At 36.1% G+C, this 288,358-nt stretch overlaps 3 protein-coding genes, 5 long non-coding RNA genes and 1 other non-coding gene across 10 annotated transcripts; 4 read left to right on the top strand and 5 right to left on the bottom strand.

Moving 5' to 3' along the window:
* Positions 1-14,343: 14,343 nt before the first annotated feature.
* Positions 14,344-29,191, bottom strand: LOC123872698. The gene is made up of 3 exons (XR_006797519.1): positions 29,123-29,191; positions 24,129-24,136; positions 14,344-14,356 (listed from the first exon to the last, which is right to left on the bottom strand). It is a non-coding gene; the product is annotated as an uncharacterized LOC123872698 (long non-coding RNA).
* Positions 29,192-56,639: 27,448 nt separating this feature from the next.
* Positions 56,640-59,312, top strand: LOC123872659. Its single transcript, XM_045917088.1, has 2 exons — positions 56,640-57,152; positions 57,258-59,312. The coding sequence occupies exons 1-2, from the start codon at positions 57,061-57,063 to the stop codon at positions 58,996-58,998; spliced, it is 1,833 nt and encodes a 610-aa protein (XP_045773044.1). The 5' UTR covers positions 56,640-57,060; the 3' UTR covers positions 58,999-59,312.
* Positions 59,313-73,636: 14,324 nt separating this feature from the next.
* Positions 73,637-88,475, bottom strand: LOC123872699. The gene is made up of 3 exons (XR_006797520.1): positions 88,462-88,475; positions 88,263-88,273; positions 73,637-73,688 (listed from the first exon to the last, which is right to left on the bottom strand). It is a non-coding gene; the product is annotated as an uncharacterized LOC123872699 (long non-coding RNA).
* LOC123872885 lies at positions 75,898-76,016 on the top strand. Its single transcript, XR_006797563.1, has one exon. It is a non-coding gene; the product is annotated as a 5S ribosomal RNA (ribosomal RNA).
* Positions 88,476-126,228: 37,753 nt separating the features above from the next.
* On the bottom strand, positions 126,229-149,146 carry LOC123872695. Its single transcript, XR_006797516.1, has 4 exons — positions 148,987-149,146; positions 138,401-138,404; positions 133,468-133,487; positions 126,229-126,238 (listed from the first exon to the last, which is right to left on the bottom strand). It is a non-coding gene; the product is annotated as an uncharacterized LOC123872695 (long non-coding RNA).
* LOC123872652 lies at positions 147,045-234,074 on the top strand. Its single transcript, XM_045917062.1, has 14 exons — positions 147,045-147,466; positions 186,007-186,379; positions 203,931-204,067; positions 204,726-204,904; positions 205,107-205,128; positions 214,430-214,666; positions 215,731-215,837; positions 216,287-216,506; positions 217,581-217,730; positions 219,885-220,031; positions 223,871-224,032; positions 231,009-231,223; positions 231,315-232,235; positions 232,522-234,074. Exons 1-14 carry the CDS (start codon positions 147,446-147,448, stop codon positions 233,066-233,068), a joined length of 3,438 nt encoding a protein of 1,145 aa, XP_045773018.1. The 5' UTR covers positions 147,045-147,445; the 3' UTR covers positions 233,069-234,074.
* Positions 234,075-238,558: 4,484 nt separating this feature from the next.
* LOC123872697 lies at positions 238,559-243,113 on the bottom strand. Its single transcript, XR_006797518.1, has 3 exons — positions 242,939-243,113; positions 241,039-241,043; positions 238,559-238,570 (listed from the first exon to the last, which is right to left on the bottom strand). It is a non-coding gene; the product is annotated as an uncharacterized LOC123872697 (long non-coding RNA).
* On the top strand, positions 240,008-243,724 carry LOC123872700. The gene is made up of 3 exons (XR_006797521.1): positions 240,008-240,081; positions 240,327-240,330; positions 243,710-243,724. It is a non-coding gene; the product is annotated as an uncharacterized LOC123872700 (long non-coding RNA).
* A 38,711-nt stretch (positions 243,725-282,435) lies between these two features.
* LOC123872675 lies at positions 282,436-284,555 on the bottom strand. 2 transcript variants are annotated; one of them, XM_045917115.1, is made up of 2 exons: positions 283,320-284,555; positions 282,436-282,567 (listed from the first exon to the last, which is right to left on the bottom strand). In XM_045917115.1, the coding sequence occupies exons 1-2, from the start codon at positions 284,259-284,261 to the stop codon at positions 282,559-282,561; spliced, it is 951 nt and encodes a 316-aa protein (XP_045773071.1). In that variant the 5' UTR covers positions 284,262-284,555; the 3' UTR covers positions 282,436-282,558. The 2 variants fall into 2 exon arrangements, with proteins under 2 accessions (XP_045773071.1, XP_045773072.1); XM_045917116.1 differs by lacking the exon at positions 282,436-282,567 and having other exon boundaries at positions 283,320-283,516; positions 283,983-284,555.
* Between the last annotated feature and the right edge of the window lie 3,803 nt (positions 284,556-288,358).

Genomic DNA, 288,358 nt, shown 5'->3' with positions numbered 1-288,358 from the left:
ACTTACACGCAACTCTTCATTTTCTCGATAATATCGAGTCTCGTCCCTCCTCACACTAGGCAACAACCTTTCTCCACTTACTTGACAAACAGTGGAAGTATAGTTGGAGAATAACGAATACTGCCTCAGACAATACTAACATTACACAACACATAATAAATACTAAGTCTATAGCTAAATAATAACCTTTAAAAATAAATAGGTACAAAGTGCACACCTTATTATGGTATAATCTTTTGGTGCAGCTAGTGTTGGTATAGACACACCAAATTATTCATATAATGTTATCTCTCTAAGTCTGTGAATCTTTGTCCTTTTTTCTCTGTTTTCTAAGACCTTTTTGTCTCATATCTGTAAACTTTTATTTCTGTTTTCCTTCACTCACACATATTATTTGGTGTGTTTCAGGAATTTACATACACAATGGCACCCACAACCAGGAGAGCCGCAGTAATAGAGGAGCAAGAGAAACTAAGAAATGCCCTCCGGGAACTAAAGTCACTCAAACAGCTAAATGAACAGTTGTTGAAGGAACAAGAGGACAGTGAAGTTGAGTTAAGAGCCATTATTGCCAAGAACACTCAATTAAAGGCTGAACTAGCTGACTTGAACAAAGTTCATACTCTAGTACTCGACGAACGGGACCAACTTCAGAATGCTGTTGGCTCTTTCAATGAGTGCATTCAAACATATGAGGACGCTCTTAAAAAGATTTCTACATTGGAGGATGAATTGAGCAGAGCTCAAATAACAATTGAGGACCTTCAGTCTCAAATACAAACTTATGAAACTCGAGCTACCTACAGTTTGTATGATGAACTGCTTGCTTCATCCTCTACACCACCGATGTTGACTATTGATTTGACTTGTGACAGCCCTTCCCCAAGCAGTAATAAGCCACTTAAAAATTCTAATTTAAATCTATATAGCCATAAAAAATTGAAAAAATATATTAAAATTAGCAGAATAATTAAAAAAACCAAAAATTTGATAAAATTGCAAAACGCCCATACTAAAAACATAGCATTGCGTAAGGAACGTTCACATCTGTTAAACAAACTTAAATCTTATTGTTCAACTATAAGAGACATTCAAGAAACATATGACTTGAATGTTCAATGCCTAAATGAGAAAATTTCAAATTTGAATGATTCTTTAAAATATATTTCTGATAAGTATGAGCAGTCACAAAAACAGATCCATGATCAAATACTGGTGGCTGACGAGTTGTTGGCCCTAGGTGCACACAACATGGCTCGTTTTGAGTCATTAACAAGTAAATGTCAATGTACTCAAGGTGTGGCTATGGTTGACAATCATAGTAATAGTATATTGCTTACGGACAATTTGGATACTAGTCCGGGGCAATGTACACCAAGTAATGTAGAAATGCCTTCATCTTTGGATGCAAATCTTTCTTTGAAACCTAAGAGACAAACTATAATCATATCGGATAAGTTAGGTAGTGAGTTTGGATCCCTTTTGAGCTACCATGTTCAACACTCAGTGATTAATAGATGTTCACCGGGGGCTAGTTTGGACTACTTAATTGATAGTTTAAAGGAAGAAAATTTGGACAGCAACACAAACATTATTATATTGTTTGGGGACGGTTTAAGGGTCAAAAATTATAACATATCAAAATGTTTTGGAAAATTACTGGAATTACATTCCAAGACGAACTGTAAATTTATTATGTGTGCTTTTCCTTACTCTAGCACACTAAGTAAAAAACAAAACAATTATATATACAGATTGAACTCAAAACTGTATAACTTGACAAACTGTCATAGTGACACTTTATTTTACTTTGATACAAATAAGTTTACTTCTAAGTTTCAATTGATCGGTGATAGTATGTATCTTCCGAGAAAATGTAAGACAAGGATAGCGTCACTATTAGCATATAATTTAAAGGAGCCAGTTACAAGTGTTGTAACTAAGTCTTTTGACACTTTTACAAACTGTACTTCTAGTACTAATATTCTTTGTATTGACTCGAGTACTTCTAGTACTAATATTTCTATTATTGACTCAAGCAATAGTTTATGTACTATTAGGGACCCTATTGCTTGTTTAAACTAGATAGTAAGACAACGGAGGAGCTCTGTAAAATGAATACTGTACATCAAAACATACAGAGCCTCACCGGCAAAGATAGCCAAAATTTAAAACTAAGTAGTGATACAACAGACAAGCACTGTATTATTAATCTTGTACACCAAAATATACAGGGCTTGTCTGGAAAAGAATATGAAATTGAACTTTTTATAAAAAAATTAGATATTGATATTCTATGCCTTACTGAGCATTGGCTCAATAGTTATCAATTAATTGTCAATCTTGGAAATTATTCATTGTCAAGTGCGTTCACAAGAAAGAAGGCTATTCGCGGAGGATCTATGATAATAACCCGCAACAACATTAATTACAAGGAACGAAAAGACATTCTTAATCTTTCGGTCGAACGCACTATTGAGCTGTCCTGTGTTGAGCTGGAGCGATATATTATAGTTTGCGCATACCGACCTCCTTCAGGTGACTTTTCTCTGTTTGAGGACGTCATGGAGGAGGCACTGAGGCGGATATGTAGGTCATCAAAAAAATTATTGATTTGTGGAGACTTTAATATTGATATTTTACTTCACACCTCCTTTACAGATAGATTACTTAACTTATTTAAAAGTTTTAATTTAGAAAACATTTTTGTTGAGCCCACACGTGTAACTGCAACTTCAGCTACTTGTATTGATAACATTTTTGGTGATTGTAAAATTATTAAAAAATCCATTATCACCAATCTTAGATCCGACCACTGTGGACAAATGATATCTGTTCCCAGCTGTCAACTAAATACAATAAAAGTAGTAAAGTATAGGCCAGTCACTACTAAAAAAGTAAAGCAATTCAAACATAATATTTTATTCACCTTACCTTCACTTGACCTTACACAGGGTGGTCCGGATGAACTGTATAATGCTTTTTTTAACTTAATAAATTCCCAATTTAATTCTATTTTTAAAATCATAGAAAAAAGATTGTTTAAAAATCTTAAATTTAGTGAGTGGGCTACTGTTGGCATTTATAAAAGTAGGAATAAGCTGTTTGACTTGTATGCAGAAAAGCAATATAATTTTACTCCAGCCTTTGTTCAATATGTAAGAAATTATTCAAAATTATTTAGAAATGTTTGCATACAAGCTAAGTCAATTCACATAAAACGAAAAATTATTAATTCAGATAATAAAATAAAAGCAGCTTGGGAAATCATCACAGATGAAACTGGGAAACATAAAATGGAAAATAATAATAAATTGGAACTTAAAATTAACAATCACATTACTGACTCTGACATAGAAATTGCAAAGACATTTGAGGACTTTTTCCGAAACATCCCAGTTACCACTACTAGTTCCCTTAACTCGTCGCCAACAGAAGCCTATAATCTTCTTAGGGGCAATGTTTCTGAGTGCAGTGTACTATTTAAGTTTGAACAAATTACCCCACATGATATTATTAAGGTATTCAAATCTTTACAGTACAAAAAAACAGGAGACTTATGGGGGATATCAGTAAAAGTAATCAGCAATATTATTGATATTGTTGCTCCATATCTTGCTCTAATTTTTAATAAGTCCGTAGAGTCAGGATCCTTTCCAGATCTTATGAAATACAGTAAATTGATTCCTCTTTTCAAATCGGGCAGTAAAAGTGACCCAAATAATTACAGGCCAATTTCGATTTTGCCGACTTTTAGCAAGATATTTGAAAAAATTATGCTCAACCAACTGCTCTTGCACTTTAACTTGAATAAATTACTTCACTCGGAGCAGTATGGTTTTACTAAAGGACGATCAACAATCGATGCGGGCGCAATGCTTTTAAAGCATATATTCGATGCGTGGGAGAACTCACAGAATGCCGTTGGAATTTTCTGTGATTTGTCTAAAGCATTCGACTGCGTTGAGCACGAGACTCTCTTAGCTAAATTGAGCTATTATGGAGTCAAAGACACTGCGCTTAGTCTTATTGCGTCTTATCTCAGTGATCGTATACAAACAGTATGTGTAAATGATGTGAAGTCATCCGGATCAGCCTCATTAATGGGTGTTCCTCAAGGCTCTATCCTAGGTCCCTTCATGTTCTTGGTATATATAAACGATCTACCATATTTTGTCCAAAATACTTGCGATATTGTACTATTTGCTGATGATACGTCTTTGATTTTTAAATTAGATAGAAATGAGAATAATTATGACGATGTAAATAGAGCCATATCGCAGGTCACTCACTGGTTTACTGTTAACAATTTGCTTTTAAATGCAAAGAAAACCAAGTGTGTCGAATTCGCACTGCCCAATACCAAGACGACAAATAACATAAAATTAATGATAAATAATGATATGTTGAAAGTAGAGGAGACCACCGTGTTCCTGGGGATAACTTTAGATGCAAAGCTTCAATGGAACGCCCATATATCAACACTTGCTGGCAAACTCAGCTCTGCTGCTTACGCTGTTAGAAAGATTCGACAGATAACTGACGTGGAAACTGCAAAAATTGTATATTTTGCCTATTTTCACAGTATTATGTCTTACGGAATCTTGCTATGGGGTAAAGCGGCAGATATTGGAAAAATTTTCGTTTTACAAAAAAGGGCAATACGCGCAATTTATAATTTAAAACCGCGCGATTCCCTACGAGAGAAATTTAAGGAAATAGGTATTCTTACAGTAGCTTCTCAATACATTTACAATAATATAATTTTTGTACGACAAAACATCCTCAGCTACAAAAAAATCGGTGATTTCCATGACAGGCCAACTAGAAATCGTAATAAGCTCGCAACTCCTACGCTCCGCCTCAGAAAAGTGGGAAAGTCATTTGTGGGAATGAGTGTAATATTTTATAATAAAATTCCACAGTCAATATTAGACTTGCCTTTACCAAAGTTTAAAAAATCCATTAAAAGTATGCTCCTGGCAAAAGCATATTACACAATCGAAGATTATGTAAATGATAAAAAAGCATGGATTTGACTCGCTCCAGCAATGCGCGGGTCTGCAATTGCTTGTATAGTATAGAATATTATTGTAAATTGCACAATTGAAAAGAGCAACCGCCGAGTTTCTTGCTGGTTCTTCTCGGTAGGAACGGCATTCCGAACCAGTGGTAAATTATTTGACGATTCAAAAGCACTTGTAAAAGTTTATTTGAATAAAAATCTATTCTATTCTATTCTATTCTATTCTTCAAATAATAATATTTAGAAATATAGGTATATCATTAACTTGTAGTTGTTCTTACGAATAGGTATATCTTTTCTGTATATTTTGACTTTAATGTACCATGCATGTCGTGACTAGGTATTAATGGGAAGTAAAGGATTTTTGAACACCTTTATCAATGCTGGCAGATGAAGTTGCTGGAATCATCTACTATGTCACTATTTATCACATAATATGCCAATTACTTTGGGACTTCAACGTTTATATTCACAAGCATTAAAGAGTGAAATATTTTATTCCTGTAGTCGCCACTACCTTTATCAGCATAGTGACTCCGGCATACATAAAACTGTGACGTTTACGGATTAGGGTAAATCAATTCAGAGCTAGCAAACATTACCCATGTCAGCGCGAACTTTAGATGTGAACACACAGCATCGTTTCACATTATAGTGATCGCATTTTCATTCACCATCATCATTGATCATCATCATATCATTTTATTGTATTTTTTTCGTACGGAATGCCCCCCATATTGTAATAACTATTCAAGTCGTCGCTGTAAATGCGAGGGATGTCAGAGGCATCGGTCGAGTCGAGAATGTGCCAGCAATACTTCAATGCTTCGAATATTGATGCTGAAGTGTCTACACAATTAGTTTAGTTGTCTCCCGTTATACGATCACCTTAAAATTGATTTGAACCTTTTCTAAGCAACATAAATTTTTGGCACGTGTATAATATTTTGGAACGTTCATGGGAACAGCCGGCGAGATTCTTCGTTATTACTGAAAATAATACTGCGGACCCGAAGGTTGCATGAATAGACATTTTCTGTAAGCATTTTTCATCCTTAGGAGCTGTAGACTCTACAATGTACAGTTTACAAAGTCTTTGCAAAGTCTCCACATAGCACAATTGCAAAATATTTACAATCGCGCATTATGGAGTCTACATCTCCTGAGCATGACCTGGTAAGATTTATATGGTGGTAGTGCGTATTGCATGCTTATCCTGGCACTACCACACAGATTTGTCTGTTTTGGCCGATTATAGCGAATTAAGCTTGTTAATTCTTGTATTCATGGACTTTCGCAAAGAAACTCTTGCTTCTATCAAACTTCTGTGAAGGTTTCTGGTGCTATCAACGTACAATATATACCATGCCATAGAGAGCCATGCGTATAAAATTGAATCTTCAGAAAGTTCAGTTTTAAGGTTGATGAGACATAATACCTACCTATTCGTGCGTGTAAATATATGGATGGATGTAAATATATAAGAGGAAGCTGTGTTGAGAGGGGAAGTCCGTCAGTTGATCCAGAAGCTCTGATTGATGACGTCGATTAGTGATGCCTGGTTTGCATAAAGTATGGTTGCCATTTTTCAGACCTTTTTATACCCCATAAAGACCACTAAATGCTTAGTTTAAGTGAGCATTTATTAAAATATTTTAAGGATCATATGTATACTAAGAAGGATCATGTTTTTATTTTACAAAAAAATATTATTATTTTATACTATTACTTAGTACCTAGGTATTTTACATATAGGTTACATTAGTAATTTTAAGAACCTATATCATTTTCTGCATGATTTTTTTCAATATTGTCATAGTACTCCTGTGACGAATTTCATAACTATTCGTAGTTTTTTTGAATTTTCAATCGCACTGCGAAAATATGGGTAAATACATTGACAGATTTCAAGATTTGCTGAAATCTTAAACAAGTTACTCGTCAACAAATTAAATGAGGATGCAAACGTAGTTCGACTCCCCGACAGAAAACAGACTGTTCAACATGTTTTTATGTAAATGTTTCTTCAGAGCAAACTCACGGTAACTCTTTAAGTAAATCAAGAGAATAACTTTGGTTTTAGGTAAAATGATTAAACAACAGTCTATCACAATAATTAAGTCAAAGAAACTTTCAAACTTAGAGGGATTATTTAATTAAAAGTGTCAAATAAAGTTTATATTCGTCACCAAGTTAGTATAATTAGAGAACTCAAAGGATCAAAAAGAACTTATTTAGTATAGTTTAGAGTTAGTTACAAGTCTTTCCGACAGATATTTTGGTGATGTGATGTCAGTAAGTAGGTGATGATAAAATTAAGACCTTTTCTTTTAAAAATCACAATACCTACTCCTAATAACAGTACTTCATTATTGGAATATTAGATCCAATTGTATGTAATTTTGATACTAATTACGAAACTATTGTTTCCCACAACTCAAATACAATTTAGCCCCAATCATCTAGATTATGAATTGTTAAAGACATTGAATCGAAGGCCTATGTAAATAAAGATCTTCATTAATTTTCAATCTATCTATAACAAATATACCTAACTGTTCTGAATTGATCATTTAGTAAAATACTCTCGGTGAATTTGCCTGCATGGTACCTAGTAATTGATGTTTGAATATCATGCTAAAATCTTCAGAATATTTTTTATTTACTTCAAAATAGAGATGGTTCTCATTCGACGAATGTTTTTTCTTCATCTTATTTAATACCTTTGTTTCATATTGATGTGTAAAAAGGCAATCAAAAAGTACATGAGCGAACTGTTCCTTTTCTTATTTTTTGGATCTATCGAAGAATTGTGATAGGCATGTGTATTAAAGTAAGTAGTGCCATTAAAAAAGAAATCGTAACAGTGATAAACAGCTACCTATTGAGCTACACAGTAACGTATCGCCTCTGGGAGCAAATCAGCTGAAGTAAGTCGATAATAAATCGTTAACGCTCCCGGAAATAGAATCGACAGAATACTTGACAAAGTAGGTACCTTTTCGATATCAGAGCATAATATCTAAATAGTACTTTAACATAAAAAAGGAAAAGTTGACTGGCTGAGCAACTGAATGACTGGTTCAAAATAACAGGACGGATCGGGCATGCAGATAGCAATTATGACGTAGACATCCACAAAGAAAAGATTTTAGAGGATTCAACCCCTAAGGGAGTAAAAAGGGAGTGAAATTTGTGTGTCTTAGTCGTGTCTTAGTCCTGTTGGAGCCAAGATCACGAATGCACGGTGGGTTAGGCGTGGGAACAAAAAGTGTTATTTCTTGCACAATGGTACGGAACCCTTCGTGTGCGAGTTCGATTCGCACTTGATCGGTCTTTTATAATACAGATATTATAAAACAGGCCGAAGTGAATACCACTCCTTTTTGGAAGTCGATTAAAAGAAGTAGATAGGTACATTTTCCATAGGCATCTCAAGTGAAGAATTTAACACTGCCGCACTTGGCTTACATTCATAGATAGCTATTTTTCTTAAACTCTGGTATGCTGCGTCTTGCATGTTCTGTCTAACTCATCAGCGTAAAGTGAACATATCTATGGTTTAATATCATTGGTGTAAATTTTGAAACGAAAATCTGATTGTTAATAAAACCGCCGACATACCACACAAGCAGCAGCCAAAGTCAATGCGCCAAAAAATTATGCAGACATACAATTTACTTTCACGCGGACGTGGTGCAAAATTGTTGGCGTGGCTCCAGGGTTATTACGAGTCTCGTCGCGTTGAAATTTAATGTAAGCTCTATGGAATTCCTACTCTACTCAAAATACAGAATAAACCATGTGTGAAGTGATGTAAAACAAATGTAGGTATCTGATAACATAGATACTAAAATGGACATAATATTTTTCCTAACAAATTGATTTGACTTAAAACTGCAAGTAGTTATCACCTTAGAGTTAGAGCTTAGAGTAAAATTTTAGTGTGAACATTATGGATTTCAGTTCTATTTTTATATCGAAATGCGCCTACTAATTTAATAATAATTATGTGAGACTGAAGTCGTGATTTTTATTAGTAAAAAAGTAATAACTAACCGAAAATTGTAACGACATAATAACGTAATTAAATAAATTAATATTTACGACGATAATTTCTTCCCATTTCTGGTTCTTAATAACGCAATTTTTCCTTATTTATGAAACAAAATGCAAACGGGAGTAATTGTACATTGAAATATGGAATACCATATATTTCCCTGACTCCCTCTGCTTGATATAATTGACTTACCCTTAATTAAACGTCACTCTGTCAAATGGGGTTGCGGAACATTTACCTTCATTTGGAATAAGAATGTTCACTAAGTCGAGTGATTGTCAATCCTTATGGACCCTCTGAACATAGCTGCATTTCGTTGCGCAGTACGTTTTTAAGTATCAGCGGCTCCCCGTACTTTCGGTACTAAGCGCAAATTTGAATTTGCTGATTCGTCCGTTTCACTTGCCGCGTAGTTGACTTCAAAGAGGCCATCACATAACGTTCTGTCATAACCCTAGCCTAGGCCACATATTGCTGACTTGCTATTTCCAAATTGACAGTAATGATAATTCATCAATCAGCATTATAGGGGCCTATAAAAACGATACATTTGGACAAAATCAACCAGTTCTCTATTCTTCAGTCTTCAACCTCTGCCCTGGCTGCGGACCTCGTTCTTGCCCGCCGGCCAGGCCTCAGAGAAAGACTGCGGAATAAGACTCCGGGACGAATCAACCCTTACCCTTGCGCAGTATAAACCAAGTATCCAAGTGACCGTGTGAACAGATATTAAATAAACGGGGTGTTCATCAAAACTTCGTGTTTGTACTTCATTACCATCGAGACACCCAATATGACATCATGCTGCAGTCACGTGTAGGATATTACAAAGTGTAGTCCCGGGTGCTTGGACCAGGCCGCTAGTGGCTGGAGCGGAGCTCTGACCAACGACTCTGGAAGGACGACAGCTTGCTGTAGCGCAAGCTGTCGGGTCCAGGTAACCCCTCTTTTAGCACCATATGACTGTACTATCTGGCAATTCCAACATCAAATAGTAGATAAATTAAATATGTTTACTAAAATGTCCCTAATGTTTAAATTAATTACAACGTTATATTTGTTCTGCAGTACTACGAAACGTATATAATAATAATTTATCTCGTTAAGTGTTCCCATAATGCACGTAGAGTCGTATATATGTATAATTTGTGATGTTTTCAAGCTGACCTGGATAGTGAAACTGGGTGACCAGCAGTGCGTCAGTAACATTTGCATTCATATTTGCTCTCTGGTATCATTACTGGTTACTTTACTTGAAGAAATCTTTTATTCTGTAGATATATGTCGTCGTTGACTATACTTGAGTCCATACCATACATGTCCATACTATTATTATAAATGAGAAAATGTGTCTGTCTGTCTGTTTGTTTGCCTGTCTGCTAACTTTTTCGACCATTTCGTTAAACCAACCATTCGGTCAATTTTCATGAAAGCGTTCTTGGGGTGTGATTGACAATATGACAAACTCCTATAGGTGTCTTCATAGCTGAGCGCTATTTTCTTAATAATGGGAGATCTCGGATTCAATTTTTGTCGCAGCTAATATGGGAATTTATAATATTTTTTAAATTATCTCTTGTCTGCTCTAGTAGGAAGGTTCGGCCGTGGCTAGTTACCACATTTAGCATCGAGAAGTTGCCGCGTAGACACTGAAAGGAGTTTAATTAAACTGCTATACCTCTTCCAAGTTTGATTACTTATCTACGAATGAAATCGCAGTCAATAGCTAACCTGTTATCAAAATAAGTAAAGATGTTAACAGAAAAAGTGGACTCAAAACAAGTTCGACTAAATTCACAATGTTACTGTAACACGGGCAAAATGTCACAAGTATTAATTATTATTAGTCGCAAAAAATAACAGATTTCAAGAAAAAATTAAATTTGATTGACCGCAAGCTTTTACAACAGAGGAAAGAAATTACTATAAAAAATTAATATAAACGACATTTATTATTCTCTTTTACATTTCCTGCCACGGGCGTCGTCATTTTTCCTTATTTACGTAACAAAAACGAAATGGTTGTAATTTAAATTGAAATATGGCAACCATACGTTTCTCGTTTCAGGTCTCCGTTCCTTCACATAATCACTTCGTCCGTTTGTTTGCGCCAGCATCTCTTAAAACCACTAAGTAGGTATATTGATTGGATGAAACTTACACTTTCTTACCAAAAAAACTTAAGGCGCCGTTGAAACACGTTCTCACCATACGCACGTTTGTAAAACCGCGCGTAAAGTTTTTGTGTTAAGATGGATAAAGTTTGAAAGCTGAAAGCGCTAAGCTTGGATACCTAATTACAACAATCTCTATGGATTTCGTCCTAAACGGGTTATTCCGAACAAATATTTTTGCGGGCTACAACTTACTTGCGATATCTAAAAAATTTTAAATTTATTTTAACATAATATATGTTTCTCAACCGTTCACTTTAGCTTAGTAACCTAAATTCCGTAATACAAGTAATTATTATTTGCGTATAATATTACCCCAACATTTTCGTTGGACAAAATATATAAGGCTACATTATCTTGTGTGGCAAAGGCGGTCATAATATGAGCGATCTTTGTTTGTCCTTACCGGGCAAAACAAGCAGGTGACACACTCAGGATACCCAGGGCTGCAAAATTTTCATATTCCATTGACTCCGTTTCACTTTTTTCAGATCATTATATTTAAAGTACAATCTCCAGTAAAATAAAAATTTACTATCTGTACTACCGCAGTAAAGCTTAATCCATTTACTATACTTAACTTTATAATTACCACTTTATACAGACGTTGGAAATAATATTTCTAAATATTTTACTTTAATTTTCGAGTTTCGTCCTTTTATTACTTGAACTAATCTTCCATCTAGGTATTATTTAGGTACTTTTATCAATTTAAACTGACAGCCCTAGGGACATCTCATCATCTTCGAGCTCTAAAATAAACCGACAATTTCTGTGTTCCCATTTTGTTCGCGTGGCTTCACAAATTTCCCTCAAATAAGTGGCCCGTGTGTTTATCGAAAATTCAGTGCTGAAAAAACGGGACTAGATTGTTTGGATAACATACTTACTTAGGTATATATTTGCGTGCCTGGATAGGATTTTTAGTAATCCGAATAGGAAATTAACCTACATTGTTAATGCGGGAAATTTGTAAGGCGGGTACTCAAATTTTATTATACTTGGATCGAAACAACCAGCTAAACCTGGGTTTGGAAATACTATCAGTCTGTTTCCTAAGTTAATTTTGAAATATATAATTCAGGCTTATTTGGTAATTTATAATCTTTTTAACCCCCGACCCAAAAAGAGGGGTGTTATAAGTTTGACGTGTGTATTTGTGTATCTGCCTGTGGCATCCTAGCTCCTAAACCAATGAACCGATTTTTATAATGTAGTTTTTGTTTGAAAGGTAGCTTAATTGAGAGTGTTCTTAGCTATAATCCAAGAAAATCGGTTCAGCCGTTTGAAAGTTCTCGGCTCTTTTCTAGTTTTCTTATAGAGGTTTTTGTGCCGGGGTTTTTTTATATTTTGGTCATTGCCTATATAAAGCACACGCTAACATTTAGAGTAAATAGATAGTAAATAACGATTATTCGAGCACTAAGCTCTGTCTGTTGACATAGAACAACGATATTAGTCCCTGTGCGAATAACCTAATGCAAGTTTAAACATACCCCAGTGCTAATAGCATTGTAATTTCTACGTAACATTTAATGCTAAATGTTCCTTATATATTGTTAGGCATATTTAGCTATTCAATGTACAAATAAATATACATGAAACTAATCGATTATATCTTCTTTATATTTCAAACTAATACTAAAATAATAGTATATCTTAGAACCACGCTACGCGCTACAAACATACGGTCGCGCGTAGCAATGTCGTAGCAACGATGACGTAGCACTTCGGAGTGTGTACGTTTAAATATTTTCTACGGAACCAATTCAGCGTTAAGTTAAATTCGTTAGAACAAATCTGGAACTAACTACCTGACTATAGTGCGCGACGGGTTGAGATGGCAATTGGAGTGGGGACGCCCCGCACACCCGCCTCATACCCCGATTACAATACCGGCCAGGCGCGTTCTGCTACAATCTGGGGTGCCGCTGAATATAGGGACAAACCATAAATTGCTGTGCAAAATTATGATCGCTCATCAGCATGCATTCAAACAAACGTAAAGGAATACGTAAAACACACGATCCAATGTTCTAACTGCCGTAATAATTCTCACTGACAGTAATAAAAAGGCTAAATAGGCAATTCCTTAACAGTAAAGTTCCGTTTAGTATAGAGTTAAACGGGAAAGCGGGGTCCCATTTCTTTCCGGAGTTTCATATCGTAAACCTGTCCACGCCAGTGTGAGCAGTAAAATCAAGAACTATGTAATAAGACGCAGAGTAAACCGATTTTACGACCCAATAATTGCGAACTAACTTGTGTTTTGCAATAATTTTAGAATTTAACTTACTATAACCACGCCACTATATTCACTCGTATTTTAATTTTTAACCCCCGACCCAAAGAGAGGGGTGTTATAAGTTTGACGTGTGTATCATTGTATCATGTGTATCTGTTTATCTGTGTTTCTATGTATCTGTCTGTGGCACGTAGGTCCTAAACTAATAAACCGATTTAGTTTTGGTTTTTTTGGTCTGGTTATTACTGTAACCTTCACTTGTCGGGGGTGTTATAAATTTTTAATTTACACTTGTTAGTGGTAGATGCTTCAAAAGTACTTGTAAATGTCTAATTGAATAAAAATATTTTAAATTTAAATTTAAATTTGAATTTAAAGATACTCTGATTGTAATTGGCAGGAACCACAGATCGCGGAAGAGTATTCCAAATCTAGCGATGTGTATGAGAAATGATGACGTAAAACGTTTCGTGCATGTAGATGGCATATTGACAACATCAAGATGGAACTCACCCAGCGTCTTGCGAGACGTTAGTAAAATAGTGATGGGCTGAAAAGCTTAATTTTGTACAGAAATTATAAGGCAGATTTTGCCGTGAGTGATCGTTAGTTTTACAAGATATATAATTATTAAAAATATGTTATATAAGAAATATATATTAATCAACAATTGTTTGCATCCACTGCTGGACATATGCCTTCCCAAGAACGCGTCACCACATTAGATCTTCCGCTTTCCTCATCCACCCACTTCCCGCTATCCCCTTAAGGTCGTCAGTCCAGCGGGTCGCAGGTCGCCCCACACTGCACTTGCTGATAAGTGAGATACACAATAATATTATTATATCGCTCTTAGGTATAGCTTTACTAATGTTAATGTATTTCTCCCGAGTGAGTGCGTCATCGTTAATGCACAATGTATCTAGTCATATAATTACACAAGCAGGTATATTATAATACTTGGTTAGTAATTATTACATACAGGAAATACCAATTATCGTATCAGTTAGAAGGATTACATCGAACTTTGCGTGTATTAGACAAAGTTTGGTCGTTATACACAGAACAAGGATACGTACGTGTGTACGTAGACACGTGATTTAGTGTTAGTTGTACTAGACATACAAACAAATAAAACGTTGACGTCATAACTTAAATTTTTAATAACAGTATTCACAAATACTATAAATACTTAAATATAAAAATTATAAAACGAAAATGTCATCCAAATCACTGTAACGAGGCAGGGTGCCAAGAACGCTGGCCGGCTGCGTTACCTCGTTGAATGGCCAGACTAATATGCTGACCAAGGTAACTGCCAGACCTCCGGTCACCCGTGGACTCCACAAGATGGGATGACAATCTGGCATTCTCGCTCCACAAACCCATATGGTCTCCACTCCAAAAGGCACAAATATGAAATTATTTTCTATACTTATTTTCATATTTGCGCCTCTTGGCCCTTATTGGCGTCATTATTATATAATTAGGAGTTTATTTGTAGTGTGCTCCAGTGAAACGTAATTTGGCTCTCATTTAAAAGTCAGAAAAATGTGATTTACGCCGGAATTTACTCTGCTGCTATTTATTTATTTTAGCGACCCCACAGACTGATAGAATTTAGCCGGATCGGACGTAAGTATAGTACGCAACAGATTGAAATGGTAATCGGGGTATGACGCAGGGTATCCCCGCTCCGGTTGCCATCTCAACCTGTCGCGCACTATACTTACCTATGCTCCTGCCCGGCTAGCACGGGCAGTAGATAAAAATTATATCACCGATTATATCCACTGATTTCTATGACATCAGTGGATATAGTCGGGGGATATAATTTTTATCTACTGCCCATGCTAGCCGGGCTAATGTTCAGAGAGTGAGTGCGACAGAAATTGTCACACCATTTAAACAGTATTCAAACATCCATGGTCAGGAAACTTGGTCAATTTATAACTCTAATTTTCTTTTACTTATTCAATTACATTTACATAGCGTCTCTCATTTTGCCTATTTATATCTCTGTTTAGGTGTACCGCGACCAACGTCGACTCTAGTCACGTTTTGTCCGTTTATCGCAGACACGTTCAGTGCCAGCAATAAAAACTTCTCTAAACTGAAATATTAAATGCCGCCAGTACGCTACCCTCGATGAACAACCCTACCACTATCGTTATAATATACGAACCTCTTTGGCTCATTGGTACGAGTACACTATGGCTATGAAGACAAGTTCGAACCCGATGGAATGAGTTTAAGTTCCAAGATTAAGTTCAAAGATATTGTACAACTGTGGATAGGCAAAGCTCATGTAAAAAATCGGTCAAATGCCAGTCAGACACACATTAAGGGTTCCGTACCATCGTACAAGAAGTAGCACTTTTAATTTTTTTTAATTTTCATAGCGGTATATTTGAAATGTTTAGTGTATGTTGATATAGCAGCAATAGAAATACACATTCTGGGAAAATTTCAGGTTTCTACCTATTATGGTTTACAAGATACAACCCACTGACAGACGGACGGACAACGCAGTCTTAGTAATAGGGTCCCGTTGGTATTCTTCGGATACAGAACCCTAAAAAGTAAAGATTGATTTTTATTTTTATTCAGACACAAGTTAGATCTTGACTGCAGTATCACCTAGTGGTAAGTTGATGCAGTCTAAGATAGAATACGGCTAACCTGGAAGGGGTATGGCAATTTTTATTAAACTCATACCCCTTTGGTTTCTACACGGGATTGTACCGGAACACTAAATCGCTTGGCGGCACGTTTGTGCCGGTAGTGTGGTAACTAGCCAGGGCCGAAGCCTCCCACCAGATAAAAAATAAAGACAAATTAATAGGCTCGTGTGTGTGATATGCATATGCATGCGAGTAGCGGCACAAACCATATAATTCCTGGCGCGATGTTTACGCACCTGCGGATCAAACGACACCTACGAGCCCGTTTCAAAATAAGATGGTGGCCCGTTAAACTGTCTATTGAAGTAGTTGATTCCAAACTCTGTGTTTGGGATAGAGTGTCTAGTTTTAATTTGCATAAACAGTCCAAACTCAAAGCTACAAGGACCAAAGCCAAATGTTTCAATTCCGATGTCGAGAAAGTTGTAACCCAACAAACTCGACTAGTCCATTCGACATCCTTACGGTCAAAGTGACCTGAATTAATATTTGACCGTCTTGTTTGTATGTCACGCTTGGCGTAACTTAGCACTATTTATTGATTAAGTTAATGGGATACAGTTGTAACATAAAATGTTTAGTGTAGCTTTCTGTTAACTTGATAAGTAGGCAACTGAGTTGATCTTACAAATTGTAAAGGCAAGTGTTTTTTTTTTAAATATTCAATTACAAGTTAGCTCTTGACTGTGATCTCACCTGGTGGCAAGTGATGATGCATTCTAAGATGGAAGTGTGCTAACTTGGAAGGTGTATGGCAGTTTTTAATAAATCCTTACTCCTTATAAGTGTCTGTGTTTGTTTGTTGGTTTGTCCTTCAATCACCCTGGAATGGAACAACGGATTTTTGCATGGATATAGTTGAATACCTGCAGCTGTAGACTCAGGTCCTTTTTATTCCAGTAAATCACAGTTTTCTTCAGCTTCTCACTTTTTGAATATAATTTTCTAAACTGACCTAGTCTATTCCCGCTTGCTTTTCTTGAAAAAAATTATTGGTCAAAAACAGTATTAATAAAACACCCTCTTGGAATTTATCCTTAGCCAAAAAAATTAGAACAAGTGTAAATTAAAAATTTATAACACCCTCGACAAGTGAAGGTTACAGTAACTAGAAAAGAGCCTGATAACTTTCAAACGGCTGAACCGATTTTCTTGGACATTGTCGATCAAGCCACCTTTCAAACAAAAAAACTAAGTTAAAATCGGTTCATTAGTTTAGGAGCTACGATGCCAAAGACAGATACACACGTCAAACTTATAACACCCCTTTTTGGGTTGGGGGTTAAAAACGCGCCATATCGAGAAAAATACAGCGTTTTATTGTCTTCTGTCAATAGAAAAGATATTTCTATAATATTATTTGCATTTATTGATTTTGCATCAAATTGATTAAGCTTCGGATATCTTTTTACGAATATTGATTATTTAACTTGTTATTGTTTTCTTATCATACAGCTAAAATAATGACTTAAAATAACGAATAAGTAATCAATGTATTTTATCGATTAAAATCGATTATCGAAGTTAATAAAATATGTTGATCTATTTTCCTATATTATTTTTATTTGGCGATTTAATTTTTTTACCATAGTATCAATGTTAAAGGACCCCTTTTACATTAAATCAGTAAAGGATCGAATTCGCATATTTTGTTTGCAATAATAGACCTCGTAAAATTAACTAAACGTTACTAAAACATCAAAAATCTCATCACGATACTTCTTAAACTCGCTATCCTTGATTAAACCTAAATCCTTCACACGCAGGGCTAAAACATGATAAATTGTGGGCATCCCATACCCCTACACGCAACGGGGATGATTTTTCAATTCGGGCCCATTATCTAGCGATTACAAGGGTGGGTCCAGACAGATTTAGGATGTTTTTGCACTCCATCCTCGCCGACAGGGCCGGTGGGCGTTGCTCCCATGATTTATTGACGCCGACGATGGTCGAAGGCCTTTATTTTTTAAACCCTCGTTTTATTTTAAGTATTTTTCGATCATCAGTCTGCAAGAGTTACGTCGCTACGGGTATGAAAAATGGACTTCCCATACGGAAATTGGGGTTTAAACTCTGAAGTTTGAGTGATACTTATCAGTTTTTTATAAGCGACTTATTTACATCGTGTGAACACAAAAAAAGTTGTAAGTGAAGATCGTATGAGTCTTGAGAAATGGTTTGCGGTCTATAATTATTTTATTCTGGTCAGAATTTTATATTGGAGGAAAGCTTATTTACGAATATCTCGATAGAAATTCTGTAAGTATTTTTCTCGGGATATTATGTTTAAAATCTGCCTGACTAAATCAAAGTAGCGTAGGGTTTAGATATCAGCTTTTTAGCCTTCTCTTTTTTAAAATAAAGAAGAATATTTTTAAGTAGCTGCTACGAATTTTAGAAAATTATTTTCCCATTTAATTTGCCTTTTCTTAGTATTTAAATTATACATACAAACAAAGATATGCTCAAAATAATATGGAGCGTTGCTTACAAGAGAAGCCCGGTAGTTGCAACGCAAAAAAGGCAAAAGCCCTCTGCAGACAATCAACCGAACCTATCCGATTAACTCGGCCGAGCCGATGACACGGTCTCGATACGATACTATGTAGAATTCGTTTACTTAAAAATTTCAACAATGAAAATACGGCGGCATCTCAAATAAAAACGGTTCTTGCCACAAAAGGATTTATACTTAAAAACTCAACAAATGCAGACTTTTTACTTTTGCAAAAAGCAAAGCATTTAAACGCAATGAAAGCACTTTCAGTACTTTCATTGCGTTCTTTTTTGCTCATTTTACGTTATCAATTCACTGACTTAATATGTGACAAGTGTAAATTAAAAATTTATAACACCCCCGACAAGTGAAGGTTACAGTAACTAGAAAAGAGCTGATGACTTTCAAACGGCTGAACCGATTTTCTTGAATTATAGCTAAGAAAACTCCCGATTAAGCCACCTTTTAAACGAAAAAACTAAATTAAAATCAGTTCATTAGTTTAGGAGCTACGATGCCACAGACAGATACACAGATACACACGTCAAACTTATAACACCCCTCTTTTTGGGTCGGGGGTTAAAACAAACTTATATGTAGTAGGTAGCGTATTATCCTTCTAACGTACGGTGCTCATTGCCCTGGCTGGTAGCAATATTATGTTTATGGTTCCAACACACTCGACCCGCCTTACTCAGTCGTAAACTAGTGACGCATACCTACCCGAATATTATATAGCTTTTTATTTTAAACTTTGGTAGAAGTACATTTAAATACGCTTTAACTTTGAATTACAATCCAATATTTTCAAACTTATAGCACGGAACTTCGTAGCACGGGCATAAGTTTTATTCAAAATCAATTCTGATTTCTTTTGTACGGATGCAGTCAAAAAGAAATAATTCGTAGAAGTGACAATAACAAGGAGAGAAGTTTGTGGGCGTTATCATCAGATTCTCAAATAGAGTGTGGGCTCGCTGCGCGCTGCCGTAGTCCGCTCCAAATTTGATAATACTTTAGGCAAAGTTCTGAGCTGAAGTTAGCAAGTTGGGGAGCAGGTGGCGCGCTGAATACATCTGGATATTGACGAAGAACGGACGTGCACTAAGAAATTGTTAAAGCTAACTTATACATATACCCGTTTATTGCATTTTCGCTTGAGTACGAGTTAGTTTTGCTTTATCGTGAACAATAAAATTATTATTTTCGTCAGAGTTTGGAACCTGCATCTAAAAACTTTTATCATAGATGCAATGTGGTTCGCAAAGTCAAGAGAGAGGGCAAAGGAGTCATCAGGGACTTCGTCTGTGTTGGTGTTAGCTGGCGGGCGTGCTCTGCCTTTTTGGAGTGTTTTTTTTTTGTTAAAACTGACTGGAAAACGCTCTAAGGGGGTGCCGTGCGTGTGTCGGCGAGCGCCGGCACAGATGGGGTCCATACTTGTATAGTTTAACTAACTTGTTACAAAAAACTACAAACATGACATTGGCTAATCTTTGTAAAGCCAGACGAGAGAGAGAAAAAAAAGGAGTCATCATCATCAACCTATCGCTAGCTAACTAATGAATACAGGCGTCCTTTCAGAATGAGAAAGGTTTTGGCGGTAGTACACCACATTACACATACGTTTGAGAACGCTGTGGAAAAGTCTCAGGCATGCATGATGCAGATTTCCTTATAATATTTCCCTTCATGCCAATAAATAATCATGGATTGAATAACACCTGACTTTTGATGGTACTAAAATACTGAAGAGCACAGAGAGTTACGAGTATCTCAATAAGTATATGTATGTTCGATGGTTTATGCAAACGTTTTGGTAAGCAAGATGGTATAGACTCTTCTATGCATTAGTGGCTTCTGTGAACTTCTGTGCCCTGAAGGTAACTTACCCTCAGGCCACAGCTAAAGAAACGTGAAGCTAAAGTTTCGGTAATCTGCCTTCGTAATAGATATATCAAATTAAGACCTTTGCCCGTATATAATGTACCTGAATATGACAGATTTACCTATACTTCATATCACATAGTCAATCCAACTTTAATTACTAAACGACAGACGTCCGCTGTGGAACATAGGTCTCTACTCTCTTGTAGGGTCTTGCCGCTGCCTGAATCCAGAGGCTCTCTGCGATTCGTTTGATGTCGTTTGTCCACCTCGCGAAGGCCTGTCAACGCTGCACTTTCCGGTTTGATGCCAGAAATTAATTTACTTTATAAATATTGTATTTTTCCTTTTATTTCGCGTTCATAAATATTCATAAAATATATGTCGTGTCGACAGCGAGGAAGGGCAATCATTCATCATTAATTGTTCGCGTTTATATTATTCCCCGAAAATACGACGTGACACTTCCATGTAATATTGTGTGAAACAACAAAATAACCGGCCAAGTGCGAGTCAGACTCGCGCACTGAGGGTTCCGTACTCGGGTATTTTTTTCAAGATTTTGCACGATAAATCAAAACTATTATGCATAAAAATAAATAAAAATCTGTTTTTTAAATGTACAGGTAAAGCCCTTTCATATTATACCCCACTTGGTATAGTTATCTTACTTTGAAAATTGAAACATATTTTTTTTTTTTTAAATGATGTTACCACAAATTCGCGGTTTTAAGATTTATTCCTGTACTTGTGCTATAAGACCTACCTACCTGCCCAATTTCATGATTCTAGGTCAATGGGAAGTAACCTATAGGTTTCTTGACAGACAGACAGACAACAAAGTGATCCTATAAGGGTTCCGTTTTTCCTTTTGAGGTACGGAACCCTAAAAATTGTAAAAAAACAATAAGATAAATATTTCATCTCTTTTTTATAATATTACATATTCAGAACATTTATAGAGACGATAAACAAAAAAAAATGTGTAAAGATTTGGCCTTTTGCAGCACAAATAGAATTATCCATTGGTTTCCCTATCATTATCATGTTATATTTTTTTTCGTGCATATTAAGCCCAATGCAAATTCATGCAAGGATTTTCAACACAATTTGAAATTCAAACGCATTTGTGAGTTTTAAATTTTTTTGCCGATGCACAGGTTATACTAATCTTTTGATCTCTTATTAATATACCTAGTTATGTAAGTTTTGATCCATGTTATGCCTTTCGTTCCGGGAAATCAAAGGCTTCCCACAGGATTTAAGAAACCTGATTAACGGTAGACGAAATCGCGGGCAACATCTATTTGGTACCTACACATTATAGCTTGCATCCTGGAGACACACAAATACGTATATTACTGTTTATCCCGGGAAATCGTATTCATCATCTAGTCTTACCTAGATTCAAATTTTCTCCGCCAACGAAGCAAGCGAAATGATGCGACGCTAGCGAAAAATAGAGGAAAATTGCTACGAGTTATGTAATTCGCCGGCAATGTTGGCTTCGAGCTGCGCCGCAAAGTGCTAAATTAGCGTCTACTGGATACTTTGAGCGTGATTTAAGCTTGTACTAAGTATTCCAAATAATAAGCTATGATAAACAGCTTTAGCATTATGCCGTCTGTATAAAAACTTACCTATAGACGTACAGAATGAATGAATGAAATGAATTGTAAACTAATTTTAATATTTATTACTAATATAATATTTATTCTTATATTAAATTTTAAATATTAACTATTTTATTTTATTGTTTTTCACTGTTGTTTTTTTATGAATGTCGAAGAGCAGGTAAAACACTTTAATTTTACACGTAGGTAAAGTATAGTGGTACAGAATGCTTTTACTACAAGGTATCTTTTGCCCTCACATTTTGATCAAAGTTGAATCAGTTAGCACTTAGCAGTTTCTGTCCAGGTTATTTCAATTTTTATGATGCAGCTACGAAATCCTCTGTAACGGGGCATTGCCAAATGGCAGTAGGTATTCTATATCAATGGTGCAACCGATTTTTGTAATGTTCTGTAATTGGTAAGCGAGGTCTGGACCCGCGCCAATACGGCCATCGATTCATAAGTTTACTTTATGAACGCAGATATTTTACGAAGCACACAAAATGTTAGGCGTTTCCGTTTGTTTGCGTAGCATATCATGCTAGCACGCTGGTGGCGGATCTTTATTTGAAATATATCTAGAAAAGCATTAAAAAAAAGGAATCAAAGAAATATCAATGTCAGACACTAAATCAATCGCTCAGACGAGCTACATACACATTTTACAAAAACTAGACAATGCCCGCGATCGTGACATTCATTCGCGTGAATTTAGTTTTTTTTTTTAATCTTAAGAAAACTCATTGATTATCCGGAATAAAAGCTAAGCTGTCTCTGTACCTTTCCACAAAATCGGCTTAGTGGATAGGACGCGAAAATCAAGACACAGACAGACACAATTTCGCATTTATAATAGTAGTATGGATGAAAATACGTGCTAATGATGTCATTCACATTGATTTGAATTATAATTTCTATATATTTTATATCTAGTATGAAAATTCTTGTACATCAACAGCGACAATGATTTCTCTTAGTTTTTATACTGCACTAGGGACCTGCCCCGTCTGCACACGGCCAGTTATTACAAATTTCATAGGGATCTTAATTTTTTTTGAAAATAAAATATTACCTTCGTCACTCAGGAATGTAGCTTTCTTCTAGTGAAAGAATTTTCAAAGTCGGTTCAGTAGATCCAGAGATTACTTCTTACAAACAAACCTACAAACTTTACCTCTTTATTATATTAGTGTAGATTGACGATGCAAAACTGTGAAAAAGATATTAATAACTGAGTAGGTAGTAAAGATTCAACGATATTAAAATGATCACTAAATGTTATTTATACCAGCTAAGTACCTATAATAAGTCAATTTCTACTAGATGGTACAAAAACCAGTTCTCAAATTACGTTTCAGAGTATCAATTTTCAATATTATATTTCCATCGAACTCTAAACTAATATTGCTCCTGAAATAAAATAACAACATCAGAATTTTCTCAACTTGAGAAAATGAGTTCGTGAACAAGCAGCGTAAAATATAAATAAAAATAGCTTTTCTGACAGTTTACTGAAATACTGACAAATAAACAAGTTGATTTTATGACTAAAGTAACAATTGCTTTTTAGAACAAAGGTGTATTTTGATAAGTGCAAAATAAAACTACCGTCGATTTAAACGCAATTCGAAAGTTTGAGTTTTGTATACCTGTCGTACGATCTAACATAATGCTACTCTGAAATTTAATTACGCCTAGTTTTATTACTAATTCATCTAGAAACTAGGATTTTCCTAATATTTTTCAATGCCTCAAAATAAATACATTGATGCCTTCATCAATGTCTGTATTATTTATTATACAAACAAATGTTGCCAGGCCGATACATACGGTTTGATCCAAAAATCTCTATGTCATCATCATGATGATCATCCCATAGTCAGCTCACTACTGAGTATGGGTCTCCTCTCAGAATGAGAAAGGTTTGGCCAAAGTCTACCATACCACCTTTGAGGACATTATGGAGAACTCTCAGGCATGCAGGTTTCTTCACGCTGTTTTCTTTCACTGTCAAAGCTGTGATTTTGTGTTCAAGTTGGCGATATTTTTAACTGCTTAAAACCCACATATAACACCGAAATATTAGAGGTGTATGCTCGGGACCGAAACCTGAACCCCTCCGAATAGGAACCCGATGACTTAACCACTAGGCTATCGCCGCTTTTTAACCCCCGATCCAAAAAGTTGTTATAAGTATGACGTGTGTATCTGTGTATCTGTATGTGGCATCGTAGCTCCTAAACTAATGAACCGATTTTAATTTATTTTGTTTTAGTTTGAAAGGTGGCTTGATCGAGAGTGTTCTTAGCTATAATCCAAGAAAATCGGTTCAGCCGTTTGAAAGTTATCAGCTCTTTTCTAGTTACTGTAACCTTCACTTGTCGGGGGTGTTATCAATTTTTAATTTACACGTCTTGTTCTCTAAGTATTACAGTTTAAACTGTCAAGAAAAATAGCCCCGTTTATTTATGTACACGATACCAATCTTCAAAGTCAATTTATAAAGCAGATAATCATAAGGATTTCAAAGCTTTGAATCTCGGCGAACGCTAGAGATGTCGTAAGATTAATCGTTAACGATAATTGGCAGTAAAATATTAGCACCATTAATTGAATCGAAATATCGTCGTAGCAGAACGGAAAGCTTTGCCAATAACAAATTTGTTTTGTCCTCCAGGCATGGGCTGCTTTCGCAAAATTTGAATTCGAATACGCCTACGGCTTGTTGTGAAATAATTTAGAGGTTAAACTTTCATTTTATGATTTACTAAATAAACTAGCTTCTGCATCAGATTTCACTTACGTTCTGTTTTTAATTATCGATCCTTTATTTATGACTTTCAGATTTCAGAAATTAAACTTATTTTTTAAGGTCCAGTTTATTGAGCTTGTGGCATATTATTATGCAGATGTAGATATATTAATAAAAAATAGCCGGTCAAGAGTGAGTCGGACTCTCGAACGAAGGTTCCGTACCATCAAACAAGATTTATGTACAACAAGTACTACTAACTTTTAATTTTTTTTAATTTGCACGGTACCTACCCATTTTGAAATTCACCATCCTGGTTTTTTATTATTCTCTCTCTAGATCTCTAGCTATTACGGTTCATGAGATGCAGCCCCTTTTACTGACAGATAGACGGCTGGACAGCGGAGGTTTAATAATAGGCTCCCGTTGGCATCCTTCGGGTACACAACCCTAGTAAAAACTTACACAATACTTGAACAGCGAATTTTTATTAACAAATACCTACTTAATCTTAATTTAAGTCCAAAGAATTCACTATTCCTTTGAATCTAACGTTCGAATCTATTTTCTTTGTCTTACAAAAACAATCAATGCCAAGTTTGATAGATGAAAACGGGAAGAGCACGTAGGTAATGCGATTCGTTACCTCGTTCGCTTCGGAGAGGCGTGTAGCATTCTAACACTCTGAAACTAGAACACTGGCTACCAAACTAGGTACTAACTAGGTAAGGTCTTGCCAATTTTACGGAGCATAATATTGTCAGGTGGCCTAATGAAGAAATGATTTTTAAGGTTTAAGGTAATTGCGTAAACGTCACACGTGCGTAGTAACGCGCGTAAACCCCTAACACACCGGGTTACACATACGTCCACGCTTTACGCAAGCGGTGTGCCATGTTTCATACAGTTCCATACATTACAACGCAATGGTACGCGCAACGTCTACGCTTACGCAACGTTTACGCAGCCTGTGTGAACGAGCTATTAAACTATCGTTCGTGATTTCCATTATAATATGTACAGATTGTTTTAGTCGGCGTAAGCCCGACTAGTTAGTCTCAACCGCTACGCGCAGCAAGCTGAGTCCCTATGAAAAAGGACTCCGGAAGGATTCGAAAATAGTCTGGCTTTCGTCGACTAAATCCGTGAGTATAGCCGTAACAATCTACACTTTAAATGATTTTTAAATGATTTTGAATAGTAGATTTTCATGATTCTGTACCCGAAGGTTACCGACGGCACCCTATTACTAAGCCTCCGCTCTCCACCTGTATGTCTGTCTGTCACCTGTATGTCACGTAGAAAGATTCTGAAAGTTTTTTATCCTTCTTAATAACATTGAAAATGCAAACATTAACTAGTGTTATCAGACGTTTCCAGAACTTTTCTATTGCTCTCTGCTAGGAGTTTAATATCAAGACGTATTCAGTGCAGCACCTGCTCACCAACTTTCTAACTTTTGATCACAAGTTTGCCTAGAGTATTGTCAAATTTGAAGCAACGGCCTTTTCACGGCCCAACAGTTTAACCGATTCTGACGAAATTTGGTACAGGGTTAGCTTATATCCCGGGGACGGGATTTGTATGGGTACCCAGTTAGCTTGCGTCTCTCTAATTGACAGGCAACTTTCTATCCCGGAAAATCAAACAGTTCGCACGGGATCTTTAAAACCTAAATCCACGCAAATTAAATCGCGGACATTCTCTAGTTTTTCATAATAAATAGTAAATGATGCCCTCGACTTCACAGTTCACACCGACATCTGTATTAAATTTTATTATAATCAAATAAACGGATGGACAAGCTAGCAGACAGCCAGGTAGGCAGACAGAACGACGGATAGATAGACAGACAGGCAACTTCCGCATTTTACAATATTACTATGGATATGGACCACGAACTTAAATGCACCTTTTCTACTTAGCTTTTTCTAGCTTATCTCTTCCTATTTTATATTGCTTTTTATAATATTGATTCCCACGAATTCGCGTGGACTACACTTTGAACCCCATATTTTACCCCCTTAGGGGTAAAATTAAAAACAAATACTTTCTTAGCGGATGCATCCCGAATTTCAGCCCGATCCGTCCAGTAGTTTGAGCAGTGCGTTGATCAGTCAGTCAGTCAGCTTTTCCTTTTTTTTTAGATAAATGGTAAAGGTAGGTAATCATTAATATACATTATCGTCGCTTTACGAGACCATAGCTGACTGTTTGTGGTTTTAATCATAGTCTTGTGGGCTTACCCATATTTCAGTGCAACGTTTTTGCTTTGTGAAAAAGTTTAGTATACTTAGCGGCGCGGCGGCGGAATACAATAAATTAAATGTAGCCACCCCGTAGTAATAATGGCGCTATATTACGTCGCCCAATTTAAAATAACAAGCTGCTCCAATGCATATACACATTATATTGTAACGAGGTCGTGTCATCGGCTCTGGCGAGCTAATCGCGTAGGGTCGGTTGATTGCATGCACCCGGGCTCCGGATTTTTTCGTCCCTTTTTTCCGTCGCTCCTGCAAAACTGGCATCATTGTGCAAGCAGCTAAAGTACGCAGATTATTTAGCCAATTCACTACAGCAGAATGCTTGGAAATTTTTAACAATGCTGAGCAAATAAATGAAGAGGAGCGTTGTTATTGCTGCTATTTCAATTTGGTTTAGTGCTTGAATTTAAATGAAAATGATTTGAAGCTAGTGTTCTGTTGAACGTGGTAACAATTTGTTTCACAACTAGCTGATTCCCGTGACTTCGTTCGCGTGGATATAGTTTTTCAAAAATACTGTGGGAACTCATTGATTTTCCGGGATAAAAAGTAGCCTATATGTTAATACAGGGTATAATCTATCTCCATTCCTTTGAGTCAAATCTATACTATTGTGATTAGTGTGATACAGATTAATTTTAGAAATCGGTCATAGTCATGCTGAATCAGTAACATAATGCGATATGAAGAACCATTTTTTAATCGATTTTAAGCTATCCCTTGATTGCGATCTCGCTTGGTGATGATGCAGTCCAAGTGGAAGCGGTCTAACTTGGAAGGGATATGGAAGTTTTATTAAGTTTTATTAGTATATATCTATCTATCTTCCCTTTATTTTTCTACACAGTAATGTACCGGAACGCTAAATCGCTTGCCTGCACTGACGGCTTTGCCGGTAAGATGGTAATTAGCCATGGCCGAAGCCTCCCACCAAACCAGACTAGAGACAAATTAGAAATCATAAATGTCCACATTGTTACTGCCGGGAATCAAGCTCGGGACTTCCCACATAATTTATACCTAAGATACACAGTGTTCATCACTGCGCCAGGAAAAAAGTTGGATTCTCTAGCAGTACTTCGCTTAGTAATTCACTACTTCAATATGAACTCACTCAAAAGTTTATGTTTCTAGAGTATGCTACGGATTCTTATAATAATAACACACCTAACTCCACAAAGGATTTTTCTATTATTATGCTCATTGCTCGTTTTCCAAGTATGTAGAAACTGCGTATTTCTAGACTCTCTCCGTTTATGTACTTGTATGAATATAATGTGTTACATCACAAATCGTTAGTGTTTGATGCCCAAACACTTCGAGGCTTATGTAACTGGTTCCTTTTGATACGTACACCATTAAAATCTATTTTGGACGCACAATAGAAGGAAAAAAACACACAATCCGGAAAAACATGAGTGTTACATGGTAAAGTGTGAGTGTACAGTTGTTGGAATAAATTATAAGAGCTTGATTTTTTTTATGTTCTCATAAATATTGCAGTCAAGAAAAAAGGAAATAAGGTTAAGAGAACTTAAGAGCTTGGTACGCCTTGTACAATAGTTGAATATCTTTGATCAATGAATCTTCAATAGTGTAAAGGCATCTTCTAGGCAAGCGCAGTCCACCTTAAGTTGCATCATCACTTGCCAGCAACTTGATTGCATCCAAGCACTAACGAATTTCGGTTATGGCTGGCGCGGCCAATCTCCACAGCGATCAGCCATCTGCGAGTGAGCTATTGAAGTGCGCAAACACAGGTACACACTATTCCTTTACTCTCATAGTTCGATGAGATGGCAAACTGACACGACCGGAGAGAGATTAATCACAGGACCGACAGCTTTATTGCACTATTCTCTAAAATTAGAATATAGAAAAAAGTTAGGTACGCCATCCATATACCATAGTCACAGTTCACGGCAGTTTGGGAACTTCTAACCAAAACGATGAGGCTTCGTCGTCACTCGCAGGCGTCAAATCTTAGTAGGTATACCTACCTATTGACACAGGTAGCCCTAAAGTAGCCCTATTTTTCTTTGATTTTACGTCACTATAGGTTAATATTTGACATATTATCGATTCAGGATCAAACCTAGAGTTCCCATGGAGTTCACTCACTCTAGTTCACTCTGCCATAGTTCTGTTCATCACGTTCGAATTTCAAATGACTTATCCACTTTAGAGGTTATAATGGACTTTTCTACGCAGATTTAAAACGACAAAAAAGCTTTTAAAAAAAGCTAGTCTTTCCGAGCTATTGAGATGAAAAAGTAATTGTTACAAGTAATATTTAACAGAGCTCTCTCCGTCACTTACTCCATACAATCGTAGTTCCCATTTCATTTGAATATTAAGCAACCAAAGTCCGTGAAATTTTGCAGACATAGTCTAGAAACTAATATCTGTGTCTGTGGTGTTTTAGATTTTTCTAAAAATATATAGTTTTAAAATTACAGGGGCTCAAAGATTTGTATTTTTCTTTAAAAAAAGGCCCAACTTTGTGCTCGTTTTTCTAGACAACGAAGCAATTTAATGAAATTTGGAAAAACCACAGACCTAGAAAATTTAATGAATATTATGTAGTAAAAAAATTATCGTTATATATTTTATATTGTTATAATTATGTGGGAACTACGAAAACCAGAAATTACACCCAGAAATCTTGAAAATTTCGTGCTGTCTCGATTTGTGCAAGCGGGGTGGTGAGGTGCGGGGGACGACCAACCCCCGACGGTGACGGGGGGCGGAAACTGACAATCTAAACTGGTCTAAACACACGGGCCACATTGAAACTGCACCAGACTCTAAACTTGTGGATAGGTCTACTATCTAGACCTAAATACACTGGTACATTTCAACTTGCGTTAGACGTATACGTTACCTACTCAGACGTATGCCTGTAGGTAATAATATGTCTCATGTTCACTGGCAATAGCGCATGCATCAAACCCTGCAACTCTCTTGCAACCTCTTCCTCACGCAACACGCACAGCTTAAATATTATAATTTTTGACAATGTATAGTATAATGCCATATCACAGGTCACTCTCTGATTTATTGCTAACAATTTACTTCCAAATGCAAAGAAATCTAAGTGTGTTCACACTGCCCAATACCAGGACCTTAAATGACATAAATTCATTCAAATAATCATATGTTGAAAATAAAGGAGAACCCTGTGTTTTTCGGGATAACGTTAGATGCAAAGCTTCTATGGAACACCCATATATCAACACTGGATGGTAAACTCAGCTCTGCTGCTTACGCTGTTATTCGACGGATACTGACGTGGAAACTGCAAAAATTGTATATATTGCCTATTTTCACTGTACTATGTCTTACGGAATCTTGCTATGAGATAAAGCGGTAGATATTGAGAAAAAATTGTATTGCAAAAAAGGACAGGACGTGCAATTTATAATTTAAAACCGCGCGCTGCCATACAAGAAAACATAAGGAAATAGGTACCTATTCATATAGTAGCTTCTAAATATATTTACAACTGGCTGATGCCCGCGGCTTCGCCCGCGTGGACTTAGGTTTTTAAAAATCCTGTGGGGTCCTTTCATTTCCCAGAACAAAAGTTGCCTCTCCATAATAACCCGTCCCCGGAATGCAACTTGTTTCTGTACCACGTAAAAACATTTAATCGAATGATCCTTTTCAAATCCCGAGGGATCACCAGGATTTAGGAATGCAATTTCTTACAGCATCAGGGTTGAGGTCAACGACAAAGTATTTACTTGGTATAGATACCTTCAATATCAATTAATAATCGACATTAGCTTTAGTAGTCAGGTCTCCTGCAACATCAGGATTGAGGAGTTGGAACCAAAATTTTTTATTGAACAATGTCGCAAAAAACTACCCAAAATTACGCAGTTAGGTTACCTGCCAAATTTCATGGTTTTGAGTCAACGGGAAGTACCCTAGAGGTTTTCTTGACACACACGACAGACAGACAGATAGACAACAAAGTGATCCTATAAGAGTTTAGTTTTTCGTTTTAAGGTACGAAATCCTAGAAAACGTAGGAACGGCATTCCGAACCAGTGGTAAATTTTTCTGACCATTCAAAAACACTTTGAAGTTTACCTAAAAGTTTACAGGAATAAAAATTAATCATTGTATTCCATTCCATTTCATTCTATTCCATTCTGTTCAAAGATAAATAGAAAATAAAAATATTTGTCACCGAAACAATAATTTACGATACATCAACCAATATCAATTTTACTGATGACAATCTGACTATTACCAAAGTGAATGACTACTATAATATCTATTATATACGACTAATATAATATGTATTATAAATTGTGTGCCGTTTGCATTCTCACTAGGTTCTCATTAAGTTTGTTTTATTTGGTTAAACTTTCTGGCATTTATATTGTTATGACGTTTAATTGGCAAACAGTCTGTTTATTGGCTGAAACTCAAAAAATCAGCCAATCACAACAAAGAAAATATTGTAATAATGATTGATGCAGCTTTCTGTAATTGAAAACAAAATATTTGACATTAACTTGAATGTGACAGTGTTTTCCGAATAGGGTTGCCAGAGGCCCCGTATTTTACTGGTTACCCCGAATGTCAGGATAGAGAAACCGGTAATTATGAAAATAAAATACGGGGCAAATAAAACTAAATATTTTTAGGGTTCCGTAACTCAAAAGCAAAAAGAACTCTTATAGGATCACTTCGTTGTCTATCAGTCTGTCTGTCTTTCCGTCTGTCCGTCTGTCCATCTGTCCTTCTATCCGTCTGTCATGTGTTCATGAACAAATATTAGTATTTTCAATTTTCAAAGTAAGATAACATATATCAAGTGGGTTATCATATGAAAGGGCTTTACCTGTTCATTCTAAAACAGATTTTTATTTATTTTTATGCATAATTTTTTTAATGCATAACAGTTTTTGATTTCTCGTGTAAAATGTCGAAAAAATACCCGAATCGGAACCCTCGGTGCGTGAGTCTGACTCGCACTTGGCTGGCGAAACCGAACACTGACGTTATGTCCAGTAGAAAGAATATTTTCCTTTTGCGGCAATGCGTAGCCGAAACCCACTCGATATTGATCATGGTCGTAGCCAAGGCGGCGGGACTTGGTTTGAGGATGTTAGCCTTTTTTTATACAAGTTAGCCCGTGACTTTAATCTTTTCTAGTGGTAAGTGATGATGCAGTCTAATTTCTTGGCCGTTAGGGCCATACTAACCATATAACTAGCCATGACCGAAGCCTCCCACCAGACCAGAAATTTAGAAATGGCGACTGCGCCTGGGAAGCCGTCAAAAACCTAAGCCTAAAATAATACTTACACTATTTCTTGCATTTGCTTACCAATTTTTTTTTGGAAATATATCAAACATTTCGCGCTCACTTCACTCGCGCTTTGAATTTGTATTACTTGGTGTAAGCCCCGCAATTTCGTTTGCATGAATTTAGAGTTTTAAAAATTCCGTGGGGGATTTTCCGGGCTAAAAAGTTTATGTCTGGGATGCAAGTTACCTCTGAATAGTAAGTACCAAAATTTTGGTAAAGAAGATGGGCCGTGAAAGGATAACAAATAGATAGGCAAATAGATATACTGTCGTATTTGTAATATTAGTATGGATAGGGAGCTAAAAATAAAATCTTGCTATGGCTAAACTCGTTTCCCTTTCACTTTAATTCTTTCTGTATTGAACCAAAAACACTTACGCTCACTGCGCTCGCGCTTTTTTATTGTTGTATTTTATCTCACTGTCAAATTGAAAGGCGAAATTCCACTAACCAGGTAATTAGCCCATAAAGTTGAGCGAATGTTTTTTTCCTCATGACAGGATTCAGTTCCGGCCCTGATAAAACCTCTCCCGAAATCGATTCCTGGCTACGGCCATAGTATTGATACTGTGAAGGTGGAATTACAAGTTAAATGTAAATTTAAGTTAAAATGCAAAGATTGTATGCATGAAATGTATAACATTTTGCTTTACAAAACTAGAGTTTTTAAAAGCTATTTAAATAAATAAATCTTTTATTTAAAATCACATTGCAAACACAGTTCACCAATCAAGACACGGCAACATACAGAGAAAAAATACAAAACTTACAAATAAACTGAAATATCTAAATAGGCTTTCCATGCATTTCAGAGAGAACCACCGTCTATTTCTTCAAATACTTCAAATTTTTAAATTTCTTCAAATCTAAACCCCGTATTTTTGATGGTGGTAGCCTGTAAATCAAAAAGAGGCAGGTGGCAACCCTACTTGCCACATGACATTACAGAATGAAAAATTGTTTTCATTACTCGGTAAGCCTACTGCCATAGTTTGACAGAAAGTGTGACGGTAGTTGTGACCTCTGATTGGCCGACTCTCTTTCACTATTTGCTAAAATTGATGATTGCAACAACAATTTTTTCTTTTTTGTAATCAAAAACAGAACACGGACGTCATACAGGTTGACTAATTGCAATCATTTCTGACCGGCTAACATTGTTCCGCTAGTGGCTCAAACTCACTGTCGCAGCAAGAACATGGTAAATTCAGCCAATCACAGCAATTAGAATTGGTTATCACAAATGCACCGATCTAGGAACCGAGAATGCACGAACCAGGGCAGATAGAGATGAGAACAATAATATCATACGTAGGAAATCGACGGGGGATCGTTGACAATGATCCTCTTAAAGTCAAACTCCTATCATTTGCATACTGATACCTACAAACAAATATTTAGTTATCAGCAGCGCTCTTTGTTTGTTAAAGGGATATTGCGATTCAATTAATGGCTCTAATATTTTACTGTCAACTATCGTTCTGTGATTAATCTAGTGATATTTAGCGTGATTGTCCTCGACAATGATTTACGTACCTTCGAAAATTTCAATGATGGGCTTATATTAATCTTTACGCTTTATTTCCATTGATGTTCGGGCGTGAAGGGAATTTTCTCGTTACTTAAGCTTTAGTGTCTGAATAATAGACAGGTTTTTCAACAAGATATGATCGAGAGTCAAGACTATAGGTTACGACTTTTCTCGTTTTTCTTAAATTTCTGTAGGTAGTACAATTAATGTCAATAGAACTAAGATTTCGAATTTTAAATTCTGTATAACGATTATTATATTGTAGCTGCAGAGCATTTAAGTTTATTTTCGTAGAAAATATTATGTTTAGTTTCGTGAAAAATATTTATTTATTTTATTTTATTTTTTATTTTTTATGGAGACAAACAGTATTAAAAATATATTTTTCTCTCCAGATTTAGAGACAGGAGTCGTTAAATAATTTTTTATATCATTTTTTCTGGGTTAAACCTGTACAGTACCTAACGTACAAGTAATTATATTTTAAAGTTGTTTCGGGTTAAACTCATCCTTTCTGTTATCTATGGCTAATGACCTGATAGGGGGGGGTGGTTTCTCCGCGTGTCCATCTGACTAGCACAGACAGGGCACTGTGGACGAAACGAGGAGGAACACGAAATAGGTCCCCGGTGGAGGGTCCGCCTCGGTGGACGTCGCTGGCTGGGTTGGGTTGCGGTTGATTGCTTCGATGTTCCCGTGACGCAGTCGCCAAGCGGCTCGAAGGCGGGTTTCAGAAGGTATTCCAGCCTGACTGACTATAACTGAGAAGAACAAGACAAAAATATCGGTCTCTTTTCAGTTAAAATGCACAGTATACAAACCGAAGAAGTGGCAAACTAAACAACCGAACACGCGTCTATAACTATGCATTATAGGTGCGTGTTCGATCCTTTGGTTTGCCAAAATCACTACAGCGTGATGCTGTAACTTATCATATACTTATACCTATAGGTAAAATGCTAAGTAAAGAAGCACGAGAATAGACTAGTTATCCCATACATTTCTTTTATGAATAAGCCCCGCCAACGTCTAGCCAGCATCCGATGCTATACAAACAAACGGAAACGCCTAGTTTTTGCGTGCTTCGTAAAATATCAGTGTGCTTAGTATGAGTTTTTATGTCTCACTTACGTTGATAGAATATGAGCGTCGAAACATGTCAAGCAAAACCCCGCTGCTGCCAGAGTTTTTCTCCCTTTAAAGCTTGATCTTAGGTCCATTTCACTCTAACGATATTTTGTTTTGAGTTTTGAAATTCGAATTCTATGAAAGTCGGTGAAATGTAAAATCTCATACTAAGCAGACAGCGTACATAAAGTAAACTTGTGAATCGATGGCCGAATTGGCGCGGGTCCAGACCTCGCTTACCAATACAGAACATTACAAAAATCTGTTGTACCGCCATTTGGCAATCCCCTCGTTGCAAGGGATCACGTAGCCGCTTTATTTAAAAGATTTTGTATAAAAGCCGCTCGAGCAATGCGACTATTAATTTAACGGTAGAAATGCTCAGTAGCCTGGGTACTTTGGTACAAACGTGAAAGAATGGAAAACGGAAATTCGCTTCTTTCAAAACGAAATATTCCCAAATTGGCAGACGCCAGACGCTCGTTCAGTTGCTCTATAAATTGTTGATTTGTCGAAAATAATTTCGGCGTTGATCAATTTGTTCCTGCCGTGTATTACAAAGCTTGTGATGTATGTATTGTGATGGTCGCAATCATTGTTTTTGGTTGAATTTATGTGCTATGAATTTTAGCCAAGTGCTAGTTTTATCTGTTACGTTGAATTGCAATTATTGCAATTGCTTTTAGTAGATTTATGAAGCTGCTTGTCTCGTTAAGATTTATGTAAAATAAGATGAGCTTGCTGCAGTATATATCTTACGTTTGGATGTTGAAAATATTCCTTCACGTCTTCAAATAATATATTATGAACCGATTTTCTTCGATTATAGCTAAAAACACTCTCGATCAAGCTATCTTTCAAACAAAAAAAAACTAGATTAAAATCGGTTCATTCGTGTAGGAGCTACGATGCCACAGACAACAAACCAATAAACCAACAAACAAACACACTAAACACATAAATATAATAGGTATTATGGGTGATATTCTATTTGTAACAAATATTAGTGGGCAAATTACAAGGCACGTAGGTAAGCGCTTTGTCAAATTTTCTGATCACGAATGCAGAAAATCGTTGGAGAATTAGCGTGACGGGAACGAATGCAAATAATGTAGCGGCGCACGTTCCTGCTGAGCAGAATGGAGGAAAACGTGATGGCGTGAAGTCTTATAAGTATCAATAAACGAATGAAACCCATATAATTTTTACTTTAGTTACGCTAAGTTAGAGTCATTTTTTGATTTAATTGAGACTCGATAGCTCAACGGTTGAGGAGCAGACTGAATTCCGAAAGGTTGGCGGTTCAAACCCCACCCGTTGCACTATTGCCGTACCCACTCCTAACACAAGCTTTATACGCTTAATTGGAGGTGAAAGGGGAGTGTTAGTCATGATTAGCATGGCTAATATTCTTAAAAAAAAAATTGAATAATGTACCAACTCTCACAATTTTATAAGCTTTGCCTATGTTAGGGGTTTTATAGTTTTTGCGGTTCGATGATGAAAAGGCGAGTTCTTTCCTATGTAAACGATACATCTTTTGAAAAATATTTTAAGAAATGCGTAGATATAAATGTAGGCTCTAGAAATAAGCTTGTGCTTGACGACACTAATGCTTAATATAAAGCAAAGACGATATATCTAGGTTGGCGCGGTATTTAAAAAAAAAAAAGAATATTAGCCATGTTAAATGACTAATATTCCCCTTTCCTCTCCAACTAAACGTCAGGCTTGTGCTAGGAGTAGGTACCACAATAGTGCAACGGGCGGGGTTTGAACCGTCGACCTTTCGTTCGAGGCGTTATTGCCTAGAAGATGCCTATACATTCTTGCCTTGAGCCTTGAAGGTATTTAGGTTATCGTGACAGGAAACACGACGCCGGAAGGCATTCCACACAATTAGCGGTTCGTTTTAGAAACGTTCTGTATGAATTACGAATGGATTGGATCGACCATACTTATAAGGGTGTCAACAGTTACGGTTTGTTGCTGGTCTATGGTAGAAAGTTGGAGGAACAAGATTGTGAAGTTCCTGAGCACAATGTCTAAAGTACGTTTGATTGGAATAATTTTATTATTCCAACCAATTTCCTACTTTTCTAGAGAATAAGTGGTTAAAGTTGTCGCTGAGATGTACCCTACAATCCGGAATACATGAGTAAAGTCACTGTCTGTAAATGGAAAGAAAATACGGAAATAAAACGAAACTCAGAAGATATTTTGGTTAGCTAATTAAGGTGAGCGGTGGAACGAAGAGAAGTAGAAATTGTTTTTGTAAATGTTGCACAGGAAACGAGCGAGAAATGTTATAAATAATTTTGCTCTTTCTTGAAACTTGTTCAAAAGAGCTTTTTAATATTTTCTTATTTAACCTGTGTTGGTATAAAAGTTACTTTTTATTATTAGCATGACCTCAGTGCCCCACCTTTTACATAACCAGTAAGTACATACTCGTTGCCTATCTAAATATATTTATGTGTGCACAAACGCCCTAAGAGGGTGAAATAGTTGTATAATAAGTAAGGTTTGTTTGAAACTCAAAAATTTCACTGGCCAACGTACAGTATTACTCGAAAATCAAGTCAAGTAAGGAAAAACTAAGCCAGTGCACAACATGACAAGGGCTCTACAAGTCTACATATAAAAGTCGCCGCGGGGGCACTTGTCCGTCACTCACGCGTTTTTACGATGTCGTAATACAACCCGATGTCTTGTCCCAATTTATCGCCCTTCCCTCATTAAAGGCAGAGTATATTTATTTACTTAGGGGATTTAATTTATTATTTACGTAAGTTAAATTGAAGGCTACTATTTAACCCCCGACCCAAAAAGAGGGGTGTTATAAGTTTGACGTGTGTATCAGTGTATCTGTGTATCTGCCTGTGGCATCGTAGCTCCTAAACTAATGAACCGATTTTAATTTAGTTTTTTTTTTGTTTGAAAGGTGGCTTGATCGAGTGTTCTTAGCTATAATCCAAGAAAATCGGTTCAGCTGTTTGAAGGTTATCAGCTCTTTTCTAGTTACTGTAACCTTCACTTGGTGGGGGTGTTATGAATTTTTAATTTACACTTGTTGGTTTTGGACTGAACTTAACCTTTAAAAAAATTTAATAATCATCACCATTGTCATCAACGCTGGTTCACTGGTGAGCAGTGAGTCTCTTTTCAGAATAAGAAGGATTTGATCACAGTCTACCACACTGGCCAAGTTCGGATTGGTAGATGATTGGATTGGAAGATTCTCTTAAAAGGAGGATGCGACTGGTCTGCCCGCGAAATTCAAATTTTATTTGGGTTTTTTGCAATTTGTAAACTAATATGACAAAGTAGGCTTATGGCACTTTAATTGCACCAATGGCTGTATTATCCTCACAGGTTCATATAAAAATCTTTACTTGAAAGAGTCCAGTTTAAGAAATTAGCTCTAGTATCGACTATAACTCACAAATTAGTCGATACTAGAGCTAATTTCTTAAACTGGGCCCTTTTAAGTAAAGATTTTTATACAAACACGATAAGCCTACTTTGTCGTATTAGTTTACAAATTGCGGAAAACCAAATAAAATTTGAATTTCGCGGACATACCCGTCGCTTGCCCCTTAAAAATAATACTGCATGGTAGTTATCAGATAATTAATTTGTGTTTTGTGGTGCAATAATGTATACATACCTACATACATACATAATGTTCCTTTCCTGCACCATATACACATAGAGAACAAAATCGATAAACCTAAACACGGCACATATCTGCAGTAAGCTATCGAAACAGCTAAGGTACCTGGCTAGCTAATAATACACGAGTATTTTATCACTCTACCAAATGACTAGGCTAGGACTTATGTAAGCTAAAAATAGTCATAAAGACTTTCAAAACAACATTATGCAACGTAATAAAATGTAATTTCACGGAGACACTAAAAATGTAACGAAGTAAAAAAAATATGGTAATGACCGAGATTTTGAGGGGCTTCCGTAAAGTCTTTTAAATCCGTAATCCTGACAGGAGGTTGTATAATATTTACGTGAATAAAAAAAGATTCCGACGAATTGAGAACCTCCTCCGTTTTTGGAAGTCGGTTAAAAACGCAAAAAATCGTGTGGTATCGCATATTTTGAGACACATGGAATAGAAACGAATAGTGACAAGTTTTTTTATTCCATTACAAGTAGCGATCTCACATGGAAGTAAGTGATGACGCAGTCTAAGATCAAAGTGGGTTAACTTGGAAGGTGTATGGCAGTTTTATTATACCTATATACTAACCTTTGTCGGTTTCTCTTTCTACGCAGCATCGTTCCGCAGCACGGCTTTGCCGATAGGATAGTAACTAGCCACGGCCGAAGCCAGACCAGGTCATCGACCACTTAGAAATTATAAATTCACAAACTTATTTACTAGACCTAATAAGAATCAAACCCAGGACCTCCAAAAGTGATTATAATCACTGCGCTGAAAATTATAGGATAGGTAGGTACTAGCTCTTGCCCGCGACTTCATCTGCGTCCCGCAGGACGTGCCTTTTCACGTAGATTTTCCAAAAAAATCTTTCATATAAACCTCTTCCTAAAAATTACAAACACAAAAAAAGAATTATCCAATTTGGGCCATGTAATAATTTTTAACATTGATAAATATACCTACCTACGTAGTGTCGTAAATCAACACTTGTTTGAACATTAGAATAAATACCTTTATAAATTTTATTTTGACCCGTTTTACCAAGTCTCTTTTTGCTACACAGCATATTTTAAATTTTTCTATCAAAAAATTTGAATGTATTGTTGAATAGAAAATTTTTCGGTGCGAATCCCCAAAACCGGATATAAATATTAGATCGGGTCCAAAAAATCGAACAACACCGTATGAAAGGTTCCGCCCTGCAGCAATATAAAGCGAAGTTGTCTGCGGGTCCGTTAATTATTCAGTTCGAGGACACCTGATGGTTCGTTCGATAAAAGGTGCGAATTGATTTTCTTTGTAAGCTTCCTATGATATTGATTATTATAGAGCACCTATTTGTATAACATTTTACGTCGACACGTTTTACATTTATTATTATTTACTTAGATTAGATGATGCCCGCGACTTCGTCCACGTCGATTGCGGTTTTTGAAAATCCCGAGCTTACTACAGTGGTAGATGGTGATGGATGGTCCCATGGTGGTGGTGGATTATCTGGGATAAAAAGTATCCTAAGTCCGGGATGTAAGCTATATTATGATCTTTAAGAATTCTGATTTAAAAAAATGTCTACGTCCATTTCTGGGATGCAAGCTTCATCACTTGTTAGCAAGTCTGATTGTAGCCAAGCGCTAGTCTAGGTATAAATTTTAAAAAAAGCTTTTCCATTACCAAATTTTTGATTGATCGTCAAAAGCTTGCAGATAGATAGATAGACATACTTTCTTCAGTGTGGTTTTCTTACTACATTTTTAGAAAGAATAGGTTGTTAATTACCACATTTCATCGCTATTAATGCTTTGAACAATTCGAATTCAACTCCACGGAGACGGGTCGTATTTTCGGTTAGACCCATTTTATTACAATGGTATAAATTATGCGTTCGTTTGCCATTGTCTATACAACGGCGTTCGTGCAATAAATCCGGGAGTTATTTCAAATGTTGTTAGCTTGCACCTCTGTGCTGGTTCATAATAATGACAGGAAGCAATATTTCTAAGCAGTAATAGGGTTGAGCTTTTGGCAGCCTTTTTACAAGAGATGTATGAGTATGTTTATGAAGAGATGTTGGGTATAAAATTCACTAGTCGGGTTGCTAATTTTTTAATTTATAGATTAGCACTTGGCTGTAATTAGACCTGCTGGCAAGTGATGATGTAACCTAAGGTTGAACAGGCTCTCCTTTTTTTGTTTGGAAATCCGTCATAGATACCACCGCGTCCGGGAATGCATGGAGGTTATAGTAGATGGACTCTTACCGATTAAAACCCTATGGTGTTTCACGCATTGTCTGGTGGCTATGAGACTAAACTAACGCAACCCAGCCATCGTCGTCTGTCAAGACAGACCCGCTTTTGGGACCAATAAAATTTCCGCTTGTCTGCTTCAACTTAATAGCTTTCTACCAGAGCCAAGGTATGAAAATGAGGTGATCCCATTTTTATTGCCCACTCTTGTTTGCCTGTAATTTACTGCAATAAACACCAAAACTGCTAATAACAATTATTTGTAAATCAACTTCACACATATTGGGGAATAGTTTGTTATACATTCAATTTCAAATGCAAAATGAATATCCAACTATAAAAGCAAAACTCATCAGAACGAAGAACTGAAGACTCTACCAGGAATTGTATTGGTCTATTTGAACTTGTTCGAATGACTTCCGGTTCAAATGTAGGTACATCCGTGTTTGTATATACCGAAAGCCGAACGTTATTACAGTACTCTATACGGTAACACATGTACAGGGCATAAATTTGGTCCTGCACGTTAAAATTAGAAATGTAAGCCCCGCACGGAGAAATATGTGCATTTAAAATTTATATCGCACCATTATATTTGTTCACGCACATAGGAAAACGATTGTTTTAACTTTGGTCACATGAAAGAGGAGAATTAGTGAAAATCAAATTTTGTACCTTCAAGTAATAAAAAGAAAAGATCTGAGTAACTTATCAACGCCCAGCACAAATTCATGGATTTAGAAAACTCAAATTTACAACATAATATTATGTTCCCTTTGTCTATATTAATAGATATGGGGTATGACCCGATTTTCGAAGCTGTTGTGTTTTAAGGAAAATCGTCAACCAAAATTCGAATTTTTCTTCTTTAATTGGAATATTGGCTCGTTGGTAGCCCAGAATAAAAATTATGTTTTTTATGTTTATCAATGATTATAAAGTTTAGAACACTTCTTGTAAATGTTTAATCGAGTCCTTAAGTTAGAGGTTTACCTCGTCGCTAAAACCTATAAAACTTTGTCAATGATGTACTAACGCTTTATGCCTTCCATCATTTATTATAATTTGTGAGTGAAAATAGAAAAGAGTACCTACAGTAATTTTTTCTGGAATAAACTCGTCCATTGTCACACCTGCTGTACGTTTTCGGATAAAGCGGATTTGCCGTGTTGTTGCAACAATTGTGTGAATGTTTTTTGCACGGGGAGCATTGTGTCGGAATTCTGTTAATTTAGTAGAAAATCGCGTTGATGCTACGAAACAAGGAATGTAAATTTGTTAATGTAATTGTTATTTAAGCCTTTTATAAAATGTGTAGTAGCAGATGTCAGCGAGTTCGTTAGCGAAAACAATGCTACTAAAGTCTGATTCTGTGGATGTACCATCTACCATAATTAACTCTTCTTAGCTAAGTATAAGTACTTAAAATTTCTTTGTCTGATTTTTAATTCGGTGGAATTCTGATGGATGTCGTTTAAGACATTGAGTGGGTTAATTTGCATGAAAAACAGGGTTACCACCGGTTTTACCCCAAATTACCCTAAATCCCTATCAATATACAAAACCATACCTCGTACCTAATAATAATGTTAGAGATTTCTTCAAAAGTGGAAGACATAGAAGTTTGTTAAATAATGTACATAAATTAATTGTTTCGGCATTGATATTTATTTTAACATAAAGTTAAATAAATTTCTAACGATTTAATACTTTACGCAGAGAAAAAATTCCACAGAAGCCGATCTGCCTATATGTATATTCCATTTTTCAGTAGGTACTGCCTCATTCACATTTCTTTGGTGAAATCTCTATAAAATGCTTCTGCATTGCATTTAATTTTCGAGTAGTATAAAGATATCTACCTATTCTTTATTGTATCAACATGTAGTTTAGCACATTTTTTTCAAAGAAATGATGTGTTTTGTGAATTTTACAACTACTTGCTGAACTTATTTAGAATTTCAAAAGCTTCTTTAAATCCACCACAGTAGGTTTAACCTGTGGGGCCTTGTTAGTTTGGCTTAAAATTTCGTATTAATTTCAGTAACATAGTTTCAATTTTTGTAATTTCTAGGTCATGAAAGTTTTGTGGTATACTGCAATATGGTATTTCAAAAGGAACCTGGCGGGTGTATATTGAAATAATTTAAATGTATTTTTAACAAAGCTAAATAAAGTAGGTTACTTCAGTACGTTTATGTTGAATGCGTTTTTAATTTATTAAATAGGTGATTCTATCTAACTAATTGCACGTCCGGTTCAGATAGTTTATTTTATTTTACTCATTGGATATTATTTCGAATTAAAACTGCACGGAGTAACAATATCCGATTAAAAAAAAATACATTTTAATATTACCACTAAGTATAAAAAATATAAATTAGGTCTATAAGATACTACAATTTTCTACTTTAAAAATTGTAACATTTTTTGCGCAAAAAACACTGAACTGTTTGGGATTTTAGTAGTTAAAACATAAATTAATCACAGTATATCAATCAGACTATTACATTACATCACATAAAATAAATTAATTCAATCTTCATCATGGATCTAATAAAATAAGTAACTCCATATCCTTCGTCAAATTTGACAACTATGTTCAGGCAGGCACCAGGATTATGAAAAATTGCTTGTGTTGATTTATTGGTTTATTGGTTTATTTGTTTGTCATTCAATCATGCCGCAAGGGAGCCACGGATTGATCTTATTTTTACACTTTCATATAGATGAAGACCTGGAGAGTGACATGGATTACTTTTTATCCCGCAAAATTAGAGTCCCCACGGGATTTTGAAAATCTAAATATACGCGGACGAAGACGCGGGCATCAGCTAGTAAATAACCATTCTCAGATTTCTTGAGATAAAAAGTAGGCGCCTCCTTAGGTGTTGAATGTTTAGTTCAAGACTTCTAGTTTCTTAGCGGATGTTTACGTCATGATAGCTATCTGATCGCCTTTCAGCCCGATCAATCCAGTAGTTTGGGCTGTCTGTTGATAGATCAGTTAGACCTATTACTTTAATATGTTATTTAGATAATAGAAAATACAAAAACAAAGTTTATTTCACTGTCAAACAGTTTCATACATTCATTCGTGTTTATTTTGTTCGCTGTTACTCTTTCTTATTTGTAATGCTGGACAGTTGAGTGACGTTGTAATGGCGTCTAGCCCTTTTGATGTGGGTTCCCTTTTTACAGAATGCATGTATTACTATTATTATTCTGTTTATTAAATGGAAAAGTAACGGTAAATACGTTTGTTTCAATATTAGAGTGGGTATTTTATGAATTATGGAGATTCAAAATAAATAAATCTCATACATTAAAAAAAAGATGAAAGAGAAGGAAAATATCGTGAAGAAACCAGCATGTCTGAGAGTTGCCAATCCGCACTTGGCCAGTATGGCGAACCGTGGCCTAAAAACTTCTCATTCTCAGAGGAGGCCTGTACTCAGTAGTGGGCCGGCGATGGGTTGATAATGATGATAAATAAAAAAGAAAGGCACACCCACTGATTGATTAAGCCCTAATTCTTGGACCTAGAGAGCTGAAATTACCACAGTCTCTTACATAGACAATGAAAAAGCTAGATTTTGCGAAATTCCTACAGGAAGCGACTAATAAATATTTTATGTAAATATGAACTTCGTTTGCGTGTAATTGCGTCGTTTTTAAAAATCCCGTGGGACCTCAATGATTTTCCGCTATAAAAATGTAGAAATTATCCGTATCTGAGATGCAAGCTATCTTTTTTACCCGCAAAAATTGGTTAAGCGGATGGTCGGTGAAAAGACCGACGGATGAAAAGACAGACAGAAGGCACGCAACTATATTATTAAGCAGAGAAATCGGTTGTGTTTTAGAATTTTCTTTGCTATTTTATGTCTTTTCGTGGAAAGATACTTTCAATTTTCCTAATACAGTGGGTAAGTTGAAAACTATAAACAAGTAGAAGTAAAAGTTAGATAGTTGGGTAGTGCGGTCGCTCAAAGTTAACAAGTACAGTAACTTATTGTTATTGGTTGAGGGAAACTTCGTAATGTTTAACATGACTAAGTCTATGGCATTTATTGGATTTTAGCTGTACGTATTATGTAATGCCTATTGTAAAAGTTAGAAGATTACTTGTTTTAAGCCGTAACTTAAGTTTGAGCAAAATTAAAGTATGTATAGGTCTCTGCTTAGTTAATATCATACATAGAGTCACTAATGAATTACTGAATGACAGTTAAGTATCATTTTAAAAGTCAAGATAAAACAACCGTCAAAGATCAGTTCTTTGCCTATCTGGAGTTTTATTTCCATTTAAATTCAATATAGGCAAAGTTCATACAATTGTGTTTTAACAAGTGAAGGTTTTGTAGGATTGTGTGGCTGACACATACCTACCTACGCGTAGCGATATAGACTTCAATAAACATACATATACCTAGGTATTGGCGCGTGGTTTACTCACCTTCTGACACCTGAAAACCGGCCAAGTGCGAGTCAGACTCGCGCACCAAGGGTTCCGTACCACAAAAGGAGTAAAAGGGTAAAAACCGGCCAAGTGTGAGTCGGACTCGCACACCGAGGGTTCCGTACTCGGGTATTTTTCCCGACATTTTGCACATCAAAAACGATTATGCATGCAAGATAACTATACCAATAGGGATATTGGTATAGTTATCTTCCATTGAAAATTGAAAACACTAATTAATTATATTATTTGTTCATGAACCCTTTTTATTTTATTTTTTGTGTGATGTAACCGCAAATTCACGGTTTTCGGATTTTTCCCCTTACCTGTGCTATAAGACATAACGGCCAAATATCATGATTCTAGGACAACGGGAAGTAGGTACTCTATAGGTTTCTTGACAGACACGACACATAGACAGACAGGGTTCTTTTTAGTATACGTTTATTCTAAAAGCGTACTTAATCAGGTCTGTTCTATTATAAAACGTTCTCACTATTTAAAGTTAGACGAAGCTCCCGCCAGACCGAAACTTTTTAATCAAGATACCTCCTTTAAAAGAGCACAGCAAACGCAAACTCGAAACAATTTAACAAAGGCTTTTCGTACCCAAGGAAAACCGTTAGTTTTCTGCGAATGTTTGATGTTAGATTTCTACTTTAATTGACGCTGATGTTATAATTTAACGAATGTAGAATGTCCGATGCAATGGGATGGAAGCAATTTCTTTCTGCAAAACGTCAAACTGATATGTGAAATTACAGTTCACGACAGTTAAGAAACTTCTAACTAGTGTAAATTAAAAATTTATAACACTCCCGACGAGTGAAGGTTACAGTAACTAGTAAAGAGCTGATAACTTTCAAACGGCTGAACCGATTTTCTTCGATTATAGCTAAGAAAGAACACTCTCGATCAAGCCACCTTTCAAACAAAAACTAAATTAAAATCGGTTCATTAGTTTAGGAGCTACGATGCCACAGACAGATACACAGATAAACAGATACACACGTCAAACATATAACACCCCTCTTTTTGGGTCGGGGGTTAAAAAGGTAACAGACATAAAAAGGTGGCACACCCGCACAGCCTCCGCGTCAACACAGTGCGGGATAGCGCGGGTTACGTGCGGATGTGCGGGGCGTCGCTCCGCCTCATACCTCGATTGCCATCTCGACCTGTCGCGTACTATAGGTACATTCGCATTTTTAGTATATTATAATCGATAATTCACTCACCAGGCTTCGCCCACGGCCTGTACTGTGTGGGCTTACCTACCTATTCCATAGATATAATATGAATTACAATGCATATACTTACCTACCTACACCATCCTCGTGAAAAGTTCTGAATAAAAATAAACCCGTAATGAATTGCACTTGCAAGTACGTTAAGATAACTCTTATTCTGAGACCTTAACCGACTGGTTTTCAATTCCACCACGTACTTACGTTACGTAGCTCTAATGTCAAGTTTGAAAGAAGGAGCTCTCGAGAGCTCTCCGGCGGGAACCTCATTATTCCAAACCACGGGCCCTTTGTATAGCGAAATAAGGTTCTTTTAAAAAACTCACATCCATCCCACGAACAATAAAAAGATTTTTATCTATGACATTGTGTTATGTAATTGGCATCCAGTGAGGCTGCCTTTTATGAAGGAAAATCCAATACGTAGTTTCTAGGCTAGGCAAAGAGGGTGTGTAAAGACTGTCTACGTTATGACGACGAAGATACACACTCCGTTTTTACAATTTATAAATCTTGAATCAAGAAACCGACTAAGTGCGAGTCAGACTCGCGCACCGAGGGTTCCGTACTCGGTCGGGTTTTCTTGACAGACACGACGGACGGACGGATGGACTGACAGACAGACAGAAAGACAGACATACAGCAATGGGTTCCGTTATAAGGGCTCCGTTTTTCCTTCTGAGGTACGGAGCCCTCAAAAGAAGTGCTCTTAATTAAAACGACCCCTTTATCAAAGCACGAATTAACCTTTTTCCTAGATAAGTACAAACAATTGACTATTTAGTGCGATTGCAAGTCTATAAGACCATTTTAGTAAGACTAACTTCCGACTTCTGAAGCCTTGGTGTAACTTTTAATCAGCCTTTGCCTTTGTTCATCTATACTGGTTACATTACATCTGGTTTCAATATTCAATCAGTCAGACAAATCAAATCAAATCAAAATCATTTATTCAAAATACTAAATGTTAGATTTAATGTTACTAAATGTTAGATAAGACTAAAGCTACGAGGATTTCAAACGCGCCCATATCTGAGAAGAGCCCAATAGACTAAGTCATTTGTCAAAAAACTTTTTTAAAAATAACATCGTTGGTAAGCAACTTATCGACAGATCACAGATAGATTGAATAGAAACCAGATGTGAAACAATATTATGCTAACTGTCACGTTAGTAACCTTCTTAAAAAGTTAATAAGGCCTCAGTTTAGTTCAAACCTACGCCAAATGTAAATAAAATGTATTCCAATTTCGTCCTGTTATTTTTAATAAAAAATCTACGAAAGCGTTATTTATGGAGAAAAGCGGCCCTTATAAATCTTTACTGCGTAATTAAAACGTCCATCTTATATTGCTCGAATAATTTTTCATTAGAGATATTGTTACAAGCCTAATGAAAATCGAATACAATTTTCTGGAAGAACGAGAAAATTCGAGAAAGCTTAAAACTTTATTTTTACACCTGATCCATTTTCGTAGTCCTAATTTAAGTTTTAGGCATTTATTTTCTTGTTGTTTATGGAAATCAGTGTTGTTTTTTTTAAATTAATTATCTAATACTGGAAGATGCCCGCGACTTCGTCCGCGTGGATTTAGGTTTTTGAAAGATCCCGTGGGAACTGTCTGATTTTCCGGGATAAAAAGTTGCCTATGTCAATTACAGGGACATCAGCTACCTCGGTACCAAATTTCACACAAATCAGTTAAGCGGATAGGTTTTTGGGAATCCCGTGGGAACTCTTTGATTTTCTGGGATAAAAAGTAGCCTATGTCAGACCCCGGGATATAAGCTAACCCTGTACCAAATTTCGTCAGAATCGGTTAAACTGTTGGGCCGTGAAAAGGTAGCTGACAGACAGACAGACAGATTTATAATATTAGTATGGATATGGAAGTATGGATTGAATGTTTTACAAGTCTGCGTTTGACACAAAAAAAACACTAAGGTTTACTATTGTTACGTGTTAGTTTAAGACAGTTAGGTACCTTGTAAGAAAACATCGAGGCTTGGACGTCACTGGCAGGCGTCAAATGTTCCTATATTTGACGCTAGGTAGCCTAGGAATAGCCTATTTTTCGTTGATTCCACATCACCTAAACCCCAATATTTGACGTATAGTCGATTCAGGATCAAACCGAGAGCTTCCTCACTCTAGTTCTCTCTGTGTGCAAATGACAGACATGTTGTATTGTATTGTATAATTATGTCTGCCTGTTGTTTTATTGCCACCGACGCATGTAGTTGGTCTGCAGGCAGAATATAAATAATTTTCATTTTCATTAAATTTTGAACGAAATATTCATTATTCGCATTACATTATTATAATTGAATGTGTAAAAGCCGCTTTCATAAATTTAATTCACTTACCGAATTTACAATGCGACAATGTGTCCGTCTGTTTTTCTGCCACCTTTTCACGACTTATCCACTTAATTGCTTTAATTATGGGTACAGAGATAACTTGATTCTCGGTGATGGTTTATTTTTGTATTTAACCCCTGACCCAAAAAGAGGGGTGTTATAAGTTTGACTAGTGTATCTCTGTATCCGTCTGTGGCATCGTAGCGTAACTAATGACCCGATTTTTTTTTTTTTTTTTTTTGTTTGAAAGGTGGCTTGATCGAGAGTGTTCTTAGCTATAATCCAAGAAAGTCGGTTAAGCCGTTTGAAAGTTATCAGCTCTTTTCTAATTACTGTAACCTTCACTTGTCGGGGGTGTTATAAATTTTTAATTGATACTTGTTTATTTTAAATAGCTGATGCCCGCAGCTTCGCCCGCGTGGATTGGTCAGATCCCCTGCAGCATCAGGATTGAGGAGTTGGACTCCAAATTTTTTATGAAACAATGTCGCAAAGTTCCTCTATAGATTAAAAAAGAAATGACGCAAATCGGTTCAGAAATCTCGGAGATTTCGGTGTACATAGGTAGAAAAACACAACTCCCTTTTTAAAAGTCGGTTAAAAAAGTAGCCTATTTTACGCCCTGGTCAATCCTCTACTTGCCTGTGAAAGTCCCGTCAAAATCGGTTTAGCCGTTCCAAAGATTAGCCTTTTCAAACAGACAGACAGACAGACAGACAGACAAAAATTTTAAAAATGTGTGATTCAGTTATGGTATCGTTCAAATAACCATATGAGCTTAATATGAGGTAGTTATTTCGAAATTACAGACAGACACTCCAATTTTATTTATTAGTATAGATTTATAGACTAGCGCTTGATTGCAATCAGACCTGCTGTGCAAGTGATGATGCAGTCTAAGATACAGCGCACTTACCTAGAAGATGCCTATTCACCATGTTAAAATATTATATATGGATAGGTAATAGGCTACTTTTTATCTCGGTAGATGGTAGGTATAGGTGTTTTTTAATTATTAAATATATCCATATAAGTATAAGGTATTAATAGAATAGGTACGTTAAAGAGGAAACGCTAAACAAACTAATTCTCCATTATCTTCATGGATCGTCGAACAGAGTTGAAAGGAAGCGCGGTATCATTGTTTACTGAAAGTCATTCAATCAGATGGTACAAAGGAGCATATCGTCCAGGTCGGGTGTTCGCTCGTTAATCTTAATCTTTCCATTGTGCAGGTCACGATTGGCTGGAATTATCTGAAGCTCTTATCAAATACTGCAAAATATGTTTCATACTTACTGATTCTTTTCGGATTTCGCTTTGGAAGGGTCTTCTGGTGTAATGCGGTGATAGCCAAGCTGTTGACGTCATCGGTCTCCTTTTCAGGAGGTTAGCGATTAAATCCACGATACGTACCTTTAACTTTTCGAACTATGTGCGTTTTGAGGAATTAAATATCACTTGCTTAACCGCGAAGGAAACATCATGAGGAAACTTGCATGCCTACGAGTTCATCATAATGTTCTCAAAATGTTCTCTTTGACAAGATCAGCCGCCGAGTTTCTTGCTGGTTCTTCTTGGTAGGAAAGGCCTTCCCAACCAGTGGTAGATTCAAAAGTATTTGACGATTTTAAAGTACTTGTAAAAGTTTAATAGAAAAAAAAAAAAATTATTGAAAGGCGTGTGGAGACTGCCGATCCGCACTTGGCTGGCGTAGTAGAATACGGCTAAACTCTTCTTATTAACAGGGCTCTCTCCATCACTTACTCCATACAATCGTAGTCCCAATTTCATTTGAATATTACGCAACCAAAGTCCATGAAATTTTGCAGACATATTCTAGAAACTAATACTTATCTGTGTTTAAGATTTTTCTAAAAATATGTAGTTTTAAAATTACAGAGGCTCCAAGATTTGTACCTATGTGAATTTTTAAGACCGCGTAACTTTGAAACCCAATATTTTAACGGAAATCTGGAAAACCACAAGCATAGATATTAGTTCCCGGAACGTTTCTACAAAATTCCATTGAGTACGATTGGTTAGTATTCCAATGAGAGACGAACTACGTTTGTATGGAGCGAGTGACGGAGAGACCCCTCTTCAGAGAGAATATTATTTCTTGTACAATGTTACGGAACCCTTTGCATGCTTTGCATTTGGCCGGTTTTTTTCTATACTTATAGCTAATCCTAGAAGTTCTACGGTAAGAATGGTTTTTAAAAGCATAAAAAGATTTTTTATTCTTAAAGGGGTGATTGAGACGGATTGAGTTACACTCGATCTCGTTCGCAGTCATTAATCTTAGTTTGCTCGTTCAGCTGGTTGCCATTGTATTGGCGTAATCTGAAATTTGACTTATTATTGTAAAGTATTTTCTGAAAATGCTTGTTATTGCAAAGAAGTGCCTGTGGTCTTATTTGTTTTCATTAGTATCAGCTGGTATGTAATATCCTTAGGAATTGATTACTCTCCTGACCATCTCGTAGCTATGTAAGTACTCAAAGTAAGTAAGTAGGTAACTGCTCAAGTGAGAAGTCAGAACATATTTATGGTAGGTAGGCACCTTCTGGGTAAGGGTGCGTAGTCATTCTAGTCATACAATTAGAGCTTGTCTATTTTGAAATTATGTAGTGGGGCGCGTCATTTCAAAATAGACAAGCTCTACAAACGAAGGTCATCGTAAACCGTAGTTTTTATCCAAAAACTGAATAAGAAACCTTAAAACGATTTTAAAATACCGGTTTAACAAGGTGATACTTGAGGGAATAAACGATTTTTTTTTCTTTCCCTTTCATACCTACTTGAAAATGGTTTAAAAAAAATTAAAATCCTGCAGTGTAGTACCACTGTACTACACTGCAGGATACAACTACAACTGAGGCAATTTTCAATTTTATGGTTCTTACTAGATGATGCCCGCGACTTCGTCCGCATAGATTTAGGTTTTTTGAAATCCCGTGGGAACTCTTTGATTTTCCGGGATAAAAAGTAGATATTATCTATCTCCATTCCAAATTTCAGCCAAATCCGTCCAGTAGTTTTTGCGTGAAGGAGTAACAAACATACACACACACGCACACACACACATACAAACTTTCACCTTTATAATATTAGTGTGATAGTGTGATGTGATAGTTTATTTTAAAATGGCTTTGACACACATACAAACTGGACTATACAATATAAGGGTTTCTTGTTTTACTACGGAATCCTACAAAAGAAGAATGAATTAATACCGATAGAACTTTTTAAAAATTCAATCCTTATATTTTTGGTTTAGTTGGAAATTATGTAGATGATGTATTCCTGCGCTCATTGCAAAAGTGAAAAAGATAATCCATTTGTACAGATATCAAGGAAATCTGCGACACTCAGACTATTCGCAAAACATTTATTACATTGTAACAGTCCCGAGGATGAGGTGCGCCAACTTTGTCAGCTCGTTTGGCTTGCACGATCTAGAAAGTTATCTTGGAGTGCATCGGAATTACAACGTGCTTCCAACTTCGCGATTCGAATTGTGGATACGGAGTTAAGAGATAGAGTTGCTGGAATTAACTTTGTTAAAGAAAGTAACTCCTTATAAATGTTATCGGTAAAAGCGTTATCCGTTCTTAAGGCACTTGTCCGACCGCCGCGCCGACGAGTAGAACTAAAACTAGAAACAAGTTGGCAAGGAAAGAGAAGAGAAGGAACAGAAGAGAAAGGAGAGAGGAGTTGGCAAGTGGGTAAATGAGATAGTATTGTTGCTGGGTTATGAGTGAGTGTGCGAGTGCGACGGGCGATAACTCGCGAACGGTCGATCGAGACATACTACAGTAATTATTAGTTATTGCAAACTGCATGAGTGGTTTGATAGCCAAGAGAGCATCACTGATTGACTTTTTCTTTGATAGCTCTTGTTGCTACGACAAACTAGAGTACCTACGTACTCGCCGAGAGTGTGCATAGTTAATGATAAACTATTTATATATTCATCTCTTATATTGGCTCGGAATCACACATCGAATGCACGTTTCTTGAGCGAGAAAATAGTCTATAGCTAGTAGCTTTCTCGTCGGCGGTGGGACAAGTGCCTTAATTTTACAGCTGAGTTTGCTAAGAGGAATCACTAAAGTCCAATTAAAGTCGGACAAAGTAAAACACAGAACGATATGTGCTTCATCATTAGAATCACTTAGAATGCTCTAAAATTTCACTAAAATTCTTAGTTTTTTTTTACTAAATCTCTCAATTTTTATGGTTCCGTATCGCAAAAGGACAAAATGAACCCTTATGGGATCACTTCGTTGTCTGTTTTCTGTCTGTCTGTCTGTCGTGTCTGTCAAGAAACTCATAGGGTACTTTCCGTTGACCTAGAATCATGAAATTTGGCAGGTATGTAGGTCTTACAACACACGTAAGGGGAAAAATCCCAAAACCGTGAAAAAAAATTCAAAATGTGTTCATAAACAAATAAGATATTATATGAAAGGGTTTTACCTGTAGATGCTGAAACAGCTTTTATTTATTTTTATGCATAATAATTGTTGATTTATCGTGCAAAACGTCGAAAAAAGTAACCCAGTACGGAACCTTCGGTGCGCGAGTCTGACTCGCACTTGGCCAGTTTTTTTATCGTAATAGTAAACTCGTAGGTAACAAAAAGTATTCTACATTAAGTTATCAGCGTCAATCTTTTCATTGTTACCATAATAATTTACTGTAACTACTATTCTGCTCGGACAATAAATAACGGATACATATTTCGTAAAATTATATCCTTATCTTATGATATTATCATACAGTATATTTGATGGGATCCTCTAAGGACACAGTTCGAAAATTGGAATCCATAAAATAAATGTTATACCAGTCACGTGTATACCCAATAGGAATATTTTACGTGTGTTTACTTACAATTGGTTCTTCGATAGATCTACTATTATTTTCGGAGGCCAAAATCTGATAAGATTGATAAAAAAGCGCTTCCAGTCTATTTCATTTCTAGGGGGCCAAGGTACACATTTGTGTAAAGCGCTACGTGCTAACTTTGAAGAGATACCTACGAGAATAAGCGAAGTTGGAGAGGGTTTGAATGATAAGTTTTTAAAGTAGAACTCCGTGATAAAATGACATTATGACAATTATTATACCCTTATTAGAAAAGAGATTCTCAAACGAAAAGTTAGAAGATTGAATAGATAAAATGAAATAAAATGAAAAATATAATATGTATTAATTTCATATAGGATAACAAGATATTATATTATACCCCTGGTACCCCGAAAGGTACTTTTCCTATTTGGAAAGCAGATTCTACTGAGTAGAGCTGCCAAGAAACTCGGCAGTTAGGGACTCTATACATTACACATACATACATTTTATGTATATAGATACATTACACTACCTTGCTGACAGTTATGCTGGATTTAATAAAAATCCACAGCAATATTAGATGCGAAAGTATGTCTGTCCACTAGCTTGTTATGACCCATTCATTTACTATCCTATTTTGATGAAACATCTCGGGGACGGATGTAGGAAAATCATTCCAGAAAATCAAAATCCCCTGGGGATTCAATAGGATTTAAAAATATCTAAATCCACGTGGACGAAGTGACGGGCATCAACTAGTTTTATATAAAAGTGGATTATTTGAAGACAACTAGACAAGCAATTCTCAGCACTCAGACGCTTTCAGGATCTAATTAACAAAACGCATATAAATAATGGAAAAGCCTAGCCTCCTGGGGTTTTTAGACATGGTTCGTTTGAAGGAATGGATGAAGTTTAGTATAAAATGCCCAAGAAACTCACTGAAAGCACATTCCAGTTCTAACTACAGAGAAAGTAAATCCTTCCTTCTTTCGATAGAATAATCAGTAATCGCAAACCTCTTTGGAAACGTCAGGTTTTGAATCAGTTATTTTAAAATGGCCGGAAAAATTACCTTCGTGTTGGCAATTGTAGTAGTTTGCCTGCTGAAAAACTATACAAGTGCTAATCCTGCAATCGCCACTGCCTACAATCCCTTTGAGATTTGTATAGAAAACTGCGCCCAATGCAAGAAGATGCTTGGTGCGTGGTTCGACGGCCCTCTCTGCGCGGAATCCTGCATCAAGTTCAAAGGAAAGCTGATCCCTGAATGCGAAGACTTCGCTTCCATTGCCCCTTTCATTAACAAACTATAAATTAAAACTGCGAACTAAAGTGTCAGTGGTCAAAAATTTTTCATACGCGGTTGGTATAATATGTTATTCGTTCTTTTGTAATTCTTTTTTATCTACATAATAATATGTTATTGAATATTTATTGCACTATATAAATGTTTAGGCGTTATTTCAAAATAATTATATGCCAATACTATTATGTCGTCTTCTGTATTTCTGTTTATAACTACTACAATTAAGTTACTCTTGTTACTTGTCTATATTTTTCTTAAGTTATTAATAGTGGTTAGATATTGATATTTTCATAGATTATACATACATACATATTCTATGTAATATTGTTGCAATACTTACCTGTGTGCTTTTTAACCTATCTTGCGTGTAAAACTGTGCAATAAAGTATGTGCTGAAGTAAATATTTTTTTATGAACTGACAAGTTAACCCTTGTCTGGGATCTCATCTGGTAGTGACTAGTGACGATGTAGTCTCATTCAGAGACGGTCCTACTTGAAAGGGATATGCCACTTTTACTAAATCCATTACTAGGTTTATAATAACACTTATTTAGATGCCACGCGGTATCGTTATGGAACGTTACGTCGCTTGGAGGCACCTTTACCGTTATGGTGGCACTTAGCCCCTGGACAAAACAGCCTGTGCACCAATCGACAATCGATTGGCGCACAGGCGGTAGGATATCCTGATTCCTAACCCCTTTGAGTGTTGTACTAAATCTCACATAAATTCAACGGAGATTGTGGTCGAACCCAATCTATTACCAATAAAATTAAATTTATTACAAAAATCGCCAGCAAAATGTTTGTCTCAAATGTGAAAATATACGTCTATATTTTTGTATTACAAAAGGACGTTTCTGAATGGAAGCATCCGAAGAGGGAAAAATGAAAAAGTTGCCTCCGGAAACGTTTTTGATACCCATTTGTATTGAGGCGGATGAAAAAACTTTTTGTTAAAAAAAATCCTTTCCATTTTCGTGTCAATTCTGATCTGGCCTTATTATTTTGAAGTCTGGAATTATATAAACGAATTTTCATGTTGGCTATTTGTTTTTAGAAGCATATAGTGTTCAGTTAGTCTGTTATGGATATCCAAATTATTAGATTATTCGTAACAATAATTCATTCACCCTCCAGCTATACGTAACAATAATAATTATGGTTTTGTATTTTGAAATACAATCATATTACTTACTATTAAATACTTCAAAAATAGACACAGAAAATTGAACTCAGGTATAGATTGCTTGCAAGATAAATATTTGGTATATGAGGAGTAACAGATCAAAGTGTATTAACTCCACCTACCGAATTATTCTAATACAGAACGGATTTTTTATCTATTTCAAACCTTGAAAACTTATGTCAAATTATGACGCATCAAACTGTATTACTTTTTATTATAAAAAAGAACCAAAAGTAGTCACCGTTTCAAACGATATTAGATCCAGGTTCGTTGCCATATCCAAGTGTATTAAATTTTGTCGCTAGAACAAAGTGTGTTACATCCATAGACATCAAGTACAAGTCATTTCTGAACGCAACAAACTATATTGTTTGTGGTCACTTGTCACTCGATGTCAATATGACAGGAAACATTGGCGGTTATGTTGTCACTGTTGTTGTGTTAATGTTTTTTGAATAATAAAATAGATTTGTTATTATTTTATGGTAATAATCGTATGTAAATATGGAAGAATCAATATTTGTTGGAGAACATTCGGATGGTTCACGAAAACGGCCACGTAATAAAAACCTAAGAGCTCGGCGTAAAGAAGCAAGGTAAGTGTTGTTCGCACTTGTGTATTTTATCACAGCATTTATAGTAATTTATTTTAATGGGTTATTTGCCTGTTTTTGTTTATGTCATAATGTTTATTGTTTCAGATACCGTGATAGTGATCCGGCTTTGTTAGCCTTTAATCCACCATGTACACATACGACAAAACGGTATTCTTGCTGTTTGATTTCTATGAATTACCTGATTTATGCGAAACAAAAAATGTATGACGCCCATACGAAAATTGAGCAGGATAGGCGATTGTCATACATGTTAAGGGTTTCAGGCACTAAACGATCTAGGCCAGTAGCAAAGCCTAAAACTAAGTCCAGAAATGCTAAGAAATTCTCCGTTAAGTATTACATTCCTGTCAAACAAGGGAAAATGATGCCTGTTTGTGCAAAGTTTTTTCAAAAGTTGTTTAATGTTTCTCAAACCAGAATCAACTCAATTGCAAAGGGTGTTTTTAGTGGTGAAGGAGTTCATGAACGGAGAGGTGGAAATCACAAGGCACATCTGTATGCCCAGAAAAAACAGGCCGTTATTGAATTCATTTCTAAACTTGAGGGTAGTATAAGTCACTATAATCGCCTTAAAAGCAAGCGCATATATTTGCCATCCACGTTGTCAATAAATAAGCTTTACAAAATTTACAACAGTCAAGCCAATGAAAATCTTAAAGTTAAAAAAACTTTCTTTGCCACAATATTTTGTACAAAATTTAATATTGGCTTCGGAACTCCTGCTGTTGATGTTTGTAGTTATTGTAAAAGGATGGCGTCTGCCATGAGAGCAGAAACTGATACACAAAAGAAAAACAGTTTGATGCACAATTTGGGAGCTCATAAGTTACGTGCCAAGACATTTCATAAGTTACTAAAAGCAGACTATTCTGATAGTGTCAGACTTTGTTTCGATCTTCAACAAATTCATCCTCTTCCTAAACTGAATATTAGTGAAGCTTACTATGCTCGGCAAATAAACTTTTATACTTTTTGTATTGTTGACCTGAATATGCAGGATTCACATTTTTTTACGTGGACAGAAACGGAGGCCGGAAAAGGCTCAGTGGAAATATCCTCTGCTATACTATCATATCTACAAACATACAATTTTGCCGAATCCAAGACCAAATTGAGACTGTTCTGTGACGGTTGCGGAGGGCAGAACAAAAACATGCATGTCGTTCATAGTTTATGTTGGTGGCTTTTTACTAAAGCTCCTGTACATATTGAGGAAGTTGTTTTGTTCTACCCTGTAAGAGGGCATTCTTATATGCCTCCAGATCGTGTCTTTGGAGTGGTAGAAAAAGAATTGAAGAAGAGAGAAGAAATCATCACACGAAAAGAATATACACAAGTTTACTCTGAAAAAGGAAAAGTCCATGAATTGGGAAAGGAATGGAATACGCTGGATATAAAAAGTCTATCAGAATTCATGAAAAAGATGGATGGAATCAGAGATGCTAAAAGGATTTATATAAAAAAGACAATGGTAAGAAACAAAGCAACAAGGCAACTTAAACCAAGAATAGATGTCAAAATGGAAAATTTCTACAATGCTGATACTGGAAAAGACTATGGTCCAATTATGAAAAGGGGTTTTAAAATTGAAAATATACCAGAGCCTGCAATCATCAACAATAATAATTTACTAAATCAGGCAAAGAAAAATGATGTAAACATGTTACTGAAGAAACGTTTTGGAGAGGAATGGCAAGATAATGGGGAGTTAGAATATTACAAAAAAATTATAAACAGTGATGGTGATGGTGTTACCGATTCAAATCAAGAACAGCAGGAAATGTGTGACTGTTTGGAAGAGGAGGATGAAATAAGTAAATTTTAGTTCAGTGTGTAATAGTCTTCACACCCATGTCAAACTGTATTAAATCCCAAATGTGCCACATCAAACAGTATTATTTTATGGTTAATGCATCAATATGTATTAAATCCAAAAAAATATGTAAAATTTTATTGATAATTAATAATAAGAAGTATGTGGATTTCAGTTTTATTTGCTGATTTGACTTCCAATAAACCCTATTACAATACAAAGTTGTTTGTTTTTGTCCTCTCTTAAAAATATTATGGATTATGCTTTTATCTCAAAAGTTACATTAACGGAGTTAAAACACTTTGATCTGTTGCTCCTCATATGTACTTATAAAGTGCTGTTTCAGACGATCGAATATGGTTCGCATAAACCAAATCTGCCGGAATAAATTAGATCATATTTTGTCGGGGCTAAGGCGGTTGTCCGTCTTGTGCGTTGTTGTGCGCGAGTTGATTAGCTAGAAATGAGTTGAACTAAAAACTAGAAACGAGTTTACGAGCAACGAGAAGCGAGTGTGCGAGTGTGACGGGTGAGTAATCGCTCGTTATAATATATTGTGCATTGCGCATACTGTGTACAGTTGTTTAATCGTCAAGATAGCGACGCTGAGCGTGTTTACCTTTGATAGCTCTTGTCGCAGCGAAGAACTAGTGGAGAGAGAATTCTCGCTGGCAGAGTCAGCGATTAACTATATTAATATATGATTTAAGGTAAATTTAAACTAACATTGGAGAAACCTATTTTCTATTAAAACGTGTTATATTGTGATGTTATATTATTTTTTAAAGATTTTTCTAGAATATCGTGATAATATATAGTAAGTACAGTTAGTACTTTAGTTTTTGAAACCTATTTATTCTTTATTAAATCATAACTTACATTCAATTCATATTGTTTCTTAATCTACGATATAGGATGGCTAATCCTATAGAAGACACCATTCTTCTAAACTCAAAAGAAAATAAGTTACTCACAGGTATTACAAAATCTTTAAATGAGTTTTCCCAAAAATTCAGTTTTTTGAAATAGTACACTGTAGTCGCAAACAGGCGATATTAATATCTTTTACTGACACGGAATTGTTAGCTTCTTGAGCTAGAAAATAGTCAATAGCTAATCGCTTCCTCGTCGCCAGTGGAACAAGTGCCTAAAAGAGTTATCACGTAAATATCAAATATTTATACATATTATAAATACGAATTAAAAGATAGGTTCTAGTTAACTGAAAAGTGAAAATATTTGCAATACACCGCATCCGAGCTGCACATACAGGATGTTTACTTTACTTATCTCGAAATGAGTTCTACTACAACAAACTTTTGCGTTTAATCCATTCGCTACAAACTCAAAGTGGCTTTGGCAGAGCTTTAGTCTGTTGGACGCGGCGTGGATTTCACAGATTGCGAGTGCACCATGAACGTAGATTAATGTGTGACGTGCTATGTGCTTAGTATGAGACTACATATAACCAACGTTTTGATAGAATTCGAGTGATAAAGTCCAAGTAAAATAAACCTAATATACGTAGTATTTGTTTTAAAGTCATAAATTCAGTACCACCGTTTTTAATATGATAACTGTTTCAAAATTTGTTTGTTTTTTGTGTATTCATCTTTCTATTTTACACCAAAATATTATGCTCTTTACCTAGATGTTGTAACGTTTGTTAGTTTATATAAGTTATATATTTACATTTAATGCAGGCACACTTCACTGGTGTCTGTATTATTTATATTATAATTCTAATTTTAAGTGTTATGTAAACTCTTATGTAATTTGGAAGTGAATAAATAAAATAAACTAAAATTTCTGTTTGGAGCGCTGCTGGCTGTAGGTGTATAGAAAAATACGATTTTGAGCATTAAAACAAGGCATTCACGGTTGATTTTGCTTATTGCTGAAGTGATTCGACATTTGGATACTATATCAACGATGGTGAGACGTAAAATCTCATACTAAGTACACCGCATGCAGTAACGACCTACGATCACTTTTTGAAGTGAAAACTTATTTAAACGCGTTGGGTGATTTTACGCTGACTAAAAACTCCAAGGTTGCGTCACCGACATACTAATACATAATTTATAATAATGAGAATTGAGAAATGAGAAGTGCTCTTACTTACACTTTGATACAAAACTGGTGTTAGTGGTTTTAATTTACAAATTATGAAATTTTAATTTCTGATACCTACTTACTACAATCAATTTGAAAATCCAAAAAAAAAAAAACACTTGTTGGCCGTCCCCACTATCAATTTTTTTTCACTTTCAGTAATTACTTAATACTTAAGTATTATAAGTATGTTTATGAATAAAATTAATTTTACTGACATAATTATTTATGTAAATTCAGCGGAATGTAGGTCATAGAGGCATAAAAGCACTGCTTCCCTGAAATAGCTCATTATTTATTGTGATTTGCCAGTAAATTCGTACCTATCTACTTAACTAATGTATACCTGTGCAGTGTGCACACATTCACAAGCGAACATGTTATTATCGTTTAAGAGTTCTAAGGAGAGTCTGAAATTAAATTTCATGCTCAAAGTGTATAAATAATATAAGCTGCGTTTTAGCGCACAATTTGTTGAGTTTTTAGCGCAAAATTGTAAAGTTGTTCTCACGGCTTCTACGTGACTTAAGAAATCGTATAACAAAACTGAACATAAGATTCTTAGGCGATGATGATTTATCTCGTTTAACTAAGTAGATTCTGTCCTCAAAGATAACCTTCGTATTTCTAACTTTATAACTAAGTATGAAATAAATGACAATAAATGATAATCATTGTACTTCAAAAAGAATGTTCAGATTAAGACATTATTTAATTCAATCAAATATGCATGATCAAATTCTGCTTTTACTAATGTAAACAGAGTTGGTGTTTGTTTAACTTATTTGGGAATGAGTGCAGACCGCAAACTTTTACGTCAAATCCATTCACTTCAAACTCAAAGCGGCTTTTACTGAGCTTTACTCCGTCGGACGCGGCGTGGATTTCACAGATTGGGAGCGCACCCTGTACATAGTACATACTCGAAGAGTGATGTGACGAACTATGGCATTCTAACCGGTATATCCAGCGAGCTTGATTGGTTAATTTCACAGGCCTAAACTATGAATGAACACGCGTTAGGGCGATTACGCACTGCATGCGATCCGAATCCGTGAAATACGTTCCGAAGTAGTTACAGAACTTATGCGTTTTCATACTGTTTTATGGAATACTAGCCGATGCCCGCGACTTCGCCCGCGTGATTTAGGTTTTTCGAAATCCCGTGGGAACTCTTTGATTTTCTGGGATAAAAAGTAGCCTATGTGCTAATCCAGGATATTATCTATCTCCATTCCAAATTTCAGGCAAATCCATCCAGTGGTGTTTGCGTGAAGGAGTAACAAACATACACACACAAACACACACACACACACACACACACATACAAACTTTCGCCTTTATAATATTATAGTGTGACTAGCTTATGATAGACTGCGTTTGCGTGGACTACACAAATCGCAAACTCCTATTTTACCCCTTTAGGAATTGAGTTTTCAAAAATCCTTTCTTAACGGATATCTGCGTCACAACAGCTTTCTGTGTGCCAGAAAGTTCAGCTGTTTCAGCTTTGCCAGTTTCAGCCCAATCCGTCTTGTAGATTGAGTCGTGCGATGACAGATCAGTCAATCAGTCAGTCAGTCAGCTTTTCCTTTAATATTTTTAACAGTAAGAAAACTTGATGAAAATGCATTAATAACCGATTCAATTTGCTCTAAGCAAGTATCGGAATCCACTGAAAGTAATAGACGATAGAGAATGGTTTCTTGCTGACATTCCTTTTACGGTAATCACAGATCGTGGACCAATATCTACAAAATATTACAACTGGCTCTTCCTAATACAGGAATGGAGGAATCGACTAAGTAGAAAACTCGGGATTTTATTGTGTATTTGAGTTAGCGGAATCAATGTTGTTAGGTTTATATAACAAAAACTCAAGCTACGAAAAATTGGGAATGGGATTTGTTTTCAGGTATATTATATGAAATTATTTTAGGGCTCCTTAGTAAAATAAGGAACCCTTATAATTTTGTGCAGTCCGTCTGTCTGTCTGTCTGTCTGTGTCACAGCCATTTTAAAATAGACTTTAAGTTCAAATTGATTGAGTTTTTTATTACAGTATACAGAGGCATATGAAAAAAAGATATACTAGGGTAGCGCCTGAACATGAAAGTGAGAGACGAAAAAATATTTTTTGTTTTACCTATTCGAGTGATATCTAGGAAATAAACCCTCAAAATGTTTAATAGTTGCTAAAAATTTGGCGGTCATTATTTCATGGCTACGTAACCCTACCTTATTGTACAAACTAAATAGCCTGGCGAATATAGAGAATATCTTGAGAAATTGAAGAACGAAGTTTGACAATAAATACTTTATGTTCGTAAATTGCTCTCTATATAAAACGTTGGAATATAACAATTTTGAATGACATAATTTGTTACACAACAATAAATAGGGAAAACTTTTCTCGAAGTCAAAAAGCTGTTCCATTAAATTTTTATAGCCGAACATGGACTGCTCTTGCCAGTTAGAATGAGTCCAAAGTACAGGAAACCCACAAAACAAAACAAATAAAAGTAACTTTCCAGTCTAGTTGCGAGTTCCCTTCAGCTATTACGCTACGCCTGTCTGGACTTCGTTATGGTTAATATTATGATTATAACAATATGGCATACTTCGTGGAATAAATGTGTATTATACTTTGGAACATGTAATTGATTGAACAAATTACTATCCATTACCTTAGAATAATAACGCCCCATAAAATTTTTAAATGCGAAATGTGTTTGTTGGTTTGTCTTGCCGTGAGGCAGCGACGCGCGTTTTTATAAGTACCTATTTGATTTTCCGGGATACAAAGGAGCCTATATCCGTCTCCAGGATACAAGCTATCTCTGTGCCAAAATAGATGATGCCCACTACCTTCGTACTACGTAGATTTAGGTTTTGAAATTCCCCCATTAACTCCGAATGATTCCGTGTGGTATTCCGGGACAAAAAACAGCCTGTGTTTATTCCCAGAAAATTATCTCTGTTCGCCAAAATCGGTTAATCAGATGGGTAGTGAAAACAGCAGCAAACAGAAAAATAGACACATTTTCTCGTTTAAAATATTAAAATGGATAATTGTAAAGATATTGGCTTATGCAAATCGATTTCCAAGGCATATTTTATTCGTCCGCTCAGGGAATCTATTAAATAGCACATGTTGCCTACGTAATCAAGGCCTACTAATATTCTATGTACCGCGAGAATATTATCTAGGTCAATCAAATAGTCCCCTTGGGCCAAACAACAGTTTCGGCGCTAGCGTAGTAAAATATAACAAAGATTTATTAGCAATAATTCGATTTGTGGATTGCGTGGCCTATTTACCCAAAATAAAACACTGATCTGTAATATCTAGGTTAATGGTTCACTGAACTTCTTCGGACCGTTCGGAATAAGTTTTTTTTAAATCAACTTCCTAAATGACCTTAATAGCTCAATGACTTATACCACTTTACCACTATACCACTTTATGCCCTTGCCCTTTTGAAACCAAACAAAATAACACCAAAAACGAAAATCCTAAAAAAACACAGCTAATTTTGCATGCGCCGCGACGATGTATAAATTGCCTGTTTGAAAAACGCTACATCACTTAGTGAAGAGAACACGAGAAAATTTGATAGCTTGTCTCGCTTCTCATTTAAAAGTTACATTTAATCTTGCTAAGAGAGTCTGCGTTTAATGCGGCTTAAATTTTAATTTGTACTTACGACCGGCTGCAAGACTAACAAGTAAACTGTCTACATTGTTCGATTTCTTAGTCTACAACAACTATAACTTTAGATTGCATCGCTAAATTTAAGCATTTGCTGTTTCTTGTTTAAGAGAATAGAGCCTCTTTTCACGTTGTCTGTTTTTATTTATTTTTCTTATTGTTTGTAAGTAAATTATCAGTTGAAAAGAAATAGAAATGGAAAAACTTTTTATTTAAATAAACATTTCCAAAATACTTTCGAATCATTAAATCGTTAAATCACTTATATTGAATTTTTTATTACAAATGCAGCGAGTAAATTGACTGTTGAGGATCGTATGTAAATTTTCAATTAAATTAAATTAAATTTCGACTTATTTTCCTCTCTCTCTTCATTAAAATTTAGCACGAATAATGATTTACCGTATCAAACAATATTGATTAAGTTATCAGTGATAAGATCGATGGTGATAAGTAGTTAAATAAACACCTAATTTTTCATACCAATCAGAAATACATGGCAGAACTTAGATACATACTATACTTACCTGATTAAATTACTCTTAAAAGTCCTGATTGAAAGGAAAATTAGGACCGATTTGAGTTAAATTTTAAACCCCTCAATATAACAAGTGTAAATTAAAAATTTTCAACACCCCCGACAAATCATTTTCAAATAAATAATTAGTAGTTAGTATATCTAGGCAACGTCCATCTTGACAGCTTGACATTTGTCAATTGACACTTGAATATTATGAACCTAAACTCAAATTCAAATTCAAATTCAAATTATTTTTATTCAATTAAACTTTTACAAGTGCTTTTGAATCGTCAAAATAATGTACCACTGGTTCGGAATGCTGTTCCTACCGAGAAGAACCAGCAAGAAACTCGGCGGTTGCTCTTTTCAAATGTACAATTTACAATAATATGCCATACTGTATACAAGCAATTGCAGCGCCGAGTATTGCTGGAGCGCATCAAATCCAAGCTTTTTTGTCATTTACATAATCTTCGATTGTATAATAAGCTTTTTTTAAAATATTACACTCATTCCCACAAACGATTTTCCAACTTTCCTGAGGCGGAGCGTAGGATATGCGAGCCTATCACGGTTTCTAGTTTGCCGGTCGTGGAAATCACCGATTTTTTTGTAACTATGAATGTTTTATCGTACAAAAATTATATTAGCGTAAATATATTGAGAAGCTACTGTAAGAATACCTATTTCCTTAAATTTCTCTCGTAGGGAATCGCGCGGTTTTAAATTATAGATTGCGCGTATTGCCCTTTTTTGTAATACGAAAATTTTTCCAATATCTGCCGCTTTACCCCATAGTAAGATTCCGTAAGACATAATACTGTGAAAATAGGCAAAATATACAATTTTTGCAGTTTCCACATCAGTTATCTGTCGAATCTTTCTAACAGCGTAAGCAGCAGAGCTGAGTTTACCAGCAAGTGTTGATATATGGGCGTTCCATTGAAGCTTTGCATCTAAAGTTATCCCCAGGAACACGGTAGTTTCTTCTACTTTCAACATATCATTATTTACCATTAAATTAAAATCATTTGCCGTCTTAGTATTGGGCAATGCGAATTCGACACACTTAGTTTTCTTTGCATTTAAAAGCAAATTATTAACAGTAAACCAATGAGTAACCTGCGATATGGTTCTATTTACATCGTCAAAATTATTATAATTTCTAAGGGTTATCTAACCTTCTTTTCTACAAGGAAACTAGAAAATAGCTGATAACTTTTAAACGGCTGAACCAATTTTTTTGGATTATAGCTATTCTTAGCTATAATCCAAAAAAAACACAGACACACAGATACACACGTCAAACTTATAACACCCCTCTTTTTGGGTCGGGGGTTAAAAAAAAAAATTACTATACATAAAAAAGAAGTACGTATACGTGTCCAAAGTAAAGCCTTACAACTACCGCATTCGGGTCACATTTGTAGATACCTAGCTTTACCAACTCATCTCTTTTACTCTCGTGCGGTTTGTATCTTGTATCTTAATCAATCAACGAGCACGAACTTCATACACCATGTAATATGAACGTAAAATGTTTACGCTATAATGTCATTGGGGCAAATCCAAAAGGCTTAGGCCTCATTCGCACGAGAGCTTTTTTAACGTCCGTTAAAAAAGCGTTCAAATAGAACAAAATATGCATTCCCAATTATCTGTTCACACGTCGACGCTTTTTTAACGCGCACTTTGTATTATCAGCGCAACGCCGGTTTTTAACGCAACGCTTTTTTAACGCTCGTGCGAATTAGGGCTTACATTTTGTGAGAAAGATTTTCCTGAACTACAGCGTTACCTTAAAATCTGTATAAGATAAATAAACACTCGTACGACTTTTAATTAATCGAAATTGTTTCATGCTTTCGATTTAAAATTATCCATACATGTTTTAATCTATTTATAGGTGCTAAGTGATTAAAATGTAACGAGATTGCCGATTGCTATCTTTATTGACGAATGTAAAGCAATTTCAATTAAGCCACATTGAAATTAACATTTTATTATTTTCACAAACGAATTGAACTTTACACTTAAAAGGATAAATGTGTTAAATTGCATTTTGTTTACACTGTCTTGGTTTTATTAAATTCGAAATCGTAATTAAAATCGTAGCTATTTTGAGTCTTATTGAAATATCGATCTGCCTGTAGGCGTAACGATCGATGTAGGGGAGCGCTAAAACTTTACTGATTTTGATTACGTACCGGTCGTTGTACACATATCCGGCTAAACTAATACAAAACGACTCCGTTTTAAAAAAAATTGCTAGATGTTATTTAATATGGCAAATCCTAGAATTCGACTGCAACATACGCAAGGCAATATAAAATATTATATTCATAATTAAAAGTCTCCTAAATTGAATATATCACCTACTTCATAAGTCAGTGGAATATAGGTGCGCCCAATATATGTAGCTATGCGAAAAATATTATTCAATACTAGATATTATTATGTAGATATATATTCAATTACATAGCTTAATTGAAATTGCTTAACATTTTCTAATCAGAGTGGCTTATTAAGGTGGAATTGCATATAGTGAAGTAAAAGTCTAAAATACCGCTATCATCTAAAAATACTTTAAAGAAACTATCTGGATTATAAATCTGCCTAAATATAGTAACACGTACTCACTATTAGCGACTCGGAAATGTTCAAAACCCAAAGTTAGAAGTTCACAAATAGGGCAGATCATACATGTTCACAAATAGGGGTGTAACGTTATTATGTACTCATTAAACCGAGCTGATTTCCCCCCACATTCGCTGGGAAACAACTTCGCGCGTCCCATAAAACGGATTAAAATTTGCCGCAGCTGGACTGCGGATACTGCACAGTATATACGCTTTATAAATAAGCGTGGAATAGCTACAGATTTGTTGTGGCCATCTAACTAACAAGGTTTTAGTTGGGAAAGATTAGCTGGTGATAAAACAGCAGATGGCAGACTATGGCCTAAAACCTTGTCATTCTAAAAGTGTGCCTGTGCTCAGTAGTGGTTTCAAGGTCTGTAACGGACATAGGTAAAAACATTTATTGTGTTTTATGTACTACGATAATAACATAACAAACAAAATATAGCTACTTAGGTACGGTTGACCTCAGTATTCGAGTAGCAATTCCACGACACAAAAACCTATCGTACTTATGACCTTTTCTATAAACACGCCACACACATCTAATGCATGTGCATAACCGTGCCACGTGAATATGATCACTAAGGTGCTAAACGACTTACGGCCTTTGACTGTACATGTACCATTTATTTTCTTATTCTGAAAGTTAAAGTTATACGACCAAAAGGCAATAAAACAGTAACAAATATTCTCCAGCACTTTATAGAGGGGAAGAGAAAATTTAGCCTATAAAGGCAGTCTAAAGCTACATTAAGCAAATTGCACAAACATATCTAACAATTACGGCTCGGGCACGGAAGCTTGTTTTGTGGAATTATGAGACCGCCGTAACTTTTTCAATCTGAACTTAGACAAATAAATTTACTTGAACATAACATCAATAAGCGTTGCGGGATCAGTTGTTGCTCTTTTGTTTGTCTTACGAAAAATTTCCGATTCAACCTAATAAGGTAAAGTTTCGTAACTCGAAAAATGGAAATTTTCATACAAAGTTTGGAATTGATTTTCAACAGATTATTACTGGGAGGCGATAGACGTTGCTCAGCTTATCAGCTGTGATAGCCTAGTGGTTAGAACGGCCGGCTCCTAATCGGAAGTCGGGGGTTCGATCCCGGGCACGCACCACTAACTTTTCAGTTATGTGCGTTTTAAGCAATTAAATATCGCTTGCTTTAACGATGAGTGAAAACCTCGTGATGAAACCTGCATGCCTGAGAGTTCTCCATGTTCTTAAAGGTGTGTGAAGCCTGCCAAACCGCATTGGGCCAGCCTAAACCCTTTGAGAAGAGACCCGTGCTCAGTAGTGGGCCGGCAGTTGGTTGACCATGATAGACGTTGGGATTCCAAGTGCGTTGGCTAAGCGCAGAGTATGAAGTTCACCCCACTAGGAAGACAGACGACATCAAACGAGTCGCAGAGAGCCGCTGGATTCAGGCGGAGCAAGACCGAGGCGTATAGACTATAGAAGCCTCTATAAGAGACCTGTGTCCAGTAGTGGACGTCTGTCTGTTGACGATGATGGCGATGATGATCATTACGAGATCCTTAGACTACCTATATTGTAATATTGTAATATGTAGTATTGATAAGAGTTTTTCTTTAAACCTATACTTTTTTTATTAAGTTACAAGTTAGCCCTTGACTACACTCTCACCTGGTGGTAAGTGATGATGCAGTCTAAGATTAATGCGGGCTAACCTGCAAAGGGAATGGCAGTTTTCTTTAAACCCACACACCACTTTGGTTTCTACTTACACGCGGCATCGTACCGGAACGCTAAATCGCTTGGCGGCACAGCTTTGCCGGTAAGGTGGTAACTAGCCACAGCCAAAGCCTCTTACCAGACCAGGCCAGTGATGTAGTAATTATATAATTCCAAATCCCTAACGGGAATCGAATCCGGGACCTCCCACTAATAACATCACAGCACTATACGACCGCGCCAGGGAGGTTGTCAAAAAACTTAGTAACGATGTCCTGTTAGAGTTAAGTGATAAAATTCGGATTTACGGTATTTCTAAAGATTAAGAGAACATGCTCTAATTAGGTTTATTAGGTACATCTCTTTTAAACTGTCGAAATCTTGGCATGGTTGTCATCTAATCAACTTGCAAGATTTTTTTTTGCTCAACGTTCCTTATACGAACCGCTAAGGTGTAGAACGTCCTTCCGGCGTCCGTATTTCCACTTTCCAGTCTGCCACGTACAGCTCGAGTAAAATTACGTTCAAGGCAAAAGTGAATAGACCGTCTTTGAAACAAGCGCACTTTGACCTAGATGTCAATCGTCATCATTGCTTCAATCAGGCATGATTGTCTAGTGCAGGCATGTTTTGCATTTTGTCATAAAATGTATGCTTACTATATTAAGTATATTATTTTCTTGCTATCAATGATTGAAACGATTATTTCATATTACCCGCGTGGATTTAAACTTTTATAAATCCCGTAAGAAATATTTGCTTTTCCGGGAGAAAAAGTTGCTGTCAATTTCCGGGACGTATGCTACATTTGTATCATATTTCGCATAAATCGGTTAAACGGATGGGCCTTTAAAAATCCCGGGGAACTCTTTAATTTTCCGGGATAAAAAGTAGCTATGTCCGTCCCCGGGACATCAGCTAACTTCGTACCTTTCATCAAAATCGGATAATCTGTTGGGCTGTGAAAAGCTAACATACAGACAGACAGACAGACACACTTTAATATTAGTATGGATTAAATAATGAATACAGCCTTCATTATATAAAATACATTTATTTTTATTTTATTTATTATTTATTATTATTTACATTAAAAATATACAGAGAGTTTTTATTACAGTCAGCGCCACAAAAACCACAGTTGGTTTTACCGGGCACTGAGTTTATTAATTATAGCTATACAATAAAAATAAAATTATAGAAACCAGCATAAACTGCTATGTTGTACATAAGTACAACATAGCAGTGTCCTTGCTCTAAAAAAATAGAACCGATAAGTGGGCTCAAATTAGCACGTGTCACCTTGTAAAGCAATGCGTACATCATTAATCTTACATTACAAATTCATGCAGTAACAACTACACTAGATTCACTAGATTAGGTAGGTCGCTGTAAGTGGTGTACACAAAAGCAATAATTTATCATAATGGTAGTAAATAATGAGGTTTGTACGTGGTTTAATACCTAAGCTTTTACTCTGTATACATACATTGTAGTATTTTAATACCTAAAGTAGGATTCATTCTTGTTCTGTGATATTACATCGAATAACAAGCTTTGCCATGCTTAGGTCCTCGCGCTGACAGCTTATGACTAAAACCACGTCGGGTTTGTACGTTGTATCTAGTCTGGTATATTCACATGAGTGCCTTTATTTGGTACATACAAAATTAGCGACCCACATTGACTTCGCACGGGTAGCACTTATACAGCGTACGCCAAGGAAGCTCTCGGACGGAACAATTTTTTCTAACTTAAATTACTTATCATCATAACGGTAGCTTATTGGCGCAAAATGTTCATAAATTATAGCTTGTAACCTTTTTAGATAATCTCTCTTTCCATTAATGAATACCGTATGAAAATCCGTCCAGTAATTTCCTGAGAATAGTCCGAATAAACACGAAATCAGCGCGGCAAGGGACTAAAGTGATTTTGTGTCAATCTGCAAATAAAAAAGGGCTAAGTTATGTGGGAACTGGGAACCCTTTTGAATCTGTAGAAAAAGTAGAGCAGGACAAGATATAATTATCTATGACTGAATCATACGAGTAGAGATTTTAAAGATACTCCGGTAGCCTAAGTAAAGTTATGTGGTAGAAGATCTACGCCATTTTGCATAGTGGTATGTGTTAATATTATTTCATTTATAAAAAAAAACTGTTATTTCCAGAAAAATTTTGCTAATCTCATTTCTATAAATTTTTGACACCAACACCGAGAGTAGGTGACTTCCGAACCGATAAACTTTTCCTTGCAGATCGAAAAAATGTAAAGTTCGCCACAAAAGTACACAGAACTACATACACAAAACATACAAAAAACTAAGTGTATTGAATTCGCACTGCCCAATACCAAGAACACAAGTAACATTAATTTAATGATAAATAATGATATTTTGAAAATAGAAGAGACTACTACATTTTTGGGGATAACCTTAGATGCGAAGCTGCAATGGGGCACCCATATATCAACTCTTGCTGGCAAACTAAGCTCTGCTGCTTACGCGGTTAGAAAGATTCGACAATTAACTGACGTGGAGACCGCAAAGATAGTATATTTTGCTTATTTTCATAGTATTATGTCTTATGGAATCTTAATATGGGGTAGAGCGGCAGATATTGGGAGAATTTTTGTATTACAGAAAAGGGCAATACGCGCAATTTATAACTTAAAACCACGCGATTCACTTCGAGAAAAATTTAAGGAAATAGGTATCCTTACCGTAGCCTCTCAATATATTTACAACAACATAATTTTTGTAAGACAAAATATTCTTAGTTACAAGAAGGTTGGCGATCTACACAACAGGCTGACTAGACACCGTAACAGGCTTGCGACTCCTACGCTCCGTCTCAGGAAGGTCCAAAAGTCATTTGTGGGAATGGGTATAATCTTCTATAACAAAATTCCTCAGTCAATTTTGGACTTGCCTTTACACAGGTTCAAAAAATCTATTAAAAATATGCTCCTGAGAAAAGCATATTATACTATCGAAGATTATGTAAATGATAAAAAAGCGTGGATTTGAACTTCGATTCGCTCCAGCAATGCGCAGGACTTCAATTGCTTTTATACATGGCATAATATTGTATATCAAATCTTTGAAAAGAGCAACCGCCGAGTTTCTTGCTGGTTCTTCTCGGTAGGAAAGGCATTCCGAACCAGTGGTAGATGCTTTTGACGATTCGAAAGAACTTGTAAAAGTCTAATTGAATAAAAACATTTTGAATTTGAATTTGAATTTGAACAAATATAAGCGAAGTTAAAAGAACTTCTTATTGTCTTTGCAAGGCAAAGTGTATCATTAATCTTGACATTACAAATTCATTCGGTACGAACTCGAGTGTATTAAGCAGAATTATAAATGAGGTGTCACACGAACGCTTATAAAAAGTGTGAAAAGAAAACCTTTGAATAAGGCGTGGGGTGCGTCAGTTTTCAACTGTGAGAAAATAGGTTCGCGCTGGGAATTAATACTTTTAGAGCCAGCGTAGACGACAAACTACTGTCCGAAACCTTTGTCGAGGATAATTTAAGGCCCATTACTAAATTACTACCTATAAAAAGATAAAAGTAAGTAAAAATAGAAAAGAGCTGATAACTTTCAAACGGCTGAACCGATTTTCTTGGATTATAGCTAAGAACACTCTCGATCAAGCCACCTTTCAAACAAAAAAAAAAAAAATAACCAAATTAAAATCGGTTCATTAGTTTAGGAGCTACGATGCCATAGACAGATACACACGTCAAACTTATAACACCCCTCTTTTTGGGTCGGGGGTTAAAAAAGCGCTATTTCAAACAAAACTATGAAGCTGTCAAAAATAATATGGCCTCTTTCTCGCTGTCAATAGCTTCCGCCAGCGGTGATTGGGGTATATATAGTACGCGACAGGTTGAGATGGCAATCGGGATATGAGGCGGGGGGAACCCTACGTGGGGGAACCCTCCGTACACCCGCACGCCCGCACGTTACCCGCGCTTACCCGCAGCGGATTAGCGCGGGGACTGTGCAGGTGCGCGGAGGCTGTGCGGGTGCGCGGGGCGTCCCCACCCCGGTTGCCATCTTAACCTGTCGCGCACTATAGGTAAGTATATGACTATATTACACAATTCACCATTAGGTGATCAAATAACTGTTATCCTTGAAACTTTCTATACCTACGTAAGAATCCAGGCCATCACTATGTCTGTCCCTAAAGCAGAAAATATTTAAAAAGTTACTGTATTCCTTATATCACTTTATACGGTACGTAGAGTAAATAGATTTCTGGTATAAAATGATAGAATAAGGGCCATAACCCACGGTAACTTTTTCGCTATGCTATACATCCCTATACAGCGGCTGCTTCGATCTATAATACAAAGCCCCATATTGCCTCCTCTCTCATGCCTAGTTTTCTCCGATGTCGTCACTTGTCCGATAAAATAGTCCATTGGCATCAGTAGCGAAGCTGAATTAATAAAATGCGACTAAACCGCTATTGCAATTTTTTATTCTGGTACATAAGCTAGCCCTTGACACCTCTTTCACCCGATGATAAGTTATAATGCCTCTAGATAACAGTGTAAAGTAAACTAAGGTAAGGTATATGGCAATTTTATTAAACCCACACCCTCAAACGGCCTCTACGCAGCATCGTACGGAATTCACTTGGCGGTATGGTTTTATCGGTAAGTAGGATAGTAACTGTCGAAGTCTTCCACCAGACCAGAGCAGACCAGAGACAATTTGGGAATTATAAATCCCCAATTTGCCCTTGTTAGACATTAAGGACCCAGGGTTAAACCTAACATACGACTATAGCGCTCACTCTGCACCATCGCTTTTCTTGCGTATTTCAAAATAATATGCTTCAAACAACCCCTACGTAGCGATGTAGTCTCACGTTCATGAAACTCCGTAGCTGTATCGCCGTATAAAATCGTTGTGGGCTATGACCTTACGTGCCTTTGTACGCGCCGCCTGGAGCGGAGCACGCACGAACCGTATCTCGGTTACTCAACCGTTCGACGAATGCCTAATTGAATTTTCAGCCTCGATATTGTGGCGGTGCCGAAAAGATTTATATGAATTTCCGGAAGATTACCCAAATATGCTTCAAATGGGTCAAAATATTACAATTTCTTTTCTCCTCAACAGTTTTTATTACTCATGATATATTTTTATAAATGCGAAAGTGTGTTTGCTTGTTTATTGGTTGGTTTGTCCTTCAGTCAAGCCGCAATGGAGCAACAGATTGACGTATTTTTTTGCATGGATATCGTTAAAGACCATTTATATATTTTATTTATTTATTTTCAACAGCATTACAGAATAGTTCCTAATTCGCTAGTGTAAAACATAGGTACTTACGCCTTAAAAATATCTTTATATCTAATATAACCTTCAAAATGAATATCTACCTGTGAACCTTATCTAATTATTATTATCCTAACTGATCCTAACATTAAAACCTAATCCTAAGACCTAAGTTTTACAATGCACATATTCTTAGAGGAATTGATGAATAGCATTAACATAACTAATTTTAATTTTATCAAGTAAATTTCTACGCGATTTATAAGAAATAAATATACCTACCTAACTAGATAAGTATTGTTCAAATGAGTTTAATACCAAGTGATTTGGCCTTGTAAGAGCAACAACAGTTTTGCAATCGTTTAGGTTGGTACCAAAACAGAAGCAGCCTTTGAACTGTATATTAAACAAATTGAACAAACATACATATATCTACTAATCGGCTCCCTGTTAGAAAACCCCGTTTGTACAATTATACAAACGCCATAACTTTTTCAATTTGAACTTCAGCAATTAAATTTACTGCCGACTTGGAACGTTACATTTCAATAAGCGTGGATCAGTTGATTTCCCTTCGTTTGTCTTTCGTCGAATTCTCTTCTTACTTACCGACGAAATCGTAAACTGGGACAACTGTAGGTAGGTACCTACTTAATTACAGGTGGCAAATAATTTCCTTTATTAATAACTAGATGATGGCCCCGGGACTTACTCCGCGTGGATTTAGGTTTTTGAAAAATCGAATGGGAACTCTGATTTCCCGGGACAAAAAATTACCTACTTTCATCTGTGGGATTCAATCTATTGCTGTATCAAATTTCGCCAAAATCGGCCAAAATCGGCTAAACTGATGAGTCGTGGAAAGCGAGCAGACAAACAGACAGCCAGACACACTTTCGTATTTATAATATTAAGTCCAACGTCCATACCATGTTGAATACACCGGTTCTCGTCCGATCACCGAAGTTAAGCAACATCGGGCGCGGTCAGTACTTGGATGGGTGACCGCCTGGGAACACCGCGTGATGTTGGCCTTTTACTCTTTTTACTCGTAGTCGAGTAAAAGCCGGCAAAGGCAAAAGGAAGGGTTATTTCATATTTGTAGATATTTTCACTGCAAAAAGGCAGAGCACGCCCGCCAGCTAACACCAACACAGACGAAGTCCTCCTTTTGCCATATCTACGAGCGTACTTAAAAATACCCATTACCATGGTTATTAAATAATAATCTATATTAAATAATAATAATCTGGAATCACTGGAAACGGTAAACATCAGTTCTGTTTGGAGTTGAAATTTTCGAATAATAATATGAAACGAAGGCCTCGGGAGAGGTAAATTATTGTACTCATAGCAACAAATATTATCTGATGTCAAGAAATATCATTCGTACAACCGGATATTACAAAACTCTAGGATATTTTCTTTGTTTAGGACAGTATTATTTGCAATCAACGATCTATACATACAACGTTAGGATCGGACGTCGTATCTAAATATTATCGCTTTGGCTCGTATAAATATATATTGGGTTATATATACACATATATAACCCAAGGCTTTATACTCGTAAGAATCTAAATTTAAAAAAAAGGTAAAGGTGACTGACTGACTGACTGATCTATCAGCGCACAGCTCAAAGAGAGTAGAGAGTAGAGTAGATTCTTGCTTTGGTAACTTTCATACTTTTCTTTATCAGACTACATTACTTCTTTATTACACTGATTTTTTATCTTTATTAAACTAGGGTCACAATATTTTTTGTTGTTTTAAGCTCGATTGCTAAATGCAATTCTATAGATGGTCATAATAAAAATCATGATTTTTGGATAGAGTCAGTTTTATTTTTAATGTGACATACATTTTATTATCTTCAACATTATTCTTACAGTTCTTTAAATTATGCAATTTCTTGTTTATGGCATAATTCAGCTGAAGTGCGAATTATGCAAGTAAATTCGTGTTTTCAGCACCTCAGTCTCAGTGGACTATGTTACTAACCTATAAACCCTTCCTTTAATTTTAAGCAATATCAACTTTATTACCATTACATTAAGATACATTAGGTTGTATAAGGTCATAGGTTGATTTCATGGAAGCAGTCTGCACTGTGGCCCCGTAACTTAGATTATCTAGGATCTGGACATGTGCTAACCGTTGCTTTTGTTTATGTTGAGACTCCTGAAATTTAAACCTGAGGTTTGGCATGTTTCTTCAGCAGAAAAGAAGTCAACGGATAATTTTTTTTTTAGTAACTTTACTAATTGAATATTATAGTAGTGCATATAATATATGATAGACGAGGCTTACGCTACCCATATTAGATTAGATTAGATTAGATTTTTTATTAATTGTAAATTATTTATTAGTTGTAAAATGCGAAAGTGTCAACGGAGCAACCGATTGACGTAATTTTTGCACAGATATTGTTAAATATTAAATCCATGCGTCTAAGTTGCGAGCAATAACAAGTGATGAATAAATAAAGGCTAACAAGTGTAAATTAAAAATTTTCAACACCCCCGACAAATCATTTTCAAATAAATAATTATGTATATCTAGGCAATGTCCATCTTGACAGCTTGACATTTGTCAATTGACATAATATTATGTCAATTGACAAACGGTTATGTAACCTTCTTTTCTACAAGAAAACTAGAAAAGAGCTGATAACTCTTAAACAGCTGAACCAATTTTTTTGGATTATAGCTAAGAACACTCTCGATCAAGCCACCTTTCAAACAAAAAAAACTAAATTAAAATCGGTTTATTCGTTTAGGCGCTACGATGCCACAGACAGATACACAGATACACAGACACACACGTCAAACTTATAACACCCCTCTTTTTGGGTCGGGGGTTAATAAAAAAATATATAATAGTAAAATTCATAGATACCCCTGGTTTATCAAATTAATTCATATATTAATTATTATAATGCAAGTTAACATTCTTTTAATACAAATTAAAATAAAAAAATCTGTCTCATGAACTTAAAACGTAAAATAATCTAGACGCCAACATCTGCAATAAATCGTAAAAGAACTAGGAAGTTTTAATTAAAAACGTGAAGCGAATTTTAACCTGATTGAATCTACGTAAAAAGGGTTAATTAAAATGACTTAACTCAATGTTTAATTTATTGGAGCAGATGGAAATATTTAAAGGAGAAAAGGTAGTTAATTAAATAACAGAATTAAATCGTGTGGTAGATAGTGTCAATTTTGCTTGACTGCTATGTACACGTTTAGTCCCACGAGCTTCGATCATTAAATATTATTGTTTATAGAATACTTGAATGACTTAGGTACTAGAGCGCGCGTGCATGATTGGGTGATAATAATTAATGAGTAGACTGATTTATCTGGGGTTAGAAACTTGAAATTTTGGTAGTAAGTTCCTTTAATAATGTAAGAATTCAGAACGGATTTTTGGAAATTTCACCGATGGAGTTTAATGGTGGACGAAACTTTATATAAAAGTCCGTGATTTTTCACTTTATAATCGATAAAAATTGGTATTTGGGGCTTCGGTCGAGAAAAAAATGTAAGTAACTATTTCAAGATTTTTGAAAATTCCATCCCCTTACCGATTTAAAAAAAGCCAGAATGCTCAAGTTCAGATCTGGTCAGTTACAGCAGGAAGCGAGGACAGACGATAGCCAAAAATAAAAATTTATCCTGTGTTTTGAGCATTTGGGTTCTATGTCTATAATAAAGCTTCTTCCAAGTTTTTTGTTTTAATTTTATATTTAACGCACAAGAATCATCTAGTAACAGTTTAATTATAAGCATTTATATAAATATAAATCTTCTCGTAAAGGTTTAACGGTTCCCGTTAATAGAGGTGAAGTAAATTACATTTACTTCAACACGGTAAATATCCTTAGAAATGCTTATACGAGTACCTACTACGCTGCGAGCTTTCGCATCCATGAACTGTTCCTTTCTCACAAACATTCCTCTAATCTCACTGTTTGAACGCTCAGTACGTGGTACACTAAGTGGTATCAAGCTTGTTTGCTCTCTTACTCGACACGAAGTCCTTGACGGGCAGTTTCTTTCAATTAATTTAAGTAGGTACCCTTACAGGAACTTATATTCAGCAGGATTTCGTTAAAAGAAGACAGAATTTAAAACCAAAAAATATAGTATAGAAGCAGGCGTTATTTTGTGGAAGTCTATGACATACAATTTGCTATAATCCGCCAAACCAAAGAAATCTGTATGATGCAACATGCACCGCCCGCCCTCCCACTGATAAACATGCAGGAAAAGCCTTACAATTCCTAATTGCAAAGAATTACAATTACTTACCTTCAATTCTATCAATACCAAGGTTACCTAATATTTTCTATTCATCAAGAAAGAAAAATAACATATCAAACAGAGCACGTCCCACGAACGGTTCTGTTTGAGTGAGAAATCAATTTGTTCCACCGTATTCATTTATGTGATTCGAGAGTTTCCATTTATTCGCACACAAATTGGAAAAGGGCCTGACTGAGTTGTCAACTGCTTCTGCACTCGTTTCTATTTAGAAATACTCGATTTGAGGAATCGGGAAGATCGGCTTGTTGGTAAGAAATAAAGAGAAATTGTAAACGTTTGTGTTGCTTTCATTTTATTATTTAAAGGACGATGATATTATAAACTATTCTAATAGAAGAATGGGTTTATAAGTCTATAGATAACACGTATAGGTTGGAACATAGAAAATAAACATCAACTTGTTCCAATATTTGATTAACCGTAATCAAATATTGGAAGAACTTAAATCTAAGTAAATACTTTTGTGCTTAGTCAAAACTAAATTACGAGTAGGTATATACGGGCTTCTACACCTAAAAATTCATTGATCCATGCTAATATTAGAAAATAGATTATGCTTGCGATTTCATCCGCGTGGACATTATATTAAAAAGTCCCACGGGAGCCATGGTTTTCACTTTCACATTTATAATATTAGTAGCTGATACCGGCGACTTTGTCCACGTGGATTTACATTTTCAAAATCCCGCGGGAACTCTTTGATTCTCATGGGATTCAAAGTACCTAGTCTATGTGTTAATCTAAAGAATAATCTATCTACATTCCAAATTTCAGCCAAATCCGTCCAGTAGTTTTTGCATCAGAGAGTAATATACATACACACACACACACACATACACACACACGCACACACACAGACTTTCCCCTTTAATTAGTGTGATGTGTGAAAATAGGCGGACTTCACACACTTTTGAAGACATTATGGAGAAATCAAACATGCAGTATTCTTCACGGTGTTTTCCTTCACAATTTTTAACCGACTTCCAAAAAAGGAGGAGGTTCTCAATTCGTCGGAATCTTTTTTTATTTTTATTTTTTATGTATGTTCCCCGATTACTCAAAGACCCCTGGACCGATTTGGAAAATTTTTTTTTGTTTGAAAGGGTATACTGTGCAGGTGGTCCCATATAAATTTGGTGAAGATCTGATGAATATCTTCGGAGATGGAGAACAGAACTCCTCAATGGATAGGAGCAAATTGCTCGCGATCAGTGTAATAGCTTAGTAAACAGTAGGGTTTTAACTGGGCACAGCATATTATAGTACAGTAGGGCCACTAAAAATTGTGAAATAAAAAAATTTCAAAAGAAAAATAAAACCGACTTCAAAAACGACAAACACTAAAAACTAAAAAATAACTTTTGTTTAGCTACACGTGTAATGCACCTAGGTATGAAGTCGGGCGAGCTTCACTCTTGGATTTCTAATTTTGTTTTAATATGCTCGCTCGACTTCATACCTAGGTGCATTACACGTGTAGCTAAACAAAAGTTATTTTTTACTTTTTAGTGTTTGTCGTTTTTGAAGTCAGTTTTATTTTTCTTTTGAAAATTTTTTATTAATTCAAGCAATCTAAATTGAAATATTGAAATTCCATGTTTAGGTACGGAATAGCAAACATTTTTCAAAAACACCGAGCTCGGGGCTAATCGAAAACTGTAATGAATCAAAGGCTGGTTGCGTAGTTCAGACAGCTTTTGCAGTTCAACTCTTTTATTTTTATTACGGCTGCTTCGTTAGCTGGATCTGAATCGAAATCATCTTGTTATTCGTAGTATACTTTTTACTAGGTACCTATGCTTTGCATATGGGTGATACTTTGAGAATTGTACGCGAAGAAAAAAGTTTTCTTTGTATTTTGATGTGTATTTACCAAAATACAATGTCTGTAATCAATAGTAATAGTAACGAATTGAGTTAATCAAAGTTCAATCTAGGGATAATGTTGAGGATTAGTATTAAAACTCCATTAGCTGCTTTGCCCTGATTTCTCAGGCCTAATGTTTTGTCAAAAGCTCTCATAACCAATATTTTCTGTTAAAATTACTTTTGACTAAGCTCTACAGTCAAATGTACTTTTTACTGTTTTTTGTAATTACATGTAGCTTTAGCCGGAATAGAGTCCGGACTGTAACATATACAACTCCATCGTAAAATGCTCTACCTGGTTAAAACTGCATTGAAATTCATCAAGACCGATTTTCTTGGATTATAGCTAAGAACACTCTCGATCAAGCCACCTTTCAAACAAAAAAAAAAACTAAATTAAAATCGGTTCATTCGTTTAAGCGCTACGATGCCACAGACAGATACACAGATACACACGTCAAACTTATAACACCCCTCTTTTTGGGTCGGGGGTTAAAAAGAAGGAAATTATTACCTTTCCTTTTATAATATTTTTTAGAAGGCATCCACATCTCCATTGACATTTCTGAAGAATTATCTCGATTAATCCTTAAAGCGAACCCTATTTTCTGTGAGCTCAAAACTGACGCACCCGTCCCTTCATTCAGGGGTTTCCGCCCTTCAGACTTTTTGTGAGCGTTTGGGTGACACTTCATTTATAATTCGGCGTAATCGGGTAAGTTCGTACCGAACGTATTTGTAATGTTTGGATTAATGATATAAAATGGTACTACCCAAAGTGTGGGTCCAGCTGCCGAATCTGATCAAACGCTATGCTGCAAACTTGAATTAGTAGTAGTGCCGTGAATAAAATACAAGGATTATATTTTATATATATTAGGATAATATTTTGCGCCGCTTGCGTTTGATTCCGGGCTCATAGTCATTGGACACGGAACGATTTGATAATGTAGCGTCTCGATACAAGTGACCAAAGCGCTGCTTTATTAAACAAAAAAAAGGAGCGTGTACATGAAGTAACATCCAATTACAGATCCGTATACCTTAGACATCAGTCTATCTCACTGCCTACAAAACTGCCATAGGTATACTGAACAAGTGTAAATTAAAAATTTGTAACCACCCCGACAAGTAACTAGAAAAGAGCTGATAACTTTCAAACGGCTGAACCGAGTTTCTTGGATTATAGCTAAGAACACTCTCGATCAAGCCACCTTTCAAACAAAAAAGACTGAATTAAATCGGTTCATTAGTTTAGGAGCTACGATGCTACAGACAGATACACAAATACACACGTCGAACTTATAATACCCCTCTTTTTGAATCGGGGGTTAATAAAGGAAAGAAATTAGGAAAGACAAACGAAAGAAAGAAGCTGATCAGCGGTGCTTATTGCAATATTGTGTTCAATCTCACCAGTTAATTTAATTGTCGAAGTTGAGATTGAAAAAGTTATGGCAGAACTCATAATTTTACAAAACGAGGTTCCTTTCAAAGGCTTAATTTAGGAGGTGCTTGTTTTGAGCAATTTGTTTAATCTAACTTCAGTCGACTTTGCTGAGAAGAATCCGTTTCCTTATTCCTTGTTACGTATATGGGAATTATATCTCGACAATTATATATTATTTGCGTACAAAGTTGCCAAGTGTTATTTATGTGTGTACGTAGCTACGGTAGCTATGTTTTAATAAATAGCTCTGTAAATAACACTTTAGAACATAAAGGTAAGATTTTTAAAATTTTTAGATAATAAAAAATTGCAAATGTGAGATTTGGTACTTCAAACTCGCAAGAACGGGCAAGAATAGGTGGCGGGAAGTGAGTGAATGAGGAAGGCGGAAGACCGTGTATGATGGCGCACTCCTGGAAAGGCCTATGGTGATTAGTGGATGCCAACAGGTTGATAATAAAAGTGAAATGGAAGAGTATACGTGCTTCTTCTGTAATTTTTTGTTTCAGTATAATAACAAAACGGTAAATCCTGGCAATGGTCTGGGGTTCGATTCCGGGTACGCACCTCCAAGTTCTCGGAACTATGTGCGTGTGCGATTAAATACCGCTTGCTTTAACGGTAAAGTAAAACATCTTGAGGAAACCTGCACGCCTGAGAGTTCTCATAATGTTCTCAAAGGTGTGTGGAGTCTCCCAATCCACACTTGTCTGGCGTGGTGGACTGTGGTTTAAGACATTTATTGTTTCATAAAGAATACAATAATTTACTTACATCAAGCTTACAGGCTTATTATGATAATTAATTTAACGTATTTGAGGGTACAGTAAATGTTAGGTGTAAATGCAACTCTAAACAAAGTATTACGTCCATTAACGTCCTAACCTTTCTCATTCTGTTTTGTCTGGAGACCAGTGTTTAGAGATCTGGGGATAGGTTAGTAATGATAATGATGATGACCATAATCACAGACTAGCCGTGGTCAAACAGACATCTATCAGCTTTACGAAAAATAAAAAAGAAGATACGCGATACGATATCCTGCAAAACATATCAAAGCCAGGGTAGTAGAAGGAAAAATTGTAAGTCATCGAGTTATCTAAGTCTCATCTTAACGCATCATTTAGCAGCAGATTACGTGGGCGGAATACTGGTTATTTGCTTAATGTTCCCGAGAAAAACCAATTTGTATCCCTGTGCTATTTGCGCGATTCGCTGCTCATCGGATAGTTTCAAATTGCTCTTGCCGTATAAGACGAAAATCGATTACACTATTAGATATATTACAGAGAAATAAGAAAGCGCAGAGCGGTGAGGCTTAAGAACAGACTGGTGTGATAGCCTATCACACTCGGGGTTAATATTATAAGTGGCTCTCAGTCAATGAAATAATTTTCAGAATTAATAAAGTCTCGGAGACTAGCCCTACATGGATGTAGGGCTAATTCGTTCAAAATTCTTTTAAACTTCAAGGGTGTCTGGCAGGAGGTTGCCACGACGAAGTGTCTGACAATACATGATTTGATTTCTACTACTATTCCGAAGAAAATATAAAAAAATTGACTTTGTACTTTGAGATAGGATTTTTTACACCTTTATTACCTGTTATCTTTCGAAGCCAACGTGATCCAACTTCATAGTCGCTGATCGTTCCTCCCTGTGCTGGAGACAGAGAAACTTGCAGCTTTTATAAAATAACGAAGGTCTGGCACACCTTGACTCTTAGTCCACACCATGATTTTGCAATTATTATTTATTTTAGAATCCACATCCTAAGAATAATATGTCAATACTCAATACTAAAAGGATCTGTGCAATTATTCATAACGCTGTTTTGTTTGTGGCTTTATAAAAGCTGGAATTATCTGAATATAAAACAAGACTGTATAATATTTATCTAGCTTTTGACATTATACCTGACAATGTAGAGGTAAGGTAGAGGTATTGTAACATTAAAGTCGAAGCATTAAAAATCCATTATAAGAAAGGTGTACTTTAAAAAAGTCGATTACAGTCTACAACAAGATTCAATGCATGCAGTGAACGGCATAAAGCTTGAAACAAACACTAAACAACACGGTGCAACGAAAACAATATCGTGTAAAGTCACACAAACGTATGCGTACTTCTGAAACGTGCAGTAGCACTGCAGTGCGCGACGGACGCCGGCAAGAGCACGAATTCATCGCGCGTTTATAGTGTGATTTTTTTTAAACAGTCTGTTCTATCATAGAATATATTTCAATAGTACCTCATAGGTACAGACGGCTCACACTGAAAAGATGTTTATATAAATAGTAATTCTTGTTAAGACTCGCACAGCACAAAGCTAAAAAGGTACTTATTTAGTAGTTAATTAAACGGTTCTCTTTCCATCGTCTAAATACTTATAATCATTGACATCATCATCATCATCATCAGCCCGTGGACGTCCACTGCTGGACATAGGCCTTCCCTAAAGAACGCCACCACACCCGGTCCTCAGCCTTCCTCCTCCAGCCACTTCTCACCAGCCACTTAATATCATCGGTCCATCGTGCTGGAGGGCGTCCCACACTACGCTTGCTTAAACGCGGTCTCCACTCAAGGACTTTCCGGCTCCAACGGCCATCGCCACTACGACAAGCATGGCCTGCCCACTGCCACTTCAGCTTGCTAATACTTATAATATCCCTTTCAATCTCTTAAGATAGAAGGCCTCCGGGCGGCGTCTCGTGTGTTACTGGTATTTATTAATAATATCTCACGTGACCAAGTAAGCCCGACTTCTCATATTACAACTTGGCTCTGCGTTGGACAGAATGGAAACATTGTCATCGCGTTGCGTTGCCATAAGTCTGTTTGTCTCAGCCTTTAGGAAAATTAATGAGGCTCGCAGGCTCTGCAAATGGAGGGATGGAATGCTTTTAGCTTCACGCATCCTTTTCTGCTATTAGTTTTGAGTTTTATCGACCTAGTTCTGTTTATAAGCCTAGGACTTCAGCTGCTGCAATGAGATCGTTGAATATTTTTCTAAAGATACGATTGTGATGTATGATGAGCTGATATTAAGATGTAAATATGATTCAGAGGGTCTCGACTTTTGACTGAAAGCCAATCATGTTAGGTTATTCACATACGAGCATGCTCACTTTTGGGGTAGGTTAGGTAACTACATAGTTTCAGATTCGTCCGTCATTTAGATATTAGATGGTTATTAGATGGTAAATCACATCACACTAATATTATAAAGGCGAAAGTTTGTATGTGTGTGTGTGTGTGTGTGTGTGTGTGTGTGTGTGTGTGTGTGTGTATGTTTGTTACTCCTTCACGCAAAAACTACTGGACGGATTTGGCTGAAATTTAGAATGGAGATAGATAATATCCTGGATTAGCACATAGGCTACTTTTTATCCCGGAAAATCAAAGAGTTCCCACGGGATTTCAAAAAACCTAAATCCACGCGGGCGAAGTCGCGGGCATCGGCTAGTACAAGCTAAAATTACTGTAAAATATTATAGCGTAGTCTGAAAAGAGTTTCAAGCTCAATGGACAATGGACATAGTAGACGAGGTTTGTTGCATACTTTTATGAAAATAGTAACCGTTCATGAAATAATTAGCGCTTTGCTTCGCAAAATTTGTTTATTTTAGGAGTTGTGTATCTTTCCTGTAACTCCTAAATTATACTATTCAAAAATCACTATTGAAAATATAGAAGAAAAATTATTATTACCATCGAGAGCTTGCTAACTCACAAGTTACAGTTTTAAACAAGTGTAAATTAAAAATTTATAACACCTCCGACAAGTGAAGGTTATAGTAACTAGGAAAGAGCTGATAACTTTCAAACGGCTGAACCGATTTTCTTGGATGATAGCTAAGAACACTCTCGATCAAGCCACCTTTCAAACAACAAAAAAACTAAATTAAAATCTGTTCATTCGTTTAGGCGCTACGATGCCACAGACAGATACACAGATACACACGTCAAACTTATAACACCCCTCTTTTTGGGTCGGGGGTTAAAAATAATTTACAACTCAAACAATAAGTAATATTTTAGTTTTATGTTCACAGTGAGTCTGAGTAGGTACAAGATTCATTTCTGAAAATAGGAAAACTATAAAACTTTTATTATTTGAAAATCAATAAGTGAAACAGTTTTAGCTTTCCAGAGAGTAAAGTCATCTTAGACGAGATATTCCTGTAGGTACAAGTAATACTATCTTCGATTAAAACTTTGCTTCTTTGTTCAGTAATGACTTTTTAACTTCTCAGTAATATTCGGGGATAGATTAGGGCATTGTGCGAGTAATGTAGGTCATTTTAGAAAAAGAGCTTAAATTAGTTCCCTTATTCAAGATTGCTTTACTCCTGGACTTTGTACGTGAAATTTAACAGCCAAAAATATTGTAATCAATCTACCTGTAATCCGTTTTTAATTATCAACAAGTGTAAATTAAAAATTTATAACACCCCCGCGTGAAGGTTACGATAACTATAAAAGAGCTGATAACTTTCAAACGGCTGAACCGATTTTCTTGGATTATAGCTAAGAAAACTCTCGATTAAGCCACCTTTTAAACGAAAAAACTAAATTAAAATCGGTTCATTAGTTTAGGAGCTACGATGCCACAGACAGATACACATATACACACGTGAAACTTATAACAGCCCTCTTTTTGGGTTGGGGGTTAAAAATTGTATAGCCTTCTTTGACAAATACCAAAGTTGCTAAGTTAGTAAGTAAATTATCGACAGATTACAGATACTTAAAGATGTGTAGGACTACAGGCCAGGTAACCGTCCAGTGTGCCCGGGTAGTGCTGGTCCCGTTTGGATACGTCCGAGGGGAAGAGCAGTACTTGGGCTGGTGTGCCCCGGTAACGTGGCTCGGGGATATTCATTCATTCATTCATTCACTTATTGCAAGATTTTACAATCTTACAAGAACGTACGAAAAACTTATGTACAAAAAAGATGTTATATAAATTATAAAATATAACATGGCGGATTGTGATATGTACCATATTGTTAGCTATGGCTAATGAGCTCGCAGGGGAGGAGGTTTGCCCGCGTGCCCCTCTGACTAGCAGAGGTCACAGTGGACGGAAGCGAAGGACGTGCTACGGGTCGGTCTGTTATCGCACTTCGTTGGTGCAGCTCGGGACCGCGGTTGATTGCTTCGGTGTTCCTGGATCACAGTTGCCAGGTATCTCACGTTGGGTTTTTGTGGATATTCCGTCCACTTTTCGACCGGCGAGTCCCACATACTCCAAATACTCATTATTCGGAAAAGTAAAGGAAATCATGTCACCCTTAAAATTTAATAAATTGTTAAAGTTTGAACCCCTCCCAAACGACCCCAGATGGGTCCGAAACTAGTCGGGCTTACGTCAACTAACCATAACCCTAGCCGGAATGATCTAGAATACAATTTTCTCGATTAGCAATAAGAACCGGCCTTTTATCCTACTCAGGTAATTGTGCGGACGCAGACCCCCAAGAGAGTTTTTAATCCAACCCTAAACTTTCGGACTTACGCTAATGAGGAAATAACATCAGATTACGTGAGTTGTCTTACTTTCAAAGTTAGATTGAATGAAAGGTTGCTAATTGAGACAGTGCAGGTTAGTATCATACTATTACTGTTTTTTTTTCTTTGTTTCTTTCTAATTATATTTAGCTGATAAAACCTTTATGGATCATCAGGTATTAGTATAGTTCGCGACAGGTCCACATGGCAAGCGGTGTATGAGGCGGGAGGACGCCCCGCAGACACACGTCACTCGCGCTATTCCACATCGGGTTAGCGCGAGGGCTGTGCGGGTGTACAGGGCGTCCCCACCCCGATTGCCATGTCGACCTGTCGTGAACTATACATATTATAAATTATAGTCTCCCACCGCGCTAAGTATGTGTTAGTCCAGGCTAATCTCAAAAACTATATTGTATGGATTTTCATATTATGGTTTTCATAAATAGTAAGAGATAATAAAGCAAAGATTAGACGATACTACCTATCTACACCTATTAATTTTATTGTGCTTATTATTGGGCAGTCTACGATTTACTCGACCACAGTTTTGAATAAAAAAGTGACTAGATGTATATCAATATCTTACCCATGGCCATGTCACGGTAAACTTTATTTACGAGTACAAAACAATTGACTACTAGTGACGACAGCTCCACAATTGAACGCTTAAATTCGACTGTTTTTCAATCGACGATCTGTACTATTAAGGCTCTATTTCAACGTTTTCAACCGATAAATTACTTTACAGGTTTTTAACAAGTTTGTGCTATTTTTTATCGCGAAACAAGATATTAAGATTATGTTCAAAAACTATAACTTAACTACAGGTACCTACTTCTTTTAAAAATACAAACATGGACGAACGGTTATGAATATTTAAATTTTATTATTTATTATTATAAATATATATTATAGCCTATTTCAGCAAAAATTTTAGTAATGAAATGAAATTCCACTTGATAAGACAAATAAAGCAAACGATATTTTTATTTATCAAAATGTCATGAGCACATTGGCACAATTATGAGAAAACGAAGAATCGGCACACACGACCCACACACACACACACGAACACGCGCGTACGCACACACACACACATACACACACATATACGCACGCATGCACCCGTGCGCGCACCCTGTAGGTGAGATCGCATTCTCATCGTATAAAAAAATGAAGGCATAAAAATATAGTATCTTTTGCTTTATTTTAGTACCTAACTACGAGCACATTGCTCGAAATTGTAGAGCAATAGCAACGAAATAAACGTTTAACGGCGAAATCAATCACATGTACAAAAAACATTTTATTTGGCAAACAATTGGCTGCTATTGGAAATAGCTCACCGATTGTGTCCTGAATACCTGGCTGCGTGTAAATTGTCAATTAAGTGCTTGCGGCTTGTCTATACAAATACAAATTATAAAGAGGTATAAGTTTATTTGTGAGTTTGATTATTATTAGGGGAGATCTACGAAACTAATGATCTGATTCAGAAAATTCTTCTTACTTATATAACGTCAATATCCGGGATGGAAGCTTACTTTATAGTAAACACCAAAATCGTTTAAATGCATGGGTTGAAACAGAAATGCTAGCAGACAGACAGACACACTTTCCCATTTGTGATATCATATGGACTAGCGACCCGCCCTGGCGTCGCATGGGTAGCTTATAATTTTCATGGGGATCTGTAATTTTTGAAAATAAAACATAGCCTGTCAGGAATAATGTAGCTTTGAACTAGTGAATGAATTTTCAAAATCGGTTAAGTAGTTCTAATCAGTAAAATTACAAACTTTATCTCTTTATAATATTTTGACGTTTACACACTAAGCAAATGTGTAAACCCAGTACCGATGATTTTACCTACCAAGATAATTGTAAACATAGAAAAAGACACGTACGAATTGTATACTTTTGTAAAGTAACCTGCATTTTCAAACGCAAATTGGTGCGGAATATAAATACTAAGCAGCATAGGGGTTGCGCAAATTACTTTTTATGCTTAATCTATATTTTTTGCACGGAAAATTTTGGATGTAAAATTTGCATCGGATTTGCTGCTTTAATTTAAATTCTGTCTAGTTTTTTTGCGCTATGAATAAAATGTGGCCAGCGCGGCGATTTGGTTTTGTCAAAATATATGAAATAAAATAGAATTCGTTCGTAAAAATATAATATTTATAAGGGCTACCGTAACTATTGGCGTTTTAAGCACTTAAATGTAATTACTTGCTTTAACGGTGAAGGAATACTTTGTGAGGAAATCTGCATGCCTGAAATATGCCATAATATTTTCAAATATTTGTGAATTCTGCTATTCCTCCATTCGGCCAGCGTAGTGAACTATAGTCTCAGTCATTCTGAGAACTATCGTCTAAGTGATTCTGAGAGGAGACCTAGTTAATGATAGTATATCTCCTACTACTTATATATTAGGCAGTACCTAATAATATACATATAAGTGCTATGAGATGATGACGATGACTGCAATTAATTGTTTCTCTCACTCTTTAAACAGTTAGTTTTGAATACCATTTCCCATAACTGCATGCGCTATGACTATGGTACAAGCAACCATACCTCAAAGCGAGAAGTATAAAAGCCTGTTTGATCCGGGATGAGTCCAATGGGTGCCATGTAAGGAAAGCAGGCAGCGATGCGTTCTGAAAAGGTCTTGGAGCCTTTCAATAAGCCACCAAGGGGGTTTTAGTACTTAGATAGAAGTCCTGCATAGTCTGAATTCTTACCCAGGACGTCGCGTCGGGTATCTTAAGAAGATTTCCCCGTTACCGTTACCTTAAAATTACTTATTATTTTTTCAAATGCGCTTTAATATCCTTATCCTGGTTGTTATATTAGATTTTGGATTACAGATGTTTTTCATATATCATATTATTGCGATTCAAAATGATTTTTTCTTTCGTAGCCATATTATTATGAAAAGGATATTACTTTTAATCTCAGCCAGTGAAAAGGAACCTGAAACGGAATTATATGGGAAAAGAGACCTTTAATAATATCTAAACCATTGAAAATTGTAAGAAAATCTAATTTTGCTGGGGATATAATACCTACATCTACATATTAAGAGTTATCTTCGTGAAATATTTTCAGATTCAATTCTATCATATTACATTCTTTTCTCATTGGTATATTTACTTGGTGTTCGTCTCTGATTTTCTGAGGTAGAAGTTTATACCCATTGTGTTTGAAGTAATTTTAAAATCTTATGTATTCTGTTTATCATGTACCTACCCTGTAATTCATAGACTTATTATATGCCAGTGGCACATTATTATATAAGAAGGGAGATGTGGTGTATGTAGGTATAATGAAATATATATTAATATGTGGGTACTCAATAAAGTGAGTATTGAATCAGCCATACGTGTTTCACTACAGTGGTTAAAGAATTTTATTCTCAAAAGAAATTATACAAATTTCACTTAATGAGAAATTACAGTAATAAACTTAATATAAGCAAATTTTATTTTGACAGTGTTATTGTGTGTGTATTATGTGAGGTAGGTACCTATTCGAAAGTGTGATTGTTTTTTGGTTTGTCGTTTAATCCTACCGCAACGGAGCAACGGATCGATGCCTATTGCGTGGATATGGTTATAGATCTGGAAAGTAAATAAAATAGGTTACTTTTTATCCCGGAAAATTATAGAGTTTCCACGGGATTATTGAAAACCCTACAGCCGCACTGATGGAGTCGTGGGTATCATTTGGTTGTAGTATTAAAATTATCAATGTAAATTATAGGTACGAGCAGGTATGAGTGTTAAGACGGGTCTCTCCGTCACTCGCTTTATACAAACGTAGTTCCAATTTCATTTGAATATTAAGCAACCAAAGTCCATGAAATTTTGCAGACATATTCTAGAAACTAATATCTATGTCTGTGGTTTTCCAGATTTCTGTTAAAATATTCGGTTTCAAAGTTACGCGGTCTTAAAAATTTTCATACAAATCTTTGAGCCCCTGTAATTTTAAAACTACATATTTTTAGAAAAATCTAAAACACCACAGACACAGATATTAGTTTCTAGAATATGTCTGCAAAATTTCATGGACTTTGGTTGCTTAATATTCAAATGAAGTTGTATGAAACGAGTGACGGAGAGAGCCCTGTTAAAGAATATTTCTTGAAATTCTTAAAAAACAAACGAATGAAACTCTACTGATCCGTGACGCTTATTCAAATGTTACGTCCAAATTATGAAGCAAATTAAATTGTCGAAGTTGAGATTGAAAAAGTTATGGCGGACGTATTTTCTACAAAAGGAAGTTCCGTGCCCGGGGCATAATTATTGGATATGTTTGTTTTGTGCAATTTACTTAATGTAGCTGCTTTAGCCCGCTCTGCCCCTTTTATTGGCGTTTTCTGCTTCTTCGTTCGGCGTAAGTGGAAATTATTTCTTGCTGTTTTATTGCTTGCGGTCGTATAAATTTGCATTGCCCTGGCATGCAAATGACCAAGAATTATTCATTTAATAAAGTAGGTAAGTTATTATTTCTCTCTATATCGATTCATTTCATTTATTTCCTACATTGAAAAACGGTGAGCATGAATACCCATCTGAGTTTATTGTGGACTTCTGGGTCCCAATCTGGGTGTATTTAGGACTCTCCTAGCTTTAGTTTTATTTTATGAGAGGGTTAGTAATAATACTTGACGACACATGAGTATAGTATAGAGTATAGAGTAAGTGAAAAATAATTGTTGTTTTAGTTCATAGATTTATTGGCCACTAGATGATGTCCGCGACTACTTCCGCATAGATATGATTTTCCTCTCTCTCTCTATATAGTCGTATTTCTCATTACTGAGGGTCCAATCCTATAATAGTAGGAGTTCTCTTAGGATAATAATTATAAAAATAGTCTCTGTGCTAATTTTAGGGTATAAGCTACCTCTATCCGATATTTCAGCCAAATGGATTGTAGCGCGAAGCAGTAACAAACTGTTCCAAACTTTCGTAGCAGTATAAATAAGATATAAAATTATCATAAATTGGAGTTAGTATATTGTCTAACTTCACTGAGCAAGCCACAACTTTGGCGCGATTCGAATTATATTCTGATTATTGGCAGCACTAAGTGCCAAAACGAATCAATAACGCTTATAACCTAAACCCCACTCCCCAGTTACCCCAACCTCCTCTCAATAGATTATTCCATTCAATTAGCCGAAGCTGAAGCCCGCATCAATACAGCGGTGGTTCTAATCAGGTGTATCGCTTACTAATGGCTCGATCTCGCCGGTAATCTAGTTTCCTCAGTTTTGGCTCCAAGCACTTTTTCTTCCTAATCCTAGTATTAGAGCTTGCCTGCGCCGAGTGCCGACAATAAATAGGATAATCTACTGAATCTAATATAGATTATACTGGCTAGGTTATTTCGAAGTAGATTTGGAGATATAGCTATTATATAGAGACGTGTAATACTCTTGGCTAACTTTTGCTATTTTAGCTAAAATCATTGTTTTTAGGATTCCATAGTAAAACAAGGAAGGGTTCCTTTAATAATTTTGTGGTTAATAGTTTTGACGAGTCCATCTGATCGTCGGTCTGTCTGTATGTCACAGCTATTAAAATTTAGACTATGGCACCTTCTTTGCAGCAAAGTGGCCGAACGGAGACAGCGCGACTGCCTACGGAGCTCAACCGTATATGGGTGTTCTGATATTTTTTTTAATACTAAGTATTCAGAATTGTAAATTCCTTTTATTGTATAACTTCATTTATTTCAAACAAGCGAAAATTTTACTTTTAATTTAATTTGTCTATTCACTATTTTGAACACAAAATTAATGTCTTTGCTTCCCAGCTTGGCGTGATACAGCTGGACTATTTCTATAATTACACCTGTAAAACCTCTATCAGCAAATAAATAAATTGATTGATTGATTGATTGATTGATTGATACTTGGCAGTTATTTTTCATTTTTCATACAATACTGAAGGTCAAATTAATTACGTTGTTCGGTCGGTAGTGAAAAGGTACATTTTTGGTTTAAGTATCTCATAGCCCAAAATAATGGGTTGGAAGAGATAAATGTATGACTGTGAAAATTAGGCGTAAATACATTCGACATAGGTTTTTCATTTCGGTACAACGAATTTGGGACGGTAGGTAATACGTGTCATTAGTTGAAAATAATCCCTATTAAAAAACAGTAGTATACTAAAGAGCGTAGTGGTTAAGATCATCCTATTCGAAAGGTCGGCGGTTCGATCCCAGGTACGCACTTCTGACTTTTCGGAGTTATGTGCGTCTTAAGCAATTGAATATTACTTGCTTCAACAGTGAACATTTGACCTTGATGATCATTATGAGTACACTACTAGATAATTATATTTTTGTCACGTCGAAATGTTGTGTGTACCTAACTCATACAAAGTAAAATCCCTTTTATTGCAAAAGTCCCGATGCTTTTGTTAAGATAATCCTCCACAAAATTCGTTCCACCAGTTCAACGCTAATTTGAACAATAACATTCTGAATTTTATATGGTCCGTCGGTTATAGCCACCGACTAGCTATATAACAGTAGAGTATAATGTTTTTGAATGCTAAGCGCTGGGCACTGACTGGTGCTGCGTTATATCTATTGATAGATAGATATTAATAACTATCTATATAAACATTCGGGCCTGCTTTGGATGGCTAGTTCTAAAGTCTGCGAGCTGTGTTAATATTAATTCTCGGACTATATATATAAGTATAGGTAAGTTGAGGTATCGATTGCGGCACAGATGAGAGGCATACTTGCAAACTCGTCGGCTGCTGCCGTCGAAACACTGTCTGGTAACTACCATCACCAGCCACCGACACGCAACAATAACCATCATTGTGTCGACGGCCGCAGTTGACAAAGTGCTGCTCTTCTATAACACTAATTATTATTATTATTTATTATCGGACTCTGAGCCGCTATTAGAGACTCCTCAGATACAAATTCGAGTTCGCTGCGTCGTTGAGTCGATTTCTTTGTTCAACTTTGATTTTTCGCCGGAAATTAGGTAAGTATCTGTTGATTACATGAGAAGGCAAGCAATTTGACGCAAATTTCGTACTGTTAGGAATTTTGTTCGATCCATTAAAATAAGAATATACACATAAAAGCAGTCGAGTAACTTAACTGAGTTACCTGGGGAGTCCGCGCCCTAACTGTATGATTATCAAACTGTGGCTTTAACAGTCCTTGGTCTTCGAAAAACTCGGTTGTAATATTTTATAGATATTGGACCGCATTTTCCGTGATTATCGTAAAAGGAACGTCAGCAAGAAAACTATTCCCTCTCCTCTACTACTTTAATAATACTTAAGTGGATCCGATACTTGCGTAGAGGAAATTGAATCACTTATTGTAACTGCTCTTTACTGCCTTATCAGATGGGTATTCAATGAACATAATACATACGGTTCTTTGCTACGATTCAACCGGATCGTTTAACAATGAGTCTCTTGCGGCCTTCTATATTTTTAGGGGTGTTTGTCGGATAAAATTCTCATATTGGTTATTTTGGTCAAACCATCGGTGTGTCAACTATATTATGAATGCTAAAGTGTGTTTGGCTGTGGATTTGTTCTTCAGTCATACAGTAACGGAATACGGATCAACGTGATTTTTTTCATGGTTTAGATCTGGAGAGCAACTTTTCATCCGAAAAATTAAAGAGACTTTTTAAAAACCTATATCCACGCAGAAGTATCATATTATGTAGGTAATCTAGCATCGACTAATATAGGCACATCACACTAATATTATAAAGGCGAAAGGTGTGTGTGTGTGTGTGTGTGCGTGTGTGTGTGTGTGTGTGTGTGTGTGTGTGTGTGTGTGTGTGTGTGTGTGTGTATGTGTGTGTATGTTTGTTACTCTTTCACGCAAAAACTGCTGGACGGATTTGCCTAAAATTTGGAATGGAAATAGATAATATCCAGGATTAGCACATAAGCTACTTTTTATCCCGGAAAATCAAAGAGTTCCCATGGGATTTCGAAAAACCTAAATCCACGCGGACGAAGTCGCGGGCATCATCTAGTAATTTTTATAGTGGTGTTCTGTGTTTATACACTGCCACTAAGTTTAGTAATATATTATGATTGTCATAATAAAAGGTACATAACGGGTACTAACGCGATTAATAACGATGATTTTAAATTATTGATAGTGACTCTACGTACGCATCTAACCGCTATATTTATCACGAAATAATCCTAAAATCATTAGGTAAAATATAATTGATATTAATGTTGTAAGTATAAGAAATAAATATACCCAAATGATGTAAACGCATAACGCCAAAACAAATCAATAATGATGGCGACCAACCAACTCATCTGTTCCCATTACCAGATTATTCCGTTCAATTAGCCGCAGTTAAAACCCACATAAATTTAGCATCAGCCCTAATCAGCTTGTGTATCGCTTATTAATGGTATAATCTCCCTGTTTTATAAACAACATTAGCTCCTATAATCCATACTATAGGTATATATAATCCATATACTAATATGTATTACTAATCCTACTTACTAACTTAATTAATATTATAAAAGCAAAATTGTGTCTGTCTGTCTGTCTGCTACGTTTTTACGGCTCAACCGCTGAACCGATTTTATAAAATTTGGTGTAGACTTAGGATTCCGGGGAAGAACATAGGCTACTTTATATCCCAGAAAAACAAACAGTTCCCGCGGAATAGCACGATATGTTTCACGCATTTGTCGTTCAATAACGCCGCAACAGAGCTACGGATTGGCATCATTTTTTGCGTAGACATAGTCGAGGAATTAAAAAGTGATATAAGCTACTTTTTACTAAAAAAACAAACAGTTACCGCAGGATAGCATTAACTTAAGCATTGCACAAAAAAATAATGTAACAAACCTCAATTATTATTAAAACCTTGAGTCACGCGAGCGAAGCCGTGGGTAATAGCTAGTGTAATCATAAGTATGTACTATGATTATATTATTTTTACCTAAATACATAGATTTCACAGCTAAATAAAATTCTTAGATACCCCGTTATTTTATTCCGAACAACTGTAGCTATTGCTATCTTAACAATCTATTTAATTTGAAGTTCAACAACTTCAACAAAGCCAATTTATTTTATTTATATTCAATGGAACTGCAGAAAAGGACTACGTTCCATTAAATTACCACAGTTCAAGAGTCTTCCCGACTAAACAAGCTTTCTATTAATTCCGCTTCACAAGACTGCCTTGGAGAGCTCGATTTAATAAAGAATTCTTATCTATACCTAGACTGGATCTCGTTGAACTGTCAAACGCGGTTGGAGACATTCTATGACAAAAGGCTTCGTCGCATTCAGACATGTCCTTTGAGCATGCAGATAGTCTACGATTTATTTGAATATCATATTATATCAATATAAAAGCATAGGTATACCTACTCGACCCCACAAAATCCTGCACTGATAACTGAGATGGTCATCATCTCCATGATCAACCCATCACCAGCCCACTACTGAGCACAGTTTCATTGAGAAGGCCTTAGACCATAGTCATAGGCAGACGGATTACGTAGGCGATATGATGTATGTAGCTTATGACGATTTCTGGTATATCGATTGTGTGTAGGTACCATTTTTATTTGCATATACTTATTTACTAGATATTGCCCGCGACTTCGTACGCGTGGATTTAGGTCTTTTTAAAAATCCCATGGGAATTCTTTGATTTTTCGGGATGTAAGCTAACTCTGTACCAAACATCAAAATCGGTTAAACTGTTGGGCCGTGAAAAGATAGCATTAGTAGCAAGGTTTTCCGGGCCAAAAAAAATAGCCTATGTGCTAATCCAAGGTATAATCTATCTCCATTCTGAATTTCAGCCCAATCCGTCCAGTAGTGTTTGCGTGAAGGAGTAACAAACATAGACACACACACACATACACACAAAATTTCGCTTTTATAATATTAATAAGTGTGATGGATAAAGATGAATTGTTCTGCTTACAATGATTACCATCAATACATTAACAAATAGCTATTACTAACAGTACCATCTACTTACATGTAAAATTACCATCAAACTACAAAACATCAAGGCCAGCCAAGCCGAGGGGGGAAATGTAAGTCATCAAGTTGTTTAACTCGCATCTTAACGCACCATTAAGACCAGATTGCGTGAGCGGAATGCTGGTTATTTGCTTAATGTTCCCGAGAAAAACCAATTTGTATCAGCTCACTTGCGCGATAGTTCTTAAATCGTTTCTTGCGCGCGCAAGAATTTAGTTTCGTTGCGTGGAATGTTTAAAGGAAAATCACTGATGTATTGGGTTAAAATTCACTTTTGCGTGTAATAAACTAGCTAGATTTAGTCAAAATATAAAATCTGAATAGAAAATATAGTTTTGGATAGAAACAGGCGTTACTTTGCAAGAAGTTCATGACACAACCTGGTAAAAGACACTCATGACACACTCTTACAAGATTTGTGTGGTGTGTGGTGGTGCGCATTGTTTGCTTTTTTGCATGTTTAGCAGTGGAAGGGCTGGTGGTGCATATCGCATGCTACTTGTCACACAGACTTGTCTGTTTAAGCCGATTTCGGGGAATTGAACTGGTTGCCCCTTGGTAAATGCACGTGCCCCTAGCAGATTAATTATATTTTTATTAATTAGATTAATTGTATTAAATTATTAAAAGCTTTGGCTAGGTGTTCCTTGGTAACTTTTGCTCGAGCATGAAGCCTCGTAGCAAAAGCATTTAAAAGAGAAGCTCAACCTTCTCTACGGCTGCTATGGAAAACTAAAATACTTTCGTTCGGTCACCTGATATACCTACTCTTGAAAGTATCTAAGCTGCTAAAAATTTGACGGTATTCTGCCTTCGATTCTATTCCAGTTATTCCGGCTAACACTCAAGCATATATATGTATCTTAACTTGACTATGACTGAAGTATTCTTCAAAGTTTTCCGACAACAAGTATATTTAGGTTTAGTAAGATGAAAGTTTCAATATTGTTACATTTCTTTTGTTCTGATTTTATCTCATACACACAATATTATACTCTCAAGCACGCACTTACACTATTCTTATTCAATTCTTTGAATCTTGTGAATAACGTTTTCCGTATTCTCTTTTCACATTATTATGTAATGGTCTCATACTAAATTACCTACTCGTAAAACTGTTGCAAGAATTTTGTACGAGATATTTTGTATTTTCATTTTCTAAAATATGTAGGTATAGGTACAGCTATAATGAAGAAAATTTTTATTTTATTAATTGGACCAATAAAGTGAGTCCTGTCGGTAGTCTTATATTTATAATGGACTAGCTGTGCCCGCGACTTCGTTCGCGTGGAATAGTGACTTTTCGCGCTTTATATAGCCACGGACGCTCAGGCGCGACGATTCTTTAAATTGACATAACTTTTTTATTTATGAACCGATTGACATGAAATAAACACTAAATCCTAAGTGAAGCTTACTACAATATATTAGTGAAAACCGTATCTAAATCGAATAAGCCGTTTCTGAGATTAGCGTGCACAAACACACAGACAAACAGACAAACAGACAAACAGACAAAAAAAAATTAATTACAATTTCGGGTTCGGCATCGATATAATAACAACCCCTGCTACTTTTTTTATATATTTCCATTGTACAGACACCACTTTTCTACAATTTTATTATATGTATAGATTATGGATATCACTGTTACATTGCAGATATAAAGATTAATTGTAATTGAAAGACGAGCTAAAGCGAACGCAAGGACCAAGCAGATGGGAACTAAGATGAAAAAAGTTTCAGAATTGGGATTTCGAGATGATTACAGCACAGCGAATGGAGTTGTGGCGTTTTTATGAAGTCTCCTTTGTACTGATTCGGAATGTTTCCTTACAGCTTCAAACTTTATGGTTATCCAGAATTTTATACTTACGAATATAAGAAAGTTTTATTTCTCCCTAATCCCCTATTTGGGTCGCCTTGTTAGCTTCACAATCCTTTGTGAAAAATGGCTTTAATAAATGTGTAGGTAACTTCCACAACAAAAGTCAATACAAAAACATTTAGAAATTTAGACTGAAACTAGAAAAGATTTGGCTACTAGCCTAAACTAGAAAATCACATCTGGCAAATGGAGCTTAAACGAACTTTGTGTGGATGTGTAATTATTAAAAAAAAGATTTATTTTGATTTTCTTTTGATGAAACTTGCAAGCAAGCAGACAAGCGCCCAAGACCTCATCATTGCTTTTAATTAAACATAAATTACTGTCCTCAAGTACCTTCAAGCCTTTCTCGCTTAAAGAAACGAGTAGCTAAATATTTTATATTTATATACCTATGTATGTTGCGCTCCTCCGGTAAAGTTAACTCTTGAAATGAATGGATACAAAAAGATTTTTAAAGATATTTCGAATTGTGAATTGAGAAAGAAAATATCAACAGCAGTGTTTTATAACAAGAGGCCATCTCGTTAAGTTGCAACGAACAACACTTCAACTCGAGTATAAATATTATAAAGGATTCGTTCAATAACAAGGCGTACAATTAAAATCTTCCCATTTCCACCTGAATGCTACACTACATAAAATTAATCAACAGATAAAGCTGGCTCAACTCCAACTCGCAAACACCGAAGAATTCAACTTATCTTAAAATTGTTGCCAAGTTGTATTGAAGTAAATGTATTGACGTACATTTTTAACCCTTCGTGATCAAACATCTAATAGAAAATGTTCAGTCAAGTTTATAAAAATCTGTATTGGACATACATGTGATACTTATAGCTGGCCTAAATATATTTAATATAAAGTAAAATATTTCCAACTCCTATTTTGTGTTGTTAAAACTTTTGAGCACGATTAATGTCCCATGTGCATTCTCCTAGATGAATTCATTGATGCGTGGTTTGTTTTATCTTTTCCGTACACCTTGATAAGGAGCTTACCAGTTAAGTTAATAAGAGCTGACGTGGTCAATTTACATAAAAAATAGCTCTTATTAGGTTCAAAATAAAGTCAAATTTTCATTAACTGCTACGTTTACGGGACAGGTCACCTGGGTGCGATAGCTCGGGACAGTTTATGCATAACTTCCTCCTGGCTTTTTGGATATAAAGTGTACAATAGGGATGTTATAATGCTACGTGCGATGCTCACAACGGTTCGCCGCAGAGTAACAAAAGTGAACATGCAAAGATGTTAAATGTGTCGAGTTTGTATGCATAATGTAATTTTCAACTTATGTAAATCCGAGTTTTTATGAGGAAGTGGTCGTATGGCTCATTATAAAACGGAAAGCTGAAGAAATCTGGTCAAAAGGTGACTTCATTTGCATAACATTTGCAATAAGTACAAAATGCGATGAAATAAAAGAAGTTTTAATTTTTAAAATTATACCGTGTATGAAATATCTCGCGTGTTGGTTACTGATGTTTGTAGTTGGTGCAAACCAGGTGCAAACTGGACCAACAGAAAAAGTAATTACACTTCAATAGAATGCAAATAAAAGAGATAAAGTTTCTAAGTTTGGATACATGAGTAATCTGTGTTATGTGTACAATCAAATTAGCAGCAATTTGTAATAAAAGGTCATTAATATTATAATATCTACTTCCTTGGCCATTTATTATCTTTTTTCTTTTACTTTGTTAATTTGTGGTAGTAAAAAACAATTACTTTGATACGAAAATATAGCCCAAAACATTATTGAACAGCATCGTAAATTGGACAAACATTACTCGATCTAGATTTTTTGTACACTTGTATAATTTGCGAATGCAAACGTTATTTCGTATAAAGTTTTTACGCCACTGAAATTCAAACTAAACCAGTTTTTTCATGTAAATTAATTTTAATGATGTAAAATCGTTAAGCACAAGGTCCGCTTATAAAACCATTTGCATCTAGACTCAAGGTAAAAATAATATACGCGATATCTGCGAAGTCTTTTAAAAAAAAACCGGCCAAGTGCGAATCAAACTCGCGCATTGAGGGTTCCGTACTCGGATATTTTTTCCAACATTTTGCACGATAACTCAAAAACTATTATGCATAAAAATAAATTAAAATCTGTTTTAGAATGCACAGGTAAAGCCCTTACATATGGTACCCCACTTGGTATAGTTATCTTACCTTGAAAATTGAAACACATTTTAATTTTTTTTTTACATAATATAACCACAAATTCGCGCTTTTTAGATTTATTCCTGTATTTGTACTATAAGACCTACCTGCCGAATTTCATGATTCTAGGTCTACGGGAAGTACCCTATAGGTAGGTAGGTTCTTGATAGACACGACGACGGACAGAAAGACAGACAGACAGACGGACAACAAAGTGATCCTATAAGGGTTCCGATTTTCCTTTTGACGTACGGAACCCTAAAAAGATACCTAAGGACAGAAAACTTTTAAGAGACTTAAGTCAGGAAAATGTCGAAGAAGACAAAAAGCTACATAAAGTCTAAGCACCGTAAAAGTAAGCACAAGAACTAAAGCTTTATCAAGTTTATGTACATGTTACCGATTTGCTGAAAATTCTTTTCCAGATCACGTCCGAAGACACTTCTAGCGAGTTCGACCAATCAGCCATGTTTGTTGGAATACGTAAAATACGACCTCCTTAAGAACGCTATCCTCCTATTATATAAAACAAAATGTTTCTACTTATATGTCCGATATAGGTTTTGTGTTTTGAATCCAACCGAATGTGCCTCAAACTCGTTTCATTATAAAGGCAATAATGCGAAGATGGTCTTAAACCACTGAAACAATGCATTGCGGACATTCTTTTTTTAGCGTAGTTAGCACACGCCGGGTATCTGCTAATACTTAAATAAGTTTACACTAACCTAGAATAAGCTGGTGGTTAAGCCGTTGTCGGTGATTTCGGTGATTTGGGAAAAAAGCTTGGATTCATCAAGATTCAAGATTTTTATTTGCAGAAACAGTTTTTACAGTGAGAGTACATATTGATTGTAATTGTAAGCGGATTTGACTCGCTCCAGCAATACACGGGTCTGCAATTGCTTGTATAGTTACAGTATGGCATATTATTGTAAATTGAATACTTGAAAAGAGCAACCGCCGAGTTTCTTGCTGGTTCTTCTCGGTAGGAACGGCATTCCAAACCAGTGGTAAATTATTTTGACGATTCAAAAGCATTTGTAAAAGTTTAGTTGAATAAAAATATTTTGAATTTGAATTTGAATCCCCGGCACGTACCTAGGTACCTACTTGATTACTGCATGATTTTTCGAAGTTTTGTTCGTTTTAAGCAATTAAAATATCACTTGTTTTACCAGGGGAAGGAACACATCGTGAGGAAATCTGCATGCCTTAGAGTTCTTCATAATGTTCTCAAAGGTGTGTGAAGTATGCCAATCCGTACTGGGTCAGCTTGATGGACTATTGACTATGGCATTCTGAGAGGAGACGTGCTCAGTAGTGAAATGGCAATGAGTTGACGATGATAAAGACAAGCATAGATTCAAGTAGCTTGTTGAGATTACCGAAATCGAGATAAACTATTACTTTTATCATTAGTATGTAGTTAATGTTACGAATAGTGACAAGTGTAAATTAAAAATTTACAAACCCCAGACAAGTGAAGGTTACATTAACTAGAAAAGAGCTGATAACTTTAAACCGGCTGAACTGATTTTCTTGGATTATAGCTAAGAACACTCTCGATCAAGCCACCTTTCAAACAAAAAAAAACTAAATTAAAATCGGTTCATTAGTTTAGGAGTTACGATGCCACAGTTAGATATACAGATACACACGTCAAACTTGTAACACCCCTCTTTTTGGGTCGGGGGTTAAGAATAGTGGATGCAATGGTCGATGTTATTTTCACAAAAACGTGTTCAGAAGTTCACGGTCGGATTAAAAAACTCTCGAGGGGTTTCAAGCCCGCGCAATTAGGTACCTTTGAGTAGGTTAAACAGCAACCAGTAGCCTTAGTATAAGATTTTAAATCTCACCAAAACGTTGATAGAATACGAGCGTAGAAAAACTTTAACGTCAAAGTAAAATAGACCGCAAACTGTTTGTTTTAATCATCCAGTTCTACAGCCAGAGCTTCAAGTGGAAACTATGCGAATTTAGAGTCGGTGGTATTGAATTTTTGACTTTAAACAGTGGATATTTAGGCTTGTTTTACTTTGACGCTGATGGGCTTCGACGCTCGAATAATTCTATCAATGTTGGAGAAATCTAAAATCTCATACTAACCGACTTTTAACTATTTAGGTTCATTTTACTTTGACGCTGTTGGGCTTCGATGCTCGAATAATTCTATCAACGTTGGTATAAAATCTCATACTAACCACAATGACTCGTTTTCCTAATTAAGGAATTGTATTATTAGAAAAATGTTTTCAGGTTCGCTTTATTAGGTACAACAGCTCTGGCTATTTTACGTGAAATTCCAGCTGCGTGGAATAATTTGAAGTTTATTACATTTTTTTTGGGCTGAGTGGAATTTTATTACGTTTTTTTGGGGTTGGATATCGGAGTGTTTTTATTTAATTTGGGCCATTTCTCTTGATACAATATTCACATCAAAGAGAATCACTACACAATATTTTGATGGGGAAATTAGGGTAAAATTGAATTTTTCAAATACCTATTAACCGAAAAATGAATGAATGAATAATGAAAATATATTTTATGGACAAAAACAGATAGAACGATTTCAATAAAATAACGGTCATGCTGCAACACAAACACAAAAATTCAAAAATAGATCAACTGACCTGGAATAGATAAAACACAAAAAATATTCTACTTATGTCCGTTGTAGACTTTAAAACCATCCAACTGATGTACCCCAAACCAGTTTCATTAGAAAGGCAATAATGTGAAGATGGTTTTAAAGGAACAAAAAATGCATTAGGTATTTTTAGCACACTTACCACACGCCGGTAGTATTAAAGATAAGATTTTACCAAGAAACTAATGGCACTAAAATGCGAACTCAACCCAAGTTACGTTTCCGAACGTGTACCTACCTATTAATATAATTACCAAACCATCAGGTATCAAAATCTACTGATTTATTAATTTGAACACCTGTCTTTGGTCATGGGAACAACCAAGTGTATCTAATGAAACCTTCAAAGATTAGTTCACGTACTCCCAGGTAACAAGCGGCAACTTTGTCAATTAATTCCCCCAGCCCGAGGCCGCTTTAAATGGGTATAATATGAATGTCACTAATATCAAGTTACAAACAATATAATATCTCCGCCTACTAACTTCTTAGATTATATTTGACCTTTATCATATCTATTTACGTACACCATCGATCAAAATAGCGTCTTCGGAACTTTGATACATACTTAGGACGTAATTTCAGTATTAATTAGAGCACAGACTGGCATAATATAATGCCATATTCCATATTCCAATCCAAGGATTCCTATTTCATATAATAATATATGAAATAGGAATCCTTGATCAGGAGCTCTATCTTTTCAAAGTACCTAACTAATGATACATATTTGATTGGCGTAAATGAGTCTTTAAAGTAGGGACAGGCAAACATATCCATAAATTTACAGATTTACTTAAAAGTTTTTTGAATGAAGAAGAAGAAATTCTTGGGGAGCGCTCTAAGTAATTTCTCTTAACTCTGGCACAGAACATTGACGACTCTAGGGTCACTTGTAGGGTCTTTTCTGACAACCTACTCTCTAGTAACACAAAACGACTAGTTTCATGAAAAGTTGAAATATTGCGAAAATGTTAGGGTGACCGAGAAAATATGCCATGATTGGAATATTTTCTCGGTTGTTCTTAAAATAAAAATTTTTTAACCCCCGACCCAAAAAGAGGGGTGTTATAAGTTTGACGTGTGTGTGTGTATCTGTGTATCTGTCTGTGGCATCATAGCTCCTAAACTAATGAACCGATTTTAATTTAGTTTTTTTTTGTTTGAAAAATGGCTTGATCGAGAGTGTTCTTAGCTATAAACCAATAAAATCGGTTCAGCCGTTTGAAAGTTATCAGCTCTTTTCTAGTTACTATAATCTTCACTTGTCGGGGGTGTCATAAATTTTTAATTTACACTTGTTATACTAGAAAAATATTTAACGTGAATATTATAACAAACGAACATCTACTTATAAATCATACAGATTTGCAAATTATGGTAAGAACAAGCAGTCTGTCGGTGTATAAATTCATTTAAACTTGCCAGACTATCTACTGAAGAATGTTATTGAGGCCTGATGAATATTCAAATCAGACAAACACGCTCGGTAAATAGGATTAATTTGTGTCTGGCTCCACATATTATAGCTATTTATTCAGTCTGCAAAGTGGTATTACATTAGTACAGGGAATTACTGTTTTCTCTACATAATAATATTCAACTGAGCACGAAATTTTCATTGTTTCCTTCAATAGATCCTCGGTTGATGAGTTTGGTACGGTAGTTACTCGTATAATACATCTACAGGGTGTTTGGTAATTAGTATATGTATAATGACGACACGTACCCATGCTACTTTGATCTGATAAATATAATGCTGAAGTATAATGACGAAATAAAATTATAAAAATTGCCATAAAAAGTTAAAAAAAAAAATTATGTGAAGTTTTCATGACCCTAACGTGCCCTAACTCACTAAGATCGTTGGCTCCGCCTATTTAAAGATGGCCAACGAGTCTCAGTGAGTTAGGGCACGTTATGGTCATGGAAACTTTGACATAAATTTTTTTTTAATTTCGTATGGAAATTTTTATAATTTTATTTCGTCATTATACTTCAGCATTGTATTTATCAGATCAAAGTAGCATGGGTACATGTCGTCATAATATACTAATTACCAAACACCCTGTATAAAAGTTAACTGATTTAGCATTTTTTTTAATTTTCTGGTTGATAGTCATTTTTTTCGTTTGTTCCGAGTTGCGCCAGAATCCGTTGTACAAAACTGTTTTGATTATGCAGGATCTAATATAATTAAGAGAAGAGTTTAGGCTATGGTCTGCCATGCTGGCTTAGAACGGATTGGCAGACTTTACACACCTCAGAGAACATTATGGGGAACTCTCAGGCATGCAGTTTTCCTTTTCACCGTTAAAGCAAGTGGTGTTTAAACGTACTTAACTCCATAAAGTAAGATGCATGCCCGGGATCCAACCCCCGATCTCCTGACTAGGAGGCCGACATCTTTACCACTGGGCTATCACTGCTCTTGTCGTATTAATGTTAACTACATTAAATCCCGAGCAATACAAGCAAACCAGTTGGTTAAAGTTTTAACACAATATAGTTCTACTGTACGTTCTACCAACGCAACGCTAATAATAACAAGTTTGAACAAACATGCTAATTGGGTCGTCTTTTGTAAATTATTCAAAGCCGAGTGTTTTGTTTTATATGCAAAGTTTGAACGTGAATGTGCCGAGTGCATTTTATTTAGATAGAGGATGTCATAATTTGTTTTGATTCGTATAGTATTATTTGACTATTATATATCGAGCTAATATAAAAGCTAATTGCCATACATATGCATTGTACTATCAATTAATATGGTCAAAGTTTTTTAAAGCTTAGCCATTAATAAAGCTTTTGTGAAAATCTAGTTTTAATCGGGCCGATCTCACCACTTAAATTAATTTGGGATGTTTCATTGAATGAAAAACATAAACGGCACGAACGAAATATTTAGTTCGTTATAGAAGCGTAAAACCAGAGCGAGATTGATTTAACAATTTCGCTTTGAAAACATTTGTGGATGAAACAACCTGTGGACTTTGTTCTAAATACATTCAAAAATAAATACTAAACTAATGCCCGGGGTGCGTTGTAATCCCTTCTCTCATGTCACATTGTATAGGTCATGGAACTACGTCAGAAACTTTCACGCAAGTAACAACAACAGCTGTACAAGGTTCTATTCAACTGGATTAAAGAATTGCGAACGCATAGAAGACGAACACACAAACATTAATCTATGAATAAATTATGAACTAACTGACTGGAATATTAATGTAAAGTATCCACCTACAGCCTAAATCACTGGTCTAGAAACTTGTGGAAAAACGTTTTCTTTAAAAAAGAAAACCTCCACTAAGAAAAGACTTTCAAAAATCAAACCAGAAAGAAGCTGGGTGGATTAGCTAGTTTAAAAAAAATGATATAATAATAATTATATAACTATCACATTATTATCACATTTAGTAGGTGCAGAGTAGTAGTACTTGCAGATATTTTTAAGCTTAAAAATATTGAGGTAAAATGGTTTTTACTAGCGGATTTTTAAGCCTTAAAAAATGAACTGCTATAAGTTTATTTCGCACATAACTTGGCAAGAGCTTTAAGACGATTGGGAATCCTCGCTGCCAGCAATTTGGACTTCGGCCAGTTTTATCTGTTGATTAATTTGATGTATTGCGGCATTCAGATGAAACTATTTTAATTGAGCGCCTTGTTATGAAAGAAATCCTTTCAATATTTTTTTTATTTTGAGAACTGAAGTGCTACGAAACGATTTAACGAGGATTTTTGATTGAAGCTAATATAAACTAGATCTTTTTCATGAAATTCTTTTTTCTGTTTATTAAATTTAATAGTCTGTTGAATGTTGTACAAATCACGTGGTCGGATTTTATACCTAGTTTTAATAATATTAGGAATCTTGTCCTGTGAACACGAGTTCTTTTAAAAATAGTCAAAAACGCTTACTTTTTAGCAACAATAGATTGATCAAAAAAATATATCATGAGTGACGTAACTTAAAAAGACTATAATACGAGCAGGTGCTTATAGTCCGCGACAGGTTGAGATGACAATCGGTGTATAAGGGTTGCATTGGGTTAGCGCGGGGGTTGAGCGGGTGTGCGGGATGTTCCCTTCCCGATTGCCGCTTCAGCCTGTCGCTTACTATACATGAAGTAGCACTCAATATTTTACTTCATAAAATAATGTTCAAATTTTACGATCTAAGTTGCTATACGTGTTTCTCGAGAAGACATTATAGAGTGATTTGCTACGTTTCATTACCAAAAGTCTCTTGACGAAATAAATCATTTGTTGGAATTTCCAGTTATGAAGTAGAAACAGTAAAATAATCTAAAAGTACAGTTAGTGGAAAACTTTAGGCTTGAACAATTTTAACGTTAGTCAAAAATTCCTCAACGCAAATAATATCCGATTTAAGAAATAAGAAAACGAAACCAAACATAGAGTAAGTTCATATCAGGAAAAAAATACGAAACTTATCCCAATATTTCCTTTTGCCACAAGAAAAGTGTTGACAATTTTTTTGCACAATTAAATATGTAGATGTAATGAAGCTTTTTAGCATGCTTTTGACTTTCATAATAAATTAAAACCATAATATAAGAGAAACTTCTAGATTTTTAAACCTAGATGTCCATTGCTGGACATAAGTATCTTGCAGGTATTTCCACAAGCAAGGATCTTGAACCGCTTGCGACCTGCGTATTTAGCAGCTCGCTATAACGATCAGCTATTTACCCAGCAGTAATAAACTTCTAACGTATTTTAATCTTTTCAAAGTAGCCGTTCTTTAATATATTCCCATTCCGAGCATCGTCGATTCGTCGAACATACTGCAAGTGTCTTCGGACGTGACTTGAAAATGAATCTCGAAAAAGTCGAGCAGGTAAGAAAATTTAGGAAAACTCTGCTAGGTTTTATGTCCGTACCAGGAATAGACTTGGATGGATTATTTTACGTTCTGTATAATGAATTAAGTTACTTTTACTAAAGTTAAGTAGGGATAAGTAGGGATTAAGTTTGGAAAATATTCAAGCACTTATCTTGATATAGAATAATATTATTTCATTCAGTCTTTTTACAAGTTTGATCCATTCACAATTTTTCTTAAAATACCTGATTTATCTGAGGAATAAATTTGAGGTATTGAAAGTATGTACATAAGACATTATTCCTCAGATAAAAGTTATTTGACGACTGCAAAGTCGGCCCTAAATAAAAAATGTTTAGTTGAGGTATAAATTTTACATTTTGATAGATTTTAGATTCTTTTTACATAAATGGGAGTTCCTATGAAAAAAACATTATTAACGTTAAAATATTAAAGTTCAACCATAAAGTATGAAGACGTAGCATGAATATTTTGTAAACATAAAATGCTCGTCCAAAGATATTTTGTAATGATGTAGATTTTTTCATTGATTAGATACTTCATAAGTTATGTAATGTAAGGCCTTCAAAGAAATCTCGAGGAAATTGGGTGCAGGTGGGAAAACTTGATGAAACTGTCCCGAGTTTTACGCCTGAGTTTACGACTCTGCTTTATGTTGGGCTGTATAATAATTTAAGTAGATATAAATTATGACTGAGGCAAGAAGGTATAAATAAAAGTACGCTCCTAAATGTCTATGACGTCTTACTTCCTAACTTAACACTGATGACTTATCAGGTTTTATGTCAGAACTTTACACGACTTCCATAGGCACTTGTTCCACCGACGACGAGAAAGCGCTTAGCAAGCAACTATTTTCTCGCTGAAGAAACGTACAATCGATGTATGATTCCGTGTCCATATAAGAGATAACTGACTGTGCGCACTGTCGGCGAGAACTCTCACACCGCTAGTTTGTCGCAGCGACAAGAGCTATCAAAGGAAAAACTCGCTCAGCGATGCAGTCTAAATACTCGCGCAGTTTGGAAGGAATATTTTTTGTATCATGTATGTTTCCCCTATGCGAGTAATCACCCGTCAAACTCATACACTCGGCATAGCCTAGTGATAAAACTATCCAGACTACACACTCGTTTCTCTTTGCTTGTCAACTCGTTTCTAGTTGCGAGCTAAAATTAATCGTGTTTAGTTGTGTACACACCATCTTTTATGCATGGGTTATAGTCGTAATCATCATGATCAACCCATCGCCGGTTCACTACAGAGCACGGGTCTCCTCTCAGAGTGAGAAGGGTTGTAACGTGTGTGCCATACAGGTTATATATTTTCTGATAAGTAGTAAAGAAGATATTTTTAAAGTAAGGCAGATTAACACCAATTGCGTATACATGACAAGTGCGTAGTGACGCGCGTAAATTCCTAACACACCGGGTTACGCATACGTCCACTATACGTCCGCTTTACGGAAGCGGTGTGCCATGTTTCATACAGTTCCATACATTACAACGGAATGGTACGCCATACGCAACGCTTACACAGCCTGTGTGAACGAGCTATTTACTGCAAGACAATTTATCTGTAACTGTAACTTAAAGGCAGAGAAAAGAGAGCTGTAGAATTTAGATATCTTTTGTTGCGTAAGTTATCATATTTCAGCAATACCCTACGTCTTAAACTGAAATTTACACATTACAGATGTATCAAACAATGAATTTTTAGTTTTTTTTTTGGTATTATCAATGCACGATGATTCTTTGTGTTGAAATAAAATTGAATTTCAAATTCTAAATGCAAACATCGCTACTACCAGCTTGAAAATATTTTAGATTCGGAACTATCGAGAGCTGAAGCTACTAATGATAATATTATGATCAGAATTCTGTTCTCGTTTAAAGTGTAAGTTGTTCAAATAAAAGGTCATGAGAACGGATGCGAAGCTATACTTTGTTTGAGCCCTTTTCTTATTACTATTAAAAAAAACGCTGCTAATTACTGCTATAATATTAAATTGACGTTTTTACTCCAATAAGGTTGCAATGAAGCAATGATCGACGTGTTTTTGCATGGATAATGATAGTTAATTATAGACCTGGAGAGTGAAATAGGCTACTTTTTATCTTGGGATATCAAAAGATCACGGGATTTTTATACACCTATCTATACGGATGAAGTCACAGGAAATGATATCTAGTACATAGATATTTTTCAAAGAATAAAATATTCCCATTCAATATAAGTACCTAGCGTTGTTTAGAAAAGCCAGAGCACTCGAAGAAAGTCGGCAATCGCTCTCATAAAGCCAGCTTAAGATATTGCGGCTATCGGTCCCTTTGAGACTTTCTATGGGCGGAAATTTAATTTAATCGCGTTCTCTCTTTTGGTAGCGATCGTCTATGCGCTGGTATTCGTTATCGAGCAAACGATCTTTTTACAATGAGAGCAACCTACTGTTAACTGAATCTTGGCATGCATAATGCATACCAAAAATTATTTTGTTCATTGATTTAAAGTGGAGTAGATTTATTTAAAAATTGCTTTTTTCGCGATTTACTTTGTTACTGGTTTCCCGATGAATTTGATCTTATACTAAAAATTACTAAGCAAATGTTCGCTTTATAAGCCTAAAGTTGATTTCAAACTATTCATTTTATTACTATCATCATCATCATCAATTATCGCTCAGTAACGGGCTATTACCGGCTCACTACTGAGCACGGAACTCCTCTCACAATGCGGAGTGTTTAGGCCATAATCTGCCACGCTGGCCCAGTGAGAATAAGCAGACTTCACACACCTTTGAGAATATTATGGGGAACTCCCAGGCATGTAGATTTCCTATCAATTTTGCCATCACCGTTAAAACAAGTGATATTTACTATATATTTTCATAGCTCAACGGTTGAGGAGCGGACTGAATTACGAAAGGTCGGCGCGGGCGGTTCAAACCCCATCCGTTGCATTATTGTCGTACCCTCTCCTGGCACAAGCTTTACGCCTAATTGGAGGGGAAAGGGGAGTATTAGTCATGATTAGCACGGCTAATATTATTTATCTAAAAAAAAAATTGCTTAAAATACACGTACTTTGAAAAGTTAGCGGTGCGTGCTCAGAATTGAACTCAGAATCCTCCAAATATGAGGCCGACCGACGTCATAACCACTAGACTATCACCGCTTAGATAGGTATTATTAATATTACTGCTATTAATACTTTATTACTTTACTTATATTATTATTACTTTATTTATTAATACTACTGCTTTGCTCTTTGAACCTATAAACCTTGATGTGTTAGTGTTAAGATTCTTTATCGATCAGTTGTACAGAACCTTTGTATATTAGAATCATAAATCTTAAAATGCAGAGTCAGTATTATCACTGAAAGTTCCGCGAAAGTTTCGCCATAAATCCCACTGAATAAATATAATTTACATTCAAGTCGAAAACGTTTGCACTGACACCGGACAGATTAAAAGCTCTTAAATAACTTGGCCAAAGTTATCGGTGAGCCAACTGCAGCGAAACTTGCTTCAATGTTTCTTGCGGGGCATAATAAATCTTTCCCGCTGTCATTGATATTTAGCTGTGCGGCAAGCCACAACAACTTACAAGAACGTGACAGACCGACACGTTTTTCTGTATGTTCAAACCTTATACACACTATTGAAACAAATGTTATTCATACACGCTTGTCCATACAAACGTATTACGCGGATTATACTATTACTGACCCACGATATCATCTGCGTGAACTACTTACACAAATTTCAAACCCCTATTTTACCCCTTTAAGTGTTGAATTTTCAAAAATCCTTTCTTAACGGATGTTTATGTCACAATAGCTGTATGTCTTTCAGCCCAATTTGTCCAGTAGTTTAAGCTGATAGATCAATCAGTCAGCTTTTCCTTTTATATCCTATATTTTAGATTCGTTGTTCTAGTTTGAAAACTAAGCCAAATTATCAGTTTATTTTTTTACCGTTTTATGGCCGACAAATTTAATAAAACTGTGATTTGTTTCGCAAGTTTTCGAGTATAAGTAAATAAGACAAATCGTGCGTAAAATGTAAGGTTTTTATTTTATATTTATTTTATTATATTTTTGAGTAAGGTATCTACTGTACGTCATAGCCCAAGGCCCGTACATTCTTGAAACATCCCTTTTTTATCACCCGACCCAAAAAGAGGGGTGTTATAAGTTTGACCTGTGTATTTGTGTATCTGTATATCTGTCTGTCGTAGCTCCTAAACTAATGAACCGATTTTAATTTAGTTTTTTTTTTTGTTTGAAAGGTGGCTTGATCGAAAGTGTTCTTAGCTATAATCGAAGAAAATCGGTTCAGCCGTTTGAAAGTTATCAGCTCTTTTCTAGTTTTCTTATAGAGGTTTTTGTGTCGGGGGTTTTTAAAATTTAGAGTTATTAAATATAAGGAATGAAGTACTTACTATATTATTTAATTTTATATCGGGCTTTACTTTATCCTTTTACGTCAAATAAATCACATATAAATTAGAAATAACTGAACTTATTTAATATCCTTGTGTAGTGTATGAAAAAAGGAAATCACGATTTAATCTCAGCCGATGAATAAGAACCTTAACTGGAATTATAAGGGAAAGGGTCTTTTAATATTATATAGGTACCCAAACCATTGAATGCTGTTCGAAATAATTTTGTGGGTTAATAATAATTTGGAGTCAGCTTTTGTGCTCTTTTAGCTCCAGTGAAGCAACTAGCAAGGCAACATTGGAACTTACTTTTATCAGACTATTTATTAATACATAGCTGCCTAAGTATATATTATTATCACTATCCATAAAGACAATTTTCCTTGTCATTTACTACAATAATTACTGTGTATATTTTTTCTTTTTAAATATAGCCTGTTCGTTGTCTTAAAATTATTATTTTGGTATGAAACTTTGCTTCGTTAGTACAGTATTTTAATAATTACGTTCAAAGAAAAATATTATACTTGGAGGCATACGATTATAACATGTTTCATGATTCATGTTTTAGGAAAATAAATAATAAGTTACAGCCGCCTGTTTGAAAAGTTCAAATGATTAAGTCTTGTGATTTTATTTCTTCGAATTTCTTTTAAGATTTGAAAACGTTGCAGTAAATTTTTTAACTACTTAGCATAATCTAATTGCCATACAGTTAGAAAACGCTAAGGAGAAGGGCCATTTTACATAATCGAAAATATAATTAATGGATTTTGGCCTACATCCACTAGGTCATACTTCTTAAAAGGTCACCAGCGCGTATTATAATGATCTGCAAAACTTGACTGAAGAATTTCTCTCACATTTCGCTTTGATGTTCCGCCTTACGCCTCTTATTACGAACTTGTTGTCGACTTCGAGTGTATTTGATGTCGTAAGTATTCGTTCTTCAGGTTGCCAAATTAAGCAAAATTTCACATCAAACAAAAGAGAGTGTACATAGCAATGTAAAATTTGATTTTACATTCAAACCTAGGCGAAGTCGTTGACGTTGACCTTATTTATTGTATTCGGAGGTCCGGTTTTGGGATTTGGACCTTTAATTTTCAAGCCATATTATTATTAGCACAAAATATACAGCATTGACGGCTCCCACGTAAGTCTTATCTCATAAAGAGAGACTGAGATAAGAGATAGTGGAAGATAGAAACAGAGGACCTTGTTAAATTAAGCCGTAGTGCTGTGCGAGCTGCATGCATTTTAACGCGTCGAGTCGTTATCTATACAATTTCGCGTTTTGCGTGACCAAGCCTTTAACCTATCACTTAGAATATTATCCAAGTATCTATACCTATTTTATATTCAAAAGGTGGATTAAAAATAATGTTTATTAGTACACAAATACACAAATACTGTACTCAATCTTACATTTGTATAATATTTATAAAATTTTACTTATCACAGTTCATTATGTACATTTAACTTACTCAGGTCGTCTAAAACAAAAACTTAGTAAGTATATAAAAGCAAAAAGCGAGCAAGAATTTTATATGAATGTAACATAATATTATATAATATACGTCTAAGATATAGTACGATGATTTCAAAAGAGTTTCAACTTATCACAGTGGGTATATTTAATCTCCTCAGGCCTAAAACAAAAACTCGGAAAACAACCGGAGGGCACTTAGATGGATTTTTAAAACTTTTTCATACCATTAAGCGAAGTCATTTCAGGAAGTGAGAAGAGTGACACCGAGCTTGCCCCTTCCATTAACACAGCAAAAATAGCTTGGAGGCGCTTTCCGATAAATCAAAATCGAAAATTTGTTTCTCGTTTAAGTATTCGCTTTTTTTCCACGCTGATAGGATATATTATAATGGACAAGAGGATATCTGAACAAAGCACAGTAACAAAGTGAATTGTTTTGCGTTTTTTGCTAAACTGTAATTTGAGTAGGTACGGTCAGCCTCAGAATTCGAGTAGCAATTGCGCGAAACTATTGGATCAAAAACCTGTCGCACTTATGACCTTTTTTAACCCCCGACCCAAAAAGAGGGGTGTTATAAGTTTGACGTGTGTATCTGTGTATCTGTGTATCTGTGTATCTGTCTGTGGCATCGTAGCGCCTAAACGAATGAACCGATTTTAATTTACTTTTTTTTGTTTGAAAGGTGGCTTGATCGAGAGTGTTCTTAGCTATAATCCAAAAAAATTGGTTCAGCCGTTTAAAAGTTATCAGCTATTTTCTAGTTTTCTTGTAGAAAAGAAGGTTAGATAACCCTAAGTAGGTTCATAATATTCAAGTGTCAATTGACAAATGTCAAGCTGTCAAGATGGACGTTGCCTAGATACACATAATTATTTATTTGAAAATGATTTGTTGGGGGTGTTGAAAATTTTTAATTTACACTTGTCTATAAACATGCCACACACACCTAACGCATGTGCATAACCGTGCCACGCGAATATAATTATTATTAAGGTGTTAAACGACTTACGCCCTTTGACTGTACCTATATACTTATGGACTAAGAGTCAGCGAGGGCTAGACCTTCATTATTTTATAAAAGGTGAACGTTTTTACAGCTTTGTAACCTGTTATGTGCCAAAGCCACCTTGATCCAAAATTCATAGTCGCGGATCGTTCCTCCCCGTGTTGCGGACAATGTGCAGAGAAACTTTCAGCTTTTATAAAATAACGAAGGGCCAGACCCTAAGGTGTTTTAAAAAAATTTATTGCTACTATATAATAGATAATTTCAAAGAATATTTTAAAGAGAATATTTGATGATCAAATGTACCTACTTCCCTACGAAATTCTATCTTGATTACATCACTTCGTTCGAAGATATAATATTACTAAACTTATATTAATATATATATTTTTTTAAATAAACCTCTGTACCGGAATTCCCATCTGACTAAATCGAATTGTTAAAGTAGCTGCGTAATTAATCGTAACAAAGTGTTAACAAGCCTATTTAAATTAAATTATTAGGGATGAAGTAAACAAAGTTAAATGCGTAGTTACAAAGCAACCCTACCCTTTAAACTGTACCTACTGTAAAAGTTAGTTTATTAAGTATTGAGAAATAAAGTTTGTATTGAAATAGTTCTGGGCAACAAATTATTCATTGACAGAAAAAAACCTGCCAAGTGCGAGTCGGACACGCACACTAAGGGTTCCGCACCATTGTACAACAAATCTCAAACGCAATCTTGATGTGATTTCTAAAGTAAACTAATTATTTCGGATACGCAAATCTTTTTTTTTTTGTGACAGAACCATAAACTCGTGGTTTATGGATTTTTGCTTTTAATCGTGTTATAACACATACCTACAGATTTCATGATTGTAGTTTAACGGGTAATACCCTGATCTAGATATATTTCTAAGAATATTTTAAAGCAAACAATGCAAATTTTTTTAATTACTTATAATCATAGATATGTACTTATAATCAACTGCCTAACTGTACGTGCTTTTTTTTTGGTTTTGCTTTGCATGGGTTTTTTCTGAACTAATTTTTTGATAAGTACCTATAAAATAATAGTATATTTATTCATTCATTCTTATTTTCAGATCACTTCTGCAATGGAGAGTGGCTTTCTGTTTCTGTCAACGTCAATATTTTTTTCATATCTTTTGCAATCTATTATATTAGTTGTTACCGAGTTTATATTGTAGGGCTAAGTCTCAAATGCAATGCATTTACAAACTACAAGTAAGCACATTTCACGCAAATGCGCTTACTTACATCACCACTTACTGGAAGACGTGATTATGGTTAAGCACTTTACGGTCTTGCAATTCAATTCGTTTATTTACCGGATTGTTCTACTATTTGCAATGGAGTATGCAATTTGTGCGATTATACCTACTATCCATCTATTTGTCAATAAATAGAATATGTACCTAAGCTGTGGTGATATCGTAGTGTTAAGGATATAGATCTCCACTAGAGAGGTCCAGGGTACGATCTCGGGCACGGTCCTCTAACTTTTTGGACCTAAGCAATTAAATATCAATTAAATATATACTTTAGTGGTACAAGTGTAAATTAAAAATTTATAACACCCCCGACAAGTGAAGGTTATAGTAAGGAAAAGAGCTGATAACTTTCAAACGGCTGAACCGATTTTCTTGATTATAGCTAAGAACACTCTCGATCAAGTCAAGTCACCTTTCAAACAAAACAAAAAAACTAAATTAAAATTGGTTCATTAGTTTAGGAGCCACGATGCCACAGACAGATACAAAGATACACACGTCAAACTTATAACACCGCTCTTTTTGGGTCGGGGGTTAAAAAGAAAACATCGTGAAAAAACCCGCACGCCTGAGAGTTCTTTAAAACGTTCTCAAAGGTGTGTGAAGTCTGCTAATCCGCACTTGACCAGCGTGGTGGACTAACCTAAACCTTGTCCTTCTGGAAGGAAACCCATACTCACTAGTGGGCTAGTGATGGGCTGATGATCATTTGTAAACCAGGTGTACCTAAAAGACGGAGTTTGGTCTTGAACTTATTTGTCTGCCTTTATCGGACTGATCTTCAAATCCACTAAACTAATACTGACGGAACTTTACCAGAATTAGTGATCCCGGCTATTTTATTATCACGAAAAATATTGAAAAAGTCATTCACAACAACTAGGTATTATCACACTAATATTATAAAGGAGAAAGTTTGTGTGTGTGTTTGTGTGTGTGTATATGTTTGTAACTCCTTCACGCAAAAACTACTGGACGGATTTGGCTGAAATTTGGAATGGAGATAGATAATATCCTGGATTAGCACATAGGCTACTTTTTATCCCGGAAAATCAAAGAGTTCCCACGGGATTTCGAAAAACCTAAATCCACGCGGGCGAAGTTGCGGGCATCGGCTAGTCACACTAATATTATAAAGGAGAAAGTTTGTATGTGTGTGTGTGTGTGTATGTGTGTGTGTGTGTGTGTGTGTGTGTGTGTGTGTGTATGTTTGTTACTCCTTCACGTAAAAACTACTGGACGGATTGGGCTGAAATTTAGAATGGAGATAGATTATACCCTGGAATAGCACATAGGCTACTTTTTATGCCGGAAAATCAAAGAGTTCCCACAGGAATTTTAAAAAACCTACATCCACGCGAACGAAGTCGCGGGCATCAGCTAGTAATACATATTATTGTAATATTATGTTTATTATTCAGAGAGAACAACTGACCCGATTAACTAACTAAATCAATTATAACTATTGGATGATCGGTGAAGAGGTCATTTCAATTAGTAAAGTAATTTCCGACTACCGACAACGTCATTATCTGGTCATATTCATTACGCAAGTAATTTCACATTTCACGCTTGCAGAACATAGCATAATATTCCGAATTTAACTATGGGTAACGCCACCGTAAGCAATTTCATCCTCACCACCTGGATGCCTGGTGCACTTTGACCGCCCGTGTTGAGACATGCAGCCTCTTTTAAGACTGGCAGCTGCGAAGAAAACAACACACTTTGCAGCTGTCACTTAGAGAACACAATTTGGATACGGAACGATTCAAAATATCCTGCTGGCCTGGACGAACCCCGGGAAGCGGATTCACCTTAGAAACATCAAGACCGCAACACCTCGGTCTAGCATCAAGCGCCGGCCCTCGTTTTATACCACAGTTTTTATTATAACTACAGCCATATTGTAAATAATTGTTCATATTATTGTTATCACACATGTTTGCCGCGCTTTTGAACGGAAGTCACGTGACATCTGTTGGTAATGTTTTTAGGAACGCAACCGTGGCGCCACCTCGGAAAACTATCTTGAAAATGGCCTGTGAGAGTGCTACTCACTTTGTTTCGGTCGATCTTAGTGTGCGGACGTGTTTTATCAATCTATTATTATTGCGTTAACTTAGTTTTGTTGAGTATCAAGCCTTAATCATGCAAATAAGGGTTATATTTATTCATTCTTATATTTTTATTGAGGTTCACTTCTGGTATTCTTATATCAGAAGTGGGATGGTAACCTAATTGCCCACTCGCTTTTGGTTCATCTGACCGACATTAGAATCGATTAATCAAAATAAAGTACTTAAACTTGATTTTTAAAGTTTCGTAGTAGTTTTGCTTTTTGTGAAATCTGTGTAAGTGTTGTTTCAATGTACGAACAATCGCATTGTGGTAAACGGAAACGTGATTCAAGTAAGAAAGTGTTATCCTTCCACCTTCGCATCCGTCGTCCGAGCTACGTTTACAGGTTGCGTGGACACTCGACAATCGCTGCTCCCCGGTACCCGCGCTAACGAGTGGTACAGGTACCAACATTGTGCGTGGCGACGAATCGACTGCTAGCCGCACATCTACCTGCATCTTTGTTGATTAAAGTAAGGTCTAATAATTATTTCATTTGTAACTTTGACGCGCATATTTTCAATATCAACGTTTGGTGTGGAAAATATTACACGGAAACGAGTGTGTGGCTTAACGAATGTTTAAATTTGTTGATTGTTGTCATAGTTCTAAGGGTTATCACATACCCTCACGTTTAGGCTACTGCCATAAATAATAATTTACAGTGACAGTAGATTTTTTGTCGATGTAGGTAAAACTGAAAAAAAATATTTCCGTTCAAACCGCGATATCCTACGGTTTTTGTGAACTAGTTTTGGTTCTTCCACTGTCCGATGTCTATTAAGAAAATAAGAAAGAAGCCGGTAAATTAATGTGTCATTTTTATTACTGTCACCTTCCGTGAAAACCTACCTACGTTTGGTAAAATAAATTATGGCCACGTTATGTTGACTGTTTTGATAAACGTTCAGAATCAGTCAACCTTGATCCATTAATGACTAATGTAACTTTTTGTGAAGTACCAATAATGTAAAATTTTGAAAAATAATAATAATAATAATTAGACATAGCGTCTCAGAATTCAGTACCGGCGTTATGCTGTCGTTGAAGGTACCGGTGGACGTTACATGTGTTGGCAATAACAGAACGTGAATGGTTACTTTCAGTCCAAATGTAAAAACCTAATATTTAAGACGTTGCCTATTGAGTTTTTCGATATAATATTTGAAATTGATTTTAATATGGTCTTAAATCGTTATGTGAATAGGTACACCTGTCATAATAGAGACAGACGTACTTAACCGAACGAGAGTTCCTTCATTTGAACTCTGTGCTCACATTTACCTTGTTTTTCTTTGAAATTTCCGGTGCAATACTGCGCGTTCCACGTGGATGCGAGGCTTGTCACTTGCCGTGACATGTCGATAGTGCTGTGGTGCTACGCCACGCACGTTGCTGCGAAACGTACGTGGTACCTCATCGTGGCGTCTCAGTGAGACTTGCTGCCTGTCTCATGAGGGAATATGATAAGTGCTGCTAAGCGTTTGTTTATGCTGTTTGGTAAGACCATTCCAGTTTGTTTTTACTAGTGTTCATGATGTCGGTATGTGTTGTAGTATGAGGCACTTTCTTTGAATAAGTTGCGAGCACAGTAAGTGACTCTTACTCACATACCGACTTAGACTTGATCTTGTGAGATATGCAAGCCAGTGTATTGATACGTAGGCACATTCAATGCTTTGAGAAACGTTATAATGCCAGTTACCAATTAGACATACTTATGTTTTTAATAATGCTTCTTATACTTCATAAAAGGGAAGTGCTTATAATGTGAATACTGTATACATGTGACTTACTTTAGCCACAAAGATTTCAATCGAGTCAGTCTCATTTTAACTTAAGATTTCCGTTAGTACTTTTATTAGAATCGTATTAAATACGAAAGTTCTTTTGCTCTTCATTGTTAAGATCAGGACAAGCCGAGCTAAAAAAAAAACAATAATTAATTACTGAGATATAGAAAATAAAATATACCCACGACGGACTGAATATGATAGGAGATGGGTCGTTCCCATGACATGTACTTGTGACAAGCGTTTAGAGATGGCCTAAGATGTTTTCAAGTAATAATACCATTTTAATGCATCGCATGGTTCTTGGATGGATTGATATTATTTTAAAGTACCTACTATGAGCCTTATTTTTACCTTATCTTGTCTAGTGCATTATGCTTCAAACTTGTCTATCGTTACGAAGATAAAAGTTGTGACGGTATTTAATCGTGTAGAATTAATCAATTACAATAAAAGTTAAGATTTATAGTAAGATGAACTGGCCGCCGATGGAACAGTTCAGAATAAGTCTACGTATCAGATATACAAGTAGCTCGTACATCCCTTTGTTTAATTGGTTTTTCTCGAAGTTCTTGTTGGATGGACCTCCAATTACTGGCCGTTGATGGGATAGTGCATTGGAGACCACTCATTGGAATTCGGGAAATAGGTTGTTCATAAATCATTTTTAATTGCTTAAATTTTGCGAATTCCATGTGTTGGATGGACCTCCGATTGCTGGCCGCTGATGGGATAGTAGATTGGAGGCCACGTATTGGAATTCGGGGCATGTGGACCTCCAGTTGCTGGCCGTTGATGGGATAGTAGATTGGAGGCCACGTATTGGAATTTGGGACATGTGGACCTCCAGTTGCTGACCGTTGATGGGATAGTAGATTGGAGGCCACGTATTGGAATACGGAACATGTGGATCTCCAGTTGCTGGCCGTTGATGGGATAGTAGATTGGAGACCACGTATTGGAATATGGGACATGTGGACCTCCAGTTGCTTGCCGTTGATGGGATAGTAGATTGGAGGCCACGTGTTGGAATATGGGACATGTGGACCTCCAGTTGCTTGCCGTTGATGGGATAGTAGATTGGAGGCCACGTATTGGAATATGGGACATGTGGACCTCCAGTTGCTTGCCGTTGATGGGATAGTAGATTGGAGGCCACGTATTGGAATTTGGAACATGTGGACCTCCGGTTGCTGGCCGTTGATGGGATAGTAGATTGGAGGCCACGTCTTGGTATTCGGAGAATAGCCAAATCAAATTTTCTTATTGCTTTTGTTCTCAGCAACTGCACCAGACATAAACGCCATCCAGGGACGGAGGCGTGCACAGGACGGCCGTGTTATCACACACGTTTGCCGCGCTTTTGAACGGAAGTCACGTGACATCTGTTGGTAATGTTTTTAGGAACGCAACCGTGGCGCCACCTCGGAAAACTATCTTGAAAATGGCCTGTGAGAGTGCTACTCACTTTGTTTCGGTCGATCTTAGTGTGCGGACGTGTTTTATCAATCTATTATTATTGCGTTAACTTAGTTTTGTTGAGTATATATCAAGCCTTAATCATGCAAATAAGGGTTATATTTATTCATTCTTATATTTTTATTGAGGTTCACTTCTGGTATTCTTATATTATACAAAGTGTAAATATGTAAGCAGCATTTCATTTATCAGTAACATTCGCTGCTACACCCGTTGTGCCAGATCCTTTTTTTCACGCACATGCAAACTGTGGAATCAATTCCCATATCGGCAGTGTTCCCACTAGATTAAGACATGGGGTTATTCAAGGGGCGGACCAACTAATTCCTTAAAGGCCGGCAATGCATTGGCGGTTCCTCATGTGCTGCAAATGATCATGGGCGGTGGTAATCACCTAACATCAGGTGAGCCACCTGCTCGTTTGCCCGCTATTTTTATTTAAAAAAGGTTATTAAGGTTCCGTAGTAAACAGACTTAACACCTATAGATTGGTTGAGCCCATTTGTCTGTATGTCTGTATGTCAGAGCTATTTTAAAAATAAACTTTAATTACTATGAACTTGAAGTATATATAGCACAGAATAGAAACTTATTGTGGTACATACTAGCATATATGAAAAAAATATTTTAGAGAAGGTATACCTCGACATTACTTTCAATCAGGAGTGGGCAATTCAATTTTTAGTAACTTTTAAATCCAGAATTTAAAGTGGTTGAACCATAACAGAAAACAATAGGTACATAATAGAAAGGCCATTTTCCCACGTTCCTTTTTAAGATAATTGCCAACTGCCTGCGTTCGCTTTGAACGGTATGAATCCTTCGATTTCAGTTTGCAATACTATTTTCGTTGTGTTTTATTTCAGCCAATTGCTGTTCGATCAACCAATGAATATCACTTTTTAGGGTTTCATAACAAATCGGGAAAATCCTTATAGTTTCGCCATGTGTCTAAATATATTTCACACTTATTTACTTATTGTTATAAGTACACCCCTTCCACTTTCTTTAATTTTTATTATCTCCTCACCCTAAGGTTGCCTGGAAGAGATCGCTATTTTAGCGATAAGGCCGCCTTTTGTACATAAATCTTTATTGTTATTTATATATTACTGTCTTGTTGGTGTACAATAAAGAATATTTTACTTTTACTTTTACTTACAGTTTGTTTGACGGTTATGTGAAGGTCAGAAATGCATAATTCTGTACGTAGGTATAACGCGTGGTTTTCATTTATGAAGCAACATTATGTACCAAATATACACAATTACATAATATACACAAGTACATTATTTTCTTGATAAATGCTTCTATAGCGGGCCTTACCATCCAATATAGGCCCGATATATAAAGGTATATAAACGCAACCCTTTGCATAAGAGTTTACATGCACAAGGTAGGTACGTACTACTGCCCACAGCGTCCTTTCACTCCTTGATTCAATTCTTTGCACTGCGCTGTGCAGGGACGTAGGACCTACGGTGGATATAGCCTTTGATATACCTACTCGAAAACTCGATAAATTTGTATAAGACCGATTGCTATTTCTATTACCAGTCATTTCCCGCAAACGACAGCGCTATTACGAGCAGAGCTTTATCTAAATTATCAGGTCCGTAATTTCACTAAACACTTTCTACTAAAAATTATTCATAAATCTATGTATATATACATCAATTCATTCAATATGTATGTGAATATATCCCTGGCAGTTTAAAAACTGTGGACCTATGTAAACAAACAATATTATTCTTTTACGTTTGAATGGTCATTTTCCAATGTTCCCTTTTACGATAATTGCCAACTGCCTGCTCTTTGAAACAACTTTGAACGGTATGAAAGGCTTTGAAAACTGTTTGAAATATTATACATTATATTTTGTTTTATTTCCCTATGGATACGTTGGTCAATAGTCATCCAATTTTCCAATAAACGTGATGATGTAAAAACTAACATTGTGAATGCATTGTTAAAATGCAAGCTTCATCAAGATATTGACACAAAAATGTAACGAAAATATCAACCAGAACATTTGTATGTTCCTGTACGAAATCAAGTCTTGGCCCACCCGGCCACCCTTGTGCATAATAACGTTTCAGTAAGTTTGGCTTTGCAAACCGTATTAGACCACACGGTACACGTCAGAGATTCAGAAGTTAATGGGGGGCCAGTCGGCAGTGTTTTTTTTTAAATCATGACTAATATTCCCCTTTCCCCTCCAACTAAGCGTTAAGCTTGTGCTAGGAGTGGATACGACAATAGTGCAATGGGTGGGGTTTGAACCGCCGATCTTTCGGATTTCAGTCCGCTCCTATAACCGTTGAGCTATTGAGGCTTATGTCATGTTGGTGAATGGACCGGGACTGTTCTTTTTTGAAAAAACACTTTTTGAATATGATTCTACCTAACGCTAGCTAATACCCACGAATTTGAACGTGTGAATTTAGGTTATTAAAAATGTTTTTTTACTCAATATAGTCACACGCTTGACTACGAATGGGAGGTGATGATGTGGCCACCCAAAAAAACACTTTTGTATTTATAATATGTGTAGTAGTTAAAGCACCATGTTAGCTTCTTAAAACTGCAAGGAAGCGGACTGGAACCGTATTCAAGCGCTACTTTCATCAAATTAAAAAAAAACTGTTTATACATAACAAAATTGACCTTTAGAAGCAAACGATAGATGCATAATAAAAGGAAAGCTATTTTCCACCGCTCCCTTTTACGATAATTGCCACCTGCCTGCTATTGCTATGAACGGTATGAAAACCTTTGATTTCTATTTGCAAAACTATTTCTGTCGTGTTTTCTGTTGGGCAATAGCCGCCGTCCTCTAGTTCAATGAATTCGATTTTTCACAATACTTTTGATGGAAAAATTTAAAAATTGGAAATTTTTGTTTTTTTAACTTTTATATATGCAGCACGAATTTATATATACTGAACTGACGACCACTTTAGCATATGCCTTTAGCACACCACATTCGCATGTGGTGTGCCTTGATACCATAGGCATAAAGGCGTTAATCATTTCGCAATAATGTTCAATTGTGTCGGTATCAGGTCGGTGTGCTCTGTATGATTTATACTAAGGTATAAACCTCATAAGTCATAGTACGCTTTGTGCTTAGAGCTTCCTCAGAAAAACTGCATTAGTAACTTATAAAACAGTATAAAGAGAAATCCCAACTCTATGCAGTAGGTACGGCCTCCCCTCAAGTCATAGCGTGCTGCGAAGATTTTCTCCCTCCATGCCTGAGTTCTCCATAATGTTCGGAATGGTGTGGGAAGTCTGTAATTTGTGCTGCCCGGCTAGCATGGGCAGTAGATAAAAATTATATCCCCCGATTATATCCACTGATGTCATAGAAATCAGTGGATATAATCGGGGATATAATTTTTATCTACTGCCCATGCTAGCCGGGATGGGCTTGCGTGGTGGACTATGGCCAAAACTCTTTCCATTTTGAAAGGAGATCCATTCTCAGTAGTGTACCGGCGATGGGCTGAGATGATGATAATGAAGATTTCTTGTTTGGTGAGAGTTATAGGACTTACCAGCATAACATTCCTAAGGCGTAGTTTATACGGAAGTGGTTTTTGGTAAACAATCATGGAACATTTATACCAATGCAGCTAAGCAATCTCCGGTGGAAAAGCTGCCTTAGCCACTTGCCATGCCCTACAAAAACCAAACTTGACTTGATGAAATGGTTTTTACACTATTTTGTACAAATTATCACAAAAAAAGATTACGACGAATTTAGAACCTCCTTCTTTTTTGAAGTCGGTTAAAAATGCAAAGCGCTTAGTGAAAACTTTGTACTAGCTTAATAGGGATACATAGTAGAGTTATTGGGCTCTTTGAGATTTTCTATTGGCGGAAATTTGATTAAATCGCATTTTCTCTTTTGCTAAACGACGGTCTATGCACTGGTATTCGCTTTGGAACAACGGATAGACAGTGAACCCTATTAAATGAGTCTTGACTCTTGACTCACAAAACCGTATCAAAGGATCCTGTGTTACGTCCTTTGAGTGCATTGTGTTCTCCGATGTACATTTTCTTGGTAACAAAACCAATCATTGTTTTTTATTTACCAAATCTTTATCTAAATTTTATACTGCTTATTGCTCGTGGTTTTGCCAGCGTGTACCTACCGACTTACCTGTTTTTTTTTAAAGATGGAAGTCAATTCAGTGCGTATGTGTTTGTTGGCTTAAAGTCTCGTCTGTAACTCCAGGATATACCTAATATTAAAAATATAATATTTTGCATCTTATCCCTCCATACTGTAAGAAGTTATATTTTTACACTGTAGAGCAAGAGAGCATGACTACATAAGTATATACCTACTCAACCTCGTAAACATAAATAGAATATTGTACAGTTCTTGTCCTCTTGATCACCAGAAGACCAAGTTTTTGTGAAAAAAAAAAACTACATCAACTAATATTAATTAGGTATTGGTCCTCTGCAGTACGCGTTGCCCAGCTTAGACTTTTATTTTAGCTTAATAACTCCTATTGCAAATGACAATGCCTGGACACACTAGCACACAAGGCATAATATTGTAAATTGAATATACGGAAAGAGCAATTATTGCCGAGTTTCCTGCTGGTTTTTCTTTCTAGAACTTGGAAAGGCGTTCCGAACCAGTGGGCAGTGGCAGATTCACTTAAAAGATTCAAAAGCACTTATTTGAATAAAAAACAAAAGCTAGTCTGGTAAACAACATCACATTCCAGTTAACCTTTAACAAAGAGGTAATGTATCCTTCAATAAACCATGAAGCGAGCAGAGCACCAACCTCTCGTTTATATTGTAATCTTGGAGTTGCCCTATCGCTTCATTAGTACAGAATACCTCCTTTATCACAAATCTGGGGCGTGGAGCGTCTGGCTTGAGGGGCTTGTGTGGTAAAAGAGTTACCTACTTACACTTAATTGAAATCTTATACGTTGAACGGCTTGAGTTTTATCAGACGGGAAGCCTTTTGTATGATAAAGGAGTCCTTTAAATAAATACCAAGCTTATATTACTACAGTAAAAGGATGTTTTACTGTAATTTTAAGCAATTTTAACACATTTATGATTAACTAGCTAATTTCTGCGACTTCGTCCGCGTGGACTACTCAAATTTCTAACCCCTATTTAACCCCTTAGGGGTTAAATTTTCAGAAATCCTTTCTTAGCGGATGTCTACATCATAATGTCATTTTTATTACTGTCACCTTCCGTGAAAACCTACCTACGTTTGGTAAAATAAATTATGGCCACGTTATGTTGACTGTTTTGATAAACGTTCAGAATCAGTCAACCTTGATCCATTAATGACTAATGTAACTTTTTGTGAAGTACCAATAATGTAAAATTTTGAAAAATAATAATAATAATAATTAGACATAGCGTCTCAGAATTCAGTACCGGCGTTATGCTGTCGTTGAAGGTACCGGTGGACGTTACATGTGTTGGCAATAACAGAACGTGAATGGTTACTTTCAGTCCAAATGTAAAAACCTAATATTTAAGACGTTGCCTATTGAGTTTTTCGATATAATATTTGAAATTGATTTTAATATGGTCTTAAATCGTTATGTGAATAGGTACACCTGTCATAATAGAGACAGACGTACTTAACCGAACGAGAGTTCCTTCATTTGAACTCTGTGCTCACATTTACCTTGTTTTTCTTTGAAATTTCCGGTGCAATACTGCGCGTTCCACGTGGATGCGAGGCTTGTCACTTGCCGTGACATGTCGATAGTGCTGTGGTGCTACGCCACGCACGTTGCTGCGAAACGTACGTGGTACCTCATCGTGGCGTCTCAGTGAGACTTGCTGCCTGTCTCATGAGGGAATATGATAAGTGCTGCTAAGCGTTTGTTTATGCTGTTTGGTAAGACCATTCCAGTTTGTTTTTACTAGTGTTCATGATGTCGGTATGTGTTGTAGTATGAGGCACTTTCTTTGAATAAGTTGCGAGCACAGTAAGTGACTCTTACTCACATACCGACTTAGACTTGATCTTGTGAGATATGCAAGCCAGTGTATTGATACGTAGGCACATTCAATGCTTTGAGAAACGTTATAATGCCAGTTACCAATTAGACATACTTATGTTTTTAATAATGCTTCTTATACTTCATAAAAGGGAAGTGCTTATAATGTGAATACTGTATACATGTGACTTACTTTAGCCACAAAGATTTCAATCGAGTCAGTCTCATTTTAACTTAAGATTTCCGTTAGTACTTTTATTAGAATCGTATTAAATACGAAAGTTCTTTTGCTCTTCATTGTTAAGATCAGGACAAGCCGAGCTAAAAAAAAAACAATAATTAATTACTGAGATATAGAAAATAAAATATACCCACGACGGACTGAATATGATAGGAGATGGGTCGTTCCCATGACATGTACTTGTGACAAGCGTTTAGAGATGGCCTAAGATGTTTTCAAGTAATAATACCATTTTAATGCATCGCATGGTTCTTGGATGGATTGATATTATTTTAAAGTACCTACTATGAGCCTTATTTTTACCTTATCTTGTCTAGTGCATTATGCTTCAAACTTGTCTATCGTTACGAAGATAAAAGTTGTGACGGTATTTAATCGTGTAGAATTAATCAATTACAATAAAAGTTAAGATTTATAGTAAGATGAACTGGCCGCCGATGGAACAGTTCAGAATAAGTCTACGTATCAGATATACAAGTAGCTCGTACATCCCTTTGTTTAATTGGTTTTTCTCGAAGTTCTTGTTGGATGGACCTCCAATTACTGGCCGTTGATGGGATAGTGCATTGGAGACCACTCATTGGAATTCGGGAAATAGGTTGTTCATAAATCATTTTTAATTGCTTAAATTTTGCGAATTCCATGTGTTGGATGGACCTCCGATTGCTGGCCGCTGATGGGATAGTAGATTGGAGGCCACGTATTGGAATTCGGGGCATGTGGACCTCCAGTTGCTGGCCGTTGATGGGATAGTAGATTGGAGGCCACGTATTGGAATTTGGGACATGTGGACCTCCAGTTGCTGACCGTTGATGGGATAGTAGATTGGAGGCCACGTATTGGAATACGGAACATGTGGATCTCCAGTTGCTGGCCGTTGATGGGATAGTAGATTGGAGACCACGTATTGGAATATGGGACATGTGGACCTCCAGTTGCTTGCCGTTGATGGGATAGTAGATTGGAGGCCACGTGTTGGAATATGGGACATGTGGACCTCCAGTTGCTTGCCGTTGATGGGATAGTAGATTGGAGGCCACGTATTGGAATATGGGACATGTGGACCTCCAGTTGCTTGCCGTTGATGGGATAGTAGATTGGAGGCCACGTATTGGAATTTGGAACATGTGGACCTCCGGTTGCTGGCCGTTGATGGGATAGTAGATTGGAGGCCACGTCTTGGTATTCGGAGAATAGCCAAATCAAATTTTCTTATTGCTTTTGTTCTCAGCAACTGCACCAGACATAAACGCCATCCAGGGACGGAGGCGTGCACAGGACGGCCGTGTTATCACACACGTTTGCCGCGCTTTTGAACGGAAGTCACGTGACATCTGTTGGTAATGTTTTTAGGAACGCAACCGTGGCGCCACCTCGGAAAACTATCTTGAAAATGGCCTGTGAGAGTGCTACTCACTTTGTTTCGGTCGATCTTAGTGTGCGGACGTGTTTTATCAATCTATTATTATTGCGTTAACTTAGTTTTGTTGAGTATATATCAAGCCTTAATCATGCAAATAAGGGTTATATTTATTCATTCTTATATTTTTATTGAGGTTCACTTCTGGTATTCTTATATTATACAAAGTGTAAATATGTAAGCAGCATTTCATTTATCAGTAACATTCGCTGCTACACCCGTTGTGCCAGATCCTTTTTTTCACGCACATGCAAACTGTGGAATCAATTCCCATATCGGCAGTGTTCCCACTAGATTAAGACATGGGGTTATTCAAGGGGCGGACCAACTAATTCCTTAAAGGCCGGCAATGCATTGGCGGTTCCTCATGTGCTGCAAATGATCATGGGCGGTGGTAATCACCTAACATCAGGTGAGCCACCTGCTCGTTTGCCCGCTATTTTTATTTAAAAAAGGTTATTAAGGTTCCGTAGTAAACAGACTTAACACCTATAGATTGGTTGAGCCCATTTGTCTGTATGTCTGTATGTCAGAGCTATTTTAAAAATAAACTTTAATTACTATGAACTTGAAGTATATATAGCACAGAATAGAAACTTATTGTGGTACATACTAGCATATATGAAAAAAATATTTTAGAGAAGGTATACCTCGACATTACTTTCAATCAGGAGTGGGCAATTCAATTTTTAGTAACTTTTAAATCCAGAATTTAAAGTGGTTGAACCATAACAGAAAACAATAGGTACATAATAATAGAAAGGCCATTTTCCCACGTTCCTTTTTAAGATAATTGCCAACTGCCTGCGTTCGCTTTGAACGGTATGAATCCTTCGATTTCAGTTTGCAATACTATTTTCGTTGTGTTTTATTTCAGCCAATTGCTGTTCGATCAACCAATGAATATCACTTTTTAGGGTTTCATAACAAATCGGGAAAATCCTTATAGTTTCGCCATGTGTCTAAATATATTTCACACTTATTTACTTATTGTTATAAGTACACCCCTTCCACTTTCTTTAATTTTTATTATCTCCTCACCCTAAGGTTGCCTGGAAGAGATCGCTATTTTAGCGATAAGGCCGCCTTTTGTACATAAATCTTTATTGTTATTTATATATTACTGTCTTGTTGGTGTACAATAAAGAATATTTTACTTTTACTTTTACTTACAGTTTGTTTGACGGTTATGTGAAGGTCAGAAATGCATAATTCTGTACGTAGGTATAACGCGTGGTTTTCATTTATGAAGCAACATTATGTACCAAATATACACAATTACATAATATACACAAGTACATTATTTTCTTGATAAATGCTTCTATAGCGGGCCTTACCATCCAATATAGGCCCGATATATAAAGGTATATAAACGCAACCCTTTGCATAAGAGTTTACATGCACAAGGTAGGTACGTACTACTGCCCACAGCGTCCTTTCACTCCTTGATTCAATTCTTTGCACTGCGCTGTGCAGGGACGTAGGACCTACGGTGGATATAGCCTTTGATATACCTACTCGAAAACTCGATAAATTTGTATAAGACCGATTGCTATTTCTATTACCAGTCATTTCCCGCAAACGACAGCGCTATTACGAGCAGAGCTTTATCTAAATTATCAGGTCCGTAATTTCACTAAACACTTTCTACTAAAAATTATTCATAAATCTATGTATATATACATCAATTCATTCAATATGTATGTGAATATATCCCTGGCAGTTTAAAAACTGTGGACCTATGTAAACAAACAATATTATTCTTTTACGTTTGAATGGTCATTTTCCAATGTTCCCTTTTACGATAATTGCCAACTGCCTGCTCTTTGAAACAACTTTGAACGGTATGAAAGGCTTTGAAAACTGTTTGAAATATTATACATTATATTTTGTTTTATTTCCCTATGGATACGTTGGTCAATAGTCATCCAATTTTCCAATAAACGTGATGATGTAAAAACTAACATTGTGAATGCATTGTTAAAATGCAAGCTTCATCAAGATATTGACACAAAAATGTAACGAAAATATCAACCAGAACATTTGTATGTTCCTGTACGAAATCAAGTCTTGGCCCACCCGGCCACCCTTGTGCATAATAACGTTTCAGTAAGTTTGGCTTTGCAAACCGTATTAGACCACACGGTACACGTCAGAGATTCAGAAGTTAATGGGGGGCCAGTCGGCAGTGTTTTTTTTTAAATCATGACTAATATTCCCCTTTCCCCTCCAACTAAGCGTTAAGCTTGTGCTAGGAGTGGATACGACAATAGTGCAATGGGTGGGGTTTGAACCGCCGATCTTTCGGATTTCAGTCCGCTCCTATAACCGTTGAGCTATTGAGGCTTATGTCATGTTGGTGAATGGACCGGGACTGTTCTTTTTTGAAAAAACACTTTTTGAATATGATTCTACCTAACGCTAGCTAATACCCACGAATTTGAACGTGTGAATTTAGGTTATTAAAAATGTTTTTTTACTCAATATAGTCACACGCTTGACTACGAATGGGAGGTGATGATGTGGCCACCCAAAAAAACACTTTTGTATTTATAATATGTGTAGTAGTTAAAGCACCATGTTAGCTTCTTAAAACTGCAAGGAAGCGGACTGGAACCGTATTCAAGCGCTACTTTCATCAAATTAAAAAAAAACTGTTTATACATAACAAAATTGACCTTTAGAAGCAAACGATAGATGCATAATAAAAGGAAAGCTATTTTCCACCGCTCCCTTTTACGATAATTGCCACCTGCCTGCTATTGCTATGAACGGTATGAAAACCTTTGATTTCTATTTGCAAAACTATTTCTGTCGTGTTTTCTGTTGGGCAATAGCCGCCGTCCTCTAGTTCAATGAATTCGATTTTTCACAATACTTTTGATGGAAAAATTTAAAAATTGGAAATTTTTGTTTTTTTAACTTTTATATATGCAGCACGAATTTATATATACTGAACTGACGACCACTTTAGCATATGCCTTTAGCACACCACATTCGCATGTGGTGTGCCTTGATACCATAGGCATAAAGGCGTTAATCATTTCGCAATAATGTTCAATTGTGTCGGTATCAGGTCGGTGTGCTCTGTATGATTTATACTAAGGTATAAACCTCATAAGTCATAGTACGCTTTGTGCTTAGAGCTTCCTCAGAAAAACTGCATTAGTAACTTATAAAACAGTATAAAGAGAAATCCCAACTCTATGCAGTAGGTACGGCCTCCCCTCAAGTCATAGCGTGCTGCGAAGATTTTCTCCCTCCATGCCTGAGTTCTCCATAATGTTCGGAATGGTGTGGGAAGTCTGTAATTTGTGCTGCCCGGCTAGCATGGGCAGTAGATAAAAATTATATCCCCCGATTATATCCACTGATGTCATAGAAATCAGTGGATATAATCGGGGATATAATTTTTATCTACTGCCCATGCTAGCCGGGATGGGCTTGCGTGGTGGACTATGGCCAAAACTCTTTCCATTTTGAAAGGAGATCCATTCTCAGTAGTGTACCGGCGATGGGCTGAGATGATGATAATGAAGATTTCTTGTTTGGTGAGAGTTATAGGACTTACCAGCATAACATTCCTAAGGCGTAGTTTATACGGAAGTGGTTTTTGGTAAACAATCATGGAACATTTATACCAATGCAGCTAAGCAATCTCCGGTGGAAAAGCTGCCTTAGCCACTTGCCATGCCCTACAAAAACCAAACTTGACTTGATGAAATGGTTTTTACACTATTTTGTACAAATTATCACAAAAAAAGATTACGACGAATTTAGAACCTCCTTCTTTTTTGAAGTCGGTTAAAAATGCAAAGCGCTTAGTGAAAACTTTGTACTAGCTTAATAGGGATACATAGTAGAGTTATTGGGCTCTTTGAGATTTTCTATTGGCGGAAATTTGATTAAATCGCATTTTCTCTTTTGCTAAACGACGGTCTATGCACTGGTATTCGCTTTGGAACAACGGATAGACAGTGAACCCTATTAAATGAGTCTTGACTCTTGACTCACAAAACCGTATCAAAGGATCCTGTGTTACGTCCTTTGAGTGCATTGTGTTCTCCGATGTACATTTTCTTGGTAACAAAACCAATCATTGTTTTTTATTTACCAAATCTTTATCTAAATTTTATACTGCTTATTGCTCGTGGTTTTGCCAGCGTGTACCTACCGACTTACCTGTTTTTTTTTAAAGATGGAAGTCAATTCAGTGCGTATGTGTTTGTTGGCTTAAAGTCTCGTCTGTAACTCCAGGATATACCTAATATTAAAAATATAATATTTTGCATCTTATCCCTCCATACTGTAAGAAGTTATATTTTTACACTGTAGAGCAAGAGAGCATGACTACATAAGTATATACCTACTCAACCTCGTAAACATAAATAGAATATTGTACAGTTCTTGTCCTCTTGATCACCAGAAGACCAAGTTTTTGTGAAAAAAAAAAACTACATCAACTAATATTAATTAGGTATTGGTCCTCTGCAGTACGCGTTGCCCAGCTTAGACTTTTATTTTAGCTTAATAACTCCTATTGCAAATGACAATGCCTGGACACACTAGCACACAAGGCATAATATTGTAAATTGAATATACGGAAAGAGCAATTATTGCCGAGTTTCCTGCTGGTTTTTCTTTCTAGAACTTGGAAAGGCGTTCCGAACCAGTGGGCAGTGGCAGATTCACTTAAAAGATTCAAAAGCACTTATTTGAATAAAAAACAAAAGCTAGTCTGGTAAACAACATCACATTCCAGTTAACCTTTAACAAAGAGGTAATGTATCCTTCAATAAACCATGAAGCGAGCAGAGCACCAACCTCTCGTTTATATTGTAATCTTGGAGTTGCCCTATCGCTTCATTAGTACAGAATACCTCCTTTATCACAAATCTGGGGCGTGGAGCGTCTGGCTTGAGGGGCTTGTGTGGTAAAAGAGTTACCTACTTACACTTAATTGAAATCTTATACGTTGAACGGCTTGAGTTTTATCAGACGGGAAGCCTTTTGTATGATAAAGGAGTCCTTTAAATAAATACCAAGCTTATATTACTACAGTAAAAGGATGTTTTACTGTAATTTTAAGCAATTTTAACACATTTATGATTAACTAGCTAATTTCTGCGACTTCGTCCGCGTGGACTACTCAAATTTCTAACCCCTATTTAACCCCTTAGGGGTTAAATTTTCAGAAATCCTTTCTTAGCGGATGTCTACATCATAATAAGTAGCTCTCAGCCTTTCAGCCTGATTCATCCAGTAGTCCAGTAACTGTGCGTTGATAAATCAGTCAGTCAGTCAGCTTTTTCTTTTATATATATTTAGATTAGACTATTAGTTCCATTTATTAGATTAGATAAAGCATAATACACCCGACTCAACAGACAAACACATATTTTTGTAGGTATACAGAGATAATCTCGAATACTCAGAAGAACTTAAGAAGGTAAAAGTAAATTTGGGTTGAGAGGGTTTGAAATTGAAAGTTTTTCAGAAACGAACATTATTCGGGATGAGTAACTTTAATTAAAATGGCACTTAGGTACTGTGAAAGAACAAATCCTTTGAAGACCAAAATTAAGTATTTTTAACCCCCGACCCAAAAAGAGGGGTGTTATAAGTTTGACGTGTGTATCTGTGTATCTGTGTGTCTGTGTATCTGTGTATCTGTGTATCTGTCTGTGGCATCGTAGCGCCTAAACGAATGAACCGATTTTAATTTAGTTTTTTTTGTTTGAAAGGTGGCTTGATCGAGAGTGTTCTTAGCTATAATCCAAAAAAATTGGTGCAGCCGTTTAAGAGTTATCAGCTCTTTTCTAGTTTTCTTGTAGAAAAGAAGGTTACATAACCGTTAGGTTCATAATATTATGTCAATTGACAAATGTCAAGCTGTCAAGATGGATGTTGCCTTGATACATAATTATTTATTTGAAAATGATGTTTTGGAAAACTCTGATACTTTGGATCGTAGGCGCGGAATAGTCCAAGAAAATCGGTTCAGCCGTTTGAAAGTTATCAGGTCTTTTCGGTCTTTTCTATTTACTGTAACTTCACTTGTCGGGGGTGTTATAAATTTTTAATTTACACTTGTAATGAATACAATCTTTCGATTGTCTTTATCTCAACTCATTTTAGAGTTTGAATCGAAGTGTCCAATATTTGCTTACTCAATCCTATAGAATGCTTTTGAAACTTTCCAAAAACTCAAATATTGTTAATTATAGAGTGAAAAAATACAAACTACAAAACCGACTTAAAACGATAGAATATTTTCTCCCACGGAAAACTTTGTAAAGAATAAAGACCTTTTGCTTTTATTATTTTACTTCTTTTATTTACAAGTTTTATTAAACGTCACTTTCATGTATTTGTTGCAAGTCACGATCACTTTCAATTACTTTTACTAATCTATTTTCATATCAACGACGACTCAAAGTAAAGACTAATATTATAAAGGCGAAAGTTTGTGTGTATGTATGTGTGTATTTTTGTTACTCTTTCACGCAAAAACTACTGGACGGATTTAGCTGAAATTTGAAATGGAGATAGAATATACCCTGGATTAGCACATAGGCTACTTTTTATCCCGGAAAATTAAAGAGTTTCTACGGGATTTTTAAAAAACCTTTTTTCACGCGAACGAAGTCGCGGGCATCAGCTAGTAAACATATAAATCCACGCGGACGAAGTCACGGCCATAATCTAGTTATATATGTCTGTTAATTTTTTTGTGGCGTACCTAAATACAATGTTTCCTCTTAAAATTTGAGCAGCTTGAAACTTATGAGCTGAATAAAAGTTTGCTCAATATTCACGGAAAAAATATACTCAGACTGAGCAAATGAGCGTAAATTGTAAAATTTGGGTAACCCACATCACACCCCGTGTTTCCGAGAATAATTTTAATTTTCAAGTTTGTTTTATTGTACACGGATGTAGGCGGATTTCAGCGTGTTTCCCAAATTTTTTGGAACACTGTAAACCGTTGGATGCTTTACGTCAATATTTTGTAGAAAAAATTAAATGAATACAAATACTTATCTTATTTTGATTTTATATTGAACAAGCTTGAAGTTATATATAACTGATGTGTTTTAAATGTTATTTGTTTGGTTAGATTGAGAGATGAAAGTTAATTTGGTTTTTGTCGGGTGAAAGTAATTACTACTAATGAAAATAATTAATCAGTTAAGGATTTTTTCTAGAGACGTACGTACAGTATTATTTATTCAATCTAAGTAACTTTAATTAAAAAGGCACTCACTGTAGCCATTGAAGACCAAAATCAAGTATTTTAATTAATACAATTCTCATCGTCTTCGTTTCAATTAATTCAAGGGTGGTTTCGTACTTTTCTTTTAACAAGATTACATAATTTGGAATCCGGGAAGATTGTGATTATACTACCAGAAATCTGTAAGAAAAGTCACTTGGTGAGCCTTGGTAACGAACGGTATTTATTTATTTTTAAGTTAGTTAAATTATTTACTATACTTACTTGCCTTTACACAAGTTTAAAAAATGTATTAAAAGTATGCTCCTGAAAAAAGCTTATTATACAATCGAAGATTATGTAAATGAGAAAAAAGCTTGGATTTGACTCGCTCTAGCAATACACGGCGCTGCAATTGCTTGTATACAGTATGGCATATTATTGTAAATTGAATATGTAGTACTTGAAAAGAGCAACCGCCGAGTTTCTTGCTGGTTCTTCTCGGTAGGAACGGCATTCCGAATCAGTGGTAGATTTTTTTGACTATTCAAAAGCACTTGTAAAAGTTTAATTGAATAAAAACATTTTGAATTTGAATTTGAATAGTATAAGTAGGTATAGGTAAATACCTAAGTACGTATGAGAGGGAAGAGATAAATTTTAGTGGTAAAGTTATTTTAAAGACTTTATTGTACTTACCTCTTAACTATTAGTTAATTGATTTCATAAGTGCATTAAAAATATTAAAATAAATGAATAATTACGATCTATTTAGGCAATTTTATTTTAATAATGTTATAAATGGGGATGTGGGGATGGGGACGTGGAATTTCCACGCGCTACTATAAATGAGTGCATGGATTTAGGTTTTTTAAAAATCCCGCAGGAACTCTTTAATTTTTAAATTTAATATGTTTATTCAGGGTATTGAGTTGTCGTGAAGAAGTAAGAAACATCCCCATTTATAACATTATTAAAATAAAATTGCCTTAATAGATCGTAATTATTTATTTATTTTAATATTTTTAATGCACTTATGAAATCAATTAACTAATAGTTAAGAAGTAAGTACAATAAACAGATAATAATTAAATTGCAATTATCAACTTTAGTTCATTCGTTGAGCTTCTCTTTAGTCATAAGTTGCTATGACTTTTCGAGCAACTAAATATCAATGACAGCAGGAAAGATTTATTATGCTTTGCAAGAAGCAGAGAAGAGGCAAGTTTTGCAGTAGTTGACTCAGATAACTTGGACAGCAATAACTTTAAAGAGCTTTTATTCAACTGTTCTGCGATTTTATATTAATTGTATTTATTTTATAATACCTTAGCTGCTCACTATTTTAAGTTAGGTAAGTACATAGTAATGCACCCAACTTAAAGTTAAGTACGACATACAAAGGTAAGCTAGTCAATAGTAACAATTATTAAAAATAATAGTTATATAATATATATATTGCAAAATAGGTGATATCGAAAATAAGATCCGCCACATTTTATAAAAGCCCACTAAAAATGAAAGCATGATTCAATTAAATTTCAAACTCTCAAAGGGCTCGATCGCCGCAATTTCTTAACTTTACATTATAAGAAAAATCGTTGAGCTTCATCGCCCACTACCACTACTACAGATTTTCAATAGCAAATGAAATGAAAGCAAAATAAATAAGATAAATAAAGTTGAAAACTAAAACCCGCTACGGTGGAACACACAGAATCTGGATACAAACATACACACACACATACATATATAGACTGCTAAAATCATAACCCTTCTTTATGGCTTTGCCGCAGCCGGGTAAAAAATTACGAACTAAATGAGCTTTTCCTACTACCAGAGAGTAATTAGTATCCTTACTCTCTGCTAGTAGTTATTTCCTTTATATTGATTTGCAGGACATCGGGAAGTCATTTCACACGTACAAACTATGCACGGAAATTATATGCCTCCAACTATATTATTAAACTATGTACTAGCTTTTAAAATATAATAAGAAATAATAATTATAGCTTATAACACTCGGGAATAATATGGCTATCTATCTCTGAAAGAATTTTCTTTATATTATTTCTTTATATATTTTTTATATAACATTAGTACAAGACTGCAGTTGGATTGCTATCGGAACCTTTCCGAGAGCGCGCTACCAGACGAAGCCTTCCGCCTTCCTCGCCCATCGGATTCCGGCACCTGGGCGTATCAGGCGGTCTGCAAGTATATAAAGATTCGTCTAATAACGTGCCGTCTAAAGTCCGTTCAAAAAGGAATACCAGCACATCGGTGGTCGTCTAGTAAAGGAGAAAATGCGATTAAATTAAATTTCAAAAGTATTTTTAAAGTCTCAAAGGGCCCGATCGCCGCAATATCCTAAGCTGCCTTTATGCCTTCGCTGACTTTCATCGACCAATACCTTGGACTTTTAATAGTAGCTACGAGTTTAACAGCTATAACTACAGATAATCTTCAAGTAGTTGGGAAATTTAATCTATAGTGTTTTATTACCCATACCTAGCTAATCGGTACCTTTCCGATAGCCGATATCTTACCGGGTCGCAAATTTGGTTAATATAATGTATATGTAGGTATAGAGTTTAGCTTTGCCAGTACGTGCTAATTGCTAAGGTAAGGCATTAGTTCAGTGATTTGGTAGTTTTACCTGAAAAGTTTTCCGGGAGTTTCGAAAATTGGTTATTTTATACATTTTGACGTGCTCCTTTCGAATTTTCACTTTGCCACCTCATATATAAACAAAGTGATAAGTAAATTGAATACATTATATATTTTTGTACAATTTGCTGAATTAAACAAATCTATATGCAACGTGCAGAATATGATATGCACCGCCCACCCTCCCACAGCTAAAAGTACAGGAAAGGCAAGTCACTAAGCAAACAATACGCGCCTACATCATGCAACAACACGCATATCCTCCTAAAGTCAAAAAAAACCAAATTAAAATCGGTTCATTCGTTTAGACGCTACGATGCCACAGACAGATACACAGATACACACGTCAAACTTATAACACCCCTCTTTTTGGGTCGGGGGTTAAAAATACACTCGACGCACCGTTCACTCCGACACCGGAGCATCTTTAGGAAAGGTACACAATTGCAAAGTACTTAATTCAGGTTATTACTATATACTTAAATTATTATGAGATAAGTGGGTTCCTTGTATATCACGGACTTCCGTAAAACAACGCCTGCTTCGACTACTTTGAATTCGCCAATTCTCATTTCTTTGAGTAAAGACATATTTATTTTGTACATTTCGCATAAGCAGGTTTTCTCATCGTCAGATTTATATCCTCGTGTTTTGTAATAAAAATATCTGCGCCTGTATATCCTTTCCTGTCTTAACAGTTCCGCTTTCGCTCTTAAAGCATTTCCTCGAGAAATTGTTTCCATTGAAACCATCCGATTTCATTTATAGCTGGATTTTTTTTTTCATAAATCCATGCAATTATTTAAGATCGTCAATTCGAAAATGTTCCTATGATATTGTTATAAATATTCTTTACTAGTTGATACCTGCGTTTTTTTCTTGTTTTTCCTGAGATATGATCGTCGAAATGAAATTAAAAATTTAAAAAAAAACCGCTGAAACAAAAACCTCTAAAAAGTATAAAAAATAAAAGTTCTCTTTAAAGGCTCTTTAAGTTTAATATAAATAGTAAAGTTTTATCCAAGCACTCTTTTTTTACTTTTACACATTACCTACGCACTACCATGCCAGTGTGTCACCTTATTAGAATTTGTTCTTATTAGAATTTTGCTGAATACTAATAGGTATGTATTGGTCAGATAGTAATAACCGGTCTAATAAGAAAATTAGCAAAGAGCTGATATAATCTTCAAACGACTCAACAGATTTTGTTGGATTATAGCTAAGAACACTCTCGATCAAGCCAAGGTGGCTTAATCGAGAGTGTTCTTAGCTATAATCTCAAACAAAAATAAATAAATCAAAATTGGTTCATTTGTTTAGGAGCTACGATGCCACAGACAGATACTCAAACACACAGATACACAGACACACAGATACACACATCACAATTATAATACCCCTCTTTTTGGGTCGGGGGTTAAAAGTGTAATGTAACGACACGATAAACTTGGTAGAGAAAATGTAACCGGAGTCTCCCCGCACTTGGCCCGAGACCGGTAAGTGCGAAGAAAGAATGATCGTCCACTAATGCCCTATCCGAAACGTTGAATAGACCGAATAGTCATGCAGTTTTATTGGAACTTTCAACCATTCCCACTGGATAATACCTTCCAATTTCGTAGAATATTTTCTCAAAAATTGCGAAAATAATCCTACTTCTGCATTGACGAGACAATAAATGTTGACGGTTATCGATTTTTATAACCATACTTCCATATTCATACTTCCATATCCATACTAATATTATAAATGCGAAAGTGTGTCTGTCGGTCTGTATGTCATGATTAATATATGTCTGAATGTTTGAATCTTATAATTTGACTAGTGGGTATTTTTTTTCTTACTTACTTTCTTGAGTATCAGAAGTACTGAGATCTATTAAAATGGCTTATACATTATGATTTCATGATTGTAATAATATAATTTAAATATCAAATAACGTATATTTGGTCGCAGAGTTCGACATCAATTTGATTTCGGAAACCATTATATTTGTCTATTCAATTTCTACAATGCGTACCGCAATAATGATCCCCAGGGAACAATTGTTCATAATACATGATTGGGGGTTTGAGAGGTTTCTGTATACAAACACTTTGTTACACGTTCAATTGTATTGGAAGGGTTTTACTAATTGTACTCAGATATACCTCTAAGGTATTCCCAGAATTTGATATGGAAATTTCCATCTTAGAGTCTATTCAGGTAGACCACACAACAATTGCACCATATCAGAAAAAATGTCGCCAGTGTGTGTCTAGTAGTCCCGGTGCTACTCCATAACGATGTCTCAGCCACAAAAACAAATTATTAAGGATGGTATCTCATAGCGAAGTAGAAGTATGGTGATTGGGATAGTAAATAATATGTTCGCTTGCTTGCGTGCGAGCACCGCGGGTGTCTGCATTATTATCGCGATGTGGTCAAATGACCACACCTTCACGATGGTCGCTGAAAGCGACTGCATTATGATAGTATTGTTCCTCCCTCTCTCGTCTGGCTTTACAAAGATTAGCCAATGTCAAGTTTGTAGTTATTCGTAACAAGTTAGTTAAACTATACAAGTATGGACCCCGTCTGTGCCGGCGCTCGCCGACACACGCACGGCACCCCCTTAGAGCGCTTTCCAGTCAGTTTTAACAAAAAAAACACTCCAAAAAGGGCAGAGCACGCCCGCCAGCTAACACCAACACAGACGAAGTCCAAGTATTGTATTATATTATGATAGAAATAATACAATTCAGACGACATTGCGTTTGACTGCATTTTTGTGGCGTGGTTGTGGCACGTCTAATAAGACCCTTAACAGGGCTCTCTCCGTCACTCGTTTCCACTCGTTTCATACAATCGTAGTTCCAATTTCATTTGAATGTTAAGCAACCAAAGTCCATGAAATTTTGCAGACATATTCTAGAAACTAATATCTGTGTCTGTGGTGTTTTAGATTTTTCTAAAAATATGTAGTTTTAAAATTACAGGGGCTCAAAGATTTGTATGAAAATTTTAAGACCGCGTAACTTTGAAACAGAATATTTTAACAGAAATCTGGAAAACCACAGACATAGATATTAGTTTCTAGAATATATGTGCAAAATTTCATGGACTTTAGTTGCTTAATATTCAAATGAAATTGGAACTACGATTGTATGAAACGAGTGACGGAGAGAGCCCTCTTAATTCGCAAACAACTATCTTTGCTACAGACTATTTACGTGTGGTTGATTGTTGTAAATTGAATTAGATTTAAATTACCTACTAGAATCTTGAAACATTTCACTTGGGTACCTGTTTCAAATTTGCGTTAACTAGTTTACCACGAAATATCTTCACACGGAAATTTTATATGAATTTATAATATTACAAAAAAATTTGAACACTGTAAAGTATTGAAATCGTTTACCAAGTCTTATATATAGCAGTCGATGTATACTAAAAACTAAACGTAGCACATAATACCTAATTATCACTAAATGTTAATATGAGTATGTAAATGCACCTTTAGGAGGTTTTTCTGTAATAATGTTAATATACGATCAACTTAAAAAAAATGTAAGTGAAATCTTTCTCAAACAAACCCTCATTTTTTTGACTAACAAAAAAATCTGAATAAGAACTTTGTTTTCCGGCTGTGTTTATTGATTAAATCTACGCATCGGTCGATCCTTAATGAAAAAACTTTTCGTACATTTCAATTAGGCTCTGTTGGAGTCTGTAATTTTCAAACGTTAACGAGCTAAATTTTATCGAAAATTAATTGCGACATCTTCATTGAAAAGTTTTCAGTCAACTTTAATATCTAAAATTTTCCTCGGGGTAACTTTGACAGTGCAGTGTGTCGGTATAAAACTTGGTAGATAAGAGATGGACCAATTCACAGGTAGCTTATGAAAAATCACATTTTCTTGTGCAATACTTGTTACCTAATTTAACGTAGCCTGTGGAAAATTACCCAACAAAAACTCACTAAGTTTGAAAATTATTAATTTAATTCCGCTTTATTTTTAGGGTTCCGTACCTCAAAAAAGAAAAACGGAACCCTTATAGGATCACTATGTTTTCTGTCTGTCTGTCCACCCGTCGTGTCTGTCAAGAAAACCTATAGGGTACTTCACGTTGATTTAGAATCATGAAAAGCAGGTAGGTAGGTCTTATAGCACAAGTACAGGAATAAATCTGAAAACCGCGAATTTGTGGTTACATCATTTAAAAAAAAAATTAAAACGTGTTTCAATTATAAAAGTAAGATAACTATACCAAGTGGGGTATCATATGAAAGGGCTTTACCTGTAAATTCTAAAACAGATTTTTATTTATTTTTATGCATAATAGTTTTTGATTTATCGTGCAAAATGTTGAAAAAAATACCCCAGTTCGAAACCCTCAGTGCGCGAGTCTGACTCACACTTGGCCGGTTCTTGCGCATTGATCAGAGCTAAGAGAGCGCGAGCGAGAATACTCACATTGATGCGTCTTGGAAATTATCTAGCAACATTAATGTAGCAATAGTTTGCTATGTTTCATGGAAGTCGAATTTTCACACTACAATACAATACGAAATATCAGCGCTATTGACCTTGATTATTATTTAAATCAATGTAGCAAGCAGTAGGTAAGTGTGAAAAATGAAAAATCAATTTCCTGTGAAATCACTGTGAAGAAAAATAACAATTATTTCACCCAATGAAAATGATTTCAAAGTAGAAATAATAGCCATCTCTGGTAGAAAGGGTGGTTGAATGACAGCTGTGGGGAAACCTTGCCGAATTTCCTTGTCAATCAACTGGTGTTGGTGGTTGGTGTCTATTAACTTGTTGAAAATTGGTTTCAAAATAATAATAATTTACTTCGGGCTATTTGATAATTGTTTCATCCCGAGGAAATTAACTGAGTGTATTTTATAGGTCGCCACATTTATCCTAGGTTTATTTATAGGCCATTATGTTATTTATAAAGATTCTAGGTATTTTATTAATGACTAGATTATGCCCGTGACTTCGTTCGCGTGGATCTTAAAATCCCGTGGGAACTATTTGATTTTCCGGGATAAAAAGTAGCCTATGTGTTAATCCAGGGTATAATCTATGTTCATTCCAAAAAGCCAAATCCATTCAGTTGTGTTTGCGTGAAAGAGTAACAAACATACACAACACACACACATACATACACATATAAATACACACAAACTTTCGCCTTTATAATATTAGTATGACTAGCTTATGGCCGCGACTTCGTCCGCGTGGCCTACTCACATTTCAAACCCCTATTTTGACCCTTATGGGTTGAGTTTTAAAATCCTTTCTTAGCAAATATCTTAATAGCTATCTACATGTATTAACATCACAATTTCATCCGATCTGTCCAGTAGTTTGAGCTGAGCATTGATAGATCAATCAGTCAGCTTTTAGCAGGTAAATAATTAAATTATTAAATTAGATTTCATCAAATTGTTGCTTGAAATTATTAGCTCCATCCAGGCACACGTTGAAGGAGAGATCTACCTATAAATATTATTATTTGAAGGCCAAATAAAGTTCGCATGAAAATGAGGTCTACTGTGATCATTAAAAGTATCAAGAAATTTCCTTATCGTAAACAAATAATTGATTTGAACATAAATCCAGTATAACTTCGAAACGTTATCGAGCTGTTAAAGCGAGCTACGCAGCGCTATAATTTGTACACGAACTTGCTTTATTTCTCAGAGTTGATGAATTACGCAATAAAAACTCCTTTCCATTTTCAAGAAACGTACTTTTCATACTTGTTTTACTGTTTCAAGATTAGCTAAATCCTTTAAATTCAAATCATCGTTAGGGATTACAAGTTTAAATCGGTCCGTATACTTGTATTTGGGAGTGTGGGTGTGCGCGCGTGTGTGTAAATGAATAACCATTAGTGTGTACATCATTTTGCAGGCTCAAAAATGTTACTTTCCCGCTTCCTCTCACGGGTCTCCTGTAATCCGAGTGCTTGTGTGAGTGCGTTGATACGTTGTCGTAGAGCTGATGTCGTTGTGTGGGTGCACAGTCCGGGTGCTCGTAGCCCCCGCCAGTGGCGAGCCAGCCGTAGCGACTCTACGACGCGTCTACGGCGTAGTTTATGTGTTGCCAGCTCATAATATTCGGACAATAGAGCCGGCGGCGAAAGCAGTTTCGGTATTTTTCTCAAACGTGTATCTTCCACAAAATCGCTGTTGTGACCCCTAACGGACAGTATGGTAGGAAAGGATGTCCTTTGTCCCCATAAAAAGCTATTATCACCCCGCGTTTACGTAATAATTCCGAACATAAATACGATAATGATGTGAAATGTGTTCCGATTGGACTGTTTAATTTGTTTTGCGGTACTCTAAAATTAAAGTAGGTATAGTATTGTGATGAATAATACGAGTATATCGAGTGACGTTGCAGTGCGAGTGGAACGATATTAAAAATGGACGATTGACCGTTGAGTAATGGAATTAGATGTTTTATTACGACCATAAGGTAAGTGAAATGTCATAAAATAAACCTTTTTATTTCTATTAAAGTTGTTTTTACTAAACCTTTTTCAACCCAATACATGTTTCGTAATATTTAATTAGGTTTTGATAATAATAAAGTATCGTTATCTAAAAAATACAAAATTCGTGGAAGAGACTGCCCTTGTTTACTTTTAATTTTGATTTGAAAATACACCGATAACTGTTTGAAGTTTGGATAATATAGAGATTTGAGGTGCGTTGAAAAATACTTTATTTTGGTTATAATTTTATTTATAACTTTGGCACGTAATTGAAATCATAAAGCTGTATGCACCTAATAAGAGCATTATTTTTAACTAGCTGATGCCCGCAGCTTCGCCCGCGTGGATTGGTCAGATCCCCTGCAGCATCAGGATTGAGGAGTTGGACTCCAAATTTTTTATGAAACAATGTCGTAAAGTTCCTCTATCGATTAAAAAAGAAATGACGCAAATCGGTTCAGAAATCTCGGAGATTTCGGTGTACATAGGTAGAAAAACACAACTCCCTTTTTAAAAGTCGGTTAAAAAAGTAGCCTATTTTACGCCCTGGTCAATCCTCTACTTGCCTGTGAAAGTCCCGTCAAAATCGGTTCAGCCGTTCCAAAGATTAGCCTTTTCAAACAGACAGACAGACAGACAGACAGACAGACAGACAGACAGACAGACAGACAAAAATTTTAAAAACGTGTGATTCAGTTATGGTATCGTTCAAATAACCATATGAGCTTAATATGAGGTAGTTATTTCGAAATTACAGACAGACACTCCAATTTTATTTATTAGTATAGATTCGATGACAAGTTGGACGTTCTTTACCCGACTGCGGCAAAGCCAAAAGATAGGCATATTTCGCTTTTATGCCAAACATTTTGTTGCATTCAGCGTTATGGCATCCGTGAAAATCGATTATATTTATTTATGATTCTATCGAAGTTAGCAATTACGTTTATAGTGGGCGATGGACCGATATGACCTCAATTTGTTTTCCAGTTATTTAGCCAAACTATGTATTGCGTATAGCACAGATATTAAACTAGTTTGTTTATTAAAAGCAAATATCTATAGTTTCCCAAACAGAACTCGGCTGGTGATGACGTTTGTATTTCGGGATGACTGACCACAGATGGATTTGGAATTGGTCGGGCGCACGCCTACAAAATAGTAGAAGAATATATCGGCCAAGTTCTATTCACAAGTATGAGTATTTCTCACGATAGTTTATTTGTTGATGTACAATGCCGCTTATGGTAATCATCCCAAGAAAACCAACATCATTATGATTAATGAAAGGGGTTGTACTATGACGCTTAATGAGGATTACCTATAAAGGAGAGAGAGAGAGAAGATGGCGCATAGAAAATGATTAGGCGTAATGCACACCTACAGCGTGAAGTGAAGCCGAGGCGTTGCGTCCTCACTTGCGTCAACTCGTGCGCGAGTCGTGCACACCACAATGGCACCTCATTGGCCCCGACCCCAAAAAATATTATTTTAGAACCACATTTATATTTTTTAGTGGCCCCATTGTATTAAAATGTATGCTTTGCCTGGTTAAAAATCTATTGTTTACTAAGCTATCACACTGATCGCGAGCGATGTACCTACTTTTATCCGTTGAGGAGTTCTGTTCTCTATCTTCAAAGATATTCATCAGTCTTCACCAAATTTATATCGGACCATCTCTAAAGTATAGCCCACCTAAAAAAAATAAAATTATAGGAATAATCACGTAACAAACATACAAGACAAAAGACGAAACGTCGAATCAACGATATCGACGAAAATTCGAATTGTGGACCTCCTGGTTTTTTGGAAGTCGCTTGGTAAGGTATTTACCCTTTCCAGGTGGGGCTTGGATCAAATTTTCCCTTCAGTGGGAAGTGACAAATGCTTTATAACTGCTTATTATGCTGATATCACAGTACATCGTAACACTGTGCTGATATGATGCACAGAATAGGCGAATGTTTGGAGACGTAGGAGTTTACGAATTTAGCTACTAGGTTAGTTAAGTTTATTTTAGTAAAAAACAGTAAAACCTTGAATTACCTTGCCGTAGCCATAAGAACATTAAGGATACCCATTAATGTCCTAATGTTGTTCTAGACTGAAAATTTATTGCCATTTTCGTGGTTTTAGTAGTTATCAGTGGTTACACTTTGGCATTGATTAATTTGATCCCAGATTATACGCCTCTTGTTAATTACAACCGTGATCATTTAAATGAAAGAGACTACAGTAGAATTATATTAAACAAGCTGATGCCGGCGACTTTGTCTGTTGACGTTTTCAAAGTGGTTTTCAGAAAGGAAGAATATATCTCTGTGCCAAATTTCGTCCAATTTGGTTCAGTAATAAACAATAATAATTTGAAGAAATCAAAAAGAAGACAGAAAAAAGTTATTATGAAATTTTTTTCTACCTTTATTTTAGATTTATTGTATGAAGCGCCATGCAATGCTGACTAATGCAAACACTCGTATGATGCCGCGTAGAAACCAAAGGGGTATGGGTTTAGTAAAAACTGCCATACCCTGTCCAGGTTAGCCCACTTCCATCTTAGACCATCACTTACCACTAGGTGAGATTGCAGTCAAGGGCTAACGTGTATCTGAATAAAAAAAAAAAGGACGACAGCTAGTATGAAATGCCCAAATGCTTCCATTTCGATGTCCGAGCCGTCCCCAAGGTGTTAATGGAAGCCTAAGCTGCTAAAAATTAGATGCCCAGTAACGGCTGAAAAAACCGATTGCTCTGACGACAGTATCCGATGGACGTTCGACTTTAGCCTCATAAATCCTTATATGTATTATTACTCGTATATATACAAACGGCTATCTAATGCTTTCTTAGTTTCTTTAGCCGGTAGACGTAGTGTGTTTTCTAAGAAACTAACATTTTGAGCCTTCAACATTACCGTTTATTTTTAATTTCATTAAAACCCCAAGGCTAAGCGAAACTGAGTCTTTTCTTCTCACACTCAACTCACATTTTCGAAGAAAAGGCCGTATATCTATCTATATTTTTAATGACACTGCGGCTGTATGGGCGCACAAAGGAGCTTCGTTAATAGGGTCCCCACTTCTCTAAAAGGCTTTGAAAAACTTCTTTTGCCGAGACAAATATTTCTTCCAATTCTATTGAAGCTTTTATAATACATACTTGCTTGATTTTCCTTTTAAAATGCTCACAAGAGTAGATTTCTCTGCTTTTATTGGTATAAAAAACAAAGGTTTTCATAAAATGTTCAAATTGATGGTGTCATAATATTCTCATTAAATCTTTAGAATAAAATAAGATCTTTGGTAAGATTACATTCTATGGTAAGACATTATTATTATGCGGTGCCCCGGAAAACGTGTGCCATACAAAATGACAGCTATAATTTTTTTTTTCGATCGAATCACCCGACAGAACAGGCACTTCCAAAATCAATGGAACCACCCCACTTAGCGTACCTACTAGGAGTTAAAATTTATACTTTTTTCAAATGGTTCTTCGTTGATGGCAGATGTCTCATCACTAGCATCCAGTTTCGAGTACTGGTACTTGCGCCAAAATTACAAAAATCAAGTTGCATCAAAAATGAGGTTGGCAATCGCAAGTCCAGCGTGTCTACTTGTATTAGTAGAGGTCAGTATGTATATTCCAATGATTGCCAATACCAATAAAAAATCCAACATGAGTTCCTTTATCCGGTAAAATAAAATGGTCTACATCGCAACATTAAATTATCTACATTATGCTAAGTATTTTGCCAATAAAAATAAAGCTGAGGTTGAGAAAAATTTTGGCTATAAGCCTGGACCACGATAAGTGTAAAAACTTGGCAGCAACTCGAACAATTGATAAATGAATCACTTTTTTCTACTTTAATTGCCAAACGATTGTATGAAATTAAAATTGCTACCGCCTGAGGCTTGTAATATTAATTTCATGAATTGTGGAGTAAAAAATGTTCAGGTGAGGATGTATAAAATTTTTTCCATTTTATTTTACGTCCGGTATAGCGGAATATACTTTTGTTTGTTTTATTTTACAGTTTTGGGAGTATCGAAAAAGTTCATTCTTATTACGTAAAAGGGCATATTTTTATGTACTGCATATTATATTTTTTTTAATTAGTTAAATAATCTTAGTTTTTTATTTCTTGGTTTCATACGGTCAAAGATCGAATCGAAAGTTTCGTACTTTATTCCGAGTATTTTTGAATCGCTTTTAGAGTTCCGTACTTCAAAAGGAAAACGGAACCCTTATAGAATCACTTTGTTGTCTGTCTGTCCGTCTGTTCGTCTATCCGTCTGTTCTGTCTGTCAAGAAAACCTATGGGTACTTCCCGTTGACCTAGAATTATGAAATTTGGCAGGTAGGTAGTTCTTATAGCACAAGTAAAGGAAAAAATTAGAAAACCGTGAATTTGTGGTTACGCCACAAAAAAAATTAAATTGTGTTCCTGAAAAAATAATTCGTATTTTCAATTTTCAAAGTAAGATAACTACACCAAGTGGGGTATCATATCAAAGGGCTTTACTTTTAATATTCTAAAATACATTTTTATTTATTTATGCGTAATAGTTTTTGATTTAGGCAAAATTTCGAAAAAATAACCGAGTACGAAACCCTCGATGCGATGCGCGAGTCTGACTCGCACTGGCCGGGCTTTTTTTGTGGTACGTCTACGTTAAAATAGTAAAACATAGTATTTTTGACGTGACAACGTCTTATAATTCGATAGAGCCGGCTGCACGCACGAAAAAACATGACTCATGCGGCGTTACCTCGCTCTGAGGTAACGCCGCATGAGTCGTTCCATGTAAGGCTTGAAGTGCAAGCGAGAGCGCGGAACGAGCGACAAAGAAGCACAAGCCTTTGTTGTCATGTTCAACTATCGTCAGTAAACCGACTTTACAGACAACCAATTTTTTATCTTCTAGTTCTGTCTATAAGTTAGATATTATCGGTAGTCTGAGATACCTCTTATATTCCTACACTTTGTAGATTTAAAAATAAACACACGAGGTTAAGCCTACCATTTTTTTTTTGTTTTCCAGGCATGAAAGTAACTGTCTATCTGCTTTATTTATCAAACGTCTTTTCTAACTAAAATATACCTCAAACGTGGCTATTGAAACACTATTTCGATGTGTGAAGCATTTGTTGTCAGTCACAACAGCAGCATGGATGTAGTTAAACTTAAATACGCGTTGTATTTCTGTGCTGGAGACGAAGAGCATAGCATTGCAACTGTTACAGTTATAGCAGAGTTGCACAAATAACTATTTGTGCAGTACCCGTACTGTGTGGTGTGTTCGTATAAATAAACATGTCTGAAGAGATCTCATCTCACTATATCCATACGGTAGGAAGATTCGGCAGATCGAGCGATCTTGTTGCTAGATTCGGTATATTTGTAAATGAAGACGAAACCTTTTGAAACCGTTTGGCTCTGAGTCTAGTGTAACGGTATGAAAACTCGACTTGAAATAAGTTAAAAGTGAAAAACATTTTGAAGTCACAGTTTTTTTAATGTCGAGAAAATATCCGAGTACGGAACCCTCGATGCGATGCGCGAGTCTGACTCGCACTTTCTCGTCCTTCTTTGATACAAGTCAAAATACAACTACTTTGCAAAATTCCAGTGCTCATCGTCCATCCCCATCATCAGGCTCTTGTCACGGTATGTTTGAAAATAATTCCTAAAAACAAAGCAAAATATAAGTACGCCTTCATCATCAGAGATGTACCATAAAATAACATACTGTCATCCAAACCATACGTGTGTATATTAAGCGACAGGTCGAGATGGCAATCGGGGTGGGAACGCCCCACACACCCGTATAGCCCCCGCGCTAACCCAGTGCGGGATAGCGCGAGAGACGTGAGTCGTCTACTCGTTCTAAATTACTTACTTAAAACTTTTATGTATGGAAGAACTGGATCATGCAGTTGAACTTTAACATCTAAGTATATGGATAAAGCTATTTTCTCGTCCGGTCAATTTGGACCTGTTGTAGTAAACCCTAACAACATACCTACATATGGAGTAGTTTCGGGTGGAGTTCTTTTATAGCGGTCACAGTACAAGCCGTAAACAAACTATCCCGCACGGGTTCGAATGTAATCAGAGGTCAGCGATAATTTACTTCTGATACTAGAGGATGCCCGCGACTTCATCCGCGTGGATTTAGGTTTTTAAAGATCCCGTTGGAACTGTTTGATTTTCCGGGATAAAATGCCTATGTCAATTACAGGGACGCAAGGTACTTCGGTACCAAATTTCATACAAATCGGTTAAGCGGTTTTTAGGAATCCCGTGGGAACTCTTTGATTTTCCGGGATAAAAGATACCTTATGTCCGTCCCCGGGATATAAGCTAACCCTGTACCAAATTTCGTCAGAATCGGTTAAACTGTTGAGCTGTGAAAATGTAGCAGACAGACAGACAGACAGACACACTTTCGCATTTATAATATTAGTATGGATAAAATTATGTTTCTCTATGTTTTTTCCTTAAGTAAATAACAAGCTTTGAAACGCTACACTGGAATTTGTTTGGTTGAAACTAAGTCTTTCTTTAATATATAGCTAAAAAACTCGATAAGATAGGTACGTAAAACTTGTCTTGAGTTAGGTTCTTCAAAACTATTTCATAACATTGTGCCCCAAACTTTTAGTACGTCTACTCGTCTGAATAGGAGGTATTTTGTATCATATTATATTATTACGGCAGTACATTCATTCACTTTATATTATGATTGATACTTGGATGTCCATGGATTGATTGTTCCATTCCATACAATAGGTCCAAAATTCTTCAAATCAGTCTCGCTATCAACTAGGTAAAAAACTGTTGGTATAACCAAAAATTGATGATAGAAGCTGTGAGTTTAAATAACTCTCTTCTGTTTTCTAACTCTATTTAAATAGTCTGACGGTTATAACTCGCGTGTGTTTTTAAATTGTAAATAAATCAATCAATGTGGTTTCCTTAAATAATTTTGAGCTTTTACAGGGAAGATTTACATTATGTAAAACAAAATCACATCCAAAGCTCGCGGACAATTACGAGTACTAGAATAGTTACATATTAAAAGATCTTCAAATAATCCTTTCACTTTATCCATACTAACTAACTAGTAACTATAACAGTCGCATGACAGTAGGTACCTACTGCATACCTACTATGTGCAAAGTTTCATAATGCTTTGCATAGGAAACTTTGCATTGTTCGGCGTTGCATTGTATGTCGTAGCAGTCGTAGTTCAAAACCGGATCCTTCACGTCATTGAGTAAAATTCAATGACAAGCACAGAAGATATTAACAAATCCTTCATTTTATACACAAGATATAAATAAAACCCGACTGCGATCGTCTTAACAGGGCTCTCTCCGTCACTCGTTTCATACAATCGTAGTTCCAATTTCATTTGAATATTAAGCAACTAAAGTCCATGAAATTTTGCAGACATATTCTAGAAACTAATATCTGTGTCTGTGGTGTTTTAGATTTTTCTAAAAATATGTAGTTTTAAAATTACAGGGGCTCAAAGATTTGTATGAAAATATTTAAGACCGCGTAACTTTGAAACCAAATATTTTAATAGAAATCTGGAAAACCACAGACATAGACATTAGTTTCTAGAATATGTCTGCAAAATTTCATGGACTAATGGTTGCTTAATATTCAAATGACATTGGAACTACGATTGTATGAAATGAGTGACGGAGAGAGCCCTCTTATACGCTGAAATATTATACTAAAATTGTTTTTCTGTCGTTTGGTATATTTAAATGTTGTAGTACATTTATATTTATAACTCAGAATTTTGTCCTCTTTCATTTGACACCCACTCGATACAATAGTAAAAATAAAATTTTAGAGATCCCCCACTATTTTTCATGTAACAGGCGTTAGGTCAATTTTTTTTCTTAAAAATGTAGCCTATGTCACCGGCCCTTTACGACGAATCGATTGACACCTCATTCATCAAAATCGGCCCAGTAGTTTTGGCGCTACGGTGGAACACACTGAATCTGGATACAAACATACACACCCACATACATAGACTGATAAAATCATAACCCTTCCTTTTGGCTTTGCCGCAGTCGGGTAAAAACTAGCCAGTCACCTTCCTTCTTCTTTATATGCAATTTTCCCGTGCGATTTTGGTCATTATTACGTGAAAATTTTCAGGAAATTATATTATAATTGTGGTTCGCCTCTCGAGCATTCATTACAGAACTACTACAGCTGCAGCCTACAGCAAAATAAAGACCAGTCCATAACGTTGAAAGTCTAGCTCTAGTACTTTCTATTTTACCGTGTACGATAAGGCACTCAATAAATTTATTCTCGCCAAATTGGGAAATCATATCTCAACTTTATGTGCACTTTCGCCAGGAATCATTGCTCGATGCGTTTAGATTTATATTAATAAGATAACAGCACGTTAAATCAAAGTACGGTTATTTAAGTATGAATCCTATAAAATCGTGCAAGTTTGACCACTAATGAGATCAGTGAAAACTATAGGGAATGACAAAAACCGGCCAAGTGCGAGTCAGACTCGCGCATCGATTGTTCCGTACTCGGGTATTTTTTCCGACATTTTAAGTCAAAAACTATTACGCTTAAAAATAAATAAAAATCTGTTTTAGAATGTCAAGTAAAGCCCTTTCATATGATACCCCACTTGGTATAGTTAGCTTACTTTAAAAATTGAAACACATTTTAATTGTGATGTAACCACAAATTCACAGTTTTCGGATTTATTCCTTTACTTGTGCGATAAGACCTACCTACCTGCCAAATTTCATGATTCTAGGTCAACGGGAAGTACCCTATAGGTTTTCTTGACATACACGACGGACGGACGGACGGATAGACAGACAGACAGACAACAAAGTGATCCTATAAGGGTGCCGTTTTTCCTTTTGAGGTACGGAATCCTAAAAATAGGTAAAAAGAACAATAAAACTTGAAACAATACTGTATTGCTTTTAATTTATCATCTAAAAACGAAATCCGCGCCAGTTCCAACACTTCGAACATAACAGCGCATTGTACGAATGTCCTTGTTTGTAGAACAAGCAATACTCCGATTGACTGTTGTCATTGTTCAGTGTAGGGTGCAGCTGCGTTGTGGGTGAAATTTCACAACCTATACTCATTGGAAAATATATTTACTATCATTTTATGAAGGCACTCTTTTCACACTTTTGTTTTGACTGTTTCCACTTTACGGGTTGGTGCACTTGTTTTTGAAGTACTTATTTGCTGCGAAATTCAAAACTGGGTGAAATTTCACAACCTACATTCATTGAAAAATATTTACTACCGTTTTATAAAGGCACACTTTTCACACTTTTGTTTTTACTGTTTCTACTTTACAGTTTGGCGCACTTGTTCTCGAAGTACTTATTTGCTATGAAATTCAAAATTTACCACTTACAACTTTTACCGTAACGTAAAAGTTTTGGATGATATTAATAAATAAAATCTTTGATGCCAATAAATAAAAAAGATAGCTTCTATAATACGTCAAACCAAGGAGCTGGGAGCCGCAAAACCTACAAAAACTGCATCTGATTGGTGCTGGCTGTACCTACCTACTTATTAGAAGACTTGTGATTTTTGCATTAAACTAGGTAGACACAGCAAGGTTTCGATAATGGCTTTATGTTTTATAGAACAAAATTGTAGTGTAGTTGTAGTGTAGCAGTTTCAGCTATTTAGTTTTAATCATGAAACAAGTGCTGCATACCATTTTTTGGGCAGATAAGCGTTAATAAAGGTTGGGATATCAGAGCTTCAAAAAATTCAATTCATTTAGGAGTTGTTTATTACATACAACAGCGGACATTGCCACCAATATCAATGTTTGAGGAGCAAGCGATACCTCGATTGAGTGGAGTCATTGTTTGGAGCAGAGCGTACCTCCACTGTGGGGAAAATGTCATAGACTACAAAGACCATGTTAGTCGATATCGCACGTTTTGTACTGTTGTGCTTTGGTGTCGAATGTTTACACAATACCTCCTTTCAGATAACATGTTACTTCTACAGTGTGTAGTGCACTTTAGAAAATCGCTCTACCATGATAGAGTTTGTCGATGAAAAGCTTGATTAAAATGCTCAAGTTTTTCAGATACCATTTGAAAAACTCCGGCATTTTAATTAAAAGCTGGAACCTCTTGCTTTTTATTCATATCGTCTACTTATTCATATCCATGCCTACTAGTCCGTACCTACTTATATTATAAATGCGAAAGTGTGTCTGTCTGTTATGTTATTACAATAGTCTACTATTATAATAACATAATTATTTGCATAATGCTAACGTTTAGTTTGATTTGGTTAAGATGTGGCTACTCTTTCGATTTATTTTTGTATGAGTGAGTTGTTAAAAATCGAATGTCGAATCGAATCGAATTAGTATGAGTCTCAGTGTAAATAAATAAATACAAGTTTATTCAGCTCAACAAAAACACAAAAAAAGAATAAAAATAAAAATATAATTCATACAAATTATCAACTAAACTTAAAACTAGAAAATATTAAGACCAATATTGTGTCTGTGAGTTAAAAGGGCTCTGCCTCAGCAAAATGCTGCAGTAACTGACTACCGCCGCGATGATTTTCAGGCATGACCAAGTGTGTGAGTATGACCAAGACCCATGCGCTTTCATATTATGACGGGATGAATTTAGGTATATTATCTCCAACATTAAACCCAGGTGTCAAAGTAGGAAATGGACTCACAGACACACTTGCAAACGTAAGAATTGAGATTTCTCAACGTATGACTTTAAAAAAAATTAAAAATAGCGAGCAAACGAGCAGGTAGGTCACCTAAACGTTAAGTGATTACCGCCGTCCATGAACATTTGCAGCACCAGAGGAACCGCCGATGCGTTGCCGGCCCTTCCGGAATTTGTTGGTATACGTCCCTTGAATAACCCCATGTTACAATCTAGTGGGAACATGGATCATAATATTATGTTAATACCTATTATAAACATCAATAACAATTAACTATACGTTGATTGCTAGTCGTCTGATTCAGAATTGAAACCATCTTGAAACCTTGTACGTCAAAGGACAAAACTGACAGACGAGTGGGTTCAAGACTTACGAGTAAGACTCCAGTCCCGCGGGAAATTATTGTCTTGGAGTCATACCAGGCCGCTGTTACTATTTCTTTATTCAGTACTCTGTTCTGTTATCTCAATCGATAATTATCGTCCTACTGTGAACTTCCGCTATTATTTTCATACTAGCTGATACCCACGACTTCATCCGCGTGGTTATAGGTTTTATTGAAATCTCGTCAGAACTTTTTAATTTTCCGCGATAAAAAGTAGTATATGTGCTAATCCAGGGTATAATCTATCTCCATTCGAAATTTCAGCCAAATCCATTTAGTGCATTTTGCGGTAAAGAATAACAAACGTACACACAATCTTGCGCCTTTATAATATTAGTTGTGAAGTGTGGTTCTTATCATAATTAAATGCACCGGATAAAACTATTACATCGTTTCAGTTTCAACAAAAATGGTTGTAAAACAGATTGTCGGTTTAGTGGGCGCCAATGCGATCATTGTTAGAGCTTGCAAGCCTGCATTGCTTCAAAAATTGCTCGCCAGGAAATTGAATCGAATTTTGAAGATACCATTTTACAAACGCCGTTCAAAGAATGAGCGCGAACTGGGAAAATATTGTTTTATCGAATATTGTTATAACTCCGCTAGAAATAAAGTTAGGAAGCTTTTGTTATTGAAAGATAGGTTTGCTATAAAAAAAAATGCTTGACGAGAATCATACCTGATACTCGTAGATAGATAGATGGAGTAAAGAGTTTAATTTGAGTTTGAAAGTATTCATATATAGAAGGTAATTCGTGGCCAGAACTACAGACTTCAGTACCCTTAGTACAACATTGAACACCGCATACATGGTTAATAGTATCGACTACTCCTGATTGCCAAGGTTAACGTATTATTTTATAGTACAAGCTGGACCTAACTGTCCGTTTTAAACAGAACGACGATACCAACATGTGGAAACGTAGGTCCAACTTTTGTCTCACTTACACATTCACAAAAAAGTGGGACAGATATACGCTGCCATTTTGTCTAATTTGGCATATATTATTTCGTTTTTTGACGCTATTGACAGATGATTAACAGCGTGACAGTGACAGTCAAGCGACACCCACCGCCACACTCTATGGTATGTTTGTCTATGGTAATTCATCTATATTCACTCTGAAATCACTAAAACACTGGTATCCAAAGCCAAATTTTCGTCAGATTAAAAAAAGTTACCGTTCTGTTGTCTGTTAAAGTGAAAATAAATAAAAGCAAACTGAATGAAAGGATTTTAAATTTTAATATACAGAAATTCATTTAAATAGTTATTCAAGAACTATTGATTATAATATATATTGTATTTAGGTGTGTAGGCACTATTTAAATAAAATGCAATGAGTAATAATATCGTATGTCAGCTTTATATGTACGTTTACTCTCTTGATATCACGTCTACATAGGTTTTTTTAGAATAATAGCACTTAGTAACTAGATTAGTATGTACTTAATAGGTACATATAACTATCTACATACCAATCTCTTGTTTTGGATAAGGGAAGTGAGTAGTGACCCAACCTATAGTGAAATCACAAGTGTAAATTAAAAATTTATAACACCCCCGACAAGTAAAGGTTACAGTAACTAGAAAAGACTAGAGATATAACTATCTACATACCTTGATTTGAATTAGGCAAGCAAGTGGTCAGGTTTCAAGAGTATCTAGCCACCTATAGTGAAATCATAACTTCATTATTATTTTGTACCTACTTAAATAACTAGTTATATTCAGCCAATTGAAACTTATTAGGTCTTTTCTAGTTACTTGTAACCTTCACTTGTCAGGGCTGTTATAAATTTTTAAATGTTTATGCTTAGTAACTTACAAATATGCAGAATCAGGACATTGAGTTTAAGCTGTATGTCAGAATAAAGTGTATCTGTTTGTCTGTCTGCTAGCTTTTTACAGCCCACCTGTTCAACCAATTTTGACGAAAGGTACAAAGTTCTTGTATGGCGGATCTTCTTCGTGGAGATGGACATTGCTGATGTTTTATTACAGAAAATAAAACAGTTCCTATGGGATAAATCCGTGCAAATTAAGTTGTCATTATTATCATTTATTTGGTATGGAGTATTTGGTGTCATACTGGACTACATAGACTAGGTATCCTGGAAATCAAAGAGTTAGCACTGGATTTTTAAAACTTAAAAGGGCATCATGTAGTTATTAAATATTATAAATAACACTAAGACTACTATCTATCTTAGTAGATAAATAGTAAAATAAGAAGAATTTTACCTAATTGTCTAATTAGCAATTTAGAAAATTAAAGATCAATAATTCCTTTTTCAGTGAAACCTGAGCTTGAAAGCCTGTGGATTAGTGCCTAATCCACTTTGCTAGAAGACTGCATTGTGGTGTTCCTGCATTAAGACTACACTCTACAGAATAAGCTCCCATAAGCTGTCAGTGCAGTAACACTCCTGTATAATTTTGTAATAATATAAAAATTTAAAATTAAATAAATTGTTTTTATAGCTAGAACCAGCAAGAAACTCGACGGTTGCTCATTTCAAAGATTTGATATACTGAATGAGTTATTGGTTAGGTTAGAGAGCTGTGGCAGGCATGCCAGTCTTCATTGTTATTTTTTTATAACCACTTCTTGAATGACTTACCTCCTTCCCCTTTTCTCCTCACCCTATCGAGGGTAAAAGTTTTACCAATATCAATTGTATCAAAATTAAAAAATTCAATAAAATAACCCTAAGAACTTTTATTTTTAAAATGAAATAAAACAAATTAAAACAATCAAGATTTAATGACTATTACTTAAAGATCTATACCTTACACCTGAAATAATATTAATACCTAGGTACTTTTAGATACCTACCTAGGTATTAGGTACCAATAGGTGCATAAATAAGTAGGTACCATACACCTGTATAATTAAGTTACATAAGATGTATTTAAGCACCTACATCATAAACAGTTCTTAATATATGTATAGGTATTCTACAAGATTGATGACCTCGGGTTAGTCTTGAATTGAGTTAGGTAGGTACTTGGGATCAGGGAGGCAGGCATCATAATCTGGTAATAATACTGGTGATCTGCAACCTGAAAAAAAAAATTGATTCAGAAAATATTTAATATAAGCTACATAAAATTACATAGGGAGGTTCATTTAACACAACATTTCACTAACTTATGCTACGCTTATGCCATGTTAGGTAGGTAGGTACCTACTTGCTTGTCTGAGTGGATGCAAGCTGGCGTGGTTCCATCATCAATGGATGCAAGGAATGGTAGGTGTTATAGGTACTGTTTGCAATTGTATAAGTATACCTACCTACTTCACCTCTGTGAGGTAATAAGTTTGAACAACATGTACTGAGTGTTTAGGTACCTACCTAGGTGAATACTTTTAAACAACTACCCAGCTGTGCAACAAGCCAACTCACTATGGCTTTGCACAAGTACTTACCTAGGTAACTATTCTGGTGGAATTTTAATAGATTAATTTTATTTATCAGATATTATGATGTGTAGTACCTACTTTCTATAAGTGAATCCAATCATGGCAAAATGTTCCAGGTAAGTAAATGATGGTAAAACAGCTGCAATGAAGAAATTTAAATAGAATAGAACTAAATATTCTGATAAAGAGACAAGTACTAATGAATTTATCACTCAGGAATTGAAAAAACAGAGTAACACCTAAGTACCTACCTGCTTATACTTGGAGTCACACGTATTATGTACCTACTATAAGGCTTAGAATAATATTATGTAGATATAGGTAGGTAGCGTACCTACCTATTGTGCATAGACTTTCTTAACTTAGCCTCAATGGTGAGGGTGATATGGTAGGTACTCTTTGTGGTCAATCTTCTAACATTACAATTATTCTACCATTAGCATTTATCATTTAGCATTATTAAATGCATTCTGCAAGCCGATGGCTATCGCTGCACAAAAGGGATCGTTCGAGATGCACTTATTATCATTTCAGTCTACGGACGTCTGTCGTCTAGGTAGGTACTTCTAAATGTAGGGTTTTTCAAAGAGGTTCACCACACCCAGCCTTGAGGCTTCCTGTGCCCTCATCCAGTCACTTAACGTTACTCTGTAATATCGCCAGTCAATGACACGGTATCCCACACTACACTTAGGTAGGTTCCTGAGGTACGCTGTGCTTGTACCCAATCTCCGCCCAATACGACAGGCATGGATTGTTCATTGCCACTTCAACTTGCTGGTGGTTTGGGCTATGTTAGAACCTTTCTTTGACGGATGCACTATGTACATCACAAATAACGCCGCTGAGTCAAATTTAGTTACACAACCACGACGGTTAGCTTTCACAGTCTGCTTGATCATTCTCCTCGCCTCCCGTGGGCAAATTAAGGCCCAGGGACTTATAAAATTTCATCATTTTGTTTATTTATCACTGCTCTCAAGCTTCTCTCACTGAGTATTTTTTGGTGAGTTACAATTCGACCACCGACTCGTAAACTTACGCGAAAATGACGTCATTTACTAGTTTTAGCGTGTCAAATTGGTGTCAAACGATGAACTCGTGGTTCGGATTTGCTGGTATTGATGTGGTGTTGGTATTCGTGTCGACGAAAACGGCTGCCATTCTCGATGGTGACGTATTAATGTGGTATTTGGTATGGTAAAGTAAAAGATATACTCGCATTTGCTCGATCAACTTTAGTTCGTAATGTTTCCGCCTGTGTCGCTGGCTGTAGATGTATGAAAAAACTCGTTTTCGAGTTTAGTATTTTAAAAACTGTGAAATCTTATACTAGCCATACAGTATAAGAGCCCCACACCTTACAGCTCGTTCACACAGACTGCGTAAGCGTGGTGTAAGCGTGGCGTACCTAAGCGTAGACGTAGCGCGTACCATTGCGTTGTAATGTATGGAACTGTATGAAACATGGCATACCGCTTGCGTGGCTCGAACGTTCACGTAGACGTAATGCGTGCAGTTATTTCTACGGATTCACGCGCGTCACTACGCACGTGCCACGTGTACGTGCTGCATACGTAATTGGTGTGAATCGGCCTTTATTGTACACCACAAAATTAATACAGAAAAGACACATACAAAGCAAAACAAAATATAGAAATAAAGAATAGAATATCGAACGAGAGAAGGTAAACCGCGGGAAAGGTCAGAGAAAAATGATGCACTCAGATAGTGATAAAATATTTTAAACTTGATTTTCTTTGCGATTTTGTCACCGTAGATTTAGGTATTTTGAAGATAGTATTTTAAAGAAGCTAACACAAAATAAAATAAGCATTTGATTCACACAACATCCGCCAAAGGCATCTTCTTTAGTAAAATCGTACTAGGATAATATCATCTAGAAAAAAATGATATAATTTTCAACAGAGAAAGCATTCACTCGTACCTCGAAAGGTAAAATGCTCTTCTGAATATTTATATACGCCGGAGAATGTTCATAAGACTTCAAATATGTCTGGAGGCCGAATATATCTCGGAACGAATAAAACAATTTGGCTACCTATATTTTGTCTAACTTTCTTGGCCACAAAAAAATTACAGGTAAAAATACGTTATACCTAAAGCTATTTTCTGGTAAAATTGTGCGTCGTTAGATTTTCTTTCATAAAATTTTATGTAAAAACTGATTCTTTATTTTATTCGATCCTATTATATTACAAATAGCTTATGCCCGCGACTTTGTCCTCGTGGACTACTTTTTCAAACCCTTTTACCCCTGAATTTTCAAAAATTCTTTCTTAGCGGACGTTTATTGTTCAGTAGTTAAGCTGTGTGTTGACAGATCAGTCAGTCAGTCAGCTTTTCCTTTTGTACAGGTATAGGCATAGATGATAGATTTCTGTTTAATTGATTTAATTTAACAAACACACTAATCTAAAGCAATGCTATTAGTCGCATACATATTCATAGTATGCAGAGTATGCATCAAATCGCGCTTGCACGGTAGTCAAGTTGAGCTTCCGAACAAATCGGAGAACCCTTCATAACATCCGAGCCACGTAGGGCTATTATATGATTATTGATTGACACATTCAATACAAATTTTACAATTTCATTCCAAAGAAGCTATGATTTGAACTGCTAAATATTTACTATGAATTATTGAAAAGTTCAATTCTTTACATTTCCCGTAAAATCTGCAATTTTAGTTACGTATTTCCTGTTTTACTGGAGGTACTGAAATATATGGTACTGTGAGTCACCAAAGCAACGGCCAATTACACGTTTTAAGTATAACAATAAAAAATACCATTGCAGGCATTGTGGAGTTATTAATAAAGGTATAATTTGAGCTTCCGGTTCCGAGTCGGAATAGCCACCAGTTACGCAATTAAAGCGTATGAAGCGGTCCAGCCCGCCGAGATTTGCATACAGATACGATATTACAGCACACGGCTTTATGGCTACACCATGACGTGCGTCGTAAATGTTAACTATTTTTAACCCCCGACCCAAAAAGAGGGGTGTTATAAGTTTGACGTGTGTATCTGCGTATCTGTCTGTGGCATCGTAGCTCCTAAATTAATGAACCGATTTTAATTTAGTTTTTTTTTGTTTGAAATGTAGCTTGATCGACAGTGTTCTTAGCTACAATCGAAGAAAATCGGTTCAGCCGTTTGAAAGTTATCAGCTCTTTTCTAGTTATTACTGTAACCTTCACTTGTCGGGGGTGTTATAAATTTTTAATTTAATTTAAGGCTTAATATATTTTAAGGCTATTTTACGCCGGTGGAACACTTGGGCCAATGCAGCATGCTACAAAATGAAACACTAATTTTGCGGCCGTAAGCAACACACGGCAGTCTATTTTAGGCCAAAACTACATCGTGCTGTAGTATTAGAATATTACTGCACGACCAATCTGCGAACGATTCTTGCTACATGCCAAATTTATTCAGCCATGTGGCATGTCTTAATTTCGCACTGCATTGCTCTAGGGTAAATCGGACTTTATATTATGTTTTGGCACTACATATACTATTTATTTTTTATGTTTGATTTATTAAAATTAAAATTAGAGACAATATGAGAGCCATTTGAATATTGGATTTTTTCATCCGCATGAATTAAGTAAGGTATTTTATGAATTTTTCAAATTCATTTCTCAGTAGAGTTTCACATTAGTGAGGGAGACTACCCGCGAAATCTTCAAACTTCACACTAATATTATAAAGGCAAAAGTTTGTGTGTATATGTGTGTGTGTGTATGTTTTTTACTCCTTCACGCAAAAACCACTGGACGGATTTGGCTGAAATTCAAAATAGAGATAGATAATATCCTGGATTAGCACATAGGCTACTTTTTGTCCCGCAAAATCAAAAAGTTCCCACGGGATTTTGAAAAACCTAAATCCACGCGGACGAAGTCGCGGGCGTCAGCTAGTCAGATATACGTTTATATCACTTTTACGCAATCAAAGCCGGCTATCTGCTTGTAATAAATACACAAAACCCGTAGAAAGAGAGCTATCAGAGGGAGAAATTATTGATCAACTGACCGTCCAGTCCCCTTCGAACTTGAATGGCTGCCCCTTCGTAATCAAAACAGTAATCAAACTGGAAGCGAGATTTAAAGTTATAACTTCATTAAAATTTTGAGCTTGAAACACACGCGTTTGCAACTGCATAGCAAAGTGCCCAAAAACATTGTGTGGTGAAATTATTATTTTTCTTGTGATTTTGTCATTTCGTCACAGTGATTTTAGAGTATATCAGAGTATTTCAGAGTATAGAAATATCATTTCACAGGAAGTGATTTTTCAATTTTCACATTTACAATCGATTGCTACTAACATAATTAGGATAATTTAAATCTATCTTAATTTATCTAGGATTTTTAAATAAATTGAAGTTATTAAAACAATATTATCTAGGATTTATGATCTATATCAATAGCGCTGATATTTTATAGGTGGTTTTTACGGAAAGTGATTTTCGCACATTCTGTTTGCTACATTAATTAACTAGATGTTCTTCTCTTTCTAACAGCAGCGATGCGAGTGTTTTCGCGCAATTTTAGGACTTTGTGATTTTTCACAGGAAACTTTAAGTAAGGTAGCAAATGTTACATATGAAAGAGTTTTTCACGTGATTTTTCACCTGCTACTTGTGAAATGGTCCTTGTATTAAAACATCTAGAAGTCGCATTGCTGACGCAGTGCGCTACCGTTACGCGGTTGGTTTGTTTCAGCCTTTAAAACAGCATGTTCCAACCCGTCCACATATGGTTTTGGCAGTGTAATTACTTACAAATTCAATTAAATATCAATTTGTTACTAATAATATGAGAGACAAAGGCCTTTCATTGACTTAGCTGACGTGGGGGCGCTACATAACAGAATTTGTTATAAATAAACATAAGTATAGAAGTTTATTTCAACTAGCAAAGACTTATATAGGAAGGACATTACGTGAAAAAATAATGTGGATCACTAACTGCATGGTTTCTACAGTAGCTGAAACCTTGCAAGTTGCAACAGCGGTTCACATAAAAGCATTTAAGCCTGCTGGTTTTTTAACGAAAATAGGTAAGTACATAATTTTACATTAAGAACATCACACATAACAAATACCTATAACCGTGTTTATTTAATTTAATAAATATTGTGCACCTCCTGTTTTGAAGTAGGCTAAAAGAAAATAATTGGAAATCAATCATCAATTTCAATAAAGTGAATAACGCGACGAGGCTCGATATGAAATCAGCACTTGAGACATTTTGGTTAATTGAAGAGGTTCGCTACTAATAAAGTAAGATTCAAACTTATGATGATTGCGATGATTTTCAGTCAATAGATAAGTTTGAATATACCTAACTGTAGAAAACCTCTTCAATTTACAAAAATGTCTCTAGTGCTTGTTCTATATTGAGATATTGCGTAATTTATTTGTGCGTTGAAATAGATGGTCATAAAGTTAACGTTCGTTAACCAATCTCAAAAAAGTGAAATATCTATCCATACTAATAATATAAATGCGAAAGTATGTCTGTCTGTCTGTTTGTCTGTCTGTGGGTAACATCTAGTTTATCCATAAAATATAAAAGAAACTGACTGATCGCACAGCTCAAACTACTAGACGTATTGAGCTGAATGGCATGCATATACTATCTATTATGACGTAAATATCCGTTAAGAAAGGATTTTTTAAAATTTAACCCCTAAGGGGGTGAAATGCGTAGTCCACGCGGACGAAGTCATGGGCATTAGCTAGTTTACTAATAATATTTAAATTAACATGTTAACAATATTAGCCACAAGCCGTGTGTTATAGGTATTTTGGGTTGCTGATGTTTCATATTCTTCGCTCTCACAGCTTGCTTTTCAGTTTCTCCCTCGAATTAATATTTATTCAAAATTCAAATATCATCTGAGCGGTATTATCAGCTCATCTATTATTTCCATCGGGCTCATTTTCTGCAGCATTCAATAGATTTACTGGCAGTACCGTTTAAATTGAATAAGTCATGTGATTTCCATTTCGCGATTTAATATTTTGATGACATCGACATCGAGTCGGCTTTTGTCGTCCGCACTTGCAATACAAAGGTCCATTATTAAATGCGATGTCGCTTAATTTTGAAAATTCAACGAGACGTGCAGTTAGCGGTGTAAAGCTTATATTTTATGTTCAAAGTGCATATTTTATCCACCCATGTTGTACGTGTATGCGCAAAATTATCTGAGTGGATTTAGGTTTTAAAAAGCCCTTGGAAACTGTTTGATTTAATGAAATAATTAGTAAGTTTAGGTTCCAAATAAACTACTTATTAGTCATAAATTAGGCTAGATCGAAGTAAAATTGAGTAGCTTCAAAAATCATTCACAGATCTCTGTCTCTAAGATGCTATAACAAAGATGTAGGCGATAAAAACAGTTTTTTGGACTAACATCGTGTTCTTGACTGTGGACAAATGATTAAATAATTATTATTGATTAAAATAATCTTTACATGGATTTAAAATAGGTAGGTATACTATAAATTTTACAATACATGGATCAAAATAAAACTTGACTATAAAACACTGGTCTTAATATTTGTTTTTTAAAAGTTTCCTAAAAGACTTACTTATATAATATCGCCCAGTCCAAAAAACATAACAAGTAGGTACCTACATGAGCACTAAACATAATACACCAATTAAGTTGGCATTAAAAGGAGTGTTCGCGAAATGTTGTCGCATCCTTAATCTGGACAACGTTTGCCAGCCAACCAATTATCTACGTGAAATAGTGGCCTTATTAGAGCTCTTACTTTGTACTGGCTTAAATGGGATTAAGTTAGCGTAAGTAGCCGTCCGTATACAGAATTTAGCTGGAATAGTTTCACCTCTGTTATTGTTTGTGCTTGTGTTTGGTGTTTGAGAGAAATTTATGTTGTTTATTGCAGACCGCATTCGCGTTTGTTTGGGCATCTCTATAATTTGGGGACTTATTGCAAATGGAATTTGGCACTTAGTGGAATATATTTGGATGGGAATATAAAATAGAATGAATGTAGGTTTGTGTTTAACGATTTTACTTTGTCAGATAGGTAACGTACTACATCCGGTTCAAATCTGAGAAGGTTCAGGTTTAAGAGGGGTCTCTCCGTCACTCGCTCCATACAAACGTAGTTCCAATTTCATTTGAATACTAAGCAACCAAAGTCCATGAAATGTTTCAGACATATTCTAGAAACTAACATCATATGGTTAATTCCTGTGGTTTTCCAGATTTGCGTTAAAATATTCGGTTTCAAAGTTACGCGGTCTTAAAAATTCACATACAAATCTTTGAGCCCCTGTAATTTTAAAACTACATATTTAAAAAAAAATCTAAAACACCACAGGCAAAGATATTAGTTTCTAGAATATGTTTGCAAAATTTCAGGGACTTTGGTTGCTTAATATTCAAATGAAATGGGAACTACGATTGTATGGAGTAAGTGACGGAGAGAGCCCTGTTAAAAACTTAGATCGAATCCGGATGTCAATTTTACACTACGTTCGTTTTGATGGATGTTGTTTATGTATTCTTGAGCCACCAACGACCGTAAGCGTGACGGCTCCGATTCAGATTGGAGGCTACGCACAAGCGATCATACAAGTTCATACAACATTGTGGTTAACTGCTTGCCGTGAAATGTGAATACTGCTTCGAATTGAAAGTGTTCTCGGCTTCGTATGCGGACGGAATGGGTCTAAAGCGACCCTCATACAAATAGTACTAAGTATGGCTACTTCGGATCAAGAATTCTCGGATTCGGATCGGATGCAGTGCGTAAAGAGCCTAATAAACAATAGACACCCAGGACTGTGCATAGTACCTATGGATTTTCATAGAACATGGTAATATACTTGTGTCCTCGCCCATTGCCACTTCTACTTCGTGACTCGTTGACCTATGTATAAGTATGCCCTTATTTCTCCAAACATGTGAAGTATGACTTTCTTGGCTCGCTGAGTGACTCATAGCTTTGAAGTACCTAGTCTATGTTGTATGCTTATCTGAAAAGGTTTTGTTAACATTACTTCACTACTTTTTCATTTTTGATCAACGATTTTGATACGAATCGTCAAGGTTTGGTACGCCCTTCTGGTGTCCGTCTTTCTCGCCGCGTATAGATATAACTTAAGTGATAAGTCCCTTCAAGGCAAGAATAAATAACTATACGCCAACCACAAAGATAGCCAAGCACAAGACTATATTGTAAGTAAATAATAATCTTTCATGAAATTTTGAGCGCAATATTGGAAGTAAATTGTTATGAAAATAGGTATGAACTTCATTAAATAAAGTGGCATAATATTGTTAACATAATCGTAAGACTTTACTTTGGCAGACTCTCTACTAGATATACCTACAGATGACATATCAAACGAGTCGCAGAAAGCCGTTGGGTTCAGGCGGAGCAAGATTGTTGCCTGTGGACATCTTTACAAGAGACCTTTGCCGTGTAGTGGACGTCTATTGGTTGATGTTGATGATGACAAGTGTAAATTAAAATTTATAACACTCCCGACAAGTGAAGGTTACAGTAACTAGAAAAGAGCTGATAACTTTTAAACGGCTGAACCGATTTTCTTGGATTATAGCTAAGAACACTCTCGATCAAGCCACCTTTCAAACAAAAAAAAACTAAATTAAAATCGATTCATTAGTTAAGGAGCTACGATGCCACAGACAGATACACAGATACACACGTCAAACTTATAACACCCCTCGGTTTGGGTCGGGGGTTAAAAAGAAGTGAAGTAATGTTAACAAAACCTTTTCAGATAAGCATACAACATAGACTAGGTACTTCATACACACTACTAGGTATAGCTAAGAACACTCTCGATCAAGCCACCTTTCAAAAAAAAAAAAAACTAAATTATAATCGGTTTATTAGTTTAGGAGCTACGATGCCACACACAGATACATAGATAGGTACACAGATACACAGATACACACGTCAAACTTATAACACCCCTCTTTTTGGGTCGGGGGTTACAAATCGTCATTAGTTGACGTCTTGGCAAAAATCGAATTCAGTACCACTTCTATACTCTCGTACTGTTATCCCGTTAGAAATATATTGCAGACAACCACTATTACATCTCAAGGTTTATAGCCGTCATTATTTTTCTGTCTGGAACAACGGGCGTTCGCTATCGCTTATCTCATCTGTCAAGTTGAGCAAGCTGCACCGATTTGAACGGAAGTTAAACTTACATTTGATTTGCAGTTAGACAAGCGATATTGCTTTCTCGAAATCAATGTCGGTCATGTCAATGCCAGTAGCTAAATATACAAAAAATCGGCCAAGTGCGAGTCAGACTTGCGCTCCGAGGGTTCGGCTATTTGTTCCGACATTTTGCTTGATAAATCAAATTTTTATGCATAAACATAAATAAAAATCTGTCTAAAACCCTTTCATATCATACCACCCATTTGATATGGTTATCTTACGTTGAAAGTTGAAAATACTAATTGTATTTGTTCATGGACACATTTTGATTTTTTTGTGATGTAACCACAAATTCACGGTTTTCAGATTTTTTCTTTACTTGTGCTATAAGACCTACCTACCTGCCAAATTTCATGATTCTAGGACAACGGAAAGTAACCTATAGGTTTTCTCGACAGACACGACAGATGGACAGACAGACAGAAACCAAAGTGATCCATAAGGGTCTGTTTTTCCTTTTGAGGTACGGAACTCTAAAAAGCAAAGCTTTAGTATAATATACCTATAGTGAGACCTTAAGTAGAGTCAGCGACAAAGCATAGATTTGCACCCGTCCATAGTCACTTACACTGGCGGGTGTGAACCGAGCTTTGTCGTTGTTTATACATGGTGCTATTCCGTAGACCCACCAGTGGGACCACGAGTACATGGTTATAAATAAATTAATTAATTTCAAGGACTCAAAGGGATACTTAGTTCTTATTAAGAAATGTTAAAGTCATCGTCCAAAGTTCCTCTTCCCGCTAAAACCGTACTAAATCCTTCAAAATAAATAATATTATGTATGAAACGAAAATGAGGTTCGAATCAGTTGCTTTCCATCCACTATTTTTGGGATTGTTATAAATCTACCACTTCGCACAGAGGCCATATTACATCCTTATATATCATTGTAGATTTTCCAAACAATATATCTCACAGATCGTCCCAGAAATCTAAGTTTTATGGGTTATAACTAATCTTCCCTACCCGCATTTTTCCCTCGACGTGGGACAAAATCTTTCTTAATAGATCCCAAATGGCTCCTTAAGGGTTTACGCGATACGAAAATCTTTTCTTAAAATGGTCTTTTTTTCAGTATTGACATAGATAATGTGCTCTTAAGCCAGTGAGATGTTTGCCGATCTCAAGGGAGGTTTTTAAAACAAAGACATGAAAGAAGATTAGATACCGGTATATATACGGACTTAGTAGAGCTTTCAGGAAATATCTTTACGGCGATGCGTTTGTAGATAAACGAGAAAGAAAAAATCTCTATCACATTGTTTTCAAAGCTATTTTGTTTGATATTTATTTTAAAACTCAGTGTATAGTTCTAAAATCTAAACATATAAAAGAGAAAACTGACTGACTGACTGATCTATCAAAGCAAGCTCAAACTACTGGACGGATCGGGCTGAAAAGCATGCAGATAGCTGTTATGAAGCAGACATCAGCTAAGAAAGGATTTTTGAAAATTCAACCCCTAAGGGGATAAAATAAGGGTTTGATTTTATGTAGGCCACGTGGACGAAGTCGCGTCATTCATATTTGGTTTGCAGGTTGTTTGTTTTCCGCAGATTCAGTTGTACCACTTGGTTGTTTTCATACATGAATCGCAAGAAAAGCAAGCCAGTCAAAGCTGCCAATCCACGTACAGTCAAAGGCCGTAAATCGTTTAGTACTTCAATGATCATATTCGCGTGGCAAGGTTATGCGCATTATGTTAGGTGAGTGTGGCGTGTTTATAGAAAAAGGTCATAAGTGCGACAGGTTTTTGATGCAATAGTTTCCGACAGGTTTTTGATGCAATAGTTTCACGGAATTGCTACTCGAATTTTAGGTCGACAGTTTCACAGAATTGCTACTCGAATTCTGAGGCCGACCATATCTACGGGCAAATGGACCGGCCTTATAAGTCCTATTCAACACTAAATTAAACACCATAAAGTACCTCGGAATGCCAAAGCTAATTCTGTATTTACTCTGTTTCATATATCCTCGTGATTTTTTTGTTTATCTCTGACAATTTTAGAAGAGGCCCGTAACGCGAGTGACGTAAACGAGCCTTTACCGTGTATCCTGTCTGGCGGATGCGTGAAATATGCAAGGGTTTTTTACCGTCTGTCTGTCATCACAATGGGCCGTGTTTGTAAAGAATCGTAGCCTCCCAAAGAAGTGTTTTTATTCACAAAGCCTCGCACTTATCTACAGACTGGATACGTAGTCTAGCGTGTGTTTGGATAAGGCGTGTATGACAAGGTAGGTATATTTATGTTATCTACGCATAGGTATTTGTTTCTGCTATGATATAGCTTAAGATGTATTCTCTTCATTTCTCATTTTCATCATCATCATTTCCATCCATCGCTGATACATTTTCACAAAATCAAGCACAAAATTTCTCTCAAAATGATGGTTTAGGTCATATCCACTACGCTGCCCAAGTGTGTAGTGATAGACTTAACATATACCTTTGAGAACTTTATATAGATTCGTGCCTGGGATACACTGGGCCACAGACTATCGAATAACACGTCAAAGTCGTTTTCATTTTGATAGTACCTACCTACCTACTTTTAGCATCAATTTTTTAAAACAAATACTTGTCTGTGAATAACTTTTACCATCAAGTACTTCAATTAACAAACAGACATCAGATCAGTCGTTGATTATGTAGCCCATTCATTTAGCTGTATTGTTTAGAGACTCAACAGCATGTGACGTAGTAAAAACAGGCAGTCACTACGGTCCCTTTAATCCGGCGCAACAGCACTTTACCCTTCGCTCATTTGCATAAGTCCCATCCGCTACAAGATGGGTTGTTCACTTTAATAAGACCCGAATGTCCATTCCCTTAGATTATTCAGCGTGCTTAAGTATCAATTGAGGAATTAATCAAGGGATCTTTTATGTACGGAGAACATATATGTTTTTGTCAATATGAAGTATTGAAAGTGTCAGAATAATTGGTGTAGATGCATAGTTGTTGGTCATCATAATCTACTGGTGAAGTCGGCTTATTCGGGAAACCCGGGGGTTCGATCCCTCTAACTTTCGTTATTTGCGTTTTAAGAAAAAAATAATTAAGAAGTGACCGGTTCGCTACACTTGTATGTATAAAAAGGAAAAGCTGACTACCTGACTGATCTATCACTGCAAAGCTCAAACTACTGGACGGATCGGGCTTCAATCCATAAAGAGGTAAAACAGGGGGTTGAAATTTGTGCAGTCCACGCGGACAAAGTCGCGGGCATTAGCTAGTATATAACATTTTTGCACTTCAACAGGGAACGGGTGCGGCGCATATTCTGCACGGTCAAGCATAAATTAGTTCGTGCAGTTCGTGCAATATCTTTCTATAATTCTTTGAACTGTGCCCTGCAACTGCAACACAGTAGGTATTTCTGTTATTTCATCATATGTCCAGTGAACAACCAAGTAACAAGACATGAATATCATATAAAGTGATTCCATTCTATTTCCATAACGTAAGAAACGAGAATACACAAAGATTGTTATGAAATCAATGGCCCAGAAGAAAAATATGTGCGAAAGAACTGAATTGTAAGTAAAATAACGACTACACAGGCTTCAGTAATGTTCAATATATCAGAGGAAAACATAAGACCGTGGTACGAAAATTGGCAACAATTGACGAAAAAATGTAGTCACGCTACAAGTTTGTCCAATAAATATTTCTAACTGCCATTTTGTAAGGAAGGAAATGCTCGAAAATACAATGATGGCTGCCGATATAACACAATACTACTCGGAACAATTGAAGCATGTCCAACATATTCTATTTGTTGTGGAAATTGCGGTTGCTATGCTTATCCCTCTGTTTTGTTATATTTTTTTAACCCCCGACCCAAAAAGAGTGGTGTAATAAGTTTGACGTGTGTATCTGTGTATCTGTCTCTGGCATGGTAACTAATGAACCGATTTTAATTTAGTTTTTTTTTTTGTTTGAAAGGTGGCTTGATCGAGAGTGTTCTTAGCTATAATCCAAGAAAATCGGTTCAGCCGTTTGAAAGTTATCAGTTCTTTTCAAGTTACTGTAACCTTCACTTGTCGGGGGTATCATAAATTTTTAATTTACACTTGTTGTAAGAGAATTATTTGTTTCATTTAGGTATCAACCGCTCTTGATTTTCTCTTCTCGCTTTAACAGGGCTCTCTCCGTCACTCGTTTCCACTCGTTTCATACAATCGTAGTTCCAATTTCATTTGAACATTAAGCAGCCAAAGTCCATGAAATTTCGCAGACATATTCTAGAAACTAATATCTGTGTCTGTGGTGTTTTAGATTTTTCTAAAATTATGTAGTTTTAAAATTACAGGGGCTCCAAGATTTGTATGAAAATTTTAAAACCGCGTAACTTTGAAACCGAATATTTTAACAGAAATCTGGAAAACCACAGACATAGATATTAGTTTCTAGAATATGTCTGCAAAATTTCATGGATTTAGGTTGCTTAGTATTCAAATGAAATTGGAACTACGATTGTATGAAACGAGTGGAAACGAGTGACGGAGAGAGCCCTCTTAAGTTTTATCATCATCATCGTTAATCAATAGATGCCCACAGCTGGACATAGGTCTCCTGTAAAGACTTCCACACACCACGGTCTTGCGCAGCCGGAATCCAGCGGTCTATATTATCGAGTTTGAATTTATAATGTTTTTCGTCTTTCATTCCATTCCATTCCATCAGCCTGTATGCGTCCCCTGCTGGACATCGGACTTTCCAAGAGCGCGCCACCGAACACGGTCCTCCACCTTCCTCATCTTCCCGCTCCCCGCTGCCTTCTTCAGGCATCGGTCCAGCGGGCTGGAGGTCTTCCCACACTGCGCTTACCGGTACGCAGTAAGCGGAGTGTGGGATCAATTTTTCGTCAACATATTAATATTTTTCTAATAAGTATAGGTACGCTTTGTCCAATTAATTCATATGTTCCAAATAGTACGAGAATAATCGTAAGCCTAAAAAACATCTAACAAATTCTTTATAAGATTTATATGCTACGTTAGCCTCCGTTATTAGATTTCGTGTAATACCATATAAGTTATTTGATCCAGAAACGAGATTATTTTTACAAATGTGGATATAATTTGTCGGAGCTGAGACTCTATCTGTAAAACCCATATTTTATACTAGGTTTATATTGGAGCAGTTAAATATGTACTATTTCTAATGCGATTGAAATCTTCATAGCTACGAAACTTTTAATAAAAATTTAGCTAAACCTCCAAAATAAATAATGTGTCGCACATTGGACCATGTAAATGAAAACCAGTCAAACTTGAGATATTGCATGACGATTCTCTTGACGTAGACCTCTACTAAGAAAGATTTTTGAGAATTGTTAGGGTATCAGTACAGTTAGAAAACATAAATTTACGCGGATAAAGTCACAGTGAAAAGCTAGATAAGATAAGGCAAAAGCGTACCTATAAAAATTTAGGATATTCAAATTTTTTGCTTATCACACAAGTTCAGCAGATCCCAGTTACTTTAACCTGACAACCTCATTTATTACTATGTAGTTATTTTAAGTAGAGTCTCAAAATTACGAATACATTTTTTGACAGGCAAGAAAAATTGGTAGCATAAAAGACATGGCTCCCGCTCGGTCGGCGGCGAAAGTTTTCCTAAGAATAACGACAGTCTATTTTTCACCGACGCTCATATAATTTGGATCATGTGGCTGAGCACACGATTAGGCAATGAAGATGCTGAGATAAGTTTGAAAGGCGAAAGAATAAAAGCTTTTTAAGAGAATATTAGGAGCCTACCCACGTAATTATCTTTCGAAGTTTTTATAATAATTGGAACATATCTGTACACAATATTACAAATGCGAAACTATGACTGTCTGTTACCTTACATGGCACAATTGAAAATCTGATCTAGACAAAATTTGGCACAGAGGCAGCTTGTATTCTGGATACGGGCACAGGTGGTACTTCTATCCCGGAAAATCAAAGAGTGCCTGAACGGAAACATTTCAAAAATTAAATCCACATCGTAGATATCAGAAATAAAAAAGATTCACATTTAATTTCATCTAATTTATTTCCAGATTCTTTACGTGAAAGACGTCTATATGTTTCAGAATCTGTACAAGTTTTGTGTAAAATAAAAATAATAATTGGTCTAAAGTAATGTAATAGTATCTACTGGTACACAAAATGGTTCATTTCAAACTTATAAAGCCACATACTATAATATATTTCATTCAAAAAGAGAGATGGAAAAATAAATTTCACTTCAACGAAAAAGTAAAAAAAAATATCACTGAGTTCTGAAAAAACACTGCACGTATATTTATAACGGCAATGAATACAAATTAGATCCATAAAAATGCAATCCATTTTTTGAGATTGATACCGTTAATAAATTACAATGTGTGAATACAGATCGGGATCTGTATTCAAATATGATAATTTCATTCCATTGGCAATTGTTATTATTTGATGAATACATTTTTTATTCGGTTAACCGTTACGTATAATTGCTTAAAAATTGTAGCGTGTTTTTTTTGTGTTATTCACAAAAAATGTACATAATTTCCACTAATTGAATTCTGTTTTAAATCTGTTTACCATTCAATTTGTATTTAATTTGATGCTTTTGTTTCTATTGATATAATATAATATTTTAACAGTATAGTTTTGTGAAATAAATTCACGCTGTTAAATTATATTACCTATCATCTTTATTTTAAATAGGGACGTGCCCTCTCATAATACTACTTGTTCTTTTTGAATTTCTAATCTTTCAGTGTAAAATGAGCTGTTAAGAGAAGTTTCCCCAGTACTTTCCATACAAACGTAGTTCGGTTTTCATGAGAATATTAACCAATCAAACTCAGTAAAATTATGTAGGCACGTTCTAGAAACTAATATCTGTATCTGTTGTTGCCAGATTTCCGTTGCAATATCCATGTAGTTTAAAGTTACACGTGTTTAAAGATTTGTGTAAATTCTTGAGCTCGTGTAACTCTGAAATTGAAGAAACTACAGACACATATATCAATGTATCATATTAAAAAAAAAAAACAACTTTTTTCTGTGTCATCATAATCGTGTATACATTATAACGATCGTACAAATCCAAGAATAATTATTTGGGAAACGGCAATCAAAAATTATTTTCACCTTAAAATAATGCCCCAAATTTCTGATAATACAAATTTCAAAATTAATTTACATTCCGCGCTTCCCAAGAATTCGGCGCTCAAAATTATAAAACTCCTTATTTATGCCAGCAATTATCTAAGATTGCGTCTACAATAACCTGCTGACCCGAATTTGCCCGGGGCAGATTATTACTTGGAAGATAAACCTCGACAAATCGACTACAAGCCAAAAACAGCTTATGATAAAATCGTTAACGCTTTGAGAACTCGATTAGGTGTTTCTAATGTTATGACTGTGAAAGGAACTAAAATATCTAGATTAGATTTCAAAGAGTAAAATAAATAATTATTTATACTCTATGTGAAACGCAAGAAAATTGTGACATTTTCATTCTATTAGAAATTAGCCCGCGACTTCGATCACGTGGATTTAGGGTTTAACAAGTGTAAATTAAAAATTTATAACACCCCCGACGATCCAAAGTATTTGAGTTTTCCAAAACATCATTTTCAAATAAATAATTATGTATTTAGGCAACGTCCATCTTGACAGCTTGACATTTGTCAATTGACATAATATTAAGAACCTAACGATTATGTAACCTTCTTTTCTACAAGAAAACTAGAAAAGAGCTGATAACTCTTAAACGGCTGGACCAATTTTTTTGGATTATAGCTAAGAACACTCTCGATCAAGCCACCTTTCAAACAAAAAAAACTAAATTAAAATCGGTTCATTCGTTTAGGCGCTACGATGCCACAGACAGATACACAGATACACAGATACACAGATACACAGATACACAGATACACAGATACACAGATACACAGACACACAGATACACAGATACACACGTCAAACTTATAACACCCCTCTTTTTGGGTCGGGGGTTAAAAAATAGCCTATGTCATTGCCCAGGTCTTTAACTATATCCATATAAAAAATTACGTTATCCGTTGCTCCGTTGAAGTGTATTTACATAATTACGAGTATAGTACGGATATGCTACTGCAATAAGTCTTATAGCTAGCCAAATCTAATTACTATAGGTAGGTACATGCGCGTTGAATGGTGCCAAGAAAACTGGCTGCACTTTTTTTTCAGTTTTCAGGTTATTATAATTAATTTTAACTAAAAAGTGTACTCACAAAATAAATTTACTTTCACTAAAATGAAAACGAATCATAATTCAATGCCAAGTTTAAAAATAATTCGCGAAATATTGAAACTAACAAGCAGACACCTCTCACCTAGTTTTCGAAAACTCATTAAATTTGCCATCTCAAAAAGTTAAAAGTTTGACACAGTTTTTAATTTTGCATCACAAGCCAAGCATTAAAAGAAACGCAACTATCATGAATGTCGAGTTTTTCCCTCAACTATCTTTTAACGAGCGGAATGAATATAATTCAAGAATGTTTTATGTTCGGGCACCAAGTTTCATCTGTGGCTGCTTTTGAATAATGCTTCACATTAATAAACAGGGTCGGTTTCACTGCAGTAAGACTGTAAGAGGATATAATTAATTATGTCGCCGAGATAGGGACATCTAGACTCGAGTGACAAAAACTATCACTTAAGATTTACAGCATGGCTTTGATGAATGTTAATGTTGCCATTATTTTTTACATGGCTAAAGTCTACTACACTAATGATTCTAAAACTCTAGTAACATACAGCCGCATAGTATATAGCCATAACAATCTATTGCTACCATTTCACAGCCCAACAGTGTAAACGATTGTGACGAAATTTAGTACAGGGTTAGCTATATCCCGGGGACGGACATAGGCTACTTTTTATCCCGGAAAAATCAAAGAGTTCCCGCGGGATTCCTAAAGACCCATCCACTTAACCGATTTGTATGAAAGGTACCAAGGTAGCTTGCGTCCCTGCAATTGAAATAGGCAACTTTTTATCCCGGAAAATCAAACAGTTCCCACGGGATCTATAAAAATCTAAATCCACGCGGACAAAGTCGCGGGCATCCTCTAGTTAATAATATTGAAATAAAAAACAAAACTTGTATTAATTTTTTTTTTTTTTACAACACAGAGTTGTTTTACAATTTTTCAGTTATGCTTATTTATCAATTTGCGATTATGCTAGTTTTAATAAAAACGACAATGTTGCAATAAAAATGTGGAATTTACAGAATTTTCCCCGCGAACAACCCGGACTCTGTCGAGCCCACGTCATAAGCATTATAATATGTATGGGATATTCATTTTATATTGTACTGTATTATTATGATATGGAACAACGCCTGCAATTTCATTGTAAATGGAATGTTACAAAGGATATTACCCGACGGCGTTGCGCCCAGAAGTGTATTGTTTTTCATAATTTAAAACTACATTGTTGTATTTTTCATTCCCTTTTGTTCTACAGTGGTAAAATACTATGTCTGAGTAATATTTTTGTACAATATTAAGTTTTTTATTGTTTGGAAATTAGAATCATTATGGGGTAAAATTATCATAATGTAAACTTTATTACAATCTCAAGTCCTTGAAAAATAAAAGAAAAAATATAGGTATTGCTCGCAGTAGATAATTCGTTATTCGTTTCATCGAAAGAGGATACATCAATGTAAAGTAAACCTCAAGAGTTTTCACTCTAATGACTTCGAATTTAGAATGGCAAGTCAATTTGTCTTTCCGGCAAGAAAAATAGAATTCAAATAGGGATATTTTTTTTGAGATCGGGTTGGATACATCGATAACTCGTAGACGCAATCTTAAGCCTACTTTTCCACTAGAGATGTGCGTGTAGCTATGCGGTGAGTGAAGTTAAAACTAAGCTGAGAAAAGATGTGCCCACCAAAGATAAGTGATGTAACGGAATGGGTAAGGTTATCCACAACGCGAGCTAAGCGATGCTTTGATGATGCATTTGTTATTTGCACAGATCAAACAAAGTTCATTTACTAGTGGTAGGTTAGCGGGGTGCGGTGAGGAGAAAGGGAAGCCCGCGCGGTACATTTCTAGCTAGCATCTTTAGCTCGAGTCAGTTAAACAAGTAAGTTAACAACTGTAAATTAAAAATTTATAACACCCCCGACAAGTGAAGATTACAGTAACTAGAAAAGAGCTGATAACTTTCAAACGGCTGAACCTATTTTCTTGAATTATAGCTAAGAACACTCTCGATCAAGCCACCTTTCAAACAAAAAAAACTAAATTAAAATCGGTTCATTAGTTTAGGAGCTGCGATGCCACAGACAGATACACATTTGCACGTGTCAAACTTATAACACCGCTCTTTTTGGGTCGGGGGTTAAAAACAGATTTGTTGAATTTGTTTCCACCAATGCTAAGCTATGTGAAGCAATGAAAAATATGATTGATGGATATCACACATCAATAGGAACGTAGCATAGCACATCTCTGGTGGAAAAGCAACCTTATTTCGCGGTCTGAAACAAAGCAAGTTTAGAGTTAAGAGTGATGGTGTTTGCACAATATAATATTAATAACAACCGCAATATGTGTACAATTTCAGTGCATTTCGGAAGTCACCACAACTGTGACACAGCAACATGCAAATTACCGTAAAAGCGAATTTGTGTTTCGAAATGCAAAGTGCTTACAAAGGGTTTAAATTTGCAATTCTATCATAAAAGCGACGCAGATAATACGTTGAAATGTAAAACCGTTGGGATAGTTTGACGTTTGCATTCTGAATGAGTGACTCGATAGGTTTTCCACAATATTCCAGTGCGTAGATGGTTTTGGTTTTGAATACGAAATTACACATGTATAAAGTCCTATAATATATTTTGTACGAGAGGATGCCCGCGACTTTGTTCGCGTAGATGTAGGTTTTTGAAGATCCCGTGGGAACTGTTCAACCGTCAATAACATGGACGCAAGCTACCTCGGTACCTGTCATACAAATCGGTTGAGCGGATGGGTCTTTAGGAATCCCGTGGGAACTCTTTGATTGTCCGGGATTAAAAGTAGCCTATGTCCGTCCCCGGGATATAAGCTAACTCTGTACCAAATTTCGTCAGAAACGGTTAAATTGTTGGGCCGTGAAAAGGTAGCAGACAGACAGACAGACACACTTTCGCATTTATAATATTAGTATGGATTAATTTAGGCTTGATATAGCCTAATCTTCTCGGGATTGAAGTGCCTACTGGTACCTATATTATTAGGGAATTACGGTATTTTTTATGTTTTTTTTAACGTTTATCTGCAATCGAAATCACATGTAGGTACATTACCAATCCCATTGTATAGTTTGCATCGTATATTGTAATTTTATACCACTTCTCTTTTAAAAAATACTAAAAAAATAACAGGAAAAATTGTTTAAGTAATATAATATACAGTAGGCATACACTACTAAACAAAAATGATCTGTGTTAAGTCTTAAACTTATGAGAACTTGTATGATTCAGGTATCATAAATATTTCCCACTCTCCAACCTAGTCCATATTACAAGAACAAATCAAACCGTGTAAGTAATGCTTACACAAACATTAACAGCTCGGGGGTGGCATAATCGACCCCGTAAGGACTCCGAAGTGAGGCAATCTATTCAGCCCTTGCCGACATGTGTGTAGACCATAAATAATACAGCACACCTGTAACTACTTAGTTGATAGTGTGTGGATAAAGAAATTTAATATACGCTTTTGTAGGGCTGATTTATGTTTGTCATAAAGTTTATGAGTGACTACTTTGTATGATTGATTGCTATGGATTTTGTAGAGGAAATTTCTACTTACATCATAATTATACCAAATATTTTTTGGAGTCGGTGCCTAAGAAGTGCCAATGTGGTCACGAAACAATATGAAGAGTAACATGATGTATTTGGCAATGAAATAAATTATTTTTTTACCCCCGACCCAAAAAGAGGCGTGTTATAAGTTTGACGTGTGTATCTGTGTGTCTGCATATCTGTGTATCTGTCTGTGGCATCGTAGCTCCTAAACGAATGAACCAATTTTAATTTAATTTGTTTTTGTTTGAAAGTTGGCTTGATCAAGAGTGTTCTTAGCTATAATCCAAGAAAATCGGTCCACCCGTTGGAAAGTTATCAGCTTTTTTCTAGTTACTGTAACCTTCACTTGTCGGGGGTGTTATGAATTTTTAATTTACACTTGTTTACAATAATTTGTTTTGTAAGTTATAATATAAAGTAACCATACCTTTATAATATAATTTAGTGCGATACTTTACGAGTAGCTAAGTCTCATCTTATTCAAGGGCGTGAACATCAATGTCTGAAATTATGTACGAATCAATGAACCGACCAAATTTTCGTCTATTACCAGATAATTTTAAAGATCCTTTGTTCGTGTTTAATTTCAGTAATTTCAGGTTCAATCTTTAGGAACGAAGAGTATTTAACGCTGAAATAATTTTGAGTATACTTACGTTAATGAAAGAGCTGTGCTGATTCTTCGAAACCTCAATAGAAGATTTACCTACTTCCGTCTGGTCATTATTATTGACTTTTGTAATTTAAAGTGTAAAGAAACCCTGTTACCCTTTTGACGTGACAACGTCTTATAATTCGATAGAGCCGGCTGCACGCACGAAAAAACATGACTCATGCGGCGTTACCTCGCTCTGAGGCGTTCCATGTAAGGCTTGAAGTGCAAGCGAGAGCGCGGAACGAGCGACAAAGAAGCACAATCGGCCTTTGTTGTCACGTTCAACTATCGTCAGTAAACCGACTTTACAGACAACCAATTTTTTTTTTTAATAATTCCTAAATTACAGAAATAAAGTCGCAATCCGAGTTTGCCTGTGTCCTATTTACTTAGTAAGTAAATAATAATTAAACACAAATAAGTTCTAACGCGATTTTCATTTCAAGTATTCAGACAATTTTACCAGGAATGTATAATTTATGTACATTTATAAAAAATAGTGTAACTAGTGTAACTCTAACTCTTAACTTTGATCAAAGTAGGTCAACCAGAATCCGAGGCTTGACCTTTATTTTACACGGACGTAGAAGTATAACATATTTTTCACCATAAATTTTTCAATTATCATAATTAAATACCCCACATAAGCTCAATAGCGACACAGGAGTCAGGACACAACCCGTTGGCAATGCAACAGGCTTAATGGAAATAGTATATTTCATTACAAGTGCGGAAAGGCTGTCATTGCAAAGAGTTCCGACAAATGTCTACCCGAGCCGAGGCGTAGCTGAAGGCGAGGGTAGACAGTCGGAACGAGTTGCAATGACGGTTCCGCACGTGTACTGAACGACTATTTTTAATACAGTTGTGAAAAAATGAAGCAATTATAAAATAATAAAAACACAATAAACTCAACTAACTTAATTTAATTTAAAACAACTTTATTGTTAATAGATATAAAAAACTAGGGTCGAAATTTCTCATTTTAGGCAACCAACAACTAAACTCGCAAAGAAAATTTCTGAAAAATGGCGCCAACCGTAGAATATAAGCAGAGTTTTTTTTTTCTTCACCCATTCTGGTAGGCAAAGGGAACTATGCCCATACAGCCAAGTCTTCAGTAGAAGTTTTTTATTGATATGAAATGAAAATGAAATTTAATGAGATGAAATGAAATGAAACCTAACCAAACTCATTCAATCAAATCATTAAATCTGATATTGAAACAAATTAGTAGCTTCTTTTTAGAAATATACGTATTTGCATGAATCATAAAAACTTCTATGAATTTTTTTAGTAAAAACTTCATGGTTGGTTTTTCTTTTTAATATTTTGACAGTTGGGAAAGAAAAAGCACGAGTGCGGGAAAGGTAAAAAAAAGCACGATTATGTAATAGCCCACATCCCGAACGCTATACGTCCCTGCAATACGCCACTTTTTGAGCAACTGTATTAAAAAGTTAATTTTAAACGACCCAGCTTTACCACGCATCAGTTGTTGTGAGATAATTATGGTTAATTGTTTTTGGGCCCAGTCAGCGTTATAATAATTTGTCATACACCTATGACAAATTATAAGTACATCAGGTAGGCTAAGGGTTCTCAAAAAAGGGGTTTTGATCGGCTAATAATAATAATTTTATCCTATTGATTTGAGACCACAAACTTTAACCATAAACCAAATTGTTTGAATGGCAAAGAGAGACATAGATTGACTTAGAAGCCAGTTGGTATTAGTTTATTTACTTATAGGCAAGTTTTGCACTTGCGTAGAGAAAGAGTCTTTTAAATTGAATGAATTTTAAAAACCCGTTAAAATTTTATCGGCCTATTAAGGAATAAACTCGATAGGAATCCCAGGGTCGTGACCTAACGCCGGCGATATTTATCTTACTACTCGGTCAAGCTAAGTTTGCGCCTGAGGTCGATTACATCACACTGACGTTTAGGTACGGCATACGAACCGTACTGACGCGACAAGACAGCCGCGGGGAGGTGACCGGGTAAGTGGGAGAGGCGCCGCATTCCAGCGAGGTGCAAACTTATCGCGACCGATTTGTACATGAGGTGCATTTTATTGAGACCAATCTTATAATAACTGCTTATTTTTATATTGTTATTCAATGTTAATAGAATGTTTTAATTGTTGCAGGTATCGAGTGGACAAAAACGGTGTATACAACATGTTGTGACAGCAAACTACAGCCAATTCGAACTAAAAATGTGTTTCCTAAAGAGCTATTACGATATATCGAACAACAGAACTATATTATTTATGATAGTGTTGTTGTCATTGAAACTGTGCACTCCTCAGGACTTGAGCGAGGAGTTCAATGAAGATAGCTTAGACACTGATATAAGTGTAGTGATGCCGGTAAAGAAAGTGAAAACGCCGCGAAATACAGACATTCCTTGTAGATTGAGTGAACTTCTTTGTGATACGGGACAGTGTATATCGTTGGATAAGTACTGTAATGGTGAAGATGATTGTGGTGACAAAAGTGACGAGCCTAAATCTTGCACACGTAAGTTGAACGAATTGTTTTCCCTTTTTCCCCTTTTTCGTAGCCCTGTTTGCCCCTGACGCAAACGAGGGGGTATATAAGTTTAACGTATGTTAATCTGTGTCTCTGTATCTTTGTTTGTTTGTGGCATCGTAGCGCTTAAACCATAGACCGATTCGGATGCAGTATGTTTAGTTGAGATGGTTCTTAGCTATGTTTGATGAAAATCTGTTCAACCGTTTGTTGTAATCCAGTCATCCAGTTGATATTTATATTACTTGCACTTGTTTTATGGACTCGATTCCAACTGCAATGCAATATAAGGGTAACCTTTACAGGTTGGAGGTGATTTAAATTTTTAACTTATCTGTTAAATGCACCCACTGGGATTTTTGATGAATAAAAGGATTGTTGGGTTGGGTTGTTGTTTGATTAATTCTCAAAAATTTTTACTTGTTAGAATAAAAATCGAATTCAGTCTATAACTATATCTAAAAGCTTTTTAGTTTACATATTTAAATAATACTAATTGTTCTTACTTTAGAGTAGAAAATGGGATTAATTCCTAAAATCCTCTCATTATAATAGAAAGCTTTCAACCTTCCCAAGACAAAGTGCCCTAATGCTTTGGGATTTATTTGGCTTTTGCTTACGAATAGGAGATTGTGAAACAATTTCGATTAGGGTAAAATGTATTTTATTTTGATAGCATTAGAGAAAGGCAAAATACACGTACTTATGAATAGTTATGGTTAAAATTGTAAAGTTTGTTTAGTTAGTTATTTTAACGTATTTTCTACGAGTTTACGAGTTATAATTAGCTGATCGTTTTATGTATATCTTACAAAAGTACCCAAAAATATTTTGAAATATAAGTATCGTCTATTCAAATCAATGCCTAAAGAATATTAATTCACCGTGGTAATTCTGAATGGGACCATTATAATTTAATACATTCTTAATCAGAATCCCTAAGATAATACAGCGTAAATTTGCTTAAAATATTCTTCGAGTTGAGGAGGATATCCAATCAAACGAGAATATTGTAATGGAACTCATTTTGCGTATTCCTGAAACCAAGGACGATTTTAAATTTAAATGTTCGGGGGAGCTTAGTTTGTGGTTTGGGATTAAAAATTCCATTTCAAAGTTACGGCGTACTTTGGAAACTATTGAGGAAATTAAACGGCACTTATTCTTTTAGTCATTCATATCTAAAGTTGGTACTTAGTACATTTTTGTAAAATATACAATACAAAAAGCTTAAATATGTAAAGTATCTATTTTTTGTATAATAATTACAAAAATCTTAAACTATTGTAATTTCCTTGCAGTATAAGTAAAAACACTATCATAAAAATATAAATAAAATAAGTTTGTCTAGTACTATAGCCTAATATTGGAGGGTTTTCATTCTCTTCAAATAACTAGATCTCAGTCCGCCCTTTATATTGAAGCTACATGTAAAAACCGTTGGGGCAGACGTGTTCTGGAGTGGAGACCGCGTACCGGTAAGCGCAGTGTGGGACGACCTCCTGCCTGCTGGACCGATGACCTGAAGAAGGTGGCGGGGAGCGGGTGGATGAGGAAGGCGGAGGACCGTGTTTGGTGGCGCGCTCTTGGAAAGGCCTATGTCCAGCAGTGGACGCATACAGGCTGATGGAATGAAAAAAAAAAAAAAAAAATGTAACTGTGGCTCCAATACCTAACTTTTAGTCACAGATCTCAAACACCTAATTAAGAACAGACGCTACAGCGCGTCTTTGTCGTCTTTTAAATACGTTTTCACGCTTCGGAAAAGATAATTGTCTAACACAAAAGATCTCACAGATGCCCCTACAAAGGGAATTGAAAGAACTAGATTATTCTCCGTTTCCACAATTCCCATCCTCGAGGGGAAAACGTCGTGAGACTGTCGATGTGACGACTAGGGTTGTCTGAAGTCTTGAAGATGAAATGATAGCCAAAGTCAAAGTCAAAATCATTTATTCAAAATAGGTACTATTGTACACCTTTTGTTTGTCAGCTTTGAACATGATAAGTAGTGGTGATAATTAATTACGTAAACTTAAAACTAAATCTACGACACTTAGCTGAAGATAACGCCTATTTTGTCATGACCTTCCAAGTTAACTTGCTTTCATCTTATAGTCTGGATCATCACTTACCACCGGGTGATATTGCAGTCAAGGGCTAACTTGTAATGAAGAAAAACTATACCTATGATTATAATCAAAAGTTCCATATTTACTATCCAAGGTATCTAAAATATAGGTTAATTACGGGGACATATTTTATTTGAAACTCGGTAAAATCGAGGACGTCCTTGAATGATGGTTGACATCCCTATGCAATGTCGTTACTTCATTATCTCTTGTCTCTTGATATAACAAGTACTTGAATCTATTTGTATGCGTTCTTTCTTGGCAGTTGGCGTTTGTGGTATTTAATCAGTAGTATCAGAGCCAGTACGATATTCATAGAATAAAATATTCTTTCATCTCTATTCTCTTTGTTTCGTTTATATTGAAAAAAATAATTAAGCAGAACTAACTAAGAAATAAAACAAAAGTGTAGGTAGGTATCTGACATTCTCTGTGGCTGTTCCTTCATTGCTGAAGGACGTGATCCTAATAATATTCTAGACTCGACTGGATCAGTTAACTTCATCGGCTTCTTTGGGAGTCATTTTTGTACTCCTATTTTACATAATTGAATTCTTTTAGACCATCAAGTTGGTGTTCGGCCTTGGTGAGCGGCCTCTTGCTCTCTTGTCCCCGTGTCTCTCGTAATAATGATCTTTTCAAGGCTATCGTTTCCACACTGCATACTATAAGTGAAAATATTAAAGAAAGCTACCATATGGATAAAAATCTGTAGAAAAAAAAACGTAGAACCAATAAATTTACGAAAACTCATTACAAAAAATACACCTGGCCTTAATAATTAATAATTGATATATGTACATTATCCATAATGGCCATAGCAAAAAGCAACATGATACGAAAATAACCCAAATTACCTAACCGAATCACCAAACAAGAAAAATCCATTCAAAGTATATTTCCAAACAAAATCCATCGCCCGTTCTAAACACTCAAAAAGCACGAATAATAAAACCACCTTTAATTACAACGGTGGGTGAGAATGAGCCTTTGCTTTTATCGTTGCCACGTTCATAGTCATTAAGCTGAAATGTAACTGCAATTAGCAAAAAACCCACGTACCATTTAATAAGGTGTTAAGTTTGCCGTGCCGTTTCCGAAATAGAGTGGGTATAATCTGTCACGGCATCCTTTGCGCAATTCGGTGGTGCTTTTTGATGTTTCCGTATGAAATGGAATTTTAAACTTATTTCGTGGTTTAACGGCATATTATAACGGGTACCTACATACTTAGTACTATAGTACCACGATTAATTTGATGATTTTGTTTGTCGATATTTCGACCCAGTTGCATGGGTTGTGGTCTCATGGTACGGGTATATACCCGTTATCTACATTATAATATGAATGAAATACAATTATTTCAAAAGTCAACTTATTTACATGTTACTTTGAAAAATTTCAGTTTGAGACATAAATTTAGAATTGTAGGATAAAATGTGTTTACTTATATCTATAACGTCACAAAAAAGAAAAATTCAGTTGAATAGGTATATGTTCAGTATTAAGTAAAGAAAAGATGGATTAACGAAAAACAAATGTTAAGAAAACCTTAGCATTTTGTACGAAATATAACACTGACAACGAGAGAGAATAATAAGAATTCTGTACTTCAGTTAAGCCTGTGCCTTTCTTTTATCGTACGACTCTCATCATAAGTGGGAGCTTTTGTGTTAGTGAGGCTTGAAAAACTTCGCTCAAGAATAGACAACTTCTATTCTTAACTGCCTATATAAGTCGTAAGTGTACATAATATAATCACACATTTTAACTAAACACTTTACATAGTACCTATTCATTTTGTGAACCATAGTTGAGGTGTGATGAATCATGAAGTGGTTAATAACATTTAACTTTTAGTGATTTGATAAAACTGCTGAGTTTCTTGTTAGCTCTTTACAGTAGAATTTGATTTCTGAACCGAAAGTAGAGTGAGAGACACTAGATTGTCCTACATAAAACAAATAAATTTTGAAACATTATTTTATAACTAGAGGATACCCGCGACGTCGTCCGCGTGGATTTAGGTTTTTAAAGATCTCGTGGGAACTGTTTGATTTTCCGAGATAAAAAGATGCTCTATAATAATATTCAGTAGTCAGAACTTGTGAAGTACGATATATAATAATATCAGTGGGTTTTTGTTGTATTCTTATCAAAACAGCTATATTGCCTTAAAAAAGATAATTGGGAGCTTTTATCTTTAGGAACTACGCAAAATGAAAGAAAATGAATAAGGAAAGTCTAAAATACCTTTATTAGGATTTCTACGGCACAGAAAAACATCTAAATTCAAAATTCAAAATTCAAAATGTTTTTATTCAATTAGACTTTTACAAGTTCTGTGGTGTATGTAGGTATAATGAAATATATATTAATATGTGGGTACTCAATAAAGTCAGTATTGAATCAGCCATGCGTGTTTCACTACATGATGGCAGCGGGTTTTAGTTATTTTATGGAAAAAGTTCGTTAGTTAAAGTAAATACTGCGTAATTGGTCATTAATAGTGTAAATTAATGAATCGCGGTATGGAACACGCGCGTCCTCCGGCGGAATTAGTTGTGGAAGGCGGCCCTGCCTCGCGAGCTGACGCGTGGCGTACGTGGCGCAAACAATTTCATGTATTCCTAAAGGCATCCGGAGTGGCGAAGGAGCCTGCTGACGTGCAGGCTAGCCTGCTGATCAATCTCATAGGCCCTGCTGGCTACGACGTATACACTACGTTTACCTATGACAAAGGTGAAAGCGAAGATGACATCGAGTGCCTATTGAAGAAATTTGATGAGCATTTCGGCACGAAGCCGAACGTAACCCTAGCGAGATTCAAGTTCTTCACGCGTTCCCAGGATTCATCGGAAACCATCGATCAGTACGTGACCGCGCTGAGGGTTCTTAGTCAATATTGTGAATTCGCACAGCTCAGAGATAGCTTGATACGCGATCGTATAGTCTGTGGAATATCCAATAATACGGTACGCGATCGGCTACTGCGCACGGAGGATCTGACCTTGGCCAAGGCCGTACAGATATGTGAAGCTGCCGAGATGTCAAAGGAAGAAAGTCGACTCATCGAGGCGTCCACGTCTGAGGCGTCAGTGGACGCGATATGGAAGGAGTCCGGTCGAGGCGGCGGAGGGCCGCGAGGTGGCGGCGCCGCCGGGCGGCGGCGCGCCGCCGGGCGACTCGGCGCGGGCGGCCCGCGCGCTTCTTGGGGAGCGCGCCGCGCCGCCACACCGCCCGTCTGTGTTTCCTGTGCGAATGATCGCTGCGCAGGAGATGATTCCTGTCCTGCGCGAAGTGCTTCTTGTTTTGTGTGTAATGGACGTGGGCATTTTGCTAAATCAAAGAAATGTAGGGGCAAAAAAGTGTTAAACGTGAGTGTCGACAGCTCTGATGATGAAACGTTTTACGTGAATATGGTGATAAGTGAAGTTAAAAATGATAAATCTTGTAAGGAATGGTTTCAAACCTTTGTATGTAATGGTAAGCGAATTCAGATTAAATTAGATACAGGGTCTATGCTGAATGTGATGTCTAAAAGTGATTTTTTAAGACTAGGTTTTTCATTAGATATACTTAAACCGTTTACTAAGCGTGTACAATCTTTTACGGGTAATGAGATACCTATATTGGGTGCTGGTGATTTGGTATTGTCGCATGAGAATAAAAATCACAACTTAGTGTTTGTAGTGGCCGATTTAAATTGTCAAAATATACTTGGATTGAACGGTTGCATAGCATTGGGGCTGATAAGCAGAGTGAATGCGGTTGAATTTTCTAAATACCAAAGTAAATACTCAGATTTATTTAGTGGCTTAGGCAAATTGCCTGGTAAATACTCAATTTCCATAAATAATAATATTGAACCAGTTATAATTCCTCCGCGTAAAATTCCTCTCGGGCTACGTGATAAATTATATTCAGAGCTATGTAGAATGGAAACATTGGGTGTGATAAGAAAGGCGTCTCACCCAACAGACTGGGTGAACGCTATTGTTGTAGTTGCTAAAAAGAATGGAGAAATCCGTCTTTGCTTGGATCCGCGACCTTTGAACCGCGCTATTCGACGCGCACACTATAGTTTACCGACCGTAACCGAGTTGGCCGTTAAGTTGCGTGACGCAAAATATTTTAGCGTTTTAGATGCGAGATCTTCTTTTTGGATGATCGAGTTAGACGATGCGAGCGCTGACCTTTGTACATTTGGAACGCCGTTCGGTAGGTATCAATTTTTGCGTTTACCGTTCGGTATTAATTGTGCATCGGAAGTCTTTCACGCTAAAATGAAACAACATCTAGAGGACTTAGAAGGAACAGATTCCTTCATTGATGATATTATTGTATGGGGGCGTACGAAAGAAGAACACGACACGAGACTCGAGCGCTTACTACAGAGGTCAAAGGATATCGGTATAAAATATAATTTTGATAAATGTAAGTTCGGCGTGCAAGAGATAGTTTTCTTAGGTCATAAGTTTAATAGTAATGGAATGCAACCCGACGACAGTAAGGTAAGAGCAATATTAGATATGCCTTATCCTAGCGACAGGAAAGGTTTAGAAAGATTCCTTGGGATGGTGAACTATTTATCAAAATTTATTCCGAATTATTCAGAATCCGTTGCGGTATTAAGAAGTTTATTAAAAAAGGACTCCGAGTGGGCATGGTACTCTAAGCACTCGGAAGCAGTAGATATTTTAAAGAAAAAATTATCGTCGGCACCAGTGTTAGCGTTATACTCCACGGAGCTGCCGGTGGTGGTGTCGGTGGACGCGAGCGCACACGCGCTGGGCGCGGTGCTGCTGCAGGCGGGCCGGCCGGTTGAGTTCGCGTCGCTTACGCTCACCGACACACAGGCGCGCTACGCTCAGATAGAAAAGGAAATGCTCGCGATCGTGTTTGCCGTCGAGAGATTTCGTCAGTATTTATTTGGTAGGCGAGATATAACGGTGCAATCGGATCACAAGCCTCTGGAAGCTCTGTGCGGCAAGTCTCTAGCGTCGGTTCCTATCCGGTTACAACGTATGATGATGCGTATACAAGGGTACGATTTGAAAGTCGTGTACACGCCCGGAAAATACATGTACATAGCAGATACTCTGTCGCGAGCCGCGTTACCGGATTTAATGAACGATCGTATAAGTGCTCAAATCGAATCGCAAACGTGTTTCTTAATTGAAAACGTGCGTTTTAGTGACGAAAAATTAGAGCTCGTTAAAAAGCATATCGCTAGCGATGCTGAAAGCAAATCACTGATTTCATATATACTCAATGGTTGGCCGACACATAAAAAGAATGTTAATGAAAATCTTCGATTATTTTGGCAATATAGAAATGTACTGCAATACGCGCATGGGTTGATTTTTAAAGACGATGTACTGTATATACCTCAAAGCTTACGCAGGTTAATGCTGGACAGAGTACACGAGGGACATTTAGGTATAGATCGCTGCAAGCGGCGGGCGCGCGACGTCATGTTCTGGCCCGGCATGGCCCGCGACGTCGAGCGCGCTGTGCGGGGATGCGACGCGTGCGCGCTGCATGCGCCGACTCCGCGACGAGCGCCTCTGCACCAGCATTACGTACCGAATATACCGTGGCAAAAGTTAGGTTCAGACATATTTGAATACAAGAAGAAACATTATATTATTCTAATAGATTATTTCTCGAACTATGTAGAAGTAGGAATGATTAAAAATTTGAGTAGCACATCGGTGGTAAATTTTTTGAGAGAGCAATTTGCACGCCACGGCATTCCTCTAGAACTCATAACGGACAACTCGACTGCCTATAGCTCACGTGAATTTAAGAAATTTATGTCCGAATGGGAAGTCCGTCACGTGACGTCATCGCCCCACTATCCACAGTCGAATGGGAAAAGCGAACGCACAGTAAAAACGATTAAACAATTGCTCAAAAAATGTATCGACTCCGGTCAAGATTTTTATGTTAGTTTACTGAATTATAGGACGACGCCGCGTGATGGTATAGACTCTCCGGCACAAATTCTCATGGGTAGACGTCTTAACACAAAGTTGCCTATAAATCATAGGTTATTGAAAGAAAAAGTTGATAATGACGCTAACTACAATGCCGTGTTAAAACATCAGAAGGATATAAAACAACATTTTGATAAACATGCGACTCCGCTCAGGCATTTGTCAGCTGGCGAAAGGGTGATTCTTGCAGATGGAGTAAGGCGCAAGCCAGTTTCAGTGGTAGCACGCGCACCGGAGCCGCGTTCCTATTTCGTGCGAGACGACGCCGGCCGTGTGTGTCGTCGCACGCGTCGTCACCTCGTAGCGCGCACAGCTCAGCCTGATGCGGGTACTGATGGCGACAATATCAAAACACAAGCATCCAATCTGGTATCAACGGATGATAAAGAAGGTTCGCCTCAAAATACCAAAACTGGTGGTCCCACACCTATAAAGCCTACTGGCTCAGGTGTGGTGACCAGAAAAAGGGCGAACCTCCTGGCAAGATTACAAAATGAAAACGTCTAGTTCAAGTATTTTATACTTTAATACTAAGTTAATACTAAGTACCCACTTCTTATTTTTTATATTAATTGTCATTAATTAGGAATTAATAAATAAGTGTTAATATATTATAAGTAGATGTCATATAAAAAAAAAAAAAAAAAAAAAAAAAAAGGGAAAGGTGTGGTAGGAATAAGTAAAATAAATATGTATAGATCTTAGAATGAGGTAGAAGTTTATACCCATTGTGTTTGAAGTAATTTTAAAATCTTATGTATTCTGTTTATCATGTACCTACCCTGTAATTCATAGACTTATTATATGCCAGTGGCACATTATTATATAAGAAGGGAGATGTGGTGTATGTAGGTATAATGAAATATATATTAATATGTGGGTACTCAATAAAGTCAGTATTGAATCAGCCATGCGTGTTTCACTACAAGTTCTTTCGAATCGTCAAAAGCATCTACCACTGGTTCGGAATGCCTTTCCTACCGAGAAGAACCAGCAAGAAACTCGGCGGTTGCTCTTTTCAAAGATTTGATATACAATATTATGCCATGTATAAAAGCAATTGAAGTCCTGCGCATTGCTGGAGCGAATCGAAGTTCAAATCCACGCTTTTTTATCATTTACATAATCTTCGATAGTATAATATGCTTTTCTCAAGAGCATATTTTTAATAGATTTTTTGAACCTGTGTAAAGGCAAGTCCAAAATTGACTGAGGAATTTTGTTATAGAAGATTATACCCATTCCCACAAATGACTTTTGGACCTTCCTGAGACGGAGCGTAGGAGTCGCAAGCCTGTTACGGTGTCTAGTCAGCCTGTTGTGTAGATCGCCAACCTTCTTGTAACTAAGAATATTTTGTCTTACAAAAATTATGTTGTTGTAAATATATTGAGAGGCTACGGTAAGGATACCTATTTCCTTAAATTTTTTTCGAAGTGAATCGCGTGGTTTTAAGTTATAAATTGCGCGTATTGCCCTTTTTTGTAATACAAAAATTCTCCCAATATCTGCCGCTCTACCCCATATTAAGATTCCATAAGACATAATACTATGAAAATAAGCAAAATATACTATCTTTGCGGTCTCCACGTCAGTTAATTGTCGAATCTTTCTAACCGCGTAAGCAGCAGAGCTTAGTTTGCCAGCAAGAGTTGATATATGGGTGCCCCATTGCAGCTTCGCATCTAAGGTTATCCCCAAAAATGTAGTAGTCTCTTCTATTTTCAAAATATCATTATTTATCCTTAAATTAATGTTACTTGTGTACTTGGTATTGGGCAGTGCGAATTCAATACACTTAGTTTTTTTTGCATTTAAAAGTAGATTATTTACAGTAAACCAGTGAGTTACCTGAGATATGGCACCATTTATATCGTCAAAATTGTCCTTATTTCTATCGACTTTAAAAATCAAAGACGTATCGTCAGCAAATAGTACGATATCGCAAATATTTTGGACTACATATGGTAAATCGTTTATGTATACTAAGAACATGAAAGGACCTAGAATAGAGCCTTGAGGAACACCCATTAGTGAGGCTGATCCGGATGACTTCACATCATTCACACATACTGTTTGAATACGATCACTAAGATAGGACGCAATGAGACCAAGCGCAGTGTCTTTGATTCCATAGTGGCTCAATTTAACTAAAAGAGTCTCGTGCTCAACGCAATCAAATGCCTTGGATAAATCACAGAAAATACCAATGGCATTCTGTGACCCCTCCCACGCATTGAATATATGCTTTAACAGCATTGCGGCCGCGTCGGTTGTTGATCGACCTTTAGTGAAGCCATACTGTTCAGAATGGAGTAGCTTATTAAAATTGAAATGCTGAAGCAGTTGGTTGAGCATGATTTTCTCAAATATCTTGCTCAGTGTTGGCAAAATTGAAATTGGCCTGTAATTGTTTGGGTCATCAAGACAAAAACACGCCTGAAGGTACTACATAAAGTTCTCAAAGCAGTTAATGTCTGTCACTCCACACTGGGCCACCGTGGTGGACCATGGCTTGAATCTTTCGTAGTTTCAAAGAAGACCCGTGTTCAGTTGTAGTGGGCCGGCGATGAGTTGATGATGACGATTATGAGATGAAACTTTTCCAAACCAAAATTTTTAGACTACAACAGTCTAAAAATTTATTAGAAAATCACACTTCACACTGCACACTAATATTATAAGGCGAAAGTTTGTGTGTATGTGTGTGTGTGTGTGTATGTTTGTTACTCCTTCGGCAAAAACTACTGGACGGATTCATAATATCCTGGATTATCACATAGGCTACTTTTTATCCCGGAAAATCAAAGAGTTCCCACGGGATTTCGAAAACCCTAAATCCATGCGGGCGAAGTCGCGGGCATCGGCTAGTAAAATGTTTAATAAACTGTAACGATTTCAGGAAACTTAAACTACAACTTTAATCACATACTAACTATGTATACTGTCTGTCTGTACTGTCTGTCTATATTGCGAATAAGTACGAGCTCCACGTCAGTTTGCACATAATTAGTGCTGCACTCCTTATGTTTGCTCTCTAGTCTCTACTACTCGCAGAAGCTAACTACCTTATAAATTGTCGTTTACTACGTTTGATAGTTGCTTGTACTCGAAACTGCAACTCGAAATTAGACTTTTTTCATTTAATTGAAATAAAATTGTAAGTTGCTTGAAGTCCAAACGGACATGTACTGTTATTTTAAATTAAACATAATAAAGAACAGTACCACAGTTCACGACAATTCATCATCATCGCGTGCCTTCTTCGAAACGAAGTTTGGCGATCATCATCCGAAAAGCTTCTCTATTAAAAACCGCCTCTTTCAACTTCGGGTAACTAAGCCCTGTCCACCCGCTTATGTCGTCCAACCATTTACGTCTTTGGCGTCGTGATTTCTTCATGATGATTTCTTCAATCATCATGAAGAAATCACGACAATTAAGGAACTTCTAACAAAACGTGGAGACATCGAGGTCACTGGCAGGCGTCAAATGTTGTGTACTACTTTGACGCAGATAGCCCTAAAGTAGCCCTACTTTTCTTTGATTTTACGTCACCATAGCCTAACATTTGACATAATCGTCGATTCAGGATCAAACCGAGAGCTCCCTCACTCTAGTTCACTGAGACTCTACTTAATAAAAATTACTTAATATTACAAAAAACCGGCCAAGTGCGAGTCAGACTCGCGCACTGAGGGTTCCGTACTCGGGTATTTTTTCCGACATTTTGCACGATATATCAAAAAAATATCATGCATAAAAATAAATAAAAATCTGTTTTAGAATGCCCTAAAGAATTTAAGCCCTTTCATATTATGATACCTCACTTGGTATAGTTATTTTTCTTTGAAAATTGAAACACATTTTAATTTTTTTTAGTGATGTAACCACAAATTCACAGTTTTCAGATTTATTCCTATATCTGTACTATAAGACCTACCTACCTGCCAAATTTCATGATTCTAGGACAACGGGAAGTTCCTTTTAGGTTTCTTGACAGACAGACAGACAGACTTGACGGACGGACGGACGGACAGACGGACAGACAACAAACTAGGGTTAGGTTTTTCTTTTTGAGGAACCCTAAAAATGAAGAAAATAAGCTGCTCTTCGTTGAAAATATCAAGCAAAACAGTAAGTATTCATTGTTATGACGATTTTAATCTGTATTCGCTTGTTAGTTCTCGATTCTTCACTTCTTAGAATTCATGTCTCAAGTGAAAACTTCTTGAGGACAATTCAGAATGCATCTTGGAAAACTTCGCCTAATGGCCGCTTCACAACTTCTTGATAATGCCCTTCGATTGACACTAAGGTTAAGTACTCACTTACCTTTTATTTTTTATATGCAAATTATTTTTCTAAAATTGTAATAATTTTTTTTTCCGGAGTTCGGATACTGTTTTTTTTTTCAGAATCGGTACCACAAGCGATACTATACAAATAAGAAAATAATCACACAATACTTAATTGTACCTTACAGGTATAGAAGGCCCACTGCGCAAAAAGGAATAAGTGCTTGTTCACACAGGCTGCGTAAGCGTAGACGAAGCGCGTACCATTGCGTTGTAATGAATGGAACTGTATGAAACATGGCATACCGCTTGCGTGGCGTGAACGTGCACGTAGACGTAATGCGTGCAGTTATGTCTACGGGTTCACGCGCGTCACTACGCACGTATCACGTGTACGTGCTGCATACGCAATTGGTGTGAATCGGCCATAAATAGCGACTCTGGTTGCGTTCCAACAAAGTGCAGTTCAGCTCGGACCGCCCTGCAATCTAAAATTTAATAAATGCATCTCTTCCCATCGCGCAAGCTCTTATCTCTTAAGTCTTAACTCTCATACTCTCGTAGACGATAACTGACGTGAAGAGGCACGCCGCCCGTAGGTAGGTATTCATATTTATCGAGTCAGGTGACCATGGCCTACTACCTGTGCTACTACTATGTAGTATAGTGCAGGCTGTAAACCACGTCGTGTGTTGATAAAACGCAATGCGAGCCACACCACTTCTCAAAAACTATGGCATTGCAGGGCTACAGCGTAGGTAACACAGGTTAAAATATGACGAACCTATAGAGCAAGGGCACAGGCCCACCTCTATCGTCACGCCTTCAGTCAACCAACAAGTACACAATCGTTTGTGTGTCATCATCATCGTTAACCGATAGATGTCCACTGCTGGACATACCTATGTCCAGCAGTGGACATCTACGACCTTTGTTGGCAATTCCACACGTCCACTAAGTGGGGGTTCTGTCAAGTATCAACGCTGCATTTTCCGGTACGAGCGTGGAACTAAGTATAGGAATCAGCTTAGTGTGTATTCACATGTACCACAACCACACCACGTCGCAGCGACAAAATGTGGTCAAGCTGTGGTTACGTGTGAATAGTGTCGCAGCGGCATTTTGCAGTTGCGTTGTGGTACCGACAAAATGTGATGTGGCTGCGCGTTGTCGCTGTCGTTGCAATGTGGTAACCGCGTGGTCATGTACAGTTATACTCCGGCTTTCGTAGAGAAAACACGGCTTGACTGAACGTAGTCATGGAGGAAAGATTGTTGTTGCTATCCTTGTTATGGCTTTTATTAATAAGAAGAAGACGACGAAGAAGCTAGGCGCGCGCTGTTGATGACGTCATGTCGTGGCGATGTGGCCGCGGTGCCGCCGCCGGTGGTAGCGTTGCCGTCGCGATGTGGTTGCGATGTGGTCGTATTACACAGGTGGTCGATAACAACGGCAAAATGTGGTACGTGTGAATTGTAATATTAATTTTCAATACAAAATATACGCCCGACCACATGGCGTCGTTGTGGTGTGGTTGTGGCTGTGGTGTGGTTGTGGTACGTGTGAATTGATCCTTAGTGAGAACGAGGGACGTTTGACACGCGTTGTCGAAACTAGGCCACACAACCCTCGTAAACGTAAATAGTTTTCCATGGTTTATTCCCTTACGTATACACAAGTATGTGTAAGTATCCCATTAGTTTGGTAAAATGGTCCATTTGTTTTGCGTCTGCGTGCAGCGGGTTGAAAAAATTCATCCGTCCGCCCGAAAACCAGGCTCCGTACATTTTTTGCTAAATATTAATCTACCCACGCATTTTTTATTGTCAAGGGAAAATGTTTCGTGCTCAGACAATGTGGATAGCCTTTAGCAAGAATTTGTAGACAAAATATATTTTGCAGCGCACGTAGGTAGGTACACATTTATATTTTAGCCCTCGTAAACCTGCTATTGCTTAAATACATGCCTATGTAGTATGTACACATTACGTTGGGATTGTAGGTAATTAACTAGCGTACATCCCCTAAGCCAAAGGCTATTTTAGACTGTAACTGCTGTGAATGATTCTAAATAGCGCCAAAGTGAGCGCAAACCACGAGATGGTATACATTACTGCGAAAAACGTATATTTTTAACTAGGTACCTATTAAAACTACAATAATTATGGTCCCCTCCAAATTAAACTCTCGCGTTCTAATATGAGAACTGAAATGGACAAATATCTCATTAGCATTTCTTTGATGTGCCCGATGCGGCCGAATCTTGCAGAGACGTGTAGCTTGTGTCTCTGGCAGGTAATCGTTTTGCAAACAATACTATTATTAGTGTTACTTACTTTTCAAGTTAACGTTAACAATGTAAACGTAGCTTAGATACAATTCTTGAAGATTTTTACCATTTCAGGATCACATTTTTTATGAGAAAACTTATACTCAGGCTCTGATCATAAAAATAATTACTTTACAAGGAGAAAAAATAATAACGTGAATGCAGTACAAGTATAAAGCAGAAAACATCCCCCGTTGTAAACCGATATAGAAGCCGCATGATAAAAGATCCAGTGCGCAATTCTATTATCTGGGATCTTATATGTATTTTCCTTTTATATCTATGCGAGTTCTGTTCAGTCTTGATACTTATGTAATGTGCTATTAAAATAATATGTACCTATTGGGTTTCACGTATTTCTTGGGGTTTCGAGCAATTTACTTGTCTCCCCTAGGTATAATATTATTGTGATCGAGAATATTGCGAACAATAAACTTAGAATGGACAGTGTAGAAATCTGAAAGTGACCATCCATCGCTGCGCACATTTAGGACATACTTAGGTGGTGCCATTCTCTTCATTTCACGCAAATGACGTAGGTACGTACGCTGCGTGTCTGTCTGTACCTAGATGTACTCGTATAAAAAGAAAAGTCCTGACTCTCCCACTGACTCATCAGCGCCCAGTCCAAGGCCTTGGATCTAAGAGCTGGAATTCTTGCACAGTGATTCCCTTTACAATGTACACAGTAATGCCGGACTGTTCGAAATCCTCACTGAATAGGGAATAACGAGAATTTATACTTTCATTCGGTAATGACACCGCGGGCAATTTCTAGTGGTTCTATATAAACCAAGCCTAAGCAAAAGAGAAAAATGCATTAAACTCCTTAAAAAGTTAAGTATTACTATCCAGGTCGGCAAATGGACAAAGAAAGATAATGTTATTTTAATTGTAAGTACCTACTCGTAAATGCTATTCGCAATCATGCTCAGTAGGTCAAAGGGTAAAAGTTTTTCAGCAAAAACATTTTCCTAGCAAAAACGGTAAATGACAGAACCATAATAGAAAAAGGTCTAAAAAGCATAAAAGCGAACAATAATGTTCCCGGCGAAGAGAACACTTGTCTTATGCCGTACTTAATGCGCTGTCAGGACAGACAAAAGGCTTTTTTTAAAAGATTGTAAAAATATGGCCGCCTAGCCCATTGTGTGCTTCGCTTTATTCAAATTCCTTTTTCCCTCTCATTTCCCTATTTTTGTGTTGGAAGGATTAATAATAGTAGGTAAAGGTACCCGAAAATTGTATTATTGCCCTCGGAAAATCTCACACAATTTTTTGGAGATTGCCTGTATCATTATGACGAGACTACGAGAGACGGGGGTTACCGATTTTAATAAAGCTCAGGATTGAAAAGGATGCTACATTTATTTTAATACATATCTACTATTGTAACTATAGGTAGCTAATTATCATTATAAAAGTCTGGGTAGGTACTTGTAGTTATCCACTATCCAAGCACACAAGCAAACTTTGTCCTAGTTTTATACTTTTAAGTATACAAAGAACATTTGGCTTGTTAAACATGAGCAATACATTCTCTCTTTACTAACTGTCCCTGTTGAGCCGCTATGGAAACGTAAAGTTGGTGCTAGGAATTAGGGCACAACAATTCTGCAATGGGTTAAAGAACCCGCATCCTCGTTTGCTCACTAATTTTATTTAAAAAAACCTTTCGGAGTTCAGTTCAGTCCGATTATAGAGCTATTGAGGATAGGTCAATAATAAAGTTGAGTGGTTAGGTAGATAGTAGTACCAACTTACTTGCTCTTAACTAACTTGAAGGCTGCCCCTCGAACCTACGAAATCCGATAAACCACATCTAAAGTCTGAAACTCACACAAAACAAACGTAAAATATTACGCAACATGTTTACTAAGAACGTTATTAATCGTCTTGTGGTTATAAATCTCAACATTTTACTGCTAAGTTATTTATCGGAGTGTTACACGATCGTGAGAATATGGTTTCTGTTATTTTTCAAAGTTTGAGTGTGACTGAAACAAACTTATAATCAAAAAACAACTCGACAAGTGTAAATTAAAAATTTATAACACTCCCGACAAGTAAAGGTTACAAGTAAACTAGAAAAGAGCTGATAACTTTCAAACGGCTGAACCGATGTTCTTGAATTAGGTATAGCTAAGAACACTCTCGATCAAGCCACCTTTCAAACAAAAAAAATAAAAAAATAAAATCGGTTCATTAGTTTAGGAGCTACGATGCCACAGACAGATACACAAACACACAGATACACAGATACACAGATACACAGATAGGTACACACGTCAAACTTATAACACCCCTTTTTTGGGTCGGGGGTTAAAAAGTGCACGTTTTTCTTTAAGACAGCGGAGAAATGAGTGTTGCTTTCGAAAAGTATCACTTGTGCTTTGACATGAGCAGTTTTTTTTAACTTATTGTTTTTAAAAACAAATCAATAATAACAATTAAAGAAAATACTTACAACTATCACAGCTTGGAAAACAATAGCTTTTGACCTTTGGTTGGAAAGCCTCCATTGGTTCCCAAATGATCCATAACTCATTTCAAGAAACAAATCAATCTACAGGCTATCCTGTATGTAGGTATGCTGTATGCATGTTATGTATGAAATAATGAACAGCGCCCTTAGCGAACCATTTTATAAATTGATTTTCGACATAAAAATCAGATCTAGGTAACAAGACTTCACAGTCAAGCGGGTGTAGATAGCACTCCTAAAAAGCTCACACAAAGTTCCTAGCAGCATAAAATAATATTGACATTTTGTTTCAGCTTGCAACAGAACGTACATGGGCGATGTCGGTCGGACATACGAACTGGAGGTTCGAAGGCCGAGGGAAGACCATCTGCCGTTTGTATGTCATCTTAACTTCACTGCTAATGGTGGCAGCTATGGCGATATTATACAAGTACGTACCAACATGAAAAAACGTAGTAAAAAATGTTTTACCCAGGACGACAGGCTTAGACTGACGTTCTGAGATGTAGAAAGATGTAAAACAGGGTGATGATGGAATCATTTTATTCCTTCGCGGAACTTAGGGGCGCAGCAAGTGTTCTCCATGTCTCCCTAACTTTGGCTGCTGCCTTGACGATTTCACAAGAATCCCACTCTACTAAGGTCTGCTTCAATGGACCTCCTCCTGGTGTTGATTGGTCGACCAGGTCTCCTTCGACCAGCAGGCTTCCATCACTTCCCATGTTTTAAATGCAAAAGTGTCTCTTTATTGGTTTATTGTCCTTCAATAATATTGCAACGAAGCAACGGATTGATGTGATTTTTTACATAGGTACAGATACCTGGAAAGTGACATAGGCAACTGTTTATCTCGGAAAGAGTTCCCACATGATTTTTAAAAACCTTTGATCCAGGCAGATGAAGGCGCGAACATCGGCTGGTCACTAATAATTTAATGCCATTTTATACTTACCCTAAAATAAAGATTTCTCCCTTCAGTAACAAAGTTACCACATAACACACAGTGTGCTAAGTACTTTAGTAATAACCTCAAAGCAACAGTACAAAGACACTAAGAGAATATCCCTAACCACATAATCTTGTTTCAGCTAACATTCGACACGTTCACAGTGGGGAAATTCGTGTCCTTCACCTCGGATGGATGTCCGGACGGGCATATGACGATACTTGAGAATAGCCCGTCACCGCCCACGGGGCAGTGGTGTGGCTCAGCGTGGGGCTATACAGTGTACTTCAGTGAAACTGACTCGATTAATATGACGCTTAGGTTGGATAGACTGAGTCAACAGGTAAGTTTGTTTAAAAAGTAAATATCATTTACCTTTACCTCTTATGACTAAATCTATGATCGTGCATATTATGACGATACTTGAGAATAGCCCGTCGCCCCCCATGGGGCAGTGGTGTGGCTCAGCGTGGGGCTATACAATGTACTTCAGTGAAACTGACTCGATTAATATGACGCTTAGGTTGGATAGACTGAGTCAACAGGTAAGTTTATTTAAATAGTATATCATTTACCTTTACCTCTTATGACTAAATATATGATCGGGCATATTTTGACGATAGTTGAGAATAGTCCGTCATCCCACACGGGGCAGTGGTGTGGCTTGGAGTGCATGTATACAATAAGCTCGTTTTTTGTACACACACTTTTAGTTATACGCACATCGTACGAACATAGACGCGCTTGTAAGCTCAAATATGCTCGAGTCGCAAGACGCCAGCTGTTGCCAACCCACGTTGCTACGATTGAATCACTGGTTAAAAAAAAAATGAATGTGTGTCTGTAGGTGCGTTCTTCTTATTGAAGCACTACATGCAGTGCGCGTGTAAGCGTGTATGCCAAAACTAACGTAAAACGTACAGAAAAAACGATAGTCTGAAACCATCCTAAATATTAAAAGAAATCATTGCATTTAATTCAAAATAAATTGTTAATAGATATCATAATTGATTCAACCAGCTTCGTTTCTGTTACTATGATAAACATATCTAATAATAAATGATTGTTAAGCCTAGGTTTGAAATCTAGATCAGCAGTTTCACTGGTTCGCTTTTAATGGGTCACCAGAGATGAATGGATGTAGCATAGGATAGGCGTAGCAGTTATAAATTATTATTGTGCTCATTTTGAAATGACGTTGTATCTATTTGTTACATTGTGATACCCTCGTGATACCTAAATAACTACAAAGCTTGTTGTTTGTTGTTAAATCACTACTTTAAGCACTAAATTATATTAAAAAAAACGGTCAAGTGCGAGTCAGACTCGCGCACTGAGGGTACTTTTTCCAACATTTTCAAATCATCATTTATTTGCTCAAATGTAGGTTAGCATAGATTTTACAATTTATTTTAGTATCACTACACTTGCCATGTAATGGCGTGCAAATATTTTACATAAGCAATGTAAACTACACTAAATAGTTTAAATGTACATTGAATATGCTCAAAATACCTTACACATTACAGTCATACTTAGGTAGGTATACATATACATAGTCATAAATAGGTCTGATTTCACAACACCATCATTACTGTTAAATAAAATATAATTTAAAGCTCTTAAAATTAAAATGTAAATAATTTAATAAATCATGTATCACACTAATATTATAAAGGCGAAAGTTTGTATGTGTGTGTGTGTGTGTGTGTGTGTATGTTTGTTACTCCTTCACGCAAAAACTACTGGACGGATTTGGCTGAAATTTAGAATGGAGATAGATAATATCCTGGATTAGCACATAGGCTACTTTTTATCCCGGAAAATCAAAGAGTTCCTACGGGATTTCAAAAAATCTAAATCCACGTGGGCGAAGTCGCGGGCATCGGCTAGTTATCTATGTAAAATGTCAACAAAAAAGTCACAAGAGTATACAATTAACATACTTAATAATTGATTAATAGACTAGTTCCTCATAATAAATCATTTAGTGTTGAAGAATTCATTTAAACTGTACAAACACTCATTTATTAACCATTGATGCAGTCTTCTTTTAAATACCTATAAAGGCACGATAAATCAAAAACTAATAATTATTATGATTACATCAGACAGACAGACAGACAACAAAGTGATCCTATAAGGGTTTCGTTTTTCCTTTTGAGGTACAGAAATAAAAAGTTGAAATTCGCGTATATCGTAGTGATCTCTAGTAACTTCTAAACTTGTTATTGGATTTACGGTTGATCCGCCCCTTGAATAACCTCATATTAAAATCTTGTGGAGACACTTTCGAAGGGAGTTGGTTCTACAATTTTCATGTGCGTGAAAAGAAAGATGTGTCATAATGGATGGTCGAAGTACATCAGGCATCCAAGTGGTGGTGAAATTGTTTTCGGTGTTTTCGGTGCGGTCCGGTTATAGAAAACAGAGGGTGGAATAAGGTGAAACAACTGTCTTCGATGAAATGATTACTTACTTAGCAAGATTACATAATTGGTTAGTAGAAAAATCAACTAAATACCCCGATTCTACACAATCTTGTCTTTCTTACCCTTAAAGTGATATTGTAAAGAATCAAGCAAGAGGTTCACGAATGAGATCCTGAGTGAAGCGAGCCTATGAGGCCAAGTGGAGTGAAGGTGGAGGTGGACAAAAAAATCTGCCGACATATTATGAAGTGAAATGAACGTCGAGTGGACAAAGCTGAATGTAGGGCAAGGGATGGTAAAGCGAACCTTCTGGCCCATGAGAAAAAAAGGCTATATTTTTCTTTGAAATTTAAAATTATCATTAATTAGCAAATGTATTACCAAAGCTTTTACTAACAAAGTAAATACGGTAATAAACGGTTCTTTGTTTTGTCTGAATACAAACCTGAAACAACACAAATAGCGTATAAAAGACAAACAATCATTTGTCTGGCGTCCATTATTTATTCGTCTGCGTCAACGTTAGTAATTATAAAGTTGTTATGTCGGTGTAATTAAGTCGAGATCGATATAACTACGAAGGTTATTTACCCGAACTTTGCGTTGGTGTAGGTAACTGAGTATTTCAGAATGTTGATCCTAGTTTATTATTCACATTATTCATAGTATATTAATATAACATTACGTAGTTACTAAAGGATAAGCTCACACTGTGCTACAAAAATTTGTTTATCAACATTACGATCGATATTGTTTTTATATTGGAAGAGATCTTAGTTGCTATAATAGTCAATGTTTAATATCAACATACATCATCAATATTAACCTATCGCCGACTCACCACTGAGCAAGGGTCTCCCCTCAGGATGAAAAAAGCTTAGCCATAGCCTATTTACTATACGGGCCAAGTGTGGATTTCTAGACTTTGAGAATTTTACGTAGAAATCTCAGGCATGCAGGTTTTCTCATGATGTTTTGTTCATCGTTAAAGCAAGTGATATTTAATTGCTTAAAACGGACATAACTCCGAAAAGTTAGTGCTCGGGATTGAAACCCAGACTCCCCCGACTAAGAGACCAAGATCTTAACCACTTGATCTATTGACTATCATCGCTTGATGTTGATCAATGTTGATGTTGTATGTTGATACATAAGTGTTTTTATTTCCTATCTTATCAAATCCTACTGTATACGATAAATCGATAAACATTACGATTTTGCTTGCATTAGTGATGTACCAATGCCAAAATTAACACCATTAGCATAGATTGATAAACATAATGCAAATCCGAGAAAGATAATCTGTTATAATCGCTATCGCTCATTTGCATGTCGATTGTCGACTAACTAAGCAAGTTTGTTTAGCTTGATCAGCGTTACCAACTCTAACATAAATTAACAACGTCAGCACATCAGAAAGTTACCCGTTATACTAATAAGGGAACGAAGATATTTATCTTCATTAGAGTATCTAAGCACCCCTTTATGTTATACCAACTTGACGTAACAAACATGTTTTCACTTGTGACTCGCCTAATATTTCACATCGCCCCGAATTTAACGGTTCGGTGACCTTATACTTTATCTCCCTTTAGCAGGCACATTATCTAAACCAAGGGTTGAACTTTCGATCGATTAATTAAGTGATGATTACGAACACCCTCCGGACCGTTGGATAGGTTCAAATACGATAATGAATATAATTACTTCGATATTTAATAATGGCAATTATATTCGCGTCAAAGAATCTGTTTGAAATATCTCCCATTGGATCGAGTTTTCCTCCCAATTTCAGAACAATTTTAACGATTTCGTACGGATTTATTTCATTATTATCTACCTATAACATTATGCATTCTCCATTTCGAGTATTTCCAACCTTTCAGTTTTTAGGATTCCGTATATCAAAAGCAAAAAAGGTACCCTTTGCCTGTAGGTACGCTTGTAGGTAAAAAATTTAAATTTTAATACACATATTTTGGTCTATGATCTCTTGGATCAGTTAAAAATCAAACTATTAAGTGAACGCAATAAAAAATACGCCTATTTTTTTAAATCCTTTATTTATAGGCTTTTACAACGCCTTTTATATGCTGCATATTTTAACACTCGCAATAAAATTGTAACCACTACTACCTACTACTGGTAGTAGAATCATGAAAGGCAGGAAGCAAGATTTTACAGCTTAAGTCAATGACTTTCTAAGCAAGGACATCGCACTGGCGCGCATAACAAGGGACCAAGTAAGTGTGCTTATACTCGGTGTAAGCACACTTTCTTCATTAGTCGCATGTTGACTGCAAAGCTGTCAAGACGCCTAAATGCGCGATCAAAAAGTGCCGAAATAATACGTTAACGACGCAGAAAAGAGGTGGTGTGACTTACCACCGGTAAGTTAATTTTATTTACGTAAGATAACATGCGAAAAAGTGTAAAATACTTAGTAAAACCATTGAAAACACTAGAAATATCTAAAATTATTTACAATGTTCCCATTTCTTTCTCTCACGCACATCGGAAAGAGACAGATGGAAGGGCGCGTCACGAATGTCGGAAAAACAAAACTGTGGAGTAGCTTTTTTTTGTTCAATGTAAAATCTATTGGCCATTATTGTATCTCATTTATTTTATTACTAGCTGTGCCCGCGACTTCGTTCGCGTGGAATAGCTCTCAGCGCGCTTTATATAGCCACGAACGCTCAGACGCGAGGCGTGTATCTGTACGTTAAAAATGTTCGCCGCGATTCTTTAAATTGACATAACTTTTTTATTTATGAACCGATTGACATGAAATAAACACTAAATGTTAAGTGAAGCTTACTACAATATATTAATGACAACCGTATCTAAATCGAATAAGCCGTTTCTGATATTAGCGTGCACAATCACACAGACAAACAGACAAAAAAAAAATTAATTACAATTTCGGGTTCGGCATCGATAAAAAAAAAGTAGCAGGGGTTGTTATTATTAACAACCCCTGCTACTTTTTTTTATATATTTCCATTGTACAGACACCACTTTTCTACAATTTTATTATATGTATAGATAGATCTTTTGACGACCTCCGGTGCGCAGTGGTAACGCGGTGGATTTGTATGACGAGGGTCCCGGGTTCGATTCCCGGCTGGGCCGATTGAGATTTTCTTAATTGGTTTAGGTCGGCTGGTGGGAGGCCTTTGGCCATCTTGATTCAAGGCCCATCTTGAATCCACCATTTTGGTTTTATTTTTCAGCTCCCTGTCAATTGGATGAAGTTCTGAGTGACATTTGTTCGAGCATCCCACACCTATCTTCAATACCCTGGCCGTGCTCCTCACCGAAATCCTCAATCATCAGCTCTATCCATATTTTTCCTCCGAATCATTTTTTGTCCTCTATACGAAACCATCGGTAAAAAAAAACAAACAAAATTTTACAGAAGAGTTGATCAAATGAGTCAGTCAGTCAGTCAGTCAGTCAGTGAATCAGCACGAGCAGAATAGTATATAGTATAGATATAGTATAATAGTTTCATATTTACAAAAACGAAAAATCTCTCAAAGAAATAACAAAAATTAATAGTGCTACACTACTCCATTCCATTTTTTGTTCAAGTTTGCTTCTAAAATCACCTTATTCAGCTTCGAGTGCAATAATCGATTTACATTGCGGCTTAATCACTGAGGTTAGTTTACAGGACTTGAATGTTAGCGGGAATGTATAAATGGAGCAGTTGAAGCTACATAGGGTGAATTTAGAAACGTGTGCCATGTTTGAGCTCTTGTGTTGTATGCCACGATGTGTCCATGCTTAGAAAGTCATTGGCTTAAGTATAGGAAAAATCCGAAAAACGAATAAAGGAAGTTTGCTAACTCCAAGTTTTGTCCATAAAATCAAAATTTATATAATACTAGCCGATGCCCGCGACTTCGCCCGCGTGGATTTAGGTTTTTTGAAATCCTGTCGGAACTCTTTGATTTTCCGGGATAAAAAGTAGCCTATGTGCTAATCCAGGATAATATATTATATCTCCATTCCAAATTACAGCCAAATCCGTCCAGTAGTTTTTGCGTCAAGGAGTAACAAACATACACACACACACACACACGCACACACACACATACAAACTTTCGCCTTTATAATATTAGTGTGATAAGTAGGACAAAATCTAGTGTCTCTTCGTCATAGGACATGTTTTGTCTCTAAGTTAGTCCTAAACTAGAATAATAATATATTGCTGATAATAATTTTGAGCATTTTGGCTAACGAGGGATTAATCTAACCACAGGCCATATCAGAGGTGGAACGCTTGAACTGTAATTTTTCAGCTGTGAGTAATGCAAAGTTATTTAGCGTAGATAATCCTTCGCAAATAGAACGTTGGTACTAATTAAACACGGCGAATAACCGGCATAATAATTTCGAATGTTATTATAGGATTAGTTATTGTGATTCTGGTTTGTTTATGCGATAAAGTTTATGCAAATATAATAAGTAATTAAACATACTTAATAATATTATGATTATTGATTAAAATAATTAATTTAGCATTAGGCATCAGCTAGGTATCAGCTACTATTAATTACAGAATCAGTAGGTAAATATGTAGATTGTAGGTATAAGTTTTAATTGACTTATGTATTTTAAAACTTTATATGAATTTAGGTTACGTCTTGTGTATCCTTCAAAATATGTTTTTAAAGAACAGATAGGTATTAGTGGTACAATATTACAGTATTGTAGAAATAAATAAACAACATTATATTTTGTTTCCAAAAGCAACTAACTAACAATTAAATATTTAAAGTAAACATATGGGTAGACGTGTAAAACTAAACGGCTCGCGCTCTTATAATTACTCATGGCAATAATAGATGGCTAACGACTTTAACTGTGCTTACAAATTGGTAGATAACATTTTAATTGGTCTTACTAGAACCTAATATTTAAATTGTTAAGTTGAGGTATTTATCTAGTACAATATTGGCGAAATACTTAATTACAAAGCATGGAAACACTCACAGCTTTGCATTAAGCAGCCCATAAGTGTAATAGTTTCACTATTTAATTTTACACTATTTGGTTTTCAAAAAGAGCAATTGCAAAGTACTTGCCGGTAATTCTCAATAGAATCTGCTTTCCATACCGATGGTAGAGTCTTTAAATATTATAATTGGCACATAAAATAAAAATGTTTCATTTCGTTTACTATAACTGTTAGGTAAAATTATAAAACTAAGACAAATTATCAAAAGTACTCAAATTAATTCCATCACCCCTGTGTCAAAGGTGTGTTAATTAAATGGTAGTTTTATTTCCCTCTATAATAGAATAAATAATAGAATGCACGGAATATATACCACAGGTAGGCTGGTAAAAAATATAGGTAAGTAAGTAACTAGTTGCAATCAAACTAATAATTTTGGAAAGAAATATCAATCAATCAATAAGCCTGTTTGCATCCACTGCTGGACATAGGCCTTCTCAAGAGCGCACCACCATACACTATCCTCCGCCTTTCTCATCCACCCACTTGCCATTACCTTTTTAAAAGGTCGTCAGTCCAGCGGGTTGGAGGTCGTCCCACACTGCGCTTGCTGCAATATGCGGTCTCCACTCTAGAACACGTCTGCCCTAGTGGACAGAAATATATTGAAGAAAAAACGCAGTTCCGTGAAAACTATAATAAAAATCACGATATCAGGCATTTATCATTGAGTTTAGAGTTTTTATTAGGAATTAGTTTTGCCTTTGCAAGAACCATTTTTAAGTCTTTAATAGACTCATTTCTAAGCTAAAATATGTGTGTCTTACTTATACTCTATCATAAATTGTCTAAATAACGAAATCGTTTTGTAAAAAACCTGTGCAGGGAAAAGTAATTATCATCCATACTAACACAAGTAGGTAATGAATGATAGACGTTAATTACTGCCGACACCGGGTATGGGTATAACTTCGACTTTGCGTTTCTAAGACAGCAAGGCGTGGATGCGGAAGGCAAAAGGGGGTTGTGGGAACGGGGGCGAACTCAGCACCTATTTCGACCGCATACTTAGTTACTGCGATCTGTAGTATCATACGAAGTACTGTTATTATCTGCCGTGCACTCCGAGGGAATAAAAAGCAATGCCTATTTCTAAACATTGAAAAGGTTTATGGAAGGAAGTATACTGTTCGTTTTTGGATCTTATAACGTACATAATGAGAACTTTCATGATATTGCTCTAAAGTCAAAAGCCACCATCCACCTTCGACGGCAAGACCTGGGGGGTTATATTGGTATTTTATATAGATAGATGTCCACGCATATCAAAAGGCGCATGAAGGAGAACTGAGACTCGTGCCAGGGCTTTGTTTCACTTTGTATCCAGAAACAGGCAACCAGGCATAGAAGTTTTTCGTATCTACCTTCTCCGGAACATGAAGAGGCGTTTAAATGGATAGGAGATATCGTAACATATTTTGGGGGTTGAAGATTACAAAATTCGTCAACGCATTACGGTTTTTTCACACCTACCTTCTCCAGAACATGAAGAGGCGTTTAATTGGATAGGAGATATCGTAACATATTTTGGGGGTTAAAGATTACAAAATTCGTCAACGCATTATGGTTTTTTGGAATGCGTTGACGAAGAAGCAGAACATACTTAGGTAGGTACTGACGTCAAAGTGTCGCTAATATTGTAGCATTACCACAGTATACTTAATAGTACTACCTTCCAAATTCCAAGGGTATCTATTACGATTGACCACACCAATAATCATAAAACCCCTTCCTCAAATTATTATTAGTCCAAAAAGAAGCTAAAATGTGACTTCATAAGTTACACTAAATTAAATCATTTCCAATCTTACACTTGTAGAATCGGAAAAATAGGTACATTGCAGTAAATATAGGTTTCATAGCATTACTATGTTTTTAGCTCGCATTCCGCACAGATTGAATGATATTGTAGTACAATCATATAACGGATATTGATATGAACGTCACATAATATGTATCAGGAAGAATTCAATCCATTTAATAGAAGCCATAGAAGAAAATGTCCTCATTCACCTTGTTGAGTTCAGAAAATAACAGCCATTTTCCAAGAGTGGCTAGTCCATTAATTACTGAGGCTAATAGAGATAGACGTAGCAATTATATCCGACTAGCTGACGCCCGCGACTTCGTCCGCGTGGATTTAGGTTTTTCGAAATCCCGTGGGAACTCTTTGGTTTTCCGGGATAAAAAGTAGCCTATGTGCTAATCCAGAATATTATCTATCCCTATTCCGAATTTCAGCCAAATCCGTGCAGTGGTTTTTGCGTGAAGGAGTAACAAACATACACACACACACACACACACACACACACACATACAAACTTTCGCCTTTATAATATTAAGTGTGATGGTTTTCAGAAGTTTAATATGTCATTCTCCTTTTAGGGTGTCGGATACAATTTCGACTTCAAGTTGGCGTACAAGTTTCTAAAACGGAGTGAGGCACGCTTGCGGTATGGGAATGCGACGCTCGGGGCGTGGAGAGGGGAACGTGTTACCGGCACATATTGTGACCGCATACTGAGCGACTGTGATCTACGTGCATGTCGAATACAGTCCCCTAACTTCCCTGGTGTATATCCCCGCAATGCCACGTGCACGTACCGCATCGAACATACAAAGGTAAATATGAAGAATCACATCGTCAGATCCGAGTGGAATTCGAAATGAAAGCAGCACATTTTATTTAAAAGAACTATGTAAAAGTTAAAAACTTAAACCCGACTGCGATCGTCTTAATAAACGCTGAAATATTATAGTAAAATTGTTTTTTTGTCGCTTGGTATATTTTAATGTTGTAGTAACATTTACATTTATGAACTCACAATTTTTTCCTCTTTCATTTGACATCCCACTCGATACAATAGCAAAAAAAAAATTGTTTTGAAGACCCCCCTACTTTTTTTCATGTAACATCCGTTAAGTCAATTTTTTTCGTATAAAGTGTAGCCTATGTCACCCGGATTTTTACTACGAATCGATTGACACCTCATTCATCAAAATCGGCTTAGTAGTTTAGGCGCTACGGTGGAACACACAGAATCTGGATACAAACATACATACCCACATACATACATACATACATACATACATACATACATACATACATACATACATACATACGTAGACTGCTAAAATCATAGCCCTTCCTTTTGGCTTTGCCGCAGTCAAGTAAAAATGTGCCACTTTTGATAACTCGAAATCATCATCATTATCATCATCGACCTATTGCTGGTCCACTACTGAACATCTTCTTTCAGAATGAGAAAGATTTAGGTATACCACGCTGGCCAATTGTGAAATGGTAGACATACCTTTGAGAAGATTAGAAATCGCTTTTTTTATATAAAAGCTTTCTAGAATCAGCATAGAAATTAAAAGCCGGGCTTGGCTTAAACGAAATTACATAACCCTTTACATCTGGGTTAAGGGCGTCGCGAATTTACATTAAAACGAGCGTTTCACACATCGCGTAGGTCCATGTGGTTCGTGCGGCTGTTTGTATTAATATTTAATTTAAAATTTACACCAGACTCCGCCACAGGCCTATATACACATACATACATTTTACATTACATATAAATGGTGTTTCTACCCTGCGAGCATTGAATAAACAATCGTATGGCACAAAACATAAAGTATGATTTCCTGTTGACGTGGAAAATAAACGAAAACCACTTTTTCAGATTCCGGCGGATAAACATGTATTGTTAGCGGTTAGACAAACGAACAGCCATAAAATACATATCAAAGATCAGATAGTGAAGTACGATAGAAGTCAAAGGGTTCTCAAGTAAGTACTTGAACAACTTTTACCATAAACTGCTGAGGAAAATTTGTAAGAACGCAATTCTTTCTAATAGAATTCATAGAAGTTTTACAATAAATCTTAACATTAGTTAACTTTCTTACAACTTGATGTCCAATGTTACTAGTTTTAACAACTTAGCACAGAACATTGCTTTTCTTTGGAATCTAAGCTGTTCTAAATACTAATTAAGTTCAATGGCACTGGTACTTTGTCGAAGATGTAGAACTAGTAAATTTTATTTTTACCTAATCTCTTTGGTACTTGCTTTGTTACGTGTTTAATTAGAAAAAATTCGTGGCTGATGCCAGTCTATCTAATCGCAGTAAAGTGACCATATCTCTGCAAAGTTTAAACCTAAAATAAATGTTTATTGACTATTATAATAGCAGTATTAACTTTAAACGGTAGATATAATAAAGTTTGTGTTTCAGGATATGGGATCAATGCAATGTGGTGCAAGACTATTTAACAGTATGGGACGGTCTTACAAGAGATTCTCCTGTACTTGTACGATTGTGTGGAGGAGATGCTGTGCCAGATATAGTCAGCAGAGGTCCTAATATGCTGCTAGAATTTCATACGTCTCCATACGACAATCCTTTTCATCCAGTGCCCATAAGTTACTTGCCTGGTTTCGAACTTGAAGTTGAGGTAGGAAAAATATATTAGAAACAAATAAAAACTGCTAAAAAATAAATATCAGAGGAATATACACAGTACCTGACCCACCAAGCTCATCTACTGCTTATCCCCGAATTTTTAGGGTTCCGTACCTCAAAAGGAAAAACGGAACCCTTATAGGATCACTTTGTTGTCTGTCTGTCTGTCAAGAAACCTATAGGGTACTTCCCGTTCACGTAGAATCATGAAATTTGGCAGGTCTACCTACCTGCCAAACATGATTCTAGGTCTTATAGCACAAATACAGGAATAAAGCCGAAAACTGTGAATTTGTAGTTACATCATTAAAAAAAATTAAAAATGTGTTTAAATTTTCAAAGTATGGTAACTATACCAAGTGGGGTATCGTATGAAAGGGCTTTACCTGTTTATTCTAAAACAGATTATTATTTATTTTTATGCATAATAATTTTTGATTTATCGAACAAAATGTAAAAAAATACCCGAGTACGGAACCCTCGATGCGCGAGTCCAACTCGTTTTTACTTTCTGTTATACTGTTTCCATATTATCACTCTCTACGTCTCATTCTAAGAATTGAGACCTCTTTCCATCAATTACATAATGACCATACCATTAGGTACTACTATATTTTCTTTGTATAATAAATAATATAGTGGATATCCTGCTCATCACCAACCTATAACCAGCCCTAGAAGGGCTCAGGTCATAGTCCGCCACGCTGGCTAAGTGTAAATTGGCAGATTTCGTACACCTTTGAGAACAATGTGGACCACTTTCAGACACGCTGTCCTTCCGATGTTTATGATATTTAATTGCTTAAAACGCACATAGCTACGAAAAGTTAGAGGTGCGTACCCAGAATTGAACTCAGGACCCTCTGAATACGATGCCGATGTCTTAACAAATAGCCGATCACCATTTACTGTATATTTAGCTAGTTGTCATAAAACCCGTATTTTATTTCATACCTTTACCACCGAACACCCAAAAACAGCTCCAAATAATGTCACAAGTAGAAGCAAACAATTCTTTTCATAACAAATCGCCCTGTGTTTGTATTACCAATATTATTCCTGGCAGGTGCTGTACGTGGACAAAGATTCCCATTCGTACGTGAGCTCAGACGGGCGGTGTCGGTTTGTTTTACGCTCCTCAGACAAGACAAGTGGCGTGCTGAGAAATCCGCGCCATTCCCTGCCACCGAACACCTCTTGTGTTTATTACTTTCAAGTAAGTGGACCTTTTTAATTCTTCATTATCATATATACGAGCATAGCTTGTCTGGTGGAAGGCTTCGGCCGTGGCTAGCCTTAACGGAAATGCCGTGTCGCCAAGCGATTAAGCGTTCTGGTACGATGCCGTGTAGTTAGCCCGCTCCCATCTTTGGCTGCATCATCACTTACCATCAGGTGAGATTGCTGGACTAGTAATAGAATCTGTACCATGGCTAATAATATGTTTATTATTTTTATGTAACGCAGGTTTTCAGGTAGCTCTTGTTTATTTATATAGTATATAAGCGATGGTTTATTGCTTAGATCACATAATTGAAAATTCTCTAATAAAACATTATTTTCTAAACCTACTTAATATTTGGTTCGATCTTCTGAGAAAATAAAATTAACAAATGCCTTATTAGCAATTTTTTTAAAGATAAATACCAACGCAATATTTCAAAAAGCATAACTTAATTACCTCCAAGGTATTAGTTAAATACGTAGACCGATAAAATTTAAGAGGATGTATGCCCGAAAGAGTCTACCATTATGTTCTATGCTCTTCAGACAAGATACCTAAGTGTCTTGTTGAAAACCCATGTGCTACATTTTTACCACGAAATACTTCTTGAGTTGCACTACTTTCGAGTGAGTGAAAAGTTTGTCAAACGCCTACTTGTCTTTAGAAAATTCTTACTCTTTTCAGAGTCTCTACTAAAAATTCTAGCCGATTTATGACTTATACTCATATTCGTACCAGATTAGATAGATGTTTAGTAGATTTCGCTTTTAAAGTTGACTCTAGTCGATAACAAGAGGGGTGACTAAAATTTAGAGGGCTGAATTTGGGCACTCACGTCTTTGCACCTCATAGAGACTAGAGTATGTTAAATTGTCGCTCCCAATTTTATTATTAAGTAGCTGATGCCCATAACTTTGTCCTTGGCTTTCTGAAAATCCTATCAAAACTCTTTAATTTTCCCGAAAAATGTAGCCATGTCTATTTGCGGGATAGAAGCTATCTCCGTACAAAATTTGGTCAAAATCCGATTCGTGAAAAGGTAACAAAGCGATATACATTTACACTTTCGCGTTTATTATATTAGTATAGAATTTTATTGATACGGATGAACGTACAACAATCTTCTGCAATAATAAAAAAAAGATTGTGACGAATTGAGAACCTCCTCGTTTTTTGAAGTCGGTTAAAAACATGACATTTTCGCGAAAACTACCTTGAACATAATAAAAACAGGAACACTCATGTAAGAACTTTTGAAAACATAACCCTTCATTTAACTTCACTTTAGACGGACAAAATGGCGTAGAATCTGTGAAGGCAAAGTCATCTAGGTCGTGGTTACTTATGAATAGCTACGTAGAGAGTCGCCGGCAAAGGTCCTTCAAAAGACAAACACATTGCCCGTATTTACCCGCCTTTTGAACGAACTATTCAGGTAGAGAGATTCGCTCCGTAGCTAAAGTTGAATTACTAAAGCATAACCTCGTAGAACTTCTAGACTACGATCTATTTTAAATTGAACTACTTACAGTAGATTAGAGGGCGTACTTGTTCGAGTTTTAGCTATTCAACAGAATTTTTAAACAAAATATAATTTTTTAAAAGTGTTTTTGACTATTCAAGACGTGAAATGAGAATTCCTTTTTAGCGGAGAGATCAAAGATCATATTATTATACATGAATACTTACATAAGTACGCCTTGTAACTAGGAATATATAAATCTTTTTAAATCTCACTTGCGGAGCGCATACGGCTGCAAGCCAAGGTGGCGCGAGAGCAGTCAAAACCGAAAAAGAATTATTATTCAATATTTAAAATGCGTGTGACATGCATTGAACGTGCCTAGTACACTGGTGAACACTGGTGGGAGTGACATAGTCACCTTTGAATAAACCCTTAAAAAAAGAGAAGTTAGTAAGTAAAAGAGTTCATGTAACCACTGACGTCACCAGCATTTCCGCAATGCGGCCAGTGCGGAAGACTTGATACTTAGGTCACGTGCATTCTAGTATTGAAGAATACATTGTGTGCACTTTTCGCGACTCTTGCGCTCCTTGCTTATCGTGAAACGGTCCCGTTGGCAGTAGTAGGTACAATTTGTTATACCTACTCTATGACTTGACTAATGGTTTTCTTGTTTGCAGGGACGTCCAAACGAAATCGTGTGGGTATCGTTTGTCAAGTATCACGCCGCTGGGACGGAGCCGGCGGGGTTCGACCAGCAAAAGGATTGCTCTTCACAACTCACTATTTGGGATGGTGCAGCACCAGACGCTGATCTTGATAGAAAGGTATTTTCTATACTATCTATGACACCTAACCTAAGGCGCAAAGCCGACAGAGGGACCGATGTGACGCTGAAGCGCCGTTTCTTTATTACCTTAACCTCATCTTTTTCTGGACAGTTGATTGAATATTGTTATAGTGAATATGGGTGTGAACACGGCGCGCAGTACACTGAGTATGTTGATTTTTGTCTCACACTAATCTTTGGTGTTGCATCCAGCGCATAGTCAGTCAGTGCCAACGTCCTAATCAGGAGCGTTAGTATAGTATTACATAAAGATCATATGGACGTGCACAGCTCAACCCTTCAAGGTCAATATGTATGCACATATTCATGTAATGATTGACCTGTTAGCGCTACCAGTCAAGCAGTGCGAGGAAACCCAACCTTAAAAATTCTTCTGCCGTGTTTGCCTTCTAGCTATCGCCGCAATTAGAACTTTCAGTTGTGTGTGTTTTAGGCATTTGTCTCTGCTACGAATAAGCATCTTTCCTCATTGAAAATCTGGAGATGCCCGCTGTTTGAATACGCAATGGCGGGGGAAAGCATAATTCTAACTGCCTCATCAGTTTCTTATTAATTGGTACAAAGCAATAAAAAGCATAATCTCAAGTCCCATTAGTAAGGTCGTTATTAGTTTTCAAAGCACCGTTCCCAAAGTTAAATGTAGTATACCCGTCTTAACTGCAGGAAGTAAAGTTTAAAATAATGAAATGTGGAATAACTTAGCTCGCGAAACTTTGCTAGTGGAAGACTAATGCGATGATACAAATACAGAAACGATATAAAATCGGACGTCTTTGCCTGTATTCGTGCCATTTCACTTTGCCAACTACCGCTACCTCCCACTTGACGTCGGGAGCCAAACATTAATTTTCTTTAATGTGTCTGAGCACTCTTGCCGACTCTTAGGTACTAAGCATACGAGTAGCAATCTGAAGAGATGCACGTTCCGGGCGTTTTATTTAATTGAAGGTATATTGAAAGTTATACAAAAATCAACAATCATTTATTTTTAGGGTTCCATACTTCAAAAGGAACAACGGAACCCTTATAGGATGACTTTGTTGTCTGTCGGTCTGTCTGTCTTTCTGTCTGTCTGTCCGTCCGTCCGTCCTTCCGTCGTGTCTGTCAAGAAATCTATAGGGTACTTCCCGTTGACCTAGAATCATGAAATTTGGCAGGTAGGTAAGTCTTATAGCACAAATACAGGAATAAATCTGAAAACCGTTAATTTGTGGTTACATTATTAAAAAAAAAATTAAAATGTGTTTTAATTTTCAAAGTAAGAAAACTATACCAAGTGGGGTATCATATGAAAGGGTTTTACCTGTACATTCTAAAACAGATTTTTATTTATTTTTATGCATAATAGATTTTGATTTATCGTGCAAAATGTCGGACAAAATACCCGAGTACGGAACCCTCGGTGCGCGAGTCTGACTCGCACTTGGCCGGTTTTTTCCTTTAATTTATAAGCTTAGCAAAAGCATACTTAGAGGGAATTTGTCACAATTGGCTTTGTAAATATAAAATTACTGTAATGTTGGAGATCAAACTGCAGTATTTTTAAATGTCACCATATTATGCAAATTATAGAAGCTGTGGGAAAATTTTAATGCTCATTGTTCTTTTTTTGCATCAAACAACACATCCGGTAACCACACTGACCTCTACTAATACAAAGAACACTAGACCTGCAATTGCCGATTAGTTTTTGAAACAATTTTATTTTCGTCATTTTGGCGCTATTAGCATTGATTAGTTTATAGCGCTGATTTTCTTAAGACACTCGGACTTCACATACTCGGAATCAAATTAAGTGATGAGACATCTGTCAACATACTGTCAACACGAAGATCACTTTTGACAGAAAAAAACTCGATATAGTAACATCATTAGCAAAGTAATGAGCTAGTGGAAATGAAACCACATTATCTTGCCCCCTTAATCAACATATTTTGACACCAAATGTCAATTTTAATTCCCGGTACGCTCGGTAGGGGCCATCAAATCGGCACAAAAATTACCATCATTTTCTATGGCACGACTCTTCCAGCGTGCTTAGTATATGTGAGTGGATAGCCGTGTCTCTATCGCTTGGTACGTTTAATGCTTTACTCTCCTGCAGTGCGGTGTTTCGTTCATTCATTCGGCATTCCACAGTTTGCATTAAGAATGGATGAACGCTACGTTGAAGTTATTTTTTGTTGGCACTTTAATCAGAAAAGTTTTCTCGCTAGATAGTTCGAGTAAATAGTGCACCTGGCTGGAGCAAATCACTTCCTGCTCGTAGATTGTGTACTTCGGAAGTAGGTCACGCTTTATTCTTCAGTGGAAACATTATTGCAACTGTGTTTTAATATGGCGAACTGCTGCTACAAACGAGCAAGTGCTTTATCGTTTTTATTGGACGGAAGAAATGTTATTTTCATTGCGTTTATAAAAACAAAGTACATTTATAGAAAACCGGTCAATTCCGAGTCGGTTTCGAACACGAAGGGTTCTGTACCATCGTACATGACTATGTGCTTTTTATTATCGTAGCGGCCATTTTAAATTTTTTGTTATTGTTAATTAATGCCTGTCGTAGAGGCGATGGCCGTTGGAGCCGGAAAGTCCTTGAGTGGAGACCGCGTTTAAACAAGCATAGTGTGGGACGCCCTCCAGCACGATGGACCGACGATATAAAGCGGCTGGCGGGAAGTGGCTGAGGAAAGCTGCGGACCGGGTGTGGTGGCGCTCTATAGGGAAGGCCTATTTCCAACAGTAGACGTCCACAGGCTTATGATGATGATGATAAAGAGGCAATAGATATTCAGACTGAGAATTTCAATTCTCTAGCTTATAACGTTTATGAGATACAGTCCGCTGATAGACTGATAGACAGATAGATAAACGGACATACAGACGGACAGCGGTGGCTTAGAAATAGGGTCCCGTTGACACCTTTCGGGTACGGAACCCTAGTTATGGTGATTCTGTTTTTCGAACAGTACCATCTACTTACTCTATGAGTCATCATAACATACATTTAAATAAAAGTAATGGGTGTAATAATATTATTCTCTCTTTCAATTTTCTTGCTACTGGAAAAGCTGAAATATTATATTATGCTTCTTCATAATTAGGGTCATATTTCTTTGTTGGAAAAGGGACAAAAAAGAAGTTTTTTTTAAAGTTTGAAAAGATTAACAATTTAAGTTAGTTAACTTTTTTGCGTCTTTTATAATTACGTAGGTAAATCGTTGTGGAATTAAGAATTTACTTTTTATTTAACCAGTATTTAACTATTGAAGATACTAGCTACCTACCGTTTTAGTATTTGGGTATCCGATTTCATATCTATACTACATTATTATAATATTATAAATGCGAAAGTGTTTCTGTCTGTCAGTCTTTCTGCTAGCTTTAAGTTCGACACAGAGTTAGCTTACACCCGGACATGAACAAAGGCAACTCTTGGTCCCTGAAAATCAAATAAAGAGTTCCCACGGGATTTAAAAAAAACCTTAAACCTTTTTTTAACATATTTGGTAGCACAATTAGTAGGTACTAGCCGATGCCCGCGACTTCACCCTCGTGGATTTAGGTTTCTCGAAATCCCGTGGGAACTCTTTGATTTTCCGGGATAAAAAGTAGCCTATATGCCTATCCGGAATATTATCTATCTTGATTCCAAATTTCAGCCAAATCCGTTCAGTAGTTTTTGCGTGAAGGAGTATCAAACATACACACACATACAAACACACACACAAACTTCCGCCTTTATAATATTAGTGTGATTAGTGTTATGTGATTAAGTAATTATGCTTTTAACAATATTATCACTTTTGTCTTTAGTTGGAGATGAGTGACAAAAAGTCTCTTCTTGGCTCTTTCTGCCGCGAAGAATCTCCTCGACTCTGTGATCATGCGCTTCTATCGAACGCCACGCGAGCAACTCGACCATGTGCACCGAGTGAGAGTTACATAACTTCTGGACCAGCCCTCACTATATTACAGGTAAATATATGAACTTAACCTATACTTACCTTTTTAACCCCCGACCCAAAAAGAGGGGTGTTATAAGTTTGACGTGTATCGGCCTGTGACATCGTAGCTCCTAAACTAATGAACCGATTTTAATTTAGTTTGTTTTTGTTTGAAAGGTGGCTTGGTCGAGAGTGTTCTTATCTATAAATCCAAGAAAATCGGTTCTGCTGTTTGAAAGTTATCAGCTCTTTTCTTGTTACTGTGACCTTCACTTGTCGGGGGTGTTATAAATTTTTAATTTACACTTGTTTCTCACGAAATTACCTGCTATCTGCAAAATTCTTAAATTCACTATATACCTAAGTAATATTGTCATGGAATTTCGCAAAGCAACGTCTGCCTCTATCAATCAAGAACATACGTCTCATTCGATGCGTCGAAATTGAGATATGGTGTAGAGTAGGTATCATTTGTCTACGTATCCGAGAACCAAGATGCAATTTCAGCACTTTGTATCAATCATATATACGTCGAACGGCAAACTGTGCCGCGCCACAATTAATGTTCGTTCAACGGATCACTAGCACATGCTCACTCGAAAGATGACGTTGGATTTAATATCTTAACAATATTTTCAATATTTTGTTAAGATATATATAAGAATATATAAGATAATATAGGTACATAACTTTTGACGGGCAATCAGCCCGGCTAGCATGGGCAGTAGATAAAAATTATATCCCCCGTTTATATCCACTGATGTCATAGAAATCAGTGGATATAATCGGGGATATAATTTTTATCTACTGCCCATTCTAGCCGGGCAGGGGTAATATAAATTTTCCACGTTTCTCAGCTATCGATATTTATTATTTTCTCATAATAATGAATAAATTGTAGGCCTGTTTACCAATAATGTAAGCTAAGGTAGTATGGGCATGTCATGCGCAGTACTCAGGTTTATCCTATCGTTGATGTTAAACGAGAGACAGGTAGACCAGCAGCAGGCCTAGCATGAATAATTTCTCGCCCCGCGGGAATACTACTTATTAGATAATTCCCGTGCGCTGTCCATAATAATATCGCCGTCATAAGTCAGTGCAAGAGAATGGTGTTTCCACGGGGTGGAAAATTATTCGTACTAGATCTACGGGGTACGTAGATTGTGATAGTTCAAAAGGACGTTAAGGAACAAAAACGTTCCGGGGAAGATGCATATCGGCGATTCAAGTAGCGCCTAATGATCTGCATAACAGGGTAACATGCAATATCATAATATAAGACTATTATATCACCAAAGCAACAACATGTTTTCTAAATGTCTCTTCAATAACATCCAGTCATTTAAAATCTGTCTTATTAAATAAATCAATGAGGCAGCCTTTTGTTGAATATGTCTGTGATAAAATTGAGCGACAAAAAAAGGACGAGAATGAAAGAAACCATAAAATCCGGACTAATATTATAAACGCGAAAGTGTCTGTCTGTTTGCTAGTTTGTCATTGCCCATCGGTTAAATCGATTTTGACAAAATTCGATACAAATATAGCTTGCATCTCGAGGACGGACATAGGCTTCTTTTTGTTCTGGAAAATCAAAGAGTTCCCATAAAATTTTTGAAAACCTAAATCCACGTCAACGAAGTTGTGGGCATCATCTATTTGGTACAGAGATACCTTACACCCGACCGTGAGCCCGGACTCAGATGTAGGCTACTATTATTCCGAAAAATCAAATAGTTCCTATGGGATTTTTAAAAGACAAATCCACGCAGACGAAGTCGCAGTGTCATCTAGTATTAGTATAAAAATGTCAAAATACGAAGGCATATAGTGCCTAAAAAGAGTTCATCCCAACATCAAGAAAAGAATTGAAAATAGGCTTGCCGCTCAAACACGATGTGGCAAAGGACTTTGCTTTTGTGAAGGTCTTTCGGGGTCTTTTCATTACATCGCAAACATTGTGCCTCCATTTTGGTTCGCTCAGCTATGCATAGAGCGGGACGCCGAACCTTGCAGTTGCATGAAAAATATAACGCACATACACTAGCCGAGGTTGTATAGTGGATGTCATTAGTTTCGACGTAGTTGGAATGTATGATGCTATTTTTATGTCAGCAATTGTATCTTCTGCGATTTGGAATACGTTATTGTGGTTGTTACCACACACTTAAATTCTTCTGTAGTATAGTTTTAAGGAAAACTGATTCCTGATAAGTAGGTATATAAGGCCTGGTTAAGGTTAGGCGAAGAGCAGAAGGGATGTGTTAGTGGACCATTCGGATTCTAAACAGATGACGTGAAAAAATGATCACGTCATCTTTTAAAAATCTGATTGGTCGACTGAACGCATCTAAAGGCCGATTCACAGAATCCCGTGGGAACTCTTTCATTTTCCGGGATAAAAAATTGCCTATGTCAGTCCTTGCGATGTAAACAAACTCTGTACCAAATTTCATCAAAGTCGGTTAAGCTGTTAGGTCGCGAAAAGCTAGCAGACAGACAAACAGAGATACTTTCGCATTTATAATATTAATATGGATAGTATGGATGGATAATTGTATCAGTTTATACAACGAAATCACTTATTGTGATTCTTACCTAAAAATTATAGAATGTTATATAGTGTAAGCCCTTCCACGAGGTTATTTCGATTGAAGCCTACACGATACTTGTCGTACATTATGTAGGTGAAATATAATTGGGGCGACATTGAAAGATACCTACTTGTTATATATAATATAATACTAGTTTTTCCTTCAATTTCGTCCGAGTTGATGCATAGATAGATAGCAAAATAAATACTTTATTGTGCCAAAGACAGAGAATAAATGAAACATAGCTAATTAAAACTTAGGTACGTATGCAAAGGCGGTCTTATTGATTTAGATTTTTTGAAAAAGTAGCTTAGAGCGTGACCTGCTTTACCTCCATGCGATGTTCCATAAAAGTTAGCCGTTTCGAATATTAGTCCGCATAGACAGACAAAAAAGAGAGACAAACTTTTTTATTCAGATAACTTTCACAGGGGATTTTAATAGCAAAATGAATCTATCAGTTTTCGAATACCTTCTTTTAGAAATGGGTGTTTGTTGTAAGCAATCACAATAAATAAGAGCCAAGTAAAAGTAGATAAGTATTTATTTCATTAGAATCGCGGTTCGATTGATTGTCGTGTCCACTTGCAAGAGCATTTTGTTTGATAGTTATGGGTCCGGTATTATTATATTGTATAGTTTTATAATTATTTATTTATTTTATTTATTTTTATTTATTATTATTTACATTAGAAATATACAAAAAGTTTTTGTTACATTCAGCGCCACAAAAACCACAGTTGGTTTAACCGGGCACTGAGTTTATTAATTATAGCTATACAATAAAAATAAAATTATAGAAACCAGCATAATGACAAATTGGTAATGTAGGTACATAGTACTTAATCTAGTGGGTAGGTAGGAATTATTTATATATTCTTCTCTTTTGTTGTTTTTGATCAGTAAGGATTTTATTTATTTATTCGTGTCACAGACAGACGATTTATTTGAATATATTGGATGTATACTTACGGGGTCCAATATATGATAAGTGCCGCAACTGTCAATTAGTGATGCATAGCCAATCGAGCTGAGAATCATCTCGATATCTCATGCGGACATCAGATATCACATCTGCAGGTTATTTTATGGCAATGACTATGGGAAAACTGACAGCAAAACCCCATCGCCTAGTGACAATGTAGCTGATAAAGATAGTGGCATGACACAATTATCTTTCACGTTTCAATGAATAATATAATTTCATGGAATTCTCTTAGTTAAATGTCTAAATTTGCTGATCCATAATACCCGGCCTCCGCAGATCCACGCACGGAGACAAGCCACAAATCGTTCCCGACGCTGACATATTCCCGGCTTTTGTCGATTACGTGAGAGGAATATTATACGAGATTCGATACCGTTAAATTCGCTGTAATGTTGCGCAATCGTATCCAATTTTCTATTATAATTTTCTTTGTAGTTTTACAAAACAATGATATCTTTGTTCGGGTATGGATTTGATTTTGTTGATATTATATAACCTTCTACGCTGATATTGATCGCGTAACTACTTAGGTATGTGCCCGTGGGCATGTTTTAGAATTTCATCTTAGACAATAATTATCCAAATTATGCTGGATAGGTGACGGCTAGGCAACCGTCAGTTACCTGTATCCCTTTGGGCGACAATATTGCATGACAGGCTCGGTAAGGCCCATGTAATAATCGACACTTATCCATACTTTGTCAGAATTTTCAGGGTAAGATGAAGAAGCCAATAGAAAACTTCTATAATACGGAAACAATAGTGCATAGGACAGTTTTGGGATGGGTAAAAACTGCAAATTTGCGTCCCCAAATTGCTAATATTAACTTGATAATGCTCGGAGCGTCGATAGATGTGAAAAATATTGTTTATGTTTTTAAATCAGAATCAATCACATATTCTACTCTCTTGAAAACTCGTAGGAAAAATTTTTCTCTGTGGGGTCAGCTTGGTAAACCATCCAGATCACTCTCAAGATTATGTTCAGAAAGGGCGACGTTTCCCCAGATTATATCATCTTATATTCCACAGAGGAACGAAAAGATGAATCTAACAATGTCCTATTTGTTATTATCCTCATTCATTACGAGTATATTCCGTTGCTAAGATTGATACCCGAACCCGGCCAAATATTTTTCGGCGAGCTATCTTATTGAATCGATCTTTCATAGACTTACTGTGTATACATTTGTGACTCTTTAACCTTGTAAAGGTTCGTCAAGACTTTGCCATCAACGGAAGCAGATATATCACACTATATCACATTTTTCTCTCTTGTTGTTGTTTTTTTGTTACTCTTTCACGCAAAAACTCCCGCACGGATTTGGCTGAAATTTATAATGGACTAGAAGATGCCCGCGACTTCGTCCGCGTGAATTTAGGTTTTTCGAAATCCCGTGGGAACTCTTTGATTTTCTGGGATAAAAAGTAGCCTATATGCTAATCCTGGATATTATCTATCTCCATTCCAAATTTCAGCCAAATCCGTGCAATAGTTTTTGCGTGAAAGAGTAACAAACATACACACATACACACACACACATACACACAAACTTTCGCCTTTATGGTATTAGTGTGAAGTGTGATATAGATTATACCTTGGATTAACATATAGGCTACTTTTTATCCCGGATGCACTCTTGCCTTGAAGGTATTCCAGTTATACTTGGCGACAAACACAGATGCTGGAAGCGTATCTATGAATCAGGGCAAGACGTTCTCATGTTGCTTGTATACACTGACTACCAGCGCCTCGCTAATGGCATAAACCTTCTCCTATCAAGGCAGCTGCCTTTTTCTGCACTCAAACATTTCCGTCTATTGTGCGTCATAAAAAACCTTGTAAACATACAAGATAACTACAGAATCTGATCCTTTTCGGTTACAGATCCATTTTTCTGGTTCTGATAATTTTTAGTCTGTCCTTTCTTAGCCTTTTTTCCACGTTTTGACGTAGCTGTCCGTTATGCGTGAGATAATTTTTAGTCTTTTCCAGGCATTAACAAAATTTCTATTGACTCATGTTACGAATATATTAAATTAGCTGTCAGCCTTAGAGCGTAAGATGAAAGCCGCATATTTTTCAAGTCTCCATTCTATGCGCACAAGGAATTTTTCTGCTCTCTGACATTAAGTGAGCAAAGGCAAGATAAGTCACGCGTAGACTTGCATCCGCCACAGTGAATAATGCAAGAGGCACGTGCACTCTCCGTTCCCGTGATGGAATCCTTTAGTGCTGTCACTTTATTACGAAGAGAATAAAATCGTGCCGAGTGTTTGCACTAATTTACTGAGATTCATCAAAAAGAACAATGGGGATGAATAGTTTTAAGTTAAAGCCGATATTATTAGTTTTTACGCCATAACTATGATGAAAGTTGATTGTACTTACCAAGGGATTCAAACTTGCTGAAAATCATGAATTAAATTAAGGGCGTTTATGCAAATGCGACCTTTGAAAGTTTGATAGTCAGGCGTTACTTTGCGGAATTCAATGATATTATAAGAAAGCTACAAGCTTTTGGAAGCTTTTTATTTGAAAACTATAATAAATAGTTAAAATAACTTTAATGCTTCAATATTTTGAAATGGAAACACGTTTGAATATAATTTCTTCGATAGAAAAAATTTGGAAACTGCTTCAAATATCTAGGTTTTTAATTTTAATCGACAAAGGCCAGCCCTTTTGTCACCAAATGAAATGTCTCGTAAAAATGTCTCTTTTTAGTTAATCTAGCAAACACTAAAGCAAATGTATGATTAATTTCTTTTTGAATTCTCTGAATATTTTATGTGATGAGCTACTTTTTCACTTACATAATTTGATGATCTATTCATTATAGTGTGTCTTCTGAGGACTGTCACACAAAAACAACTTTGTTACCATTAGTATTCGCACTGAGTATGCGAAGTAGAGCGTCCTAGTTAATACAGGGAACCTGGTCTTAAGCAAGTTGTTAAAGTCACAAGTTGAGAACTGCTTTATTATTCAATATTAAATTCAACGTCGGAAGGACTGAAGCAAGTTTCCTAACTAAATATTTGAAGTTTTACAACTGCACGCAATCTTGTTCCATATCTTTATTGAACTTGGTTATTGATTTATTTTGACTTTGAAAACATATTTATACTTAATGCAGATAAATCTTTTATTTATTCTGGTTGCCTTTCACTTGGATTTTTTTTGTTCTAGTAAAAAGCTGTGTATAATTATATTCTGGGCTTTCTACGGGTGAACAAACAACAGAGCAAGTCATTAGCAAAATAAGGCAAATTTCATGTTTAATTAAGTTGTTGTATCTGCTACAGATTAAATTAGAAGTAAACAAGTAATTTGCTCATTTGGACCCCAATTTGTTCTAACTTCAACCCTTATCAACTAATTTTACAATTTAAGCTAAGTAAGAAATATTTTTCCACAGGAATTGCGTCAAGGTTCGGCATTGTATCCCGTCTCTTTCCTACTACGCTATGAATTTGTGGACGTGAGTGAACAAGGACAACCACTGGTGGACTCTCAATCGGCCTGTGACAGGGTTTTCAAGTCAGCACTTACATATTCTGGAAGATTTCAAGCCCCGCGTGCCATATTTTACTACGGGAGAGGTGGAGCACAAAATCTTACATGTATACTGAGGTAGATAAATACGACTAAAGTTTTATAAATAATAAATGTTTCCATTTTTCAATGTCCAGAGCCGTCCGTTTTAACATTTTGCTGTTTTCAGATTTGAAGCAAAACATGGTGAAAGAATACAGCTAACATTTACGAATACGTATTTCGGAAATAAAATTTGTAGTACCCATAAAGATTCCCGCACTAGCCGCTGGAAATGTGACAGGCCGGCTAAAAGGATTATAGGGGGCGAAGGATTGTCACAAATTATTATCACTGAGTATCCTTGGGAAGGAATCCCAATCCAAAGAGATTGCTTATGTACGAATCGTTCTGAGCCTTTGAATATACATACATTGACAGCTCCCGTTGTAGAAGTAAATTTTACTGTGACAATGATGAATATAACAGAAGATTATGATGATTTCGCTTTTGAAGGCGAATATAAATTTATTCCTACGGGACCGGGCGATGAGAACATATGCTCTACGGGTTGGGGTGATCGACGACTTAGAGGTAGTAGTGGAGAAATTAGATTGTATGATAAAAGAGAAGCGTCTGTTGCACCTGACATCGTTGGTGACCGACATGTTATCTCAGAAAGTGTAAGAGCAGAAGTGGCTTGCGTTCATCGACCATGGCTCATTGAACCTGGAGGCGATGAAGTTACACCTATGCAAGGAAGATATCTTTATGTAAAGATTCCCGGTTACGAAATAACTTCCAACTCACCATATTGCAAAACGCCCAATCGTTTATTTATTTATGAAGCGCAAGATACATCGACTTATCGGGAAATCTGTCCTGATATCGCTAATATTGTTGAATTGTATTCTCCTGGTTGGAAATCATCTCAAACAACAATAGAGTCATCACTCAAGCCACACGCCCGCAGTTACGTCATAGATTTCTTACAACACGAACAGGCCGACTACTCAATAAAATGGATAGAAATAATGAAGAAACCTAGTATTGAACATGACCCAGATACAAATATTTTACCTTCTACTGCCACTCTCGACTGCCGTTTTAAGTAAGTTTACAACTAATTACAGCTATGATTTTGTACATAAAAAGTCTTATCAGAATTTTCCTTACAAAGGCTCGAATATTTCCAGAGAATTTTATTTAGAAATGAACGACGCAACAAGGAATAAACTTGTATTATTTGAATATTAAATTTTTAAGAGTATTAGTTTTTGTATTGATAATAATGTTAGAAAAAAGTTTGTCGTAGTTGCGTAAAAGTATAATATTTTATTGTAATGACAAGTATTTAGGTAAAATCCGTATTAAACTGTTTTCTATTTTTGTTTCAGCTGTCCGGAGCTAAACGCTTGTATTCCTATTTCGTTATGGTGTGACGGCAGCGCCCATTGCCCTTCCGGTTACGATGAAGATGATTCCAATTGTTCATTTAAACTATCGTTACCACCTCCATACGTTGCAGCCCTCGCCGGCGTCGGTCTCCTCATATGCGCCATAGCTATCGCACTTTGCGCTTGTAAAAGACGTCGAAGAAAAGACAAGGAATTCAAAGCAAGACTGGATGGAGCATTACCACCCGAAGAAAGACCTTATGAACATGCTAAAGTCAACGGTGTTCCTGAAGCCGCACAGCAATACGCTACAGTACAGAAATATGCCACTATAGATAAATACAGTTTGAGTCAAAAATACAGTGCTGGATTAAATGATGCCAGATATTATGATGAAGTGGCACAACGAGATAAACTCGCTGATACAAGGTATGCTAGTTTAGGCCGTGGTGGTAGAGGACTTCGTGTTGAAAATAACAGAGGTAACGGTTCTAGAAGAGCAATGCCAGATCTAGGTTATCCAGATTTGAAAGATGGTTTCTGTTGACACTCTCCAGATTTATTAGAAACGACAGTATAGCATCTGAATTATACTGTCTCATTACAAGAAAAATCGTGCTGAACTGTAGATTAACTACAAATTCATGTTTCTCTGTGTTTAAACTTCAATGTTATTTTAATAAAGTCCTAAGGAAATGTGAACGTGGATATAGTAAAGTGAAACTTGTTATAATCGTATAAAATTATAATGAAGACTGAATTGGCGAAAGTGCCTCCCTAACAGATTTGATCAGAAGTGCACAAATCACTTGCTACATTAAAATCTATTAAAATATTAATCTATTAGATTGATGTTTTCCATTCATTTCATTGTCTATCGAAATATTCATCGCTTGAAACCTATTGGAGATAGTTTTCCTATAATATAAATCACTTTGTACATACTCATATGACATAACTGAACTGGCTATGGTTACTAATTGCCTTCCGAATAGTAAGTTAACCCAAATATTTTATTTAACAGCATAATTTATTGTAATCACATCAAATAACATATCTGAATGTAAATAAAATGCTTGACAATACGATTTTAAGATACAAGTTAAATCAATAACATTGTAATATTAATGTGTGGTTAGGAGGTAAAACATTGAAATTTTACAATTTGGATACACAAATAATTTAATACGGTACTATTAAGAAATTGTTTCTTTTATAATGTTGGTGATTTTTCATCGCAATTGTTTTGTTACATTCGCGAGTTTGTTAATTTAAATAAAATGTGAATCTGTAATGAGAATCTAGTTTTAAAATGAAATGTGATATAGATTGTAAAAATGATATAGATAAATAAGTCAACAAGAACTGTATAACTTGATAATGTGAATAAATTTCCCTTATAATATGTACCATATAGTTTCTTGATAATACGTATGTAAATTTATCTGATAAGTATTCAATAACTGGTTGTAAATAAATTATAATATAAGAATTTTTAAAGTCTGTAAGTAATTTCCAAGTAAAAGGAATAATAAAGTCATTTCTAAAAATAACTTTTGAGTTTATTTAAGTGATTTCTCTAAATACCCAAGTACTTAAGCGATCCAAAGCTTCATTATTCATTAAAAAGTGAAAAGGGTGCCCAAATTGATAGGAAAATTTCTGAACGCATGGGCTCGCTCGGATTAAATACAAGATGTATGTCATTGTATCTTAGATTGAATACCTGTGGTTATGAATAATTGTGTCCAACTTGTTGTTGTTTTGTGTGAAACCATACGTTCAGAAAGAAAACTCAAAACTGTAATATACAATTGAACATTATGTAAATGATAAAAGGGCATAGGTTTGACCTGCAGCTCACTCCAGCAATACGTGGGACTTCAATTACTTTTATATTACATGGCATAATATTGTATACCAAATGTTTGAAAAGAGCAACCGCCGCATTTCTTGGTGGTACTTCTGTGTAGGAAAGGCATTCTGAACCAGTGGTAGATGCATTTAACCAATCAAAAGTACTTATAAAAGTATAAAAAATGTTTCGATTTTTTTACTTAGAAGAGTCGACTGGAAACTCGACAGTTACTAAAACAATATTTCCACTGATTTTTTGGATACAAATCAAATTGTATGTCCTATACTAAGCAAAAAGATTGAAACAATACATTCCAATCGCAAATTTCAATTCGAATAGAAGCTGAAAAAAGAGTATATCCTCAGTAGGTACAGGTGCACTTTCCAAATGGAATGTGGGAACAAAACCGATTGTGTTAGGGCCGTTTCCCATTTAGATATGGAAATTCGGATCGTGTGTACGACACCGCAGGCTCTGTGTTAGACACTAAAAAGTTCGATTGCCTATTTGTGCCTCAACATTCGAACAAGATTTATTTCTTTGGAAGCAGCAAGATTTATTCTTATTTTCTTATTTTTAGGGTTCCGTATCTCAAAAGGAAAAACGGAACCCTTATAGGATCACTTTGTTGTCTGTCTGTCTGTCGTGTCTGTCAAGAAAACCTAAAGAGTACTTCCCGTTGACCTAGAATCATGTTTGGCAGATAGGTAGAGGAATAAATCTGAAAACTGTGAATTTCTGGTTAAATCATTAAAAAAAATGTTTTTAAATTTTCAAAGTAAGATAACTATACCAAGTGGGGTATGAAAGGGCTTTACTTGTATATTCTAAAACGGATTTTTATTTATTTTTATGCATAATAGTTTTTGATTTATCGTGCAAACTGTCGGAAAAATTACCTGAGTACGACGGCTCACCGCACCCTCGGTGCGCGAGTCTGACTCGCACTTGGCCGGGTTTTTTCAAGTTCTTATCTTTTGATTCTGATTCTATGTCAAAGTAAAGCAACAAGATTTATTCTTATTTTTTTAAATTAAATTAGAGTTCTCCATTATGTTCTATTCTCAAAGGTAGGTATGTGAAATGTCAGGTCTACCAATCCGCACTTGGCCAGTGTGGAGACTATGGCCAAATCCTTCTGGATATCAGTCCTCAGTAGTGAGCCGGTAATGGGTTGATCATAATGATGATATAACAACTGAGATGTGTTTAGCACTCACGACGGAGCTTAATCTAGCGTTTTGGTATGAAACAGACGGAATATTAGAAGCTGTAATTTTCGCCGCTCCCTGTTCCGACGACCCATTTAGATCGAAACTGCAATTAGTCCATCTGATAATTTAGTTAACTGGTCTGACTGTATCATGCTAAACCCTTATATTTAGGAAATATGAGGTTCATAAGGATTCAAAAGAACTTGTAAAAGTCTAATTGAATAAAAATATTTTGAATTTTGAATTTTGAATTCATCTACCTCTAATATTCTAAAGCTATGTCATTTGCACCACTTTAGTTGCCTGGAAGAGATCGCTAGGTAGCGATAAGGCCGTCAAATTGTACATGCCCATATTATTTTTGTATAGCTCTGTATAGGTTTTCTATAATTACTAATTATTTTGTGGTGTACAATAAAAGTAAGTATATTCATTCATTCATAACTCTAACCCACATAAATCAAGTTCATATATTGGCAATAAGATCCCAGAAGACAAATTGAACATGTACCAATCTCAAAAAGTTCAAAGTTTTATACGACTTAAATCATAAACAAGTGGAAATTAAAAATTTATAATACCCCCGACAAGTGACTACACAGTAACTAGAAAAGAGCTGATAACTTTCAAACAGCTGAACCGAATTTTAGCTAAGAACACTCTCGATCAAGCCACCTTTCAAACAAAAAAACTAAATTAAAATCGGTTTATTAGTTTAGGAGCTACGATGCCACAGACAGATACACAGATACACACGTCAAACTTATAACACCCATCTTTTTGGGTCGGGGGTTAAAAAGATTGGCGCTTGGAAATGAGTTGCTTTAACAGTTTTGATAGTTCTAATAAGTTGTATGTGATATTTTGATAGTAAAAAGAATACCCCGAAATTGTTGTGGGTTCAGAATAGGGCGCGTTTGGAACCCTCTTAGCTTGAGTTGTAAGTTTACGTAATTAATTGTGCATTGTCACCATTAAATCAACTATCTTACAAATTCAATATGAATCAAAAATCGTGTGCAATGGTACCTATTTTGACTTTTACTTATAGTTAACAAGTTTATTACGCTAAAAGTCATGCCCTTGTGGATCCGTGCTAAGAATAGTCGCTACAATCTTGCACTGCGCAGCCAGATTGATTCTTTACGCAAAATAATGAGCTAGATCACCCCCTGTGCTAATAATTACTGAAAAAAATCGTACTAAGGACTCCATAGCCTCAGATTCTGTACGGAAAAATAAAAATAATAATACAATCCCAATGAAACAGGCATAGGGACTTATTAAGTTATGTAAAATAAAATAATGAGTTTTATCATCAAACAGCGAAAGCTCATTTATTTTACGTTTTGAAACGATACAAAAGGGAACTATAAAATCTGTCATTCGTAACGCTCCCTCCCTTGTTGCTAAGCGCCGTTCCTAACGAAGCTATAATTACTTGATCTGATGAAGTAGAATAGATCTGTAGTTCAATATAATATTATTTTGTTTTAATTTGCTGAACGTGAAAAAGCTTGTTTATCCATTTAAAACCCACATAAAGGAATAAATAAGATCATTAGTAGCATTTGTTTATCCTTTGTATTTAATTACGCCCTATTTACAAGAAAGATGTAGGTGGGTACTTACTTTATCTGATAAAAAATAAGCTTGTATTGAAAGTTTTTACGATATCTTGAAGGCATAACTCGAAGGCGTGTTCGTGACAATTTCAAATGTATGATGTCTATCAGCCCAAGCCCAATAAGTACGACAACGCTTTTTTGCGGTTCCAACACTTCGTCGATGCTAAACCCCCAAGAGTAGTGAAAAAGCGTTCTCACACTGATTGTACTAGGGCTGCAGGTATAAAATGCAAGTGCGAAAATGCAAATAGTCGTTTATGTACACGCACTCATCTTGCTAGATTTCTTATCACAACAAATGTGTGAACAGAAATTAAATCCGATAATTATCGTGATCTATAAACAGTGTGCTTATTGTCTACTTAATAGAAAATTCAATTCAATACATTTATTCATTGTCTAGTAGGTACATGATACATAATATAAATGCTAGAAAATTCAATTAAATGATTTATTCATAGTCTAGAACATCGTAGATAATTGTATAGATGCATAGGTATTTGATGATATAGCTGATTTTACATAATAACAACATAAAGGGAACTAAGTGTCTATATAATATCAAGCTAAAGTATAATATTTCATAAATAGAAAGTTAGGAACCTTATTATATATAAGCGTTGAATTCAACAAAAAAATTGACGCAAGCAGAATACCTAAGTTTTTCCATTTTAAAGTTTCAACGACAGGAATTACAAAATGCGACGTTTGTAACGTTCGCAGTGTTGGCAAGTACAGTCACCATCGAGTCAGTAATTAGTTCATCTCATAATTCAGTTTATAGCGCCCGTTTCGTCGACGAAGAACGGACTACAGACTGAGCCAATAATCTAATTATATAGTGAGACAAATACAAATTAGCAACGTTGGAAACAACAAACGCTCATTGAAAATTTAGTTTATTATGATTCTTTATTGAATATTTCTCTTGTTTTTGTTTGGTTTTTTATAAGATAAAAATAACTATTTTCGCCTTTTTATCAAATTTCAAAATTTTCGTATTACTAAGTAGTACCAAACTGACCGGCATAGCTCAACGAATTTAGCAAGCTGAAGTGGCAGTGGGTAGGCCATGTTTGTCGCAGAACTGATGGCTGAAGGGGCGACGTGTTTTGGAGTGGAGACAGCGTACCAGCAAGCGCAGTGTGGGATGATTTCCAACCCGGTGGACTGACGAAGGATGAGGAAGGCGGAGGACCGTGTGTGGGGCTTGCTTTCGGGCTGTGGACTGTGAAGCTTATTTCCAGCTGTGGACGCGGGGTGGCGATTCCATCATCAATGGTGGACGCAAACAGGCTGATTGATTGAAATTACTATCTTTAATATTAAGAGAATAAAAACTCATATACCTACATCGAGAATACATATTGGAGGGTCATTTTTGCTCGATTTAGTTACCTGTGATGAAAATAGATACACTTATTGACAAAAAACAATTTCAAAGTAAAAATATCCAACAGAATTTAAAGATATAAATCTACCCTGAGATTCGAAGTCATAAATCATCATCATCATCATCATCAGCCTGTGGACGTCCACTGTTGGACATAGGCCTTCCCTAAAGAGCGCCACCACACCCGGTCCTCAGCCTTCCTCATCCAGCCACTTCCCGCCAGCCGCTTTATATCGTCGGTCCATCGTGCTGGAGGGCGTCTCACACTACGTTTGCTTAAACGCGGTCTCCACTCAAGGACTTTCCGGCTCCAACGGCCATCGCCTCTACGACAGGCATGGCCTGCCCACTGCCACTTCAGCTTGCTAATAGTTTGGGCTATGCCAGTGACCTTGGTTCTCGTGCGGATCTCCTCATTTCGGATCTTATCCCTCAGTGAAACTCCTAACATAGCCCTCTCCATAGCTCACTGAGCAACTTTGAATTTGTGAACAAGGCCATTTGTCAGTGTCCACGTTTCAGCACCATAGGTGAGGACGGGAAGGACACACTGGTCATAAATAGAAAACCGAATATTTTTAGTGTCTAACACAGGTTGCGGTCTGGTATACACGGTCTGAATTTCCATATCTAAATGGAAAAAGGCCCCATACAATCAATTTTGCACCCACATTCTATTTGAAAGTGCACCTGTACATAATGAGGATATATACCTACGCTTTGAATTGAAAAATGCACGATTGAAATTTATAGTTGACATTCCTTTGTTACCAATCGTAGTTAGGTTGTTGGGTGAAAAGGGTATAAAAAAATTTACTTTTCAATTTAAAGTAGTTAAACATATACTGGTTTCTTTGTCTCTATGTATGTATATTCCAAATTTTTGTTACAGTAATTACAGAATTTGCTGGTCAAATAAAAGAATAGAATGAATAATAAAAATAGACATTCATTATATCATTGGTAGAATATAATATCATTGGTTCTAAGCTTCTTTGAACCCCCTGATAAAAAGAAACAACAATAAACAGGTATATATAATAAGTATATAGTAGTATATGTAATAGTATATATAATAAATCTATATATGTATAATAAGTACCTAATCTACGAATTGGATACAATCTATTTCTTTTATTTCTTAGCTTTTCTTATGGATGTATGCAATAAATATTCTATGTTGTCACTTAAATAAGAATAACAACATTAAAATATGCATCGAATTAATTCTTGATCATCATCAGGAACATCAGTACGAAAAAAACTAATAAAGTTTACTTTAGGTGAAACGAATAAAAAGGTGCTGAATTGAATGAAGTGTACTTATTTTTAACGAATATTTCCTGATTCCATTATACCTACAGTTTGATATATGTAAAGTGTAAAACGTAAGTGCGGAAAGATCTGGAAACCCACCACATTATTATCCCACGAGAACCCCTACCATTACGTGATTAATGAAAAGAAGTCTCGATAATGAGGAATACGGCTACAAGCAAAGAAAGTGTGAAACAATTTAAATCTTTCTTTCTGCATCGTATTGCTCATTTCTGAGGGTCGTAACTCCTTTCCTTCAATCACCTAATGGTAAGAGTTTCTTCAAATAAGCGATAGGTTCCTAGACTTTGAATAGGCCATCGTTTTTACTGTCACATGTAAAGAATACCTTTACGGTGCACCATGAATACCTGTGTTCTCAGTTTTCACAAAAGGTGAGTACCTACCAATATAATGATACTATGTATTTTTAACATAATAAAATAGCTTGCAATTGGAAGTCGAACAAAAATCATAACAATGGCTGCACCATTACTGCCCGCCATAAATCGCCATAATTAAACGTATCGTCCGATCGAATGCGCAATATTTCTCTTTGATGTTGCTGTTAAATGAATATTCGAATGCGGTTCGTAATATTTTGTTAATTACAGCATTATGGAATGCTGTGTGGTTGGCGGTTTGTATAAACTAGTCGAAATTAAAATCGCATATCAAAATAATTTTAATATTACGCCTACTGCAGACGATGAAAAGTCTGTCCATCAAAAGTTGGTGAAAAATAGAATATTACAGAACATTTAACAGATGCCCTGCAAAATAGCGGTCCCGCAGATTCGGAGTTAGTATGACGGATGATCAATACTCCAATGCATCCGTTTTTTGGCTGAGTAGGTAGGTATATAGACCATACATACAAAAGTGTGCTTGTTTTTGATTTGGTAATCGATTGCTTAAAACGCATGTAACCCCGAACAGTAGGACTTGCGTCACCGGGATTGAACTCCGGACCCCCGACTATGTCGTTCGGCTGACGTCTTAACCTATGACCGCTATCTTCTTATTTGTCTTAGGCTATGACCGCTTTTGAAAAAACGAACATAGTACTCCATCCATCCATCAGCCTGTATGTGTCCACTGCTGGACGCGGTCTCCACTCCAGAAGACGTCTGCCCCATCGGCCGTCGGTTCTACGACAGACATGACCTGTATTGCCACTTCAGCTTGCTAATCCTTTGAGCATAGTACTATTTTATTATAATACATAGTCAAGTGTACCATTATCCATTTTGCGTTAATAACAAGTTATTCGGGCGTAACATGAACTTTCGACTAAATGTAGCATGTGTTTAACCACGGCCCATAATTCCGTCGTAACGACCTCCTACGTGAGGGAGATAAGTCGAAGTTTTCGGCGGGTAAGGTATTTGAGTGGTTTATCGCACGCACGTCTGAAGAAATTTTAATGAACGCATTGTACAACCCGTAACAGAGTACCTCACTCATACTCTCATCATAATAAGTGCCAAAATCCTATGAAAAAAAGCATGTGGAAGACTGTACAAGTCGGGGCTACGCAAGGGAATACAGAGTAAATAATCGTTATTGTTAATTGACGTAGGAACAATTAACTTATTGTTGTGTTTATTTGTAATTAGTATACATTTTTGTGGTGTTTACAAAATTTATCTTTATATTCCAGTAAGCTTGAAAGGACTGCTGTGTAAAAGAATAATAATGGAAGTTTTTAAAACCCTAACGTACAAGTGTAAATTAAAAATTTATAACACCCCCGACAAGTGAAGGTTACAGTAACTAGAAAAGAGCTGATAACTTTCAAACGGCTGAACCGATTTTCTTGGATAGCTAAGAACACTCTTGATCAAGCCACCTTTCAAATAAAAAAAACTAAATTAAAATCGGTTCATTAGTTTAGGAGCTACGATGCCACAGACAGATACACAGATACACAGATACACACTTCAAACTTATAACACCCCTCTTTTTGAGTCGGGGGTTTATAAAAAAGGTACCTGCTACGCGGCATTGCGTAGCAGGCCTACGTCAGGGTTGCAAAAAACTTGTACTATGGCGCAGTTTACTTACTTGATTGTAACGACCTAGTTTTGTGGTAAGTTACTCACTCAAAACTCTTTTTTAACATAAATAGTATACATAAATAAGATAAAAAAAATCGTAACAGAATACTTACAAATTAGGGTGTAATGGCGGCCTTATCACTTGGTAATCTCTTCCAGGCATCCTAAATTATAGAAATATATTGCATGGAAAAAGGTTAGTGTAACATGAAAATGGTAAAGAGAAGAAAGAAGTACCTATACCTATATTCTTCTATACGATAGTATATTTGTCTATCAGCTTAAGAGTGGTTTCTCCGTCACTCGCTCCATACAAACGTAGTTCCAATTTCATTTGAATACTAAGCAACCAAAGTCCATGAAATTTTGCGGAAATATTCTAGAAACTAATATGTAGGTATGCCTGTGGTTTTCCAGATTTCTGTTAAAATATTCGGTTTCAAAGTTGCGCGGTCTTAAAAATTCACATACAAATCTTTGAACCCCTGTAATTTTAAAACTACATATTTTTAGAAAAATCTAAAACACCACAGGCACAGATATTAGTTTCTAAAATATGTCTGCAAAATTTCATGGACATTGGTTGCTTAATATTCAAATGAAATTGCAACTACGATTGTAAGGAGTAAGTGACGAAGAGAGCCCTGTTAAGCTATGACGAAGTTGCAAGCAAAAACTAGTACATAGTAGGCAGCTATAATTACCATTACCTCCCTAATATATTAAGATTACAGATTAACCTCTGTCGGTTGAGCTACTTCGCGGTAGTTACCGAAGATTTATAGCATCAACCCCGTATTGCGTGCGCCCACTAAATTAGCTATATTGATTTATAAATGGAAGCTAATGGCGTTATTACGTCTTTATTTAAATAAGAACCGGGGTCTCAGGGGGCACCGAGTTCACGTACGTTTTGAAGACTACTAATGTACTAATCCATACTCTACCCACGGAGAGAAGTGAATAAGTATAGCTCTCTCTGTTACGTAATCCCATACAAATGACAAAGATAAAAAGTCAGTGGCGTTAACAATTTTTAGTGACCAATCAATCACAAAAGACCCTATGTTTTCCGTACTACAAACGGGCACAAAGTAAAGAAAACATAGGCTCGTTTATGATTGGTTGATTATTGACTTTTTGTCTTTATTATTTGGGATGATTGCGTAACGGAGAGAACCGTTTTTTATCTTGAGGGAAATCCATCATGGATATCACCGGCCACGGGAGATCACAGTGGTTATGTCGGACTCCTACCGACACAAGCACCGAGCACAAGGGACCGATCACGCCTCGTTACTCCGCCAGCGCATGTCCACAGCAGATCTACCACTGGGGCACAGGCGTTCCCAAACACCATTAGAGGCATGCCGGAAATACAGCACGCCAACCAACCCGAGGAACACACTGTGAACGATGGACCGCCCCGTGTTTATCATCCACAGGTCCTCCCGAGGGCTAGGGTTTGCGGAGAGGACAATTGACTCTCTCTCCACTTTCCCCATCCTCAACATCTTTCTCGCACGTCACCAAATTGGGCAGGCGAGAAACCAGTGGGACAGCAAAGTGAACCCTATATTAACTTTTTTCCGTGGATAGATTATGTAGGTATATTGTACTATTTACACCGCAGTAGATCATAGCACTTAAGTTTAAATAAATAATGAGAATGACGATTGAAGGTAAGTACTTTATTTTGAATTGGTTTCTCATCCAAGCCCCTCTCCATAAATTAGTACAGGACGCGTAAAACGCATCAGAGCTAATAAATAATGCACGAGTGCAAAGTGTACGCACCGTTCAACCCCGTTTTAAAGGAGGGATAGTTTTTTTTTAATTTACAACATACCTAAAAATAATACTTACTAATCGCTTCCTATGATATAAATCCAGAACTGTGTGATTTATCAGTTTCATCATGCTACAACAAAGCAATGGTTGCAGGTGATGTTTTGCATAGATAAACTTAAAGATCTGAAGAGTGACCTAGGCTACTTTTACCATCCGGGAAAATAAAAGAGTTCTCATGAATAAATCTAAGTCTGTGTGACTGAAGTGGCCTGATGACTTGATGATTCTAGTGATATATTATATCTAAACATACAATTATTCTGTTTAATTAAGAATTAAACGTCTTCAAACTTGTTACTAAAACTTGAAAAAAGAAAAACATGAAAATCGCATACAAAACTTTGACTTTACGGCATCATTGGTCTGAGTTTACGACCATTAAATTAGAAAACAAGAAAGTTATTTTAGCAGATGCCAAATTAGTCAATTTCGGTAATTTATTATTCTCGACTCCTTTGAGGCGTTCTTGAGTGCAAAAACTGTTTTCTAAGAGTAATTTAAGTTAAGCATCGACCACAAGTTCGAATTGCCTAATTGGGAATCGAGCAATAAACTAAGTCGTTAAACCGCAGTCCTTAAAGGAAATGTATAAAGTTTTATACTAGAAAAATTCATTTTGTCGTAAAGATAAAAAATGCGATGAAAAGTAAAATCTGAAATTTATGATTAGGTGTGAACTGGTGTGAACTTATAAAAGAATTTTGATCAAAAAAAATTTTTAAAAGTCTTTCTTATCTATAAGAGATCTCTACCAGTGACCCTTGGCAGTTGGAGGAGTAAAAGAAGAGGAAGGGTCACAACAAGAATAGAAGGTAAATGAAAATATTATTAAAAAAAAAAGATTCCGACGAATTGAGAACCTCCTCCTTTTTTTGAAGTCGGTTAATAACGACAGCCCGCGACTTCGCACGGCGAAAATATGAATGCTTTTTCTTCCTTATCCAATGTCTTGTATTGACTTATAATAAAACTATTGCCCGCGACTTTGTCTGCGTGAATTACACCAAAAACCCTTTCTTACCATGTCTACATCATAATAGCTATCTGCGTGTCTAGCCCGATCCGTCTATTAGTTTAAGCTGTGCGTTAATAAATCAGTCAGTCACCTTTTCCTATTTAGATTAAGTTTTTTTTTATTCAGATAATATAAGTTATTCCTTGACTACAATCTCACCTGGTGGTAAGTGATGATGCAGTCTAAGACGGAAGCGGGCTAACCTGGACTAAGTGGACAAAGGTGTCGGTATACAGTTAGTGTACCAACTTCTCCTTTAGAAAATGTTATTATGAGGAACATTTATTTATCAAAGCAAGCTCCTGAAAAAATGTCCGTTTCAACAGTTATTCCTCAGCAAACATAAAAAAGGCCATTTGTAAATAGAGTCTGCCTCTGTTCGTTGTAAATATTTGGCTGGACATTTCAGTCAGGAGTTTTTGTTCAACTGTAAAACTATGCGTCATATTTCAAACTGAGATATTTGTGGTATGCAGAGCCAGAACAAGTTATTTAGCCGTCCTAAAACATGCTGAATAAATTAATTAAGGCACGTGAAAATTCTAAATTTAGTGTGAAAAATCCAAAATAGAATAACCTAGTCTTTAAATATTGTAGAGCAACAGCTATTTTTAGGGTTCCGTACCTCAAAAGGAAAAACGGAACCCTTATAAGATCACTTTGTTGTCTGTCTGTCTGTCTGTCTGTTTGTCCGTCGTGTCTGTAAAATGTGTTTCAATTTTCAAAGTAAGATAACTATACCAAGTGGGGTATCATATGAAAGGGCTTTACTTGTATATTCTAAAACAGATTTTTCTTTATTTTTATGTATTAGTTTTTGATTTATCGTGCAAAATGGTGAAAAAATACCCGAGTACGGAACCTTCAGTGCGCGAGTCTGACCCGCACTTGGCCGGTTTTGACTATTTTGCTTACTCTTCTAGCTACAAACAACGTTATGAAAGTTAAGTTTACGACTGTTTTGGCGAAGCGATAGTATTGAAAACAAGATGACTCAAATTGAATACCTGGTTGATGTATAATAATAATAGATTAATACACTGTTTATAAGGTTCATTCATCGGCTATCTTCTTTAATATTTAATATATAAAACACAAAAAAATGTATTTCCCTGTGTCCGTTAAAGACCTTGAAACCATTCAACCGATGTATCCCAAACTGATTTCATTAGAAAGGCAATAATATGAAGATGGTTTTAGACGGAAGAAAAAGAAATACGAAAATATTTTTTTGAGCGTAATAGCACATGCCGGGTACTATTACATACAATCGAACTATTTTATCTTAGACTTTTCCTTTCCTATAACATGGGAATTTTAAAAATCCGCCCTAATTCCTTGTCGACGTTATAAATTCTTCTTAGAAAAATTTCAGCTTTCTAGGTCCAAAGGTTTGAGTTGGGCGTTGATGAATCAGTCAGTGAAGAATTCAGGACTTTATTTTTAATACATAATATTCAAATTTTCAAAATAAATTATTCTAATATTATCTTCCATAAAATAGGTTGAAAGTTATAAACTATAACAAAACTAATAACAAAGGGAAGTGTTGCAACAAAATTGAAACAATAAAGAGCGTGGCTGAGCGGCACCGCAGTGACTGCTTATTTTGCTGAAACAGTGAAAATCGAGTTTGGAGTGTTCCGTACGTTCCACTCATATTATGAACTCTTATTTTTCTGCAGTGCAATTTTTTGTTCTTGACTTTTTTATATATTCGGTCTTTTTTAAAGATTTAATTAAAATTAACAAGGCACTACGTGTGGTAAAAAAATATGTGTTAAGATGATACTTAAAAATTCAATAGCAACTTCATGCTCACTTCTTTGTATTCAATGTTACTTTGTATTAAATTAAATACAAATAATATCTTTTTATTCAGCACTCCTAACAAGCCGATTTTATTTATTGAAAGATACCTTTATAAACACAAATGCATTCTGGTTGGCTAAATGAGATTGCGTATGCTAAATGAGATGCTTGCATTTTTCAGAACTGAAATGCGATCGACGTCAGCAGCATCGACGCGCCGTAAAATACGTGAGCAGAGGTCACTACAGCATAAAAAAATATTATTGACGTTCTCCAAAGTTCTTCGGTGCGATTGATGCAACTTAATATTGCTATCTATTATATGTGGGAGTCTTCGGCCGTGGCTAGTAGTAGTAGTAGTAGTAGTAGTAGTAGTAGTGGCCGTCCTACCGGCAAAGCCGTGCCACCAAGCGATTTAGCGTTCCGGTACGATGCCCTATAGAAACAAAAGGAGTATGAGTTTAATGAAAACTGCCATACCCCTTCCAGATTAGCCCGCTTCCATCTTACTGCATCACTTACCACCAGGTGAGATTGCAGTCAAGGGCTAATTTGTATTTAAAAAACAAAAAAGCTCATTTTCAGTATGGAAAAGCGTTGCTCTTAGGGCTCTCGTGATTTTTTTACAGTATTCGCACAGTTTCCAATCCGTGGTGTACAATCACCTTTATCCTACAGAATTGTTCAAGTAATATTGCCACGGATACAAAACTACAAAGAGTCGTCTGTTCAACTACAAAGTATTGCAACAATTCACAATGACAGCGCTCATCTCAACAAACTCAATAACCATTTCATACTTGCACCAGTATCATGCTCATAAAATGCAACAACGTTGTAATTCATTCGATATGCCACTTGTTGGCTTATCCATCAGATATAACCAAGTATTATTGCAACGATACACGACTACAAAGATACGTGTTAAACTACAAAGTATCGCATATTGCGTTCAGTTCAGAAATTTTCACACACCCGATTTTTGAAACGCTATTCGAATAATCGGATGACTTTTTCTGAAACTTTTAAAGATTAAAAGTTACCTTATTTAATTGCATTGTAAGATAAGATGCCCAACCATAAGTAGTAAAATTTTGTTTGAATCACTTACCGATTTTGTAATATGAGTTTGCCGAATACTGAAACCTTTGAAACAACTTAAATGATTCTAACTTTCAACAGTTCTAATCGTGCAATATTGAAATGATAACGAATGTTCAAAATGACATTTTTAATTTTTTTTCATTGAATAGTTTCGGAAACCGGATAAAAGCGTAATAAATTTTTATTTTCAACAGCGTGCATGCCTTTTTCTGTTTTCCAGGTAATCCATCAGACATGGGCAAGTAAAAATATTATAAAAGAACTCAAAAACTGCAAAGAGATGACACGAGGTGCAGCAATAAATTATTGCGACAGCTGTGTTCAGTTTAACAATTTTCGATACCAATTTTATATCCGTATCGGTGCGATAAAATGTTATTTTACATAAAATGCGACAACCTGGATAATTATTAAACATATCACTTCCAGGATGATCCATCACACGTGTCCAAAATATATTTTCGTGTAACGAAATGCAATACAACGGGGACGAAAAATGACTGTGACAGAAAAATGTAGAGTATGTTACATATCTCTTTTTCTATTATTAGACATTTTTATGTCTTTTCTGGTCTTTTAACTCCTATTTGAATTAATGAATAATGGAAATATTACCTCATTTCATACCTGGCCCATTCCTATGAAGAAACTATGTGCTTAATTGCGTCCTGCCTATGTTCTATAGTAAAACGTTTTTAACCGACTTCGAAAAAAGGGGGAGGTTCTCAATTCGTCGGAATCTTTTTTTTTTCCCACTACTAAGGACAGACCAGTCCACAAGTGAGCGCAATCTCATTTCAGAGTGAGAAAGAGTTAGGCCACAGTCTACCACGCCGGCCAAGTGTGGAATAGCAGATTTAACGAACCCTTGAGAACCAGAATGGAGAACTCTCAAGCACATAGGCTTCCTTACGATATTTTCTTTTACCGTTAGTAAGTCATATTTAGTTGTTGTTTAAAACGAATGAAAATCCGAAAAGTTAGAGTTGTACAGAAGTGAAGTGGTAATACCTATTTTAGTAGTGACCATCGATGTATAGTGACAGTCAAAAAGTATATCATACACGAGTATAAAGTAAGCAAACATAATATCTAGATACAACGAATCCCTTATTTACGAACGCAAGTTTTCTTTTACATATTATTTATTTTATTCCCCGCTATATTTTTACTCTGAAATACAAGAAATAGGTTCAGTAATATATTTGGAATTTTGCAGCGCTATGAAAACGTTACGTGATCTCGAGTGAGGGTAAGGTACGAGTGGAAAGCGAACCAAAATATCCCTATTACCTGAATGGTCAGCCTGAATTGTATTTCCTGGAATTTAAACCCGCAGCGCTTGCTTTGTTAAAAGAGCTCGGACGACAAAACGTGAAACACTAAATGATATCTCTGTATTGTACTAACATGCTGGCTTGCTTGGAGCTTGGAATTCAAGATAAGATAAAATGAAATGGTTTCCTTTATTTAGAGAAAAATTAAAATTTTCAAAGCTTATTAATTTTGTCAATAACTTTTTGTTTTACGTTAAAACCGGAGGGTTTATTAGCCTGACCGAGTGACCTATCGATGAGGTGGTGTGGCATATGCTGTGATAATATAAGTGGAAGATCACGGGTTCAATGCCGGGCAGCCAGTTAGAAAATATATAACTAATATAATATATACCTAATATAAAGCCGTGACCTTGGCTATTAGTAATCACCCCACCGGCAAAAATGTGCTGCCGATATTGAGTGAGTAGGTACTGACTACTGGACGGATTGGGCTGAAAGGCATGCAGATAGCTAAGACGTAGACATCCGCTAAGAATCACACTAATATTATAAAGGCGAAAGTTTGTATGTGTGTGTGTGTGTGTGTGTGTGTGTGTGTGTATGTTTGTTACTCCTTCACGCAAAAACTACTGGACGGATTAGGCTGAAATTTGGAATGGAGATAGATAATATCCAGGATTAGCACATAGGCTACTTTTTATCCCGGAAAATCAAAGAGTTCCCACGGGATTTCAAAAAACCGAAATCCACGCGGACGAAGTCGCGGGCATCATCTAGTTTTTAAATATTTTGTGGTAGTCCACTCTGACGAAGTCGTGGGCATAAATAAGTTAAATATTATAATAATATAAGATCAAAATCGTCAAGTGTAAGCCTATCTCGCAAATAAAAAAAACACTAAAATTACATCTTTTTGGCTCATGTTTGACATTTAAGTTTAAAAAAGTATCAGAAAACCATTCCTTCGCCATGGACATAGTTTCTACCAAAAAAACCACAGATCGGGAGATTCACCGCAAACATCCGATCGTTCACGAGTGTTCCCGAGTGAACAAATTTATTCGCACAATATGTCACTTTCGCCGACCGAGTTAACGAATGTTTGCCCGTTCCTTTGAACTAGCAAACATTCGTTAACACTGTGGGTGTGCAGCTTTATGATAATGTCTTTCTAAACAGCACTGCACTTTGCGGTAATGAGCCCGTACCATCCATTAAGCTATTTAGTAATTAGGTGCGAGCGCGGTAAGCTTGCGAAAGAATCACATTGAGCGGAATAGAATGTTTATACCTCACTTTTTTTTGCTTTACGGTGGAATTAAAAAGAAAGGTATAGGTTCGCTTTCAGTAATATGCTCGTGTAGTGAGTTATAATAACAATTACTTACTTTTTATTAGTGTTTAGGTTTATAAAATTATCAAATCCTTAACAATTCGCTGCCATCCTTAATAAAAAAGTCATTGGATTTGAGTATTATACCTGATTATTTTTTACCTGTAAGTTACTTTCAAGCATTTTGTGATACTGATTACTTTTATAGAGCACGAATTTTACTTTTGTCCGTATTTACAATGGCCGCCAAACAGAAGCTGTTATGTTATGTGATCTGCCAGAAAATAAGTTCATACCGTAATGCTTACCCTGGCTTTAAACCTGTGCGCGCCAGTGGTAGTACGGAACCCTCGGTGAGCGAGTCTGGCTCGCACTTGGCCGGTTTAGTGTTTGAAATGTCTTTCCGAACAGCACTGCACTTTGTGGTAATTAGCCTGTTCCATCCATTAAGCTATTTAGTAATAGAGTGAAAGCGCAGCGGCTAGCTTTTAGATGAACCACGTTGAGCGAAATACCAGGCTCTCTTTTGCTTTATTTCACGGTGAGAATATCTGATGCTTCGCTAATCAAAGCCTGTTATAAATCCATTTTTCCAATAGCCTATGGGAACTTTCAATTACATTTCATTACGTAACTCCTAGGAAATTCGTTGTAATATTTTTTCCCTTTATATTGACCGTTAAAGTTATTTTACTAAGTGGATATTTTTTCACTACTTAATCTTTAACAATATACTGTAAAATATTATAAAACTCCAGATAGGTAAAGCTCATACATTTGTATTCCAGAAAAGGTAGACAAATTCATACAGCGCGGTGAATACTACTTAGTGATACAGAAAACGAAACAGAGGATCTTCTGATTAAAATAGTATTTCATTAGTAGTAGTAGTATGACAAACTGCAAACATAAACTACACACGATACACAATCACACGCAAATACACAAACACACACACGCATACTCCACATATACACACATGCACACCTACGTGCATACCACAAAATTCACATAAGCGCCCAAGCACGAAAACCTATTAAGCTTAAGATTTACTAACAATTACATTACATTACTAATACTTATTACTAGAGATAAAGGATAATAACTCGGTCTCTAAAAACTCGTAACTCAATGTACGCACAAAAGAGTGACAGGCAGTTGGAATGACGGACGGACGGACGGACAGACAGACAGACACTAATTATTGTAGGTACTATGTCAGAAACCTTCCTTCAAGTCCCAACAACAACAACAAAGAGTCAACTCAATCGGATGAACGATATTGTGCACTTTTCCTTACTCTTGCACTTTAACCCCAGCACAAAATAGGTATGTCTATAAACTCAACATGCTTATTAATAATTTAAGTTTTGGCCATAGGGATTATATTCACATAATAGACACGAATAATTTTATAAAAAAATTTTCACTGACAAAGGATACAATGTACTTGCCCCTTAGTTATAAGAAACAAATAGCTACCTTGGTAGCTTGTAATATACAAGACACAGCTATTTTTAGCTTGAGTTCTTTTGAAAACGGTACATGTTGTACTAATAATATAGACCTAATTAGTAATACTACTAATTCCAGTTTTTTTACGTTGGATACAAACTATTATAATAGTTTGGATACAAATAGTTGCATGGACACTACTGTAAACAGTAATAAGATTTTAAACTAAGTAGTGCGACAACAGATAAGCTATGTAAAATCAATCTTGTACACCAAAATATTCAGGGCTTATCTGGCAAAGAACATGAGATAGAACTATTTATTAAAAAATTTGATATTGACATCTTATGCCTCACTGAGCATTGGCTCAATAGTTATCAATTAATAGTAAATTTAAAACATTATCAATTGTCAAGTGCGTTCTCTAGAAAGAAAGCTATACGCGGAGGGTCTTTAATATTAACCCGCAACAATATCAATTATAAAGAACGGAAAGACATTGTTAATCTTTCATTGGAACGCACTATTGAGCTGTCCTGTGTTGAGCTGGAGCGCTATATTGTCGTCTGCGTGTACCGACCCCCCTCAGGTGACTTTGTTCTGTTTGAGGACGTTATGGAAGAGGCCTTGAGGCGGATATGTAGGTCATCAAAAAAGATATTAGTTTGTGGAGACTTCAATATTGATATTTTGCTTCACACTTCTTTTACTGACAGATTACTCAATTTATTTAAAAGCTTTAATTTACAGAAAATTTTCAATGAACCAACACGGATAACTGCAAATTCAGCCACTTGTATAGATAACATTTTCTGTGACTGTAAGATTGTCGCAAAATCGATCATGACGAATCTAAGATCCGATCACTGTGGACAAATGATATCTGTTCCCAGTGATAATCAAGACATAACAAAGTTAATAAAGTATAGGCCAGTAACCACTAAAAAGGTAAAGCAGTTCAAACTAAAGGTTTTAACTGCTTTACCTAAACTTGACTTTACTCAGGGTGGTCCGGATGAACACTATAATGCTTTTTTTGATCTCATAAACTCTCAATTTAATTCTACCTTTAAAATTGTAGAAAAAAAACTGTTTAAAAATCTTAAATTTAGTGACTGGGCTACTGTTGGCATCTATAAAAGTAGAAATAAGTTGTTCGACTTGTATGCAGAAAAACAATATAACTACACTCCCACATTTGTTGAATATGTAAAAAATTATTCAAAATTATTCAAAAAGGTTTGCATACAAGCAAAGTCACTCTGCATAAAGCAAAAAATTATTAATTCTGATAATAAAATTAAAGCAGCTTGGGATATCATCACGGATGAAACTGGGAAACAAAAAGTGCATAACAATAAATTGGAGCTAAAAATTAATAACCGTATTATTGACTCCAATATTGAAATTGCAAATACATTTGAGAATTTTTTCCAGAACATTCCAGTCATCACTACTAGTTCCCTTAGCTCTTCACCAACAGAAGCCTATGATCTTCTCAGGGCTAATGTCACTGAATGCGGTGTGTTGTTTAGGTTTGAATACGTTACTCCATATGACATTGTTAAAGTGTTCAAATCTTTACAAAGCAAAAAAACCGGAGATCTGTGGGGAATATCAGTAAAAATAATTAACAATATTATTGATATTATTGCGCCATATCTAGCCTTAATTTTTAATGAGTCTGTGGATACAGGCGCTTTTCCAGATCTCATGAAATGTAGTAAATTGATACCTCTTTTTAAATCGGGTAGCAAAAGTGACCCAAACAATTACAGGCCAATTTCAATTTTGCCAACACTGAGCAAGATATTTGAGAAAATCATGCTCAACCAACTGCTTCAGCATTTCAATTTTAATAAGCTACTCCATTCTGAACAGTATGGCTTCACTAAAGGTCGATCAACAACCGACGCGGCCGCAATGCTGTTAAAGCATATATTCAATGCGTGGGAGGGGTCACAGAATGCCATTGGTATTTTCTGTGATTTATCCAAGGCATTTGATTGCGTTGAGCACGAGACTCTTTTAGTTAAATTGAGCCACTATGGAATCAAAGACACTGCGCTTGGTCTCATTGCGTCCTATCTTAGTGATCGTATTCAAACAGTATGTGTGAATGATGTGAAGTCATCCGGATCAGCCTCACTAATGGGTGTTCCTCAAGGCTCTATTCTAGGTCCTTTCATGTTCTTAGTATACATAAACGATTTACCATATGTAGTCCAAAATATTTGCGATATCGTACTATTTGCTGACGATACGTCTTTGATTTTTAAAGTCGATAGAAATAAGGACAATTTTGACGATATAAATGGTGCCATATCTCAGGTAACTCACTGGTTTACTGTAAATAATCTACTTTTAAATGCAAAAAAAACTAAGTGTATTGAATTCGCACTGCCCAATACCAAGAACACAAGTAACATTAATTTAATGATAAATAATGATATTTTGAAAATAGAAGAGACTACTACATTTTTGGGGATAACCTTAGATGCGAAGCTTCAATGGGGCACCCATATATCAACTCTTGCTGGCAAACTAAGCTCTGCTGCTTACGCGGTTAGAAAGATTCGACAATTAACTGACGTGGAGACCGCAAAGATAGTATATTTTGCTTATTTTCATAGTATTATGTCTTATGGAATCTTAATATGGGGTAGAGCGGCAGATATTGGGAGAGTTTTTGTATTACAAAAAAGGGCAATACGCGCAATTTATAACTTAAAACCACGCGATTCACTTCGAGAAAAATTTAAGGAAATAGGTATCCTTACCGTAGCCTCTCAATATATTTACAACAACATAATTTTTGTAAGACAAAATATTCTTAGTTACAAGAGGGTTGGCGATCTACACAACAGGCTGACTAGACACCGTAACAGGCTTGCGACTCCTACGCTCCGTCTCAGGAAGGTCCAAAAGTCATTTGTGGGAATGGGTATAATCTTCTATAACAAAATTCCTCAGTCAATTTTGGACTTGCCTTTACACAGGTTCAAAAAATCTATTAAAAATATGCTCTTGAGAAAAGCATATTATACTATCGAAGATTATGTAAATGATAAAAAAGCGTGGATTTGAACTTCGATTCGCTCCAGCAATGCGCAGGACTTCAATTGCTTTTATACATGGCATAATATTGTATATCAAATCTTTGAAAAGAGCAACCGCCGAGTTTCTTGCTGGTTCTTCTCGGTAGGAAAGGCATTCCGAACCAGTGGTAGATGCTTTTGACGATTCGAAAGAACTTGTAAAAGTCTAATTGAATAAAAACATTTTGAATTTGAATTTGAATTTGATTTCATTAGAAAGGCAATAATATGAAGATGGTTTTAGACGGAAGAAAAAGAAATACGAAAATATTTTTTTGAGCGTAATAGCACATGCCGGGTACTATTACATACAATCGAACTATTTTATCTTAGACTTTTCCTTTCCTATAACATGGGAATTTTAAAAATCCGCCCTAATTCCTTGTCGACGTTATAAATTCTTCTTAGAAAAATTTCAGCTTTCTAGGTCCAAAGGTTTGAGTTGGGCGTTGATGAATCAGTCAGTGAAGAATTCAGGACTTTATTTTTAATACATAATATTCAAATTTTCAAAATAAATTATTCTAATATTATCTTCCATAAAATAGGTTGAAAGTTATAAACTATAACAAAACTAATAACAAAGGGAAGTGTTGCAACAAAATTGAAACAATAAAGAGCGTGGCTGAGCGGCACCGCAGTGACTGCTTATTTTGCTGAAACAGTGAAAATCGAGTTTGGAGTGTTCCGTACGTTCCACTCATATTATGAACTCTTATTTTTCTGCAGTGCAATTTTTTGTTCTTGACTTTTTTATATATTCGGTCTTTTTTAAAGATTTAATTAAAATTAACAAGGCACTACGTGTGGTAAAAAAATATGTGTTAAGATGATACTTAAAAATTCAATAGCAACTTCATGCTCACTTCTTTGTATTCAATGTTACTTTGTATTAAATTAAATACAAATAATATCTTTTTATTCAGCACTCCTAACAAGCCGATTTTATTTATTGAAAGATACCTTTATAAACACAAATGCATTCTGGTTGGCTAAATGAGATTGCGTATGCTAAATGAGATGCTTGCATTTTTCAGAACTGAAATGCGATCGACGTCAGCAGCATCGACGCGCCGTAAAATACGTGAGCAGAGGTCACTACAGCATAAAAAAATATTATTGACGTTCTCCAAAGTTCTTCGGTGCGATTGATGCAACTTAATATTGCTATCTATTATATGTGGGAGTCTTCGGCCGTGGCTAGTAGTAGTAGTAGTAGTAGTAGTAGTAGTAGTGGCCGTCCTACCGGCAAAGCCGTGCCACCAAGCGATTTAGCGTTCCGGTACGATGCCCTATAGAAACAAAAGGAGTATGAGTTTAATGAAAACTGCCATACCCCTTCCAGATTAGCCCGCTTCCATCTTACTGCATCACTTACCACCAGGTGAGATTGCAGTCAAGGGCTAATTTGTATTTAAAAAACAAAAAAGCTCATTTTCAGTATGGAAAAGCGTTGCTCTTAGGGCTCTCGTGATTTTTTTACAGTATTCGCACAGTTTCCAATCCGTGGTGTACAATCACCTTTATCCTACAGAATTGTTCAAGTAATATTGCCACGGATACAAAACTACAAAGAGTCGTCTGTTCAACTACAAAGTATTGCAACAATTCACAATGACAGCGCTCATCTCAACAAACTCAATAACCATTTCATACTTGCACCAGTATCATGCTCATAAAATGCAACAACGTTGTAATTCATTCGATATGCCACTTGTTGGCTTATCCATCAGATATAACCAAGTATTATTGCAACGATACACGACTACAAAGATACGTGTTAAACTACAAAGTATCGCATATTGCGTTCAGTTCAGAAATTTTCACACACCCGATTTTTGAAACGCTATTCGAATAATCGGATGACTTTTTCTGAAACTTTTAAAGATTAAAAGTTACCTTATTTAATTGCATTGTAAGATAAGATGCCCAACCATAAGTAGTAAAATTTTGTTTGAATCACTTACCGATTTTGTAATATGAGTTTGCCGAATACTGAAACCTTTGAAACAACTTAAATGATTCTAACTTTCAACAGTTCTAATCGTGCAATATTGAAATGATAACGAATGTTCAAAATGACATTTTTAATTTTTTTTCATTGAATAGTTTCGGAAACCGGATAAAAGCGTAATAAATTTTTATTTTCAACAGCGTGCATGCCTTTTTCTGTTTTCCAGGTAATCCATCAGACATGGGCAAGTAAAAATATTATAAAAGAACTCAAAAACTGCAAAGAGATGACACGAGGTGCAGCAATAAATTATTGCGACAGCTGTGTTCAGTTTAACAATTTTCGATACCAATTTTATATCCGTATCGGTGCGATAAAATGTTATTTTACATAAAATGCGACAACCTGGATAATTATTAAACATATCACTTCCAGGATGATCCATCACACGTGTCCAAAATATATTTTCGTGTAACGAAATGCAATACAACGGGGACGAAAAATGACTGTGACAGAAAAATGTAGAGTATGTTACATATCTCTTTTTCTATTATTAGACATTTTTATGTCTTTTCTGGTCTTTTAACTCCTATTTGAATTAATGAATAATGGAAATATTACCTCATTTCATACCTGGCCCATTCCTATGAAGAAACTATGTGCTTAATTGCGTCCTGCCTATGTTCTATAGTAAAACGTTTTTAACCGACTTCGAAAAAAGGGGGAGGTTCTCAATTCGTCGGAATCTTTTTTTTTATTTATCTTTCATAATACCATCATCCCACTACTAAGGACAGACCAGTCCACAAGTGAGCGCAATCTCATTTCAGAGTGAGAAAGAGTTAGGCCACAGTCTACCACGCCGGCCAAGTGTGGAATAGCAGATTTAACGAACCCTTGAGAACCAGAATGGAGAACTCTCAAGCACATAGGCTTCCTTACGATATTTTCTTTTACCGTTAGTAAGTCATATTTAGTTGTTGTTTAAAACGAATGAAAATCCGAAAAGTTAGAGTTGTACAGAAGTGAAGTGGTAATACCTATTTTAGTAGTGACCATCGATGTATAGTGACAGTCAAAAAGTATATCATACACGAGTATAAAGTAAGCAAACATAATATCTAGATACAACGAATCCCTTATTTACGAACGCAAGTTTTCTTTTACATATTATTTATTTTATTCCCCGCTATATTTTTACTCTGAAATACAAGAAATAGGTTCAGTAATATATTTGGAATTTTGCAGCGCTATGAAAACGTTACGTGATCTCGAGTGAGGGTAAGGTACGAGTGGAAAGCGAACCAAAATATCCCTATTACCTGAATGGTCAGCCTGAATTGTATTTCCTGGAATTTAAACCCGCAGCGCTTGCTTTGTTAAAAGAGCTCGGACGACAAAACGTGAAACACTAAATGATATCTCTGTATTGTACTAACATGCTGGCTTGCTTGGAGCTTGGAATTCAAGATAAGATAAAATGAAATGGTTTCCTTTATTTAGAGAAAAATTAAAATTTTCAAAGCTTATTAATTTTGTCAATAACTTTTTGTTTTACGTTAAAACCGGAGGGTTTATTAGCCTGACCGAGTGACCTATCGATGAGGTGGTGTGGCATATGCTGTGATAATATAAGTGGAAGATCACGGGTTCAATGCCGGGCAGCCAGTTAGAAAATATATAACTAATATAATATATACCTAATATAAAGCCGTGACCTTGGCTATTAGTAATCACCCCACCGGCAAAAATGTGCTGCCGATATTGAGTGAGTAGGTACTGACTACTGGACGGATTGGGCTGAAAGGCATGCAGATAGCTAAGACGTAGACATCCGCTAAGAATCACACTAATATTATAAAGGCGAAAGTTTGTATGTGTGTGTGTGTGTGTGTGTGTGTGTGTGTGTGTATGTTTGTTACTCCTTCACGCAAAAACTACTGGACGGATTAGGCTGAAATTTGGAATGGAGATAGATAATATCCAGGATTAGCACATAGGCTACTTTTTATCCCGGAAAATCAAAGAGTTCCCACGGGATTTCAAAAAACCGAAATCCACGCGGACGAAGTCGCGGGCATCATCTAGTTTTTAAATATTTTGTGGTAGTCCACTCTGACGAAGTCGTGGGCATAAATAAGTTAAATATTATAATAATATAAGATCAAAATCGTCAAGTGTAAGCCTATCTCGCAAATAAAAAAAACACTAAAATTACATCTTTTTGGCTCATGTTTGACATTTAAGTTTAAAAAAGTATCAGAAAACCATTCCTTCGCCATGGACATAGTTTCTACCAAAAAAACCACAGATCGGGAGATTCACCGCAAACATCCGATCGTTCACGAGTGTTCCCGAGTGAACAAATTTATTCGCACAATATGTCACTTTCGCCGACCGAGTTAACGAATGTTTGCCCGTTCCTTTGAACTAGCAAACATTCGTTAACACTGTGGGTGTGCAGCTTTATGATAATGTCTTTCTAAACAGCACTGCACTTTGCGGTAATGAGCCCGTACCATCCATTAAGCTATTTAGTAATTAGGTGCGAGCGCGGTAAGCTTGCGAAAGAATCACATTGAGCGGAATAGAATGTTTATACCTCACTTTTTTTTGCTTTACGGTGGAATTAAAAAGAAAGGTATAGGTTCGCTTTCAGTAATATGCTCGTGTAGTGAGTTATAATAACAATTACTTACTTTTTATTAGTGTTTAGGTTTATAAAATTATCAAATCCTTAACAATTCGCTGCCATCCTTAATAAAAAAGTCATTGGATTTGAGTATTATACCTGATTATTTTTTACCTGTAAGTTACTTTCAAGCATTTTGTGATACTGATTACTTTTATAGAGCACGAATTTTACTTTTGTCCGTATTTACAATGGCCGCCAAACAGAAGCTGTTATGTTATGTGATCTGCCAGAAAATAAGTTCATACCGTAATGCTTACCCTGGCTTTAAACCTGTGCGCGCCAGTGGTAGTACGGAACCCTCGGTGAGCGAGTCTGGCTCGCACTTGGCCGGTTTAGTGTTTGAAATGTCTTTCCGAACAGCACTGCACTTTGTGGTAATTAGCCTGTTCCATCCATTAAGCTATTTAGTAATAGAGTGAAAGCGCAGCGGCTAGCTTTTAGATGAACCACGTTGAGCGAAATACCAGGCTCTCTTTTGCTTTATTTCACGGTGAGAATATCTGATGCTTCGCTAATCAAAGCCTGTTATAAATCCATTTTTCCAATAGCCTATGGGAACTTTCAATTACATTTCATTACGTAACTCCTAGGAAATTCGTTGTAATATTTTTTCCCTTTATATTGACCGTTAAAGTTATTTTACTAAGTGGATATTTTTTCACTACTTAATCTTTAACAATATACTGTAAAATATTATAAAACTCCAGATAGGTAAAGCTCATACATTTGTATTCCAGAAAAGGTAGACAAATTCATACAGCGCGGTGAATACTACTTAGTGATACAGAAAACGAAACAGAGGATCTTCTGATTAAAATAGTATTTCATTAGTAGTAGTAGTATGACAAACTGCAAACATAAACTACACACGATACACAATCACACGCAAATACACAAACACACACACGCATACTCCACATATACACACATGCACACCTACGTGCATACCACAAAATTCACATAAGCGCCCAAGCACGAAAACCTATTAAGCTTAAGATTTACTAACAATTACATTACATTACTAATACTTATTACTAGAGATAAAGGATAATAACTCGGTCTCTAAAAACTCGTAACTCAATGTACGCACAAAAGAGTGACAGGCAGTTGGAATGACGGACGGACGGACGGACAGACAGACAGACACTAATTATTGTAGGTACTATGTCAGAAACCTTCCTTCAAGTCCCAACAACAACAACAAAGAGTCAACTCAATCGGATGAACGATGTGTGAACACATAGATACTGGACGTACAAATAGACAGATAATAAACATTAATTTCAGTATACATGATACATATATGTATATGGTATTAGAAAATAAAAATTGATCATACAACTCAAAGAAAAGTAGATACAGTTGAAATTTGAAATAGCTGCTAGTCATAATATGGGACACATCAAATTTCCATCAAGAGAAAGTAGGTACAGTGGATTTGAATTCAATGCGCTTCGAGCCATATAGTTTACCGATCATATGCTACGCAAGCAAAGCTCGTAGTAAAGCTATTTATAAAAAGAAAATCGTTTTCCCACAACGGCATCCTGTTTTAACAAAAAGCTCTTGAGAAAAAACCACGGAAAATCCAATGGAGGGTGGCAAATTTATTCGGCGAAATGCACCTATTGGAAAAGTTTTTTGCATATTCGATTTAACACAAACATAAGCAAAATGAAATGCTAGCCTAATAGCCTAGTCGAGTTCCCTGAGTAGCGATAGGGGTTCCGTAGAATATTCGATGTATACCTACTGTATAGGATGGGATTAAACTGTGAAGTAGTTTTTTTCTTCGTTCTGGTGTTTATCTTTTCTAGTGTTTAAAATTGGTAACATAACCCCCGACCCAAAAAGAGGGGTGTTATAAGTTTGACGTGTATATCGGTGTATCTGTCTGTGGCATCGTAGCGCCTAAACGAATGAACCGTTTTAATTTAGTTTTTTTTTTTTTGTTTGAAAGGTGGCTTGATCGAGAGTATTTTTAGCTATCATCCAAGAAAATCGGTTCAGCCGTTTGAAAGTTATCAGCTTTTTTCTAGTTACTCTAACCTTCACTTGTCGGGGGTGTTATAAATTAATTTACACTTGTAGTTTGTTTAGATCTGTAGATAACGTTGACTCATCCGAGATAAACCAGAATGAGAAAGCTATACCAATTAGAACACTGGCTCTTAAATAATAAACGTACAACGTATGGAATATTATTGCAAATTGAAGAATAGAAATGAGCAACTGCCGAGTTTCTTGCTGGTTCCTTTCGGTAGGAACGGCATTCTGAACCAGTTGTAAATTATTTGATGATTCAAAAGCACTTGTAAAAGTCTACTTGAAATGAAAACCTATTCTATTCTATTCTATTCTACATCTACCAACTTTGTATGACAGAAACTGACCATATTATTATGAAAATTACTTTGCTCGGTCTTTTTTCCCATTGCGCACGCTGTCTCAGCATTGTCCCAAAACTACTTCGTCAAAAAAGAAGTTCCATTTATTTCACCTAGTTTCCTCAAATATTGCAGTCAGTGACACAAAATGAAGTCCCCGACAAAGTTTGATACATTGCGGGTCACGAAACTTTTGCGATATAGACACCCGGACAGGGTAGTAATGGGGAAATATTGTCTTTTTAGACTCGATATTTCAATTTTGGTTATTAACTTTTTGATAGATATTTTTACAGAAAGTCTTTTTACTATTAGATACATAAAAACCGTCGTAGTATTAAAAAGTATATTGTGTAACTAATCCATGTCCATACTAATATTAATGTGAAAATGTGTCTGTCTGTCTGTTGAACAAAAGTTGAACCGATTTTAATGAAATTTGGTACAGAGGTAGCTGGCATCCCGGAAATTCACATAGTAAACTTTTTATGCCAGAAAAACAAAGAGTTCCCACGGGATTTTTAAAAACCTAACCCCACACGGACGAAGTTACGGGCATCATCTAGTGATTAAATAATTACCTTTACAGTAAGCCTGTAGCGTTTTATTTAAATTACTCATGCCCGTGTTCATGTAATCTAAATCAAATACGTTCGTTCGAGGGAGTTTCGTGGTTCATTAACGCTTAAAGCCTATATTAATTCCATACAAGTAACACGCCAAGGTGGTTTCTTATATTGCGTAGGTAAGGTCCAATGCTTACGAAACGATACGATACTAATGTTCAAACTACATTGATTGTTACATAAGAAAAATAACAAAAGTCTTTTCCGCAGAAATCAATGTAAAGTGAACATTGGCTTATGTTTTAATTTTTACCAGCTATATGGAATTGAATTAACAGTTTATGGGAAACTAACTGCTGAGAGGTAAGATTATGGTCGCGGTAGCAAATAAGTTTAAAGCACGATAGCAATAATAATAATGTTTTTATATTGTAGTTGTAATAAGGCATTAGGTTCGTATCAATTCACTTATCAGAAAGTTTTAAATGACTGTCGTAAAGTAAATTAAATTTTACCCCCGACCCAAAAAGAGGGGTGTTATAAATTTGACGTGTGTATCTGTGTATCTGTCTGTGGCATCGTAGCTCCTAAACTAAGGAACCGATTTTAATTAAGTTTTTTTTGTTTGAAAGGTGGCTTGATCGAGAGTATTCTTAGCTATAATCCAAGAAAATCGGTTCAGCCGTTTGAAAGTTATCAGCTCTTTTCTAGTTACTGTTACCTTTACTTGTCGGGGGTGTTATAAATTTTTAATTTACACTTATTATTACGATAAATCAGACGTTGTCTATGTTGACGAGCATCTGCTTGGAAAACTTTTTATTTCGTAAAAAATTTACTATAATATCATCGATTTTTATCAATCCTGTGCAGTGAACCAGACTTCACTTGATGGTTCACACTGATTCGCACGCACATAGTGTTTATTAATCGAATAAAAAACTAAGATACTTATCTACACTTTACAATAGAATTATAGCTACTAGTACATGATTATTTACATCTTATCCCACGTATGGTACCTACTATCGTGGTATAATGTCACTTCATCCAAATAAAAACGTTTGCATTTTTAATTCATTTACAATGCCATCAAAAATAGATATCAATAAACAAAGGACGTGTTACAACAAAATTGAAACAATAAAAAGCGTCGCCGAGCGGCACTGCAGTGGACTGCTTATTTCGCTGCAACGGTGAAAATCGAATTTAAGTATTTTGTGCTGTGGTGACGTCAGCATATTGCCCGGCCACGTTCCACTTGTATTATGAACTCCTATTTTGCAGTGACATTTTTCGTTCACAAGCTCCGATTGGATTTTTGAAATGTGTAAATTCGATAAAACTCGAGCGGAGAATGGGCGAGTCTTTAGGTTCGTGATTTCACGTGAAATGCGATTTTGTTTTAACTTCTCGAAACTGTTGCCAAATCCAGATTGTGCGCACCTACTTTTTGCGGGTGGCACAGAATGCAGTGGAGATATTTTCTCAAGGCTACGTCGTATAACAAAGGAACCTAATTTGTGTAGAGTGTAGATAACGTATTGTGTATGAATTCGACTGCCAGTGTAACATAGGTTGGTGAGTTACTTACGTCTAAAGCTTGTTATACATTCAACTGCAGTATGCATGGCAAGATATTGTACTGAACTACACTTGTACGATCAGAGTAATAAAGGAAAATGTATGAAGCAAGTTCAATGTGTTCGAACGTATTTTTACCCGACTGCCCTAAAAATGGAATGTTATGTTTTCAGGGTCCAGGTATGTATGGCTGGTCATGGGCCTTCCCAAGATCCACCACACAAACCTCCGCCTTCCTTATCCACTCACTTCCCGCTATCTTCTTAAGGTCAATCCAGCTGGTTGGAGGTCGTCCCACACTGCACTTACTGATACGCGGTCTCCACTCCAGAATACGTCTGCCCTGGGTTTCTTTATTCCACCGTAATTTCTAAATGCCTGAACAGATTTGGATGTATGGGGTAGCGTTAGAATCATCATCCCGAGTGACACTGACTGTATTTTTTTTAAACATTCAATATAGCGAGCAGTCGAGTTTAATCACTACTTGTACAGTACAGTAGTACAGTAGCTGTAAATGATCAGTTTCAGCGTCAAACTATGTAGTCACGTCGTATTGCTGACGTCACTCGCACTGTCAGTAGGTACGTACTGGAAATTGCATTGCGTTTTCCACGCTCATTTCTTGCAAAGCACAGCCATCTATCTTTGGTTGTCATAGTATGCGATCAGCTTAAGTGTAGGCTATTAAAGCCTGACCAGAAAAATAAAATACTTTGCCATATTGCGGAACACCCGTGGAATTAATTTATACTTATAACTGACCATAGACCATAAAGGCGCCTCCGGAATAAGTTTTTTATATTTCTGGTCAAGCTTTACATCACTTTTAGAAAGATTTAATATAGAAAAGTGTGAAATTCCCTGCAACATCCATCTAAAGTGTCCGAGTGACATTAATGCAACACAGCATAAAACTGCAAGGAGACGCCGTGTCGCAATCTATTACTGTCTCGGGTCACATTTTTGTACAAAACTTAAGCTGACGTTGCCAAAGATATGCCAACGATAGCCTGAACGGTGGATGTAATGTTTTGTTTCAAAAATGTTAAACAGAGGTCATCCTTTTGTTGCAAATAAAAATTCTGTCTCGAATTGTTTTAACTTTGATGAAACAATTTGACCAGTTAAATGGTTGATTTACAGTTTTTCAGTTCTAACGGATTCCAGGTTTCGGAGAGGTTCCAAGAAATTTATTTCAGCACTAGAAATGGAACGACATTAACTTGTATAATATTTATAGAGTTGCAATTAATATGTTATTATCAGTGCACTGCAGGATTGAAATCTAGAATCTAGATTCTAGACGATTCTAGTTGCAATACATTGAAATATAGATACAATCCATTAGAAATATAAATGTATGACGGCTTTGGAGTATTGGTAATGTCGCAGTATGGCCAATTAGTTTCGAATTCGTCTGGATTATTGAAATCTACAAGTTGTATTAGTACAACTTAGTTCTAAGAATATTTTTTAATAATGTGACTTATTTTCTTGTCATCCTCATAAGAACGTGGTATGTGCGTGCGCAATACTGCACTTTGCACTTTGCAGTTGCGTGCAATAATAAATGCTTGAAAGTAATTGGACGTGACCAGATTTCTATAATAATTGGTCCAGTTAAGTGAGAGAGCTCAATTGACAGGGCATATTGGAACGTGCTGCGAGCGCCATGAGGCTATTCTAAATCAAGTGTAATGGTTATTCCACTTCGTTGATCCGATTATACGAAACTAGCTGACTCACCCTAGTTTCACTCGAGTAGAATTTTCGAAAATTAGTGCGAGTGTTGAGAGAGTGAAAATCCTGAAACATTTTTGACCGAAACCTTTAATACCAATTTTATTGGATATAACTTGAAAAATGGCATAATTTCTTACAAGATTTCGTACCCTATTTAATCCTTTTCGGGGTAGGATTTCCAAAAAAAAATTTTTAGTGAGTACGTAGGTATACGTTATTAAAGAAACCTACTCTCAAAATTTTAAGTGTCTAACCGCAGTCGTTGATAGAATGAGTCAGTCAGTCAGCCAAGTCTTCTTATATGCATAGATTCAGTGTTTATCACAATTTATGTAGTTAAGTCTATCAGTTCTTGCTAGACCACTGCTCTCTGTTATGCAATGTTACTCTGACCTTTCTACGGACCCTATCATTTATTTCTATCATCATCAACCGACAGACGTCCACTGCTGGACATATTAGGTCTCTTGTAGGGACTTCCATACACCACAATATGAGACGCTATTTTATTTCTATGATATTTCTATATGTAGTAGACAATCAATACATTAAATACTTAAGAAGTAGGTACGTGTAAAAGTTCGTTCGCTACGCGCTAAATTTTACGAGCTGTTTATCCCCATGCCCTTCTTAAACGCTTTTACATTTCACGGGGAGTTAGCGTAACGACATAAGCAGTCCCACACTTAAACGTCGTGCTTACGATGTTCCTACCCCAAAATTATCAATTAGACAGCTAATGCTTTCACACAAATGTACTGCGAATACCATAAAACTCGTCTCGTAATTCCTATCCCCCTGTGAGATATTATGAAAGGAAAAAGGGAGGGTCTAATACTCTTGGGTTCCTTTAGGCCCTTGACAGCAGTAACGTGTAATCCGCTAAGTCCCAAGGGGTCATTTTCCAATTATAGTATAATAGTTTTGTCCGTCGTTTGTGATATCACCAATACACGGATAACGTGCCATAACTTTTATCATCTTTCAAATTATTAATGTATGTAATGCAGTAAATATTTTATTACTTTCATTTGTTAATATAATACCCGAAATAATTATAGAAGTTACTAGCAACTACCCTCGGCTTTGCGCGGCGTAACTATAAATCCTTATTAATCCTATGGAAATTTCGAAAAATACGGGTTTATTCCTTGTGACCTACTTTTACAACGGGAATCTCTGTGAAAAATTCTTCTTTCTCAGTCCAAGGGTTCGGACTGGGCGTTGATGAATTTGTGTCTAACAGATTCAGATATTTTTCTTTTTATAATATGACGTATTGATTTTTGTACTCCGTACAGTTAGTTGCATTTTACATAATAAGTATATTTATCTATACTTTATTATTCTATAAAAAATAACAAATTGTTAAATAACGACTGGTATTATTAGACAAACTCTTTCTTTGTACATTTTTTGTATAAATACGTACTTATAAAATGTATAGAAATAAGCAAAGCGGAATATGAAATCATTTAATACCACTTAAACGAAACATTCCCCCTTAAGATTTGGTACAGATAGATAATAGAAATTGTGATTTGTTCAGTTACCCGGAAGTTAGAAGGGAGCGATGAGATGGCTTAAAATTGTCACTCTCTTTCATACAAATAATAATATTACGGCTCAGATATTATTCTAAACAGGCTTTATTTGTAAGCTATTGCTGGCGACCTTACCTACGAATTACTATTTTAACGTGGAACCAAATATTTTTCCGAGTAAAAAAATAGCCTAGATTCCAAGCCTTCTATGATATTTCCTTCAGAATTGGTTTTGCCATTTTGAAGATTAGTGCAGGAAAAAGGTTTGAAGTCTTATAAAAACCTAATTATTTTAAAAATCACGGATAAAGTCTATAGGATTTAAAATGCGTGATGGTAGAGTACTTCCTGTGAAGTAAGAAGCCACGATATAAGTAGTATAAAAAGCCGTAGAGCTTCCAGAATAAAAACTTTGAAAGGGAACTCGGATGACTTTGGTTTAGGTTCTTAAATCGATTATATACTTATATTACATATTATATTTAGCTATATATATAACTTAAACTTTTTTCACAAACAATATATGACCTTAAAACAAAAAAAAAGTGTACTTTAAATCATCGATGAAAAACAGCCTAGTATATTGATAAAGGCTTCAGTTAATTCAAGCATAACCTCGGAAACAAAGTTCGCCACGGCATCCACGAACATAAATAGGGCAATGTTCTCGAACGGATTGCTATGAAATTGAATAAAACCGCGATAAAATCCTTTGAAATTGTCCCATTACCTACAATAAAACTGAAGAGCTAGTAAACATATTTTATAGCAAAATGGGACGAGTTTTTAATTAAAAGTACCTACGAGTATACGGCTCATTCATTTGGTAGGATAATTTACAAAATAAAGCTTTAGTTACAATTTTTATGAGCATTTACTATTTTACAGAAAAAAGGAACGATGTGTCCTCGATCACAACTTTTACGACAGTTAACTTCCAATACTGACTCATGAATCTTGAAGTCCACATCTTCTGGCTTCTAGGTCGCCGACATCCCTTCTCCTCTTTTGTCAGTTGATAGCATTACATGAACACTCTGTTACAGTTAGTTGGAATATCGCATATTCTATCATCGGATTTGTCAGCGCCCATTAAATATTTTCCGGTAGTCTGGCCAAAGAAGAGCCAGCCTAGCTTCCTACTTATTTGAAAAAAAAAAAAACATAAGTAAGACCAAGTAAGACTCTCAAATCAACGGTTTAGTGTGCGGAATTAAAGATTGTTGGACCTAGGACTATTATTCCTACCTTGTCCCTACTACTAAGGCTTGTATGGAGGAAATATGGGATGTAGGGCAATGGAGTTAAAAATGCCAACTCAAACGCTTTTAGTATTATTATTGCCTAGCTGACCCATCCTGGCTTCACTCAGATGGAATTCCTTCGAATCCTTTCTTAGAGTGGGGGTTATTCTAGCAACATTAACCAAAGTTAGTAAATAGATGGGTGATCGAACTTGGAGTTTTAGATTCCCAGAAGGTGGATCTCACTGGATACTATTTTCGGCTGTATTATTAATATCTACTCAAGAGATTTTTGTAATACTTCGAAATCGGCCAGTTTTATTATAAGTACCTACCTATAAGTATAGGTAATATGTTAAAATTGTCAGCAAAGAGTCGTAAATCGTAAATATACCTAGTTGACATTATTAATAACAAAAGACGACAGAATATAATTTGGTGCCATTTGCAACTGACTAACAACTCAGTACCCCGATACCCAATAATAATCATCATCACGCTATAAACTCATTTTGCTACCGCGTTCATAATAATCTTCCCTCGGAACATTTAGTTTCTCATTAGACACTCTATTCAGACACGAAGAACTTTTGAAGTAAATGTGTCAGTGTCAATTTAGCTCTACATTGAACATTTTGTAACACGATTGTTTAGTTTCTGTATTGCTTACTCAGCAATGTAGCAGCATTGTTACCTTTTCAGCCAGATGACGTATTCCATATGCATCATAAGAAAATATAGTTAGCGTGTTACTTGCACGAAACTTATACAGGTTTGGCGCGTTAATGATCAACGAAACTCCCCCTGAATCTTCGTATTTGATTTAGATTATGTGTACAGGCACGAGTAATTTATGTTATGGGGCTGCGATTCATGGTGAGAGCTTAGTGGAAATATTTGATATAAGGTAAGTATGTTGAACAGAAGCAATCGCTACTTTCCGGAACTTTCATGAACACAAGTGTGAATTAAAAATTTATAACACCCCCGACAAGTAAAGGTTACAGTAACTAGAAAAGAGCTGATAACTTTCAAACGGCTAAACCGATTTTCTTGGATTATAGCTAAGAACACTGTCGATCAAGCCACCTTTCAAACAAAAAAACACTAAATTAAAATCGGTTAAAAAGACAGATACACACATCAAACTTATAACACCCCTCTTTTTGGGTCGGGGGTTAATAATAAGTATAAGCAGGCCAAAGAGAAAATGTAAAAAAAGTATGTCGTCGGTATAACAGGATACATTCACGAAACAACTGTACCTAAGTACAGCACAGTCGTTACAATGAATGCGGGCAATTTCTAATACAGGGAATACTACGAAGCACTTCTGCATCCTTTACCTTTTCTCGTATTGTAACTTCTTGTTGTCTTTGCTTGTTGTATTACAACTTCTTATTGCAAGGCATACATTATCTTGTTAAGAGAAGTTTCTCTAGCGCGTTTCTCAGCGCCCTCCGTAAAACCGTATTATATATATATATAACTATATACCCGAACCGCATATAACCGCATATTAACTAATCAAATTCAATAAAATTTTATAGACACACGTTTTGGAAACAAATATTTGTTGTTCTTAATTTTCGTAAAAATGTATAAGTTCCAAAGTTACACAGGATAAATTCGTATGTAAATCTTCCAGCCTGTGTAATTTTAAAATTACATATTTTTACAAAAATCTGGCAAACCATTGACACAGATGTTATAGTTTCTAGAACGGGACACCAAAATTTCGTTGTGTATGATTAATTATATTATTAATAATAATCAAATGAGGATAAAATAATAACCAAACTAGGTATGTATCGAGCACGCTACAAATAAACTCCTCTTAACTAGATAGGCAAGATGTAGCTACGAGTAGGTATTATTCAGTTCTCTCATTCAGAGCTCATAGTTATGATTTTTTATCCCTTTAATAAAGAAAACAAGGCGTTGAACTAAATAAATAATTACATGAGGATAGTGAGCATCACGCAAAACAATCCTTTTAAATAAATATTTATTTATAAGCCACTCGAGAAAATTGTCACGTTCAAAGAATCCGCAGTGGAATTCTTGTTTTTTGTTCAACTTAGCAAGTTGCTGTCATAAGTTAGCCAGAAGCTATAGTTAAGAAATCTTGACTCTATAAAAATAGCATCGAGAAGTTGTTTCAGTAAATTCTTAAACGTTACTTATATTATTGCGACGTTCATACGAGTACCTATACCTATCTGTGAATTAGGCTCATTAAACAACGTTGATCAAATCTGGTATAGATGTTCTATTTTACGATGAGCGCGTAGCCTTAGTTGTAGTAGTGCATTGTATGTAGTTGGGATTAAAATCTAAGCAAAACCAACATCCGAGCAGTATTTTATTTACAAAAACGATATCGCTATGGTAAAACGATTTTCGTTTTATGAATGGCTTCACTCCGAGCTTTATTTTCGTACACGCAAACGGTGAACTACATAGAACACCGCACGCACATTGAATTCAGATCAACTCCGGGCGGTATCCTCTTGATGGAATTTTGATGTCCCAGCAGCCAGCTCTTATTTCAAATCCATTGATTTTTTGCCCATTGGCATTTAGGTTGGGTTATTTACAGAATTGTATCTATTGTAATTTTATATCAAGCTAGCTAAGTACTACTCGTACGTCTTCAATATATTTTTATCACAAGTGTAAATTAATTTATAACATCCCGACAAGTGAAGGTTACAGTAACTAGAAAAGAGCTGGTAACTTTCAAGGGCTGAACCAATTTTCTTGGATTATCTAAGAACACTCTCGATCAAGCCACCTTTCAAACAAAAAAAATACATTAAAATCGGTTCATTAGTTTAGGAGCTGAGATACCACAGATAGATACACAGATACACAGATACTAGTACACATACAGATTTTTGGGTCGGGGGTTACAAATTGCGATGGCCCATCTGAAATGCTGTAATTAGCACACGGTGTAAACGTATCAAAATTCATCATCATCATCATCAAACCAGTGAAAACGATGAAATGTGAATGGGACGACCTGCGAATGGGACGAACTGCGAATGGGACGAGTTGCGAACGTGGGACGAGTTGTGAATAGGACGACTTGCTAACAAACCATTTTTACATGGATATAATTGAAGACCGGGAGAGTAACATAGGTTACTCTTTATCCCGAAAACTCAAAGAGGTCCCTCGGGATTTTTGAAAATCTAAATCCACGCGGGTATCTACGTAGGCATCAGCTAGTTTAAAAATAATCAGATAGGTATCGACATTTCTGCAACACGATTTACTTGTAGCAGTTTATAACGTAATATTAAACCCCAAGTTAGCGTAGAAGTAAGTCTTCTTGCTAATGTTCAGTTAGTAGAATAGTTAGTTGGTAACTTAGGTAGGTATCTAAATTCTCTTGTTAGAGACTATGTTAGAAGCTAAGTACTTCAGCTCTACATTACATACCTGAACTAATATTTTGTACTTAGGTATAATAGCTATGACTCTGATGTGTTGAAGTTTGGAATACATTGTATTATGGTGAACAAAATTAAGCCATTTTCTTCTTATGTATGAAAGTTAATGTTTATTCATCCATCTTTCTGTCTGTTCGTTACGTTCATCCAATTGAGTTGATACTTTGTACAGTTGTTGTTAGGATTTTGTTGTTGTGTCTTCTTGCTACATATTATATCCATATTAATATACTATTATGCTGATATTACTATAGATGTACTAAGTATTACTGTATATGTATACTAGTAATTCTGTAAATGTTCAAGACCCTGTAAAAAGTAATAAAAAGCTACACGGACAGAATTTTTATTCCCTGACCGTGTTATATCAAATTTACACATTCCATAAATTGAATCGACGGCCGTGGACGTAAAATGTCAGTGCAAAAGTGTTCATATCACAAGTGGAACGTGGCCGGGCAGGGTGCTGACGACGCTATATGAGGAATTCTTGAAACTCGAAACACGATTTTCACCGCTCGCTACTGTGAAATAAGTAGTCTACGTACTTAAGTGTCGTTCGGATACGCTAGCTGCCAATTGTATGATTTTTTGTAGCACTTTCGCATCAATGAACTTTTTAACCCCCGACCCAAAAAGAGGGGTGTTATAAGTTTGACGTGTGTATCTGTCTGTGGCATCGTAGCTCCTAAAATAATTAACCGATTTTAATTTAATCTTTTTTGTTTGAAAGGTGGCTTGATCGAGAGTGTTTTTAGCTACAATCCAAGAAAATCGGTTCAGCCGTTTGAAAGTTATCAGCTCTTTTCTAGTTGCTGTAACCTTCACTTGTCGGGGGTGTTATAAATTTTTAATTTACACTTGTTAAATATCAAGAATTATTATTGTTAAGAAGGGCATAATATCTACCGCCGCTGTTTTTTCGAAATAATAACGCAAATTAGATAAATAGGATAAAATTTTATCAGAGGAAACTCATACAGTTTGGAAGATACTCTAAAAATGTTTGTGACACTGATGATTACGACTTTTGTAAAACACTGATTTTTTGAGATAAAAATATTCCATATCATTTCTAGGATCAAGCAGCACAATGATATCTATTATGCCAAACTTCGTCAAAATCAGGTTAAGCCGTGAAAAAGTACCAGACAAAAATACGTTCAAATTTTTAATGATGTTAGGTATGATTGTATCGATAGTAATGCATAAACTTCTTGAGATTCATTGCTTCAAAAATAAGTATAGGCGAATGCAAGCATCTCTTCCCAACACTATAATTGAATACTACATAGGTATATGGATTATGGAGTAAGAACGCGTCTGTTCGTGGGTATATAGTTGGATAACAAATTGATTTAGTGGCTCCATTGCACGCGTAGCACGTTCCAATTTGTCCTGTCAAGTGAGCCCTCTCCTTGTTGAAGTATGCCAATTACACAAGTCTAGTCATCTTCAGTTACATGTTCAATACACGAAAATTTTTAGGATTCCGTACCCGAAGGGTGCCAACGGGACCTCCGCTTGTTTACTAAACCTCCGCTGCCCGTCCGTCTGCCCGTCCGTCTGCCCGTCCGTCTGTCTGTCCATCCACCTGACTGTCAGATGGAAGTTCAAAGGTAGTAGAACCGAGAGGTTGAAATTTTCACTTTTAGAGTGAGATTCAATTGGAGAGTGTGTATTTTCTATTCTATAACCACAAATAATAAAAATGGCCGCCATGCAAATAAAAAATAAAAATTACATAGTGTATACATCTTGTAGGTATGATGGTACAGTAGGTACTCATCGTGTGTGAATGTGACTTGAAATAGACCGGTTTTATTTAGAATTGTTTCAAAACTAACTGTTACTACGTATCACGGTAATGGTATAGATAATATTACCGTGTATGTATGTTCCGATAACGAGGTCACGAGTCGAGTCAATAATAGTCAGTTATCAGTTATTGGGTTTTTCTGTTGAGAAATTGTCATTACTAGCATGTAGTTAGCAAGTCCGCCTTACCGCCAAGTATTTCACCCTCGTGTCTCGGTTCTGCGTCTGATTTCTCTCAGATCGGTTTCAACTAATTTTATCTTCTCAAACTGCCTCTAGGTATTTACATATACTCTGTATAGATATCGTGATAGAAATAACACATATTTTATGGTTAGATTAGTAGGAATAAAGCTCGATATACAATATGACAAAAATTATCACAAAAAAAGAAAGGCCACTGCTTCCGAACAACCGCAAATATCAAAAAAATTGTCATCATGTTTATTTAGTCGGTTTAATTTAATAAATAAAAATTTTATTCATGTAATGAGCAAAACAAAAGGTGGCAAAAATCGTTTAACCAATTTTCCGTTCCGCATCATAAAACACGCGAACAATACCCTCATAAATAAGCAAATGTTACGACGCCATTAGCGGGTTTTATTTTATTTACCCACCTCAAGTATTCTCAAATAGGCGTATAAAGCGTGGGAATTATCGGGGGTGTCATGGAGAAATACTTACAAATAAGAGATAGGTAACATTGAGTTTTAGTCCACGAACTGATAATAATTAATGACCGATTCACACCAATTGCGTATGCAGCACGTACACGTGACACGTGCGTAGTGACGCGCGTGAACCCGTAGACGTAACTGCACGCATCACGTCAACGTGACCGTCCACGCCACGCCAGCGGTATGCCAAATGCCATGTTTCATACAGTTCCATACATTACAATTTACAACGCAATGGTACGCGCTACGTCTACGCTTACGCAACGCTTACGTAGCCTGTGTGACAGAGCTCTAAGTGGAGTATAATAACTAGAAGATCATTATCACAAAGCATAATAAGATATCAGCCCATTTGTCAGCAAATATGTCACATATTTGCTGACAAATGGGCTGACCTCATAGGTCAGATCCTGCACTTTTGCGAGAATTTGTAGTTTACATATTAGATTATTGACGTAACAAATTTATTTTTAATGTGTAATTTAATTAGTGTAATTGGACTGAAATGTCCGTTCTAATTAAATAATTAAATAAATAAAAAAATTAAAAAAATTGATCATAAAATTTGGGTAGAAGAAAGCTTCACCTACAAAAATTGTCTTAAAGACTTTCGCCGGAAGTTAATAAAGGGAAGGGAAATTATATTTCCTGTTAATTAACAATATTGGACAGACACCGATTCGCAACGGAGTAATTTCGAGTCTAATAAATCAAAGCGACTTGGACGATTATATAATATTTCTAAGATCAATATTACCATTTTAAGTAAGTAAATAAATAGAAGATAACAATGGGATTTTATTCAAAAATAAATATTCAAAATGGCATGCAGCCATTAAAGTAGAAGCATATTATTGGAAATATCCACGACATATCCAACATCGCGATACCTATCGCCATTTGGTGACGCAAGTGGGAATGCGTGTGGGCTTGAATCAAATATTATACTACCAACACTCATCCAATACTGGAAAACAGGTCATCTCGCCACCCCGTGAGCACGGTGTTATGAATCCGTCCATTTCAGGAGTATTTATTACCTTTAGAGTCTTACATCGAGGTATAAGAAATTAATATTCTTTTTACTCCCATCCACCATGGAAGGAACCAGATAACTACTTTAGGTTTAAGTTTCGTTGCATATATTATATTCTAAAGTAATTGTTCATATCAAAATAAGTTAAAAGATTCAGAGTATCATTGCATAGCATACCCCTAACAGTCGCCTGCTAAATATAATTCTGGCCACGTCGCGTGGCGTAAATTAACAGCTGATTAAATCAATCCTGCAACAAACGCTTGATTTAAACAAATAATTCTATTCTTTAAATTATAAAAAACTAGATGAAGCTCGCGACTTCGTCTGCGTGGATAATAAATACGTGGATTTAGGTTTACGAAAATTCATGTGTACTTTAATTTTTCGGGATAAAAAACGTAGCAACAAACAGACAAGCATTTATAATATTAAAAAATAATGGGTTTTATTAAGAAACAGATCACCCCAATACATTATGCCCACACGCTGGGAAATTCGTCATTTCTCTCGAGTTCATACAGACAAGCTCGCTACCCCAAAATTACCAATTAAACAGATAATGCGTCCACACAAACGTCCTCCGTAAACCGTAAAACTCGTTTTCGTCCCCTTGCGAAATATTAATAAAAGGAAAAGGGGAAGGTCTCAATACTCTTGGGGTCTTTTGACAGCCGTAGCCAGCAATCCGTTAAAATCCGAGGGTCATTCTCCAATTGCTCAATAGTCAAGTCCAGCGTTCGTATTTTGATGTCAGAAACACGCTGAATACATCTTTATTTTGTTGTTAAGGTTCTTTCAGGTGGAGTAGGATGAATGACCTCTACCGACGACATTACTCCATACTTGATATTACAAATACGAAATGTACATCTGTCTGTCTGTCTGCTCTTTTCATGGTCCATCCGTTTCACCGATTTTGATCAAACTTGGCACAGAAATAGCTTGCTCCCGGAGACAGACATAAACTACTTTTTATCCCGGAAAATAATAAAAAATAAAAAACAGTTCTTTATCTATCTGGAAAATGGGCCGACCAATTCAATATTAAATATATTAAACAACGCTAAATGTTAAATTTAATAAAACGGTTGGTTGGATGTAGTAAGCACAGTACAACGGAAAGCGGGTGAATTTTTAATTAAAAGTTTTAAGCTCATTCAATTTGGTAAAATTTACTTTTAGTACCTACTATATAGCCCCAGCATCAAGTAAACAGGGATTTCTTTGTTGATATACAATTTTCGTAATATTAATATGGTTTACGATATAAGCATATTTTTGTTCTGACGTAGGATACATAACTGCTTTCATTCATCTGGACAGTAATTAAAATGATTAAGTACAAAAGCTGGTTGTAGGATGATGGACTGGAAAAGATTTCAGAATTGAAAAGCTTCGTATGTAATATTATATTTATTTCCATAAGACACTGAAGTTGTCTGTTGTCTTCTTCGTCTTCGCATCAAATATAGTTGACGGTCCACAACCGGACTTACTAGTAGTTCTCTAGCAGAGATTTAAGTACTTCATCTCTCTGCGACTCATTTGATGTGTTCTGTTCATCTAGTAGCAGCACAGCATATTATGCTATAATTATACAGTTAGTTACATAATGAAATAAGCCTTAAATTTATTATTAAGAACTCAGTTTCAAATTTTAGAAACATCTCGATTATTTCTATCGAATTACTAACCAATTTTGTAGCCTTAGCACGTGTTTGCACATCTCCAAAATTTAGATAGAATTCAAGCATCGATACTTATTAACGTCAAGGTGAAATGCAGGCAAAGCTACTTGTTATAAAGTCGTGTATTAGGTATTACCGAGCTGTCTGCTTGGGGCGCTAACTGTAGATGTAGGTAAAAGTATAAGTTCATAGAGCGTTAAAACTAAGTTAATTTTACGTTGACATTATACTGATTCGATGCTCAAAATGTATTTTTTTTTTAATTTATTAAAATGTTTACAAAAAATGTTTACAAGTTTTAGTACAAATATGGTGTAACATAAACTCGGTTGAGTAAACGATGTCGAGCAGCTCGCGGAAACTCGTACTAAGCTCACTGAGCAAAGAAGAGGATTAGCTGATATAGTAGGCACCTACTCGTACTTCACGAAAAAAAAAACTAAGGCAATAGTTCCGAAGTTCCATCGATCGAGGCACATTGGCCCGTTTATATCTTACCCGGGACGCCTATTTTGTGAAACCCTCCGACCCAACGATGTGCTCAACTTTGTTTGGACTCCATTTCTGTGTCACTGGCTACCATAGCCGAGGCAACTACGTGAAATAAACGATTCTACGTTTTGGCAAACTAGTTTTACTGGTAGGATATTTTGCTTACGTCGCGTTGAGGTGCCCGTCTGGCGAAAAGTTCTTGTAGAATGAATCACCTCACGTTCTCTGAAGCCAAATTGTTATAATAATGGATATAATATAATCTGTGACATGTTTTTCTTAATAAAAGCTTTTTTGATACCAAACTCGAAATACATTTTACGTATTTTATTCTTTTTTTCTTTACGTATATCTACCGTATCTTCAACGCTATAGACTATAGGGATATAGGGTACCTAGGTTTCCTATAATATAGTTTTGGCCTGACTTTACTAGCCAACCCTTATACGGTATGTTCGATTAGATATGTAATCATGACAATATTACACCTATGCCACGAAGAAAGTAGTTACAGGTATCATGTATTTGGTGCACAGATACTAAGTGCATCCTGGAGACTTTTTATCTCAGAAAGCAAAGACTTCCTGCGGGATTTTAAAATAATCTAAATCCACGCGGACGAAGTAGCGGCAATCATCTAGTATTGGAATATAAACGAAATCCTTTCGTAGTCGGATTGAAATATTTCTACACAAGCAAAAACCCACGCATCATTTTATTGCAGTAAGAATTTTTTATGCAGTGAATGTGGTATTATCACTAAGCTCACTGGCACTCACACCTCATTGTGGTAAAGCAGCCTCATTAGTGGAAAGCGGAGTGCTGCTTGGAAAAATATTCCGTTATTGGCAGTAGACGTAAGTAGTAATATTACTATCGGCCATGGAATTTTATATTTGCTTGTAAATGTTAATTAGTAAGCAATGATCAATTGAATAGGGAAATTATTATGCTCGTTACGTAGTTTTATGTAAGCGAATATTGGAATATTCACTAATAATAGGTACACTTTTTGAGATTAGGATATTCATCAGACGTAAAAATCAGGAACAGCACAGTTGACTAGTGGGTCATTTACTAGGTCATTTCTTGTGTGGTTGTTATATAACATAAACTTCTTTGTGGATTTCAAAACGAAATTTAAAATTTAAAATGTTTTACTTAAACGGAGGAAGGTATAAGGGATAAAACATCTACCTTCCTATAATATCCTCATCATCGTCATAGCCATCATCAACCTATCGCTCTATTTGGGGTTCCGTACTTCAAAAGGAAAAACGGAACCCTAAAGGTGCCCACGCACTTGAACTGAACTGCAGCTGAACTGCGCGTCGCGTCAGCGCCCCGCACGATATTCTCTCCAGCCGCGACGCGCGTACGTCACTGCCGCGCGGCGCGGCTGGAGAGAATATCGTGCGGGGCGCTGACGCGACGCGCAATTCAGCTGCAGTTCAGTTCGAGTGCGTAGGCACCTTTATAGGATCACTTCATTGTCTGTCTGTCCGTCGTGTCTGTCAAGAAACCTATCGGGTACTTCCCGTTGACCTAGAATCAATGAAATTCAAGTAGGTAGGTCTTACAGCACAAATACAGGAATTAATCTGAAAACCACGAATTTGTGGTTACATCATTAAAAAAAAATTAAAACGTGTTTCAATTTTCAAAGTAAGATAACTATACCAAGTGGGATATCATATGAAAGGGCTTTACATGTACATTCCAAAACAGATTTTTATTTATTTTTATGTATAATAGTTTTTGATTTATCGTGCAAAATGTTGGAAAAATACACGAGTACGGAACCCTCAGTGCGCGAGTCTGACTCGCACTTGGCCGGTTTTTTTATTGTGATTAATTAGGAGGTTATATTACCTAATTCTAGAGCTCTTGGGCTACATAATATGAACTCATATCGCTTCAAACCTTCTGTAGAAGTTGAGTATAAATGTAATTAACTTACAAACGCAGAAGCGAAATAAGGACTGACGCAATAAAAATGTCGTAAAACTTAATCAATTTGCAACATTTCAACATAAACAAAATAAAAGCCTGCGCAAGTAAATTAAAAAATTAGTTTGACTTCCAAAGTCGGAGAAAGTTGCAAATCGACTGCCGACGTCCCTCCATGAAAATCAAATTATATTTCCCGGCGTAAAAAATGAGAAAACATTTCGCCCTTTGATCCTCAGAAAGCAAACAAGTTAACCGATATTTTAGACAAACATCAATTTCGTATAATGAGTTCTTACGATATTTTTCCACAGTCATTATTATGGTTCGACGAGAAATTCTAATTTGGTGGTTTATAGATATTACGAGTTATCATAATAAAATAAAGAAATTTTCAAATAAAAATATTTACTAAAATGATAATATCATTTGTAAGGGGTAAGGTGTGTTCAGTAACAGTTTTATTCAATAGGGTAATGTAAAGGAACTATTTTGGCGAAATTCAAAATATTATATTATTTAAATAAAATAACACTTATGACAGACAGCAATTTATTCGGACGCGGCCAGCAAGAGAAAGAATGACAGTTGCCACAGAACATATTTTATACAATGACATTGTCACAGAGTAGGTACTATGCGTTCACACTTCATCATCCTCCCTTGAACGCAAACCCATAGCTCCAAGGAAGTGTTGATGCTTTGGCTTTGGCAGGGCTTTGGTCAGCGAGTCTGCAGTCATCGAGCTGGTTTCAACGTACTCGACACAAATCTCTCCATTGGCTACCTTGTCTCTTACAAAGTGATGCCGCACGTCGATGTGTTTGCTGCGAGCCTGAAAACTTTCATTACACGTTAGCTTGATTGCACTTTGGTTATCACAGTACAATTTCAGAGGAAAAAGTTTTTCTTGCGGCCAAAGTTCAGTGTGCAGCTGCCTTAACCATAAGGCTTCTTGAACTGCGGCAGACAGAGACATATACTCTGCCTCAGTGGTGGATAAGGCTACTGTTGGTTGCCTCCTTGAGTTCCATGATATGGCAGAGCCCTGAAACATAAAAATGTAACCAGTACAAGAACGACGATCTTCAGAGTTTGAAGCCCAATCAGCATCACAGTATCCAATGATTGATTCGTTATTTGGCTTGTACATTAGTTTCATATTTCTTGTACCCTTCAGGTAACGCATTAATCTCTTGACTGCTTGCCAGTGATTAATTTCAGGTTTATTGTTAAATTTACTCAAAGTGTTAACTGCATAGGTTATGTCGGGCCTAGTTCCTTGGCATAGGTACAGTAAACATCCAATAGCTTCTTGATAGGGTACGTCTGTCAAGATATCTTTACCAGAGCTTGTAAGTATCATTCCTGGTTCCATGGGTGTACTCGCAGGCTTACATTCACCCATATGGAAACGTTCTAAGATCTGATCAATATATCTTGTTTGATCAATGCATATAGCATCTTCTAGGTATGTAATTCTGAACCCAATGCAGTAGTTAGCTCTTCCTATGTCTTGCATTTTAAAATTATCCTTTAATTGTTGTTTTAAATTTTTAGCTTCATTTTCATCAGTATAAAACAAAAGTAAGTCATCCACATATACTGCAATTATTAATATATTTTTCTTAGAAATTTTGTAATAGATACAAGGTTCGACCTTTGACCTTTTCAAACCAATATTTTGTAGGACATCATTTAATTTCATATTCCATCTTCTGCTTGCTTGTTTTAAGCCATAGATTGATTTATTAAGTTTACATACTTGTTCATTTTGTTTATATAATGGTGGCTGCTCCATGTACAATTCCACGTCAATTTCACCTTGAAGGAAGGCAGTCACAGCATCCATCTGCTCTATTTTCATTTTGTATTTAACAGCCAAGCCGATCAAGTATCTAACTGAAGTATGACGGACAACAGGCGCGTACACTTCTTCATAGTCAATACCACGCCGTTGTGCATAGCCTTTGATAACTAATCTTGCTTTATATTTGCTTATGTTGCCTTCTGCATCCAGCTTCGTTTTATAAACCCATTTGCAAGGTATGGCTCGACGACCTGATGGAAGATCGGTGAGTGTCCACGTGTTATTCTCTATTAGTGAATTATACTCAGATTCCATAGCTTTTTGCCACTGAAGACAGTTAACGCTTGACAAAGCTGCCTCTGGTGTCTCTGGATCCTCTTCTATTGGTGTAACAGAGCTGGTTACCGCCTGACATAAAAAAGTCTTCTTGATGTTTTGTCTAGGTCTCAAAGATATCTGCCTTGGGGTAACTTCCTTTATTGGCTCCTCTGGTACATAGGTCTCATCAGCACCATAAGTTGTGTCAGAGCTATCTATAAGAGAGCTTGTATTCAGATCTGCTGCATCAGCAGTTGTGCTGCAGGACTCTTTTGAGGTATCTTGTAAGCTGTCAGTATTCTTTTCAGTCAATGGAATAAGTGCATAATCCTTTTTAATATCATTTTCTAAAAATATGACATTTCTACTTCTTAAAACTTGTTTCTTTGACTCATCATATAACCTATATCCTTTTGTGTCACCACAATATCCAACGAATATTAATTTTTGAGATTTACTATCCCATTTTTGTCTTTTCTCTTTGGGAATATGCACCATAGCTTTACAACCAAATATTCTCAAATTACTTATGTCTGGTTTCTTTCCACTCCATACTTCCTCAGGAGTCTTGTATTGTAGCGACTTCGTGGGAGCTCTGTTGATGACATATGCTGCTGTTGACACTGCCTCAGCCCAAAATTGTTTAGATAAATTGGAATTTAAAATCATACATTTAGCTCTCTCGACCAAAGTTCGGTTCATTCTCTCGGCTAAACCATTTTGCTCAGGCGTGTAAGGATTGGTTGTTTGATGTTGGATACCTGATTTTTTTAAGAAGTTATCAAACTCATTATTTACATATTCTTTGCCATTATCTGTTCTTAATATCTTAATCTTTCTATTTAACTGATTTTCAACAAGATTTTTGAACTCTTTAAATTTTTCTAAGGAATCAGACTTTGATTTTAAAAAATAAACATATACTTTCCTAGAACAGTCATCAATAAATGTAATAAAATATCTGGCACCTCCCAGAGATAGCTTTTCCATGGGTCCACATATATCGGAGTGAACTAAACCGAGGATTTCAGAAGCTCTCGTGCCCTCATGCTTAAACGACTGTCTCGTCTGCTTTCCTTCAATACAAGTAGTGCAAAGTACATTATTTGTATTTATGGACTGTGGTAAATCGGTACCAGTAGTAAATTCTTTAATTTTTGCAAGGTCAGTAAAGTTTAGGTGACCTAATCTTTGATGCCATAAATAAGTAGAAGTAAAAAGTGCATATGCTGCATCATTCACCACATACATATTATTTATGCATTTAGCTGTCAAAATTAATTTCTGATTTTGATAGACGCTGCATTCATTTTCTGTAAATTTTAACTGACACCCATTCCGAGTCATTTGACTGACTGACAGCAAGTTGGTTGCTAGTCTTGGCACGTATAAAACATCTCTAACCTGAATGACTTGAGTGTTGTTGCCGGATCCTGGTATTTGTAGATTTAAATTGCCACATCCTTTCACTTGTAAGCTTTTACTGTCTGCCATTTTTATCGTTGCTACTGTTGCTGTCTTGCGATCATATAACCAATCTTCTCGGTTGGTCATATGCACACTCGCACCGGAGTCGATGACCCAGCAATTGTCAACGCTAACTGAAAAAGCAGAAAAAGCAGCTACAAATCCAGAATTGCTATTATTACTTTTAGATTTACTCTCTTTCTTCTTACTAGAAGTACAATTTGTGCTCTTGTGACCATATTCGTTACAGGTGTAGCACCTGGGTCCCTTTCCGTGACCCTTGTTCCGACTAAACTTGTGTACATTCCTTTTACTATAATTAGTATAAAATGCAGCTGAGTCAGAGGACTTTACATCTTGTAAAATTTTAGTTTTTACAAAATCTGCACTAATAGACACACCCGAACTCTCTATTGCCATGATCATAGGTTTGTAGGTGTCCGGCAAACCTGCCAGAAGCAAAGTGCCTAACCACTCATCATCTACAGCAAAACCTATATTTCTGAGTTTGTGTGCAGTGGACATCACCTTGTTCACGTATTCCTCAACATTTGAGCAACTATCTAGGCTTGTTGTAATTAAATCTTTCAAAAGTCCTACCTTACGTGACAGGCCGGAGTCGTCGAATGCGCGCTGTAAGTTTAGCCATACCTCGCGTGCTGTCCGTGCTTCTTGAACGTGTATATAATTTACCGGGTCAATAAGCAATATGATTTTTGACTTTGCCTTCACATCTTTTTGAGCATCTTTAGCGCCCGGATCAATACATTCCCACAAATCCTCGTGCTCGAGATATGATTTCACGGCGAATTTCCATGTATTGTAGTTGTCTCGACCAGTGAGCTTCTCAATAAAGGCAAGTGGATTGATTGACGCCATGATGTCCTGAAAAGTAAAGGCCCTACGCGACACGCGTTCGTCCGAAATCTGTCTTAATCCGCCGAAATAAACTGTATTTATTTGATTTTAATTTATTACGCGCAGTGGCCGTCCGGGGCCCAAAACCTAAAGGAACTATTTTGTGAATTAAGATATTATTAGATTATTTAAATAAAATAACACTTATGACAGACAGCAATTTATTCGGACGCGGCCAGCAAGAGAAAGAATGACAGTTGCCACAGAACATATTTTATACAATGACATTGTCACAGAGTAGGTACTATGCGTTCACACTTCATCATAATGTGTTTAATTTATAACTAAACTTAATTTCAATACTTATGTAAGTAGATATTGAAATTTTGCGTTTTTGTTTGAATTAAAAAATTCAGAATTTGGATTTTTGGTTACTGGATTCCCATTATGAATTACTTACGGCATAAACCAAATAATTCCGACCTATCAGGTCGAAGCAGTCGCTTTTTTCAAAGCACAATTTCAATAATATTCTCATTTTACACCACTGTGCATCCAACAAAGCATAAACTTGAAAACTCCAAGCACATTCATTACTCACTCGCTCAGCTTGACATATATTTACCGTTTCTTTGTTTCAGCTTCCAACATCCTGCATAGTGCTCTTTCTTTGTGCGCTTCTTACGATCATCGTTCATAAGAGCCTTTTGATTGGCATTTATTAGCTCTTCAATTACTGTCCTACTCTTTATTTATTAGTATAATAGATATATAATATGTTTTTTTTTATTTTTTATTTATTTAATCAAAATACTTTAAAAAGAATCTATAATATTATAGCTACTACCTATTATTTATTAATGTATGACATTTGGTTTTACCATTTTTTATGAGTAGGAATCAGGTAGAATAGTTAAATATCTGGAGAATGACATAAAAAACTAAAGAGTTTATGGGATTTTAAAAACCTAAATCCACGCGGATGAAGTCAAAGGCATTATTTAGTAGTAGGTAAACATACTTTATATTTTGGACAAGATCCTTGAGTTGCGATTCTAGAGGAACAATTGTTGTTGACCTGTATAGCTTAAAATATTTATACTTCGTCCGCGTGGATTTAGGTTTTTTAAATATCGTGGAAACTCTGCTTTTCCGGGATAAAAAGTAGCCTACGCCCGTTCCCAGGATGTAAGCTAACTCTGTATCTTTCATTAATAACGGTTAAACTGTTGGGCCATGAAAAGCTAGCAGACAGACAAACAGACCCACTTTCGAATTTATAATATTAATATAGAAGTATAGATTTGATATAGGTCCTAAAGGAAATTGAATACATAAATCAAAATTATAATGAACATAGTTTAGGTTTAGAACACAATAATAGGTAGACAAAGGGATTCAAGGTGAATAGATAGTGAACAAAACAACAGCAACCCTACAGTAATCGAAGGAATAGTCCACGATTCGAATTAGAGATTAAACACTAGTCTAAAGGATTGGAGCATCAGACAACAGTCAGTTATTGATAGTCATGATTGGGACGCAATCGAACAATTAAATATTAGGTGACAATAACCAAAATATGAAGTATGTACAATAATTGTACAAATAATAATTCTATTTTGGATTATCCAAATACTCGTATGTATCAGATTTCTATGCATTATCATCAGTTTCATTCAAAAAAGATTTCATTTAAGTAAATAATATAGTGAATTATAGTTTAAACTACAATATAACTTTTATTGTAGGTACAAAATGGCTAACTTAAACGAAAAAACTTAAACCAACAGAATACCGAAACCCAAATTTACGAATGTGATTACCCAAATGCAGATTGAGATGTCAAGGGGCATATGATCTGTTTAGAAATTAATGCGGCATGAAATTACCCACTTACCTACTTATCTAGTCAGTGGGAAAATTAGTTTCGCGATGCCAGTCCATTTGGTGCAGGAACGATTGGCGTTTGACAGGCCGAGGCAGTGTCTGTTCCATTTTGCTGAATGATGAATAAAAAGGATTTTCGTTTGTGGATTACTATTACCCGACTGTTTTTGAAAGAATTTTTACCCGTCTGCGGCCCCAAAGGAGGGTTATATATCATAGTTATATATTTGATCTGAATGTATGTGCGTTCCTATGTCCGCTCGTAAGTAGTAAGTACTCAACGGCTCATCCGATTTTGAATAATAACAATACGTCATTAGATTCGTCATGATGGTGCAATTGTGACTAGATAAAATTCTTAAAAAATTAAAATGGCGGATTTGATGCACTTTAATGTGTGCTTAAATATTATGTTTTTTTAATTAAATAAAAAAATCATGTATTTAAATTAAATTGTGTCTTTGATTTTCAAATAAAAGTGGTACCATTGGTTCTGAGTGTTTCATACTTTGGTTTGATATTTATCACTAAACTACTAAAAGCTTTCCTTAAATTACGCTATTAGAAACAAAATGGCTTAATACATTTACCTGCTCAAAAATGGCGATAAAAGTTCTAAACTTTTTTATCACTTTGGCAGCCAAAATAAACAGTTAATGCTTGAAGCTAAATAAAAACTCTACTCAAGTTCCTAAGCTCGCAGTTGAATTTTAAATTAACCAACAACTTTGCAGAAAAACAAATCCAGTGTATTTACTTTCCAAACTAATGATTTTAATATAGTTTTTTGTTTGAAAGGTGGCTTGATCGAGAGTGTTCTTAGCTATAATCCAAGAAAATCGGTTCAGCCGTTTGATATAGTTATCAGCTCTTTTCTAGTAATTACTGCAACCTTCACTTGTCGGGGGTGTTATAAACTTTTAATTTACACTTGTTCAATATATTTAGCAAGGCACTTTTTTGCAAACGGTACACACTTGAGGATGTGGCTCAATCATACTAATATTATAAAGGCGAAAATTTGGGTGTGTATGTATGTGTGTGTGCGTGTATGTTTCTTACTTTTTCACGCAAACAGGACGGATTTAGCTGTGGAGATAAATTGTAAACTGAATTAACACATAGGCTAATTTTTACACCGGAAAGAGTTCCCACGGAATTTGCAAAACCTAAATCCACGCAGACGAAGTCACGGGCATCAGTTTGTATCATATATTCTGTGCTCAAGGTGGGTGTCATTTGCCTACAACATACTTTTTATTTCTGGTTTCAAAGATACAGCTAAAGGAAGAGGTAAGGCTGGGTGCGTACATTTTATCGATTTGAATCGTTAAAATAATCGCCCACCACCTAATTCGTATTTCCGTCTCGTCCCGCCACGTGTCAGGGGTACGTCTCCAGCAGCAATTGCTGATTCAATTTTGTTACATTTCATTGATTTTCACATTTCGTTGCCAAACGTGAATTTGGTTTTACATTTGATTTTCATTGGTTATGTCGGTACAATATTTCTGTCTTGAATAGTATTTTATTTATAATATTATATCAAGTAAAAAAATGCACTGATTTAAAATAGTAGGTATAGATGACAAATTACGAACAAAATCGCTCAAGTGGCCAGGTTTGCATACATAGGTATACACATTTAGGTTTCTTATTACGAAATGTAGAAAAAAGAATATAATAGACAGTCAAATCGATGAGAAAATGCAATGCGTTACTGGAATTCTAAGAAAAAAAAACATCGATTTTTGGGAATACATCAACCAGCACAGCGTTTTTATGTTATGTAGAGATAGATACTCGTCTCAGGGTGCTTGGCAACATAATATACCTACTATCCTAAGAAATTCGTAATAAAATCTTCTTGGTAGCATCTTCAAGGATATCTTCTTTGATGCTTAGGCTGCCTTTTCACTAGAGCTCATCGTGAAATTCCAAGAAAACGTTATTATGAGGCTTTTATGAAAATGTAGCCTACAGTGATACGAGAAATCCGAATATTAGAAATTTTGTTTTACGTAGATAATTTTACAATAATGAATATTATATAATATTATATTATAATATGTTAGCGATTCCTCATTCCTTGTATTAACATCTGAGGCTCTTCATAGACAAGTGTAAATTAAAAATTTATAACACCCCAATTGAACCGACACCCGACAATTGAAGGTTACAGTAACTAGAAAAGAGCTGATAACTTTCAAACGGCTGAACCGATTTTC

The sequence above is a fragment of the Maniola jurtina genome, chromosome 15 (genome assembly GCF_905333055.1).
Source record: "Maniola jurtina chromosome 15, ilManJurt1.1, whole genome shotgun sequence".
Lineage (NCBI taxonomy): Eukaryota > Metazoa > Arthropoda > Insecta > Lepidoptera > Nymphalidae > Maniola > Maniola jurtina.
Note: the sequence above shows the minus strand (reverse complement) of the source record. Positions and strands in the feature narration are given on the sequence as shown.

What these genes read in the sequence shown, in the direction of transcription:
- LOC123872652 (XM_045917062.1), top strand. Translation starts at nt 147,446, where the DNA reads ATGTTTTATTACGACCATAAG. An exon ending in ACCGCATCGAACATACAAAG is followed by an intron (nt 214,667 to 215,730) that starts GTAAATATGAAG and finishes CCACTTTTTCAG; the next exon opens with ATTCCGGCGGATAAACATGT. An exon ending in AATCTTACATGTATACTGAG is followed by an intron (nt 231,224 to 231,314) that starts GTAGATAAATAC and finishes TGCTGTTTTCAG; the next exon opens with ATTTGAAGCAAAACATGGTG.
- LOC123872659 (XM_045917088.1), top strand. Translation starts at nt 57,061, where the DNA reads ATGGAAGAATCAATATTTGTTGGAGAACATTCGGATGGTTCACGAAAA. An exon ending in GCTCGGCGTAAAGAAGCAAG is followed by an intron (nt 57,153 to 57,257) that starts GTAAGTGTTGTT and finishes TTATTGTTTCAG; the next exon opens with ATACCGTGATAGTGATCCGG.
- LOC123872675 (XM_045917115.1), bottom strand. Translation starts at nt 284,261, where the DNA reads ATGGCGTCAATCAATCCACTTGCCTTTATTGAGAAGCTCACTGGTCGA.